Here is a 229,393-nt window from a genome sequence, read left to right as displayed (position 1 = left end):
GACTATTTGCTAAGATAAAAACAAACTTTGGATAATTCATTGTTGGTAAATGATACATTTAATTTGATCCATTATATAAATCGTGAGAATAAAAAGAAGTGATGCTAAGATGGTAAATTTGCATTTTTTATGAAATTAAAAAAAAGATGAATATACACTGTCAATAGTAACATATATGTAATGTTAGTCCTTTCAATATTTAGTGAAAGAAACTGTATCAGTATTATTATTTTTTTTTACCATTTCAGAGACATTTTCAACATACTTTAATGGTAATTATGCATGGAAATAATACTAGTACTGCTAATACTACTAATTTAATGGTCCCAAATTCATATAAATTGTATACTAATATATTGCAAGCATTATCACAATCAAATATTTTTAATTTAGATTTTTTTTGTCTGTTTCACCATATATGGCCTCAACCCTTTGCTGGAGGCCTTTATTAAAAAACAAAAACACTATGGGGTCTGTTATATTGATTTTTGGTGTTTATACACCCAAGGACATGAAAAAAAGGCATTTGTTTTTACATTGCATTTTTCTTGGTAAGGACTTTAAAGGGTTAAAGGCGTCACCAGTCAGCCCAAACCTGAGCTGGCACACTGAGAGGCTGCTTCATCGTTCACCCCTGGCCTCTCCCTCTTGCACCATAATCACTCTGTTTACTGCAAAGCACGCCGCTCACAGACGTCTCCAAGGAGCTCTAATCAAAAACAAAGATGCTGGCAGGGCGGGGAGAGAGGTAAAGACTCATGCCTTACACTCATGTCAGCTGCCTCCCCCCAGAAACCTCCAGCCAGAAGTCCACATGGTCTATATCACGTTATGAGCTCACCAGAGACGAGTCATGACTTCACCACCGCAGAGCCGAGCCTAACACATCATTATTACAGCTCATTGTTCCAAACCAGATCCACGCGGGAGGTACCCGAAATCACACCCTCCGACTGGCACAGAAACCATCAAACAACACGCCTGTACATTATTATGAAAATTTATTGGACATAATGGGTATACAGATATCATGCGTATTTACAGCGTATAAAAAAGTTTCATAAAACTAGAGGAACTAATAACGGCTTTTACACATTTACAACAACAACAACAAAAAAGGCAACTTGGCATCGAGGGAAAACTCTTCATCATTTGCTTTGAAAAATAAATGTGAAACTGCAATAAAACCACGCAGGGGCCCCAAATCATCCAACTGAGTATAATCTAGATAAGCGTTTAAAACACCCTTCTGAATGTTATCACTCCATTGAATGGACATTATCAGACTCATAAAGATGCATTTCAGTCTTATTAGGTTATCAGTTCTTTATCACGGCACTCAGTGTGAGATATCAGTGTGTTTAGCTCTACAAAAAGTGAATTGTTTTAGTAAAAGTAAGTATATCCATTAGGTCAAGTGACTTAACAACCTGAAAAACTGTGTACATTAATCAAACTCATTCAAAGTCAGACTAGAGGCCACTAGAGGTTACCATCTATGCTCCTGAAAACAATGAAAAACAGCCTCCTAGTAACCTACGAGTAGATGCAGAAGGCCTCTTCTGACCCAAATCTATGAGGCTGATAACGCCTGATAACGCCCATTTAATCAAGTGATAACATTCGAAGCTGGTGTCTCAAATTAAGGCACAAAAAACACACATACAATCAAACACATACAACACAAAATACATGATCATAGAAAAACATGAGGTAGTCAAATGGTTAAAAATACAATCAATAACTAGATAATATGGATGTGTGCTCTGATTACAGCTGTTCTCTGGTCAGCATAAGTCATATCTATCTTTCACTGTAACAATGCTTCTTTTTTATGGGTATTTCATATTGATAGCATGTTATTTTTTCATACATTAACGAGAGGGGAGTTTTTTTCCCAGCATGCACTGGGGCAAAAATCAGGGAGGAACGCTGATATTTGAACTCTCGTGTACTATATGCTTAGTTTGAGTGAAAATATCCCCAAATTGATCTCAAATGAGAAGATTAGATCCAGAACATAACTTGAGGCTCGGCCGCTGAAACAGCGTGACGGCGCGAAGCGGGCGGAGGAGATAATTACACGTGGGAGATGGATTCGCCGCAGTCGATAAGAGAAACCTCACAGGAATGTCAGAAAAGCCTTAATCCCTCATTGACCGCTGATTATAGGCTGCGGCACATTTTCACTCTGCATCTCTGTTTTCTGCACACAGAGAGACGCAGTGTTGTTGTTCACGATGATGCTGCATGATAACAGCAACTGTGTACGACGTATCACGGCTGTATATTTACTGCGCAACTGAGGTTTAGGCACGGACACGCCTGGCATCGAGCCCAAAAAAAAAATCTTTTAAACCAAGTGGTTCTTATACTAAAATATGTCTGAAGCGTTATTTAACCCTCCTGATATGCTGCGAGTCAAAATGACCCATTGGAGCATGAAACCACACAAACAAAATGTTCTCTTGTTCAGGTTTCCTGCTGCAAACATTTACAAACAATACTTTTAAGATGTAATTTTGATTTAAAGTCTTAATTTGAAACCTAACAGAAGAGATGTGTTTTCAATTAATCAGCATGTCCCCCAAAAACAGACTATTTCAAATACACTGAAAAAAAGAATGTGTTTAAACAAATGTGGTGAACGTCTATTTTGTTACTAGCGTACAGAAAAAAAGAGTGAATTCTCATCAGTAAACCCAGAAAAAAACTTGATTACACTGATTATTAATAAAAATGATGTTAATTGAGCTAAAGACAATGTTCATGTAGAAAATATTTACTTTTTATAGACGGGTAAACTTGCATCGAGCCAGTTTGATCCGGGAACATTATTGCAATTCATAACAGGAGAGTTAAATCAGTTGAGTTTCCAGAAACAAATAGTTGGATTTTCTCCAGTCTAACAGAATACACACTTATTAAACATTCCACTTTTATTTTGGTTTAACGGCTGCCATCTTTAGCACTGATTTAAAGTGACAGTTCACCCGACAATAAAAAATACATATTTTTCCTCTTACCTGTAGTGTTATTTATCAACTGGATTTTTTAGCTGTGAGCTGCAGAGCGTTGGAGAAATCGGCCGTAGAGACGTCTGTGTTCACTCCAGTTTAACGGACCTAGATGGCACTCAGCTTGTGGAGCTCAAAGTGCCAAAAAATACTTTTAAAAAACTCAACGGCAATGTCTCTTTTATAACTTCAGCTAGCTTAAAGTTGCTAAGTGGGTTTGCATAGATGTATGCTTCCCTCTGCTCGGTGATACGGTGGGCGGATGTACTTCAGTAGAAAATAGTTCCTGCATGAAACTGCTCGCAACAAGGTCTATGAATTAATCAATAAATTGATTTTTTTTGGCGCTTTGAGCTCCACAAGCAGAGCACCATCTCGTTTCATTATATTGGAGACAGACATCTCTACAGCTGATATTTCCAACACTCGACAACTCAAAAACAATCCAAAACAACCAAAACTGATAAATAGCGCTACAGGTGAGAGGAAAAATATGTATTTTTAATTTGTCAATAACTGTCCCTTTATTTTTTTCATTATTCTAAAGGGATTCACGTCATTGTTTTGAAAACGGATTGTAATGTTTGATGAGAATACTTTTACCGAGAAGGAACACGGCGTTTGTGTGGAACTGACTCCATTATTTACAAATAAAACCTTAAAAATATAGTTTAATATTCATTGCTACAGCTGATCTTCAATGATGTGAAGTTTGTATTTAAGATATACTCATTTTGCAAAATATATAACATCTGATTTCTTTACTTCCTATAAAAATATTTAAGTAAACACTCTATTCAATATAGTAATCACATGTAGATAATTATAAAGTCCATAAACTGAAGAAATGACCTGCAGCTAATGCACATTTATGTTATATTCGTTATGAACTCATTGCCTGTTTCATGACACTTTCTTCACTAAACAATTGTAGTATAAACATTTTAAACGTAAATAAACAGGATGTCAGTGCATGTCAAAGCTTGTTAATGTCAACTATTAGACTTTCTTAAATTTAGGTGTATATTTTTTTATAAAAAGCTGTATAATTTCGTATTACAAATATGAATATTTCATTTTAAAGTGTCATAAAAAATGCCATGAGTGTTTTATGAATCGACTGAATATAAATCCCTCACAAACGTGTGTTACGTACGAGCACATCCACGATTCACAGTACTTACACACACAGAAGACAATAAAATTCTCTTGGTAAATATATTCCAAAATATAATTTTATGCACAAATATATATTTAGACTCTGTTCCCTCTTAGAAAGCTTTACACGTGTTTACATAAAGACAAAAATAATAATCAAAAGCTTTGAGATAATATACATTCTGTTTTTCTGTAAATTGTTTTAGGGAAAGTTTCCCTTTTCGAATTTAAAGGGCCCCACGCGCAGTCGGATACAAACACATAGAGGTTAAAATAAGGCACTACAGCAAACATTCATATTATTCTGAGACGGTGGGGTACTCGTGGTGTTGCAGTTTTAAAAAAATAACATAAAAATATATATATATGTATGTCCATAGCGATGAGCTTCAGCTACAGCTTATTCAACACACTGTCAGTGCCAAGATTTATACAAAAAGATAAGAAAATCCATACGCTGTACACTGTTTGGCTTTATATCGTAACAAATCTACTCCGTCTGATAAGGAGATTATCAACTGAGTGTGTAACGAAAGTTTTTATTGAATAATCGATTAGTTAACTGACAAAATTATCATTTTTAAAGTTATTTTTAAAGAGAAAAGGCCAAATGTGTATATTTTTAAAGTTTTTTCCATGCCCTTAAATTTTACCTTAAGTTGAACTTGTAATTTAACACTGTGATTCTTGTTTGATCACTCTTAAAACGGTGTTATCTTGTATAATTCACAAGTACAAGAACGAAGTTTGCACACACTCTGCCTCATAATGTTTTTGAGTATTTACAATATTCACAAAAATATACAGGTCTTTAAAGAATATTGCATTTTGGGAAATATGCTTATTCACTCATTTACGTGAGAGAAAAGAGACTCTGATCACTCTGATGTCTGCGCCTGCGAGGTCAGCATAAAAACAGGAAGCAGAGGGAAACAGCGCAGTGAGAGAAAATGTTTTTTTCTGTAACAATAACAACATTTTTCTTAAAAATGTCTGAAGTATTTCAGCAAACTAACTGTTCCCGCTGCTCCTAGTCTTCTTACCAGGCTAAGTTGTTCTCCATTAAACTCAGTACTTAATGGAAAACTTAACATAATTATCATTTATATACCACATACTCGCCGTCTTTTACGTTGAATTGTAACACTTTTCTTGATGAACTGAAGTAAAAAGGGTCCGTGTTTAACCCAATATTTTAACTTTTGAATTGTGAATAAAACGGTGCAATTTCTTTCAAAACCATGCGAAAAAAGCAATGAGAAACCAAAAAGGCACAGGAAAATGTCCAGGGAAAAAGGAAAAAAAACTATAGTTACAATTATTATAATTCCATATTTAAATTTATGTACAAAATTATTATTTTAAAGATTTTTTTCCAGGTAATTTCCTTGTTTTTTTTAACTTTCTTTTTTCTGTCTTTCTTTCTTTATATTTATTTTTCTATGTGATTTTCGGATAATTTTCTTCGACTTCATATATAATTCTTACTAATTTTTGGGTCACTGTTTCTTTTGTTGATCATTGCCTTCATTTTATTGAGAATTTGTATATTTTGAGGCAGCTTTGTTGTAATTGAACATGGACCTCTTTGACTTTAATCAAAATCAACAAATTCAACATAACGGGGTAAATAACTGATATAAAAATGATCCCTTAGTGTTACTTTAAAGCATACACAACAGACAGGTATCCATCTTCTTCTCTATATCTTTTAGATAAAAAGAGAATAAACACATTTCCCAAAATGTTGGACTATTTCAATAAAGTCCACTAAAAGGGAACCCATAATGCCCCTGTGAAGTTGTGTATCATCAATAAAACTGACACTCAGACCCTCATCTACTGAAATACATAACTATACTATACATACTCTGTATAGAAAGCACTGGTAAAATAGGTTTTACCGACGTGTGTATGAACCCATTATGAGGGAAGAATGAGTACATCATTAAATGTGGCATTTTATCAGCATGTCTTTCACATTTTTCATTCACATTTTTTGGCATTTACTCTTCTGTATACATTCATTACCTACACTATCTTTCATATTTTAAAAGCCTTTCTCTCTCTCTCTGCGTCAAAGACGGCGTTTTCTGTTCATACTGCACTTTTTGTCCGCATGTTAATAGTGGTTGCTTTGCTCCTTTGCCACCTTCGTGGCTGCGTGTCGTGAAGTAACGTGTTACAGTCCAGCCATTAACATCACACTCACTAATACTGACATCACCGCAGCCCGATTGCTGTTGGAGAACACCTGCTTGTTAGCCTAAATCACACCATGTAAGGTCAAAACTAAAGGCTGTGTTGTGGTCAGAAAAAAGCAGCATTTGGATTGGAAAGAAATGCCTGGAATAAACTCACATTTGTTTCTTGTACTAAATATGAGGTGAGGCTGCCAAGCTGCGTCTCACTACGATTACAGAGCAGTAACACCAGGACAGTTTGTTTGTCTGCACGCGCTTGAAGTGGCACGAAAGGCATTTACATAAGAACCAAAGTTGTTATTACGTGTTTTTTTAAATCATTTTTTTCCTTCCTATTGCATCCCCCAAAAATAATTCCTATCATGGAAGGAGATCAACAAACCGGTCCTTGTGAACCGTCGGACTGGGCTGCGTCCTGGGCTACGCCGTGCTGCTGCTGGAGCAGGGTGTGCTCTGCGTGCTGCCGATGCTGTGAGCCGCGCTGCTGTTTTCGGAGGCCGGCGCCGACTTCTGCTGGACCTGCTGTGTGCCAGCTGTCTCACCTACAGAGAGAGAGCAGGAGGGGGAGTGGAGCGCGAGGGAGGAGGGGATTGGGCCAAAGGGAGATAGAAAAATGCATATTTATTACAGAGGCAGACGGAGGCAGGCACATGACAAATGGGTTTGCTTTAAGCTACAAATTATGCTCCTCTGAGATGTTTCCTCCACTGTTCCTCTGCACTTTCACTTTTTAAACAAAAAAAAGAATTACTGCTTTGCAGCTGCATGCCTCCGCAAACCAGTGAAGTTACACTTACAGTGAGAATGAGACAGAAGAAAGGTCACGGTGACCTTTGACTGCAAAATTCTAATCAGTTCATTGTTGTGTCCAGGTGGACGTTTACGCCAAATTTTAAGATTTTCGTTCAAGGCATTCTTAAGATATCAAGTTCACAAGAATGAGACGGACAGGATCACCGTGACCTTTGATAATTAATCAGGTCATGTGGAAACTCCCTGAAGGCCATATTGCAATATTGTGTTTACAAGAATGAGGCAGACACAAGTTCACAATGACCTTGACCTATGACCACCAAAATCTAATCTCTTCATCACTGAATCCAAGGGAATGTTTGTGCCAAATTTAAAAATTCCTCCACATTTCCTGAAGAAATCATGTTCACAAGAATCCAAGTGGACGTTTGTGCCAAATCTAAAAATTTTCCCTCAAAGCATTCTTGAGATATTGTGTTCACAAGAATGAGACAGACACAGGATCAAAGTGACCTTGACCTTTGACCACCAACATCTAATCAGTTCATTGTTGAGTCCAAGCGGACGTTTGTGACATATTTGAGGAAATCCCTCATGGCCGTCTTGAGATATTGTGCACATGAGAATGAGATGGACACAAGGTCACCGTGATCTTGACCTTTGACCATCCAGTTTCTATCTGTTCAATGTCAAGCCCAAGTGGATGTTTGCGCCAAACTTGCAGAAATTTCCTCCAGGCATTCTTGAGATGTCACATTCTCAAGAATGAGACAGACAAGGTCACAGTGACCTTGACCTTTGATGACTAAATTCTACTCAACTCATCATTGGGTCCAAGTGGAAGTTTGTGCCAAATTTTCAGAAATCCCTTTAAGGCCTGCTCAAGAAGTCGCAGTTACAGAAATGGGAAAAATGGATCAACAGATGAACGACCCACCCATAAACATAATGCCTCCGGGCAAAGCTATCGCTGCAGCAGAGGCAAAAAAAACCAAAACGTACTGATTAATCTCCAACTGTTTACTATTACAGACAGACTTTGACACAAACTTTAAACTAGACTAGTTGTAATAAAATGATTTATCCCAATGTTTTGTGCAGAGTCTTGAGTAGATTCACTCATTCTTACTCACAAGCGGAACAATCTTCCAGTACAAAGCACTTTGCAAATGTGCCGAGCAATAGAAGAAAAACTCTGGACACCATCTGTGCTAACTTTTACCATCTTCCAACATAATCTGCCACAGATTCACAGAGTGTTTTCAACTGCTGGAACCCAAAAGTTTCACCTCAGAGAGCCCAGAAACAACCGGTCACATCCTATCTGACAGATGATATTTTGAACAAAAGGAGAAAAAGATAATTCACATTCATGGAGTTCATTTCTGTAGTTATCTGGATTCAATTAGCCTGGCTTTCGCAGATAAAGCAGAACAAACACAAGACAGGACCTTCTGACTGCAGCTCAAACCACTGACTGGTTTATTGTTCTACGTCTAAATAAGCATTTCATTTTCGGAGGCTCTGGGGAGGCAAATAAAAGTGCTTACATTTGTTAACAAAAATTTTCTCTGACAGACAATGAATGAGCTTTTTGAAATGAAGCCAAGTCTGAGTTTGATTTGAGTATTTGGCACAATTATTTTGTTTGCTGCCTCGATTTACTCCTCCAAGAAAAATTGAAAGCACACAATAAAAAGCTGCTTATCCACAGTTTGGTTCACACTGAAAGGTGTGTGTACGTGTGTGTGCGTGTGTTGCATATATGACAGTCATATGTATCCACAGGCGATCATGCATCCCACTCCCTTTTCAGGGCCCCTTAGTTCTGCTAATGTTTACCAGAGCAGAGCTGCCAGCAGTCTTTCCCTCACAGGGACCAAGAGCTCAACAAAACAAAGGGACTTGGATTCACCTCATCTGTCTGAGGAAATATAAATTCCCAAGTCCAATATTATCTTTCGAGACGGGAGAGATAAGAGCTGCTTTTATGTCACAGAAACCTGCTGTGTGTGAAAACTCTGCATGCAGTTGTTGCAAAAGATGTCTGACTTCCCCTCAATCACAAAAAAGAAGCAGATTCTCAGTGTCTCTCTGCATAGTCAACAATTCAAACTCAATGTCTTAAAAAAGTGCCCATACAGAAGACTCCTTAATAAGAGAGACGATGAGCATCATCATACTGCCACACTTGATTAAACCTGAATTGCTGCTTTGTGATTGAATACCTTCGTTTACATCCGAGTCTGTCCAAAGAGTAGACAATGCTTCAGATATGGGTGTTGGTTATGATTCGACAATGTTTTGGCTTAAAACACCCAGTTATGTCACCACAATCCTCCAGGAAATGCTTGGATGTCTCACTAAAAAACATCCAGTATTGGTGCCACAAATTACAGCTGGAAATGCCCTGATGTCTCCTTAGAAAATACTTCATTTGGTTACCACAATTACCACAAATACACATCTTGCTAGAAAGCAATTGCTTTTGGTGTCACAATTTGGGTTGGAAACGCCCTGATGTCTCACTAAAAATATCCCATTTTTAGTGCATCATTCATGGCTTTTAAACAACCAGTTTTAAAGTGAGATGTATGGCGGGAAATGCCCTGATGTCTCCTTAGAAAACACCTGATTTGGATACCAAAATAACAACAAATACAGCTGGAAATGCAGCTCCATCTTGCTAGAAAACCAACCTATCCCAGTTTTAGTGCCACAATTACAGCTGGAAATGCCCTGAGGTCTCACTAGAAAACACCTGGTTTTGTTGGTCATTGGTCTCAAGTGTTAGTCTGCAGTTACTGGTTTTCACACAAACCTTAATCTCCCGATGACAAAGTCAGATTTATAATCTGGACTACATCACTGTAGAAACGTTAATATGCTACATGTAAAATGTACAAATGTGACGTATCCATGGTCTGCAGAGACGTACGCTGCCAACATTTTCTTCTGGCGACTGCTTTGACATTCATGTGTTTCTTCACCAACTGAGCGGAGGTGCGGCGCAGCTCTCTCTGCAGTCTGGACTGCAGCTCTGGCAGGATGGATCTGCTGTACTGTACGTGCCAACATAATGAGCAAAATGTCAAATAACATGTTGTGAGGTGCTTTTAAAAGCATTTCAACTCCTAATTACCTTATATGGAATGGATACAAAACCCCAAATATAATGCCAGTGAGTGAAAGTTACTCAAAAAAAGTTTCTTTCTCAAGAGGCCAGCAACATTGTCCTCAGAGCCTGAGGGGAAAGACCCAGATCTGTTTTCATGTTTCAGCACTCTGTACACAAGTTTAAAATACTCTCTCGACTGATATTTTTGGTGCTTGTTTTCGGGGATCTACGTTCTCGGGGTTTCCATTACACTGCCAATATTGCCATGTATGGTCATATCAGCCGAACAGTCCCGGCTGAGGCCCGTTTAAATAACATCAACAAGAACATTATCTCTGTGCTGTCAAAGTCTTTCCAAAACTACACCTGTTTCTCTATACATGTTCACTCTGCTATCTGCGGAAAAGCAGCCAATGAGGCGTGTGTTTCTTTGTCACTCTGGGGAACCCCTAAAGCTGAAATAAAGTGGCTTTCTAAAAAGGAGCCAACACCAATATTGTGATAAAGATAAGGGCACTAAAATCTGACAGCTGATCTTTTCTGCCGCATGAAATCCTGTCCAGTAAACACTTAAAATTATAACCAGGCATGACCGGAACAGTTTGTAACGGTTCTGACAAGCATCGGGGAGGATGATTTACTACACCGACCATTTAACACTGTCCAACTGCGAGCTCCCTCCAAACTGTGAACTTAACCCTTTGAACCTCCGCACAAAGGCCTAATTTATTTCAAAAACATGGGAATTGGTAAACAGTTAGAATGACCTAAAAATAAGAAATAAAAAACTAAAGCAAGAAAAAAACAAGAAAATTACTTTAAGAAATTGCTAAAAAATCAAATGCAGTAGGATTTATAAATATAGTTTTTTGGACATATTCTCCTTGTTTTTTATATAGCATCTAATACTCCCTCCCAGCTAATATTCAGATCATTTCCTTGCCATCAAGACATTTGTCTTTAAGAAGCATGCTATGTTTTTCTTTTAACATTTTTTAAAAGAAATCAAGAAGGCAATGAGCAAATTACCCAGAAAAAAATTAAAAAATAATAAAAAATACATATAATGAAAAGAAACCACAACTAAACAAAGAAAGAAAAAAACAAAAACAAATGACCTGAAAGATTGGTGATACCAATCTTGAAACTGAAAACTGACTGAAAATGTAATTAATACTATAAAAATAATTTTAAATGTATAATTGTGATGATTTAAATATATATATTTAAATATATGTAAAAAAAATGTCTAAATTTAATAATTTCTTGCAATTTGCGGGACATTTCTTGCCTAGTTGCTCATTGCCTCTCCCCCCATGTTTTTCAAAGACAACTGCTCAGTGTTTAAACACTTGTGAAAAGTGTCTGAAAGCAGCTCAAGAAAAGTGATGTCAGTCCAGGTTTCAAAGGGTTAAACACTCACATTGTTGCATTCTCTAAAAGCCCTGACTTCCAAACATCCCGGCCTCGTTTGTGAAAACCGTCCATGGCGAACACATCAGCCACGAGGCCACAGGTCAGCGGAACGGCGGATCACCAGTCAAGCGTTCAGGCCGGCGAGAACAGGGCAGCTCTGTGCACCGGTGAACTCAGGGGGCTGCTGGGAGCGCACTTCCTCCCGGGGGTCAGCTGGGGTCGGCAGGCTGGGGACGACGGGGAAGGTCTTGGCATCTAACGGTCAGATTGTGTGTCTTTTCCTGTGAGGGCCGCTAAACCCAACAAGGGGAATTTCCAACTCGTCCTCGGCCATTGTACTGAGAATATTCGCTGACCACCCCGCAGCTCCCCAAACATTCAAAGGCAGGAAAGAGAAGAGCCCTCGCTGCTGACCAACAGGATATATTTACAGTGGAGGAGTCAATATGTTATTGTGAGCAGGCCGCTGTCAGCAGCAGGATGTTTGGCATTCCCAGCGGCACATTTCTGGCACCGACACACTCGGACATTCCTCCGCGTCTTATCTTTTCATTAATGCTGAGAGGTGAGCGGGGGCCGCCGAGCAGCAGGTAAAAGACCTACCTGTGTGCGAGTAGATAAACCACAGAGCTCCGGTCAACAGGGCCCCGATCACAAAGGCTGCGAAGGCGATTCCCACCACTGTCGGAGTGTCCAGCACGTACATCGTGGCTGGAAAACAAAGCAACACACCGTTCATACATGCTGATATGAAGACTTAAAAAAAAACATGAGAAAATGAATACTTTTAGTGTTGTAGGCAAAAGAAAATACAGAGGCAGGGAGGAAATATTCACAGAAAATACTCCCACATTTAAGTCAAAAATGTATTAAAACATCACTCAAAGTGATACATTTACGAGAAAAAAAAGCTAATTCACAAGAAAAAAAACATTCTCTGAGACTGTCGAGTAGTATTTTTATTTTAAACTGCAATACTCTATGAGATTAAAGTGGTACACTTACTTAAAGTCAAACATTTATGCAACAAAAAACTTTGTTTTTTCCTCAAAATAAGAGGAGAAATGAGAACATTTAAATATTCTCTGATATTGAAAAAAAGCATACATTTATTTCTTTTTAATCTAAGAAATCGCAGACACGAAAATAATCAAATCTAAGAATTTTATTTCTTCTTGCAAATTTTTTATTTTTTGTCATATATTTACTAATAAAATCTCAGAGAATGTCAGTTTATCCTTGTGAATATATTAATTTTATTCTCGGAAATTAAGATTTTTTTCCCCCACAATATTATCCCCCTCCCTTGGCTCTGTATTTGATTTTATTTTATTTTTAACATACCTACAACGGTTCTAAAATACTGTTGGATGGAGCTATGGAGTATATAGGAATTGCAAATATTGAAATAGGACATTACAAATAAATAGTCACATTAAATAATTGTGTAGAGAACCAATATTTTGGTTACTTTAGAGTAAAACAAAACATAAAAAAACAAGTGTGTTTATATCATTGTTTTGTCCTTATGTTGGACATGTCTGCGCGCTGGATCAGGCTCATGGACATGTGCGCGCTGGAGCAGACTATCGGACATGTCCACACGGAGCTTAATGTCGGACATGTCCGCGCGCTGAAGCGTGCTGTGGGAGGAGCTCCACACTATTTGCATACAAAGACTTACATGTAAAGAAGAAAAATAAATGAAATAATATGATAATATAATTTCTAATATATAATATTTTGCTAAAATAACTTACTCTCATTAGAAGAATTCCCTGGGCTTGGAGGTACTTTGTGAGGAGGTGTGACTGCAAAACAAAATAAATAATGTCATTTTAATGAATGTACAGTGATGCACAGTTATTACATAGTGTCAGCTGTCAGCTCCGGAGGGCGGAGCAGATTACTGATATGAACCTGTGATGATACCAGTGAATCAGAGAGCAGCTCCTCTGTGAAAGGATGAACCTGCTGACTCTGACCAGTTAATTTTAGGGCATCTGGAGGGCTTTCAAAAGTGAACTTAATGATGTCTTAACAAACAACACAAAGGCGCTTGTGTGCGGGCAAACTCAGCAGGCGAGCCTGGTGCACGTCCAGGACTCTGGCACAATGGGTGCTATTCTTGGACAGAACACCTTCGAGTTTTCATTTCCCATAATGGATGATGACAGGTCATCAGAGGGGACTTTAATTTCAGAGGGGACGATGGCCAGAGGACGTCCTCTCTGCCACCCCGTCGCCCCAGCGTTATCTGTCCTGTGTGACATGTTGTGCTAAGACTGGAGAGCGCTCAGTCATGCTCTCACACACACACACACACACACACACACACAGAGGAAGAGCCAAATAGAGGCCAGAAACAGCAGTGCTCAACAACAACTTGTTAAAGTGGTGGCCGAAACTAAAAATGTGGTTTCCAATTTTTTTTACCTTGTATTTTTTGTAATTTACTTTAATTACTTTAATTTCATTTAATTAATTCAGTATCTGACCAAATGTCTCTCCTTCTCTTCTTGAGTTATGAGGTTAAATTAGTTTAATTAGTGTTTTTATGGAACATTATGATGTCACGGTGAAGCTGAAGTTTGACCTTTTTTGGATGTAAACTGTCATCACATCCACATTTTATTTTGTTGGACATTTGTGTTAAATTTTGTCATAATTAGCAGATTAAGTTTGAGTTATGGCCAAAAAATGTGTTCAGTAAGGTCACGGTTTCCTGAAGTTGACCTCTGGGACAGAAAATGTTTGAACTTCATCATTATATCTCAGGAGACATTTATGTAAAAAAAAACATTGTTATTTGTGAATGAATGCTTAAATTATGGCCAAAAACATGTTTTGTGACATCATACTAACCTTGACCTTTGACTACCAAACTGTAGTAAGTTCAGTCTTGAGTGCAAGTAGATGTTTTTGCCAAATTTGAGAAAAATTTTCTTTAAGTGGCCTCGAGTTACACAGTGACCTCATTTTAAATTTCATTTATTCATTTATTTATTTATTTTTTACTGTTATTTATGTGTCTTGTTCTTGTCTTGTTTTAAATTGTTTTGTTTTTTTATGCTCTGTGAGGTGGGCTCGGGTGTTCTACAGGGCACCTATTAAATAAAATGTTTTATTTATTTATTTATTATAATCACCTATGACCATCAAAATCGAGCCAGTTCTTGTTGAGTCCTAGTGAACATTTGTGCCAAACTTGAAAAAATATCCTCAAGATGTTTGAGATATTTCATTCACAAGCATGTGACAGATGAGGTCACAGTGACGTTGACCCTTGACCTATGACCACCAAAATCTGGTAACTTCATCATGGAGTCCAAGTGGGCGTTTGTGCACTGTAAACTCTGTTTCTGCTGCTATACTTGTATAAAATATATTACCTATTTAATTCTATGAATACATTTTTTTATTCTTTATTTTCTCTTTGTGCTTTTGCTTTGCACTGTGGGTACAGAGGGTTATTACCTATTTCTGATTCCTGTTTGTCTAACACACACGGAAGAACTGAAAATAAAGTTAACTTTGACTTTGAATTCACCAGAATGGGACCGATGGACAACTCTAAAAGTAATGCCGCCTGCCATGGATGTTGTCTGAGCTGTGGCATAAAAACGTGACATAAAAGAGTTTTTAAAAGCCTTATTACAAAAACGGAACAAAATGATCTGTAGTTTGTTTTATCTGATAATTTAAAATCTTTAAAGTTTCGCTGTTGCCTCTAAAACAGACGCCTGTGAACATGTAAATAAACCAAAATACGTGCAACGCTGTCTGGTTCTGACTGTAACAGCAAAATGTAAGTATGACTTATGCAAAAACATATTAAACGATGTATTAATTGCAGTTTTTGCTTCTTGCCATTTGCTGTATGTAGTTTTCATGTTAAAAAGTCCAAGAAAAGGCAAAGAATCGGTTGCCAATTTCTCAAAATGATTGCCAATGTAATGCTTTCATGTAAGTTTGACTCAAAGATACTGACTCCTAAGAGCACCCGTAGTTATCAAGCTGAAAACTGATTGCACCTTTTAAAATATGGAAACAATATTCTGCTGGGCGTCTGTCAGCTCTTGACTTTTGTTTCCAACATTTCAACAGAACCAGACAGTTCACCCCAGAAGTTAAACGCGTGACTTTATGTCTGCATCTTTAAGAGTTGGGCCCGTTCTGGTATCTCTGTGAGCGTCATATGTTTATGTAAGTTGTCCTGCTTTGGAATGAGAGCGCACCGCTGCGTAATGATTTGTTTTTGTTCAACTCTGACCTCCTCACACAGCGCAGAAACCGCTGGTGTCGCTCTGCAAGCCCTCGACGCTGGTTGTTCTGGGTTAAAAAGCTGACAACTGTTCAATTCGACAGTTTAAAATGGCTGAATGGCTGGACTTCTTTCAAAAACATGGGGAGAAGGCACTGAGCAATCTAACAACACATGACCAAAAAAACAGCAAGAAATTAGTGAAACGCTACAAGAAAAAGACCTGAAAATAAGCAAAAAAGAAAAGTTAAAAAAAAACCAAAAACAAACAAGAAAATTACCTGCAAAAAAATGCAGAACATTTATTTTAAATATGTCATTATAATCATTATAAATATAGTTTCCTAGGCATTTTCCCCTCGATTTTTGATAATATACTTATAATTCTCCATGTTTTTTTAAACTAATTTTCAATTTGTGGGAAATTTCTTGCCAAGTTGCTCATCGCCTTTTTCTCCATGTTTTTGAAAGAAATCCATTTGCTTGTGTTTTAAATAGCTTGAAAAATGCATCTGATTGCCACACAAAGAAACTCCAGGATTTAAAGGGTTAAAGCTTGTTACTGTAAAACGTTTGGCCAATAAGACAATTAGCGACAAATACAGCTGATAATATACAGTGTTTTATGCAGCATTGTTCCTTCTTTTTATTAGAAACTGTGCTCTCTAATGAAAAAAAGCATAAATGTGGATGATTTATTCTTTTTTTTAACGGCCACAGTCTGCTGAGGCATTCATCCAAACTCATGTAGAAGAAGAAAAATCATCTTCTTCCAGTTTTAAAATGATATGTTTTGAGTTTTATGATACCTTTAAAAAATTAAGCTTTTTGACATTCGGCCAGTGAACACAGCAGCCCAGATATATCATTACAGATATATATTTATACTGTATGTTACAGATGAGCAGTCTGAAAGGTCAACGCATTCACTTACAAAGTATACTTTACAGTTTCAGTCTGGCCAATATTTTTTGATACAATCGCCCTGATACTAAAAGTTTTCTCTTGAGCAGATAATGCTAAAGTCATTGTAATCCAAATAAACCAAATGTATAAGTTTTCTGTTTTTGTCTCAACATTTTGCAGACTAAAATTCAAGTACTTGTACTGGTGTGATAGTATAATCCACGCTGCCAACCTCTCCAATAAATACTACTTTTCAACTGTTCCTGAATCTTACCAGCTCCATAAAAAAAGGCATAAAATTTATGGTGAAGCAGTAAATCTCCCTCTGATGGCAGGGCTTTGAGGCTGTTATGTTTTCTCCTGCACTGAGTTGGCCACAAGTGGCCCTCTTTGATTTGTAGATCAAGTTGAGCTCTTTGGGATGCTGTCCAGTGCAGAGCTGTGGCCCTTGAAAAGGCGGCTTGTTTTGTTTGCCATCGAAGCATAAGAGATGCCTTTGTGTTATAAAACACGGCCTTTGAAATCGTTTTTTTACTGTGTTTATTGCATATCTGTGTTTACTTAATCTGTTCCATGGAAAATAAACCCTGCACTGGCACAGCGCTGCGAGCGGCTGCCTCCGGACCACTTTCACTCAATCTTTACCAAAAGTTTCAGAGTTTCTGTTCACCAGCGTCTCCAGCAGGTCCTCTAACATCAACACTGGGACTTTTCGGCTAAAAAAGTGACTGCATCCATATTTCTGCCGAGCTGTGAAACTCTGCGTCCACATAATTCGCCAGAAACCACCCGCTTCTGTTCTGAAAGCTTCTGCACAACTCCGACAGCAGAGCAAGACCGATACCAGATTTTTGAGGCTGACAGACCGTTTCATTGCTGTTTTGTTGTTAGAGCAACAGCTTGGGTCTCTGTTTACCGCATGCCAGCTTCTGCATTAACCCTTTATAACCTGGAGCAACACCACTTTTCGTGTGCTGTATTCAGACACCTTTAACAAGGGTTTAAACTTTTTAACCATTTGAAACAAAATGGTGCAATTTCTTTCAAAAAAGAGAAAAAAGAGGAAAAAGGCAATGAGCAATTTGAAGAAATGTTCCACAAACTGCACAAAAATTGGTAGATTTAGAAAATTATTTTTTTAAAGCTAGAGACAAATGTCAAGGGGGGAAAAGCTAGAGAATTAACAGAATTATCATAATTTTTAAACATAAAAAAATCCTTTTTTGATTAAAAGATACAACATAAATCCAAATTTTGATAATAAAAAAAATGTCAAAAAGATTTGGCCAACATGATATACTGAGAATATGGCTGCAACTTGTCAACTTATTATTTTTCCAGATCAGCTGATTAATCTTGGATGGTTTGGGATTCAGATCAGTTACAGGAGGTTTTGGCAGACGATCCTGACATTATAAAAGTAGCGTAGCGCCTCAGTGTTTGTGTGTGTTGTACTCAAAGTGGACAGGTGTTGATGATCGCAGCAGAGGAGAAATTAACACTTAACTTGTCAAGTGGTCGTAAATGTACAGTGTAGGTTTCAGTTTGTCCATGAACAAAATAACAAAATGAGCCTCTGCAGCACCTGAGGAGGAAACGTTGTTAAAAAGAGCCGAATGGAAGAACTCACAAAACTTTCAGCTCTTTTTCCGCGATGATAAGAAACAGTATCTGCAACACATACAGTTTTATAGCTCACGCTCACATAGTTGCAACGTGAAACCAAAACTAAACGTATTGAATGTGCACAATGCAACAAAGACGATAACCTTGGTTCTGACCTCAGTTTGGTCTTTCAGGTGTGAAAAGTTCCCAAAACTCAAAGGTGTTCAGATCATACCACCGTGCACTAACAATCGCAGTACATATTCACATTTTAAAGACTGGAGAGTCTGTTTTGGGGCATTAAATAAACCCTCAATTACTTCAGCAATCAGTGAATCATCTGATTTGTTGCCAATCATGTTCCAGTAAAGTGAGTAATAACTGAGTGTGATATTTTACGGATGAAAAATTAATTTGTCAGCATGGGAGGATCCAAGGCTGGCACTAAACTGGCCTCTGCGTCCTGACAGGGTGGGCGTTTGGCCCTCCAGTCGTTTCCATTACAGTCTCTGTGTGGACATGTTTTGTGTTTTAAATCAAAATCACATTATTTAAAAAGTTTTGGAGCCACCACATATCGTTATCATTTCTCTTCTGCAACTTCATGTTACTTCTCAGTTGATATATATGAACTCAATATATGAATTAAATTCTATTTTGGAGGGCATATTTGGTTACACCGACAAATATTTGCATGTTTATTGTATTTTTTATTTATTTATTCATGAGTTACATTTTTAAGTAAGGAAGCATATGTAGATTTACTAGCTAATGAACAATGGAGAGACGGTGGGATCAGATCATTGTATACTTCTTCCTACTCCTTTTCAAACTCTGGATTTGACTGTTTATTATTTATTTAGTATTATTTAGTTTATTTATTATTTTGTTCAGTTCCTTTCCTTTTTTCTTTTTTTCCTTTTGTATGCACTATTCTTTTGCTGGTTTGTATTTTTATGGTTTTGGGGGGAAAAAAACAAGTTCAAAATGAAGATTTCAATTAATCAATCAATCAATATATAAACTCAGACGATATATCCACAACAAGTTTTACGGCATAGTATGCAGGAATTGTCGGTTTACTGTTTAACAGCACCATGAAACTCAAAGTCACAGCAAACCCAGATTCACTCTCATTTTGCATTTTTTCGATGCAGTGTCTGTCACTTTTATAACTTCCCAAACAAATTTGCGAGAATGAAGCTGATTGATGCCTTATACATCGTTTTTAAGGCATCTTCCGCCTCCTCTAATAGGCCAGTATCAGCCGGGCTGATGGATCAGTCCGGCTCCAGCTCACATTGATTAAAATGACGTGATTTTATATTGAACTCGTGAGTCAGTGAAGTCAAAGTGACCGCAGGTCTCCTGCTGATGTCATTGCTCGGAGGGGATGCTGATTTGAAAAGCTCTGGCGGTCCACCAAAGATCGGGCACTCATGATATCACCCCATCTCAGTTTAGGTCATAATTAGTCAAATGTGATGGTTGTCGTGGTTACCTCAGACCTCCCCCACATCTGTGAGCCGCCCCTCCTCCTTCCAATCACACTCACAACACTGGAGACAATTCAACAAGCGATCGAACAAGTGACTAAACAAGCGATGATCGAGGGGCCTTTAGGCTCTGGCTGGACTCCAGAAAAGCCAACAAGCGGACCTCCGCTCCCCTCACACACACTCCTCCCTTCTCCCCCCTCTCTCTGGTGGAAAGGGGAGGCCACAGTGAAGGCCTTAAGTGAAAACAACTGGCGCTCGGTGCTGTATGACTCGTCTTTTTCCACCTCTCCCTCAGCGTGGACCGGTCCAGGGCAGCCGAACTGGGCCTCAGAGTTAGCACACTCCCCTTTACAGTCAACCACATGCGAGTGTGCACACACACCCAAAAAACACACTCTTGTGTACGGACGTTAATGTAAACAGACACATTCAGGCACACACCAAATGTGCACACACATACACAACCACTCAGCACACACACACTGCAGCTAATGATGACCAGATGTGGGGAAGTGATGTGTAGTGTTTTGCGGTTTGGACAAATCTCCAAGAATCGGACCGAGCTCTCTCCGGCTCCTCCGCCCTCAGACCTGCTTCTCTCTTTACTACAGTTTCCTTATCACACTTTACACTCAAAACAAAAGAAATCGGAGCCTAATTCATAATGTGGGGCGCTGATAAACTGAAAAATGGATGAGAGTGATGGATTTTAAAGACCCTCGTGCGTCTTAGGTTAAATTCATGTCCTGAAGTCTAAGGAGGCGTTTTTACTAACCTGGTGTTTGTTGACTGGGTCCGTCCACCACGACCATCGGCTTGGTAGACGTCTTGGTGTTCATCATCATCATCATGATGCTGTCCACGCCGAGAGAATCGCAGGGCTCACCGGGTTGTAAGCACTGCGAGGGCAGAAATTACTTTAAGTTAAAACCACAAAATGTACAGAAGTTCAACAACACGAAACATGCCGCTCTGTGAAACATCTTTTAAGCTCAACATTTTTTCTCTTTTAACAGAAAAAAGAAATGGTTTTGTAAGAGCAAAAGCAAAACATGCACATTTCCCAATCTCAAGTAAATGTCTTGTGTCATACCTCCCCCAAAGTAAAAATTTTGAAATCAAACACACGACAAACTCATGAGTCTACAGCCAACCCCGATCAGAATCAGAATATGACAATTAGCTTCTCTGTCACAACTTCATGAGAACATTTTCTTGAGATGAAATTTAACAAAAAAAAAATCTGGTAGAGGATATAAAAACACCACCCCAGACTCTCCAACTACAACAATAAAAATAACATACAGCTAATGCCACACAATAAGCGTAGCGTCTGTGTCTCTTTGGTTTTTGCGGGTCTTTGAACGCAGCACAGGTGATGCGTTTTTGATGAGTTCTTGATGAGTTTTTCCTCAGCCGCAGTTTGTGACTCACAGGGTGGATAATTGATCTGTTCAGACATGATCACATCAGATCAATGGATGAGAGGAACGGCTGCTGCAAGTAAAATCAAATTTTAGACCCGTTAGCGCCTGGCGTTCTGCTCCTTCTGTGCCCAGAATACGCTCTGTGCTCCAAGAGTGTGGAGCAATGAATAACTGGACGGTGTATATATATTTCAACAGTGCTCCTAATGAACAGTCCAGCTCCAAAAATAGAAAACCTATAGCCGGAGGTTAAGAAGTTCCCAAAATCTCATTGTTTTTACAATTTGCAGCCATTTACACATTTACAGCAACTTCTCCTTTAAATTATCTGCTTACTGCTATCAGCTACTTTTTAAATTTCCTGCAATGGGTCACACTCGCCCCACCCATGGTCAAATCTTTCCAGCGTTACGTTTTAAACAGCCCTCATCAGGGGGCTGTTACTACCTCGGTATCTGGCTCAGAGGGGAGACCACATTGTCCCCCCATTCCCTGATTGTACGTTATATACAGAGCTGCAAGGCAGCATAACGGCATGCGAGTCCCACCTCAAACCGGCAGTGTAAAAGTGGCTTATTTCCAGGAGATGTTTTGATTGTGGCAGGCCGCCACAAACAAAAGAATGTGCTGGAAACCCTGAACACAATGTGGATATAACAATAATTACAAATTATCCTTTGTTGACCAGAATTGATGCAATCTGTTTTTAAAAGAGTCTACTAAAGTAGTCCACACCAAATCCTCTGGAAGCTCATTTCATGCTTTTACTGCATGAAGTGTGAGGAAGTTTTTCCTCCTTTCAGAGAAACACCTCGGTGGAAAGACGTCAAGAAGTAGGGGAAAGTACTCGCGAGAGATTGTATGAGTTGGACAGATAACACAGCGAGAGAAAAATGAAAGTGATGCCTAAGACGGATGCTTATTTTGTTCTGCAGCTGGATACTTGGCAAAGCTTACACTGATTCATGTTTCCTGCTTAGCTTTGGGTGCAGACCTGATAGTGGAGTAAAGACGCTGCATGACTACACTGACTTTAAATCTACTCAAACAAAAACACTGCTCATATTGTGTACCTCAGGAGGAACTAAAATAAAATTGGTTTCTTTAACAATGCGGAACAACAGAGGTAATTTGAAGATTGCATGGCATACCGGCGGCAGTCTTTGGTTGCTCAGAGGCCTCTTGGAGCACAGAGACATCTCACAGTGCAGGAAGAGCAGGGACGTGTTGAACTTTGAGTTGAGAGTAAAGCTGAAGGTTTTCTTCTCCGCAGGGAAGTCCCTCTGAGGGTAGGACCTGACCGAGTCGTCTTTGGGGCAAACCGTCTCTATGAGAGTGTAGTCTGAGGCCGCTTTGGAGTTGGAGTCGGGAGAAATGAAGCACGATATGATGATGAACCCGAGCTCCGGATCGGATGCGGTTGATGTGATCTGAAGTGCATGAGAGAGAAGAAAGAGTTATTCTTCAAAAACACGGATCATTTTAGAGTGGTATCAATATCATCATGTAAATCTAAGCAAATAAGCTTGTTTCCCAAAGTGTCAAACTGTTCCCTTAAAGCTGCAAAGATCAATATATTTGGATAAACAATGAATAACATTACACGGTCCCTTCAAGCTTTTGGAGGGACCCTTCACCCAAAAATCGGCAACACATATGTTTCCTCTGACCTGAAAAGTTATTTATCAGTCTAGATTGTTTTGGTGTGTGTAGAGCTTGTTTATCCAAAAAAAGTACCAGTGGAGAATCTCCCACAACCCTAGACAGAGGTCCTAGCTAACCCACTAATGTCACGAAACCCTAGAAATGCATCCCTGAAATCCTATAAACCTCCTAAACTCCAATAAATGTCCCTAAAATCCTAGAAAAGTCTTAAATTCCTAGGAATATCTTAAAATCCGAGAAATGTCCTAAAATCCTAGAAATATCCCTTTAATTAAAGAAATGTCAGAAAATCCTGGAAAAGTCCTAAAATCGTTTAACATCCCAAAATCATGAGAAATGTCCTATTATCCAAGAATTGTCTTGGGATCCTAGAAATGTCCTATAAGCCTAGAAATATCCTAAAATCCTAGAAATGTCTTATAATCCAAGAAACGCCCTGAAGTCCAAGAAATGTCCCAAAATCCTAAAAAATGTCCTAAAATCCTAGAAACATGCTGAAGTCCTAAAACCTGAGCAGCACAACAGGTAAGAGGACAAAAACGATTCTTTGATTCCATTTAGGCATCTTTTAACTCCTTTTGGTTTTACGACGGCAACTTTCGTGTTTAGTCCTTTGCACACGTCTCACTGAGTCGCTGCACACGACCTGCACGAACCCGTCCAGCAGCAAACAGCAAAGTTAGAGACAATCTTGTAAACATGGCGGAGCATTTATTGACTAAAGAGCCAGATGGATGGATAACTGTGTTTCACACATTAACTATGTCAACTGCAACAAAGCTCCCCAAGTAGTATTCCAGTCACAGTTCGGATGCTGGTCAAATCTTTCGTCCCTCATCTTCCCTCGACTCTTTCCCTCCTCTGGATCGGTCCTGGATACAGAAAACTCTTTGTAACCAGCTGGCTCCGCGTCCACGCTGTCAGCGCAGCACCTCCCGCTGATATCATCATTAATCATCTTGTCAGAGGCGCTCAGAGTGCGAGTCTCTGCCATGTCTCACATGACCTCCATGATTACTGTTGTGAAATGAGGATTTTGGGGCAGCCAGACGGGATAGGGGAGACACGTAGAGAGGAGATACAGAGAACAAGAGGGGTGAACGAGAGTGTTCGCTTTTTAGCCCAAACTAGACAAAATACAAATCGGCCCTGTGGATGCTGCACGAAGACATCAAAGCAGGAAGAGCTTAAGCCCCAGACGGAGAGTACACAGAGCAGTTTTCTTACTAAAGTTTTAATTTAGGAACAAAAACACAAGCTTTATAAGACAAATACTTCATTAAAGGCCCAGTGTGTAAGATTTAGGTGGATATATTGGCAGAAATGGAATTTGATATAAAAAAAGTTTTTGTGTAATCACCTAAATAAGAATCGTTGTGTTTTCTTAGGATGAGCCGTTTATATCTGCATAGGTAGCAGGTTTTTGATCGACATGTTGCACCGTCATTTTTCTACAGTAGCCCAGAAGGGCCAAACCAAACACATTTTCACATTTTCAGGTTTTCGTGGCTGCCACCGTAGTGAGAAGCCCAACTGCAATGAGCCACACCTGCGATACGTAGTTTGTAACGCGAAACTGTTTTGTTCAGTATTTGTTCAGGTTTAAATCACCTGGTTGTTTTTGAAATGAATTTTGTGGATAATTCGGCTTCAGCTGAAAACCTCCTGATCTTCCGGATCTAAAGTTATCGGAGAAAACAGGTGACTTCACATTAGTTTGTGTTAAACTAGCAGCCTGCATCGACATGCAAAACTGCATCGGAAATACGAAGGTTTTTAAGCTGAAAGTGCTTTTTTCAGTTTTGGATCAGTTTAAATCACCAGGTCTGTTTGTTTGCATACCTCCACAAAGACTTCCTGCATGTGTTTAACGGTGTAGAAGGCCTGGCGTGACGGGTTGTTGAACGGCAGCGCGTTGTAGAGCTCCATGACAAACGTCATGTTGCTGACCGGCGTCCTCCCCGGGCCGGGCACGATCCTGGGCAGCGTCTCTGAGGTTTCCTGGCTCTTTCGGTACGTGCAGTTGAACTAGGAGGAGAAAAAAGACAAAAGCCAACACAAATATCAGCAGGGATCCGACATGTGATTCCCGAGCTGAACAGCCTCAGCCCTCCGTGACTGCGTGTCAGTTTGACCACGTAAAGACGGACCAGAAAACGGGGAAGGAACATAAGAGATACTGTGTAAACAAGAACAATAAGTGGGAGACGAGGAATGGATGAGACAAAGGAAAATGCCTCCGTGGAGGGAAGGAGATGGGGAAACTTCAAAATGGAAAATGTCAGGGTCAAGTTCATAAAACAGACATCATGGAAAGGCGCAGAGATTGCAGAAACCAGATGAGTCTTTACGTGCACCGGGGGACTCTGGGAAATGGAGTTTCTTCCAACTCTGCATGATTTACATAGAGATGTAGATTTGTCACTTTTCACCCTGCGATGAGATGGAGCTCGCACACAGGCAGAACCACAATGATCCCTCTGTCTCACCATGATGGTGGACTGGTGCTCCGTGGCCTCAGTTAATGTCCGCTCCACTGGGTCCCTCGGGAACAGCACGTCTCCGGATTCCAGATCCTCATAATCCAGCGGCCCGCCACTCCCATCCTTAGTCTCAGCATGACTTATCAAGACCTGCAATCCACAGAGGAGTCCGTTACTCACAGAACCCGAGCCACATCAGTTAGTGAGTGAAAGGAAAGCATTTACAAAAATCTCTTCCAGATTCTTTCTTCAACCCTTTAAAAACGGATCTCCTGATTCTGTTTAAACAGATCTGAAATAAGAACCATAATGGCAAGAGCAGTGACTCTCAATTTACAGCCTGCGGGCCAAATCAGACCCCAAACAGGGTGCTAGGTGGCCCCTGAGCCATTTTTTAATTCACAATAAATCTGAAAAGATTCACACTGGGAATTGTTTTTGTACTTTAAGTACATATATGGTGCCAGAGTGCATAAAACGGCATAAAAATAGAGCTTGTTTATCCAAAAATGTGCCAGTGGAGGATCCCCTCCCCCACCCCCCACACAGAGGTCCTAGCTAAGACCCTAATGTCCTAAAATCCTAAAAATGTACAGAATTCCCAGAAATGTCCTTAAGTCCAAGAAACATAAAGTCTGAAATCCTAAAAAGTCCTAAAATGAAGATAAAAATCCTAATAATCTGAGATGTCTGAGAAACATCCTTAAATCTTAGAAAAGTCCTAAAATCTGAGAAATACTTTTAAAATCCCCAAAATTGCCCAACATCCTGAAAATTTCCTAAAATCAAAGAAATGTCCTATGGACAAGTTCTCAAAAGTAAAAATTGCCCCAAAATCGCTAAAAAGCAACATAAAATTAAAAATGTCCGACTTCCTGTCAGGTTGTGGGGGTGTGTCTAAGAGCCTTTTTTGTGCGTCTGGGCATGACACATAAGTGTACCGATTTTCATAAATGTAGGTTAAACTGGGCATTGGGGCTACACGTTAGGGGGCGCTGTGGAGTCATTATGTCACGCCTGTTTCCGAAACCACCAAAATGCAAAATTTTTCACCAATTGTACCACTTTTCATGAGATTTTGGGAATGTTCAGACCTCCAAAAATGTGATTCATCGAGGAGAATAATAATAATTTCTTAAATTCCAAGAGGGTCCTCGAACGTTTCATGCTCAGGCCCTAAAAATAACACCATGCATACCTAAAAGTATGCATGGTGGACTGTTTCTAATGCAGATTTTAAGGGGTTAACAGCTCCAGTTGTGAGCGGTGTTGCCTCACTCAGGGTGGTTTTTAAGCCAAAGGCTCAGAGATCTCAAGCTTTGAGAGGGGTTGCCAAAACATTCTGTAACCAACGAGTTGGATTTAAAATGTGGGAATGTCCTGTGGCTTCAGCAGTGGGACTCATCCTGGACAAAAACATGAAAACATACTTTTAATTTCTCAGCAGAGAAGAAGAATGTCAGGGCTCTGACATGAGTCCACGCCGCTTTGAGAAACGTCTGATTTAATGAGGTCTCGGTGACAGTAACAGTGTTTTCTTGAGTCTGCACCAAATTAGCCGACCTGCCATCAGCGCCACTGCAGAATTAAATCAACACGTCAGGAGACGGGAGAAAACAACAGCAGCCGCAGCACGTTATCTTTGATGTGTTTGGACCCAAACAATGAAATTTTTATCTCTTTTGACCAGAGGTCAGAGGTTATCCCTGCATCCAACTGCTAACACAAAAGACGACCTTGGACTTGTGCCCGGGGTTTTCAATCTGGGTCGGACAGAAAAAAGTGTTGTTCCAAATTTCCCCCACAAAAGATCTCAAAAGGTTGGGGAGGAAGTGATTCATCCTTGCTTGTTTGAACAAACACGCTGAACGAAGGCATTCCATAATAATGAAGACGAGTGGGGATGTCAGATGTGAGTGCAGAGTCCCATAAAAACACTCCCACACTGTTCAGCATTACATGAACATCTACTTTACATTCATCATATTTTTCCATTTTTTAATTCATCCAAAAAAAGAGGATAAACAATTTGTGGAAAAAGTGAAAGGATTCAAACCTCTGAGTGTGTTTCCTGTCAGCTGACGGAGAGCTGACCGCCGTCATTACTCGGAAACATGCTGTCAGCACCCATGATGCTCTACTGACTCTCCACGTACCCAGCGAGCAATTTTTGGCTCTAAAAACCTTCTAAGAATGGTACGATTCAACCTGTGTGATGTTTTGGTAATGTTTTCAGTGGGAACTTTTCTTTTAGTTCCCAAAATGTGAAATGTTGGGTTGGGTTAACATTCTATATAAACAAAGTAAAATGTTTTTTTTGTTGAAATATCACATTACATTACAGTTCCACAAAAACATGTTCTGTAATCTCAGGTCTCGATAACATGCTCTGAATGTTGCTTTGAAAATGTTCTGCCTTTGTTCTCATGTAACATTGTGGGAACGTTTTATAAAAAAGAACATCCTATTATCTGTCACCTCTCAACATCACCAAAACATCCTCACAATGTTGCAGTTAAAACGTTTTTTGAAATGATAAACATCCTTAAAATGTTCTTTGAACATTAAAATGTTTTCTTCCTAACTTTATTGCAACTTGTAGGTAACGTTAGCCAATGTTAGCTGCTACTTTTCTGTTATAAGTCGAAAGCACAGCCTGCCAAATTATTTTGGCACAATGGTCTTTTATTTATTTATTTATTTTTCTTCTATTCATTTAATTATTATTAATTCATTATAGAATTATTATTACTTATTCATTTATTGATGTTGTACTTTTTTGGTGGGGGTGCCGTTCATAAATAATAATAATTGTTTATTAAAAGAATGACTGTAACTGGAAATTTAGGCGGTTTAGTAGGCGGACTATGACACTATGGGCCCCTCTACCTGTAAGCATTAAAGGCCCCCTACCCTCCAGGGGGCCGATACAGTTGTTTCTCTGCACAGAACTGAGCCGGTTTTTGGGCCCAGTAGGCCCGCTCAGAAATACACCTTCAGGTTTCGGGCAATTTCACCTTGGCTTCACTTTTCAGACCCGCAGGCTACAACCACTTTACACGGTCTACGGTAATTACATGTAAACAGGTCCAAACAAACACAAAGGATGTTGATTTTTTTTAGCAAAAATACATTTTAATGTTAGTTTGACTCTAAAAACACTCTTTGTTTCCACAATTGTATTTACATTAGAGACTAGGTGGCCACTGAAGCAGCTTCGGTGACTGAAACTAATGACAGGTACTGTACTCACAGAGTTGATGTGCAGGGCCATGGGACTCCCCTGGAGGGGATATACGGTGGTCTGACAGCCAGTCAGAGGAGTTTCCAGTGTGTAGTGGGTGGCATTGACTGTTGCTTTGCAGGCTGGGTCCTGGAGCGTGAGGTTGGCATGAGTAAACCCCTTCGCCTGAGGAAACATGAAAAAATTGCAACATTGGAAAAAGATCAAAAAACTTTTCCTTTATTAACTCATTTAAAAAAAATAAAATAAATATAAAAGAAAGTAGTTGTGTGAGACTTTGAGTTCCCAGGAATAAACAAATCCCACAAGGTGGTCTTGCTCCAGCCTCAGCTTCTCCTAATTACAGTCTATGCCAGTTTCCATTCTGTGATGTGGGCTGCGTGCGCCGTCCCCATGCGCCAAATGTTGGGAAATATCCTGCTAACTTCAGTGTCAGCCTGTGCAGAACAGGGACGCTTTACAGGGTCCACTTTTGTTTGACTTTTGTAGACATTAAACCAGGTTTTCTACAAGCAAAGTTATTATAAAGGCTGCAGTCAAAACTGAAGGTCCAAATATGACTGAACACCAGGGACACTCAACGTGAGTTACTTTGGGGCCACTTTTAAAAAATGACAGGAGGCCAGGCGACCCCGTACGTGCTTCTAGGATTTTGGGACATTTCTCTGATTGTAGGAAGTTTCTTGGAGTTTAGGAAATTTCAAGGATTTTAGGACATTTCAAGGATTTTAGGACATTTCAAAGATTTTGAGATGTTTTTCTGATTTTAGCATGTCTCTAGTGTTTTAGGACATTTGTAGGACTTAGGACATTTAGAGGGTTTTAGGATATTTTTAGGATTTTAAGACATTTTGAGGATTTTTAGGATGTTTCTCTGATTTCAGGATGCTTCTAGGGTTTTAGGAAATTTCGATGTTTCAAGGATTTTAAGAAATTTCTCAGATTTTACGATGTTTCTAGGATTTTAGGACATTAGTGATTCAGCTAGGACCTCTGTCAGGGGTGAGGGGGATCCTCCATTAGCACATTTTTGATAAACAAGCTCTGTTTTGTTTTATTCACTCTGGCATCTTATGTATACTAAAAGTACAAAAACAATTGTTGGTGTGAATCACTCCCTTTGTTGTGAGTTAGAAAATGATTTGAGGGCCACTTGGCACCCTACTGAGGGCCAGATTTGCACCTTAAGATGTGTGATTCAGACGTTTCTTCATTTGCTGTCATTGCCACACTGACAGCTGTGCTGTAATACGTGCACACACTTCAGATATCAAAACTCTTGCAACATGGAGGTTTTTGTTGGCATTTTCTAAGTGCACTGCAGAGGACTTTCATTCAGCCCCCTAATTGCTCCTGACACTGGTATTCTCTTTGGGTGTCCTCCATGTTTGTTGTTCTTATTCTTCTTGTCACAGTTTGTCACATCACGTCTGTGTCGCCAGAGCAGAGATGCAAAAACGAAATAATTAAAAGCAAATGCGATTGATCAGACCGTGAAATAGCTTTCAGATGTGCCACTTGATTTAGATTTAAGCGATGACAACAGATTAAGTTCGGTTGGGAAACAAAAACATTTACGTTGTTTTCGTTTTGTCTTTTTGTTGGAGTTAAGTATTATCAAGCATCGAATATGAGAAAAACTTTTCTGTCTATCAGTGTGAGATTAGACATGAACAATGTTTAACTGTTTGCCTCTATGCTGTAACAATTATTTGTTTACAGAGGCGTTTTACTGCTGCACAGATCATCTTTTTATTAAAACTGAAACAGCTGCCTCTTCAGGAGCCCTGGAGGGGCCACGGAGAAAAAAAATAATAAATTGAGGCCACGTTTTATAAAACAAATAGCACAAGATGCTCTTGCCTGGCTTTGAGATACATTTTGTTTCCTTGTTTTGATGAATTCTTTCTCTTGTTTTGATTAATTTATGCACTTTTAATAAGTGTGAGGTTACATAGCGCCAGCACTACAGAGCAGCCTTTCTCCCCGAAGCCTGAAGAGCACCTGCTCCAAGTAAACCAAAGCATGTGATATGTTTTAAATAAAGCCTTAACTTTGTCCAAAACCCACTTTCAAATTCGCAAAACCTTTATTCTATTTGTCATAATGCAAAAATATTTATGGTATTTATTTTGGCATTTTATTTTGTAATGAAGATCCAGATGTGACCTGACTGAGATTTGTGGTTGTTGAAAGGCAGACCTGGTTCAATCTGGTCTACATGTAAGAAAAACAAAATAAAGGTTTCACAAATCTGAAACCGCCTTTTACATAATCTTTGGCTTCTTTGGGGTAAATTCAGAGAATATCCAGCTTTTTTTCTCAGAAATTTGAATTTTGTCTCAGAAATTTTTGACTTTACAAACTCAGAAAATACCCATATAAATAACTTTATAAACACAGAAAATATCAGACTTTTTTTCTCAGAATATTGCTCTCTGTTTTTCATGTACAGTGGCCCCTTTATGCCAACTCAAATAAATGGACAGTTCTGGTCATAAATAATGTAAGTAATACAAACATTTAATACATAACTCATTTTATTCCCAGCATCTTATGTGAAATGCTATTTAGAAATAGTTTGTTGTGTTTCTGTTTTTATTTTGAGTTTATTTATACTTGTTGCATTATGTCGGAATAAACCTTCTAAAATAATCATTGATCGTAGCCCTGTTTGTTTCTGGGTAAGTGACGGATGAAGTCGCTCACCTCCAGGCTTCCTTTGTCGACGCTGACCACCATCCTCGTGTCCTCGCACTGCACATTGATCCCAACGTTCAGAACGCCCTGATGCTCCTCGAACTCGCCGTTCTCCCAGGGCCGGTCGTCGAGGGAGGGGGACAGAGGCAGGTAGGGCAGGCCGTCCGGTACGGGCGGAGGGAAGGGAAAAGGCAGGCCGGAGTGTCGCGAAGCGGCTCCGGTTCTCGGATGAGGATTGGAGTCGCGCAGGATGGAGAGCTCTGGAGGCAACATGCTCTCCAGAGGATCCACCACATCTGGAAGTCACACATTGTTGGAGCTTCGTGAGGCTGATTTAACAGGCAGGGAAATTACACAGGACCGCGACTATAAAACCATTTCACAATTTCACGCTCGTCTCTCTGCAATGACCGTGAAATGTGCAATATTAGTCATGAAAAAACCGAAGCAGCTGCTGAAATGTGTGTCTTACACATGGTGTTTTTTGATATAATTTCTCCGAACACACAGTGTGATTGAATTTAGAGGATGTTACTTGGGTTTACCTGGCTCTCTGAGTCGGATATTGAAGTGGTTAGCCACAGGAGTGCTGGTGTAGGACGTGACCGGGCTGAAGCCATGCTCTCCTGCCCACTTGATCAAGGCTTGTGGCCCTGATGGCAACTGCTGCTTGGGATATTTTGATACTGGCATCAGTCTCTCCGTATTCGAACTCACACTCACGGTATCAGAGGCCTGCAGAGAAGAAGGCAGATGTGTCACATATCATGTCTTATTGTACGTTTTCCACAAACAAAAGACGTGATTGACTCCGCAGAGATTCCACTTCAAGTCCAGTCCTGCTCTCATGCGGAGCGTGAATCACGCCTGAGTGTGAGATCATGGGCGTGTCGCCGCTCAATCAATGCTGAGAAACCAACATGTTAGTTTGCTCTTAAAATTTGTGTCCTGCCCTACAGCATACCCTCCCTGTGTGAGGGAGTAACGGTTCGTTCTCACAGCCGTTTCCCACACATTCATCTCTCTTGAGCAACGCCGAGGAGAGCCCGCTCCCTGACAGAAGCGGGGTCTCGGTTTTTATGAGGCTGTCATATCACATAAATAGTTGACACGCTCCCAAACATGGGTTGCACAAGCGCAGCATCCTGTGTGCCACTGCTGTCAAATAAAAGTCAAACTGTCAGCTATGAGGGAACAAGAAAACGGGTTTATGTTTAAACCAGAGGTGCGACCAAATCAGTACAAGTCACATGTAAGCCTCAAGTGCTGCACTCAAGTTACAAGTCACGACCGACAAGTTCCACGTCCCAAACTTTGAGTTTCGATTCCTATAGAAGTTATAATGTGCTGATCACCCCCGTAATGCTATTTTAACAGCAGAGTGAAAATATATTACATTTACAAAACTCATGAATGCTTTTTAAAATTTACTCATTTGTTACAAGTTTGTTCAAACACATGCGACTGAACTTAATCATAAATTCAAAATAAAGCAAATTTGAGTGCATGAATTCTGGCCAGAAACATGTTTTATGAGGTCACTGTGACTTTTGGCCTTCGATCACCAGATTTTAATCAGTTCGTCTGTGAGTCCAAGTGGATGTTTGTGCCAAATTTGAGGAAACTCCCTCAAGGCTATCTTCAGATATTGTGTTTAGCAAAATGAGACAGACGCAAGGTCACAGTGACCTTGACCTTTTAACACAAAATTCAAATCAGCTTTTTGTTGAGTCCAAGTGAAGGTTTGTGCCAAATTTTAAGGAATTTCCTCAAAGGTTTCTCAAGATACTGCATTCGCAAGAATGGCATGAATGCAAGGTTACTGTGACCTTTGACCACCAAAATCTAATCAGCTCATCGTTGAGTCCAAGTGAACGTTTGTGGCAAATCTGAAGAAATTCCTTTCAGAGGTTCTTCAGATATTGTGTTCACAATAATGACACATACGAGGTCACAGTGACCTTGACCTTTAAGCACTAAAATCTAATGAGTTCATCCTTGAGTCCAAGTGGATGTTTGTGCTAAATTTGAATAAATTCCATAGAGCATCATAATAGCGCGTTAACAAGATTGAGGCAGATTTAAGATTACAGTGACCTTGACCTTTGACCACCAATATCTAATCAGTTCATCCTTGAGTCCAAGTGGATGCTTGTGCTAAATTTGAAGAAATCCCCTAGAGCTCTTCATAACATTGCGTTCACCAGAATGAGGCAGATTTAAGATTACAGTGACCTTGATGTTTGATCTTTGATCACTAAAATTTAGTTCATCCGTGAGTCCAAATGGATGTTTTTGCTAAATTTAAAGAAATTCCCCTTAGTAGTTTTTGAGAAATCACATTCACAAGAATGAGACAGACGAGGTCACAAAGACCCTGAATTTTGACCTGTGACCACCAAAAATGATTCAGTTAAACCTGGAGTCCAAGTGATTGTTGCCCCAGATTTGAAGAAATTTACTCATGGCATTAACAGAGCCAAAAAATATCCTACATTCCTCACCCAAAAAGCTGCTCTGCCATACAGGGTCAAAGTGTTAAATGGGTATAAGAAAACACAAATCTTCCACCAGAGGCATTACCCTCCGTTTGTGCTGATGTAAGTACTGCTGACTGTGACCTGGCATCACACTCATACAACCTGACTGTACGGCAGCGACCAGGCAGCTGAACAAACACACCGCGCCTGGCAGAAAGTGCAGTGTCATGGCTGCAGCGGCCCCACAGGAGTATCAGCGTTACACAGTGAGGAAACACAGAACCCCTGACACACCTCCACTGAAACCAGCGAGGGGTTAACGCAGCAGAGAGCCGCACACGAGACAACTGTTGGCTCCGTAATACCGTAAATACCAAATGTCACCAGACAAATGAAATATTTTGAGAAATTCCCAACATAAAGGAGGCTCTCTCAGTCTTAACACAGAGTTTTTAACCCTTTTTGAGAAAATTGGCAATGAGCAACTTGACAAGATGTGACCACAAATGAGCAAGAAAATAGTAAAAAAAAATTATAAGAAAATAACCTAAAAATATAGTATAATAAAAAAAAATAGTATTAATAAAATTAACAAGAAAATGACCTGGAATAAACCAACAAAAATAAATAAATAAATGATATTAAATAAATGTTGTTAATATATGCTTTCTATTAAATCTTTTTAAATGAATAATAATAATAATAATAATAACAATAATAATAAAAAATAATAATAGTAATGATACCATGGTTTTCATAGTGAAAAAACACTATTACTACCACTACAGCTAATATTAATTAAAATAATACTTATCTCACCCCCTCTGATTTTTCAACTTTCTTGCATTTTGCAGGCTATATCTTGCCTAATTTGTTTATGGCCTTTTCCTCTGTGTTTTTGACAGGAATCAAAACACATTTGCTCATGTTTCAGAGGTTTAAATGCTTGTAAAAAGCATCTGACTGCAGCACAAGAGAACTGTTGTCCATCGAGGTTTTAAGGGGTTAACTCAGGGGTTTGAAATTTCATCCCCCGAGCAATTACGCCGGTTGGACTGCTGCCAATTCCCCATCGACATGATGTACAGTTAAACTATTCTTCCAAGGTTTACATGGGTGTCATATTCCTTTAAGTTTCTGAGAGTCCTGAGAGACTCGAGTAACACTGATGAAGATTTAATATCAAAACTGTGTACACAGTCAGCGCTGATACGTATAAAACCACAGTTCTAAGTAAAGGGCATTCTGATGTATTGCAGTAATTAGCCAGTGTTTGTCTTCTGTGTGTGGCGAGGAGGTCCTAACGGCTCCAAAGTGCCCGAAGCAGGCGCGGCTCGTAACTCACGTTGTGACTTATGGGAAGCAGCTTATGTGCAGCTGAAGTACCGCCTTGACTCTGAAAATATGTGATACCCTGACCGCTGCCGCCCCCGGCGCTCTGAATGTGATGACAAACGCTGGAGCTGCCACAATGAAATGTCACAGTTCCTCCTAACCTGTTACCCCCACCCTCTGCTGCAGCGCGGGGGCCAATTCAGCACACATCCTGCTGTGACAAATTCTGTGGTCGAGTGTGCAAAAGTGATGACATTTCTGTCTGCGCCACTCGTGAGCTACTGTGATGTGTGATAAGATGATAGAAAACCTCATCCGTGAAATCTGTAAAGCAGCACTCAGCTCTGACAGGAGCCCAGGGGCCAGTCACCGAAGCCCCAGACATGTTAGGATTCAAGGCCATTCTGAGCATTTCAGGACATCTCTAGAATTTTAGAAAAAAAGAAATCTGTGATTTGAGGACATGTCTAGGATTTTAGGACATTTCTAGGATTTCAGGACATTTGTATGATTTAAGGATGTTTAAAGGATTTCAGGACGTTACCAGGATTTTAGGACATTTCTAGGATTTTGGGACGTTTTTAGAATTTTAGGATAATCCAAAGATTTCATGACATTTCTGTGATTTCAGGATGCTTCTAGGACTCAAGGATGTTTTTAGGTTTTTTTTTTTGTTTCAAGGGTTTCAGGAAATTTCCATTTCTTTGATTTTAGGACACTGCTACCATTTTTTAACATTTCTTGGTTTTTAAGACATTTCTGGGATTTTAGGACATGTCTCAGATTCTAGGAAGTTAATTTTTTTAGGGACATTTCTGGGACATTTCTAAGATTTTAGAACATTTCTAGGGTTTAAAGACATTTCCAGGATTTTAGGACATGTCTAGGTTTTTATCACTCTGTTGAAGTGTGGGGAAATCTCCTCTGGCACATTTTTACAAGCTCAATTTTGATGCTGTTTAATACACTTTGGCACCTTATTTGTGAATCACCTTATTTTCTGTGAATTAGAAAATGGTTTTGGGGGGCCATCTTGCAACTTATTACGGGCCAGATTTGGCCTGCAGGCCTTAAGTTGAGTATCACTGCTGTTAAGGAGAAAAAAAAGATGAATGGAAATCTTTTCTGTGTTTCATGCTGCTAGCTTACCACTACATCCAGCTTGCCAATCACATTGTGCGCCTTGATGACCCAGTTGACAGACTTGGCGCACTTAAGCAGCAAGACGACGTCACGATGCAGCGGGGCATCGTCCTCCAGAGGCCGTAGATCTACGATGACATCCACCTGGAACGCACTGCAGAGAGGGAGAGAGGCAGAGAATTTTGGACGGTTAGCTCTACAGCACGTAGTGTTATCGTGCCGTCTGCGTCTGGCCAACTAATTAAAAAGCTGGATGGATTCCCAGAAAAAAAGCAGACATGTGCACTACAGACCTGATAACACTGCAGTGAGATACAGAGCAACACGTTCCCAGTCCTGCAGTCTTTTGGGCATACTGTGTAATCTCTCCACTGGGGGAGTGAGGAGATAATCTGGCAACCCAGGGACCATGTTTTGAAATATCTCCCTCAAAAGTACACCACTAACTGACCCCCAAACTCGCCTCCATGTGAGTTTCCATCCAAAACGAACTCCACGGAGATCAGTGAGAGCATCTTGACCTCAAAAATATACGATGACAGCATGCTTTCTTGGCCGCTCACCTGCTGGAGTTGGGCGCTTGGAGCTCGATGATGTGGACGTCTTGGTCTTTGTCGGGTCCAGACAGGACGCAGCCCTTTGATGCCTGCGGCTCCACGTAGCCGCCCAGGTAGTTCAGAGACAGGAACTTGGTATCAATCTTGCAGGTGTCAGAAAACAGAGGATCTGAAAGAGGAGAGGTGTTTATGTTAGTGGTGGTTGGGCGTTCTGTGAGGCTATTTCGATCCCCTAAAAGAGAAAAACAGCTTTTTGTAACCCAAAACCACAGAGAGGTCAGAGCACGAGGTCAGCTGCAGAACAGCACCCCCTGCTTCTCGGTAAATTCAATGTCCTGTCACAGAGCTCAGCAGGGTGGATGTTTGAGTTGACCAAGTTGTTCTAGCGAAAGTGTGATAGTTATAAGGGCACTTTATAATTACATTGTAATTTTTTTAATTTATTATTTAAATATTTCCTTGAGTATTTGTGAATTTCATCGAAATGAGTTCTTTTCATTTGCAGTAATTTTTCTTTTTCTTTTTGGCTTCTGTACCTCCTGGCTTTCCGTACTTGTGTGGAAAAACGCTCCTGCATTAGTTGATTATTTATGTTGACAGCAGAGTCATTTAAGACGGAAAATCTTAGTCAACAGTGTTTCGTGTAGTTAATGACGTAAAATTGGTCTGATATCTTCGAAAGTTCCGCCTCATATGAACATAAACCTTTTTTTGTGATAAATGGGAGTTTTTTTCTAAAATTGATTTTCGTGTTTTCATTAGTCGTATTTTATATTAGCAATTTCAATTTGCACAATTTGAGGCTTAATGGAAACTGAGGGCATGCACAGCAGAGACTGTGCCACCATAAGTAGACCACTTTCTGTTGCAGATTTGCACAAAATTTATTTTCAAAATGCTGCTAAAATACAATTGCATGATGATTGCTTTTCCACTGAGTGATGCTGTGCGACTTCTCTGGTGATAACACTCCAGTAACCATGGCGATGGATGTTTAAAACATTAGCAGGTTTATTTCTATTGCAGCCACCGCACAAGCCGTCATTATTTCCAATCCAAGGCCACGTAGGCGTGTTATGGATTGTGGATTCAGAACGTCCTGATGATCTGCTCAACTTTCTCAGTTATGTGATGCAATAACAGCTCTTGTAGCTCGTGCTGCATCATGAGAGAGCCAGTTCCTACTGACAAGCACATGGCCATAGCATCATGTGACCTAGAAAAGACTAAAAAGGGTTTCCATTGCAGTTTTTAGAAATATGGCTTTTTCGAATCACCTTATGCGAGCATTAAAACTATTTAGTGATAAATGGGAGTTTGGGTTTTTATTTTAATATAATTGATGTGTTTCCATTCGGCGTATTTTAAATTCGCAATTTCAATTTGTGCAGTTTGATGGTTGATGGAAACCCGCCTCGTGTTGAGCTCACGTCATCAGGATGGCCTCACCAGGCTCGATGTTTTCTTTGATCGAGTCATTTCAGCTGAGGAAAAGTCTCCCTGCTCCCTTCAGCACGCAGCCCTGCAGCTGCTGTTGTCTCAGCACTAGAAGCTGTGCTGCATGAGGTCAGGTGTGCTCAGGTTGGCATGATCTGTGGGCTTACCAGCAGGGAAATTAATCTTGGATTCAACGTGGGAAATTCCAGCAAAGGTTTTTACCAGAATCCCCTCCACAATAGCAGGACAATAATATTCATAAACATTTTTATCAAACCTTTTAGTGTTTCTTCCTCTTCTTTTATGACGGGTCAGAAAATTTGTTGAGAAAGTGCTTTTAAATGTAAAAAGTTTCACCTCTCCTCAGCACTCTGAGAAAACACCAGACAGCTGCTTCCTTATTTGGCAAACAGAGCCGAGGACGGAGCGTAAACTGAAGGTTGGCACCTTCCTTTCCGGAACCTTTGTGGCACTTTAAAGAGCTGCGGGGAGACCGTGAGTATACGAGCCTGGTTAGGAAGCAAAGTGAGGATCTGTCCATCTTCACCAGACACGACCGTCGATGTGAAGGAGTGGAAATCTACAGCTCTTTGCTCGAAGTAAACATCATGCCACTTCAGGTTTTTGCCAAACCACAGCCCCCTAATGACACAAGCCAAACGCTTGCAGGCTGAGCGACTCGCTCGGCAGCAACTAACGCCGCAGAGAGAGAACTTCACCGGCAGTAGTAAAGCCATTATTTCCCTCCAGACGTGAGCTTTGTTTTATTTCCATGTGCTGAAAGATGCTCGTTAAAAACAAGACGTCCTGTCTGAGAGCTGATGCGTTGGGAAGCTGCCGTCTGTTCAGTGCGTGGAGCGGCCGGCAGAGAGTGAAGAATCGAAAATCTGCGGCTCACACGAGTCAAGATCAATCACAGCCTCCCCTGAGAATCTCCCGGGGCTTCCTCACTTCATCTACACTCCTCCTCACCACTGAAAAATGTGAAAGTGATAGACTATCTTCTGCTTTTTTTTCTTATGCTCAACCTATGTATGCCCTCCAGCAGATGTTTTACATTTATTATTATCATATTAATGAAAACTATGGAAGTAACAACACTTGGAAAAACAGACAAATCACAGACTTTTTCCACGAATTTGTATCCAAAGATAAGATATTGTCAGGGATTATCTGCCAATATGTCAGAAACCTAATTCACACTCTAATGTCTTAAACACCAGTGTTCGCATATTTTCTAGTTTAAGTTAAAATGGGTTGCTATGACGACGGCAGTGCTGGCCATTTTCAATTTTTTAGACTCCATGGCCCCTTCTGTAACACGACTTTTCAACAATAGAGATGCTCTTATCAATATCGGGAAAAGTTGTGTGGAGTTTGGACTGAATGCAGCAGACCACAAGAGGATCCCCACTGGCGGCGTGCACCGATCAGCCAGTCAGACAAGAGGGGAGAAACGAAACCGAAACATGAAGAGAGGGAGGAGAGCTGGCATCAGGGCGAGGCTGACCCGCCTTGGACCAAGAGCTGTCCGTCTATCGAGCCTTCTTCTGGATGATGTCCGGTCGCGAGAGAATAAAGTGGATGAGATGTGATTGAGGCTCACTTAGCAACAGGAGATCAGAGACTGCTCTGCACACATCTTCACAGAGACATGGTTAACCCCTAACATCCTGGATCAAGCTATTGGGTGGTTGGGCGAACCCTTGTTCAGAGCCGACAGGACACAATACTGCGATGCAAACTCCAAAAATGGACTGAAGGAATTGTATGATACCACCAGCAGCAACATGCCCAAGCGCCCGGATGTCTTCATAGTAGCTGGGTATTTTAATGAACTTCAACTCCAAAGATGAAGAAGGATCAAGGACAAATTTTAATGAATTTTTTTAAACTATGTTGTCCTGCAATATGTTGTAATGTATAAAATACTCAGTTACTTGCATCTCATTTATATTTTGGTGTCCAAAAAATCTTAAGGCTGTAATGAGAGACAGCCAAGAGTTAACTCTGTTAAATAATGTGAGTCCATTGAGGGAAGGAAATTCTTTTCCTAAAAAAAAAAAAGGTGCACGTAAACTGGTTTGAAAACAGAGCAAAGTAAAGTTATGGGAGCTGACTGGGAACGGGAGGAATGCTTTGGGGGCCGGCAGCTATGTTGGGAATTTTGGGAATCTAGAAACACACCTTCTCCGACTTTGATGTAGATGTCTTGAGTCATCCGGAGCTCAGAGAAGGAGGTGACTGCCCGGTACTTCTTCTGCGCCCAGTTGAGGAGGTGCTCGTTGCCATGAGGAAGGGTCTCCTTCTGGATCTGGCAGGACAGGGAGAAGTTTCCGGGCTGGAAGTGGACCTCTGAGCCCTCAGATACCTTGAAGACAGAAAAACACGAGTGTTAAAGGACAAAATTACTCCTGTAATAAACTTTTGTCTCCACTTTAAGACGTCAACCACCAATGAACTTTAGGTTGAGAAGAATTTGCATATAAAAGTCACCCGACTACGCTCATCCTCACCCCACAAAAAACTATCAAAAAAGGAACAAGCTGCAGACTGAAAAAAAGGTCAGACTTTCCAAAATTAAACCCACTCTCTAAACATTGGTGAAACCCATCCTTCACACTCCATCCCGACCGTTATTTCAAAGCTTCTACAAATATGCTCAGAGTATTTTTACACATGGCGCTCTACACAATAAGGTGTCTGCTCTGCAGTGTTTACATAGCGGACTGCGTCGCAGTGCGTCATCACAAATGTGTGGGTCTGCTTCAGAAGGGCCAGACGGGGACAACAGAGAAGACACAAATACATGACGCTGGCAGGAAGGTTAGCAGGTGGGTAACACAGACTATATAAAATAATGGAAATGGCCACCGTGAGGTCAACCCAAGCGGTAACTTCTGAGGCTGGAAAATGAAGTCAACGTGGAAGAGCCAAAAAATTAAAAAAAATAAAATAAATAAATAAATAAAAATGCAGTTCATCAAACGGCCACTTGAGGCTGGCTCCAAAACAGAGTCAATCCTTACAAATAAAAAAAACACAGACAAAAAAAATTAAAAATAAAAAAAACAGCTACAAGAAATGTATTTGAAAAGAAAAGTAAAAAATAAATAAACATAAAAACAAATATTGATTTATTTTTGTAACATAATTTTATATATTAATAATTTAAATATATTTATTTCTGGGGGTTTTTGGATAGTTTTCTCATTATCCCCCCCTCTTTTTTAAAACAAATTTTTAAGTAATTTTCTTGCCACCTTTACATAATTTATTGCAATTTTTGGGAAATTTCTTGCTGATAGTGTGACTTTTTTTTACCATGCTTTTAAAAGAAATCAAACCAAGTCGCTCAGGTTTCAAAGTGTCAAAAAGCTTGTGAAAGGCGTTCAAATGCAGCAAAAGAAAACTGTGGTCGATCCAGAATAACAAAATTTCAATACATCCAGAAAATGACTTTTTGCATACCGTACGTACATCTCTGAATCCTACAGTTATATAATGAAATGTAAAAGGAAGAAAAGACGAAAAAAAAGTCATAGAAGTCATAAAAAATATGAAGGGCAAAAAGAAGTGCTGATTTGGGTTTTGATGGTGAAACTGTCCGTCCGGAGGAGGGACCACCCCTTTAGCACTTAATGGAGCTCAGCCCGTACGCTTCATTGCAGAGATAAACATTCACATGTGCTGAAAAACCTACCGAACAACCGAAATGAGTCCAAGCACACGGTCTAGACGGCCTACCTCATTTTATTTCCGTGCTTGTTTTTCTTTCTCCCTACGTGACCCATCTGTATGCATGAGCTGAGAAAGTGCTGGCAGGCCCAATTAAAACATTCAATCCCCTCGAATCCAGGAGGAATACGTGAGAGCACTTCTCTGTCATGATGTTATGAAGCTGTCCCTAAATTGCAATCATGCCTTAATGATAATAGAAAAATATCCCTTTGGGGTGTTTAGGTTTTTTCAGACATAACTGCTCAAATCCTCTCATGCACAACATCTGTCTGACCTCTGGACGCTCCCCTCCATGTTCCTGGCATTGTCACCAGAGGCAGTAAATACTAAGTCCGAGGAGACAGGCTCTGTCGAAGAATTCATTTTATTTTTAGTGTGTTTACTACGGCTGCAGAGAGAGAAAAAAGATGGCGAATATGTGGTGCCCTGCTGCGCCCGTGAGGAGGGGCTGGGGTTTCTTGGTGAACTTTGCCAAGCTCAGCACAGTTTATCAGTTTAATTGCAGGAATACGACTGTAATTAGTCGCAAAGAATTAGAGGGGAAAGCCTGAAAGCCAAATTAGCTCCAGGCCTTCCCGAGCACTGGAAACCTCAGGAATTTGAAACAGGGAAGTGAGGGACCCACTGTGGGCTTTAACAAACTCTCCCTCTCTGTCTGTCTGCACTGGTGCATGCTCAGTTGACAGACCAAAATACTGAGGGCTCTATTTTCCTGCAGGGACAAAGCCAGCGCAATCGCAGAAAGTTTTCCTATTTTTTTTGCCTGTTTGGAAGTTTCCGGGGACAAAATTGAAGTTGTTTGCCTTATTTTTCATTTTATTTAATTTTTTTTTGTAATTTTCACGCAAACATTTATTCATTACTTTATAATCTTACGTGTTTGAGGTTTTTGTAATTTTGGTGTTATTGCAACTCTTAAGTTTTGTCATGATTGTGTCCATTAGTTTGATTTCCATTATTGTCTTTATTTGTGTTACAGTAACGGGAGAAAATACAGAAAAAATGGAAGAATGCTTAAGTGCTCTGTGATTGATATGCCTTGATTTGTTTTGGCAATAAAAAAAAAAATAAATAAATAAATAAATAAATAAATAAATAAATGAATTTGTTCGCTTCATCTTTTTTCCTTATTAATTATTTTCTTATCTTGTGTGTAAGGTTTTGGTGATTTGGGCATTATTGTAATACATTTTGTTATGATTGTGTCCATTAGTGTGTTTTCCATTACTGCCTTTATTCCTGTTGTGGTCTCTCTTTGGGGGGCATGGGGCCAACAGGAGAAAATATGGAAGACAAAAAAAACGAAGATGTTTGGGTGCTCTGTGATATATATGCCTTGCATTGTTCTTCTGTTAAAAATTAATTAATTAATTAATTAATTAATAATAATATTAAAAAAAACTAATTTGCTGCTTTGAGGTGGGAGACGCTGAGTGTCTTATGTTGATACAGTCGTGTACTTAAATTTCAGAGGTAAAAGTAAAACTTGAAGTAAAAGTTTTGTAAGTTTTGTGTAAAAAGTTGTTCAGCCAACCTCTTATCACAAACACAGACGCAGAGCAACTCTTGTACGTTGAATTGGTAGAAGCACAATTCAAATTTGCACTGCCTGTTGAAGGCAGGAACATCCGCCGTTATGGTCATTCTGTATATAACCTGATATTTTGATTACGTATTATGTTGGCGACCAAACTATGGGAAATTTCACCTTTTGAAAGCTGAGTTAAACACTTTGATTTCTTTTAAAAACAAGGCGAGAAGGCAACAAGCAACTTAACAAGATATCACCCAAAAATTTGCTAAACGATTTATTTAGTTATTTCAATTTATTCTGTCTTGTTCCTTCATCTGATCAGGTCCGGAGGCGTCGACACTGATGATCACAGCTCTTAAGTTCTCATATATATACTGTTTAGTGAAACGGTTAACCTAACCTTGGATATTCATATGGACCTTGTAGTTGCTGAAATATCCTCTGTATTGAACACACGCGCAGAACGTACGCGCCTGTTGACCTTCAGTTTTAGTTTGTGTGGTTTGTTCATGTGAAACTTTTTTGCTGATGTGAGGCGACGCAGCAGTCGGCTTTTATTTCCGCTGATTCTCTGATGTCAGTTTGGCGTGTCTTAGCTTTGCAGCTGGTTTGCACTAATGCACCAAACTCTGCTGGTCATTTGTGTTTTCGCACGGTACTTTTGCTCAAGTTTTTGCCCCCTATTTTAGAAAAAAAAAAACAACTTTGAAGTGCTAGAAAGGCAAGGAGATTTTCTTTCATGGTGCTTAAGTGGAATATATAAATATAAAAAAACATTAATGTAAACATACTATAGTGCTTGCTGTTTACACAAGCTGTCACTCGATAGTCTCAATACTGTTACTTTTGTTGTACTCACATTAAGCAAAAAGGTCCACCCAGAGGAGAGAGCTCTCCTGAGCTGCCAACTAAAGCACAACCTCACTGTAAGAGCTCATCTCTTATTAAGCAATCTGTTGATATTTCTGCCAAAAGTGTCTAGAAGGCAGATTTTGTTAGCTGTAATGAAGTTAAAATACATGAAAACTGGATCTAACCTTGACTTAAGAGGAATTCCTCAGACTTGGCAGCCGAGTGCAAACAAAGAATGTAGAGGAGAAGTGAGTTACATACCATGGGGACGGAGACTCATGCTTTCATGTCCGTGATGGCAGAAACTCATGTCCTTGTGTTTGTAATGGTCTTTGCAGGCAGGAGCTTCTCCAAAAACTCGACAGTAAAAGTTGTCTTTAGTAATGTGAAATAATCAGTGTGAGGTCAATATTATATGTTTAAAGTGCTTTTCTGTTCTATTTTACAGCAGAACTACAGTATTTTTCAACCTTGACCATATTTTCCTACATTTTTTTGACTAAATGACTAATGGGAAAAACATTTTTTTTAAAACTGGTCCAGTATTGAGTGAGACCACAGCTGGCAGCACTGAAACATGCTGTAATGTAACCACTTGTGGCATTTCTGCATTGCCAATTTACATCCACTAAAAGTGCTTATTTTTGTCACTGAAAGGTTCAAATTGTTATTTTTAAGTCAGGACTCAACCTTCTTTCTTCTTTATCTTTGTTGTCTATTTTCATAGAAGCACATCTGCAAGCACTAAATATGGCCCGAAACATTTAACGGTATATTTCCTGCCCTTTCTGCCTATAAGCATCAACATATTACGTCCATATGAGCAGTAAAAAAAAAGAAGAAGACGGCATCCAAATGTTTGAGATCAATTATCACGGAGCTGTAATCCTCTATCGTGCAACACCCCGAGCCTGGGAAATCGCAAACGGCTGTTTAGAGACGAAGAGGTGTTGCAAGCAGAGGAGGGGGGATGCAAAGTGCAGAGAAGGGTTGAGGGATAATTTGAGCATGCAATAACTCTCTGGTGATATTAATGTGATAAATGCATTTGCGGCTGATTTGATCCTTCTTGATGAGACTCGGGAGCTAATCAAGCTGCAAATGTGTTCTTGTGAACTGGCAGCGTCTTTGGTGGAGAAAATAATACCATATGTCTGAGCGCCATTCGGGAACGTTCCTCCGCCGTTCCTGTCTCCGGGTAAAAACCAATAGTGGCTACCCATGGTTTCCATTAGCAATTACGTACACCGAGGGCGCGTGAGAGCGAGAGAGCTCATACAACGAGCCTTAATGAAAGAAATGCAGGAGTAAAAAGGCGAAGCTTGGCAAACAAACAATAGGCAACTCGAGCCAACAGCTAAACTTTACAGCGTTGTTCCGTCCAGAGTCACAAAACATTTGATCCAGATCGAGCCTCTCAAGCAGAGATGCAACGCGGCCCGCCCTCCCCGGCCCCCTAACCATCAAAAAGAAATATATACACTTGGCCACAAAGTCAACACAGCACACTCTGCACATGTGTCTCACTTGGAATTCTGGTGTCCCTCAGTACAATAAAATTTGGCATGATTACAGCGTTTATATTTCATGTCATTTTAGACCCACGATGACTCCTGGCTGCCGCTGATTGACAGGGAGCGCTGCGGAGAACGTGTTTTACAACATAAGTCTGGATTTTTAAAAGGCTGCAGGGTCCAGTGGCCAACAGCAACAGTGTGCTCGACAACTCTGAAGCTTTTCCAGCAGGCAGCCCATCTGCGTCCGCCGAGCCCAGAGCAGCACCGGGACCAGGAAACAAGGACTGGCAGGCCCGAATCAGGGTCCAATTAGCCCCAGGAAACAGCCTCTCCGATGGAAAGGCAGAGTGAGGGAGGTCTGGCAGTGGGTTTCTGCTCACAAGTGTTAAGCTCAAAAGCAGTTCCTCTTAACTCTGTTAGTCTCGGAGCTCACCGCAGCAGCGTCTCCACCTGAGAGGCATCACACCGCGTGGGAATTGGAATAAGTCACTGATTCGCACAGATCTGTGCATCTGCGATCATGGTACACATGTACTTTTGAGGGGGAAAAAAATCCTCCCCTGATCATATTGTCCAATCATAGCAACAGTAACTAGGTGCGGCAAGCCTGCCAAGCTTTGGATTTCACCATATGTTGGAGCAGCGTGCAGCAAGAGGCTCAGCGTGCAGGGTGGTATTCCAGTTTTAGCTTAAAAAAACAGAAAAAGTCCAACAATCGCTGGCTAAAAATGAGAATCCAGTTTCCGTCTAACTCTAACTCTTTTAACACTGAGATTGCACAACAGGGCTGCGAATACATCCCTACTTTACGCCCTCTTTGCATGTTCACACAGAACAAAATGCCAGCGGCATCATGCTGCTCCAATGTGTGATTTTAACACGACAGAATCGGCTTCTCGTGGACATTTAACAGACATGTCAGCCGTCAGTTAATTTCATACACAACGCCACTGGTGAAGGTCATAAGACAGTAGCCGTATTTTGGCGGCTGGATTGCTGCTCTGCTGCCTGTTCTGAGTTGCCTTTATTTATAACTGGTGATGGTAGATTGCGGTTGTATGGACACAGTCGCAGATCGACGTTTAAATGTTGAAATACTGTCCCCTGTTTCATTACAAATAGCTTCTTTAAGGGGGGAAATAACATTAACAATCAATGCAACTTATCATTGATGAAAAGACTTAAAGAAAAGGTTGGTGCATGTTCTTCGGGCAGGATGGTGTTTGGTATTTGGCACGCTGATGAGGTGTCACAGTGAGGAGAAGAGGAGCAGCGTCTGGGACAGCCAGGCTGGTGGATAAGATACCAACAGCTTTCACTGCCAGAGGGCTCTGTGCTGTCACTCAAACACAAAATACTTAACACCTAATTCAGCAGGGGCCCCTGCAGCCAGTCCAAACCATTAGCTCAGCTTTGTCTGACTGCCGGGACCTCCTTCTTCACTCTTCGCTTTATCTCTCCGCTTTATCGCTTGAATATCATCACGTGTCAGAAACGTGTCGGACTGAGGGGCCAACGAAGAAAACTTACACCTCAGTTTGGTCTCAGAAAATATATTTTTGCTCCAGCGAGATAAATCGCTGAGCATGTGTAGCTCCTGTAAACCAATCTGAAGATACACATTCCTCTAATACAGAGCTGTATCGCATCTTTTATCGAGTATTTTTAGAGCAGCTTCGTTTTATTTCATTAGGAGATAAAAAGGGAGTGAAAACTCGTCGCTAACATCATTAGACACACAGCAGCAGCTCAGCCTGGACTGAAGGCCTTAATGATGTCTGTCAGCTGTTTTCTGTCTGCCGCCACTGACAAGGGGAGACATTTACAGTGATGCTGACCTGCTGGTCTCTGCAGAAACACCCGTCTCTCCGGCCACACATTATCACAGCTTAGGAAAATACCAGCCGGCCAGATGCACATCCATCTGCATGAAATGCAGCAACTTCTCTTGACACTGGAGCATTTATTTCTATTACCACAGGAAATGAACATTAAAGGGAGCCTAATGTCTTCATGTTGGCCTCTGAGAGCTATGATCCCGCTCACGAACACGAAAATTAGAAAGAGAGGCCTCAAAATATCCTTAAAGGCAAAATGTGCTTCAAAGAAATAGTTTTCTGGATGCAAGATGAACGAGAGGCTGAGCTCTGTCCTTTAACTATGCAACCACTTTTACTGTACAGCAGTGACACTCAACTTAAGGTCCGCGGGCCAAATCTGGCCCCTTGGATGGCCCCCCACGCATTTTCAAATTCACAGTACAAATAAAGTGATTCACACTGGGAATTTGTATTTTAGTATATATAAAGTGCCAGAGTGCAAAAAACAGCATCAAAATAGAGCTTGTTTATCAAAAAAGTGCCAGTGGAGGATCCCCCACCCCCCCAACAGAGGTCCCAGCTAAGACCCTAATGTCCTAAAGTCCGAGACACGTCCTGAAATCCATCCATCCTGAATTCAAATGTCCTTAGATGCAAGGAACATCCTTAAGTTGGGAATACATCCTAAAATCCTAGAAATGTCCTTGAATCTTATAACGTACTTAAGCTGTACATACGTACTAAAACCCTAGAAAAGTCCTTAGATCCAACAAATGTCCTTAAATACAAGAAATAACAAAAAATCCTAGAAACATCCTAAAACTTCTAGAAATGCTCTAAAATACAAAAAAAATCCTAAAATCTAAGAAATGTCCTCATATCCTAGCAATATCCTAAAATTCTAAAAACTCCCAAGAATGCAAGAAATGACCCGAAATCCTTGAAATGTTCTGATATCGAAGAAACGTCCCAAAATCTGAGAAACAACTCTGAGTCCTAGAAATGTCCCAAAATCCTAAAAAAAATTCAAAAGTTGTAGATGTGTCCAAAAGTCCTAGAAGCATCCTAAAGTTGTAGATATGTCCTAAAATCCTAGAAACATCCTAAAATCCTAAATATATATATATATATACTAAAATACTTAAAAAAAACCTCCTAAAACCAAGGAAATGTCCAAAAATCCTAAAAACTCTGCAGAAAACAATAAACGACATAAAATCCTGTCCTAAAATCCAGGAAACATGTATGGGTTATCTTCGACTTTTTATATAACGTGTGTGTCTGTGTGTGTACAGTTGGGTCTGTGTATAATGCAAGGATTTTGCAATCCATGCATGTTTTTCCTCCGTGTCACAGCGGCTTTCACGGCAGGGTGTTTTGCGCACGAGAGGTAAGCAAGAAAACTCTGGAGCACATGTGGAAATCATTTGTGTACCTGATACCGCATTCTTGCAGAATGCTGTGGTGTTAACATACAATTGAAAATGATTACTTCTGGGAAGCCAAAAATACAGAAAAGCCTCAAGAGCATATAAAGGCACCAAAAAAAAAAAGAGTTTTCATTGCAATATACTGTAGGATGGTTCAGCCAAGGCTGAGGCTTCTGAGGTCTCATTTTGTCATGATTTTCTCATGTGATACACGGGCTTTGAACACGGGCACTGAAGCAGTCCATTTTTACATTTTTTATTAAGTTTCCCAGCGAGGCCCCCTGGTACCTTTACTAAAAAAGGCCGTCTCTCTCCAGGGGACATGGCTCCAGCTACACTGAGATATCCCTCACCAATTTTTTTTCTTCCTCCGGCATGTGTACCCTGGTCCTGACTCTATTGAGCGACTTTGTTTTCATTTTGCCGAAAACTTTTAAAGTGAGACCATGTACTTTTTACCCTTTAAAACCTGCAAAAACTGGCTTCAAAAACATGAAAGAGAAAGTTCTCTAAAAATTACCTAAAAATTAGTTTATCAAAAAAAAGTAAAAGTTATAAAATAAAATAATAAAAATAAAAAAACAACTGAAAAACTGCCCTAAAAATGAGAAAAATGATTTTACATAATTTAAAATATATAATTGTGAAAATTATAAATATTGTTTTCCCCCAGCATTTTTTTTCTTTTTTTTCCCTAGCTTTTTGTAAACAATTTTCTAAATCTACTAATTTCTTGCAATTTGGGTATATTCTTACACGTGTGGGTTTCTAAAATGTTGTGTAAGTATGAAGCTGAATTAGCAGAAAATGCAAATACTCGAGAAAAATACCAGTTACCTAAACACTGTATATAGTAATGTACTTAAGTAAATGTACTTTGTTACACTCCATCACTGAATTTTGCTTATTCATCAGCCTGCATGTGTCAGTGTTGTGGCTATTCAGACGATAACTGTTTTGTCACAGAGCTGATTAGATCTAGTAACTGAAATTAAGTCAAACAAATAACCACTATAATGTTCCCTTTCTGATGTTTATAAGAAAACAAATTTCATGAAAATCGGTTCAGAATTAAGCGAGTTACAGTCGATTTTGCCCTCGTTAATATGGCGGCCAATGAGGTGTCTATGTTTCTATATGTATGGCCTGAGAGATGCAGAAAATCAGAGCAGACTGGGCTTTTTTTCGGGACGGGGCTTAAAGACACAGGCACTAAAACAGAGCGCCTCAGACAGAGGCTGAATACAGGTGTTCCAGCACAGACAGTATGAGGAGAAAAAGGTGTTTTTTGACCAATACGCAGGTAAATATGTACTTTTGCTTTCTAATAAAACAAGTATGAACCTGAAAATGAGCGAAATAGGTCCTCTTTAAGTTTTGCAGCTGCAGCCGTACTTGGTCTGGTATGACCAGCAGCTTGTGGTTGCTCATGTTTGCTGGTTTTATGAACACTCTGTACTTGTGCTCCTGTTACACTACAGTTTACATCGTCCTGTAACTACCACTTGTGGCTACTCGCTGCTGCTCCGCAAAAGTCTTACTTTCAGTCAGTGATGAAGATTTGAGTGTCTCGCTGATGTTACAAATCTGGATCAGTTGCACCTCAGATGGGACACAAAATGCAACTACTGAGATTATTTTACAACATGTTGTCGATACAGTTCAGGATTTCAGCCAATATGAGAAAGTGAGAGATCAACTCTTTACTCAGTGGAGCTTTAGTGGTTTAGTGTTTGCTACCACACATTCCCCGTTGTTAGGGTTTTCGTGGTGTACGGATACGCCCTGTCTGATTTGAACAGCTGCCAAGCTATCAACAGGACTGTTAACAGGAGGGAGGGAGTGTGGTTACAGAGTGTGAATAAAGCTGAGAAAGCACATTGCATCTTTTTAGATAAATACTTTTTACACCACAACGTGGTAAAAGACACATCTCTTGCGTAACATGCTGGATCACTTGATATAAATTAAAGAATATTAATATTAACCCTCTGAATCCTGGATTACACCAGCTTTCTTTTGCTGCATTTAGACACTTTTCACAAGCTTTTTGACCCTTTGAAACCTTAATGAATTGGTTTGATTTTATGGTTACATGGTGGAAAAATGCAAAGACCAATTTGGCTAGACATGTCCAAAAAATGCAACAAATTAGTAAAATGTGACAAGAAAAAAAACTAAAAAATAGTTATTGAAAGAGGGGAGAAAATTATCCCAAAAATTAGGGAAAAATGTCCCCAAAATTATATTTACAATCCAGTGTGAATTACTTGTTTGAAGTTTTAATTTTTTTTTCTGAATATTGTTTTGTTAATTTTTGGAACTCATCTTGTCTAGTTTGCTTGGTGCCTTACGTCTATGTTTTTGAAAGAAATCAATCCAATTTGCTCGTGTTTGATAGAACTTGCACTAATCTACAACTAGTTCCAAAATTATCTAACAGCGGTATAAAAAGAAAATGTGATAAATTTATCTGCACCGTTCTGATGTGAGTGCACAGCTGAAGCTGAACGCACTGATGAAACAGATAAAAGCCTCGCCACAGTGACTGTGCACGCACGCACCGCTATCAAGAATTCTTGTGGCGTTTGGAAAAGCCTCCTCTACAAATTTACATCGCTTTTTAAATTTCACTCAGAGAAGAAGGCTACTGAAACGGGAGGACGGTTTAGCCTGAGAGGAAATGAATACACAGTTTTTAGGAAGTCGGACTTAAGAGCTTTTAGTGACGCTGGACTCACATGAAAGGTTCGTTTAATGCCCAGGGCCAGGTTCTCCGTCTTGATCTTCCAGATGAGTGGTTGGGGGGAGTTGAGCACTAAAACCAGCGGCTTCTGGTGGCGCAGCAGAGACTGGATCGGCTTCAGATGCAGCTCAACCTGGTAAGGCAAAAAAAAAAAAAGGGGGATTGAAGTTTAATAAAGCAAAAACACACAAGTGGAAAAACAAAGTCATAAACAAAGAAAAATTGCAGCACGCCACATGATCCACAAAAGCTTTGATTCCTCCTGTTGCTGAGGTTTAGGTTTAGTTTATTTAAAAGCGCAAACTGATAAAAACACAAGGTACAAAAATTAGCTAGGCGGCTATTTTTCATCTGGAGTCCCTTAACCAAAGTGTGACACAAGGCTTCTGAAAAATCAAAAAAGCAAAAAGACTTCTTTCATCATGTTAGCAACAGAAAGAAAAACAAAAAAAAACAAATTAAGAAAAAGAGCTAATACAAAAACAACAAAAAAGGTAAAAAATAAATAAATAAATAAATAAACAACAAAAATCAATAAAAAAGACATGCAAACAAGACATTTGGGGAAAAAACCCAAAATAAAACAAACAGAAAAAAACCCCAAAACAAAACAAAATAGAAAAATCAATTAAAAAAGAGGAAAACATGCAATTGAAAGACTGTAAAAATATACAAATTTTAAACAGCACTGTAAGCGGTCCTGACATACGTTCACGTAGAATGATGTTGCCTGACATTTAAGTGAAACTATCAGGCTGATTGTGCGGTTGTAATTGCCGTTCTATAATGTTGCAGACTGTTTGTCTTTATCAGGCTCTGTGGTTGTTTATGTACTCACTTTGCTGATAAACTCACAAAGACGACGTGCTGTGTTCTCCCTAAAAGGCACTTGCTTAGCTCTGATATGTAGCCTCAGCGGGATCTGAACTTTCACACAGTGGAGTCTTTGTTAACGGAGGGAAAAAATAGTAAGCGGCGGCTCTCTGTTGCCATCTCTACAGCGTGCAGCTATGCCTTTGGTTCTCAGACTGCCATTAAAATAGATTTTCACAGTCTGCTTGCGAGATGGGGAAAACAAACTTGATTATTTGGGACCTGAGCTGTTGTTTTCATGTTTCCAGTGTTGGACTTGTCTAGACTGTTTAGACCAAAACTAGTCAGCAAGTTCATGACCCAGCATGTTTTAACGTCTTAACTGAATGGTCCAGTTCACCCAAAAACATAAAACACATATTTTTTCTTATAATAAATGTGATTAGTTTGGGAATACAGATAGGAGGAAGTTTAGAAAAGAGTGTCAGACAGACCACCGCACCCTTCAGAGTATCACTTCTCATCAAAGCTGGAGAGAATAACTGAGAGTTTTTAATAACTATGGCATAACGCCAATGTTACCAATTATATCATGCAAATTTAAAAGCTGTGCTGATGACAGAAAGGATGATAGAAAGCTAGATTCTTGCTTTAGATGAGTTTGATTCAGCGGATGAATGGAAATTGGAAAAAGGGGATTTGAACGCTCTGCGCCTTCTGCAAGGAAAACGTTGCAGAAGAATGAATTCATCTCGTTTTATGCTTTTAAATGAAAATCCTCAATGAAAGAACTAGAGGCTCTTTAACAGCACTTTTGTTACAGTTTGACCTTTCGTTCACACGGCAACAGCGTTTTAGAGGCCTGAAAACGCAACTTTTGAAACCAGGTTCCAGAGTGTAGTTTTTGGAAAACGCCACCCCTTCTGTCGCTGTTTAAAGTGGCGATCCTGTGAGAACGGTGATGTCATGGCTGCACTTCGCACATGAGCGTGTTGTTCTTTTACCGTGTGTCATTACAAAGGTACACCGCCAACTACTGGCCTGGCATGCATATTACAGCGTTTTTGCAGTCTGTGTACACGAGCATCATCTTCACACATTTTTTTTTAATGCAAAGGTAAGACTTCTGTTTTTCTGGTCTAAACGTGGCCTAAGATGTGAGTGATTTTTAAATACCTGGTTATAAAAGTAACTTTGATTGTTTTATCTCTTTTTGTGTAATCTGGCTGTTTTATTTCTTGGTTGAAGAGAGTTCATCCAAAAATCAGAAATACCTACGTACCTGTAGCACTATTTATCAGTCCAGACTACTCTGTTGTGAGTTGCAGAGTGTTGAAGAGTTCGGCCGTCTGCTTTCTCTCTAATATAATGGAACCAGATGGCACTCTGCTTGTGGTGCCATGAGTGCCAAAAAAGTACATTTGAAAATATCAGAAGCGACGTCACTTTGCAGAAATCATGACGCAATTACTCACAACATGTCTGTGGATTATTCTGAGTAACTGTGTCATTGATGGTGAGTTTTTTTAATGTATTTTTTATGTTTTTATTTTGGGGTGAGCGTTCCCTTTAACCACAATTAAACAAAAATAAATAGAAAACACAAAAAGAAACAAAAAAGGCGGTAAATATCAAGCAAAGGAACTAATCCGCCTTTAGTTCTTTAATTTTGGATTTGAAAGCATAAAACAAGATTAATTTATTGAGCTTTTACAACATATCCCATGCCCAGGGTGACATATACACACATGCCCCTTTTTCCAATTTCCATGCATGCACTTAATCAAACTCATCTGAAGCAAGAATCTGGCTTTCGACCAGTGTCTTTGGAGATCAGCAAAACTTTTAAGTTGCGCTATTTAATTGGTAACATTGCCGTTATACCAAAGTTGTTAAAAAGTCTCAATTGTTCTCTCTACTTTTGATGGGAAGTGAGACTCTGGAGGGTACGGAGGTCTGTCCGACACTCTTCTTTAAACTTCCTCCCCTCTGTATTCCCAGACTAATCACATTAGCCCCGTCCTGTGTGTCAGCAGTAAAAGTCTGTTAATCACTAATTCAATCCACAAGGATTCACATTATATGATAAAAACAACCCTTTCTGTAATTCAATCAGTCACAGCTCGCAAAAAATACTGGCCCTTTGCTTTTCTCAATAAGTGGAGCCTTTGGGCTTCAATTGAAACGAACAACTCAACAAACCATTTGTAATTAAGATGACGATGATTGTAAAAATATGTTGACAGTTTGATATCAGGCGTATGTGAACTGTGAAGAACTGTAGACAACATTTATACTGACGATTTGTTTGGATGTGGTTTAGGCTTAGATGTTATCAGGATCTACATTGTTAAAGGAAACCAGCACCAGGTTTTCTGGTTCAGTGCATTTCTGCAAGACTCTTTATTTCAGTCACTCCAAATTAAAAAAATCATGAATCAACAACCAATACAGTGTTCTTTTAGACTTATTTGTACATGACAAAGTAAATCATTTATCTGTTTTGGGTTCTGAACCTGAAAATTGAATCAGTGTTATTTAAAATCAACAAATAAATAACAATATCCTGACAAGCGGTAAGATGTCAAACAATTAGAAAAGGAGATAGAGGGTTACAAAAATGAAATTACATTTTATAGATTACATCATAATATATATATTAAAAACATTTATTATTATATTATTAACTATATGGAAACTGTTGATTTTGAAGGCACCAGCCAGCCCGTTTTCACTCCGAACTTGTCAAATACGTCCGCTCAGTCAGTGCTTTTGGCGTACAAGTGTGACGCCAAAAGCCAACTTTCGCATCCAAATGGAACGCAGCTGGACGGTGTCAGATAAGAACGCGCTCGGATGAACCGGTAATGTTGCTATTATACGACGGCATACGGCCAGAAGGCCCGGGGTGCATCCACGTGCAATGTGCACGGGTGGCGTCACTTGATAACCTGGAGGACGGAACCGGTCACGAGAGTATGAAGCACTGAAGGAGGGTTTTTCTCTACACCTTACCATGTGCTTCTTTTGCCTAAAGCTAACGTCTGTGACTTTGTTCCCTAATCCTAACCATCGTGACGGTCCACGTTTGTTGCCATGTGCTGTTGTGTAAACTTAATGACCGTGCAGCTTCATCCCATCGTGTGCATTTGTTGACATCCTGGAGCGTAAACAGCTGACACTGAAGGTCACTGACGGAGCAGCACATGTGAGCAGCTGGGATGAGTGCGAGTTGCAGCAGCAAATAGCAAATGTGGTCAGATGCAGTTAATGAATGTTAAGTGGACCCAGACCAGTCGCCAGATGAAAAATGCATCGTACGTTTCTGCAAACTACGGATACGGTACTTTAGTACAGTTTACACGTGTCATATCAACGTTTCTGTCGTGATGTACTACAAGGTATAGGGAAGGTTTATTAGTCACTTTTTGAACATTTTTTTGGAGTCAAAGAAGGAGTTTAGGAGTCTATAAAAGCTGACTGTTTCGTCGGGAGGTGGAGGGGATGGAACTAAAATTCAGGTGAGACTGTTTTGTAAGATGCTATTTCAAAGTAAAAAATCAACCTCAACACACCTGCAGTGTCCAGTTCAGCGCCATGCAGACTGAAATTCAGGCCTGCAGTTTAATTCATAGACAATAATCACCATTCATATTTCCATATAGGTCAGAAAAAATGGCAGTTATCGTTTCAGTGGACAGGATATGAAAAATATTGCTCTGTATTTCTCTCTGACACGCACACACTCCCAGCTCCTCCGCACCTAACTGCATGCCAGACTCCTGTCTCTCCTAAAAGAGATCCACTCTCTCCTGTAAAGTATGATTTTTATCTCCTGGCAGACGCTCTGCGTTCAAAGACTTGTCACTGTGACGCTGCACCAAGCCATTTAACAAGAGACACCGACAGCACAGACGGAGCAAACACCGAGCATCAAAACCTAATTATCAGTCCTCAGCAGATGTAAGCCTCGGAGGAGAGCAGCACAAACGAGTGTTTAGTGATGTGGTCCATGAAAGTGCTGCGCAAATCATTAAAACGTCCCTCCGAGAGAAGAAAATGGAAGAAATTACTGAATAGTTATCTATGAGGCAAACTGGATGGTGATCCAAACAAACAGATCAGAGACTGGCTTTTCTTTTTCTTTTTTTTTTTGCCTTCCCGTTAGTCCAGACTGGAAAAAGCGTGTGTATCGCTCCTCTGAGAGCAACAACAACCAAGATATAATCATACCTGGCTTGGCTTTGAGGCCCCTGGCTTTGAGAGATGGAAGACAGAGGCAGAAGGAGACAGAGTGAGGTAGAGAGTTGTAAAATATGAGGAATTTTTAAAACCCAGACAGAAACATTTCCAGAAGACGTGAGTCACCTGAAAACACACGCATAAACAGAGCGCCGCGGAGAGGAAGTGCCAACAGGCGCTGATGGTTGGAAAAGAGCTCATTATCTGCCGTTCATCAAGAAATGCCAAGCTGTATCGGCTCCGACCGGAGCCGGGTTGCACACTGTGAGCGATGATCGGGGGTGCAACAGCAGCTGGTGCACGTCTCTGCCCACGGAGACGCCGTCAGGAGGTTTGGTAACGCCATAGCAACGGGCCTTGTCACAGAGCCAGGGTGTGGAGAGAAGAGGTGCAGAAACACCAGGCATAAAAGTGCCCTTCATGCCGTTCACGAGGATCAGGTGGCGCTGAGATGTCCCTCTACCTTTACGGGATCCTGCTGGGAGTTTGTGGCCCGGGACACGCCTGATTGATTATCAGGAGGCTGGCACAGGGATTTGGGGGTCCAGTGTCCATTACAGTTACGGGGGCGCGTTTGCCAGCAGCTTGTCTAGACCTATCAGGTTACTGAAATTACACTCCACACAGGGGACGACAGCTGTAGCGCGGGCCGTCACAGGGCGCACCATTAGTGGTGGTAGCATGTGTAAACAATGGAAACGTTAGAAAAGAAACAACAGCTCCAACTTTAAAGGGATAGTTCAGATTTTTTGGAGTTGTGTGAGGTACTGAGCATGCCTCCAGTTTGGAGAAGAAGGCTGGAGTCTCATAAAGAAGCAAAGTGACGCACTGCAGCAAGAAAATCTACTTCAGACACCTTAAAATGAATCAATATCAGTTTAACCCTTTGAAACCTGGATAATCGGTTTTCTTGTGCTGCGATCTTCTTTGAAACTTGAGCAAGGTGTTCGATTTCTCAAAAGAAAAAAGGCGATGAAAAAAAACAACTAAAAAGCGATGAGAAGGAGAGGTCCCACAAATTACAAGAAACTGGCAAAAGGTGACAAGAATATGACCTGATGATTTATTTTTAAGGAGAAAGAGAGAGACAGAGACAGAGACAGAGGCGAAGACTATTAGAAGTTGATAATAAAGGAAAAATATACAAATGTCCAGGAATATATATTTATATTTTATTAATTAACTATTTTTACATATTTTATCTATACATTTATATAAGTTTCAGTTATTGTTTTATTCTTTATTTTAACCTTAATTTTTACACCTTCTTTATAACCTGTTTTCTTTTTTTTGTGGTAAATTTCAGGTAATTTTCCTGTAACTTACAGCTTATAACATCGCTCCGTGTTTTTGAAAGAAATAGAGGTGATTTGCTGAAGTTTCAGGGGTTAAAATGATAAAGATTTTATTAGGCAAGACTCTTTTTAAGTGGTTAAAATACGTTTTGTTGCTGATGCCGTCCACAGCAGAACATTGCTTAGTTTCAGTGTCGGACTCTAGTCTGCTTCTCCAAACTGGGGGCGCCCCGACTGACATCTACGGTATATAACATACACGGATAAGTGGATAAGTTCCTCATACAACCCCATGTCAAAAAACTGAACTATCCATTTAAGCTCTGAATCAGCTTCCAAAACAAACCAGCTGGAACACAAACCCAGATGATGAATCATACATGTGTATAACAAAGCCACATGGTTAGGTTTAAAACGCACCGATGGCCGTGACACTGTAATTGTAAAGCTTGATTTGTTTGTTCTGTCTTCAGCATGTGGTTGCAATTTCATGACCTTTCAAGTTTCAAGTGTGCTCCGTAAACACCACGCGTCAACATCGTAACGCGATACTTTTGCAGACAAATATTTCAGTGTTGCCAGCAGACGCCCTGCAGTCAGAGCTCAGTATCAGCGCCGCGCCGCGTTCTCGCAGTTTCCTTTATTGACAGAGCTGATTAAGAGCCTGATGACGCTGGTTGACCCAAAACATCCTCTAATTAGCCAAAAAGTGGGGCTAATCTAGGAGCACACTCCCCCTCCCAGGAAAAAATAAGCAAAGATAGCACAGTGTATTCTAAGATATGAAGCAAAAGCATGCCGAAATATGTCCGAACAACAACTACTGGCTTTTTAAATGGGAGAGAACATGGGTTAACCCTTTGAAAACTGGACAGGAGTCACTTTATATTATATATATCTCACATGTATTTAAACTTTTGAAACCAGAGAAAAAAGGTTTAATTCTCTTCAAAAAGATGCAAAAAAGGCAATAAATAAATTGTAAGAAATTGGTAAAAGGTGATTTAAAAAACAGCCTGAAAAAAGAGAGAGAAAGAGAGAGAGGAATAATTGATTTTTTTTGTAAGTGAAAAAATTTCCAGAAACTATTTATAGTTATTAGACTTATATACTGAAAATATGTATATACTAGTTTTTTACTTTCTATTTTTTTGGTAATTTTCTTGTGAATTTTTATTTTCATGTATTTATTTATTTATTTGTTTAATTTTTTGGGGGGGGCTTTTTCTCCTTTATTATTAGGACAGCTCAGGCATGAAAGACGGAGAGAGAGGCCTGCAGCTGACCTGCAGCAAAGGGGTGAACCACGGTGAGGACACACAGCCTCTGTACACAGAGCACCTGCTCTCCCAGGTGAGTGGCATTGCCTCTTTGTCTTCTTCCCATGTTTTTGAAAGAAATAAAGCAAATGTGCTCAGGTTCCAAGGGTTAAAATAGATCAATATTCAAAATTATAGCAAAAACAACACCAAACACTTCTGCACGCTGAACCCTGAAACACTGCAAAAGAGGAAAACAAAGCCAGTCTGCTCAGAGCTGAAGAGTGAAGGCTCCAAGAGGAGAAAGGTTCACAGCCTGGGACCAATCATAAACTGTTATCTGACGCGTGTGTGCGTGCGTGTGTCTTGTCTGTCTGGATCTTGGTTCTTTCTGGATCAATGAGGGCGCACACTGAGAAGGGGAGCCGCAGCAAGACCTGCTGACCGCCGTTATCAGTGCCACCCACATATTTGGGAGCGATGGGGATGCTACCTGGAGCCTTTCCCCTGAACTCTGATGGTAATCAGTGTGCGCTCGGCTCAGCGCCAAACTGCGGAGACGTCAAAGTGAGACGGGGCCTCCGGATAATAATCTCTGAGTGATACGGCAGAATGTAGGACACGCTGAGGAGAATAACATGGAGGCGGAGTCAGCAGGAGAGAGAGAGATTACTTTCTGATTAGATTAAAGTCGAACGGAAATTAAATTCCTTTTCTGCAAATATCAATATATTAGTGTTTTGATCTGTGCACTTATTGGGTCAAAATCATTATTACCAAAAGAAAGAAATTTCAACAAAATTTATAGTGGCTCCTACATTAGTGTAAATTATTGGTTCCAAATGATGATGTTGGTACTGTAATTTTATTGGTTGCATCTGTATTAGATTTTAGAAATAATAATAATAACAATAATAATAATAATAATAAAATGTAAATACAAAATTTAAAAAAATACAAAATACTAATTGTAATAACTGTATCGCCAGAAAAAAAGTTGACATTCAGAAAACCACATATATTTTATAATTCTACATTTTTATGTAGCAGATGCATTGAAACATTTCAACAGCTCTGTAGTTAAGGTGTGGTTTGTTTCTGGCACAAAAACACTGTTATAGTTAAAAAAGCTCATCATCCCACAGCGATGACCTGCTGGCCTAAAGTTTAGTTCACACAGATCAAAATGAACTAGTTCTATTGTCTATTGTCCGAAATGAGAGTTTTGAGTAAAGAGTACTCTCCCAAAAATGAACTAGTTCTTCCATCTCATCGAATAAAATAAAATCTTGTGATCATAATTCAATCACAAATATTCCCCAAGACTGGTTGGATGTTTGATATGAATGCATTGTGCCAAATTTGTTGCAGATTTTGCTGACTTTTTCAAACCTAGGCACAATTTGCATAAAAATTTTAGTTTTTTTCCTGTTGGAATTGGTACTGATTTGTTCATAAAAGTCCTTCAAATATTCATATTTATACTCTCCAGAGATTCAACAACTCATGTTTACCAGATGCAAATAAATACATTCACTTAACCATTTAACAAAACCTCTCGCATGAGGTGGCATTTCAGAAAAAGCCATATTTTGCAAAACTGCAATTGAAACACCCCTTTAGTCTTTTCTATGTCACATGATGCTGTGTCTATGTGCTCTTCAGTAAGAACTGGCTCCCTTATGATGCAGCAGGAGCTACAAGAGCTGTTATTGCATCACATAACTCTGAGAAAGTTGAGCGGATCATCTGAAAGTTTTGAATCCACAATTCCTCTGTGAAATCGTGGACTATCAGCTCCCAAAAAAATCCCTCATACTTGGCGGCTCCCACGTATAATCACTCCCCATTATCGCTGGCATAACACGCCTACGTGGCCTTGGATTGGAAATAATGATGGCTTGTGCCGTGGCTGTGATAGAAGTAAAGCTGCTAATGTTTTGAACATCCATCACCATGGTTACTTGGAAACACTGGCATCTCGCAATTGCGTTTTGTTGACATTTAAAAAAATATCCCTTAAGTTTTGTGCAAAGCTGTAATGAAAACCCGCCAAGAGATATGCTAAAGGGCGCCCTGTGCATCCCGATGAGAGGCCGAGAGGAGCGTGCATTTGCAACCTAGGAATGAGAACGCACATTCAGTGACAGCGTAAAGCCAAACAAAAGCCCAGAAGTGAATATAAATACAAACATTTCTGGCTTTGTGTGTGCAGTTTTTTTTGTGTGCGAGCTCCAGTCTTATCTGACAGCGTGCTCTCGCCAGCTGTTTGTGCCTGCTGAGCTCTTCCAGCGAGTCACTCGTACAGTCAAAGATATCTGCGAATTCCAGCTGATAAAACAATCATCTGCTCTGCCTCACCCTGATTCAGAGCCAGTGGCTGTTTGATGTTTGCCTTTGGTAAACTGATTAGGGAAAGATGGAAGATTCGAGATACCGCCGGCCCCTCATGTTTATTTTCTACCCGACTGTATCCCCAGACAGCCGTCTTGTTTTTTGTATTTTTTCTCGACGGCTTGCAGCGAGCTCTGCGCCGACACACACGAGGTGGCGGCTTGTTAGCGGGGTGCAAAAGGCCACTTTAGCATGTGACAGAGGGGAACATATGGAAAAATGTTCAACCCTGATACCTACACCGTTGAACCAAAGCCGAGGGAAGTGAAAAAAAAACTTCAGGATGAGGTCATTGTTTTGGTAGAGCTTAAGTGGCAAAACACCAACACCTTCAGGTCAACAGTCAACCAAAAAAAAGACATTTTACCTCACTTGGATGAAATTTGAGCAGCAATAGACGAAAGCTCAGCTCCTTCTGACTGTAACTCTCATTTTCTCTCTTTCTCGAACAGATTACATCTTTTTTATACAATATAATTGAATTTTGTGAAAGTTATTCTGTTATTATATAAGGAAATCAGTACCTGCAGACACACAAAGCCCCAGTCAGGCACTTCAGGCTCTACTATGACTTCCAAGTCACTTTCCTCGTCCTAAACTGGCTCTCAGCCGCGGCTCGCCTTCTTTAAGAGGCCCACATGAGCACAAGAGAGAAAAGAGGCTTCTGTTACTCTGATCAGGAGCAGCGGAGCTGAGGATATCATCACTCTTTTCTTCAGACAAATGTGAATAACACTTAAGAAATGAAAAAATATATATATATTGTCCAGGCAAGCCAGTGTCAGTACTGGTCATTTTTATGGAAAAAGAGAGTTATGGATCTTTGAAACAAACAGCCCACTGTGTAACAGAAACGCTAAGTAAAAATCCAGAGTATGATGTTAAAAAAAGACAAAATTGTTGGTTTGAAATTGTAAACTATCCAAACAAAGCCAGTCCACAAATCTGCCTCATAGACCTTTTTCATGACGACATTTTGACTTGTTATATTATTAAAACCACAGGTGCGAAAAATGACATTAGTAGGGTTGATTATCGTTTGTTTGCTAAAAAGATAAAACAATAACGGCGCCAAAACTGTGCCTGAACTAATGCTTTTTTAAAAAACAAAGAACGAAATTGTTAAGGACATTCAAAAATTGCCTTAAAACTTGAAATTTTACAGTTTAAAGAATAATTTACTATATAAATATTGGTAAATCAGTTTTGTGGTGGTGCATTCAGATCATTTTAACAAGCTATTTAAAAAAAAGGCATGACCAACCTCAACATAAAATGTTCCATATATTGCAAGAAATCACAAAACTGTGACAAGAAAATTACTTTAAAAAGTTCTAAGAAAAGAGGGGAGGATTATTAGAAAACTACCCCAAAGATAGGGAAAAACGTCTTGAAATTAAAATTATGTTACAAAAAACAATCCATATTATATGTACATTTTTTTATTTTCAGTATTTTTTTCTTTTTTTTTTGCATATTTAAGTTAATTTTCTTATTCTTTTCTTCTTATTATAACTTTTAAGCACTTTTTCCGAGTATTTTTTTTTTCTCATTTAGATTTATTTTTATTTCTTATTTTTAAATTATTTTCTTGTTAATTTTAAGGTCATATTGGGTCATTTTGAAAGAAAATAAGCCCCTTTGTTCAGTTTCAAAGGGTTAATTCCAGGACAGAAGAGGCTTGATGATCATTAAAATTAAATGAGGAAAAAAGTGGAAATATAGATATCTGATATCTGCCAAACAAATTATAAATCAGCATATCATATTTTGGCAAAAAAAAATCCAATACTGTGCATCCCTTTTCTTTTATTTGGGATGCATCAAGAACAATAAAATAAAATTTGACTGATTCATGCTTAAATATCGCCATTTAAGCTTTGATTTTCCAAAAATAAACTCCCTTCAATCATGTGCTTTTACCTTCACCTCAGCACATTTAAACACATGGCTTGTACATCCCTGGAATACAATCCAAAATATTATTGTGGGTGTTTGTAGCTTCAGGCTACTTGAGCGAATGATTAACATATTTCCTCCCTCCGCTGTGTTATTGTACGGTGACTCCGAGCCCTTTAAATGAGAGCAGACCCCAGACGGAGCACTATGCACAGTCACTACTGAGGTGTTCTGTTGCACTTAATAACTCAGCTTCGGTGTGTAGATTGGCCCCGAGCCAAAGTGCGTGTGCTCTGAGTCAGGTCCAGCTGTGCATTTCTTTCTGTGGATAACAGTTCAGAGCCCTTCAGTTAATGCCCACACTGAATGGGTTCGCTGGTGCAGGCAGGAAACAATTCATTGCTCTCACGTCTTCACGGGAAATATGGGACAAACTGCGAGCCGCGACTTTCACACATGCATGTGAAAGAGACGCGGAGCAGGCCTCACACATTGTAGCAGGATGTGTGTGTGTTTAAAAACTGGCTGAAATAGACCATGTGATCCCTTTTGTTCGCATTAGTCCATGCACACAGTGTGTGTAGTAGCAGATTTATACCTCCACCTGGTCAGGGCTTCGCTGTCTCTAAGTGGCTGATTTACATCACAGATTTACGCAAAACTTGAGCGTTATTTTTGAAATGTCGATAACACAACTGTGAGATGTCTGTGTTTCCACTGAGTGATGTTCTGCGACTTCTCCTCTGGTGATAACACTCCAGTAACCATGGCGATGGATGTTCAAAACATTAGCAGCTTTATTTCTATTGCAGCCACCGCACTAGCCGCCATTATTTATCATTATTTATACGTGGGAGCGGCCACGTATGAGGGATTTCTGGGACCTGATAGTCCACAATTTTACCGAAGAATTGTGGATTCAAAACTTCCAGATGCATCATGAGGGAGCCAGTTCCTACTGAAAAGCACAAAACCAATTGCACTTTTGTGAAATATAGCTTTTTCGAATCGCCTGAAATACCACCTCATGCAAGCGTGAAAACCTTTGTTGTGGGGCAGGAGCAGGAGCCAGTCCTATTGACAAGCACATAGCATCATGTGACCAATAAAAGCCAAAAAATGTGTTTACATCGCAGTTTTTCTGGCGATTGGGTTAAAATGCCAGTTATTAGTATTTTGCATTTTTTGCATCTCACAGCATCTTTAAGTACTTACAAAAGTGCTATAGTCCTATCAATTATTAGTAGTAGTACTATTATTATGATCATTATTGTTTATGACATCTAACACAGATGCAACCAAAATTACAGAACCAACATTTATGTGATGCAATAACAGCTCTTGTAGCTGCTGCTGCATCATGAGGGAGCCAGTTCCTACTGACAAGCACATAGACATAGCAACATGTGACCTAGAAAAGCCAAAAAAGTGTTTCCATTACAGTTTTGGCTTTTTAGAATCACCTTAAAATACCACCTCATGCAAGCATAAAAACTTTCTTTGCCATAAAAGGGAGCTTTTTCAGAATTGATGTGATTCCATTGGGCATAATTTATATTTGCAGTTGCAATTTGCATAATTTTAGGGTTAATGGAAACCTGCCATACTGGGCCACATGTTGTCCTCCAGCAGCCCTGAAACCCAGACAGTCAGTCCAGCACAGCCGGAGCTCAGCCACAGGCACCTCTTGTGCTGCCGGCCATCGCTGAAAACTTCCAAATACAGTCTGCTCTGTGGCGCAGACACCACTTCCTCCCCCATCAGCAGAGGTGAGGAGGAGCTCCGAAAATCTACATAATCACAGACTGACCAGGCACCTCGCTGCTGCCTTTGAAAATAAGCAAAGGACTCACATGCAAAAGCAAACATCTGAGAAGACTCATTACTGAGAGTGAAATCGATGTGGACGCTTCCAATTCTGACGATTAAAAACACTCAAATTAAAGGAATAGTTCAACATTTTGATGAATATCTTTTTTTTGTCTCCACTAAACCCTCTGAAACCTGGATCGACATCAGTTTTCCAGTGATGCCTTCAGACGGCTTTTACAAGCATTGAAACCTAAGAAACCTGAGAAAATTGGTTTAATTACTTTGGAAAACATGAAACTTGTCAAGAAATGTCGGGAAATTTAAAAAAAAAAAAAAAATAGGAAAAGGTGACAAGAAAATGAGTTGGAAAATTAGCTATGTGGAAATTATTAGATATTATCCAAAAGAGGACAAATGTCCAGAAAAGTATATTTAAAATCATCATATTCTATATTTAAAAGTATTTTACGTAAAAATATTTTTTTTAAATGTTGGGAAAGATTTTCCAAAAAACAACATTTATAATTATCATAAATGTTATATAATATAATTTAAAATATTTATTGTTATTTTAAAGCCCCCCTTTTTCAGGTTATTCCCTTGCTGTTTTTTGTTTTACTTTTTAACTTTTTTTCTGATTTTTTTTTTTAATTATTTTTGGGGGAGGACTTTGTGTACTTTTTAAAAAAAAACTTTTTAAAATTTATTTATTTATTTTTTTTTTGGCTTTAAAAAATATGTTTATGAAAGAAATCAAGCTTGTTTGCTAAGGTTTCAAAGGGTTAAAGGTGTTATTGCTTGACTTAATAACTGATTTTCAGGAGATTATTTTTTAAGAGAAAGAGGTTGCGTTTTTTTATGGTTTGGTTTTAAGGAAGTTCAAGAAACCTTCCACTGAAGAGATGAACCTCCAACGTCAATTGCTTTAAATTTGCTTCGGAAATAAGGAATAAGTTTCATGCTTTAGACTCACACTGGTCAGGGATAAATAATAAGGAGCACTGTGGTGCTTTTTCACAGCCTCTTAGATGACAGGATCCTTGCCAAAATGTGGCCAAGGATGTTAAGATCTCCTTGGTTTAAGGCTGTAATTCCTTTTTTCCACTGGATTATCACCTCCTCCAGTCACGAAATATCACAGATCAGGGGCAGATTGAGTTAATGAGGCCGCAGTCTGACGCACAGTGTGCCCTTCCACACTGAAGGCTAAGCGCTCGGGAAGACGCTGCTTGTGTCCGAGCAGGCCAACCTGTGCCCCCGACCCAGGTGGAAAAGCAATCAAGGACCAGAGTGGGAGTGGAGATCTTATCTTATCACCAGCTCCACTCACGGAAACGAGTTTCTGCCGGGCAACCTAATCTCCGCCAGAGCTGAGTGACCTTCTGCAGCCAAGGCTGTAGGCAGGCGAACAGACAGCTGGATTTCTGCCTCCTCCGCAAAAGTCCTCACTTGACCATGGAGGTGATGGGTTACCAACAGCTGGATAAATTGACGTGAAGAGATGGATTTCACAGGACCTCAAACTGAAGGTTTCACTGGACTATCTGTTACAGTTTTGCTGTGAGTGCCCATTTACGGAGCTAATTATTCTGGACATCTGTTAAGAAAGTGTAATGTCAAATAAATGCATAATTTTGCCTAAAAAATGCATAAAATTCAGCACAGAGCCAAAACACTAAAGTAAAAATAATTTAAAAGTCCAAATGTCTTTTATTTCACTGATGCACTCATCCCTCTGCTTTAAAGCCAAATAAATAAACTCTGCAGAAGAATGAAAAAATGTTAACTTTGGACAAAATAAACGAAAGCGTGCAAAAATCACTTTTACGACCAGACCTGTCAGTTGACTGTGCTCATGAACCATTATTTGGTCCATCACCAGCAGAAAGGTCTCCTGAGAGCAAATCAAAATAGGATTTAGACAGTCAGTCTCATGGGCTGTGACAGCCTCAACAGCAGCAAAAAATACAGTTAAGATCTTTTGGTTTTCTTAAAGGAATACTTCATCCCACAAAGGGTCGTTTGTGCATCAATTACTCATCCTGTGTTACGCTGAATTCATAAAGAAAACGTTTCTCTCATGTGCCTCTGGTGAACGAAGAATCCCAAAACAGAGCACATTTTTGATGAATTGTAGTCATATGAGTCCATGTTTAACAACAGCAAAACCCAAAACATCCAAGTGATTCCAACACTTTCATTTATATGAGGCGGCCACAAAATCTGCCACAACGTCTACAAAAAACCGGTCTCAGCCGAGGCACTCGACTTCAGGAAAAAACTTAAAATGCCTTTGTTGCATTGGCAGGTGCTAAAGGTCGAACATGATTAAAAACAATTACTTCTTTGACGCGTTTTGGCGTCCAGCCTTCTTCAGGAAGTTCAAACAAGCCGTGATGAAACGAATACAATCCGATCAGTTCATTTCAATCAATAATTTATTCAACGTGTGTATCCGTTCGATTCATTATAGGTTTGTTTGTAACTTCCTGAAGAAGCTTGGACACAAAAACACGTTGAAGAAGTAGCCTAATAGTTTTTGTAGATATAGTGTAGTAATTTATAGTAATAGTTTTCATGTTCTACCTTGCCAATTATCTGCATCAGCATTCACAGCGCCAATAAAATTAATGAATTAATTAAAAAGTGTGCATATTATACAGTCTGCAATACATGCAAAGAAAATGTCAGCGTGGGAGGAACTTATTTAAATTTTCACAGAACTTTACAAAAAAACAAAAGTTGCTGTGAACTTGCTGTACTTTATGTTGAAAGTTTCAGTTTGTTAAAATCATTTAAATCGAGTTTTATGTTGGAGTTTGTTGTATTCTGAATTTTAAATTTCGACAGAAATATTTTCATTGTTACTGTAAATGCATATCGTGTCAAATATTGGTTATCGGTATCATTAAGTATTAATAATTGATATCAGTACCAGCCCTAAAAAATCGTCAAACCCCTAATACAAAAGGGACACACAGAGGCAAAACAAAAAAATTCAAAAATTGTCTTATTGTTTGACTTTGGTGTTTTTAAGGGTTAGTTTGGATTCACCAAAGGCACAAAATAAAGCAAGCAAACTAACTGTTTGGGGCAGTGGCAGACCAGCAGCTCCTGTGTTCAGAGAGGTAAAATTACTGTTTTTGTTAATGAAGCATTGATAAGTTTCACTTTCATTTCAGTTCCCTGTTAAAAATTGCCATCAGGTTGGGAAGTCCTGAGTATACGACTAAATCACTGAGACTTGGAGTAAACGAGTTGTGTGAGATTTTGTGAACTGATGTTTTGATTCAGGGTTGCTGTTGTTAAAATTTGTCACTAAATACTCTGAATCATGCATTTCATCAGTTTTTCCACATTTTGGATTTTATGCTCACTGCAGAGGCATGCGAGAAAAACAAAGTTTTCCTCATAAATTCAACATAACAATGAGTGAGTAACTGGCAGACAAATGATTATTTGGGGTGAGGTATTCCTTTAAGTGTCCTTGTTTGGCAGAAGTTTAAAAACAATTAAAAATAACTTGTCATTTTTGTCACAAATCCTAATGAACTTTGTTTAGCACTCCACAGTCTGTGCTATAAAAGGTGCCTGCATACTTGTGTGCAAACAGGGTATACGTGCAAAACCAGAGACCATCAAGCTGGGAAAATAACATTTAAATTTCGTGCCATGTTAGGCCTAATTTGCCCTATTACATTCCATTTCTGCTGTAATGTTTTTTTGCGCGTGCATGCATTGTATTTTCAATGCATAAACAACCTCCTGCTCCACGCGACATAATTTGAAAGATTGTAATTAAAAAAACCTGCAAACTCTCAGATGTAAAAGAAGCCCTGTAACTGCTACACGTCCTCCACGGTACTTTGTTTGGAGTAAACATGAAAGATTACAACAAAAGACAAATCCCTCTCACTGTTATGACCACAGAAATCTATCATTTCACTTTGTGCAGCAAAGCCTCAGAACAAGCACAGCCACTGAAACCAGAGAGTAATTTCTGTATTTACCTGCTGATGCAGCACACTCTCTCTCTCACACACTCTCTCACACTCACACACACACACACACACACACACACACACACACTGTGTTTCTGTATGTTTGGCCTTGGCAGCGTTAAAGCCGTCATCAGCAGCAAAATTGCAATGGCAAGTCTATACATGCAGCCTTTGAGACTGCTGAGACTGAGGGGGAGGGGGGTGTGGGACAGTTTTCAAAGGCCTTGGGCTCATGATTCATCTCTAAACTCTGTCTAACTTTTAAAAGTCCTGCGCGAGACGTCCTGTGCAGTACCTGAGGAAAGGGAGGGGTTTTAAAACCCGACTTCTGGAGCGCCGTCAGGAGATGCGCTGACAGTTTGAATGAGCGCACTGAAGAGATTCAAAACAAATATGCGGTTGGAAAAAAACTTCAGCACAGACATTTAAATGACTGACTAATCACTGTCTTGTTTTTCACCCTCTCGAAAGTCAAGGATTAGGTGAGTGCCATGTGATCATGAGGGCTGGGACCGAGTGTAGCCTCCAATAACAGTGACATCTTAGAATAACAGATATTCGTTACGTGTTAGAAGCTTGTTCACACCTTTTTCAGCTTTAAAGCAGCAAAAGTTTTAAGCAAAATCAATGAATTTGCCATTGGGGTGATGTAAAAATGCACATTTTTTCCACATTAAGCTCAGCCTCGGTGAAGTTTAAACCAAAAGTTCGCACCATTTAACTATACATGAATCCCGGAAAGTACCAGAAGTAAAAAAGTCGTCATTACTGCGGTGACATCTCCCTCTCTCCCCCGCGTGTTTGAATGCAAGCTGTACTGGGAGGTGTACAGTTTTCTACTTTTACCTTTACTTTCTGTGTAACGTTACTTCTGAAAACGGTGTCTCAGAGTTTGGGAGGAACCTGTGCAGTTCTCAGCTGCTCCAACAGTCGTGGCAAACTTCAAACTTTGTAAAAAACTGAATGTGAAATACTTTACTCAATAAGAGCCCCCCTGTCTGAGGCGGAGGGAGAGTGGGGATGACAAAGGGCCGCAGGCTGGAATCAAACCTGAGTCACTGCAAAGCCTTAGTTTACACAGAGCGCCGCTCTACCAGGTGAGCTAGAGGTCACTGCTAATTTCAAGTAAATTTTATTTTCAATTTTTTTTTTTTTTTTTTAATGAGGCGATACTTCAAAATGCAAATGATACAGCTTTGATCTCTTTACTGAATTTAATTATGTATAATCTGAAAACTAAATGCTGGGGGGGCGGGTGAAACAGAAACAAACATTAGCACGTTCCCACCTTGCAAGCTTGTCAAACTTCAGCTCACCAAAGTAGTTTAACAACTCGCCCTGAAATAATCGTCCTTCAGAAAGCCTCTATCGCAGTCTTTCTTATGGGTGAACTTTACTGTGCCACTCCAGTGTGTCCTTTCCTATCTTGCTTTGCCCAAGAAGCTTCCTCTAAGGAAAAGGGGAAAAGGACCGGCCTCCTTTATCAGAGCCGCTGGTTAAAAATAGAGCAAACAAGGGCGGTGGAAATATCAACTGCAGCAGAGCGCGCACTCTTTATCAGACTCAACAATAGAGTCCCCAGAAGATGAGACAAAGTGGAGGAAAGATCATCTCTCTTCGGACTGTAGTGGTAATGTTAAAGAATTCAACTGACTGTGAATATGTGTTAGGAGAACTGTGAAATGTTTTGCTGTATACTACGTCTTTAAAGTCAAATCTTAACTGTTTTAACCTCTGAAATATGAGCAAATTGGTCTGATTTCTTTCAGAAACAGGGGTGAAAAGGCAGCAATGTCTCACAAAATGCAAGAAATCTGTAAAAGCTGAAAAAAGACAGAAAATTATTTTTATAAAATAAATGAATTTAGAAAAGGAGGGAAATGTGCAGAAAACTATAGTTTTAATTATTTGAATTATATACCAAGGATTATGTTACAGAAAGAATATATATTTTATTTTATAAATATTGTCATTTAATTTTTTTGCACTTTTTTTACAGGTCATTTGGAGGGTTTTTTTTGTTTGGTTGTTTTTTTTTTGTTTTTTACTATCTATTTTTGACATTTTAAAGGTGATTTTTCTTTTATTATATATTTTATTATTGCCTTTGATGGACAGGACAGTTTAAGCGTTAAAGGGGGCGACAGAGAGAGGGGGCGACATGCAGCAAAGGGCCGAGTTCAGAATCGAACCTGCGGCCGCTGCTGCGAGGCTATAGCCTCTGTATATGGGGCACCACTCTATCCACTGAGCCACCAGGCGCCCCTACAGGTAATTTTTTTGTAACTTCTTACTAATTTCCTGTTTAGTCTTTTTCGGGCTTGTTATTTTGCTTATTGCATTTTTCCGTGTTTTTGAATTAAATCAAAATAATTTGTTCAGGTATCAGAGGGTTAATTATGGTGGCAGTAGCTTGTTTTTTTTTTATGTGTTACTAAGAATGACTCACTTCAGCCGGGGTGCTGTCTGGTCCCTCTGGAGCGTGTCCTCTCAGGTTAATGATGTGGACCTCCTGCGGGAGGCTGCTGGTGCCTCTGCTGGCGCAGCCTGACAGGGCGGTGAAGCTCTTCAACGTGGCCTGCACCGGGTGTCCCACCCCCACCGGCAGCAGCTCACATGGGCTGCGAAACAACGGCCCTGCGGCGAAGAAAAAAAATACAATAGGAATAAAATGCTACTGTAAGTGCAGAGATTCAAATGTCACGTCTCACATGATGCTGACTCGTTTATCTGTCCCAAGGCCACAATAATCTACTGCAGAGGAGAGTTTTACAACAGAAAAGGGAACGCAGTCGTCTACTTTTCAGCACGTAGAACTTAAAAAATAAAACACCTTCATCTTTCAGAGAAATTTTTAATGTCATTCATTTGATGCGAGCTGTTGGTGACTGTGGTCTAAATTATTTTAACAGCCGAAAAATCATCTGAAAAGCAAAACACACCAATAAATTGCACATAAATAATTCAACAAGTCTAGTTTTTCTCAGTTCTGTGTAAAGTTTTTTTTTTTTCCTCAGTGTAGCGTCGCTCAGTCTGACCATCCATAAGCCCAGTAACATGTGAGAAATGTAATCAACACACTGCGCTCCAACTGGAAGTCCCTTACGGCAGTTTTATTTTCCTTGAATGGTCAAATTTGACCTTCTGCAATCTCTCAGGAGGAGAAGCAGACTTCACACTCTGCGTGCACTCTGTCTTGTAAAGCTTGTAACCAAACATTAGCTGTGACCTTCATAGTTTTCTCTGAGATGTGACAAAATCCTGGACAAAACATGGTCTTCACGGTAATGCTCCACTTTACGCTGTCCAACAATCAGAGCCGCTGAAGCAGGCGTATGTAACTGGTATCACAAAATTACATACAAACCGCTGTGCTCAGGGTTCTAAAAAGGTCACCAGTCATGTTGAAAATGAAGGAAGCTGCTTTATAAAAGGCTGGAGAAATGCTAAACATAAAACAATCTTAACAGATCTGAGTCTGTTTACAGGTCTTCTTTGGGAATTTGGTATGAGCGAAAAAGAAGTTGGAAAAACCTTCAGTGTCTCCAGAAGAAGCTGCACAAAGTTTGATAAGAACTTTACTTGTTACTGAACCTGTAACCAAACAAATCGGGTTGCATTGTGGGCAAAATAGATCCAGATTTTGACAAGGGAGAGATATCCATGGAATAAAAGCATGACATCTCTGGTGCTTTTGTATCGTTTTTAATGCTATTTTTAAAACTGTCTCACAATAGGCGGGTTTCCATTCGAGATTTGTGCAAAACTTCAGTGATATTTTCAAAATGTGGATAAAACACAATTGCGACTGTGTTTCCACTGAGTGATGTTCTGCTGCTTCTCCTCTGGTGATAACATCCCAGTAGCAGCTTTATTTCTATTGCAGCAACCGCACTAGCCGTCATTATTTACAATCGAAGGCCATGTGGGCATTTTATGTGCACAACAACGGAAAGGCGAGCCCCTTATACGTGGGAGCGGCCACGTATGAGGGGTTCTGGGAGCTGATAGTTCATGATTTCACAGAGGAATTGTGGATTCAAAACTTCTGGATGATCTGCTCAACTTTCTCAGAGTTATATGATGCAATAACAGCTCTTGTGGCTCCTGCTGCATCATGAGGGAGCCAGTTCCTCCTGACAAGCACACAGCCACAGCATCATGTGACCTAGAAAATACTGAAAGTGTTTCCATTGCAGTTTTGGGAAATATTGCTTTTTCAGATCACCTGAAATACCTTCAGATCACCTGAACTCCCATGTATCACAAATTTTTTTGCGATACATGGGAGTTCTTTCGAAATTGACACGTTTACATTGGTTGCATTTTACGCTTGCAATTTCAATTTGCACAATTTGAGGCCTTCTGTCATCAAAGAAAGCTAAATTGGTGCTTTTAAGAGAAGAGATGAAGAACAATGACTGTTAAAATAACTTTCTTATGATCCTACATAAGATGGTACTTCAACTTGTTTTAAAAACTGTGTTGACACTGGAAAAATAAACAGGTCAAACTGAAAGGTTTGACAGGCCTTCCCTCACATTTGCAGTCTCATGAGTAATGTTATCAGTTATCTGATTCAGTCATAACAAACAATCAGTTATTTTATCTGCTATGAGATTCCATTTTGGTGAATTCCCAGCAAAATGCTACAGACACTTATTATCTCTCTTTCACTCTCATTTCGGTCACAAGCAGCTCTGACGACAAAACCCAGTGACTGAGCTCGGGTCAGTGAGGCAGAGCAGCGCTCAGCAGGGTGTGAGGACACTGGAGCTCAGTCTGCCGGGTCTCAATGTGTGTTTTGTCTGCCGCACAGTCGGCTGTAATGAACAGCTCGGTGATCTGTGAACGCCCCGGCTACTCGACTTAAACAAAGTTTCACCGATGTTTACAGGATCGCGCTTAACATCCGCATTTCGCTCTTGCATGATACGGAGCTTCCTTTGCAGCCACAAGCTTTTTTTAACAAGCTTCACCACAGCTTGACATCTTCCTATAGCATAAACTTCCTTTATGCATCTGTATGACCCACTTAAACGCATTCACATGAAGTCAGGGGTGGCACTAAAGCGCAGGTTTTGAGCAAGGTACCAAACAGCTCTTTTCCATTAGCGGCGTCGTGTATACGATGAGAGCGTCAGCGGCCTGGTTTTATTCCACAGGGGTCAGACCATGTGTTTTACCCCGTAGCCTGGTGCCAGCCGAGGCCCGCTCACATTTCAAACACATCGCGCTGAACAGCAATCAGATGGAGCATTTGGAAATCATTAAAGTCTGAGTGAAAGACAGTTAGATAACAATGTTAAATTCCCCCCCAAACTGACTCCAAAAACAGTGCCTCAGCGGTGGGGTACAACTCGGGGGGGAACTTTTTTTTTGCAGAACACATAGCTATTGTTTTCCCTTTCCGCGCTGTCCTATAAGCCTTTAGTGCATCAGCATAAAGCCAGAGATTATATATGGCATGGCTCCCCTGCTCTTGTTTTGAGAAAAAAAACACAGAGGCTTTATTGTTACCATATTTGTCTCTGGAGACAAATCCCTTGACAGATGTCTCAACCTGGACTTCGTGCTGTCTCTTGAATCACTCCGAGCGCAGATACATTATCTAAGAAGATTGGGAGCGTACATATATTAAAAAATGGCTCTTTCTATGATGATAATGGCAAAAAGCTGTGGTGCATCAGTATTTCAACCCCCGCTTAACCCCCCCCCCCGTCTCGATTTTCCTCCCAAAGGACCCGAGTCTAACCATGTCATCAAGCTTCACTCCCACAAACACGTCTGAGGGCAACTCACTTTTTCCCCTCACACACGGAGAATAACAAACAACTGCCAGACAAACAAAGAAAAACGTACTTCTCTCTGGGAGACTGCCAAAAGATTACAATGCCTATTGGGCAATGATGTGATATTTTAATGGCTTAAAAATACAACGGCGAGGGGGAGACATGTGGGAGGAAAGGGTACCATATGGAGAGGAAAGTAGGGCACGCAGAGTTTTGTCGTATTGTTTTTGCTGAGCTGAAGACCGGCGAGGCTTTCATGACATTTTTAGGTAGTCATTTTCCCCAGAAGATGATTCATGATGATTGCGGTGACCTCCCTGACTACCACTTTGTTGCTGACAAAAGATGAAGAAAACAACCCCTTTGGATTTTAATGATGCTGCGGTCGTCACTCTGGTGCCACTCTAACGACGAATTTTAGCCGAAACACAGCCCTTCCTGCCTAAAGGGGGCAGCAAAAACAAGCTGATACTCATCACAGAGCTCAACAGAGCAGCCCAACGAAAAACGGAAAGTCTTTCCTTTGTGTTTTTAATAAAATCTGTGTTGATATTACAACATTGTGAAAATGATCCTCATAAACATGGGTCCACAAAAACAACTGAAAACGCTGTAGTATGCATACCAGGCCAGTAGTAGTAGTAGTAGTGGTAGTAGTAGTAGTAGTAGTAGTACACTACAGAAGAACCCATGTGCGTGAACGAAGTGCAGCCATGACGTCACCGTTGTCACGCTAGCTGCTTATTGCTGCTTACACAGCGTTTTCAAGAGATTACTCTCCGGATGATGCCGTTGTTGCGCACAAAAAGCCAAACCGCAATAAAAGCTTACTGTCTCATGAAAGAACAACTAGGTCTGTTCTGGCCTAGTTGCTCTTTTATGAGACAGTAAGCTGTACACGGGCCTGTAGTAGGCCTGTACACATCAACAAAACCACACACACACACACACACACACACACACACACACACACACAGCGCTGTGTTCACAGGTCTGCTCCTGGCAATAGGACTGCAGTCTTTAGCCAGTTTTTAGCAGGTTAACACAAGTTTGAAGAAACCTGCATGCTATGGCTGGACGATATGGAAAGTCTTATCGCGATAATGTTTTTCATATCAATCAATATCAATATATATCACGATATACACCAAATCACTATTTCTGTCGAGCTTAAAGGTTCCCTTTGACTCCTAAGTGAGATATGAAGATATCATAACCAGTGATGCACGATAACAATTATTTCAACCTTTGTTGTGATCGCTGCAGATTTACATGTTGTTCTGCTTGTTGTTGGAAGGAATCAAACATCAGAAATCAGTTTATTCTTTCAGCAGAACCGAGCTGGAAACTCACTACACCTGAACTCAAACTACATCCAGCGTGTCCTCTCATCATGTCCCCGTCACACACACACACAGAGCAGAAGGATGGAGGGGGGAGCACGGTGATACATGACAGAGACACCGGCGGAATATGAGAGCGAGCGGACATTCAGAGACATCGGCGGAGACACCAGCAGAGAATGACAGTGGAGCAGACATTCGGAGACACCGGTGCAGAGAACCAGCGGAGATACTGCAGAGAAATTGGCGGAGACACAGACGGAGAATGAGGGCGGAGCGGACATTTGGAGACATCGGCTGGAGACATCGGCAGAAGACACCGGTGGCAAATGAGAGTGTTGCGGACATTCAGAGACACCGGTGGAGACACCAGTAGAGAATGAGGGCAAAGCAGACATTCGGAGACACCAGCGGAGACAAAGATGGAGAATGAGGGTGGAACAGACATTTGGAGACATCGGCAGAGACATTGGCGGAGACACTGGTGGAGACACCAGCGGAGACACTGGCGGCGAAAGAGAGTGGAGCAGACACTCTGAGACATCAGCGGAGACACTGGCGGCGAATGAGAGCGGAGCAGAGAGGGCAGAGCGGAGAGAAGAGGAAAAGTTATATCGTGATTGATGTCGTTATCGTTTTATCGCCCAGCCCTGCTGCCTGCATGTGGTCATTTTGATGGGAAAGAGACATTTTACTGCAAATTACTCATCATGAGCTACAACAACATGCAGCATTTTCAGTGTAATCTAAAGTACATCTATAATCCCAAACATATAAACATTTAACTCTTTGAAACCTGAACAAATTGACTGGATTTCTTTAAAAGACATGGGGAAAAGGCAATGAGCGACTTCAGAAGAAATTAGCCAATACATTTCCAAGAAATAAGTAAAAAAGAAAAAAAGGGAATTATAATTAAACTTTTTTTTTTAATCTATAATTTTTTAAAAAACAGGAGAGAAAACAAAAAAACAAGGAAATTACCTAAAAATTCTTAAAAATTGTAAGAATTCTTTAAAATAATGATGATGATGATAATATGGTTCTCTTGCTTTTTCAAAAAAAAAAATAGATATATAATTTTTCAGCTCTACTAATTTATTGTAATTTGTGGGAAATTTCTTGCCAAGTTGCTCATTGCCTTTCTAACCATGCCTTTGAAACAAATCAAAGCTATTCATTGAAGGTCCAAAGTATTAAATATTTGTGAGAGGTGACCGTATGCAGCACGAGAAAAGTTATGTTGATCAAGAGCTTCAAATTGTTAAAATATACTTTTGAGATGATACAAAGCAGACAAAGGCCCTCATAACTCATTCAGTTGTTGAGTTATTATCCATCACACATGCTATCGACATCAAACTTCAGCTTCAATGGACAGAGAGGAGTTTGAGAAAAAAAAAAGCTTGGCCGCGCCTCAGCTTTGTGTCTTCTGTCACCTCGTCCGCCTTTCTCCCCCGCTTCTGTCTGCCCTCCTCTCCCTCTCCCGCCATGTTTCCCCTGGTCATCGATGGAGCACAGAGTATGTCCTGTCCAGCTGCTACGAGTGCCTTTTAGCTGGCCGGGCCAAACGCCCACAGCGGAGGAATGAGAGAAGCTGTTGTTCAATCTGCCTGAAAAACAAGTCCAGCCTAGGCCGACCCGACACTGCAGACTGCACCACAAATACCGCCTCAGCTCAGCAGATACAGCAACATCTGATGGTAAAGCTGATACTCCAGCTGTAACAGTAATCTCTGAAATTTATTGAACGCCTTCAGAGAGATGAGCGTACCAAAGATGAATGCAGAGAGCGTAACCGTAACTACACCCTACAAAGAAATATTCCCCAAAAATATCTGTTGTGTCCATCTAGACCATTTTGTAGCCTGCAGCTTCCCACTTTGGCACCAAATTATTGTGGTAAACGTACCGTACAACTCTATTGTGGTAACGCTACGATCTAATATCCCCCAAAACCTCAGCAAATTACATGTAAATGATCTATTATCAAAGGAGGTGCAGGGTAATAACAGTGCATTTTTGGGCTCGACATTCATTTTCAAAACACTGGAATTAAAGTGGTGAGATGCTTCACTGATGATGAAGCAAAATCTGATCCATAATAGCGGACACACTGTACATTGTAATAAGATGAATGACCCTAAACCTTCATTATACTGCACATTAACCCTTTAAACCCTGAACACACTGGTGCGATTTCTTTCAAAAACATGAGCAACTTGGTAAGAAAAATGTTCCACAGCTGGCAAGAAATTAGATTTGGAAAATTATTTTGTGAAAAAGCTAGGGGAAACTGTATTTCTCATTGTTAAAAAAATTATTATATTTTTTAAAAAAAATTAAAGGCCATTTGTTTGTTTGTTTGTTTTTTAACTTTCTTTTAATGCGTGTATGTATTTTTATTTATTTATTTCTCCTAATTTTCAGGTAACTTTCTTGTACTTTTTACTAATTGTACTAATTTCTTGCTCATTTTTGTTACAGAATTATTATAATTTATTCATTTCTCAGTCTTGTTTGCCTTGCTTCTTTTGACTATTTGTTTTTGTTTGGTTGTTTTTAGACATTTTCAGATAATTGTCTAGTTTGTTTTTTTTGTTTTTTTACCAATTTCTTACTAAGTCTTGTTACAGAATTATTATAAAGTATTTTAGCATTTTTTTCTTTTTCTTTTTTACAAATTTTCAGATAATTGTCTTGTATGGTTTACTAATTTCTTGCTTATTTTTGTTATTATTATTATTATTATTACTTATTACTTTTTATTGAAGCACTTTTTCTCAGTCTTGTTTGCCCTGTTTCATTTAAATGTATTTGTTTAGTTTTTCTCAGATTTTCAGATAATTGTCTTGTACTGTTTTCTAATTTTTTGCACATTTTTGGATCATTTTTTCTTTGCTTATTGCCTTTTTCCCGTGTTTCCCACCTACCAGGTTTCGAAGGGTTAATCTCAGTCTAGCCAAACACGGCATACTGCTGCAGCCGCAGCATAATAAAAGGTAGGAGAGCTCTATTCACCAATCTCCACTTTGATTCCTCTCGAATCATTTTGTTAACATGCGTGTGAGGGGCCCGAGTTCTCCGTGTCAGGCGAAATCAGCAGCAGCGAGACTTTGGGAAAACCTAACATGGACAAGACGGCCAGATCCCGATCCTAGCCAACAGACTCAACATCTCATCATCCCTCCCCTCCGACCAGCTGTGAGGTCAAGCCACATTCACAATTCATAAAAAATTAAACTATGATTTGAAATGGTTGAGTAAAACTTTGGCTACCGTCTAAACAAGATACAGAAAAACGTGTTCATGCGTTTATGTTCAGCAGGCCGGACTATTGTTCAGGTGTCTTCACAGGTGTCGGTAAAATCAATCAGACAGCTGCAGGTCGTCCAAAATGCTGCTGCCAGATTCCTCGTTACACCGGCCCTGCAATCTCTCCACCGGCTTCCTGTGTGTCAAAGGATGGATTTAAAAATCCTGTGACTCGTCTCTAAAGCACTAAATGATCTCGGGGGTGAATACATTTCTGATTCAGCTGTGATGCATCCAGATCCCTCAGGTTATCCGGGACAGGTTTCAGCGTTCCCAGGATCAAAACCCAGCAAGGTGAAGCAGCTTTTAGTTTTGATGCTCCTCGACTGTGAATCGAACTCCCCGAATACCTAACGTCTGCTAAAACGGTTAATTTATTCAAATCAGGGCTACTGTGGCTTTTTTCTTGCGTTGCCTAGAAAAAAAAAAGTTTTAAAAGAAATAAAAAATCAGAAAGTCTGTGAATATCTTTTCTGTATTTGTAATATTCTGCAAAGTTATGAACGTAAAAGGTACAGCGGGTCAGATTTAGGGGGATTTGGTGACATCTAGCAGTGAGGACTGCAGATGGCAACCAGCTGAAACTTCTCCCGGTTAAAATTCCTTCAGCTGTCATTGTTTAGGAGGTTTTTACCAGGAGCCGAATTATCTGCAGAAGTTTCATCCTCTCCAAAACAAACAGACCAGCTGATGAAAACCTCTAGAAACACTGAGTAAAGTAGTTTTACATTGAAAAATAAATGTTTCTCCGATGCAGTTTGGCCTGTGAGAGACGGTCGTCAGCCCAGCACCTGCTAATCTGTGCTCACTTTTTTCTCTGATAACTTAACATCCGAATTAACAGCCGAATTATCCGCAGAGGCCTCTTCCTCTCCAAAACACACAAACCAGGTGATTTAAACCAGTTAAAACACTAAAAAAATAGGTTACAAATCAATGTTATTTTTCAAGCTATTGTCTGCTTAAATGTCCCAATCTAGTGTTTTGTTTGTCCATTCTGGGCTACTGTAGAAATATGGCTCCTTGTTAGATATATATTAACGACAACAGAACAAATCTTATTTTCAGGAATTTCCTTATTTTCTTACAATGAAGCAAACAAACGTATCATATTATACTCCATTCCTGTCAATATATCCCCCTAAAATCTTAAATTTGGTTAATTTAGAGGTTTTAAACATGCCTCGTGGAGATTCAGCTCACTCCTACATATTCAAATCTGCCCTTTTAGCTGTGCATGCTGGGATCTGTGCCAGTTTCAAGATCTGAAAAAAACTCTGTCACGGGGGAAAAAGTTTGAAAGAATCTCGAGTAGACTGGGTACCTCCAAACAGCCTGTTCTTTGTGGTTTAGAGCTCAGTGTCTTTCTGACAGCTGGCATACTTGGAGCAAACAAACAAAGGATGAGAAATCCCTCTTTATTTAGTCAACAGAATCCACCAGAAGATGTTTGTCACGATCCAGAATCCTGCGGATCAGCTCAGGACGTCTCTGCGCGTCCACAATCAAACTAAAATGTGCTTCAAGTGTTAAGTTTTCTCTTGTAAAGAACGAGGACAGTCATTGTTAGAATCAGGAGATGGAGCAGCATCTCAATGACGCTCTGACAAATGTCACGGGTGTAAAAACCACATCTAACGGAGGAAGAGGAGCCTGTGGTTTTAGCTGTGACAGTGAGAAGTTAGAGGGAGATTTCTGTGTGGAGGAAAAAATGACTTTCATCATCACTTTCAGTTTTCACTACAGTTTGCCTGATGCACTTAAGCTTAATGCTCTTCAACTAACTGGTTATGATCAACATTTATAAAACACATCGGTATTTAAATCAGTAACAGCTGCTCGAAAACACTCAGTATGTGGTCAAAAGTAAGAACTGAATCCTGTTTACACTGTGACAAAAGACCGTACCGTATATTACTTCCTTATTTCATCAGGCTTATTGAAAATTAACCATTTGACAGCAGCTCAGTGTGGATTTCTGACCAAGCAGTGTTTTTCTTTTTTTCTTATCTATTTGTCTCACCTGCGGACACATGATAATATCCTATGTAGAAATGTACATGAGTTGTACATGAAATTATACTATTTATCAACCTATGAACTTTGAATGATTTGTGAACTCTCCAGAATGGTTTCTTATTATGCATATTTAGCTCTTTATTTATTTGTCCGAGTTGTTATTTAACACATATATATGATTATATTGTCTTTTTTAACCATTTTTTGCATGTTATTTGTTTGTGTGTATTTGTTTATTTAACCTTTAAAATACTACTAATTAAAAAAAAAAGAATAAAAAATGAAATTAGTGAAACTGTCAGTTGACAAGTATTTGCAGATATTTCTTGAGCTGCAAAACCTTCACAAATATTTAAAAAATCTGAAATCCTTGAAAACACAAAAGAAAGGCGAAGACCTGTTCCTCATATTGCAAGAAATTATTTTTGGAAATTTTATTTTTAAAGAAGTGAGGAAAAAGGTCCCAAGAATCTTTACATTTATAATATAGTGATAATACATTCTTAATTATTTTACAGAATTTTTAAGCATTTTTTCAGGGGTCATTTCCTTGTTTTTTTGTTAGTTTGGGGTTTTTTTTGTTGTTGTTGTTGTTTTTTTTACTTTTTTCTTTGTTTTTTTCAAATTTTTATTTTTTATTTCATTTTTTGCTAGTTTTTGTGTAATTTCTTTTTAGGTTGCTCATTGCCTATGTTTTTGAAAGACATTACATGTTTTGTAGCTAAATTAGAAATGTCGGTTGAGGAACGCTGGAGACAACGTAAGCAGTTATACAGCGTAAGATCTGAAACTTAAGATCCTATTCACATCACTCCAAAATAAAACGTATTTGGCACATTCATTCGTGTTACCTGAGAAAACAGTGGCACTATATTTTCATCCGTTGCATTTTTTTTTTTGATGGTTGATGATTGATGGTTAATTTCTGCAAAGTTCATGAGCAGGGTTCCCCGCATGTTGACTCTTTCCACACAAGAAGAAAAGGACATGAAAGACTCACACGTGTGACTGACGTGCACCTCCGTTTCTCCTGACCTCCCACTGTTAAAGGTTTATTTCTTCAGTTATACCTTTTTGGGGGATTAGCACTAAATATACACAGACTGACTGTAAAAGCAACACTGGATATGACACTACAAGACGACGAACATGAGGAATTTATTTTGATAATTATACTCTTTTATTATTTTACACAGCCTAAAATGCACATATGCCTGACTGTGATGTTAAAAATCTGAATTAAGGCGAGAGAGACTGTAAAAATACTCAGTTTTGATATATTTAAACAGTGTGAGGTCCAGACAGTGATGTCAGTGGACACTTTTCACATTCTTTGGCAGCCTCCTTTTGGACAGAAACCTTTTTTTTATGATTTAAGTGCTAATATTTCTTTCAGATATTCTGTGTTCCACACTTTTATAAGGTTTGATAAAGTGACAGTTCTGCTTTCATTTTTACACCTTTCACCAGACTACAAGTTTCTGCAAAGTGTAACCACATTGTATCATAAAGGAAGAAACCAATCATGTAAACTGACGTTATTCACACTACTGCTTGTCTTGCAGTTCTTGAAAAATGATCTGCCTGGACAAGTTTTTTTAGAGTAGAAAAAAACAGCCGCATACTGAAAAACAATTGCAAAAACATCAGTGAAATTGGATGAGATCACCATTACGGGGGATCTGTGGTATTTTAGGGAATCTGAGCATGACTTAAAAAGCGGAAGAGGGTTTGGAGGCAGATCAGAAATAATGCTGTAATAAATTTGCACAGCTCCAAACTGTTCTGTGTTTAAACTTTAGCTGAATATATCCACATGAGTGCTGACATTATGGGATGAATACTTCACTGTCATGTAGTATATTAGTCACACTGTTTCTGTGATTACTCCACCAATATAATGAATATAACCGAAATTATCTCACTGAGAAGACGACCAAAATAATGTAGAATGCCTGTAATGTTATTGCAGCTCCTAAAAATGGTGACAAAATCAGGGTTACAACTCTATTGTGTCATATGTGATAAAAAAAACAGAAAAAAAGACAGTTTGCCCAAAATCATAAATACAGATTTTTTTTCACCTGTAGTAATATTTATCAGTCTAGACTGTGACATCTCTACGGCCAAAAGCTCCACACTCTGCAACTCACACCAAAACTATCTACCCTGATTTATAACGCTACAGGTAAGAGGACAAACATGTGTTCTTGATTTGAGTGCAAAATGTCCCCGTCTTTGTCTTCAAATGTCTTAGTCTGTGCGACCGATAGTCTAGAGTCTTAAAATAATCTGTTTACTCCGAGAGCAGGAAAAAGGGCTGGACCACGAGGATGTTCAGCATTTTTGCTTAAAAACAAAAGATCTTTTATGCTGCATCATCAAAGCATCTGTCAGTTTCAAGTTCATTAATTTCCCTGAGATTTAAAAGGAAGTTTGAACTTATCTTAAAAATTAAAGATACAGTAAAAAAATCTATATAAATTGAGCAAAAATTAAATTATAAGGTTAAAAATTGACAAGAAAAATACTGCATATATTATAAGAGCCATTTGAAAAAGTAACTTCCATTTTTGGATAATATTTTAAATTCTGCTGAAATGTTTGGCACAAAGAAACATGACAAAACCTCTCTAAATAAAAGTTAAATAACATTTATTGAAAAAAAGTCCTGAATAAATCTTCAGGAAACGTTTAGTAACAATGACATTTTAATTGGGTGAATGCAATCGTAAAGCAGACAACCTCTTTATAGTTGAAAAAACCCCCAAAACTCATCCAAATATGTATTAATATGGTATTCAAATGTGTACACCAGTAAAATAGAAATTTTAATAAGTTTAAACAGCTGGTATTTCTGGTGCCGAATCAAAAGAGTAGTAATTGCTCGCATCTGAAGTTTAAAAATACTTTATTCAGGTCATAAAACTGTAAATTGGACCATGTATGTTTATTTTGAGGGCTCAAAGTTAAAACCAGGAGGCTGCTGGGTGAAGTTATCGACACAGTTTTCTCCTATCTCATACGCCTCTAAAAAGTGCACGTCGTTGCCTCCCACGCTGCGGCACCGAGCCAAGATTTGGGTACAGGAAGTGATGTCAGTCTGTGTGCCAGTTAGGGACAAATCTGATATTCCCACAAAGCCATTTCCGAAGATAAACAAACAGAAAACTCCCCCGTGTGTGTGTGTGTGTGTGTGTGTGTGTGAGTGTGTATACACACATCCTCACGTCTTGTTCCCAGTACCCTCCCAAAGTGCTTCAAAAAAATGAAGATTACCTCACACGTCATTAGGAAATGTCATAATTTCCCATCTGACAAAAAGACAATAATAAAGCATTTTCCATACAGCTGTGCAATAATGCAAAGATATAATAAGGCCAATTTCATTAGAACAAGCAGCAAAAATGGGCCTCTTAGTTTCTATACATCTCCACCTAAAATATCCTGGTTCCCATATGAAGCACAGGATTAAACGGATCCTCTGGTCTCTTTCTGTTTTACTGCAGGGCATGATTCCCATGGTCCGCGAACTATGCAAACCAGTTTAGGGAACGTAATATTCTGCCCGCTGTTGTTTTCCTAAGGGGCTTTGGACTGAAGAATCACGAGCTCTGCAGTGTTGACATTAGCGCAGCCCACTCACCCCTGAACCCTGAGCCACTACTACAGGAAGTGAGTAAAGCTTTTCATAAGGGCGGTGTAGGTCCGCTTTATTGGCCTGCCTATGAAAAGGATTTATCTCCGGACTGTAAAATTGGAGGCATAAGAGGAGGAAACTGAAAAGGGAAAAGATGGGAGGAGGGAAGGGGGTGAGCCCGAGCTCCATTAGGGAAGTCGTAAACTCTCCCATCAAAGTGTGAAATCTGAAGTCAGATATCCTGAAAACCTCTCTCTGGAACTCAATATCACCCAAACACACCTCAGCGCTCATTCGCCGTGATCTTGTCAGCTGGCGTATAATTGAAAAAACAGCAAAAAGAAAGGAGTTTGAAAAGGATTATGTTTTATCTATGTGGGAGATGTGGAGCAAACGCACGTAAATATATGCAGGCAAAGTTCTTTTTTTTCAGTTTGTAAGTATGTTAACAGGTGCTCAGGCAATAACTTTACATCCCTGTGGATGGGAAAACTTCAGCAACAGTTAACCCTTTGAAACCTGAGCAAAACTGGCTTGAGTTCTTTCAAAAGTAAAAGATGATGAGCAACGAAAGAAGAAATGATCCAAAATTGGCAAGAAATGAGTGTCAAGTACAAAAAATACCTAAAAATGTAATAAAAAAGAAAAAAATGAATAAAAACAAGTAAAGCAATTAGTAAAAAAAAAAAAAAAAAAAACCTAAAAATGTATTAAAAGGAAAAAAATAAAAACAAGTAAAGAAATTAGTTTAAGAAAATAATAATAATTCTGTTACATAATTTTAAAGATGTAATTATGATATTAAATATTGCTTTTCCCTTGTTCTTTTTTTCTAGAAATTTTTCTCTAGCTTTTTTTATAATAATAATGTTGTAAATGTACTATTTTTTTGCAATTTGTAGAACATTTGTTATCAAGTTGTGCCTTTTATTTTTCTCCATGTTTCTGAGAGAAATTACACCAGTTTGTTCAAGGTTCGAAGGTTTAAATTCTCGTGAAAGTCATCTGAGAGCAACACAAGAGAAGTGATGTCGCTCCAGGTTTCAAAGGGTTAAGGTACTGAATACAGGGGAAATCAAAGGAGTAATAGAAATGCATCTCTCTCATGTGTAAGAGCACAGATTTAGAGGAGGGCAAAAATAAAGTATAAAATAAAGTTATATTTACCAATGTAGCAATAATACTAATACTATACTTTCTTTTATGATGATGTTACCAAAAACAAGTCTAAATGCCAATTTATACTTTCTATTATGCACCTTTCATGGCGTCTACAAATCTGATTAAAGTAGATTTAAAAGCCCGTACAGATCATCCATGATCCATATAAAGATCTCAGACAGCTTAAACAGGCCTAAACTGATCTAAATTTCAAACGGTTGCAGAGGGGTAGATCAAAAGAAAATCTGTATCATGTTAATGAAGAAGCTGATTCATCTCTGGCTGAGTTCTTTCTGCACGAGGGGACGAGACGACGAACGTTTCTCCACTTCCAGAAAACGACGACTTCCAAGCAAAAGTGGACTACAGCCGAGAGTCTGTTTTTAGTCTCGCTGGATTAGATTAAGAGCATCAAAACAACAACAAATACTGTGCTGGACAGACGATAAAGACGATAAATATCCATTTATGCTGTTAGTTTCACTTCTGTTACCATAGTAACTCCCTCCTGCCCTGGTGCGTGTGTTACATTCCTTGAAGTTATGAAATCTTTGTTTTTCTTGCTTGTCTCCAAAGAAAACTATGAAAATAGTATTTTACTGATTGATTGGGGGCCATGTTCAACAATAGCAAAACTACGTCAAAACAAGCTCTCACAACTCGTGCAATTAACAGCCCAGGCTATTAATTGACATTTTTACCCAATTAAATGTATCCTCAATGTCTAGTGTTTCTTTTAACTGACCTAATATAAAAACTAACCTTTTGCATGATAAAGATAAAGTAGTGGATATATTATGAATGAACGGTGGGTAAAACTTTTTCTGTAGCTGACAGTGAGCCTGGTTATTATTCATCGACCTCGACAGATGAATTCAGCACCTGTTGGTAAAACGTCAGCATCAGTTGAAAAAAAAAAAAAAATACGCGAACAATTACGAGTGGCATACGAAGCCACAGGCAAGCAGAGAGATGGAAGTGGGCACATTTCTCTCCACCTCCAAATGCAGACATAAATCAGAGGGCTTTGAAGAGACGGATGACGAGGCTAATTCCCAGAGGAACACAGGAGCCACTGTGTAAAGTGAGACAGCCGAGCATGTGTGCATGAAGACTTTACTGGCTGTGCTACCACTGCATGTCTTTACTGATGGGTGCAGACATGTGCTGTCTGGACTCATAATATCAAAGAACAAAAAAGTTGTCAGCGCAGGCACGAAACAAGAACTGGCTGTTGGAGTATCTAATAGGTACTAAATGGTTAAGAACAACCAAGGACTATTTGCACAAACTGCTCCAGTATCAGTAAATTAAAGGAGCACAATTAAAAAAGTCAACTACTCTAAAATCTGAAATGTGGAATATATTTTGTTTTGATTGAAGGTTTGCTTGGTGAAGACAGAAAGTGTCAAATTTAGCACTAACAGTGCAGCAACATTATTCAGGGTTTATACACATTTTTACCAATACATTTCCAGGACTTTTCCAAGACTTTTCCATGACTTTAATGAAAATTTGTTTTTGGCTGTGGCTGTCAAACACTCAGCTGTTCTACAGTCAAAGTTGTTCACTGCATTTGGTTCGCCGCGGCGTTATTCTTATTATCATTGGCTGTTCGTGTTGTCTGTCAAAACATGGCTGGAACGCTGTCTATCGACATTCTATCAACTACGTCTCATATTTCAATCGAGGAAAAGTTATTTCGCGATTGATATCGGGTTTTTTTGTGTTTATTTACAACTTCTGAAGAAATTATTTTGGCTAGTTTTTCCTGAAAACATGCCTTCTAAACCTGTGCATGTTTTCTTATAAAAATCCCTCAAATTACACTATTTATCACAGCCAGAAACTGTAAAAACAGAAGTAATAATTGGATTTTCAAATTTCTTATGGTCTTTAGAAAACATAATGTGTTATTTTACAGGTTTTTGAGACATTTTACAAAAACCCTTCCTGGCCTGGAAATTGCTATTTGCAAATTCCATGACATTTCCAAACTCTGATTACTTTACAGTGGTTATGCTGGAAGGTTTCAACCAATCATGACCTTGTTGAGATACCATAAGAAAACTGCATCAGCCATCAGCTCACCCTGCACATCGCAGTACATGTCAGTGCTAAAAGTCCCCGAGCAGAGGTGCCTGTCTTGGTAAAACACGGTTATGGAGAAAAATGTACGTCCTGCTGTTTCAAGGGCATCTCACTCATCAATCATAAATGCCTGCAAAAGCCATGCTCTCTGACAGACGCTCAGTGGGGGTTCGGGAGCAGCCCGTTCATCTGCATTCACAAAGATTCAAACCCAGTAGGGGATGCAGGGAGGAGTGCCCCAGGGTCACTTTGTGTTGTCCAACTTCATAACAGCCTCATTTCATTTGTGTTGGATCATCAGCCTCGTCAGAAACCCTCAACCTACAGTATTTAATATCATTCAGCGGCAGTGACGGAAAGTCAGTATGTCAGACAGGCCGGGGTAAAAAGGTTAGCTGAGAGCTTGAAGGACGCCTGTTGAGTTGCGCTCTTTATGTCCGGAAATTCCAAAAACCTCAGAATGTAAAGATGTTGGAAAACATGTCGTGGAGCCGACACAACACTGTTAATTATAATGCACTTAAAACCCCAATTCCAAAAAAAAGTTGGGTCGCAGTGTAAAATGGAAATAAAAAGAGAATCCAAAGATTTGGAAATCCATTTGATATTTATACAGGCCTGGAAGTCATGATTGTACGTTTCCATGAATTTTCCAGGTTTTCCATGACTGTGGGAACCCTATATATTTACTAAAAAAACCCCAATAACATGTATCTTGTCTTTGTGCTGAATTCAATTGAATATAGGTCAAAAAGGATTTGCAAAACAATGCATATAAGTTGTTTTTCCATTTTACACAACCTATTTTAGAAACCTTTTTGGAAATTCATTTTGGAATTTCATTCATATCATATCTCAGCTGGATGATCTAATCAGAATTATTTTTTCTGGATGCTTGGCCATTTTTTTAAATTCCTGGAGATTTTTTTAGAAACAGTTTGGCTTTTTTTGTTTCTTTGGCTTTTTTGTCCAAAGTTCTTGTGATTTTTGAGGAAAACATTTCAGCTTTTTTTTTTCCTGAAAAAGTTTTGATAATATTTACAGAAAACATGTTGGCCTTTTCTGACAATCTGGCAATGAAGAAAATTTTGGGCTTGCTTGCCAAAAAATTAATTATTTTTTGGCAACTTTTTTATTATTATTATTATTGGCAATTTTTGATGGAAACATTTTGGCAAAATTTATTTTCTATGAAAATTCTGGGAGATTTTCAAAGAAAAAAAATGGCTTTTTTTCTTTTATTTCTGGTGATTTTTTAAAAAAATATTTTGGCTTTTTTTTTATTTAAAACATATCCTCTGAACCCCTGCATGTCTCCCCAAAATTACACAATTTATCACAGTCTGAAACTGTAAAAACAGAAATTATCATTGGATTTTCAAATTGCTGACGGCTTTGGACACATCAAGTCTCATTATACAGGTTTTTGAAACAAATTTTCCTGACTTTTCCAAAACTTTCAGGGCATACTTAGTTTTCCAAAACTTTTCCAGGCCTGGAAATTGCAAATACCAATCAAGCAGAGTCATACTTAGCTACATCTGTTCCAATCTAACATCCAAACTGACAGACACACACCACCGAATAACCCGCAAAAATCAACAGATAAGTCAACTGCACACTGCGCACACTGATGCTTTGTTTTTAACATCAATCAAAGACGGCCCAAAAAGAAGTCCTCGCTGCGTCCTGTGATATTTTACATAAACATCATCACTCAGATGTGATAATGGAGGCCTTTGAGGAGCAGCAGGTTGCCATCAACAGAAAGCAAAGAGTGAAACAATGGTGGGTCTTTGTGCCAGTGTGAGAGCCCAGTGTGAAGGGGCCAGAGAGGTGAGGAAAGGGCAAGGCAGACAGCGTTTTCACACAGGCTGGAGGGGACGACATTCCTCCGGGGTTCTTCATCTTCAGGAAAGGGAGGGCAGAGGAGAAGAATGACTTGTCAAATGCCGTGCTGCCTCGTCGTGTATTGACACGTACACAGGACGCCGGGAAGGCCTCTTTACGGGACAGTTAACAAACGGAAAGTGTGATAAATGTAGCGTTTGTTTGAACAGTCACTGGACAATAAAAAGCTATGAATAGAAGCGCAATAAAAAATACAAAGATAGCCGATGATGTATGTGATGCTGAGGAAATGCTACAGACTTGCAACAGAGAGAAGTGCTGCTTAACCCTTTGAAACCTGAGCAAAATTGACTTGATTTCTTGCAAATGCATTTAAAGAGAGCAACGAGCAACTAAATGAAAAATGGCCACCCAAAAAAAGAGGACATTTTTAAGAAGTCACAAGTAAATTGCTTGAAAATATACAAAAAAGGAAAAAGAAAATCAAAAAAAAAGTTTTAAAATTAATAAATACTTTTTTTTTTAAGATTTTGATCATATCTAATAACCCCGCTATTTTTGCTTGCTTATTTGAATCAAACCAGTTTTCTTGGGGTTTCAGAGGTTTAAATGCTATTGAAAGGCATCTGAATGCAGCACAAGAAAACTGACGTCAATACAGGTGATAAAAGGTTACGTTTTGCTTATAAGTAAGTTTTTTGGGGGGTTTTGTGCAAATGCTTCAAAAAATAACAGTACGCTTTATTCCAGCTACCAAAACAGCCAATTACAGCACTGCCGATTATATTCCTACAACAAACAAGACCACAACTACTGACACTATTATATCTGAAACCAAAATTTTGAAAAACAAGTGGAAAAAGAGAGCTTTTCCAAGTGCGTGTTTGTAATCTAACCCAAAATATCTGTTATCTAGGGCAAAGTAAAGGGCCTGCTGTCATTTTTTGGACAGACACTCCTGTTTTCCAAAGGGCCATTCCAAAATTGGGACAAGGTCTTTCAGCAGGACTCATCTGGTGGAAAAGGAGTGGGGAAGGTGAGGCCTCTGGAGGGGCAGGTCTGATGAAAGACGCCACCTGGAAGCCTTCAGCCACAATCCCATATTAGGGCTTATTTTGCAGATACAGAGTCATGTGCTCAAAACCAGGCCCTTTTGCTAACTGCAACTATGCTTTTAATAAACTACAATGAACTACAAGTGTTGTGACTGAAAATAAAAACTAAAACCAATACGACATGACAGCAAAACTTTCTTTTCTCTCACTGCCTCTTAACCCTTGAAACCTGATTCAGGCTTCTTGCTTTCTGACAACTTTCTCAAGCATTTAAATCTTTTAAAACTTAGCTACACATTTGGACAACAACATTTTTCAGTTGGAAAATGCAACTAGTAACTTGGCAAGAAACATCCCACAAACTGCAAAAAAATTAGTAAAAGTTGAAGAAAATGACCTGAAAATTTGTCTAAAAGAGAGATAGAGAGAGAGATGGAGAATTAAAGGAAAATTAACAAAAACAAACATTTTCAGAAAACAATAATTAGAATTATTATTATTATTATTATTATTATTATTATTATCATGTTGTTGTTTTTGAAAGAAATCAAGCCAATTTGCCCAGGTTTTAAAGGGTTAAAGGGATACTTTGCTGATTTTTAACCAACTTCAAATCATAACAATTTGGGTAGTACGTGTTCATGAGCATGGAAAACGTCCCTCCATCTAAGCAGTGTCTAGATATAATGTTGATAGAAACGCATGTAGTGCCCTGTGAAGCTGTAATAGTGAGAGTTTGTGAACAGGAAGTCTGTGCCATACTGTTTCCTGCACGGAGGCCGAAAAAACGAGATCAAACCGTAAAATGAAGCAGCGCTGACCAAATACAAACCAAGACTCAAATGTTTTCAGAAACATATTTTAGCTCATTGTTTAACTGTAATACGAGATTGTTTCTTGCCGCCCATTTTTTCTCACGTACAAGGTCACATCACGTTACCCACCAGAGGGAGTGTTTATGGTTCTGTGAGGCGCAGTGCATTCTGGTAGTTGTAGGTTTTCTAACTCTTGAGCAAAAGCGTCCTTTTTCTCTGTTTTCTCTGCTCATGTAGCAACAATTTCATGCATAGAAATCCCTGTCTTATTAAACAGCCATCTTTCTGACAGTGAAATACTTCTTTAAGGTTATCTGAATAGAGGAAGTTTTTTCACAATTACTCTCTCTTTCTTCAATGAAGTCACACTCTGCATAACTTTCATACTCCAGCTCTCCCCAACTACAGTGGCTTTTTTTTTCACAGGGCTGTGAAACACAATGGAAAACGCACGATCACCCCAGCTGTCTTCCATTACTGGCTTTGACCAAATTATTTACACGCCTGCTTACTGGAACTACGGAGAGAGTGAGAGACGGACAGAGAGAGTGGGAGAGAGGGAAGGGGGTGGGATTCGGGTTACTCCTGCAGATTTGCGTAAGCTTCTTCTTAACGGGAGGCTGACAAGATATGATGGAGCGGGACGGAGATACGAGTCTATTTGTAAAGACCTGTCTGCTGCAGCTCACTGAGGTCTCTTATAAGTGTGTGTGTGTGTGTGTGTGTGTGTGTGTTTGTGTATTTGTGTGAGTAAGAGAGAGTTACAGAGTAAATCAAAGTAAAAATTCCATGATCTAATTTATACACTGCTGTTAATTAAGCTGGGTAATAATAGGGCGACCTTTATTCAATAAGCAGAAGATATAAACACAGCCAGCATGGTCGCCTCCTTCTTGACAGCGCTGTTAAGATAAAGGCCTCGCCATGGGGGAGAGCAGACCTGTAATTACACACACACGGGACTCCCGTTGCTATGTAAACACCCCAACCGCTCTGCCTAGCAGCGCGCTGCCTCTGTGCTGCGCTGCTCCTCACATGAATCACAGGGCAACATCTGGTTTAGCATGCTGGAAGGGACTTTGTCGGTTTGGCACGCTGTACGTGTGTGGAGTGTGTCAATTTGGACCAGACGACCCACGCCTGCGCCTGCCTCTCTCCTCCCCCTGGCCACCCCACCTCTCAGATTACAGCGGTTGCACAATACATTTTGGCAGTCCCCCTCTCCTGCTGGCCCTATAAGCACTGTGGATATAAAGACGAACTTTTTGCTCAACTGTGTGGGGAAAGAACATTGAAACCACTTTTGGCATCACGGTGAGTGTTGTCTGCCAAGAGTATACAAAAATGCAGACAGAGAGAAAGTTGTTTACTTTACTGCAGTGATATTAAACTTATGGCCCGCGGGCCAAAACTGGACCCTGACAGGCTCTCCAAAAAGTGATTCAAACTGGGAGTTGTTTTTGTACTTTTAGTATCCATAAGGTTCATAAAACAGCATCAACATAGAGCTTGTTTATCAAAAAAGTGACAGTGGAGGATCCCCAACACCTCCCAACAGAGGTCCTAATGTCCCAAAATCCTAGAATTTCCTAAAATCTGAGAAATGTCATAACATCCCAGAAATGTCTTAAAATCCTAGAATCATCCTAAAATCCCCAAAATGTCCAAAAATCGAAGAAACATCTTAAAACCTGAAAAAAAATCCTAAAATCCCAGAAACGTCCCAAAATCCTAGAAATGTTGTCAAATCTAAAAAATATCCGAAATTCCAAGAAACTTCCTAAAATACAAGAAATGTCCTAAAATACAAGAAACATCCCAAAATCCTATAAATGTCCCAAAACCCAGAAATGTTCTTAAATCCAAGAAACGTCCTTAAATCCTAAAAAATCCAAGAAATGTCCTTGAATTTGAGGAACATCCAAAAATTCCAGAAACGTTTTAAAATCCTCAAAATCCTAAAAACTTCCTAAAATCAGAGAAACATCCTTAAATTGGAGAAATGTCCTAAAGTCTTAGAAAACTTCCTAAAATATGAAAAAACATCCTGAATTCTGAGTAACGTCATGAAATCCTGAAACATGTCCGTGGCTGCTGCGACTGGCCCCTGGCCTTCTGTCATTTTGTAAAAAGTGGCCCCCAGAGCAAAGCATGTTGAGCGTCCCTGCTTCACTGTAAAAAGTCAAACATTTACTTTAAATATAAGCACAAGTCGATTCTCTTTCCCAGTCATTGTTTTATTTAACAGCCCCCCTGTACGACCACGTGGTTCCACAATGAGCAGCCGAGGAAAGATTCGCACTAATAGCTCCATCATTCATCGAGCCGCCCTGAGAGTCAAATCAGGAAAGGCTATAGGAGGAAGAGAAAGTACTTCAATGATGCTAGTGTGTTTTTCAGTGAGTCACCGGCCCGGCGTTGTGCCTCCAGTATAACCAGCATCCTGCCCGAGCTGTTTCTGGCAAGTGCCTCAAATTAATATCTGGCGTGGCTCCTGCAAGACTCCATTTCACAGCGAAACCTAAACTCTGCCCAAACGTCCACAATATATCCTTCACAAAATAGCCGTTCTGGCGAGCTGAACAGAAAGAACCACAAAATGGTAGTAAGGTTATGAAAGAAAGAAGCCATAAACAGCAAAAAAAGTAGAGTGAAGCAGCAGAGCAGAGCCTTGAAATATGGACCTTAAGGTGCTCTCAGTCTGACTTTTAGGAGTTACGGGAGGCCCAGATCCTGGATAACATTACGCTGAGAGAAGACTCATTGCAGACTAATCTAAACATTACGTAAGAGCTCTCCTGACAAGTTTCGAAGGCAGATGTGACTGTTTACACAGATGCTGCGAGATGATAGGAATAGGCATAAAAAAAGAGAGGTAAAAGATATGCTGAAGTGGTGCTGTTAAAAAAAAAAAAGAAATTAATTTGGCCAAAAGGAGGTGAAGGGATGTCTTATAATCTTGAAAATGTGTTAATTAACCCATTAAAACCTGGAGTGATCACTTTTATTGTGCTGCTTTCAGGAGCATTTTGCAAGTACTGAAACCTCTGAACGTTGAGAAAGCTGGTGCAATTTCTTAATAAAACATGGTCACATAGGCAATGAGCAACTTGGTAAGAAATGTTTCCTATATTGCAAGAAATTAGTAGATTTAGTCTTTTTTTTAAACTAGGGAAAAATGTCTGGGGATTTTTCAAAGGCTAGGGAAAATATCGATTTATGTATTTAAAATTATGTTACAAAATTGCTAAATTTTTAAGCACTATTTCCATGTTTGACATTGTTTTGTTAAAACTAATTTTCAGGTAATTTTCTTGTTTGTTTTTTTTTTTATTATTTCTAATTTATTGCTCAGGTCTCAAAGAGTTAACCCTTTGATAAGTGCAGTGGCACCACTCCTCTTTAAAGGTACGTATATAACTTAAAACCTGAAGAAAATGGGTTTGGTTTCTTTCACAAGCATGTGAAAAAAGGCAGGTTAGCAACTTAGTAAGAAATGTTCCACATACTGCATGATATCTGTAGATTTAGAAAAACCTATTTAAAAAAAAAAAAGCCAGGGAAAAATATCTAGGAAAAAAGAAAAAAATTTGGGAAAATTATATTTAAAATTACCATAATAACATCTTTGAAATAATTTTAGAGAAAATTGTTATAATTTTAAGCACTGTTTTCATGTCATTAACCTGCTTGTTTGTTTGTTCCATTTAACTTTTTTTTTTTTTTCATTTTTATTATTTGTTGTTTTTCCAGGTAATTTTCCTGTAATTTTTTTTTTTTTAATTATTTCTTGTTCATTTTTGGGTCATTTCCTCCTAAATTGCTCTTTACCTTCTTCCCATGTTTTTGAAAGAAATTAATCCACTTTGCCCAAGTTTAAAGGGTTTAACTGCATTTTACCTGTGCAGAAATCAACCATGTGAGTAACTCTGGAGCATCATAAGATTTGTCCATGAATCATTAAGTACACTCACTGCCAGCGCACTTTGGGGGAAAGGGTATTTGGTTGTCAAACTGTAAATATCTGTCCCTTGTGACACAGAGCAACAATGCACCGTGCCGCATGAGGAAGAATTTAGAGGAAAACTTATACGTGACTTCATTGTGTTGGAGATCCTGGCATTGTGGGAGAAATTATGTTTGCTCTGCCCACAGCTCACACTGAATACACTGCTATTGTTTGAGTAAAAGTCAGCTCTCTGGAGTGCGGTTCAAGCCCCCGGGGAATAGAGAAGAACTTTTGAAATAATAACCTATGGCGGCAGACTGAAAGCATGAAAAACGCAAACACTTTTTTTTGGCACGCTGGCTACATAGCATGCCTCTTGCTGGGTAATTACTCTGAGCTACCATGGAAAAACAACATGGGATGTTGCAGATTAAAGCTGGAGTCAGTTCAAGTTCAGAGACGTATATTGTGAAACCAGCTTCTGTAAACAGGGCAATCTGCAAAATGGGAAACTGGCAACAGTCGATTCTCAGTGTGGTTTGTGCCAGATCGATGCCAACTTCTTCATCACACTGAGGGTCTGTCAGGCTTATGTAAGTGTATTGAATATTTTGGTCCAGTTACTTAGCGATGAAAACCGCTGCTGAATTTCAAACCCGGGTGGACAAAAACGGCCCTGAAGGTCAGATGTACAAGCAGCTTACAATCCATATTCATATTTACAGTTAGGTGGCAACTTTAAGTTAATTATGACGGGAGCAAAGGAGGAAGTCACGTGGTGCGGCAAAAACAGCAACAAAGCCTGAGTCAGGAGGAGGTCGGGTGGGTGACAGAGTCAAACAAACACAGGACTTTGACCGAGGAGATCACTGTTCGTGTTCTGTGTGGAACCAAAAGTCCACGTCCAGTTATTTTAACTTAGGTTAAATTATGTTACCTACCTAACAGATATCACGTATTTAAGCTATTTAACTTGCATTACGTACATAAACTAACATAAACACACAATTTGGACCGAGGACACCACTGTTTGTGTCCCGTGTGGAACCAAAAGTCAACGCTGAGTTATTTTAATTTACGTTAAATTATGTTATGCACTAAAAATAAAGTATAAAAAAAGACTAATTATGTTACGCACTTAACTAAGATCACGTATGTAAGGGACTTCACTCACATTCTGTACGTAAGGTGCTTAACTTAGATCACCTAAAGCACTTAATTTACACTGAGTACATAAGGCACTTGACCAACATCACATACATAACGCACTTAAGTCATCTACGTTTGGCTCTTAACTTACATAACTCATGTAAGTCACTTAATTTTCATCACGTACATAAAGCACTTAACTTACATAACTTAAGACACGTACGTAAGGCACTTAACTTAAATTACGAACCTAAGGTACTTAATACACATCCCGTGCATAAGGCACCTAACTTACAACATGTACTTAAAGCACTTAACCTACATTACGTACATAAGTCAATTCACTTTCGCCACGTATGTTAGGCCCTTAACAAGTATAATGTACGTAAGGCAGTACACTAACACCACATACTTAAAGCACTGAACTTACATCTCGTATATAAGGCACTTAATCATCACAAAAGTAAGGCACTTCACTTCCACCACCTGCGTAAGTCAATTTGTTTAGGCTTTTGCGAGTGCTTGGACAGTGTATGGGGATTCTCTCAGATCTATGGACATGTTCCTCCTCTTGAAGGTGCGCATGAGCCTCCAAATTCATATTTTTGTAGATTAAAATGGGCAAATACAGAGTGGCTGCCAGGAACTGGCTACTGTATCTGATTGGCAGTTTGACAGACACAATGAATTTGTCTGAGATTATGTGTTTCTATTATTATCCCAAACTTAAAATTAGTGTGCACTTATCTTAAAACAATAATCCTTGATATATATTTATTGTGGTTTTTGGTCAAGGTTTGCCTTAAAATATGGTACAAATATTTAAGGTCCCTAGATGGTGCATCCTGATAAAATCCTTTTCCATCACAGACATTTTTCATTTAGAGTGAAATGTATCCACAACTATTAAATTGCCATTAAATTCACTACAGACCTTCAGGACGAATGGGGGATGAATTGTAATGATTTTGGGGATCCTCTGCTTTTTCATCTCATGCTGTCATCAGCTCAAAAATTTCAACTTGATGATTGTTTTAGGCCTTAGATTCAGCTGTGCTTTTCTTGCATCCCACATCTTTATACTGATGTATACAGCTGCTACGTTATATACTAATCTCCATAGAGAACTGATTTAAGGAGTTATCATATTGGAAAAATCTACATACTGTACAGTTTTGTGCCAAGAGAAAATGATACAATATGTGCAGTTTTGGATTTTAATCAAACTGCAACTTTATAATGCTCCACAAAATAGCTTTCCAAGTATTTAATATCTTATTTTATGAGATTTTTATGGAGTTGTCTCACCACTATCCACAATTCATTACATTTCTTTGCAGCTATGAGTGAAACCTCAATTTCCTTTGAATTTCACTGTGGGAAAATAATGAGAGCTACATCCACAGTACACTAAAAAACTAATGTTTTTAAGTAGGATCTTTTCTACTTTTCTACTTACTCAAAATCCTGAATACAAGGTACTGGAATAGTATTGAATTAGGACTAAGTTTGGTGTTTGGTGCTAACTAGTAAATGTTCACTGTGTTTGTGTAAACTGAGATAAATAAAATGGGATCTTGCCAGTTTGGTGACGTTAACCTTTCGCTCAGAGCACCACTGTGCCTGCGGACGACCTCACTGCCTGTGTGGCACGGGATGTTTCCAGGTGTCTAATCGTCGATACCAGGTGTTAGAGGCCGCAATTTTAAAAACCATAATCAAGTGGGCTGGATCATCATTTAATGGTATTAATCAACATAAGAACAACAATTTTGACGCTGATTTTTACGAGGATTATTATTGGATTAGATCACTCCGTGTATCATTTATCCTGACTCTGTCACCGTCTCCTGCAGCCACAAACAATCTCATAAATGCACAGAAACAAGACGAGCTAAAGAAGATGGAGAACCCGGACAATACACACGCAGATATGGAGATATTACTGCTCTTACAACGCTGTTAGCCAGAAGAAGGTTATTGCTTTCTTGGCTGAGTCATGTTTCTTTTTTTTTTAGTTTGGAAAAAGTCAAATTCTCTCATGGCCTCTTTAAGTTACGGAGACCATTTATTGAATATTTGAATATATTATATATATTTTATTGCATGAGTTGATATCAGGGGTCCTACAGCTTGAGGCAGGTTGGATTTAAGTCATTTTAAGATTTTATTAAATTACACTTAGAATGAAATTCAAAAACAATTTTACAACAACCAAAAGTGAAAAAAGGGAAACATGAACTGATAATAATTACTGGGGTTAGGGACAATATTTCCCAAATATTGCAACCCAAGAATTTTTTAGGTGGCAATAATGTGTGATGAATGTGGCAAATTTTACAAATTTAAAATACTGATATTAAAAATAAATTTAAAAAAACAGAACATGTTACCAGTTACCTTGAAATGTTAAATTACAACGTCAGAAAAAAAAAAAAATGAATAAAATCCTATTTCTCATGTCTGAGCATTTTTTATGACTTGGCAAAAAAAAATTTTAAGACATTTTAATACCAATTAAGGTCTTATTTTTAAGATTTTTTTAAGGATCTGGGGTCCCCTGGTTTTTCACCTTTGTAGCAGCTCACTTGGTTATTTTCTCTGTCTTTGCTTTGCCAGTTTAACGGCTGTAAATTACATTTTTTTGGCACATTGGAGGCTCATTCCAATCAACCTGACAGATGCATGTCGACCTGCTCAGTGTTTGTATTCTGAGATTGAACTTGTCAGCACTTTCTTAAATGTAAATCCGTCTTACTCATGACTCTGACAAGCACTGTCTAGAAAGGCATGCTGGGAGAAACAGTGGAAAATCCCCGAGTATGGGCAAAATTGTGGCTGTCTCTCAACACAGAGCTGCAAGGCTTGGTGCAGAGTCAATATCTTTTAGTTGCATGCGTTTGACTTTGGCTCCTGCCATGAGAATTTAATGATTCGTATGGGTGTGTACCGGATAACCGGATTAGTTTCACATGTAGCTCGGCAGCGAGAGGAACTTACCTGCAGATGCCAGGCAGCATACTGCAAGAAGTAACAAGGGAACGGGGAAACTTCTCGCCATCCTGTAGCTTCCAGTATGAGGACGGTGGATGAGCAGGCCTTCTCACAAAGATTTCCCTTTCTACAAAGCAGTCTGCAGGAAGTCAGCGTCAAACTCCAGCTGCAAAGTGAACAAAAGTAGAGAAAGTCAACCAGATGCATGCGCTGAGTGTGGACAAACAGCAGGGGACCGAGCTCTGCTTAATGAACCCCGTGGCAGTGATGAGATGAGACAAGAGAAACAGCAGTTTGGAGACCGGCGGATTAATCCAGGAGGGTTAATTGGGGGTCATGCATGCTTCAAAGGACCGTGCTGCACACACCTTCCCGTGCACCACGGTTGGCCGGAGTGTGTGTGAGGAGTGTGGGACGGCCGATTGGCTCGCTGGGTGTGAAACACTTTGGAATATGCCACAAGTTATCAACGCACTTTAATTGAGAGCGCCAGGAAACACTAAATGCTCCACTGGGGTCTTGAGTAAGCAGCTTAGTACCACCAAGCTAATCAGCATGACCTCACCTAAAGATTTAACTTCAGTAATCTAACCGCAAACACTGCAAAAAGTGGCCAAAATGGCAAAATACCATAAAGCCTCTGGAAACTTGGCTTGAAATATGCACATATCATATCAAAGTTGAGTCTCTTATTAAGTATCTACAAAAAATCTGAGTGAAAAGAAATGTTCCTAACTGCTAGAAAACCGAGTTAAAACGGCTCATTTTGAGGATAAAAGCATTTCTCCAGACTGTGTGGGCAGGTCATGTTTTGATTGACAGCTCTTTGGATCCCACCTCTGTCAATTGTCTCTTGTCTCCATGACGACAGCCATGGAGCAAATCAGAGTCGGCGTGGTACGGCTCTGTCTGTTCTAGCCCTCTGACTCCGGCTGCGTCCGTAAATCCAATCTGACGCTCTGCACTAAAACGAGAGAGCACTTGTTTGAAAAGACGGAGCGTTCTGTAACTCTATGAATTAACGAACAGTTAAGTTCATTACACATTCACTCTGTTCGGCACTGTGCTGCTCATTCTCCCGAGACAGAGCGCCCAGATCGCTCTAACACTGCGCGGTGCTCTGGATAACTGAAAAGTACGTTCCAACAACGCTCCGAACTTACCAACGGTTTCCGAACGCACCCTACTGAAAAGAGTGTTGATGGATTTCAATTTGGCATGTTACACCCAACTTTGAATTTTTTATTGGCTTTATCCATATTACGTGATATGGATCGGGGATAACCACACCCAAATCAACACAGACATCGCGAGCTTTCATCGTTTGGTCTTGCGTGAGCGGGTATACTTGAATGCAGCTCGAACACTTGAAGCTACAGGCTACGACAAGGCTAAAAACATGATGATATCAGTGACATTTTTCAAAACAACTCGGCATGTCAGGGCTTCAGGACACTTGGATTACTTTGGAAGAGCAGTATGGTAACATTTTGTGGTTTTATTATGTATTTTTTTAATGTTTAAACTCTGGTCACCATTTGCTTCAATCATTTGGGAGATGAGTGCAACGCCTTTTCCCCGTGAAACTCCGGCAGTGTTTTGTGGACTAAAAAACTTCACCCAGCTGAGTAGATGATGACTGAATTTTCATTTTTGGGTGAACTATCCCTTTAAATAATGCAAGCGCTTCACCATTGACAAAATCTAGTCCCATGTTTTGTAAAATTCTGAATCTAGTTGTAAAAGGGGATTACTGAATCAGTGAATCAATACAAATGTATTCTGCTGAATCACTTTAAACGTGTGTTTTATGCTCTGACTAGTTCTAGAAAGTTACAGAGCACGCTCTGCAGCCACAACCAAAACATTTTTTTTGTAAAGATGTGGTCCAGTGAAAGTGTTATGCAAACTTCTTCACTGAGTGACATAAGATTCTTAAGACAACAAAACTGTAACTGTAACTCGAGTCGAATGTCAAAACCACATGTTAAAAGATGCTGTGACAGGAATTGCACCCGCTCACGCTTTTAAAGGCGGAGTAGTACAGTACCGCGTGGAAGAAACAGATGTGCATTTATCTGACTTGTGGTGAAGTGTAGAGGGTGTAAGGGAAGTGATGCATAAAGTTTCTGAGGTGCATCGCTCTGCAGTGCACGCAGCCTGCACAGGACAAAAGGGCCTTTCAGTGTGCAGCAGCTGCAGGGGCTGGGAAGTCATTTTGGAAGATCATGACAAATATTACACTTTCAGTAAGTCAAGGAGAGCCGGTGCCCTTCGTTTGATTTATGCCTCTCCGTGACCTTCATCTCCTCTCTGACTCAACCGAGGTAAACTGTGTTGCAATACCTTCTGCGAGGCAAAAACTAAATCAAAGGGAAGCAGAGGACGGAAAGAAAGAAAGAAAGCTCCGTGTCTTAAAGATGTAAAGACCTGATGTGAAAAGAAGTTCCTATTTTATTAAAATATTGCAGGATTCTGAAAAGATTTGAACTGTTAGAGTTGGACAGCAACTCTTTTCTAGCTTGTTTTTGGTTGAGTGTTCAGGTTTCACTCTGTGCCACGGTGCTGCAGGTTCTGTTGCAGCAACAACTTAAATCACCTCATGTGACTTCCCTTCAACCCTGACCGTCTAAGCCGAGCAACTATTTCACCCAAAGATCTGGAAAGTGCATCAGAACACGCAGACCCCAGACTGAACGCAGCGCACATTACCGAAACCAAGCTGCATTCTTGTGGTCACTCCGATGTTAAAGACCTGGCTTATATCTGTGTCATCATGTATGCAAACACTGCAGTTACAGGAAAAAAGGGGGCATACACTATGTTCCCATAATCACAGAGCTGCGAGTGAAGAGAGCAGCGACACAAAAGGCTGAGGTGTGTGTGTGTGTGTGTGTTACACATCTTGTGGTCCATGAGTAAGATACTAAGTCTTACTAATCTGACAGCCATCTGCATCATATAGCAGATGTTCATGTGGTCCTCTGACCTGTTTAATGCACCTTAAATTAACTCTTTTCTTATAGGTTCACAACTGAAAAACCACAAAACCTCCCGCTCCAGTATCATCACAAAAACACCGGTCTGTCTGATTTCAGGTCTTCATCACAGCGTTGTTTGCGAACAGAGCTACAGACCCTGTGCCCACACACTTCAGCACACAGACACACCGTGTGGTGCGACATCCTGGACGGAGTTTACACTGTGACACCTGCACATGATGTGCGCCTTAGCCAACGGAGTCACCATGCAGACAGACGCTCGACACATATATGAGAGGAAAGTCCAGTTTGCACTTCGAGCATGTGACTTTTAAGTATCAGTCTTAAATAAAACAGTGAGTCAATTAAGGGAAAATAAACGTGCAATTATTTTCAGGATCATTTACTTATTGCAGTCAGTTTTTTTATCAGCAAAAACAACCAAGATTTTCTTTTCTCTGGTTTGCATCACTGCAAAATGAATAACAAGGCAATTAGACTGTTAATAAAGAGCACTGCCTAAAAGTCACTTATGCACATTCTCATTCATCCAGAGCACACATGCACACACACACCAAACAAAGATACACGCTGTATGTGACAAGTAATAAATCCAGTTTGCAGATGTCATGCATGTGACTTTTATGTGGAAGCACTGATATCCAATATCTTAAAGTAGAGCTGACACAATAAGTTGATTAGATGCAGCTGTTTTCAGTATCATTTTTATCCTTGCATTCCTTTTTGTACTAAAAATGACAATAAAACAAGTGATGAGTCTAGTTTGCAGCAGTCATGGTTGGGAGTTTTCTGTGGAAGCATGTTAAAGTAGAGCTGACACAATAAGATGATTAGATGCAGCTATTTTCAGAATCATTCAATCCTTGCACTCATTTTTGTAGCAAAAATGACAAACACTTGTTTTGGCCTCTCTAATGTGACCACATGTTGCTTTATCTGTTTTGCATCGTTGCAAATTGCATTCTAAGGTAATCAGACTGTTAATGAAGCACACATCTGAAGTCTCATCTGCTCAATCTCACATCCAGAGCAAGACTTTGACCCACGCACACACATCAAACACACATCTTATTCTCTTTGCATGCCTATTTATCCTTTTACTCAATGGTTATATGAGATTTTCAAGCTTATATTTTAGTTTTCTTACATAGTTTGGAACAGCACAATGAATCTTGTACATCTACAATGTCAATAAAGGTATTTGCATCCATATCTTTGGATTTCAGACTGTTTGGGGGCCAAAATAAGATATTTGAGAACATCCCCTTGAGCTTTTTTATTGTTTTTGTTTTTTATTGCAGCATTCAAATGTTTCTACCCAAATATCCCTGGACTGGACTCACAGACTTGATAAATATTCAGTAAACATGCATCAATAACTGAAAGTTAGAGCCAACATCTTAGTGTAACACATCACACACATGCTAATTGACTAAATTCATCTACTCTCTCCAGGATCCATCGAAATCTAATGTGTTCAATCCAAAATGAAACAAGTTCAAAACAATTACCAACCTTATCCTCAGACACAGCAACACTGACTGACATTAGTAGGGACTGTTATTTATTTATGAGAGGGGAGGCAGTGGTACAAAAAAAGGGGGAGGCATACCGAATCATCTCTCAGGACTGAGGAGGGACTTATGTTTGTTATTTTGGCTTATAGGGAAGTGACGTTCAGCTTTAAATGGCTGTATTTTGTATTTATTTTACTGCCAGTTTTTAAAGAAAATGTGCCTTTCAAGCAGGCTCTCAAAAGAAGTGTGGAGATTTTTTAATTTTTTGGGGTGAATTTTTTCTTTTAAAAGAAATATGATTTTTTTTTCTTTAAAAATGTATTTTTTATTTTGGCATTTTTTTCTTTTAAAAAAATGTTGGCGATTTTTAAAAAATATATATATATTGGCCATTTTTTTCCTTTAAAATGATGTTGGTGATTTTTAACTCTAAAAATCAGCAAAATTACACAATTGATCATAGCAAGAAACTGTAAAAACAGACATTATTGTTGGATCAAAAAAAACGATGTCACACCTCAGCCATCCCTCCTCTAATAAATAAAGAACAGTCCCTCACAAGTTGTAAATGCAGAGAAATCCACCTCCACACTAATAGTAGACAGTTTCCATTGTCATGTGCAAATAAACGAGTTTTCGTTTCTTTTCTTGACTCGTCCTGCTGTAATTTACAATAATTATCTGTCAGCCGCGTTTCATCCCTCATAACAGGACTGAGAGAGCATGCTGTCCTCTGTCTGAAGGCTCTCTTCTCTGTTTACCTGCGTTTCCCGATTATTTCCTGTTTTCTAACAACCACAAACATTGGAAGAGTTGAAACCAACATGCTAACTGTTGACTTCGCTCACAGCCTGTAAGTTGTCCTCACGGAGGAAAAGCGAGGAGAGCTGCATGTCAAGAGACAGATGTTCAGCTGATTTCTGGGCGCTTTAAGTAAACACAGCGGACTGGAAAAGATTATTTTTGACATTATTCACTCACAGCGAGCACAGTGACTTCTGATAAACCGAGCTGCTGCGGAAACAAGCTGAAAGTTAAAGAGTTGTTGGAAACGTACCCTGCAGCGTCTCCAGAAAAAGTCCAAGTAAACTTGGAAGAAGTGAAAGTCGCTCCGGCGGATGGACGCGGATATTAAAGTCGCTCTTCTCTCGGCGGGACATTCACACCATGACACTGTTATTTTGGGGAAACCGGCGGCGGACGAAGCTGACGTGATATTAAACCAAAGTGCGGGTAAAGCGTCGCTGCGTGTCGCGCACAGTTTTCGGCAGTTTACTATCTATCTCTGCCGTTTTACTCGGGGCTTCATGTGGAGGCGGGGCCTGCAGGGAGGAGGCTGAGCCCGGACAGAGACGGGCCGCTGCAGAGCTGCTCAAAGCGGGGAGCACGGGCTCCTCGGGGGTCCCTGCGAGGAGGCCAGGAGGTCCTGCTTACTTAATATTTGCATCTTAGTCCAAAGTTAAATATGCATGACTGTGTGACAGGGGCGTTTCAAGGATTTGAAGACACTGGGGAATTTTTTTTCTTTTTCTGTTATAATAATAAATATTATTATTATTGTTTATTTCATTTTCTATATATTTTTCCTTTTTATTTCCATTTTTAAAAAAATATTTTTGCCCTTTATATCATTTTTTCTTTTTTTATTTTGCTGTCCTTTTTCATATTTTCTTTTTTTTTCATTTTCTCCTTTTCTTTTGCTATTTTCCTTTTTTCTGACATTTTTCATATTTTCCTTTTTCTTTTTTCTGTTTTTTTTTTTTTAAATTTGTGAGCACTTGATAATTAGCATTGAAGAAGGAAAAACTGCCAATGATCTTTTAATGATTAGACCTTATGAAACAATACCTGCAGGATTTATTTAGATCTATATCATTGATTGATTGTCTGTTTCCCTCTCTAAAAGTTGAGACCTCATACCTAAAGTCACCTTAACCGCAGCTCCAACAACAGAGGGCAGCACTCAGCAAAACAGTATGAAATCGAGCAGAAACTTGACATAAGGTGAAGGTGACCTGCAGCAAAAGTTCCAAGGCCAAAGTTTGGCAAATTTCAAAGTGTAAAAAAAATGTCATGCTTTTAAAACAAAGTGCTTCTCTCTTGTCTCATTTATCATCATCATATGATGTGATAATAATGTATTATCTTCTGGAACAGCGTCTGTTCCCGTTAAACTGTCGCGCTTTAAAATACTCAGATGGCCGAAAGTAAATCACAACAAACTAGTTTCTATGTTCTACATATTGTTATGGATTAGGTAATTTAGGAATTTTGTTGACGTTATGTTTGGCTTTAGGGAGAGGGAAGCACTTGCCTGGCTTACGTTACATTTATTTGGCAGATGTGTTTGCTCAAAATAAATTAACCCTTTAACACCTGGAACAATAACATAGTTTTCTTGCACTGCATTCAGATGCCTTTCAATAGCATTTAAACCGCCAAAACCAGAGAAAAACTGGTTTGATATCTTTCAAAAACATGAGAAAAACACAATTAGCAAAAAAAAACGTGTCCTGTAAGCTTAAAAAATAAAATAAAATGTGACAAGGAAATGATCTGGGGGGATAATTAGATTATTCGATATTACCATCCCTTTAGATATCACCAAATGTCTGTTTCTAAGTTTTTTATTAATATATTTTGTTTATTGTTGTTTGTTAGATTTTGTTACAGAACAAAGACAAAATAATTTCTTTTTTTTTCCTCTCACCTTTTTTTTTTTTTTTGCTAATTTTCAGGTAATTTTCTTATTTTCTTGTAACTTTCTTTGTAATATTTTACAAATTTCTGGGCCATTTCTTGTTGACCCCCCACCCCCCAAATCCTCCATAATATTTGCACTTAACCTCCTTTGCGATATAAAAACTTTAACTGAACATTTGGCTTCTCTCATATTTACATTTTGAGTGGCTTCTAATATCAGGATGTAAGATACCATTCACAGCTCTCACAAGACATTTTTTGTCACACACTTTCTCTTCACCACCTCAATCACAAGCACTAAACAGCATGCAGAATGATTTCCGTGTGTGAAATCTCTCGTACCCTCCTGAACAAACACAGCGCTGCTTTGCTGTGATATCAGACTTCCAGTGAAGAGAAGATGCTGTGTGACTGGGTACAACATAAATGTCAGCTTAGTGATTTACCGCTAATGAGATGGCACCTGTGACAAGAAGGAAGGAAACTTTTGTTGTGGAAAACACACACAGGCACAGAAAAAAAGAAGAAAAAACACTGATGTGCTGCTTTTCAGAGCTGACAAGGAAACGCTCAAAGGGATCAAATTATTTTACATCTCATACATATGCATGTCTCTGTTAAAGTGTTCCACTTTGTTTATTTACACTGTGTGAGGGTTGTGAATACAGCTGAGAGGAAGGGGGATAGAAAGCGTAACCGTGCATCAAAGATACGCAAAATCTGAAGCATCTTCACTTTCCATTAATGTAACTGCACTTCTTGAGTTTTTATTGACCCAGTTGATTGCACGAGCTGTCAAGTCCAACAATGCTCTGTGGGAGGTATCACGCTGCACGCAGAGCAAATGCCACCAAGAATAACAGCGTGGAATAACAAATGATCTCAGGATTTGGCTGGATTGTATTACAGCCAATATTCATATGCCATTTTTAAACAATATAATAATAATAACAATAATAATAATACATTTTATTTATAAAGCGCTTTTCACACACTCAAAGACACTGTACAATAGATAGACTATTTAAACACATATATAGATGCAGAATCGTTATTCTGACAAAAAGTAAAGGCATTTACACCATTTTATTGATGTTAAAAGGCACAAATTGGTGCATAAAAAGTAACCAGATTGCAGTAAATTAACCCTTTGAAACTGCAGTAAATTGGTTTGATCTCTTGGGGACAAAAACCAACAAGAAGTGTCCCACTAAATGCAAGAAATTAGTAAAAGTTGATGAAGAAAATGGCCCTAAAATTAGTTTTAAAAAGAAGGTAGAATTTTTAGAAAATTATCGAAAACTAGGGACAATGTCCAGAATACTAAATTTATATTTATTATAATTATATTAAGATAAAATTAGACTTTTTTCTTTTCTTTTTTTCAAATGAAGCTGGCATGTTTTTAGGCAGCCAGGTGCCATAAAAATGACTTATGCTATTATGTGTTACCCTATAATATTACATACATTTTTAGTATTTTTGTCACTTAAAAAATGTCAAAGATAATTCAGTGAGTCCATGTCAATCTACAAAAAAATCTCACATTTACACCATTTAATTGATGCAAAAAAAACATGTATTGGTGCAATAAATCTACTAGATTGCAGTAATTTAACCATTTGAAACCTGAGCAAATTGGTTTGATCTCTTTTAAAAACACGGGGAAGCAAAGTAATGACCAGTTTAGCAAACAATGTCACACAAATTGCAAGAAATGTGTAGTAGTTGATGAGGAAACTGACCTGAAAATAGCTTTTTAAATGGAGGGATAATTATTAGAATATTTCCAAAAACAAGGGAAAAATGTCCATAAAACCATATTTCTAATCATTATGAGTATATATTTAAAATTGTCTTACAGGACAAAGAAAAACATACTTTTTTAAAATTTTCTTCTTTGACTTTATTTTAATGGGTTTTTTTTTCTTATCTTAAGGTAATTTTCTCATAACCTTTTGCTGTTTTTTGCCTCATGTCTCGTTGAGTTTCTCAGTGCCTTTTTTCCCATATCCTTGAAAGAAATAAATTCGCACAAGTTTCAAAGGTTTAAGTGTTTGATGCTTATAAATTTTCTGGCAGAGGACCCTCAAACCCGCGTTTGATGTGTCCCACCTCTTTCAAAATTAAAATAAAAAAAGGACACATGGGCGATTCCATAAAGAAAGCAGCATGTAATGTAATAATGGTTTGCAGAAACATACGATATCAACATTTTCTTTTGGAGACTGGGCTGAATTATAATAATATGATTAATAAACAACAACAAAAAAAGTGTAATGAACAGAATAACTTGTCATTACTGCGAGAATCCCCTTTTCATTGTCTCTGCTCCAGCATTGTCTTTGGGACACTGTAAATATTTGATTTGGGCAGCGACTGTTATTGGACGGCTGCTGACTCGACCTGCAGGGAGTCATCACACGGCCGCAGTGAGGAGGGATCTGCTGCCTCATACTTTCTCAATCACACACAAAAAAAGGCAAATCCAGTCAAAACTGTACTCCAGTTGGCTCCTCATACTGCGCTATGACTGAATGGACCAGGACAGTCCCTCACATGCTCTCACTTTGATTTAAAATACCTATCAGTAGCAGGAAAGATGAGATGATTTTTGGTTGTTGCACAGAGCTCTTTTTTTTTTGTAATAGTGGATTTTATACCCTAAATCAAAGCAGCAGACATCTGAATTTGATTCAAATGTGGACTCTCTTTTTTAATTCATTTGAAAAAACCTAAACCACATGCTACCAGACCACTCCAAACATCTTTAGTCACTCGAGCAGACTCCCCATCTTTTACCAACAACATATGGGGCACATTAAGAATAAACTTGGTGGATATAAAGCCAGTTAATGACAGATTTCTGTCTGTGTAAAAGCATGCTAGCACTGCCTATTTCTTTTTTTTTCTTCATAAAAACAGGATTTTTTTCACAACCAGTTCACTACTTACTGAAGCAGATGACATGTTCTCACGTTTTATTATTTATCTTTCTATTCTGTCTTGACCCTGCTTATTATTACTATTATTATTATTATTATTATTATTTTTATTATTATTATTATTATTGACTTCCAATCAATTTTGTGTTTACTGCTGTTTTTCTTTTTATTATATGTGTTGTTATTAGTATGGGTTTTTCTTTTTTTTTTAAATCTTTTTTTTTTTATCTCCATTTCTCACAATAATCTGCCTAATTTCTAACATGCTCTTGTGTCTTATATCTTGTTTAAATTTTATCTTAGTACAGGAAGTACAGGAAAATTACCTAAAATATTTTTTAAAGAGAGAAAACAAAAGCAGAAAATAAAAATAAAATGAATAAATAATATTTGTTTAAAGAGCAGAAGATGACCTGAGAAAAAATGTATAATAATTCTGTAACATAATTTTGAATATGTAATTATGATATTATAAATATAATTTTTCCCTGCTTTTTCTTTTCTTTCCCTAAACATTTTTACTTTTACTTTACATTTTCTAATCTACGCATTTCTTGCAATTTGTGGAACATTTTTTTCCAAGGTGCTTATTTTTCCATGTTTGAGAAAGAAATAGCACCAACCCACTCAGAATTCAAAGGTTTAAATACAAATACAAGAAAACACTCCAGGTTTCAAAGGGTTAATTGGAAAACTAGCTGTTAAATTAATTAATCTGGAGGGTCGTTATAGAGGAATGAAGTCACATAAAGTTGAAATACTTAAGTACAAGTATATCCTTGAACAATAAAGTGTAGCACTGAGTAGCAGAATGTGAAAACTTTCCTCACTTGTTTGAGGAGTTTATATTTATTCATCCAAAAACAAATAGCTGTTGTTCCTCCTCACATTTGAAACATCGGGGGGCAGAGCCTTTTCCTCTATGACCTCCTCCCTTCTGAACAAGCTTCCTGTCATTGTCAGGGGAACAGACACTGTGTCAGTATTTATGGTCCGATTCAAAACTCATTTAGGAAATCTGACAAACCAGCCGCTCCTCTCACTCCCTCAGCCTCCCCACTTCGTCAAACGTGCTGGTCTCTTCTGGTTTGTCTTCGCTGCTCAACATTAAACAGAAAATGACAACGATAACAAACAGTAAATGTAGGTTTGTTATGGGAGTTATCACCGACTGATTATATAAAGTATTTCTACACAGTTTACAAATCCTCTGCCTATAAAATGACGTTGTGCGTACAGTTGGTCCTTGGATATGACAGACAGAGTAAACCCTTCAGGACCGAGTCCGCACCACTTCCTGTGGTTGCTTTCGGGAATAAAATAACATCATGTGACATCACAATAAAATTCTCTTGTTTGTACAAAACTGAAAATATTTCAGCCACTTTTGGGAATCAAAAACACAAACCCCAACATTATTCTGAAGGCCTCCGCCGTCAAATCTCATTTCGCAGGATTATTGAAACTTTGCACATGGCTCCATCTTGTGGTTAAATGGCTCACAAAGCTACATCTAGTGGTTAAAAAGGTTTGAGTTATGTACATGTCAAGTATACAAGAATATATCATTTGACATATTATATTTTTGGTCATATTTACTAATTGAATTACATACATGCCATCAGTAAAAAAAAAAAAAAAAACATAAAACAAACTAAGGCTGGAGCCAAGTTGGCAAAATGCTCATATTAAATGCAAACATTGAAAATAGACAATATAATATAAATGAAGACCCTCTAAAATCTGAGGTTCAAAGATGAATCTGGTGGCCTATTTTTCCACCAGCACAGACCTGAGGCGGTCCGTTTCTTCTTCCCCTTCATTATCTCTCGTCCCGCCTCAGTGACTGATCTGGGTGACCCAGAAATCCGTCCTCTGAAGGCCAGTCGGGCAGCGTGAGTTCACGTGCTGGTGCTACGTCCATTAATGCAAAACTCTGATGAAAAGTGTCCAAACTGAAGAACCGAGTGTGCAGCAAAGACCCCGAACACTCGGTTTGAAAATGTGTTTCGGGTGATCAAAACACAAGTACAAAACCAAGACACATCGCCGTTCACACCTGTGTTTATCACGCGTCTCCCAGGTGTCCTGCAGACCACTTGGGTTTAACAGTAAAAGTTAGCAGAGTGCCAAAGACGACCGAAGTTAGCAGTCACTTCTCTGCGTTTAATAACCAACAGTGACAACAACTTTTTAACAATTTAAAAACAGGGACAACAAACAGCAAAACTTGCCCCCAAAATAAATACATTTTGATATTTGTTGTATTAGTGATGGTTGAATATTAGCTGCTGTTACAGTCAGAACCAGAATCAGACAACGCTGCACGTGTGTTTACTGGTTTGGGCACACACCAGTAAACTAAACTGTTACAGTCATACTGTGAGGTGCAAAACATATAAACCCATTCAAACTGCAGTTTTTGATCCCACAGCCATCAAAGCAGAAAAACATGACTTGTATTATTTCTGGGTGTCATTCTGAGCTTTTGACTTGGAATTTGTCATTTTAACTATTTTCCACCTGATGACGTCATTTTTATCATATTTGGCACACGGAGAAAGTACATGCTGTTTCCACGAGGTGACCTGTCACAGTCAATGCTGATTAAAAAAACTTCTTAGCATGTAGTATACTGAAAATAATTTATTATTTTTTGTTGTTTTTTTTCATCTGAAAACACAGTGGCATCCTGAAATCAACCCAGCTTTTAAAGGGTTAAAATTCTGAGAAATAAATAAATATTTTGGATTAGGAATGATGTTGTTTAAAAACAAAATAATTAAATGAAAACAGAAAGTAATATTAATGTATAATATTTTTTAAAGATTTGTTTTGAAAAACGCATTTTGTGCACAGAGCGACTCGAGTGTAATATTAAAGCGGGCCCTAAAGGGTTAACAGCTTACATCCAAAGTTTTCAACCACATCTCGCAGTCTTTCTCTGCAGAGATTTACATAATAGAAAGAGTATTAAAAGTAATAAAAAGAAGGAAAGGTTATGTAAAAAGGTCATTTGCATGAAAACTGAGGAAACTCGATCCTCTGAGACAGACTGAGGGTAAACGGGGTAATTTAAGACTGAAAATTGGTGGACTAACCAGAGACAGATTTTCTATTTTTCTCTTTATAACAGTTCAGAGTTTCTGACTGGATGATGGCAGACGCTTCACATGCCTCTAAAGAAGCTGCACACACAGCAAGACAGAATCAATAAATCTGACGTCTTCATGTGACAGCTCTGCGTTGCTTTGACCTCAGAGTGAAAACTTGAAGACTCAGGTCTTTGTTATCGAAATCTGTCAGTGATCATTATTTAACCCCGTGCAAACTGTCACATGTCTTACCTGTTAAGGTCTGCAGATAAGGCAGAGGATAAACATCTCTTCAGCTGCTCTTTGTATCTGCGCTCTTTGGCCTGCAGCTCTCTCGCAGCCTCGGTGGTGATCATGGTTCATTTGTTTCTGTGAGACACAGACGAGACAGAAACTTCAGCCTCGAAATAAAAACAGGAGGAGATAAAACCCGGTGGCCTGCTGCGGGATTATTCTGAGGAATGTAAATAAATAAACACTTTTTTTTCAGCACTTCTTAATGCTGAAAGGTGACAGAGTTTTTGCTGTTAGTCTGATAATTACTGAAAGGCATTCCTATAATATTGCTTTAAAGAATATTTTATTATATACTGCACCTTACTCCTGACATTGCACAAAAGTCTTACACTGCTCTGTTAAATCCAACCATTGCTTTTATATTTTTCTTTTATGTTGTATTTTAGCTTTTTAATTTTTTATTTTGAGTGTTTTATTGTGATTTTATGTGTAAAGCACTCTGTAACAGTGGTTTTAACATGTGCTATAAAAATAAACTTTATTTTTATTATTATCATTGGAGGAAATTGATTTGTTATACATATTTTCATTTAATTTCCTTGTAACTTTTGTTTCACTACTTTTTAGCACATTTTTGGGCCACATCTTGTTAAATTGCTTGTTGCCTTCTCCACGTGTTTTTGAAAGAAATAAAACCAACGTGCTCAGATTTCAAAGGGTTAAATGTCTCATGAAGACAGTGTTATTTGTGCAGCATTTCTCCTAAAATGATGTGAGCTCCTCCTGACTCCCCTGAGGGAGCTGACATGATGGTCTCTGCTGTCAGGAGTGTAACACCACCTTTAACCACAGAGACACACTCACCTTTACCTGCATCACAACCCAGAGAGGTGCTGCTCACCAGGATGACGGAACAATTCAAACAAATTCACATATATGAGAGAAACAAATATTTAACCTTAACGTTAATATTAAAACAGCTTCAATAATAAAAGACACCGGCTTCACTTTAGCTTCCAGTAAAAACACCCCTGACAACATTACCAACAAAAACGGTTTATATCTATTTTAAAATTAAAATTAATGTATCCTGAAATAAAACACACTCTGCTACACTCTCTCACATATACTTTAGCGTATATATGAATCATTATTTGCTCTTTTGCGAACAAAATCTGAGCTGAAAGCTAAATACTCTCATTCTCCTCTCGAGGCTAGCATGCTAGCGCTAGCTAACCGGGGCGACCGTTAGTAGTTATTTATCTTTTTAAAACCTCAACCGGATCAGACCGGAACACATTAATTTCAGCCGGTAGCCGTCTGTTAGTGTGAGGTTCGGTAACCGACATAATTACAGTATCTCCGTTAACGAGCTGACCCACTGACCGATGTTGTTGACATCACCGCTGCACGCTGCCCGCCGCCCACTACGACACGGTTAGTAAAACCCTGAAACCAAGGAGCGGACGAGACGTCACAGCCCGGAAGCTTATGCACATGCGCAGTGCACACGAGGAGAGAGCCGTGCCTTCTGATGATGCTTTCAGGTGCTGCGTCTATCCTCGAAATTCTGGAGAAACTCTCAGTCAGACGCTTTTGGTTTAATCTGGTGAGTGAACTTCAGTTTCAGGCTTATTCGTAACTTTTAGAATGATAATTAAAAGCTAACGACAACAAAAGTAATATTGATCAAGTGATCAACATTAAATTAGTTTAATACTTAATTATTAAGAATTTTAAAAAATATTGAAAACTACCGACCTTAAAAATGTCTACACCTGTATATTTCCCACTGCCTCTGAACGCAGCAAAAACACTCGCCCCCGCGTGGCGTTGATGTCATTGTCCTCGCCTGCATCCTCACCCCAAACCTCTGATGTCAGTGCAAATGTAAATGTGTGATCAGCATTACAGAAAAACACAAACACAAAGGCTGTCAAATCCTGCTGAGCAGTGAGATCCACTGCAGAGCGATTTGGTTCATTATTAGCACAACTCTTCAAATAAGGCAAACTTTATAGGGTTAAACTGGAACTACTGGGTTTGTTAATGGTTAATAAATATTTGATTAAAGCCTTATAACTTATAATCAATAAGCTATTGATAAGAAGAACATTGTAAAGTGATTTATATTGTTTTTCTGGTTGAAGAAAAATACAATCATGCATCATCAATGATGATACAAATCATGATCTCCCTTTAAATAGCTTTTAAATAGCTCTACAGTGTGTGTGTGTGTGTGTGTGTGTGTGTGTGTGTGTGTGTGTGTGCTGGCACAGCACTAAAACCTGTTTATGTAAGACCGATGAATACACACCTCAGTTTTAATTCCACATCAACATTTCTGCTGGCATGTAACCGTGTCGGGGACGGTATAAATACGACTCTTGCAGAATATGAAAATGTTTGTTCTTCAGAGGGAGACCCAAAATAACCAACGTCGACTGCTGTGTCACTCAGCTCGGCGCTATATTTAACAGCTCACTATTTCTGGTGTTTTTCATCCCTCCTGTGTAAAAGCTCGGAGTGATTGTTCAGAGACAGCAGCAAACACACGGGGGCATTAGGCACAGCTTCAGACACACCGCCGGTATTATTATTACTGGTGTTATTATCACTCTTATAAAAGCAGTGTAGTCCAACAGATTGACACTCAGTTTATTTATAAAATCAAACGGTGTAGACTTGGCTCAGTGAATCTCAAAATGCAGTGTGTAGGAATAGATACAAAATCGTACAATAGTCAACCATCACTATACAGGAAGATCCAAATAACCACATTCTCTAATGTTTGAGCAAGTATCTCTGAGGAAAAAATACACAAAAAAAGAAAACCTCCTTCACACAACACTACCTGATAAAGGGAGCGGGAGAGTTCCCAAAAGGACCGTGCCCAAAGAAGAGTGGAGCGACCCCCGGTGAAACATACAAGCAGACGACGCCACATCCCGGTCTCTCAGGACAGCTGCACACCGCGACAACTCCAGAGTTAAAAAGGCACCACACAATACAAGTCACCGGGAGATTTTTTTGTTTTTGCCACACATTTTGTAACGCTGTAACTGACAAACTTTAAGGCGGATGTCATGTGCAAAAAACATCTTGAATATGTGTACTGCTCAGTGTCCTCTCCAGTGAAGTGTGCTTTGACTCTTTTTCTTTACCGCTTTAACAAGTAACTGAAATGTGAAAGGTTTAAAGAATGATTGCATTATCACTATGTTGCTTGGTATCACAGGCATATTCCAGGCTTCCAGGTGTGGCAAGCGAGAGGGGACGGGGGGGGGGAGGGCCGGAGGGGGCCCCGCTGTGGGCTTTAGTTCCTGTAGCTTTTGCGTCCCTCTCCCTCCTTGAGGAAGGTCCATATGAGGGTGTTGACAATGTCGGGCTGGTCCTGCTGCAGCCAGTGACTGGCTCCAGAGATGATGTTGAGGCGGAAATGATTCCGGATGTAGAGGCGGCAGGCCTCGGCCATTTCCTGCTCCAGGAAGGCGTCCCGCTCCCCCCACAGCAGCAGCACCGGAGACCTGACGTGGTTGTGGCTCAGAGGGAGGGAGCTGAGGGGACCAAGGAAAAACAGCTGAGTGCAAAAATGTTGTTGTACGACACATTTTAAAACAAATACGTACAGCAGTGATACTCAACTTACAGCTCGAGGGCCACGATAGTGTGCAGGGTGGCCCCCCGAACACTTTCTAACTCACAGTGAAAATAAAGTCATTCACACTGGGAACTGTTTTTGTACTTTTAGTAACATAAGGTGCCAGAGTGCATAAAACAGCATCAAAATAGAGACTTTTCATTAAAAAAATTGCCAGTGGAGGATCACCCACACCCCCCAACAGACGTCCGAGCCAAGCCCCTAATGTCCTAAAATCATAAAAATGTTCCCTAAAATCCTAGAGATGTCCTCACATCCAAAAAATGTCCTAAAATCCTAGAAACTTCCCTTAAATCCTAGGAACATCCTAAAATTATAGAAATGTCCTTCAATCCTGGAAATGTCCTTAAATCTAAGAAATGTCCTAAAATCCTAGAATTGTCCGAAGATCTGATGTATGTCCAAAATCCTAGAAACATCTATAAATTTTAGACATTTCCTAAAAATCCAGGAATGTTATGAATTCCTGAAATATCCTAAAATCCTAAAAATCCTAAAATCCTAGAAATGTTCTAAAATCATAGCAACATCCTAAAAATCCCAAGAATGTCCTAAATTCCTACATATCCTGAAATCCAAGAAATGTCCTAAACACGTCCCCGTATCCAAGAAATGTCCTACAATCCTAGAAATGTCCTAAAATCCTTAACATGTTTTCTTTTTAAACGACCTGAAGCAGCTGACCTGCAGGGTTTTTCACATTTTCTTATCTGGCTCCCTTTCGAAGAAAGTTTGTTCTCCTGCCTTAATGAACCGTTAATTTCTACATATCTACGAGGGAGTCTGCCATGTTATTCTGGCTGCAGTAACCCAAAAATGGACAAATGAATACCGGCCTCGGAGACGGATGTTTGCCTCTTTGGGTTTCCTAAAAGGCCACCGTAGGTTCTCTGCATATTTGGAAACAGTTGAGGTGAAGGAAGGTGATCAGCTGGTTGCAATCTGCAACTTCACCACGAGATGCCACTAAATCCCACACAAAGCTCCTTTAAAACAGAGCTCACATTTAGTAAAGTCAGTAGCAACACTAAACTTATTATGGGATGGTGGCAAATGACATTAGTGTGAGTCCATACTGTGTTTTTATTTCTTCTTGTTTTTAATTTGTATTGATTCGTGGAATTGTTTATGTTTCTACATTTGCTTTTCTCAGCATGAAATCTCAAATGTCTGCTGTTAAAAAGAGCTTTCTGAAATTTTCCGAACCACCACTTTAATGGGCATTTTTACATTATTATATCATTTAATTTTTACTTGCAGACACATTAAACTGCACAAAATCCAGATAGTTAAAAAAGGGTCACAAGAGGTCAAGAAGCCCCTGAGTCACACAATGGACCCCCCCCCCCCAACTTAAAGACAAAAACAAAGACAAAAAAAAGATGAAAAAGTCAATGAAGAACTATGAAATGAGCTGGAACAATCTGCAGCCCATTCGTCGCCACTCTCTGGACGGGATGAGTGGATAAATATAAAATGATGGGCAGACGGATGTTTCCGTGTGTTTATGTATTTGTGTCCCCGGTGCTTAGGTACAGTGTGCGCCTGTGGAGAGACTAATTGGGCATGGGTCAGTGATATTTCTTTTACGTAAGCATATAAAAGCTATTCTGAGAGAACTGGATGCTTGAGAAGGGAGCAGATGGCGCGCTCAGCCATGCATGTACAGCTCACATGTCAGAAATATACATGCACTGATGTTTTCTTTGATCTGATCTGTGCCGATTGCTCTCATCCAGCCAGTCAGCCTCACACGGAGCAATGAAGGTGCATGTAAATATCTGACAGCATGGTGGCCTCCACAGGGGGAGAGGATTCGTTTTCGGACACTTTGGAGCTCTGACAGTAGATGGTGCTACGAAATCTGCACTGAATAAAACTTCATATAAGCTTTCCAAATGCATAACGCTCAATATGGAACAAAGTTTTTTAAAAAAATGCACATCATATAGATTAAAGTGGCAATAACCAAACACTGATACGACTAAAAGCATCTCAAAGTGCTGCAGAAACGTTGAAACGGTCTCTATGGCAACAGCATACCTGCTCCTGTCGCGACTGTATCATGCTGCTCTTATATGATGCACTGCTATAGATTTAACTCCACAAAATTAACCCCGTGAAACCTGGGTTAATATCAGTCTTCTTTTGCTGCAATAAAAAGCATTCAAAAAGCTATTTAAACCCTTAAAATCTGGGCTGATTGGCTTAATTTCCTTCAAGGTAAGGAGGCAATGAGGAACTTAAGAGGAAATGAAAGAAAGAGAAATTAGAGAAAAGAAAACCGAACACAAACATACAAACAAAAAACACAAGAAAAAAACAACAGTAAAAAGCAAGGAAATTACCTGAAAAAATGCTTAAAAATTACAATAATTCTGTCAAATAATTTTAAATTTTAAGTTAATTGTGATCACTCTGAATATAGTTCTCTTGACATTTTACCCTACCTTATAAAAACATGGTAGTTTTTCAAATCTAGATAAAAAACATTCTTGCAATTTGTGGAACATTTCTTCTGAAGTTGCTCATTGCCTTTTCCCCTTTTTTACTCATTTCTTGTGAATTAAGCTGCTCGTTGTCCTTTCCTCATGTTTTTGAAATTAATTTAAGTAATTTGCTCAGGTTTTATAGGCTTAAACATGAAATTAAATTAGTGAAAATTAGCTTCAAAACTGACCTGAACTGAAAACTGACCCCATTCATGGTCAGGTAAAAGAAAGCACTTTATTTTACAAGAAATGACCCAAAATTATGCCAAGAAATTACCTAAAAAATTTGCCAAAAATAAAGAAAGAACTATCCTAACTCCTAAAGGAGCATTTAAAAATATGCTCCTTTACATCTCTAACATAATTTAATTTTTTTTGGATTTTTAAAATAATTTTTCTCTCTCTTCCTCACTTCTTTTTTTCAGGTCATTTTTCTTACCACCTTTTACTAATTTCTTGCAGTCTGCAGGACATTTCTTGTCAAGATGCTCACTGCCTCTGTAGCCCTGCTTTCATGATAAATCAAAGGTGCTCTGGTTTCAGAGGTTTAAAGTGCTTGTGAAAGATGTCTGAGTGCAACACAAGAAAGGTTTCCAGGTCTCAGAGGGCTGAGATAAGGACTGGATTACCTCTTTGACACGATCCACCTCTTGTTAAGTAAACTGTTCCTCACCTGAAGACATTCCTGTAGTAGTTGAGCGCTCCCGTCAGCGCTCCCGGCTGTGAGAGTGCATACAGATAGGCCTCCAAGTCCTCTGCAGTCAGCCATCGGCCTTTCCTCCCGATCCCTGTGTTGCGGCTGGTGAACAAGGCCTTCAGAGCCTGCAGCAGAGACAGCAGCAAACACAGCCGTGAATTTATGTGTCTGCTACAATTTAATCCAGAGGACGTTTACAGAAGGACGTCCGTGTTCGCTGTGAGTCACAAAGTTACTTCACTGGTGAAATCAGCTCTCATGACCTTCAGTCGCAGCTCTGGCACCCTGACTACTGCTGGCCCGACAACATGACACGCTGTGCTTTTACTTCTTAAAAACTCCATTTGCAGACAGACTCCTGCACACTGGCTCACTTGCAAAAGAAATACATTTACTGCAGCTTTTTACTCAAAAAAAAAAACAGTAGGACCTTAGGACCAAACATGCAGCCCACAGTGCTCCATATAGTTAAACATGAGAAGGCAAAGAGCAACGTCTGAAGAAACTACTCAAAAATGATCAAGAAATTAGTAAGAAAAAACTGAAAAGTTAGAAAACAAACAAACAAGGAAATGGCCTAAAGTAACTACTTGAAAATTATATTTTTGAAAAATATTTCTAGCTCTGTGGACATTTTTACTACACTTTTTAAATATAGAATTTTCTTAATCTACTAATTTCTTGCAATTTGTGGGACATTCCTCGCTACCTGAAAACTGGCCAAATAAATAAAAATCTAAAAAAAACATTTATTAAAATTAAAAGAAGATTAAAAGTCAAGGAAATGACCTTATATAATTATAATAATTATACATATTGGTTTTTTCTAGCAATTTAAACATATTTTTCTTAATCTACAAATTTCTTGCAATATGGGGGACATTTCTTGCCAAGTTGCTTACTGCCTTTTCCCATGATTTTGAAAAAAAAAAAAAAAAAATCCAATTTGCTCATGGTTCAAAGTCTGAAATACTTGTGAACGTTGTCCAAATGATGCACAAGAAAACTAATGTCGATGCAGGTTTCAAAGGGTTAAGAGCTACAAAAATACTAGAACCTAACCTTTGCATTTTAATGGCAAAACTGTTTTGCAAACCTGCACAGTGCACTTAAAAAAATGCTGATTAAGTGTCAACATAATAAATGACATTACTGATTTTGAATGGCTATTTTCAATAGAAATGACATCTTTAAATATAACTGTCATTTTTGGACAAAATGCTATTATCTAGATGATCATGTGATTTTGTAATCTATATTTCACATTTCCTTCAGGATTAGTTGATCCTTTGTTTACTCCGGCTAACGTCTCTCACAGCAAGATACTTTCAGTCACACTGATGCAAACCCTAAAAATAGCCTGACACTGTAATAGCATGCAACAAACACCCCTGCACATGAACACACATGCATGCTACACACACACACACACACACACAAACACACACAACCTTGACCTTGAAACCGCTTTAGCCCACACACAACAGACCACCTTGAAATCGTTGATGGAGAGCATGAGCTCCGGGAAGCGGGGCAGCTGGAAGAAGAAGAAATGGCTGGATTTCAGCAGCTGGCTCGGGTGACGCAGAGCGTAATCTGGAGGAGGGAAGAGGAGACCAGTTCAGTTCTTCCACAGTAATTAAAGGCCGGGTTTGCACGCGCTGCAGGGTCGTGGTCGTGATAACTCTCAATGACTTTGCTTTTCTGTTTGCACCAGTTAAACCAGCTGTTCCAGCTTCACATTAGCCGCCTCCTGTAATTAGCTCCTCATCATCGTTCCCTTTAGGCAGAAGAGGATTTGCCAGATGGACGCAACAAGAAACTGAAGTCATAATACTTCCTAATTAATGATAGTAATAATTATGCTAATAATCCAAGAGCAAAACCAGAGTCTCCCCAATTAGTGTGAAGAAAATTGGTTTTCTTTCATCACATAAAGAAAACTCAAGGGACTAGCTTTGACTGGGGGCCACTTTTGCAAAATGACAGGAGGTCAGGGGTCAGTCGCAGCAGCTTCACACATGCTTCTAGGATTTCAGCAGATTTATAGGATTTTAGCACATTTACAGGATTTTAGGGAAATTTCTGGTATTTTTATCTACCATGTTAGGACTTTTTAAAGATTTTAGTTTCATTTCAAGGATTTCAAGACATTTTTAAGATTTTAGATTGTTTCTAAGATTTTAAGAAATTTCTAGGATTTTGGGGCGTTTTTAGGATTTTAGGAAATTTCTAGCATTTTACGACATTTCTGGGATTTAAAGATGTTTTTAAGATTTGAGGAAGTTTCAAGAATTTTAGGACATTTCTGGGATTTTAGGATGTTTCCAAGATTTTAGCAATTTCTTAGGATTTAAAGACATCTCTAGGATTTAAGTTGAGTATCACTTTTATATTGTGAGGGGGATCCATTCATTTGCAAAGTGACGTCATACCTGTGAACACAGACGGATGCGGGCTGTTGAGGACAATGAGTTTTGTCACCATCTCTGGGTAATGGATGGCGAACAGCCACGCTATAGTCCCGCCCCAGTCGTGGCCGACAAGGCAACATCTGTTGTATCCTGGGAAGAAAAGCAGATAAATATAAGACAGTGTTTTGTTATTGCAGCAGACGTCAGCATTATGTTGTTTCTGATAGAGGCTGGATGCTCACAGACTGTTTATTAAAGCATGTCAGAGTCTGAAAATCAATAGTGCTCTCACTTCTTTATTGCTGGCTGCCTCCCTCAGAGGACATTTACACCCATCAAATGGATGTATTTCATGACATACAGCCAAATGCAGATCAAGGTCAGGGCATCCGTCTGATGGATTCTGATCACATTATTGTCCCAAACAAAATAATCCCCTTACCTTTGATCGCATCCTTTACACCCACTGATATGTATCATACCAGCTTGATTCATCTCAACATTCAGCCCAGTCAACAGAAGAAAATGTTGGCATTGTACTTTTAATTTGTATGTTTCATATCTATCCTATAAAGCCTCTGAAGGGACAGAGCCGGATGAGGCGTGGAGGGAATGATGGATGGCGTGACACCCTGAAGAGACGCCTGACAGGCTGCAGACCACCGTTTGAGACAACAAACAGCAAAACTGTTAGGGTCATTGCTGTGTTTCCAGCAGCTTTTTAGGTTCCAAGCATGGCTTTTTTTCCAAGAGGGACAGTGCCACAAAAAGTGATTGTTTTTATCGAGCCGTAACTTAAATTTCTGCCAGGATAAAGCGCCATGATAGTGTCTGTTTCTTTAGTAACGCATCCCTGTTTTGCAAGTAGCTGTTCTGGCACCGAACATGGGTAGTTTTTAGCGACTCAGTACCCTGCAAGAGAGACTCAGGCCTGTTTTACAGGTTCAGCACCTGCATTTAGCAGAGGATGCATGACAAAGCTCCGCCCCTCACCTGACTCAAGTGGGAGACTGTTTATTTTCTTTCTCACTGAAGAGACGCGCAGACTCAACACAGGCGATCAGACTCACCTTCAGACCAAACTATCACCCTCCTCTGAGTGAGTTCAGCTACAGGAGAGAAAAGTGGAAACTCGGACACTGCTGCTTCGACCTGCTGACTCTCCACACACTGAATGTTTTGAGTTTGACTACAAACACGACTCAAAGCGAAAGTAAATTTCAGTGAAGTGAGTCGAGGAGGGAGGGCCGACTGTACTTCTGTCTGCTGTGTTTTCAGCTTCACTCAGAGACTAAATGGCTTCCAGATCAGAGGAGGATCTCTGCTGTCCGGTCTGTCATGATGTCTTTAGAGATCCTGTTGTTCTGTCATGTGGCCACAGCTTCTGTAAAGACTGTCTGAAGAGCTGGTGGACACAGAAACAAACTCAGGAGTGTCCAGTCTGCAAGAGAAGATCTTCAAAGGAGGAACCACCATTTAACTTTGCGTTAAAGAGCCGATGTGAGTCCCTCTCACAGGAGAAAGCTGCGAGAGCTTCAGAGGCTCTCTGCAGTCTGCACTCTGAGAAACTCAGACTCTTCTGTCTGGACCATCAGCAGCCGGTGTGTCTCGTTTGCAGAGATTCAGAAAAACACAGCGACCACAGATTCAGACCCGTCGATGAAGCTGCACGACAACACAAGAAGAAACTTCAGGAGACTCTGGAGCCCTTAAAGGAGAAGTTAAAGGTTTTTGAAGAAGTCAAAGTGAAGTCTGAACAAACAGCAGCTCACATGAAGGTCCAGGCCCGACGCACAGAGACGCAGATTAAGGAGCAGTTTAAGAAGCTTCACCAGTTTCTGGAGGAGGAAGAGGAGGCCAGGATGGCTGCACTGAGGGAGGAAGAGGAGCAGAAGAGTCAGAGGATGAAGGAGGAGCTGGAGGCTCTGAGCAGAGAGATAGCAGCTCTTTCAGACACAGTCAGAGACACAGAGGACGAGCTGAGAGCCGAAGACGTCTCCTTCCTGCAGAGATACAAGGCTGCGGTGGACAGAGTCCAGCAGCGCCCCCTACTGGAGGATCCACAGCTGCTCTCAGGAGCTCTGATAGACGAGGCCAAACACCTGGGCAACCTCACCTTCAACATCTGGAACAAGATGAAGGACATGGTCTCCTACAGTCCTCTGATTCTGGACCCAAACACTGCTAACCCACATCTCGTCCTGTCTGAAGATCTGACCAGCGTGAGACGAGGTGAGGAGAAAAAGCAGCTTCCTGATAATCCAGAGCGGTTTGATTATTATTGCTCCATCCTCGGCTCAGAGGGCTTTAACTCTGGGACTCACAGCTGGGACTTCGAGGTTGGAGACAGTACAGGCTGGGGTTTTGGTGTGTTAGCAGGGTTCGAACAGAGGAAGGGACACAAACGGTCTGAATTATGGGGAATACGGCTCTATGAAGGTAAATATTCAGCATGGTCACCTCCGGATTCATCCACTGATCTGAGAGTGGAGAAAAAGATCCAGAAGATCCGAGTGAATCTGGACTGGAACAAAGGAAAACTGTCGTTCTCTGATCCGGATACTAACACACATATACACACCTTCACACACACTTTCACTGAGAGGATGTTTCCGTACATTAGCTCTGGAGATAAACTGAAGATATTACCACTGAAGCTCTGTGTGACGGCCAAACAAAGCAGTTAGAGAAAGTTAAGTCACGGCGAGCAGCAACCACTTCATGAAAACTGATACGATCCAAATAAAGGAAAACAATATATCAATAACTGCATGTTTGATCGGCCAATCACTGTTCAGACCAAACCAATGTTAAATTTTCCAGACATTAAAACAAATGTTTAATTATATGAAATGAAATGTTTACAATATGTAAAATATGTTTTATATGATCCAAAATACACAAACAGTTTAAATCTAAATGATTGTGTCTGTAAAAGTTTTTTCATCGGTTGAACTCTGCCTTTAGTCATTAAGTCAGAGAAGAAGTCAATCAGTTTTAAGGTGGATGTCTCAGTTTGGGTTCAGAATTTATATAATATCTGTGATTTCAGAACTGAATATTTCTCTGCTGTTTCCCCATCACACAAGAAAAGGTCGAGACAGAGATCAACACTGGAAACTTTGAATAAAAACAAAAAACAGATTTGTGACTAATAAACGAGTTTCATCACTTCTGATGATATGAATAACATCAGTTCTGCATGTTATAAACCAAAGCATTGGACACATTAAACATCACTGTTTTTCCTGCAGCTTTTAGTCACCAAACTTGGGTGTTATTTAGGGACTTGTAGTTGTTTCTCTAGCATCGTTTTAGGTATAAAAAATTAATTGTTATTTTGTAGCAATCTATCACTGTTGTTCCTGCTGCTTTGTTTGGCGAGCCATAGCTGTTTTTGCAGCTGCATTTCAGGCACCTAATGTTGGTGTTTTCAAGTGAAGTAGAAAACAAAGAAGCCCACTCACCAAGCAGCTCCTTTTTAGAAGGATTTTAATGCAGAACATTTTGTTTTCTAGTGACCCATCACCAGACGTGATTGTTTTCTAGCGACCTTTTTTAGTCACCAAACATGGGTGTTTTTTAGGGACCCATTGCTGTTTTACAAGATGTCATTTGGGCACCCAATCTGGGTGTTTTTAGCAACCCATAACTGTTTTTCAAGCGACCCGTCAGGCACCAGATGTGGATGTTTCGGATTGTAACAACAAAGTGGTTTTTGTACCAAATTCTAACCAAGACTTGTTGAACCATTAAGTTTTCATTTATCCACTACATGATAATGTACAAAAGTAATGTATTCATGGTTTGCAAAAACAAACAATACCAACATTTATTCTGGTAACTGGGTTGCATCATTAATATCACATGCACTTCATCAGGGATTGTCATATACGTAGATAAGTCTGGGAGCCACTGTTGTTTCTGTGTCTGTTGTCTGCATTGAAAAGGGAAATGCTGCTTGCCTTGCACGGTTAAAGGCCAAACCTCTGATTGTTGTAGCACCATTAGCTTACTGTGAATGTGGACAGTAATGTGGTCCATGTGGGCTCTAACGACCGGTGTAAAAACAGCTCTGCGGTCTAAGAGAGCAGAGTACAGCAGTTATCATGTGATCAATGCAAGCCTCCCACAGTTAGTGAATCCTCTGAACAGCAATATGCATTATTGAGTGCTTAGCTCCTGAAAGCCAACTACAAAACTAGAAAATGCATTTCCTGCGAAACGTGTCGATGCTTAAAGCTGAAATTAATTTAAAACTATGGCTGAAAATGCAGAAATATATAACTGAAAATGTGGAAATATATAGTTAAATATGCAGAAATATATCACAAATTGATGGAAATATGTGAAAAACTGGCAGAAACGAAAGATGAACTGCTTTAAACTGAAGAAGCTCCAAATTGAACTGAAGGAGTATCAAAGTAAGAAGCTGATGTTATCTGAAAAATTTAAAATAATAAATGTTTAATATTTTGAGGCATAAAATGTAGAAAAAAATTGAGAGGTATAAATGTCCTTCAAGAGCAGCGCAGTGAGACAAACAGAGTGGAGCAGCGCGGATGTCCTACACAGCAGCTGGCAGCACGGATTTCCGAAATGGCAGCTGGCAGCGCGGATCACCGACAGCGCGGATCTCCGACACAGGCTGGCAACGCGAATCTCGGAAAGCGCGGATCTCCGAAATGGCTGCTAGCAGCGTGGATCTTCGACAGTGTGGGTCTCGAAAGGCAGCACGGATCTCAATTCCTTAATTAAATACCTACCACACAAAAAAAGTGTATATGGTGTGAAATAAATAAGGAAATGGGTGTGGTGTCAATAAGTTTTGAGTAATGTACATAAGTATACAACCATATACAATTTAACATACAGTTTAAAACAAAATAATATCTACTTTGGTTTTGAGTTCACATCAACTACCTCACTGTAGAATTTAATAACCAAGTGGCATTTTCCGATGAAACAGCTGATTGTCTGACAGCAGCACAGTGAGATAAACAAACAAACAGAGCGGAGCATGCAGATCTCCGACACAGCTGCTGGCAGCATGGATCTCCGACAGCGCAGATCTCGAAAGGGCACCAGGCAGCGCGGATCTCCGACAGTGCGGATCTCTGGCAGCGCGGATGTCAGACAGCGTCTAATTTTCCTGTAACTTTTACTAATGTCTGGCCAATTTCAGGCCAATTTAAGCTACCCTCCCATATTTTTTAAAATAAATTAAGTCAATTTGCTCAGATTTTAAAGAGTTTAAAGGCCAAAAATCATCACTGTGGCCTGACAATGATGAGTGGATGCTGGTGTGTACAGACAGCTTCAGGCCAGCTTCCTGCCAGTGTTAGCATGCAGTCTGTGGGCTCTGGATCTGCACAGCATCCCATGTTCAGTCAGAATGAGTCACAGGACGTTTGTCATGCCATGCTGCAGGCCTCAGGGCCGTCCGCAGCTTAAGACTGATAAACAAGTTTATTTTTGACTTGAGACACTGTCACAACATTGCGCACTGCTCAAAGTTCATTTCAGATTACAGACACACAGTTCACCTGCGCTCCCTCACCTAAGTACTCCACAATGTCCTTGATGTCGGTGACTAGGTAGTCGAAGCGGTAACTTTCAGTGGAGAGCGGCAGGTCGGACTCCCCGTAGCCCCGCATGTCGATAGCCACCACACGGAACTCACTCTTGAACTCGCGAAGCTGGTAACGCCAGGAGAACCTGAGGCACACAAACACATGCAAAGATGACTTATTTCCTTTATTTCTGTCAAAATCAGTGCAGTCAAAGCCCGGAAATACTGCCTTTTACTCGGGGGGTCAAGCCCCCAAAACACTGTACCTACATTTCTGATAATGAAATTCACTAGTGTCTTTCATTGTATCTGCATGTCACTCTAAAATCACAACTAAAATCTACCAGTATGTAACAGGTTTTTCTGTTAAATATTTGGAGTTACCGAGCACAAATCCAGAGTACTCTGATGCAAACTAGTTGCCAGAATAAATGTTGACATTGTGTGTTTCTGCAAACCAAGGACACGTTACATTTGTACGTTACCATGTAGCAGATATATTGAGACTTTACATTTCAATGCTGTGGTTAACTTGTGGTTATATTTAGATGTAAAAAAAATTACTTGATTATGATTTGGAAATTTTTGGGGGCACAATCCCTGCTGAAAAAGCAGCGATGTCTTGGTAAAAAAAAACCAATCACTTTCAGTAGCACACTCCCAGCTAGAAACACGGCCATGTCTCAATAAAAAATAAAAATATAAAACAAAGATAAAATAAAATAAAATAAAAATTGCTTTTGGTGACAAAAAAATAAATTGGATGAGTTCTTTTCTCGCTTCTTTGTGTATAACTCTATATTGGCATGTTGTTGTGCTGTGTCTTTGTTCTGACCTGCAGACAGACTGCAGATGCAAATTAGCTCTAAGCTTTAATCTGGTACGGGGCATCAAATAGTAATATGTATGTTTTAAACTGTATATGTTCACTTTCAAATAAAATGAATGAATAAAATAAATAAGAACAATTCCTTTTTGTGGCACTACTCAGCTGGAAATGCAGAAATGTCTCTGTAAAAAACAATCACCTTTAGTGGCACAATTCTGACTAGTAATGTAGTAATGTCTCAGTGACAACTTACAGCTTTTGGGGGCATGTTCCATGCTAGAAATGTCTCAGTAAAAAATAACTTTTAGAGTCATTAACCTAGCTACAAATACTGTGATGTCTTCATTAAAACCAGCACTTTTAATGGCTATCATGGCTAGAACGCAGAAATGTGTCAGTGAAAAGCAGCCACTTTTGTTGGTACAATTCTGGATAGAAACACTAAGATGTCTATTTAAGAAACAACTGCTTTGACTTACTGCTATGATGATAGCAGCGCATGTAGATGCAGCAGCCAGTCGCTCCTCAAATCCTTGCTACTTTTTGTGCTATATTTTTCTATTTTCTGACACCATGGCCCCTTCTGCTGATGCACAATTTTTTAACAATAGAGAAGCACTTATCAAAATCTGGAAAAGTTGTGTGAGGTTTGGACTGAATCCAGCAGACCGTGAAAGGATCCTCACCAGCGGCATATGCCAAGTGGCCAGTCAGACTAGAGGAAAGAAACAAAACCAAAAGCACCGGACAAAGAGAGGGAGGAGAGCTGGCATCAGGGCAAGGCTGACCGGACGTAGACCTGCTCCTCTACCAAGCCTTCTTCTGACTAACGTCCGGTGGCAGGAAAATAAAACGGATGAGATGTGATTGAGGTTCACTCAGCAACAAATCAGAGACTGCTCTGCTCACATCTTCACAGAGACATGGTTAACCCCTTACATCCCGGATCAAGCTGTTGCACTGGATGGGCGGACCTTGTTGGGAGCCATAAGGACACAAGACTGATGCAAATTCAAAAAAATGTACTGCAGGGATTGAATGATGCCACCAGCAGCAACATGTTCAAAGTAACTGGATGGCATCTTCACAGTAGCTGCTGATTTTAATCAACTCATCCTTCAACTCCAAAAATGGAGCAGGACCAAGGACAAACTGGAAACTGGAAACTGGAAATCTAGCTTCCTTCTGCCTTCTTTTGGTGGCACAATCCCAGCTAAAAACGCAGCAATGTCTCTAAAAAAAACTTCTGGTGGTACAGTTCTGGCTAGAAACATAACAACCCCTTTTAGTGGCACAATTCCAGCTAGTAATGCAGCGATATCTCTGTAAAAAGCAACTCCTTTTGGTGGCAATATCACCGGTGGAAACACAGCAAGAGGTTGTTAAAAAAACAACTGGTTTTGTTGTTCATTGGTCTTGAACAGTGATCTGCAGCTTGGCAGGCATCTCACCTATCAGACCATCTAAAATCCACTCCACCTCCAGAAGACGAAGCTGGCTCATATGTATGTAATCAGAGCTATAACACATAGATATGATACGTATGAAATGTACAAATGTAACGCATCCTTGGCTGCAGAAATGTACGCTGGGCTGATGACATCATCGGGAGGATTTTTTCAGACTTCAGAAATCACCTTTCAGAGCCACACCACACATTAAACAACTGTTTTCACAGGGTGAGAAGTGCTCTGCATGACAATGAAACTGAACTTGATGTGCAAAATCCTTTAAACTCTTCTACGCCGCATATTTGAGATGGTTACAAACGAACCTCACAAACTTTTTTTAAAGCCAGCTCTCGGCTTTCTCTCCAGCTGAGTGAAGGTCACTTTAGTATAATAGAAGCTGTTTTAGATTCTAATCCGCCCACCGATCATGTGGACCGGGATGGCTTCCTAATTGAAGATCTTGTCTGCTGTAGAGGCTCCTCATCAGGACTGAAATCCTCCTCCTCTTCCTCCTCCTCCTCCTCCTCCTCCTCCTCCTCCTCTACCGAGTCAGGGGAAGCAAGATGCAGAGCTCTGACTGTGATTCTGATGAGTCAGTATAAGATCCCGACACCGAATCCTCAGATCTTAGAATATAGATGAGGAGGTTTAGAGCAAAGTAAGCCCCTCGGACCCCCCCGCCCGCCCAGCCTCGCTCCGACACACGCCCGCACCCTCTTCTTTCTCATTTCTGAGCAGGATTTAGCACATTTTCAGAGAGTGTTAAGAGTTCTTTACAACCATGTCACTCTCTCGGCACAGTTCATCATTCTTGTGAAGAATGCAGGAAGTGAGGCAGAAAGCGCTCCCCTCTCCCGTTAATTAATCCCTGTCCTGTCAGCAGCTTAGATAGTATGTTAGAGATACGGACCAGGCTTACAGCTCTTGACAACCTCTTTGGCCCCATTCCAGGAGCCATGCTCAACACCATTTTTCATCTCATATCAGGAGGAAGAGATCGTGAATGCTTTGGACCCTTTTCCCCCGATGGCGAATCATGTCTGTGAATGAGGATACTCCTCGCTGCACGGATTTGTCCCTGCAGAGATTTTAGCTGAAACATTGGAGTCGAGGGATCCTCAGAGGGGAAATTTCAGAGAGGTGACCGATGTCACAAACACCGAGCGACTGAACAGACACAACGTTACAGTCTGCTGCAGTTTAGTGAAGTGCTAGAATGTAACTAATGACATGTATTCAAGTACTGTACTTAAGTACAAATTTGAGATACTTTACTTGAGTATGTTCTTTTCATGCCACTGTACACAACATTTAAGATATAAATATTTATGCCACTACATTCATCTTTAGTTACTTTAAAGACTGAGATTTTTGCATTAAAACAGAGGAAGAGTTTATAGAATATTGTATTTTGTTAAAAAAAAATAAATTAGTAAACAGTTTATCCAAGTAAAGCTGCAAAGATTGGTTTATTAATCAATTAGTCGACTGACTATGTTGATGTTCTTTCTCTCTTAGTTTTGGTGTGTTTTTCTAGCTTTTTAGAGAGTTTTTTTAGTTTTTATTTATTTTTATTAAATCTTAAGTTTTTAGGATTTCCTTTTTTTTAAAATAATTTTTAGTTTTTTGTTCAATCTTGAGTTTTTGGGTGCCTTTTTTAATGTTTTTAAATAATTTTGAGTTTTTGGGGGTGTTTTAAAAATTATTATAATTATTTATTTTATTTTTTTTTACAGTTTTTTAGTTGGTTTTTTTTTTTTTTAGATTTTTCTTTGCTTTTGCTTTTAATTCTTTCAGTACTTTTTCATGTTCACTTGTTATGGTAAAATGCTTAATTCAGGACTTTAACCTGTAACTGAGTATTGTTGCAGTGTGGTATTGGTAAAAGATCTGAATACTTCCTCCATCTCTTTGTTTGGTGAAGTGGACCTACCAGAACTCGGGGAAGCCGTGTAAAAACAGCATGAGCGGCTTTCCTCTCTCTCCAGCGGCAACATAGTGAAACCTGAGTCCGGACTCCTGGGGGAAAGAAGACACACGGAAACGTCACGGAGACTCAGACAAACCACTTCGTGCAGACAACAGGAAACAAGTCCTCATAGCTAAATGAGCATTTGCTGCATGAAAATAAGTGGATGATAATGCAGTTATCAGGAAAACTATGAAGGATAATTTATGTACTTCTGAATGAAGACCTAACAGTGTATCACAGCCCAGTAATATGGTGCATACTGGGCAAGTCCTTTTTGTAAATGTTTTTCTAGCAAACCTCAGAAATGTTTGCAGACACATAAAAATACCCTACGATGAAGGATAATGTGTGTCTGATTTATTCTTTACACAAATGCACAAAAGACACTTTAATCTAATTCAACAGGTTATTCACAAGATGGATGTCTTTTGTAGCGCCAACAACAAATCAGAGAATGCAGCCCGATTATGACTTAGTAGGTGGAGAAACACCTGCTAATATATGCAGACAACTTTTCAAGACCGACAAACAACAAAACTGGTTGTACTTCGGCAACTCTTCGCAGCATTTCCACCAGTATTTGTGTCACAGCAGCTAAGTGTTTTTCACCAGCCCGTCCCTGCTTTTTCAGCCCCTTCTGCGCCACTAAATGTGGGTGTTTTAACCCAAAAATGATCGTTTCCTAATCATAATCAAGTGTTTTTTGTGCCTTAACCTAACCATGCATAAACCACAGCAGTTAACCCTTTGAAACCTGGGCAAATTGGCTTTTTTCTTTCAAAAACATGTGAAAAAGGCAATGAGCAACTTATGACAAAATGACCAAGAAATTTGTAAAAGTACAAAAAATTACCTTGAAATTAGGAAAAAACAATCTAACAATTTAAAAAATGGGTAGTATCACAACAACAAAACAAAAAAAGACCTGAAAAAACAGCTAAAAATGTAAGTAATTGTTATATTATTTTCCCTAGCTTTTTTAAAAATATTTTTGAAATCTACCAGTTTCTTTCAGTTTTGGGAACATTTCTTGTCAAGTTGCCCTTTGCCTTTTGTGCCATACCAAAAAAAGTCATACAATGTGCTCAAGGTCCAAGGGTTAAAATACTTGCAAAAGACATCTGAACGCAGCACAAGAAAAGTGATGTATATGTACATATGTAATGTAACTGTTTTGTGGAAACGTTACATTTTTTTCTGGTGTCTAAGTTGGAAAATGACAAGGGTGAAAAACCAAGGCTTTTTTTTCCAACTCCAGCATTTAATCTTCAACTTTTAACTTTTAAACATTGTAGGGTCTGTTTTTAAAACCCAACAACTAATGTATGATGGAGGGTGGGTCATATGCACACTCCCCAATTTTTTATAGCTTTGGGGAGGGGTAAAAAAAAAAAAGTCAAACCCCAGCCACCCCTCTGATAAGTAAAGAACAGTCCCTAAATATTCTTGCCTGCCTGTGTGTTTAATTACATCATGTGTAGCGGCGCGGCTGTCGGGGGCTGGCAGCCCGCCGCGTGCTGCTGAGGCGTGAGGCGGAGGAGCTGTCCTTTCAGCACCACCTGAGCGCAGCGCTGCAAACCGTCACCCACCGAAATAAGAAAAAACGTCTCCGAAATAAACAGATCCGCTCAAAACACCAGGCCTGTTTGTGTTTGCACGACGCGACAAAACAAGTGAGGAGCATTTTACATGTGAACAGCATGCAAGGAGACACACACACACGCACACACACAATGAGCCTCCAATGTCCAAGTGCATGTGTGTGTCTTACCTTGATCCTGACATAACAGTGGGTTCCCAAGGACGTGTCATTCAGGCAAGCCGGGGGAGTTTCACGGATCGCCCATTGGAAGGTGGCTGTCGGCCTCAACACGATGCTCCACCAAAGTTTCAGCAGGGCTACGATGGTGCAAAGAGCACAATAACCGTATATCAATGACCAGTACCCCAAAACTCTGATTTTCAGCGCAAGTCTGATCAGAAATAACAGCAAGTTGTGGAGCACTCTCGCCATCTTTACATTGCCGCAGGAAATCGATCCGGATCAAGTTACCTATTGATCTCTCTGTGTCAATCGCTCGTTTTTGTTTAAATACAGCTCTCCGACAATGCCGCTGTGTCGTTACCAGCGCATACGCACGACTGTCTGAAGGGAGGATCCCGACAAACGGTTGAATGGGACGGTGGCAAGAGCATCACGTCAGATTTCACGCTTGCGTGTGACAGCGGCGGTTGTTTAGCAGGAGACGGTGGTGTTGACTATACAAGGCAAGTCCGAAAATCAAAAAACGAGCCTCTCGATGCGGAGCTTTACTGCGATTTGAGCAGGAGGCGCTGCTGCGAGGAGGAAGCCTGAAAATCACTGCAAAGCACCGGAGCTGCACGCTGCTGTTATGGCAACAACACTATTTATAAAGCAGCATGCACGTGCTCAATATGATGCTGTTGATCAAAAAAGATTTCTGGGTCTTTTCTCACCGACCAACTCCCGCACATTATCTGGCTGCAACGCGATGTAACTGTAAAGACTGGTTTTTGTTTAGTTTTAGGCGGCGCATTAACCCTTTGAAACTTGGGTATTTTGGTTGATTTCAACAACATGGGAAGAAGGCTATAAGCAACTTAATAACAAAAGACCTGACAATTAGCACAAAAAAACCCCAAACAACAATAGACCCCCCCCCCCCAAAAAAAAAACAATAAATAAATAAAACTAAAATTTAATAAAAATTAAAAACAAACAAACAAAAAACAAGCTGGAAAGTAAAAAGGGGGGAAAGTAATAAAAGAAATAGATGAAAAAGAAAGATAAAGAATGGAACATGAAAAAACTGCTAAAAATATTATTCTATAAAAATCATTTTAAACAGGCCTATATAATTATGATAATGAGAACTATAGTTCACTGGACATTTTTCCCTAGTTTATCTAAAAAGTAATTTTCTAAATCAACCAATTTCTTGCAATTGGCAACCTTTCCAAGTTGCTCTTTGTCTTCTCCCCATGTTTAAAAAAACAAAACAACCCAAAAAAAACGATGCAGGATTCAGATATTTAAATACTAGTGCAGCACAAGAGAAGTGATGTCGATCCAGGTATCGAAGGGTTAATATGTTAATATGCTGTAATGCGGTCACAGGTGCGCCTTTATCAGGCACAAGATAACACACACATATTAAGGCAGTTAACCAATTTTAGATTAGCCTAATCCCTCACGTGACTGGATATGTAACAGATTAGGACTCGAGCTCAGAGGTGACATATGGAGCCCAGAAGCTGACCAAATGAAGCACAAACTGAATTCATTAATAAATAATACAGTATTTTACATAATTCAATCTGTTTACTTAAAGGGAAACCTCAGTATTTTTCCAAACTGGACCCTGTGAGTAATGGGAAAAAATACATTATAAATTGGCCAAGTATTGAGGAGAGGGCTTGTCAATACTTGGCCAATTTATTAATCTCAGCCTGTCAGTGGCAAAAACAAATGTTAATAGACGGTGCTCAAATGCCCTGAGAGGTTACATTGCAGCCTGTTTAGCGTTTGCCTGCTGCAGCAGTCTCGCTTTATGCTGGACTTATTCCAAAATTTTTGTCACAATCAGTCAAGGATGAAAAAACAAAACAAAAACAAAGTTAACCTTTAAAATATTTAAATAAATGTCCAGAAATATGTAGAGGTGGCATAAATTGCTTGTAACAAACCACTTGGAAAGCTTAAGGCAATAATTTTCAAATAGTGTCTTGGGGGTATATATTTATTTATCCTCATGTATCCCCTCTCAGAAAAAAAGCAGCCAAAGTGCCAACTTGGATGCCCCACTTATAGGGGCCTAATGGTAGATAAAACATGACAAAGTGTGCCCTCTGGAGCGCCTCTAAATGGAAAAAACATGATAAAGTGCCCTCTAGGGTGTCCCTCCAGTGGAGATAACACAATGAAATGCCCTTTATGTTGGCCCTAAATGAAGAAAACATGATGCAGTGCCCCACAGGCGAGAAAACTTTCTGCATGCCGGTGCCCTTTTTTTTTTTAAAAAAACATGCACCATCACCATACCATCACATCTTCTATTATTTTTATTTATTTTACCTTTTTAATTTATGTTTTATCTATTTTTTCCTTTTATTTGTGGTTTGATTGTTCTGGGTCCATTCCTTTGTATTATTTTATAGTGACATTATGCGTCCTGCATTATTTGTCCACTGGTTTTAATTTTAATATGTATGTAGGCTGTATTGACGAAGTGATGCGGATCGCTTAGTGAAAATAGCTTTTATTATTTTGAGTAAAAAATAAAAAAGAGAGAAGAAATAAATTCTTATTTATTCAGCTTATACAAACTGGAACATACAGAACGTGTTGATAATCTCCAAAAGCAGCTTTGGAACAGCCAGAACTGTATGAACAAAGTGCAGTGCGTGTACAGTAAACACATGTTTGTAAACACGTGTGGCATTTTCAAGTAGTTGAGCAAATAAGGAACTGAACTTCAATTCCACTTTGGAAACTTTGACGAGGACTTATCAACCTTTGGTCAAAGTTTTAAATTGTGTGCAAAAATGTTTTCTAATGAAAGAAAAGTCATGCGTGCATGTGACATAAACATATAAACCAGTGTTTTGCCTACATTTAGTATATTTTTGGGTCACGATAAAATGAAAAACGTTTGTAAGGATTCATCAAATGGGATAAATTAACAGCAGAACTGAACAACACTGCACATTTCAGCTAACAGGACAGGGCGGCATTTTAACTACAGTGAAGGATACATTCATTAGCTTGTTATACACAACTTTCAGCTGTGGGAGGATTCATCCAAAATGTGAAGACAACAGAAAAAGACGCACAAATGTTGATTCTAGTTTCGACAGTGCGCCACCCCAATCATCTCAAATTCAACAGTGCGTCAGTGCAAACATTTACCATCCAGTTCAAAGACAAGAACATACATAGGGTCGATGTGAAGTCAAGTTTTGTGCCCGAAAAAGAACCAGCAGCTCCAGTTATTAAACTGAGACGACAGAAGTTTTGCTATTTTTCCAGGTAAATCCCAGTTTCTTTTTAGTCCAGGTTAAGCTCAAATGTGGTCATGATGTCCCGCTGCATTGTCATGTCGATACCAGACATCTATAAGAAAAAACAAACCATAATAACTTTGGCTGTGTTCATGCATATAGCATACATTTTGGTGTGATTGTGTATTTTTGTTTAATCTTGGAATATCCAGCTCAGCTCCTACAATAAGTCTAAAATACACTGTGGAAACTAAATAGTTACATTCAGACTGTTCAGGTCAAAAAATGCTCCATTGAAACCCATTCAAACTGACATTTTTGATCCCACAGCCATCAAAGCAGAAAAACAGGACTTGTATTATTTCTGGGTGTCATTCTGGGCTTTTGACTTGGAATTTGTATTTTTTTATGTTTTTTTTTTACTTGATGTCATTTTTACCATATTTGGCATAAGGAGAAAATACATACTCTTTCCACTAGGTGCACTGTCACAATCAATGTTTGCATGTAGTATACTGAAAATAACTATTTTTATCATGACAAAAACCTGGCATTTATGGTGTTAATTCAATTAATGTAGAAAATAATATTAATGTATAATATTTTTAAAAGCTTGATTTTGAAAAGCGCATTTTGTGCGCAGAGCGATACGAGTGTGTGTGAAATTGAAGCGGGCCCTAAGGGTTAAAACGCCATTCTAAGAATACCAGAACAATAAAATAACACTAAAACGTGGATGAGGGTACTCACCGCCTCTCGCCTACGTCGTTCTTGCTCCTTCTTGCGGGCCATCTCTCTCTCGCTGTCCACCGGGGACAGTGTGGTCAGAGGTTGTGTTTCTGTGGGAGACTTCGGTTTCTGCTGCTCGGCATCTTGAAGAGCGCCGAGGGCAGCTTCTGTGCAAACGCTCTCTGGTGAATCAGGATCCTCTTTAATAGGTTGTGGGTTTGTCTCCGCTTTATATGAGTCCGGTAAGCTGCAAGGAGAATGTCCTTGTTAACTGGAAGACGACCTCTTTAAATCATCCACCACTGCCTGACCTTTGAGTCAGATGTTTTTTAAGGGGGGTTGTTCGAGGTTCTTGTCTAAAGTCAGTGTTTTACTTCAGTAGACGGCGGTCAGCATGCACCTTGCTCGGAGAAGGTTACTGAAGCAGTTATGTCCTCTTTAGAGCAACTCGACTACTTTGACAAAACAGTGATTTGACTTCGAGACAGAGCTGCTGGTCTACCGCTGCCTCAATCAGTTAGTTTTTTTTGTGTGACTTTTCGATGCAAACCAACGTGGCGTCCATATCAGTCTTTCCTCTTTATTTCGGCTCTTCTTATCTTTAGATACTACCTTTACTAATGTTCTGTCTGAGATTATTATATTTGATTTAATTCTCTATTATTTTCCAATTTTTACTGTATGTATTCTACTACTGCTTCGTTATTTCACTGGCCACCTGTTACCCATGAAAGAGGTCTGTGGGAAGGGCTGAGGTTGGATTGTATAAGGTTTATGGTTAGGGCAAAAGTTTTGATATTTTTGTTTAAAAAAAAAAAGAGAAGGTTTTCTATTTGCTCAATGTACCAAACACTTGTTAAAAAAAAAGTTAAAAAAAAGAAAGAAATATATTAAGTAATTCATTCAGTCATTATGCAGAACCCTATTGTCAGGTGACGTGGGACAAGAACATTTTGTCACTAAAACATATGTATTTCCATCAAAATTTGGATATTCAAGAGGAACACTAATGAGAAACTAAAGAATGACATGAAATACCTCAAAATAGAAACATAATACAGAAATAAAATAATGGACGCACCAAACAAATCAATAAAAAATAGAGGTAAATCTGATGCATTCACTGGATACCTGCTCTTTTCTGTAGCCTCCTTCTCCTTGTTGTCCTCCATCTGTTTCTTCTTCAGTGCTTTTTTTTCCCGTTCTTCCTTTTCTATGGCGGCCTTACGGAACTGCTGGAAGCTCTCCTTCGAGGACTTGATTGCAGCTGCAGTGACTGACTGCTTCACCAACTTCGCCCAAGACTCAGCATTTTTTAGAACAACATCCTACACAAGACAAATCACTTTGATTTACAATCAATGTCCGGCGTGTTGGGAGCTGGTGGCACCAACTAGGGTCACGTTTAAAGCTGCATTCATTGATTTTTGGCCACAAAAGTGCAGAAAAACATCAAAATCAGCTAATGTCTTAACAAGCATGTCCATCTGCCATAATTAATGCTATTAATGTCTCCGACTGTCTGACTCCTGATGTCTACAGTCATTCTTCATTAGTTTGGGGGAAAAAAAAGATGTTAGCATGTGTTTTTAAGAGTTAACACAGTTAAACAATGCTTACCTTTTTGGGATTTTTTTCCTCGTCAGCAGATTTACTTGCTGTGTTGGTGTGAAGCACAATAGTTGGCTGACTGTGAGGAAAATCCTCAGGGTCTCTGAAATCTGGCATAATCACCATAAAAGTAAGTGTTCTGCTAAAGTATTAATTACTGAAAAATAAATGCTGATGCCAAAGTAAGGCTCCTCCTGACTTACTGGACCGGGTCTCATCTTTGGACTGCAGTGGGCTGTCCTTCAGAGGGGACAGCACCGGGCCCTGCTGAAGAGTGAGACATACATTTAATATTTAAAATCTTTAAGGCTTAAAACATTTTCAAATATTTAAGTTCAAAAAGATAGAAAAGCAGCACTATGCGTGTCATGTACTACACATAAAAATATCCCTGATATCAAAAATGAGGATAACATGGTACAGAGAGGACTGCTATTACAACTGTAGTTTTTGTGTCGTTTCCTAAGTAGCTCTGATAGATGCTCTGAAACTTTTCTTGTGATGAGGGATCTAAAAAAAGAAAACAAATATTGCCAGGAATTTTAAAATTATTTTTAAACTACTGCGCCAATGTGTTGACAATCACACACATCACAATACTATTACTTATAATTTTAGAAACAACTAACTAAAGTTACTGAGTGCATACTGAGATACAAGTCAACTAAGGCCACGTTTAGATGAAAACAGCCCCACTAAAAATGGGAAAGTCTTTCCTTTGCATTAAAAAAAATAAATCTGTGGTCACATGATAACATTGTGAGAACGATCCTCGTGTACATGGACCCGCAAATAAAACCTGAAAACGCTGTAGTATGCATGCTCGACCAGTAGCTGGCGCTGTAACTTTGTAATGACACACTATAAAAGGACAACACACACCTGCGCATAAAGCCTATTTTCTACTGAGCTGTGAGTATAAACAAAAATTTGGCCCAGTGTGTCACAAGAAAAGAAAAAAAGCCAAACAGTGTTTGTCAAGTGTTGCAACTAAAGTACCTCAAATCTGGTGGCCGCCCAGTCCAGCATCACTCCTGGGGAAGCCATGGGGGATAAAAGCGCAGACAAATCTGTCAAACAGTAAAGCACAGACATTCATCTTCGACAAATTATAACCACGTGAGAGGCACACAGCTACTGTGCATTCATACAAACATACAGCGAGAGCTGGTGTGCAGGAAAATCAAGTGAGGACAGGAAGAAGCAGCATAAGATAGCAGTAAACGGACGCTGTAATTGGCCGGCCCCTTCCTGTTCAGCCCCATTATAACTGAGTGTAAGTCAGCCAGTTTTCACTTCCTGAACTTCTGTTTCTGAAGGACGCTGAACATATGGGACAATTAAAGAGGAGCCGGCTGCCTGGGCTGAGCAGGCGTTTGGAAGAGGGAGGTTCATTTGATGTGAAGTTGCACCACTGAAGGAGGAAGAGGGAATCTCAATGAGATATTTGTTAAAGCAGCTGACGAAGCTGATCTGGGAGTGCAGGGTTTTTGAGAGGTGTTAATGCTGCTCTGGCACTAAAGGCTGGGACAGAAATGAGAGGATAATGCAGAGCCACAAAAACAAACATGAGGGTGAATGCAAATAGTCTGAAAGGTTTTTACTTCACAAAGAGAAAAAAGTGTATTTGAACTGATACCAAGTTAAAAGCACCCAGTTTTTCTGTGCCCAATGCTTACCCCGCCCTCCATTTTATTCATGATAATCACGATTTTTACGAGCGATCGTCAAGTCCCCCTGTATTGACCCAAAAGGGGCAAATTTTTGTGCAGATTGATTAACCCTTTGCATTTTGCCATGATTTATTTTCAAAAATACAAGAGGAAGGCAATAAGCAACTTAGATAGTTTAAAAAAACAACAAAAAACAGCGTATATAGTTATGATGATTAGAAACATTGCTCTCTGGATATTTTACCTTAGCTTCTTTAAAAGTAATTCTCTATATTTAACTGCCTTTTTTCATCATATTTTTATGGAATTCAAAGGTTTAAACACTTGTGAGAAGCATCAGGATGCAGCACAAGAAAAGTGATGAGGATTAATCTCAATTCTGTCTTAGTTTAGAGACAAATGTAAGCAGTACCTGGAGGTGAGAACGTCCGGTCTGTCGGGTGGACTTTGGGTTCTGCCACTGAGGACTGCACAGCGACTGAAGGCTGACAGATCTTGACCGAGGCTTTTGTCTCCGAGATCTGTTTGCCACTTACAGCACAAGTCACCTTTGGCTTGAGAGAAAAGTACATTCTTACTTTTGACTGTAACCACAATGAATCTCTTGATTTCAGTAAAAGCAAATACTGAATGTATTTACCTTTTTCGTAACCTTTTGGCAAGAGTCTTTACTTTTTGGCTTCTTTGTTTTTGGCACTGAAAGACATGCACATTAACAATCCAACCCAAAACTGTTTAGATCAAAAATAAACCATTTCACAATGTTTCTCTTTAGTTATTTAGGATACGTGAATGTAACGCGGCAATCAAATCTTGTATATTGCAACGTCCGTGAACATAATGACCTCAAAATAATGTCATGATTAACTTTTTATATCAGTTCATAAAAATCAACAATTTCCAAAATCCAAAGCCCATAAATATTGAAACACAGGACAGCCTAAGTCTTGATTAAGATTTACACCTCAACTTTTGTATAATTTTTTTTTCTTAGAAAATGTTGACTTCGCAACTCCCTTTTTAAAAAATAAATACAAAATAAAATAAAAAATAAAATAAATAAATAAATTACATCTTAATGTGAACCATCACTCACCTGCCACACACATGCCCACATCCCAAACTCACCAGATTATAACCTGTTTCAAGTAATTAGAAATTAATAAGTAATCAAGTAATTAATTAGTAATTAAATTAAAGCTGGGGTAGGCAATTGTATATTTGCATCATTCTGCAAAAATCACACGATAACCTTTGAGCATATTGTAATTCAAGTGTGTTAAGAGAACAAATGACTTCTGCACCTTCTTTTGGCTCTGTTTTCAGGCTTTAGAGAATCCAGGCTGACAGGAGACTTTGGCCAATCACAGGTCATTTCAGAGCAGGAGAGCGTTCCTATTGGCTGTTTTAAAAAGGCTGCTGAGCATGAAACTAAAAGCCTGATTCAAACGTGGAGAATCCAGCAGAAGCAACCCAAACTCAGCCAGTACAGGGGGACCAGAAATGTGCACGTCTTTTCATAGACAGATTATTAAAAGTGTTACAGATGCAAAATAATAACGGCATGTCATTGGTGTTGGCAGATATTGGCTCTTTAGTGAAATATTGGAATCGGCCAACATGCTGATTTCTGCTATGACAAACCGATGTGTCTTTTTCAATTTGACAAAATGAACGTGTAAAAGTATTTTTCTTATTTTGCACAACAAATGAATATTAGAGTAAAAAACAGTGTTTTATGTCTCCACCTTCTCACGATAAGAGTATGCATTATATGAAGTTAATTCCACTAGAGAAAAGCCCTTATGATCACTAAAATTAGGTGAGGAAAAAAGTGGACATATCGATAACAGTATCCACTAAAGGATTTTTTATATATCTGCATATCAGATATCGGCAAAAAATCCAATATTGTGCATTCCTAAAAAGTGTGTGGGAAATAAAAACATAAAACACCTCATGAATGTGCAAAAATATAAAACTGTTTAATATTTAGTTGCACACTAGAGAGAGGGGGGTTTAAAAGGTAAGGCACCCAGGTGAACGACATCCATGGCTTAGGTCTTTTTTTAAATAAAGGAGAAGGGGAGTGCAGCTAACCTGAGTCACAGTCGCTGCTATCACAAGTGGTTGAATGACTGCTGCTGCTGCTGCTGCTGCTGCTGCTGTCAGAGCTGGATGACAAGCTGCTGCTGGTGCTGCTGTCACTGAGACGTGAAGGGCAACAGAGATCGGGAGCCGCCACTGGTTTAGCTGTTAACAAATAAAGGTAAAGTATCATTTTTACACTCAATGCCTCACACGTGGAAGCACAACTGTGACAAATACGTCACTAATCAAATTCAGATCTTACCCGGTGGCTTTTTTTTCTTAATCAAGGGCTTCTCTTTAACCTGAGGTGTCCCGGCATCCTTTGGTTTCCCAGTCTGCAATGCTTTTGCGGGCTTTGCCATCTTTTTGTCTACATGACAGAAGAGATATTAGCCTTTCATTCTAATTGCAAATTTTATTAATTTAAATAATTCATATGTTTAGTTTTTTCCCCAGCTGTACTTACATCCAGTGTTCTTGTCGCATTTCCTCAGACACGCTGCAACAAACCTCTGCAGGGCTCTCAGTGTGGAAGGCTTCAGCATTTCAAAGTCGACCTCAATGTCCTCGAGAGTGGAATTGCGCAGACAGGCCTCCCTGGTGTGTATGATGTTAACCAACTTGCCCAGTTTGTCACCAGGCAGCTTGTCAATGTCCATTTTTAACTGCCTTTTCTCCTGGTAACTCACTGGTGCTGTTGAGTCCTCAGCTTCACGTTTTAAAGGCACTCCAGGAATATTTTGTCTGCTTCCATGCCTACACATACATACAAAACATCTCATGTCAGCCTCAGTGCACATGTTAATACTCAGTTTAACATTACTTTCCCCGAATCTAAAATATAAACCATATTAATAGATCAAGTGGGGCTCACTTACACAGCAGAGCTCTTTCGGTTGGCCATTTTTCCTACAATAGATTTGTATTTAGAGGACTTGTGCTTTAGTCTAGCGATATCCTTTTCTTTGGCTCTTTTTTCCTTTTTCAACTTGTCTTTCTTCTTTGGTTTCAGCAGGGGCTCTTGGGCGAGTCTCTTCAGCTGATCACTGACAGCTTTCAGCTGAAAAGCCACCCATTAATGAGCCAATTAGGCAAAATGCACTGAAGCGAATAAGTTAGTGACTCGGTTACTGGTATGTCTATACCGACCCGCTCCTCCAGATTGGCCAGCTGCATGGCCACCTCCTCTGATGGACTCTCTGCCTCTGAGGAGCTCTCGCTTTCTGAACTTTCTGAAGTTGACACGCTCCCAACTCGGTCTCCTTTTCCTGTGTCAGCTCGCTGATGAGGGATGGAAAGACCCTCAGCTTCTTGGGGAACTTTCAGATATCGGGCCTCAAAAACCTCCTGTTAATACAGATGCAATTTATTTGTTTTTTATAGAAGCAAAAGACATCAGACCACAGATACTAATGCTTTCTAATGCCCAAAACAGCACACCATACACTAACAGAAACCATTCACGAACAATCAGAGTGCCAACTCTCAAAACCATGAATCTTTCATTATCGAACGTAACTTTAAAGTAGACAAACATGGAGGTTAACTGGCAAGAAGAATTAGCTACTTTGTTTTTCACAAATAATTGATGAAAAAGATAAAATAAAATATGGATCAAGTCAAGGAGACGGCATGAGCATGCTAGAGGTGAGTTGAATCCCATTCAATATCGCATTAACACCGTCTGACACCTTCATAAATCAATGATTTAATTTTTGTTTTTAAATCATCTCTGAAGTTACAGTTAGGCATGAGGTTTAATTTCAGGGTTATAAATAAACAACTTCTTAGGTTTGCTAGCTTACAAAAAAGTGTCAGGATAACTCAATGCAAGCTGACGAGAACGCACAACACACAAAAAAAAAAACCCACACCCTCCAATTGATAGCTTTTAGTATTTCCATGTCGATTTGACAGAAAAAATGAAATAAAATAAAATCTATACCTGCAGTTTTCTTGCCATGTAGACGACCTCATGTGAAGGTGGATTGTATTTGTAGCAGTTGGAGAACATCAGTCGGACATCAGCAGCAAATTCCTTTGCATTGGCATATTCTCGTTGATCCATTTTTGTCTGAGAAAATAAATGAAAAACTGAGATGACTTCAATTAAAAGTAATGTTATACACTGCTCAAAATCATGCTCACCTTACCTTGATGGTGCCCAGGTCCATAGGCTGCTTGATGATGTCATGGTAGTCGTGCAAGCCCAAAGCAACCGCGTCAACGGGGGTATAAAAGGGCCATGCATATGGGTAGTGTCTCTTTGAGAGCATCTCCCTCAGGATATCGTTACAGTACCTGAGCTGTTCGGACAGTTTGATCTTCTTGCTCTCAATAGCAGGCAAGTCTTTTTTTGGAGGTTTGATGGGCCTTTTCCTTGGGAATATGGTGCAAGGTGCTGACAGATCCTCTGCGAGGGACGCCTCATGGCTGGTGATGTGGGAGGAGGTGGGGGTCGTGGTGTTTGCTTTCCTCTTTAAACCTTTTTTAATCTGAATATTTAAAAAATGTAGCACTAAACAATAAATTGTGTTGGTCAAGTCAAGAAGTTAAAGCAGTGGGAAAAGAATGTACATTTTTTTACATTTATAACGTTGGTTCAAGGCACAAACAAGGCTGTGGGACCTGAAATATGATTGCACATTAGTATTTGGCCAGAGTGCCATGAATAATTAAAATTTGTGCCACTCCAGCTAATTTCACACTGAGGAAAAGTTCTGTCTAACACAAAAGAGGATTTATTGTGCACATCAAGGCAGCGTTTGATGTCCCTCTATCATGCAAAACACAGAATGAGCATCTACTGGTGTTCCCGACTCAAGTGTTTTACTTTTTCAAAAAAATGTAATATGACAAAACAAATTAAATTAGACTTTTTTAAACACATTTTGGTTTCCTTTCTTACTGAAATAACAAGCCAAACAACCTCATTTCTGCAGGTTTTCACCCCTTTTTCACAGTCTTTTTAATACTATTTTTGGGGCTTTATGGCCTTTATTTGATAGGACAGCTAGATAGATGACAGGGAGGGGGGATGAGAGAGTGCGGGACGACACGCAGCAAAGGGCCACTAGTTGGACTCAAACCTGGGGCCACTGTGATAAAGACATACAGACTAAATGTGGGGTGTGCGCTCTACCAACTGAGCTACCTGTCGACCCTTGATTGCATGATTTAAAGTCAGTATGTGCGGTGTGCAAGTTGCTTGCAAAGCAATAAAAACAACTTACTGTTACTGCATCAATTTGTGCAGAGAGCTGGATGGGCGGGATGAATTGAGGCACATCAGGTGGAATGACTGTCACAGTCTGCTGGAGAACAACTTCTGACACGAGGGATCTCTGCTTTATTGCACCTGTATGGCACGAGGTGAAGTGAATATGAACGTTAACATCCAGTTATACGGTCCAGACCAACGACCTTAAATGCTAATTCCAAAATAAATAAATAAAAGTAATACTGGACCACATTTTAGAGGATTGTTGTTGTGCAAGATACCTGCAGTTGTGTTTCTTCCTTTCACTGGGTCCTTTGCAGTGATTGTCGTAACTTCCCACTCTTCTTTTGGCATTTGGGACACTTTCTGCAAAAAAAGCTTCTCCAAGGTCTGTGCCATAAATACAATGTCATCTCCAGGCTGCAGACAAAATGTAAACATTATAACAAAATAAAAGCATTTAATGTAGTGAGTACTGCTATGCCAATGCCATACGGACTACAGAAGTAATTCAAAATAATCTTAGGATCTCTAATCGTGTAAAATGTAATATGGGGTGAGTGAGTGTCAACTACCTAGTTCACGTTACAGTACAATTGAAAGAGCTTTAGGTTTTAGTAAATATGTCAGTTCAGACCCACTTTTGCATTATAAAACAAACTCACATCTAATTTTCCTCATGTCTATTATCTGTATGTGGGCAGTTTGAAATCCCCTTTGCAGTTGTGTACATGTCAAAGTGTTTGAACACAAAACAGTATTCTCTTACTCGATTGTAGACGTAGCAGTTGGTGAACATGGTGTTGAAGTCTTGTATACATTCAAGTGCTTGCCAGTAGTATTTGTTCTGGAGGCGCTTCTTGATGGTGCTCAGATCCATAGGCTTTGTAATAATTGTATAATAATCCTGAAACAAAACAAATACACTGGCATGAATACACCAAAATATCATTTTCCCAGATAACACAAGTTTGATGGGCTGTGATTCTGCAAGAATTGTATTACTTACTGGGAGACGCAGAGCCACTGCATCAACTGGCTGGCGAAAGGGCCATGAGAAGTTATGCCTCCACAGAGCTTTGACCACCACCTTCTCCAGGTACTGAAGCTGATTGGTGACACGTCCAGCGCGCTTGGGATTTGTGACCTCCGGCGGAGGGGGATTTCCACTCACAGTGGAACAGACTTTCACATCAGACATCGTGTTGTCCAAAGGGCAAGAAGGGGGAAACAGTCTGTAGTAGTGTTCATCACACGTTTTCCTAAATAAGGATCGAAGAGCAGTTTCCAGTGCTTCAGTAAAGATGTAAGTTGTGGATCACATTGTGAAAACAGACAGAAAAATAATTCAGTCAAAGAAGTTTCTCTTTCGCTTTCATGTCTTACATCTGACATCCTTAAAGCTGGTGCCTACATCCTTCCACAATGCAACTTTGCATTACACTACTAATCCCATGTTACTTTTAAACAACACCAAATGCATTTTTTCCTCAAAGTTCACAGCAACATATTGCATACACTGTGATAGCAACACATAGCCTACTGATTAAATCGATTACATGTTACGTGTTCGATTCATTTCTGGTAATTGTTACCATCCCTACAAAGGCCAAAATCAGCAATTAACCATTGCTATAACAAGCATTGTCTCTGCAGCTTCGCAGTGTGTATCAGTTGCCAAACAAATGCACTATTTGCTGCTTTTTCAGTTAAGTCTGCTAAAAACCACAGTGAGCGGCTGTTTTAGGAAATTACTGACTATATGAGGTGATTTAAAATAACCAACAAGTACAAACCGTACATTAAGATAGCACTATCAATAATTCTCTAGTTTATTATATCTCAACAATTATTGGCGACTATTTTGGAGACCAGATGTGCCATAATTATGTCTGTGCACAAATTACTCTCTATGAAGAACAAGCAATAGCAACAATACAACAGAACAATAGTAAAAGTTTATTTTAAAGGCCAGTCAAATGGATAACAACACTCACACAGGAATATAGTGGATATTTAGGAACATCTTTCCTGCTGAACATGGTAACACTGTCACCAACAGCAAATATCACAAGTTGTTCCATTTATAATTTTAGCTCAGACCCATGTTTCCAACACGCACTACAGCTGTAACTGTAACTGTAGCTGTAAAGGATAGGCCATGCTCCACCAAGCTGGAGTGTTAATAAATGTCTGAAGGATGTTTTACACATATTTTTATTTGCTGAGCAGTGTCATCAGAGCATATGTAACATTTGAGAATAAAGTTTTATTATTAATATGTAATCCTGCCCTCTAAAAAATAAACCCTTACAAATAATATCTAAACTAAATAGAAAAAAAGTAAAGGATCCAAGTAGCCAGTCAGGTTAAAAAAGTGGAGCTATGAAACAAAACCGTATTGAAGACTGAAGTGCCATTCTTACTGGTTTTAAATGATCTTTCCCAATCTGCAAGTTGAAAATATTTTCTTGTTAAACAGACCAGTCATTTTTATTTAAAACCCAACCCAAATAAACTTACATTGCAAGTTCTGTTTTGCTTATTTCCATTTCATTTTTATTTAAAAAGGATAAATAAAGACAATAGTCTCATACATTAATAAATTCAGTGAAGGTGAGCGCACCATATTTTTGTTTTTTGTGCTTTTGTTGGGTGCATGTAGATGCAATGAGTGAATTTCAAGTAGCATATGACCAAAGTCACTAAAACTAAATGAGCTCTTCACAGTCCCTTTATGCCTCGCTGCCACAATGACCTACTGATATGTTTGTCATTCAATTGAAAGATTGGGGGTCAAATGCTTTACTTTCATACAGAAAGCATTATTCTGACAAACCATAGTCATGTTTTTGGACATAATACAGCTGAAAATTAAATTAATTGGTTGACAGAAATGACAATGGTGAAGAGCATAGACTACATGACAAATCAGGTATTTGACAACAACAGACAGTGTCACATCTTTAAATGTTTCTGTTTCACTTTCTAAGCTCTGCAACAAATGATTACTTTCATTATCCATCATATTGTAAAAGCATGGGGTGCAAAGGGTGGTTCGCTGTCCGTCTGAAACACAGCTCTCAAGGAGTAGATCCCGATCAGATAATATTTTACAGCAACTTGAACAGTGTTTAACTCAACTACCAGTCCAAAAATCAATATACTGTTTCAATCGCATGGATACGCTGAGATTACAATAATATGCGATCACAATTTAGTCAGCCTAAAAAAAATGAATACATGAGATATTAAATAAAATCAAAATTTAAAAAGGAAAAACAAAGCCGGATGGATTGAGGTCATCATGAAGGTTGCCACAAAATATCACAAAATATATGTTGTAGTCAACTAGACAATGTAAAACAACAATTCGGAGGCAAAATTAGATATGAAAAAGCCTTATGAGGAAAAAACAAAGAAACATCCAAGCAAACCAGTACACAACCGTTCCACAGTAAACATTTATTTATGAAAATTTCAAAATAGTATGGTTCTGCTGTTTGGTCCAAAGTATAAAATTCTGCATTTTGTTATCAAAGCCACAACTACAAACCCATACGAAAAACAATTACTTGCTTCAAACATGTTTAATTTGTGATATCAGTATACATATATCTTTCAATGAGATGCATAAGGTTTTGCAAGAATGGTTGAATTTAAAATATGATGAGCCTTTACTGATCCCTAGTGGGGGAATCCAGATGTTGCAGCAGCACAAAGACAATAAGTACATATTTATGTAGAAATAAAAGCTAAATAAGGTATATGCAACTAGATTAAGAGTAGAATTGAAAATATGGACTGTATCAGAGTAAAGTTACCAGGTAAAGCCACAAGTTTAAGTGGTAGGTTGTAAGGTACAGTGACATTTATGATTTATTGGCAGCTTGTCCTGTAAAAAAAAACAGCATAAACAAGAATAAAATATACTTAGATAAACCCTTATGGCCCACTTTAATATCACACACACTCTTATCACTCAGCGCACAAAATGCACTTTTCAAAAATCAAGCTTTAAATATTATTCACTAATATTATTTTCTACTTTCATTTTTGTTTTTTGGGATTTTTTTTTTACAGTTCAGGTTTTTGTCATGATGCTTACAGATTTAAAAAATATTTACACTTCCAATATACTACATGAAAAGTGGATTTTTTAGTATTATCACATTTTTTGTGCAGTGTCAAAAATTCACCGTCATATCACTCAGCACACAAAATGCACTTTTCAAAATCAGGCTATTAAAAATACTATAAATTAATGGGCTTTTCTATTTTGACTGAGTTTATTTTGTTTTATCATACATATTAAATATTTATCAGTTTCAAACCACTTGAATGCCAAGTTTTTGTCCTGATGCCACTCCATTTTTAGATTTAGAAAAAAAGAATAATTTTCAATTACTCAATATTCATGCAAAGTAGATTATTTTGTTATATTTTATTTTGATTTGCAGTAAGTGACTGTATTGCTGTAAAGTTCTATATGTCAAATATGGCAAAAAAAAAGCAGCTGGAAAATATTAAAAATGGCAAAATGTAAAACCGCAGAATGACACCCGGAAATAATACAATGCATGTTGTTTTTGCTTTGATGGCTGTGGGATCAAGAACTGCCATTTGGATGGTTTCTCAATGGTGCAGTTTTTTGCACTTAACAGCATGAACGTAACAATATAGTCCACAGTGTGACTACTGTAGGACCTGAGCCGCAAATCAATGATAAAAAAATACACAATCTTACCAAAACGTATGACATATACATGAACACAGACAAAATTATACAAAAAATAAAGAATGAAAAGTGCATAAAATGCGCAAAACAGTCCTTAAGGGTTAAGTAATTGTGCTTAGTTTTTACTGTTTTAATACGGCTTTAACGAAAATTTTACAGTCAATTTCAGGTGATGTCAAAATGAGCTTGTTCGTGAGTACATGTGTGATCACAGTGTAAGCTGCATGCTGCTCTGTTGACAGCGATGTGACCAACACGTGAGCCACCACCACGCCCACCGGTGAGTTTAGCAACTTAGCTGAGAGCACATTAAGAAGAGAACCGAGGGGGCGATGACACTAGTGTTTCTCTATAAAATAAATACTGCATAATAAATATAATCCGATTGTTATTTGAATGACGCAACGGTGACCTACGCGGTTACATTAGCTGGCTGTTATTAGAAACGTAGAATGCTAAAAAGGTTTGAAAAATGCTAAGCCACTTTAGCATGCTAACTGGCGATCAGTACTGCAAAAAACTAGGTTTTTAAAAAAAAATGATTTGTAAAAACAAGTTTTATGTACCGAAACACGCGGCTTATCGGGGGCATTTTCATCCAGAATGGCTTTAAGGAGGTAACTAGCACAGCTAACATAGCTTAGCTGTTAGCTAACTGCTAACGTCTAGCTAGCGTTAGCCGTTCAAATGCGGTTCCGTTAGCCTCGTGGGCTCCCTGCCAACTTATGGCAGTTTTCACAAACGTTTCACTCACTGGCAGAAATACACCAGCTACCACAGCAACCGTTAACATTAACAAAACATGGCATTTAGTGAGAATTACCGTGCTAGCATTACCTTCCGATATCTCGGGCTCCTGACTCCTCAGTGGCAGTCGTCTCTACGGCAACCGCCTCTGATTTATACCCGTGTGCACGAGGCTCCTGAACTGATTGGTCGAACACAAACTTCACGCGCTACACTTTCCGTAGAAAAGGGCGCTCCAGACGTTTTCTCTCATGCAAAAGTACAACCAACTGTTTGTCCTGCAGACCTGTGTCTGTCTGAGGATTTAAAGCGCCGGGTTAACATTTTTGAAGCTGTGAACTCTGTGTGACGGAAGGATCCTGCAGGATGATCGATTATTGAGAAAACCGACTGACTGACGCAAAGACACCAATCTTTCTGACAATTATGTCAGACAGAGCACATGCACATGCAGACAGAGGCTGTGTGACTGCTGCAGCACGGTTTTGTATGTGTGTATATGTGTGTGTGTGTGTGTGCGCACCGACAGGAACAGAAAATTAGGATCTGGGCGGAGCGGTGAGTTCACGTGGAGACGCAGAAGCGGAAATCTGTCTTTCAATGAAATCATGAAAGCTATCAATCAGGAAAGTTACCATATTTATTCAGCGATATAGACGGATTGTGTTCGTATTTTGCAGGTTATAGAAAACATCATGTTGGAAGCAACGTTAAACGTTACTTTAGCATCTTTATATACGTATGTTATATATGTAAGGATATATTTAAGATTTAGCGTGTAACAAATATAGTATATATTGTATATGTTCTTATCGCATACTTACATAATAGTTTTATACATTACATTGTAGCAAAAGGCACATTTTTATTTTTGAATATTTACATACTAGAATGAAATGTTTAATATATATATAGACAGAATACATACAGAAATAAGTACCTGCACAAAGTGTACATATATATATATATATATATATATATATATATATATATACACACACACACACACACATATAGTTCCAGGTGAAGGTGTTTTTATACTTTAAAATTTGCCACAGTTCAATTCTGGCCTTGGGACCTTTGTTGCAAGTCATCCCACCCTGCATCAAATTTATGCTCACTTTTCATACTGTTTTGCTGAGTGCTGCCCTCTGTTGTTGGAGCTGCGGTTAAGGTGACTTTAGGTATGAGGTCACAATATTTGAAAGGGAAACAAGTGTTCAATCAATGTAAATAAAGTCTGCAAGTATTGTTTCTTAAGGGCTTAAGGGAAAAAAGACGAAGAAAAACGAGAGAGGTTTTAGAGGTTTGACCTAAGCCCCCAGTGTCTGCAAATCCCTGTCACACAGTCATGCATATTTAACTTTGGACTAAGATGTAAATGTTAAGTAAGCAGGACCTCCTGGCCTCCTCGCAGGGACCCCCGAGGAGCCCGTGCTCCCCGCTTTGAGCAGCTCTGCAGCGGCCCGTCTCTGTCCGGGCTCAGCCTCCTCCCTGCAGGCCCCGCCTCCACATGAAGCCCCGAGTAAAACGGCAGAGATAGATAGTAAACTGCCGAAAACTGTGCGCGACACGCAGCGACGCTTTACCCGCACTTTGGTTTAATATCACGTCAGCTTCGTCCGCCGCCGGTTTCCCCAAAATAACAGTGTCATGGTGTGAATGTCCCGCCGAGAGAAGAGCGACTTTAATATCCGCGTCCATCCGCCGGAGCGACTTTCACTTCTTCCAAGTTTACTTGGACTTTTTCTGCAGCAGGGGCTGGCTCAATTTGCGGCAGCGGCACCTAACTGTGGCACCTCGTGTGGCACCCCCAGATGCCGCAGCTAGGTGTGTGTGATATATTAATTTTGTGTGTGTGTGTGTGTGTGTGTGTGTGTGTGTGTGTGTGTGTGTGTGTGTGTGTGAAGAACGTGATATCATCCTCGTGTCCCCTTTTCGGCAGATTTTTCCGCTGCTGCAGATAATTTTGTCACCTTGTAATATATTAATTTTGTGAGTAGGCTATATTAAAAACCGCCAAACCGCGGCACACGCACTGGCACCTCATATTTCAAGGAATTCATAACATTCCTGAGTTTTTCGGAAATTTCTAAGATTTACAGACGTTTCTAGGATTTTGGACATATATTAGGTTTTAGCACAGTTCTAGGACTTAAGAACATTTATTTGATTTTAGGACATCTCCACAATTTAAAGACATTCCCAGGATTTTAGGGAACATTTTTATGATTTTAGGACATTAGGGGCTTGGCTCGGACGTCTGTTGGGGGGTGTGGGTGATCCTCCACTGGCAATTTTTTTAATGAAAAGTCTCTATTTTGATGCTGTTTTATGCACTCTGGCACCTTATGTTACTAAAAGTACAAAAACAGTTCCCAGTGTGAATGACTTTATTTTCACTGTGAGTTAGAAAGTGTTCGGGGGGCCACCCTGCACACTATCGTGGCCCTCGAGCTGTAAGTTGAGTATCACTGCTGTACGTATTTGTTTTAAACTGTCTCGTACAACAACATTTTTGCACTCAGCTGTTTTTCCTTGGTCCCCTCAGCTCCCTCCCTCTGAGCCACAACCACGTCAGGTCTCCGGTGCTGCTGCTGTGGGGGGAGCGGGACGCCTTCCTGGAGCAGGAAATGGCCGAGGCCTGCCGCCTCTACATCCGGAATCATTTCCGCCTCAACATCATCTCTGGAGCCAGTCACTGGCTGCAGCAGGACCAGCCCGACATTGTCAACACCCTCATATGGACCTTCCTCAAGGAGGGAGAGGGACGCAAAAGCTACAGGAACTAAAGCCCACAGCGGGGCCCCCTCCGGCCCTCCCCCCCCCCGTCCCCTCTCGCTTGCCACACCTGGAAGCCTGGAATATGCCTGTGATACCAAGCAACATAGTGATAATGCAATCATTCTTTAAACCTTTCACATTTCAGTTACTTGTTAAAGCGGTAAAGAAAAAGAGTCAAAGCACACTTCACTGGAGAGGACACTGAGCAGTACACATATTCAAGATGTTTTTTGCACATGACATCCGCCTTAAAGTTTGTCAGTTACAGCGTTACAAAATGTGTGGCAAAAACAAAAAATCTCCCGGTGACTTGTATTGTGTGGTGCCTTTTTAACTCTGGAGTTGTCGCGGTGTGCAGCTGTCCTGAGAGACCGGGATGTGGCGTCGTCTGCTTGTATGTTTCACCGGGGGTCGCTCCACTCTTCTTTGGGCACGGTCCTTTTGGGAACTCTCCCGCTCCCTTTATCAGGTAGTGTTGTCTGAAGGAGGTTTTCTTTTTTGTGTATTTTTTCCTCAGAGATACTTGCTCAAACATTAGAGAATGTGGTTATTTGGATCTTCCTGTATAGTGATGGTTGACTATTGTACGATTTTGTATCTATTCCTACACACTGCATTTTGAGATTCACTGAGCCAAGTCTACACCGTTTGATTTTATAAATAAACTGAGTGTCAATCTGTTGGACTACACTGCTTTTTCTAAGAGTGATAATAACACCAGTAATAATAATACCGGCGGTGTGTCTGAAGCTGTGCCTAATGCCCCCGTGTGTTTGCTGCTGTCTCTGAACAATCACTCCGAGCTTTTACACAGGAGGGATGAAAAACACCAGAAATAGTGAGCTGTTAAATATAGCGCCGAGCTGAGTGACACAGCAGTCGACGTTGGTTATTTTGGGTCTCCCTCTGAAGAACAAACATTTTCATATTCTGCAAGAGTCGTATTTATACCGTCCCCGACACGGTTACATGCCAGCAGAAATGTTGATGTGGAATTAAAACTGAGGTGTGTATTCATCGGTCTTACATAAACAGGTTTTAGTGCTGTGCCAGCACACACACACACACACACACACACACACACACACACACACACACACACACACACACACTGTAGAGCTATTTAAAAGCTATTTAAAGGGAGATCATGATTGTATCATCATTGATGATGCATGATTGTATTTTTCTTCAACCAGAAAAACAATATAAATCACTTTACAATGTTCTTCTTATCAATAGCTTATTGATTATAAGTTATAAGGCTTTAATCAAATATTTATTAACCATTAACAAACCCAGTAGTTCCAGTTTAACCCTATAAAGTTTGCCTTATTTGAAGAGTTGTGCTAATAATGAACCAAATCGCTCTGCAGTGGATCTCACTGCTCAGCAGGATTTGACAGCCTTTGTGTTTGTGTTTTTCTGTAATGCTGATCACACATTTACATTTGCACTGACATCAGAGGTTTGGGGTGAGGATGCAGGCGAGGACAATGACATCAACGCCACGCGGGGGCGAGTGTTTTTGCTGCGTTCAGTGGCAGTGGGAAATATACAGGTTTAGACATTTTTAAGGTCGGTAGTTTTCAATATTTTTTAAAATTCTTAATAATTAAGTATTAAACTAATTTAATGTTGATCACTTGATCAGTATTACTTTTGTTGTCGTTAGCTTTTAATTATCATTCTAAAATTTACGAATAAGCCTGAAACTGAAGTTCACTCACCAGATTAAACCAAAAGCGTCTGATTGAGAGTTTCTCCAGAATTTCGAGGATAGACGCAGCACCTGAAAGCATCATCAGAAGGCACGGTTCTCTCCTCGTGTTCACTGCGCATGTGCATAAGCTTCCGGGCTGTGACGTCTCGTCCGCTCCTTGGTTTCAGGGTTTTACTAACCGTGTCGTAGTGGGCGGCGGGCAGCGTGCAGCGGTGATGTCAACAACATCGGTCAGTGGGTCAGCTCGTTAACGGAGATACTGTAATTATGTCGGTTACCGAACCTCACACTAACAGACGGTTACCGGCTGAAATTAATGTGTTCCGGTCTGATCCGGTTGAGGTTTTAAAAAGATAAATAACTACTAACGGTCGCCCCGGTTAGCTAGCGCTAGCATGCTAGCCTCGAGAGGAGAATGAGAGTATTTAGCTTTCAGCTCAGATTTTGTTCGCAAAAGAGCAAATAATGATTCATATGTACGCTAAAGTATATGTGAGAGAGTGTAGCAGAGTGTGTTTTATTTCAGGATACATTAATTTTAATTTTAAAATAGATATAAACCGTTTTTGTTGGTAATGTTATCAGGGGTGTTTTTACTGGAAGCTAAAGTGAAGCCGGTGTCTTTTATTATTGAAGCTGTTTTAATATTAACGTTAAGGTTAAATATTTGTTTCTCTCATATATGTGAATTTGTTTGAATTGTTCCGTCATCCTGGTGAGCAGCGCCTCTCTGGGTTGTGATGCAGGTAAAGGTGAGTGTGTCTCTGTGGTTAAAGGTGGTGTTACACTCCTGACAGCAGAGACCATCATGTCAGCTCCCTCAGGGGAGTCAGGAGGAGCTCACATCATTTTAGGAGAAATGCTGCACAAATAACACTGTCTTCATGAGACATTTAACCCTTTGAAATCTGAGCACGTTGGTTTTATTGCTTTCAAAAACACGGGGAAAAGGCAACAAGCAATTTAACAAGATGTGGCCCAAAAATGTGCTAAAAAGTAGTGAAACAAAAGTTACAAGGAAATTAAATGAAAATATGTATAACAAATCAATTTCCTCCAATGATAATAATGAAAATAAAGTTTATCTTTATAGCACATGTTAAAACCACTGTTACAGAGTGCTTTACACATAAAATCACAATAAAACACTCAAAATAAAAAATAAAAAAGCTAAAATACGACACAAAAGAAAAATATAAAAACAATGGTTGGATTTAACAGAGCAGTGCAAGACTTTTGTGCAATGTCAGGAGTAAGGTGCAGTATAATAATAAAATATTCTTTAAAGCGATATTATAGGAATGCCTTTCAGTAATTATCAGACTAACAGCAAAAACTCTGTCACCTTTCAGCATTAAGAAGTGCTGAAAAAAAAGTGTTTATTTATTTACATTCCTCAGAATAATCCCGCAGCAGGCCACCGGGTTTTATCTCCTCCTGTTTTTATTTCGAGGCTGAAGTTTCTGTCTCGTCTGTGTCTCACAGAAACAAATGAACCATGATCACCACAGAGGCTGCGAGAGAGCTGCAGGCCAAAGAGCGCAGATACAAAGAGCAGCTGAAGAGATGTTTATCCTCTGCCTTATCTGCAGACCTTAACAGGTAAGACATGTGACAGTTTGCACGGGGTTAAATATTGATCACTGACAGATAACAAAGACCTGGGTCTTCAAGTTTTCACTCTGAGGTCAAAGCAACGCAGAGCTGTCACATGAAGACGTCAGATTTATTGATTCTGTCTTGCTGTGTGTGCAGCTTCTTTAGAGGCATGTGAAGCGTCTGCCATCATCCAGTCAGAAACTCTGAACTGTTATAAAGAGAAAAATAGAAAATCTGTCTCTGGTTAGTCCACCAATTTTCAGTCTTAAATTACCCCGTTTACCCTCAGTCTGTCTCAGAGGATCGAGTTTCCTCAGTTTTCATGCAAATGACCTTTTTACATAACCTTTCCTTCTTTTTATTACTTTTAATACTCTTTCTATTATGTAAATCTCTGCAGAGAAAGACTGCGAGATGTGGTTGAAAACTTTGGATGTAAGCTGTTAACCCTTTAGAGCCCGCTTTAATATTACACTCGAATCGCTCTGTGCACAAAATGCGTTTTTCAAAACAAATCTTTAAAAAATATTATATATTAATATTACTTTCTGTTTTCATTTAATTATTTTGTTTTTAAACAACATCATTCCTAATCCTAAATATTTATTTATTTCTCAGAATTTTAACCCTTTAAAAGCTGGGTTGATTTCATGATGCCACTATGTTTTTAGATGAAAAAAAAAACAACAAAAAATAATAAATTATTTTCAGTATACTACATGCTAAGAAGTTTTTTTACTCGGCATTGACTGTGACAGGTCACCTCGTGGAAACAGCATGTACTTTCTCCGTGTGCCAAATATGATAAAAATGACGTCATCAGGTGGAAAATAGTTAAAATGACAAATTCAGAGTCAAAAGCTCAGAATGACACCCAGAAATAATACAAGTCATGTTTTTCTGCTTTGATGGCTGTGGGATCAAAAACTGCAGTTTGAATGGGTTTATATGTTTTGCACCTCACAGTATGACTGTAACAGTTTAGTTTACTGGTGTGTGCCCAAACCAGTAAACACACGTGCAGCGTTGTCTGATTCTGGTTCTGACTGTAACAGCAGCTAATATTCAACCATCACTAATACAACAAATATCAAAATGTATTTATTTTGGGGGCAAGTTTTGCTGTTTGTTGTCCCTGTTTTTAAATTGTTAAAAAGTTGTTGTCACTGTTGGTTATTAAACGCAGAGAAGTGACTGCTCACTTCTCAGGTCGGTCGTCTTCGGCACTCTGCTAACTTTTACTGTTAAACCCAAGTGGTCTGCAGGACTCCTGGGAGACGCGTGATAAACACAGGTGTGAACGGCGATGTGTCTTGGTTTTGTACTTGTGTTCGGATCACCTGAAACACATTTTCAAACCGAGTGTTCGGGGTCTTTGCTGCACACTCGGTTCTTCAGTTTGGACACTTTTCATCAGAGTTTTGCATTAATGGACGTAGCACCAGCACGTGAACTCACGCTGGCCGACTGGCCTTCAGAGGACGGATTTCTGGGTCACCCAGATCAGTCACTGAGGCGGGACGAGAGATAATGAAGGGGAAGAAGAAACGGACCGCCTCAGGTCTGTGCTGGTGGAAAAATAGGCCACCAGATTCATCTTTGAACCTCAGATTTTAGAGGGTCTTCATTTATATTATATTGTCTATTTTCAATGTTTGCATTTAATATGAGCATTTTGCCAACTTGGCTCCAGCCTTAGTTTGTTTTATTTTTTTTTTTTTTTTTACTGATGGCATGTATGTAATTTTTGTGTTTATTAATTCAGAGGAAAATTTGGGCACCAGTAGCTTATTACACGATGCATACACAAACAAACTCAAATACACAAGGGATAGAGGTTTTACTTTAATCAAAGAATTTCTCTCTGAGCTCCTACAAAAAGTCTAAAATACACCGTGGAAACTAAATAGTTACATTTATACTGGGGGTAACTGCCACTGATAAAGTTTTGTGTTTTTCTGTTCTCAGGTTGCTGCAGGAGGAGCTGGAGGCGGATGTTTCTCTACATGCCGGCTCAGGCTCGCTTCAAGCACATAGAGCCGTCCTGTTGGCTAGAGCTCCTCATATCCTTCAGGGACAGACGCTCAAAGATCCCGCCGTCATTCACCTGTGCGGCTATGACCTGCCCGGGTTGAGAGATTTCCTCAGGTAGGCAGTGGGTTCGTGTGATTGCTGCTTTGCTGATTTCAGCTTATATTTGTGGTTTCTTTTTCTTGTGTTTGGGATTTTAGACAGTTTCTGTTTTTCCCTGGAGAAGAAAGCTTTAATCGCTGTTCTGAAGCCATAACTCTGCATCTGCTTTTCAGTCAGGGATGTTCAGCCATCATAGTGCTTCAGTTTCACAGACTCTCTGACAGAGGGCGCCAACCACGCCGTCCACGATCTGCAGGATTTGCTGCTATTTGCATGTTACAGGAAGCAATGCATACACCTCTACTGTTTAACCCTTGATTAACACCACTTCTCTTGTGCTGTATTGAGCTTCTTTTCACAAGTATTTAAAACTCGGGACAAACGGGTTGATTTTTTTTAGGAAATATAAGGAAAAAGGCAATGAGCAACTTAGCAAGAAATGTAGAAAATTATATAAAAAACATAAAAATCTAAAATTCATCATTTATGTAAAAATAAAATCATATTACAAAAATATATTTGAAAATATATTATAAAATAAAATTATATATAAAATTTTACATTAAAACAATAAGTAAAAATGTTCAGAATTAACTCATAATCATCATAATTTTTCATTGAAATTATATAATTAAAGTTGCTACATAATTATAATTATTTTATACACCTATTTCAGGTTATTTCCTCCTTTGTTTTGGACTTTTGTTTTTTTGTGTTTTCAGGTAATTGTACTTTTTAAAAATTGATTTCTTGAAAATTTGGGTAGTTTTTTAAGTTTCTCATTGCCCTCTTCAGGCAAATTTTCTTAAGTTTTTAAAAAAACATTGCATGTCACGTTTTCATGTCTGAGCTGAGATACAAATCCCAGAATATTTCTAAATGTTTCTAATCATGTGTAAGTTTTTTAGTGCAGCGGTTCGGGCTCTGCAGTGTGAGCTCTCAGAGTCTTTGATGCTCTGATTTGCGTCTGCATCTCATTAGCAGTTTATAATTAAGACTAGAAGAAAAGAGTCGTCCTAGTTTGGTTACACCATGGACACACAGCAACTGCAACATTGCTGAGTTCAGGTACCTAGGAAAAATAGATTTTTTTGGTATTTATGGTTATCTGGAAAAAAAAATTGTTCACCTCAGAACGTAACTGTTTTAGACAGGTGAAGCGTCGGGTAAGGTTTTTCTAAAACTCCCTCACTGCTGGTGGGAGACTTCAGTGAGATGTCGGACTGTTTCTCAAACAAAACAATCCACTTTTGCCCTGGAAATTTCAACATATTAATTATGACGCAATTAATCATTTAATTGTGAAAAAAAATCTAGAGATTAGTCGATAAAGATGATAATCTTTAGGTGCAGCCCTAATGAGGTGCTGGGTGATCCAAGACTACAAGACAAAGCCAGATTTGTGTGTTAGCAAGGTATTTTTTGGAAAAAAAAACTTAATCTGGAAAAAAATTAAAGCAGATTTCATAGACTGAAAATGGAGCAAACTTTCAGCAGGATTTTGTTCCTTCTGCTGTAGCAGCTCAGAACAGTCGTTGACACTGTTGTGAGCCGGGATCAATGAGCCGATACGTGAAAATGTTGTGTTTCAGTGTGTTTCAGTGTGTTTCTGTATTTTTCTGTGTGTTTCTGTGTGTTTCTGTGTGTTTCTGTATGTTTCTGCGTGTTTCTGTGTGTTTCTGTGTGTTTCTGTGTACTGGCTGTGGAAACAAATATCCCTCTGGGACAATAAATCTAATCTGAGTGACATTATAAGGTTTCCAGCCTCTTCAGAAAATGCTTCACTGAAGAAAAACAGAAAATCCTGCACAGTTCAGCTTACGGCCGACTTTCTGTGTCTCTGAAGTCTCTGTGCATAAAATGAGATATAATTCAAATATGTGTGACCGGCCCAGTTTTAATTAACCTTTAGTTTCCCCCCCGCCAGGCGAGTGTACACAGCAGACCAGAGCATGCGCTCGGCTGAAATGAGTCCAGACGTGGACGGCTCAGTGCCAGAAAGTTCTCCGTCTGTTCCCGACTCGGCAGATCTTCAGAGTTCCACTGACTCAGGTGAAAACACGAACACGCTCCTCCACGGCGGGTTTATTCCAGGTTACGTTGCCGCTCAGCTGCCCCCCCCCCCCAGTTTCCTCACATCTTGTTATCTCAGCCATGATCCACTTAAGAGCTAATCTCATTGGGATCCCTGTTGTCTTACTGGCTATGCTACGGATACTTTTATTTTAATTTTTCTTTAAATATTTGCAGTATTTTTAGTCAAGTGTATTAAAAAAAGCTGCCTCTGCTTTCACACATACATATCACCGTTTAATGTGTCTCGTAGCCTCTCTCTTCGTCGCCCTCTCCCTCCTGCTCTTCCTCATTATCCCTCTCTACTTCACTCCAGATGCTGTTCTTGAGCCAGCTTCGGGCCTCGGAGCCGACCTGCTGGATCTGTACCAGCGGGGAGAGCAGTGCGACATCACCATCCAAGTAGCGGAGCAGGTCTTCTCCTGCCACAGGTAGAGCCAAAAAGTAACGCCGTATTTTTTTTTGTTTTATAGAAGCAGCAGCCTCTGGGGCAGAAAAATGAATCCAAGTGCCAAAACCTGAAGCTCCTCCAAAAAAAAGTTGATCTCCGTAGACCCCCATGTTAAAATTTCCAACTTTACACCAGAAGTAAGCAGTTTTACATCCTGATACAATTAAATGGATTTGGACCGGGGTGGTGGTTCCCATTTTTAATAAAGGGGACCAGAGGGTGTAGTCCAATTATCAGGGTATCACACTGCTCAGCCTCCCCGGGAAAGTTTGCTCCAGGTTCTGGAAAGGAGGCTCCGACTGATTGTCGAACTTCAGATTCAGGAGGAACAATGCTGGTTCTGTCCTGGTCGTGGATCAGTGGACCTGCTCTTTACCTGTGTCTGGTTGCTTGGAGAGATTTTGGGAGGTTGCCCATCAGGTCTACATGTGTTTTGCAGACTTGGAGAAGCATTTGCGGGGTAGTGCAGGAATACGGGGTACCAGGGTCGCTGCTGAAAGCCATCTAGTCCCTGTATGACCAAAGTTAGAGCTGTGTCTGCATACTCAGCGTTACATCAGACATGCTCCTCGTTGGAGTTGGCCTCCTCCAGGGTCGTCCCTCATCACTGATTCTGTTTGTGATATTCACGGATCTCAAGGCGCAGCCGGCGGGAGGAAGGGGTCCGGTTTGGGGACCTCAGAATTGCGTCTCTGCTGTTTGCCGATGATGTGGTTCTGTTGGCTCCATCACACAGTGACCTCCAGCGTGCATTGGGGCTGTTTGCAGCCGGGTGTCAGAGATCGACATGGATGGACTGGACCGGCTGCTTGGTGCAGCACCTGCAGTGATGCTGGAGTTGTGTCTGACTTTGGTGTTGAAGCTGAGCCAGAAGGCAAAGCTTTCGATTTACCAGTCCATCGATATTCCAACCCTCACCCACATTCATGAGCTTTGGGTGCTGACAGAAAGAATGAGATCTAATAATAATAAACTTTATTTGTATAGCATCTTTCATACAAGAAATGCAGCCTGACGTGCTTTACAATAAAAAAGTTACATGCACTGAGTGCTTCACATCAAAAGACATAAAGACAAAATATAACCTGCATGTAAAAAAAATAAAATCAGAATAGAATACAAAGAATGCATCATAACATGGATAAAAAACACTTGATAAAAATAGTAAAAATAAGATAAAATAAGGATAAACATTGAATACACAGAATACATAACATAAGATGAAAAATAAAATAAAAACCACATACATTTTATTAAAAATAAAGCTAAAAATTGAGTGTATAAAATGCATAAAATTAAGAAAAATACTACATCTTAAAGATGTGCAGCAGTGTCTAAAGCAGAGTGCAAAGCAGCAAGTTAGAGCTATTTAAAGGCTAAGGTGAAGAGATACATTGTTTAGTTTTCTTTTAGAAATAGGTGGCGAGGTGGCTTCTCTGACAGATCTCTGAGAAACATGTCTGCTGCCCTGTCCACACCAGCACATTGCTGAGCTTTTGTGGCGTGCTTCTTCCTGCTTCTCTAAACCGGTGGTGTGCCGACTGTTTCTAAAATCCGGACTATCCTGTCAGAGAACCGTCACTGGTTGCATTCATGGTGAGAGCGCGTTCGCTTCAGAACATCACAGCCACATTAACCCGACGTGAAACACCACAGAGGTCACTGTGGAGCGGCGGTGGGTGGTCATTCACTGATGCAGAGGTAGTAGTAGCAGCTGGTAACCATGGAGACAGGTTTCTCCCGGCTCGAGCTCAGGGGAGCGGCCAGGCAGCGAGAGTGTGTCAGAGAGAGGAAGCAGGGCTATTTTTTCGGATGCTCTGCAGCAGTGATCTTTGCTCCGTGTTAGCTGCTGCAGCTCACACCCAAAGGCTGAACCAGAGTTTCTCAGGCCAAATGCCCCTAAATTATACTTTCTATGAATATATTTAAGCCTTTTTTACGAGTCAGACATGGCCAAAATGCCAGCAGCCATCTACATAGATAACATTGCAACATATACAACATTTATGTGGCACAATAACAAAGAACACAGAGGCATGAAGTAATAAGTTTGTCTATTTCAAGCAGTCAAAATCTTCATGAAACATGTTTTAAATGTGGGCTTTAAACGTCTGATGTGAAGCTCGAGCTCACATATTTTTGTGAATGGTATCTGCTCACACACAGAGCAGAACAGGCTGCCTTTTTTAGCAGTTTAGGGGCAACATTTTTTACAGTGCACAAGGCTTGTTAGAGGGATCAATTCATTGTTGGCTTTGGTCTTTTTATGTGTCATCAGCCTTTTCCATTATTATTGGAGCTAATTAAGAACTCTAAACACTTCAGAGGTGGTTTATTTCCATATCTGTGTCGAAACAATCTTCAGAGGATGGGGAGAATAAAAACACTGTCTCCAAGGACTACTTTTTACTTTTTTTGTCCTCCTGCTTGTCACTTCAAACACACTTAGAGGTTCACCAGATGACTTCTCCATGCAAGAGGAATGATTGTTCTATGTTGGAAAAATGTAGGACCACGTTGGAGCGTTGAAAAATGAGCTGATTACACGTTTTGGGCTGTAGAGGTTGACATATATTGCTGAAGGTCAATGAAGAGGGTTTTTTTTGTTTGGGACTCATTTTTATTCCAATTTATGCATTTATTCATTTAATTATTTTTTTATTTCCGTTTACTCATTTCTGATCTTATTAATTTATGTATTTCAGTTGATTTGTGATCTGTTATTATTATTGTCATTGTTCATTTTATTTTCTTTGTCTGTGATGTGTTGGGGGATGTATATTTGTATATTGATGTGCATTTTTTATGTGCAATTGAAAAATCATCAAAAATATTGTTTAAAAAAAAAAGAAAGAAAAGAGGCTCACCAGATAACATGAAATATTAAAACTGTGTGACTCTGACATGCAGCTGTTCCCTCTATGTGCTTTCTAGGGCGATCCTGTGTGCGCGGTCTCAGTACTTTCGAGCCATGCTGAGTGGGAGTTGGATGGAGAGCTCCAGACAGTGCATCACTCTGCAAGGGTAAGACTGGTGCATCATCATCATCATCATCATCATCATCATCATCCTCCTCTCTTGCAGCAGGATCAATAACACACCTCCTCTCCTGCTCCAACTAATATAACATTTCATTCCTGAACAGTGCAGCTGAATTACTGCGTCTGCTGCATTCATTATTCAGGCCTCTGTACAGTATGCAGTTTCACTCGCAACTCCACACACACCCAAACACACACACACACACACACACACACACACACACACACACACACACACACACACACACACACACACACACACAGACACACACACACACACACACACACACACACACACAGCCGTTGGAATTTCAAATGGCTCGCTCGGATTTCTACCAAGCAAGGTTGCATGAATGTCTCCTCGTTTGCTGTCTGCGGAGGAGCCCTCGCCGCCCCCGGTCCCTCCCCACCACCCGCAGCCTCCTTCCAGAGCGGGTAAAAGCAAATGAAGCCCATTTTTTCCTCCAGGGAGAGATGTGACACTCGCTTCAGTATTACAGATCTGAGGGTAACGGGGGAAGACACGGCTGTCAGAACGGAGAGCCGCTGCGTTGACGTGCGGGGGGGTAAACCTGTGAAAGGGCCCTAAGGCTGCGGTCACGTGAGGGCTGCATCATATATGGATTTTACAGTATTCTCAGTTGTGTTTGCAGTATAGACAGAAAAAAATACACTGATATGTCTGGATTCACAGAGATAATATGCTGCGTTTTTATCTTTATTGGCGCATTGTGAGAACATAAACTACACAAAAATGGAGACACAAAAACTTAAAAGCACAGTCACACACAGACACAGACATACACACACATCCAGGAGGAGTGTGACCAAAAACTAAACAATGTTCATCGTAACTAGCAGTTGACAGAAAATCAGCCTTGCCAATTATCAGAGCTGATATTTGGCATTTTGCTGATTATCTGTATCAGCGTTTTATTTTAATGATCGCCGATAAAATTAATTAATTATAAAGTGTTCATACAATACATTAAACCAACTCCAGGGAAGGCAGTCTGCAATACATGCAAATAAAATGTCAGCATGGGAGAAACTTTGCTTCGTAAAACCTCAGGGAGCTCTTTTTAAATTATTCATTTTTTATTTGAATTTCCACTGAACTTTATAAAAAGTTGCAGTGAACTTCAGTGAAGTTTCAGTTTTGATTAAACATTTGCTAAAATATTTAAACAAAGTTTTGTGTTGGAGTTTGTTATATTCTAAATTCCAACAGAAATATTTTCATTTTTACTGTAAATGCAAATCATTTCCACGTATCAGATATCGGTCTCATTAAGTGCTAATAATCGGTTTCTGTATTGGCCTGAATATCGGTCGACCCATAATTGTAACCGTGTGTCTAAAAAGGACAAGCTCATAACAGGACATATCCTCAACTTTAATTGGTGTAAAGGTGTAGATAAATACAGACATACGGGGTCGAAATACAGGAAAAAAAAGTCCTGATCCATATATACATAAATATGCAGTGGCTCTACTCAACTTGACTTGCTCTTTTTTTTGTTTTGAAGTGATAGTTGAAGTGGGATGTATCAGTTACTTTCATATAGTCAGTGTATTACATACAGTAGCTGGCGGTTGGCGTGCTCTTGGTTTGCAGAAACAGACGGAGCGTGCACGAGGTACAGAGGTGAAGAGGAGGTCAGATAATCGCCAGGTGTTATCAGGGGTTACTGTTTATTTAGTTGGTTCCTTAATATTTATTTTTTCCTGCAAATTTCTGTAAATTATAATGTAAAATGATAGATATTTGATTTGGGGTGTGTTGGTGTTTACCTGAGAGTCCTGTATAATTCGAGAGGGTGCTGTCTGCAGTGGAAACAAAGAGAAAAGCACCAAATGTACCAAAAGTGAGTTTAGTCGAGTGAAGCTGAATCACACAGCAGAAAAAAGGCATTCGACTGTGATTTGGAACAATTCTGAATGTTAACTTGAGAAATGTGGCTTTTAAACAGATTCTTCTCTTAACCGTTCCAGTTTAGGGCCCGACGAGATGGAGATCCTGCTCCAGTTCATGTATGGGGCCATTGTGGATCTGCCACCTGGAGCCAGTGCAAGGTACTGTATGTGGACAGACTGTCCAAAAATCAGATACAAACTGAAATCAAACTGAGTCGTGTTTGGTGTGTTATTTCTGCAGTCAGGTGGTGTTGGCAGCAGACATGCTGGGTTTGGAGGGGCTGAAAGACGTGGTGGAGATGGTTCTGACCCGAGACTACTGCCGCTTCTTCCCCAAGGTCAGTTAGGAAAACTGGTGAATACGTTAACCCTTCGAAACCTGGAGACACTTTTGGTTGGTGCAAATTTTTTAAAATATCAAAAACAAGGGAAAAAAAGCAATAATGATCCACAAATTGCAAGAAAAATTTAGTAGATGTTGCAAAAGTTAGATTTGAAAATATATTTTTTTCTTTTTCTATTTTTAAGTTTGCAAAAAAAATGTCTAGGGAAAAAGGAAACAATGTAGAGAAGACAATATCAGTAATTATCAGAGTTACATATTTACAGTTACAGAATTCTATAAGATTCTATAAGCTCTATAAGATTTTTAAGCATTTTTCCCATGTCTTGTTTGCCTCATTTTTTGTTTTTTAACTTTCTTCTTCTTTTTCATTTAAAAAAATATAACATTGAGGTATTTTTTCTACTTTTTTTTTTTTTTTTACAAATTTCATGCTAATTTCTGGGGTATTTCTTCTTTCATTGGTCATTACCATTTTCCCATGTTTTTAAAAGAAATCAAAACAATTTGCTCAGGTTTCAGAGGGTTAAAGTGTGGTTCTGTCCTCATCTTTTAATTTAGAGTGCCTGCTTTTGCTCTGAATGTAAACAAATCCCAGTTTTATTCCTTCGGCTTTACACTTGTTGATTTTGTACGGTGCCTGCATGCTCAGGGTCAATAAAAATGTTGTTTCACTTCTCTGAACACCTTTTGTGTTTGTGCCAGTTGGAGCCTCAGAGCATCACAAATCACTGTGTGAGTATAAATGCCCCTTTTTCTTTTTTCCTGGTGTGTTTGCAGCCGATGGACGGAGTTCAGAGGACAGTTCTCGAGTGCCTGTCCCTCACACACGCCTTAGGCCTTCAAAACCTCCACGTGCTTTGTAAGAGGTGAGTTTCTGTACTTAACATTACTTGAGCGAGTTGCTTTTACATAAATATGTTACAGCTTGGTACTGCTTGCTACATTGTGTACATAAACATTGGAAAAAATCGTTACAATTAACTAGTGTTGCACTCAGGCCTCAAAACAGGCCTGTTTAAAAATCAAAATTCACAATTATTTTATTTTTTTCATGTTTTATTTTTTTCCTATAACATTTCCATACAGCTTGTCAGTTTGCAAAACACCACAAATAAATTTCACAATCAAAATATACATCAAAAGACACAAATAACCAACACATCTGCAAAAAAACGCTAAACCAGAAGTAGCCGACTTAGCTGGTGAAAGTCTCTGGTGCGTTTGCTCGCTGGGCCCAATGATGTGAAGATCCAGGTTATTTTACACTTCTTTGGCTTTAGACACCACTGAGCAACTTTCAAAGGAATAAAAGGGCCCAACCTCCAACACTGAATCCAGTTTTCCTTATACATCTATGGCTGTAGCTGGTGACAAAGAGTGGGCTGTACCCAGCATGCCACAGTTATAAAAGAGCCCCTCTCGAAACACGACACAGCGTGTACATGTGCTAATTGTAACTAAAGTGGTAAATATGTCCCATAGATCCTAAGAGCTCGCGCTCACTTCCTTTGTTCCTCAGCAAAACACCCTCCAAGTGTGAAGCTGATCAGATGAACGTTTGTGGAGAACACCACAGAACAGACAGACAGAAACGTCTTTCATTTTTGTAACATGGTCCTAAAATTAGAAATACCGTCAAACTTGACCTTAAAAGCTGCTTGTGTAATTTTTTTGGGGGAAAAAAAGTGCCACATATTCCAACCTGTCACTGTTCTCGCCACTGCAAGTTACATCAGCATGTTGTTGCTAGGTAACCAACATGTGGGCTGATACTTGTGTGTTATTAACTAGCCTAGGGTTGGGGTTAGTTGTGTAATGCAGTTGCTTTAATGTGGTTCAGTGCACCACTTTGGTGAGAAAAAGATGTTTTTGATCTTTTAAATGAATTTTTCTTTAGGCTCTTCTGGAAGAATTTACATCTACTGGAGAAAAAAGCTGCATTTAAAAGAAGTGACTCATCGTTCAGGGTTAAGGCATTTTTAAAGATAACCTTTGAGTAGAATACTTAACAGACAGCCGTATATTGCATTTCACTGAGAGGCTTGTCTTTGCACTTGGCTCAGATTTAACCATAAATGTTGTCATGTCGTCATATTTCAGTGTGCTGCACAGCTTTTATCTCACAGTATTTCACTTTTGCGTCGTCCTGTCGCTGATTCTTCTGCACGCTCACTACTGTAAGCTCTCACACACTGCAGTGAGCGGGCGAGAAGTGTGTGAATGTAGGTCAGGGGGATAGGATGTGTTGAGTGAGACTGTGAACTGGTTCTGATATGAAGTGGTGTGTGCGTGCGTGTGCGTGTGCGTGTGCCATGTTGTCTCTGCTGAGTCTGATGAGTCACGCGAGTATGACGGTGACTCGAGCGGCGCTGCTCAGTGCAGCAGTGCGTTACTGACCTTCTCATCCTCGCGCACACTGTTCACCCCTCGAGCAAAGCTCTGCAGAGCGCTCGAGCCTCAGAGAGCCTCAGGGTAACACTGCAGAGACACAGAGAGGCCTCCGCGAGTTTGTTTGAGTGATTGGAGGAAAAATGGTCAAATTGTCCTGAAACTGAACTGTCCTATTAATTAGAGGTGTAATTCACTAGTTTTACCACGATACAATATTATATGATAAACTTAACTTTAACCCCCATATTAACACCGTGACTAATAAATTAAGAACAATAATTGGCTTTTTATATAGAAACAAGAATTATGTCCCTTTTTTACTCAGAAAAAGAACAAATACAAAGTCAACCCTAAAAAGAACAATTTCAGTTTAAGTGTACATTATGTTGAGTGTATTTCTACCACTTCACCTTTCTGTCAGACAGGCTGCTCTGACGAGGCAGCCGTGAACAGCTTTATTAACTAAAGCCGCCAGACTCCACTGACAAAAACAAAAATTTTAGCTCGCTAAACACAGGAGCCGCTGGTAATGCTGCCTCCATCACTTAGTTAGTTTGTGTTTTTGTGAGACTTCAAAATCCAAACCTGCACTTTTAAACACCAAAGTCACACAATAACACAAACAAGCTGATAGAGGCTCCTGTGTTCAGCGCTGTTGGTCATTGTTTTTCTCACACAAAAAAAAAGATATATATACATGTATATACATGTAAGTGTGTGTGTGTGTGTGTGTAGAAAATATATGTATATATAACTCTATAACATAATTTTAAATACGTAATCATGATAATTAGAAATATTGTTTTTTCATACCTTTTATTTTTTTCCCTTAGACATTTTTCCCTAGCTTTTTTAAAAAAAAAAACAAAACATTTTTTCTACTAATTTCCTGCAATTTGCGGGACATTTCTTGTCATTTTGTTCATTGTCTTTTTACCTCATATTTTGGAGAGACATTTAAATACTTGTGAAAGGTGTCTGAAAACAGCAGGAGAAAAGTGATAACGCTCCAGGTTTCAAAAGGTTGATATGACTCTAAAGCTACTTACCTGCAGATACTCTACAGTGTGATATGTATTTTCAGGTGGGTCGCCGATCATTTTGTGAAGACCTGGTGTGAGAGAAACTTCTCCCTCTTGTCCCCTGAGCTGCACGCCGCCTGTCTGACGGCTGTTACTGAAACCATGGTGAGTTCCTCCCTCCCACAGTCATCAGCCGCTCTTTATTCGTGTAATTACACAAATATCATCAACTCATTCTCCAGTGTTTTTCCACAGGAAGGAAATTCAAATATAATCTAATGACAGACGACCTTTATTAAATTCTCAGTTATTAAAGAAGGACTAATTTAGGGATGTGATGTGGACGCAGACAGATGGGGAGTGATCCAGCCTTGTAATTGATAATTGAATCGTGACTCTGTGTTTCATCACTATCAAAGAGGTGGAGTGCATTATGTGAGTACAGAAAGACTAATGTACTGTTGTTCACTCTTGGCAAGTACTGAGATTCAGAGTCGGCCAAGAAGCATTACACAATGCTGGGACTCCCTCGGCTGATCAATAGGTCCTGGGCAGGATAACAGACTGCTTTTATAAAGAGCTGTGTTCATTCCTCTTTATTTTGTGTTTTCACCTAGAGAGAGTTTCTTTAGCTGATAGATGTTTCCATTCAGACTGTGCAGAACGCCGTAACTACGCTCTGTGGCTCTGAGCAGCTGATTGGCAGTCTCCCAGAAGTCAAGTGGGCCCAACAGGTTAGGAGTCTCGCCACGGAGCTGCAGGAGCAGAGCCTGCACGTCATCGTCCAGCACCTCCCGAAAGTGGTCCGCACTCAGGCCTTCAGGGACCTTCGCAGGGTAAGGCAGCAGTGTAGTCAAGCTAATGCACGACCTTGGCACAGATTCAGCATGTGGTTCTCTGATGGGCCAATTCACAAGAGGATTGCTCAGCTTTTGTCGCTGCTACACCTGCACAAATGAGGTTAAAAGAGACCATGTAATTCTTTAGCCTTTAGGGACTATTTGGCATATTTTACCCACTTTTCATTTTTGCAAGATTGTTAATTGTTTTATTTATTGTTTGAACTTGGATTTTCCAGCATAGTTCCTATAATAAGTCTAAAATGCACTCCTTAAACCAAATTGTTATATTCATACTGTTAACTGCACAAAATGCTCCACTGAAACCCATTCAAACTGGTTTTTGATCCCACAGCCATCAAAACATAAAGACATGCATTGTATGTAATTTTTAACATATTTGGCATATAGAGAAAATACATGCTATTTTGTTTTGAGGTGTAAAGTCATTAGTGCAACATTTTTTTGAGAATTGGACCTTAAAACAGGACTAATAGTGGTTGCAAGTGATTCACAATTTATGGTGCTTTCAGTGGCCTCGGTCTATTCTGTGTGAATTTGCCCCTCGGTGTCTGTTTCATGCCCGTACAGAGGGAAGAGTTCACCCGTGAGCCCGCGTTATTGAAGAAGCTGTGTTCAGCCATCAGAGAAGGTGTGACTGTGGACAACTGCTGCAATCTTTACGCTGCTGTTTACGATCTGTGTGGAGATGACGCAGAAGAGGACTGGCTCCTGGAGAAGGGAGGGCAAAAACAAGAGGAGGTAAATAAAGCAGATTCTGTCTGCCGAACACTCTGTCTTTTCAAAAACAGACATCATACTGAGAGCGTCAGGCTGTGCTCACACCTGATCTGTGTCTTTAGTCCGGTTGAACAAGGCCAGTTAGAACAACGCAAATCAAACCTTAATGTCGACCAAATAACAACACTCAAACTGCCTGAAAAATGTTGAATTTTGATCTGCTTGTTAAAGGGCAAAAATTTAAAATGTTTTCCTTTTTTTGTCTGGACCAAGTAAACCTACCTACAGGTGTGAACACAGCTTAACCTTTCTGTAAGAAATATTTGCTCTCTGTCTCTTTAAAATCTGTCCTAACAAACATTATGTGCTTCCATGGCCTTGGCTTCACTTTGTTCTGGAAGTCATTTCGCTGGTCATGATCTTTTGATTTTATCCTGAATTCTGCCGTAAATTTAAAAGTCTGTTTAAAAATGAGAGCTCTTAATTAATCATCAGTAATCGTTCTGATGATCTATGATAATAATTGTGGTATCTACTTGAAGATGGTTTACAGCTGGGGTATTCGACTAATTATTATTATTTACTGCATTTTCCAGCATTATATAAAAATTAAAAGGTCCATCTTAAACAAACTTCAGGTAAATTAAAGCACATTGTGCTGATAATAGGCCAACCTCTCCTGACTGCAGGACTCAGACTTCAACTTCTGTCAAACTTCTGTGCTATTAATCATTTTACTCAGGAATTAAAAACTTTTGAGTAGGCCTACTTCTCCTATAGCTGCCAACAGCCTGCCAACATTCACAGTTAGAGAAAGGCTGAAAATAAGCTCATGTGCTTGTGGCCCCGGGCCCCCAAAACATTACATCTGCCCCTGGTAATAATAATGAGAGCTCAGCGTGAGCTGCTGGATAAGACACGGAGCGATGCGTCCTGGTGTTTCTAAATAATTCATCCAAAGTCTGATTAAACCTCAAACTAACACAAAGTAGTCTGTAGAAGTCTAAAGAAGTCCACTTTCCACCTCTGCAAATTTGGCTGTTTCAGACACTTTGGTGCTCTGGGGAGAAGCTGCGCTCTGTTTGTCTGTCTCACTGTGCTGCTCTCGGACCATCAGCTGTTTGATCTGCGATGATGAAATGCTGTGGCTGTCAAACACAGAGTCAAAGTCTTTCACTTTTTTACATGATTGTTCAACACTTCTGCCCTGGCTGTGTTTTGGCTGAGATTTTCCTCAGTGTCATGAGAGCGGACATGTCTGTGCTGGAATGGGCTGTTGGACTTGTCCGAACTGGAGCGTTCTGTCACACAGAGCCGTGTGCTGGAGCGGGCTGTTGGACATGTCCGCGTGCTGGAGCGGGCTGTCGGACATGTCCGCGTGCTGGAGCGGGCTGTCGGACATGTCCGCGTGCTGGAGCGGGCTGTCGGACATGTCCGCGTGCTGGAGCGGGCTGTCGGACATGTCTGTGTGCTTGAGCAGGCTGTCAGACATGTTTGTACTGGAGCGGGCTGTTGGACTTTTTCGAACTGGAGTGGGCTGTTGGACATGTCTGCACGCTGGAGCAGGCTGTCAGAAATGTCTGCACTGGAGCCGGCTGTTGCACATATTCCACATTGGAGTGGGCTTTCGCACTTTTCCACGCTGGAGCGGGCTGTCAGACATGTCCGCACTTTAGCGGGCTGTCTGCACGCTCCAGCACGCAGACAGCCAAGGGGTTGAGAATGGTCGTGGAATGTGAAGTCAATCGAATTAATCAAATTAATCGAATTCGGATTAATTCATTTTTGAGCATGTTTAGACCTCCAAAAATGCCATTCGCTTCGTAAAAAAAAAAAAAAAATTGAATTGAATTCCTTCCGTTCATAGAGGGTCCTCGCACCGCTCAGTGCTCAGGCCCTAACAAGGACAAACTCAGAAAAACTACTCAATAGCGCTTGAAAAGTTCAAAAACCCCTCATGTTATCTTTGAAAACACACAACACACGACCTTTTAGCCAGACAGTAACAGGAAGTCATCTCAAGATACATCATAATTTGACATGTAACGATTATTCAGAACCAGAAATGTTGACCTTAGATCATAGCAGATTTGTCTGTTTAAACACAGAATTCATCAAGCTTCCATCTCAATTCTTCCCTTTGGTTGTCTTAAAACAGACGTACAAGGTAGTCAGATATTTATTTAAAAAATGCCAAATAAAATAGGAGAACAAAATAAATGATAAGCAAAAGCAAAACAACACCAGAATGCCCACTGGACATGTTCACTAAACAAACACAAGTATTTCATGTCCCAAAAGGAGTAGGAGGAAATGAATACTTGTCAACCCCCCCCCCCCCCTTTTTTTTTCTAATTTCATAAAAAATAGTTGATGCATCAACAAGATTTGAAATGTTGGCTTTTTAAGTATAAAATTTAAAAGTGTAAGTTTTCATGTTTGTTGAAGAGAATTTGCATCTGTCAGATTACAGACTAACAGTATGCATTGTGTGAGCAGGCGGCCCGTGAGACGACTTCCAGGGGAAAGTGACCTGGCTGCACGAGTTAAAGCGCATAACCCCTGTAAATACCGTACAGTATGGCAGAATGGATTAGGCCGAGGGAGACTGTGACGTGTGCCAGTGGCCGTCACTAATCTGGCTGAGTTATCTGCTGCTGAGGGGCGTGTGTGGTCAGTGCAGCAGAGGAGGTAGAGATGGCTCCTCCCTACCTTCCAGCCCTGTTTTTATAATCAGCCGTGGAAACAGGAGTATGGGCAGCAGCCGCTGACATCACCGATTTCGCTCAAGGGAGCTCAAGAGGATCCTGCAACGGAGACGGAGGGGGGAGGGAGGGACAGAGGAAGGCAGGGAGGGAGGAGGGAGGGGTATTTGTTGCCATGGTGAAAGGTTCTTCAAGCAGCTGCTGATTCGCTTGTGCTGTAGCGCACCCCTTTCCATTCTTCTCTCCTCTCTGCCTCTCTCTCCTCTGTTTCCGCCAGCCGTTCAGGCAAGAGATTTGTACGCTGCGCGCTCGGCTGTGGACCTTCCTGCTTCAGACCTTTTACGCCGTCCGCCACACGCAGGGATGGGAGACCCTGTCCTCCAAACACAGGGAGAGGATACTGGCAGGTAAAGAAGGAAATCCTTCCTTTCTTTTTAGCTACTCACACACAGGATATTCATGCTGCAGTGTGTGTGGATGTTTTTTTCCTCCCTAACCCGCCTAGAGCTGAAGCTCTGCATCATTAGAGATGAACCCAAGACCTTGGAGCATATGCTGCTGCCTGATTTCTTCCTACTCACCTACCTGGCCTGGCTATAACTAACCTATATATTGTTCTTATATGTTTTTGCTTCATGTGAGCCACATTTTTAACGTGCAGAAGAGTGCACGCCAACACGGTAAATGCCCCAGACGCACCATGCTTGTTTTAAAGGGTGGGATTGAAAGGCTGTGTTCCTGTCTTCAGGGGTGCACACATGATTAAAAGCCCCCACAACTGCAAAGAATATGCTCACTGTTTCCTCACTGTTGAGCCCGTAATGTGTTGAAATGCACGGCATGAATAATGCATGTGGCTGGTATCAGTGTGTGCCCATTACTGCTACATCTCTTGCAATCTTAAAATCAGATTCTGGGGCTCACATGCAAACATAACAAATTCACTTTAGTGATTGGAGCAGAGCTGCAACGATTTATTGATTTATTGATAGAAAATTAATTTGGAACTATTTTGCTTATTGAATGATCATTTTTGTCATTTGCTTGTCAACATTTGCCTTTTAAAAGTGAAAATTTGAGGCTTTTCTTTGTCAAACATGATCATAAACTGATTAGTTTTTTTTTGACTGATAAAACATGATTTTGAGATCTTACCTTTCAGCTGTGGGATATTACTCAAGGCATGTTTCACTATTTTCTGACATTTTATTGACATCTAATGAACTGATGGTGAAAAATAACGGCAGATGAATCGATAAGGAAAATAATCTTTAGTCGGAGCCCTAGAATGGATTAAATTTCACCTAATTCGCTTTTGAATAAACAAAATAATTCAAAAGGTTTTGAAAAGGATCAGAAATTCTTGTTTTAAGTATAGAAATGGTCGTGCTTTGTTTGTGATAGTCTTCGTCAGATCGATGCGTTGATTTATTGTTTGTCTCCTAATGGTCAAAGGGTAAACAACAGAGGGTGTGGGAGTGAGAATTTGTGAATGAAAAGATCGGCTCCTCTAGTTCACATAAAGAGGGACCTTGGCAGTGTCTTTTCATCTGTGCTATTCTTGGATCTGAATAGTCTGTTTTGCAGGCAAAACACTAACTCCCTAATTGATAATCTTCCTTTTCTCCTGTTTTGACAGATGCTATTGATAAAGGAGACAATCGGAGACTCGGTAAAAAGCCTGTATTCACTAGCTCACAGGTAACATCATCATAATTAAACATGCATTAACATCTGTTTAGTTTTATTTTTGTTTGAGAAACAAAAAACATTGAGACATTTGTGAATCAAAACTTTGCCATCAGCTGCTGATGTGAACTTATGAGGCTATTTTTAGCTCATAGAAATCCATGTAAATTTGTGTAATCCCTGACAGCGATTACAATCCATCAGAAGCCGTATGTCATAAATGCCCCACCCTCGCAGTCTAAAATGAGCAGCACGGCCTCTCTTAAACAGATGTATAGCTGAGATAAGCCTGGCTGAGGTGATCCAGAGAGGGATTGCCAACATGTTAGGCATGAGTGGTTAAGAGCAGCGCAGCTCCTGCAGATCTCCCGGGAAGTGGTTTGATACAGTCAAAACAAGGACTTTGCCTGTCTTTTGGCTTTTTGTTCAATTTCTCTGAACCTTCAGGACATTTTTCACTGATGAAATTGTTCCACTGACATTAAAAGGCAGTTATAAGTTCCCAGATAGTTTAGTTAATTAGCAGAAGCTCACAAAAAGAAAAAAGAAACCCTGTTATTCTTCATTAACGTCTGCTAAAAAACTTCAAAGAAATGAACTGTTGGACAAATGGAGAAAAAATAGGATTTACAATAGCAGGACTTCGGTTGTGTGAAGCCACATCCACACTAATATGATTTGCTTTTTAAATGATTAACTTTTGCTGCATTGACACATAGAGTCCACACTACTCCAACATTTTGGGGCACCTAAAACTAAGACTTTTGAAAATGCTGCTAAATTCATTTTAGTTTTAAAAACAGTTGCGCGTTGATTGGGGTTGAGTTAAAGCCTGGATGGGCTGAAACTGAGTCTTTTAAAAACAGAGACACAGAAATCTACATTCACTTCCTGATAGGGTCTTATGAGTCATGATGTGTCATGCGAAAAAAATGAAAGCAAAGCTTACACACCATGGACTGTATATAAAGATGGACGACGCGTCTCCACCAAGCCTGGAGGAAGTGCACCAGGCTCTGAAGCAAATCTTACATAGTGGCTATAAGTGTAATTACACCGTGCGGGCGGGTCTCGTGATGCTATGGGGCCCAGAAAGACTTTTTCCCATTGACATACATGGGAAAGAGATGCCTGTAAAAAAATGGATACCTTTTTTTGAGCATCAAAACCCAAGCCAAACGACAGTTTGATAATATTTGGAAAGTCTAAAAGAGCTGCAAGATTAAATCTTTTTGACCGCCATTCAAGCTAGCGGAGTGCTAAATTGAAAGTCAGTCGCTCCTCCAGTAGAAGTTTACCACTTGTGCCCATTCGGCTGCCACAAGTCTCTAGTGTGCAAGCCTTATGGGCCCGATATTGCGGAAGATCAAGGTACTGTCCTCTGCGCAAAAATAAGCCAACGTACAAAAATGCTGCAAAAATAACCTGTATGCAGCCGCTGCCATCTTGTTCTGGTGACGTCATTTGGAGCCAAAGTCTGTGCGGTAGCGATCCTGAGTTCCTGTCTATACACCCGTGTGACCAATAGGGAGCAACTGCATTAATTGTAAGCACACTGACAGGCACACACAGCTGTCACATCCCCTTTTTATAGCATCAAATAACTATCAGGGTGATCATCACAAAGATCAGGGTGATGAGAACCTCCTTCAGTGTCAAAAACCATCTTTTGGAAAAATGTATTTGGTGTTTCCTGAGTTTTTAGTTTTGGCCTATGTCCCTTTTGCTAACATGGAGGGGGTGGGCTTTATGGCCTGTACTGCAGCCAGCCACCAGGGGGCGATCCAGATGTTCTGGCTTCACTTTGGTGGAGATGTTAAGAGTCTATCTTTATATACAGTCTATGCTACATCCGTATTTGTTTTCATCCAGCTTGTGTAATGTTACTCCTTCTCCACCACCCATGGCATCTTCAGGCAATGGATGATGCTCTTTAGGCGAGTTTCAATTAACCCTCATATTGTGCAAATTGAAATTGTGAATATTAAAAATATGAGAATTTCCATCTGAATTTGAATAGATTGTAAAATCACGAGGGGAGTTTTTACTAAAAGCTGTCATCCTTTCAAATGCAGAACCGGAAACAGTAAAGCACAGTTTTAAAATGAAAAACTATTCGTGTGGATGAGGCCTGATTAGTACAGACTGTAGAAATCTCAATAGACAGAGGATTCAGGTGATGTTAGTCAGCATATTTTCTGCTCCAGTTGCTCATGGAAATCTGCACTAATATTATTCAGTTTCATGTGACTGCGCTCTGAATATCTGCTGATGAATCCAGTCTTACAGTGAGTGTGAATAATGTTTTTTTTTCTGCAGTCAAGGGCTGTAAAATGCCCTTCATCTGCACCTGAGAGTCCCCCTGTGCACCGGAGCCAGAGGGCGTCTGAAAACGCAGCTTCCTCCTCCCGTTGTGCTGCATCAGCCATGAAGTCTGATGGACTGGGGACAGCGAACAAATCGGGGGACGCTCACAAAGCAAAGAATGTGAAGAAGCCAGGAGATAGGAACGTGGCAGCAAAAGCAAAGACGGCATCAGCTGCCACACCAGTTGTTAACGGCACCGGAGCTGCAGGGGCCAGGCGTGATGCAGCCAGCGCCAACGGCCCCAGGAGCTCCCACGGAGCCAGAGAGCAAGACAAGAAGCCAAACCCAGGAGCACGGCCGAAAACGTCTCCGCCGAGCTGCACGTCTGCGAGCCAGACAGTAATGAAGGCTCAGAAGAGCTCAACAGGAAAAGCTGACAGCGCTGTTGGCACCGCCCAAGCTCAACCCAGCGCTACATCCACATCGGGCAGCGCCTCGCCAGAAAACGGTGCCAGGAGCCCTCGCAATGACACCCACTCTATCCCAGGTTCACACTCTTTATTGACTTTTTTACATTTCATCATTGTGGCTGACACCGATTACATCGCAGGAAATCACTGTAGCCGAGCTCGAGTGTCTGAATGCTGTCTGAAATATTAAAGGACCTGCAGGCTAATTAGTATGATGAATGCTGTTTCATGGCCAAGAGGGATTTTTGGAAGAGAAGGGCAGTGTCATGTATGAATGTTGATTTATCAGGAAACAAAGCACATGCGGCTGTCCTTGGCAGCCGGCTGGTATCAGTGTACAAACTCTCAGCAGAGCAGCAGAGGTCAAAGCAGACACAGCTGTCACACAGGAGGGGTGTGACTGATCACTTTGAGCCTTTGTGGAGTGGATGGTTTTAGGGAGGAGGGGAATTCCCGACTGATATTGTGCCAAATTTCTGCTGCATGGTGCAACCCGACTGGCTTTTAGTACCAGGTGCTTGTTTTGATTTAGTTTTCCACTGCAGATTGAGCCTCCTCATTGTAGGCAGGATTCTTATGCTGAATTCACACTGGATGTGGAAGTCACACGTATGTCAGTTGTTGCTCGAGCAGTTCAGAGCAGTTTTGAGCCAGAAGCTTAATTTTCTCTGGTTTGAAAGTGATTCTGCTCCTCTGCTCTTTTCTTATCACAAGTAAAGCTCTGTCTCTGTCTTCTGTCTGATTGTGTGTGTGTGTGTGTGTGTGTGTGTGTGTGTGTGTGTGTGTGTGTGTGTGTGTGTGCTTGTCTCTTTTACACTCTGTTACTCTGTTTAGACACAACTGACAAACATGTGGAAGAAGTGAGCATGGGATGCATATGTTAAAAACTACAAATGACAGACATTACTCAAAACAAGTTTTGCTTTGATTTTAGCAATAAAAGTAAAAAAAAAGCAAACTGAAAAATTTGAAATTTGAAATGAAAAGGGCTTCAAGTCAGTTTTGCTTTTTTTACAGAGTATTGACAATGATTGATTCTGAAATCATACAACCGTTGCTCAACATTATTTCATGTTAACAAATAATGTTATTCGTTTAAATGACTGGACCATCGGTCTGTTGTAGTGGAGTCCGATGACATCCCCTCCAGCTCTCTGTGATCTTTTCACGTGTACAGTTGTACAGATGAGGCGGGGCAGCTGGTACCACATGCATGGGGTGGATAGTTTTCAGCACGTGGGTAAAGCTGCAGGCTTTCCCTTTGTATATATGGGCACCGTATCTTTCGTGATATGCAGCAGGACTGCACCACTAACAGCTTTGCAGCGGGTCGCTTTCCTGTCAGACGGGACACAATGAGAAAATGACTCCACTAATGTCGGCTGCTTTTTATTGGGTGTTTGTGGGCTGATGCCATCTTGTGCATCTCGACACATTTGTCCCACTCAGCTGCACGCTTCTGTTCGAGATGCTGAAATAAGTTGGTTAGTTGCAAGAGCATTTAAACAAACTTTGCAGCGGACTGTGGATTGTTCCAGATCTGACGCTGCAAAACCAGTTCAAACATTAACGCTTGCTGTCATGTTATTGTGTGTGTGTGTGTGTGTATGTGTGGTGTGTGTTTGTGTAGATCTCTCCACTGTCATTTATTGAACCACAAATTGCATTAATCGATAAAATCGATTTATTGCCCAGCTCTATCTTTATATCGCTGATTTTAGATCATCAGTGTATTTTCTTTAGCTATCCCTGCAGCCTGTGTCCCGGCTGCAGAGCGCGGGGCAGCGGTGTGTCCTGTGTGAACAGGCGTTATCCTAAACCGGTGTGACACTGCTGTGACATGTTTTACGTCACACAAACACAGTGTGTTCTCTTGCTGGATGCTTTCATGGAAACCAAACGGATAATGTCTGTACGTTGTTGACCATGATGTGGGTTTTTTGTAGGCTGCCTTTGTCCTTTTTTGGCTTTATTTAACAAGAGAGAGTGCAAGTGTGAAAGGGGATGACAAAGGGCAAAGGGCCACCAGCCGGAATTGCACCTGTGGGCGCTGCAGCAAGGGCATTGCCTTTGTACATGGGGCATGAGCTACTGGGCGCTAAAAAATCTGGATTAAGAGAATAAAAAGTTGCAATGCTATTGGCAGCAGTTTGGCTATTTAAAAATGTCGGGTTTGTGCAGGATGTCTTGTCGTGCAAGAGCGTATTCTTTCTGACCATTCAGTGGTTTGCACTGTTTTAACTCATATTTTTGTCTCAGCATGCTCTGAACCTTGCCCAAGGTTAAAGTACCAGATACTATCCACAACTTTTGCCAGTGGAAAACCAAAACAGAGTGGCTCCGAGTGAGTGGAGCCGTGCCCGACCATGCAGTGGGTATGCTGCATTAGAAAATATGGCAAAACTGGCTCTCAGCTGCCTATCCTGCCAGTATGAGCGCAGCATGTGTCACTGAATGCCACCCTGAAAGTGGCTTACTATACGTCTGTGATATGAGCTCACACACTAACAGCACATTACACTAACCTGCTATAGTATGTATCTCTTCTACATTGAAGTTTGCTTGGTTTATTCTTATTTAAACTGTCTGCCCTGACAAACATTAATTTACAACAGCTATGCATGCGGTTTATTTTCTGTGTTTTAGGCGCAAAGCCCAAACACCAGGCGAAGGCGGTGAACAAATCCCCACTGACAAAACCTCAGCAGAAAACAGACACAGCAAAGATCAGCAGGTGAGCTTCATCTTAAACGTTCTGGTGCTTATCAGTGTGCTTTGTCATTGTCTCTTGTGTGTTCAGTGAAATGCAAGATGTAATGTTTAAAGGCTCTAAGTGATGTCGACTTCCCGTAAGGTGAATCCAATTTGGTGGTAAAAGCCTTTAAAAAAAATGTAAAAGTTTTTCAAGTTTAAAGTTTTTGGAGATTCTCTATAAGGGTTTAGGTAGAAAGTTGGCAGTGAGCACTTTGGTTTTTAATAATGACCTGTACAAGCCAACATTAATGTAAGAGCATTATACAATTATAGATAAACAAAACTCAGCAAAACCACCCTCTTTAGGTTTTTCTCATTTCTTACACGGATAAACATAATTTTGCCGACCACTTGGACTCTCAGTCCTCCAGTATTATGTTATATGTCAAATGCCCAAATACCACAGGGAAGCGGTCAAGGCTGCATTTAAATGACAACAGAAATGACAAGTTTGGCCTTTAAGGACTTGTGGTTTGGGGGCCTGGAACTTGACTTGGAACTTGCAAAAATGTTTCAGTAACCTAAAGAGAGAAACTGACATTTTTTAGTGTTTGCATGGGGTCACACTGCAGTCAATACAGCTTTGATGAGTGTTTGCATCCTCACTGCATTTTTAACATGACCAGGTTGCAATATGAGCTCAATGCCAATATACTCAACTCCATTAGCTTCAAGCATTCAGGACCTTGGAAACAAAACAAACGCACCTCACAGTGCATGTTCAGGGATGTAAATGTGGGTCAATTAAGCTGAGTGATGCAGCGCAGCATCACCTGCTTGTTTTTTTTAGGCCACATGCAGCTGTCAGAAGGTTAAAAGCAGCTGTGAAGCGTTTTCTGACAAGCCTCTCATCTGTCCTTCAAAGATGTTAAAAATATCCGTTTTTACAAACTGCAGCATCCAAACTCCATCTGTCCTGGGAGCACATCAATATTTAACAGTCTCCCTGGAAAGCAACCATGTAAGCGAGCCAATAAATAGCTGCTAGCCTAACACAACACATCGTGGCTGAATCTCTGGAAAGCCTGCTTTTGTAAAGAAACAGATGGTACAGTTAACAGATTATCTATACAGTATCAAAATTTAATTTCTATGGATTTGTGTGCTTTAGTCTGCTGCAGTTAGCTGTATAAATGAAAATATTGAACTCCCCTCTAACCTAAATATAGATCGTGAGACCAAAAAGTATTTTTTAAACCAGACCGATCATATCATCAACTATCATCACAATCTAAAGTCAATTCTTTAAAACTTAACTGGATAAATTCACTAAGATGTCCGGTAATAAAAAAAAATCCATCCACCTTTGGCACAGAGCAAATCTCAAACTGTAAAAAATGTGCTCCCTGTTCTCTTGGTCCTGCAGATATATTTTGTTAAAAAAACGGTAAAATATTCATCTCAAGGACACAAGTACCAACTGGCAATACCTTTGATAGTCAGCTCATGTCTCAGAGGCTCCTCCTTGACAAAATGGGAGAAAAAACTTTGCTGCCTCCTGCTGGTGCTAAATATTACTTAACTATTTCACTTTCCCTGAAACTCTCCTCAGAAACATGTTTGAACGATGATGTGAGCCAGACATTATTATAATAATGCTAATAATAATGTTTATTTATAGAGCACTTTTCAAAAACAGTGTTAGGAACTGCTTCACAGGGCAGCAGAACAAAATATACAAGACATAAAATGAACAAGTTTTAACCCTTTAGAACCAACACCCGTGTGTCTTCCTGCGTTCAGATGCCATTCACAAGTGTTTAAACCTCTGAAACCTGAGAGGAGTAAAAGATGAAAAATTAGCTGTGGGGAAACTATATATTATCCTAAAAAGGAAAAAGAATTCCAGAAATATATAATTGGTAAAATAATATACTTAAAATTATGTTATTAAATGTTTAATTTTTTTTTTTTGCTTTATTTTTGTCACACATTCTTGGAGTCATTGTCTTGTTTGTTTTTGTTTTTTTAATTTTTTTTTTTTTTGCTTTTTTCTGGTCATTTTATTGTAACTTTTTACTAATTTCTTAATTATTTTGGGGCCATTTCTTATCATTGCCTTTCTTCCATGTTACTGAGAGAAATCAAGCCAGTTTGCTCAGGTTTTAAATGGTTTGGGACCAGTCTACATTACAGACTCTGTCGTTTAAATCCTTCACGAGCTCTCAGATCTTTTGCTGCTGAGTTTGTAAATACACACATTTATACACACAAGAAAATAGCACAGCTTTTTGTTAACTGCACTCCAAAATTATGAAATATCCTTCCAAGAAGAGAGGCTTCATCTCTTCCAGGCATGAACTGTGAAGAGATGAAGCCTTGTAAAATTGTCACTTTGTTCTTAAAAGTTCAGATTGATCATATTTTTTTGAAATATTCCATGTTGTTAAAAACTTACTGGGGATGTTGTGTTTAAAGCATCTGTGGTCACTGTTGTTTTATGGTTTCTCCTGTTTTTTTTCACCAATCACAGTCCTACCAATAAGTCAAGTGTGAGAGAAAGTGTCAAAGCCAAGACTGGTGCTTCAGAGAAAACGTCTACTGGAGGCGCAGCAGCCAGAGCAGAAACCAAGGGACGAGGCACACCAGAGCACCATGGTGAGATGTTCAAAGTCTGCACATGTATGCCACTATCCTGCAGCTGTGCACTAACGTATTGTTCTGTCTTTGGTTTAGTCTCTAAGCACGGACCCTCCATGAAAAAGCCAGCGTCCCCGAGGAAAGAAGACGGCAAGGAGGGGCTGAAATCTTCGGCTCCAGACAAAGCAGCCAGTGAAGTTCCTAAAAAGAAGATCACAAAGCCCGCTCCGGCGACTGGAGCCTCGACTAAATCCAGTGCTAAACCACCAAAAGCCTCCTCGGCCCCCACCAAGCAATCTAGCGCAGTCGCTGCCAAGTCTGGACCAAAGCCCAAAAGTACTACTGAATTATCTACGGAGAAAGCTTCTCCAAAGTCTGGAGGGGCTTCCAAAACCGCAGCTGCCTCCAAGAAATCTGGAAGTAAAGCAAAAGAAGTAGCAAACGGTAAAAATTCAGACTGTAAAACGGCTCCAACTGAGAGCGCTGGTGATAAAGATAGCACAGAGGTAACGCTGCAGCCTGCAGCAGAGCCAGCGAGCCAGGGCGAAGGAGATTCACTCAGCCTTCAGCTCGAATCGAGCCCGAAGGAGAGTCTCCAGACGGCTGAAACACAGACAGAAAACACAAACAGTGCACCAGCAGCCGACAGCGCCCCCCAGGTCAAACCCGCTAATGCAGACGCTTGCAAACAGACCGAAGGGACTAAAACAAAACAGTCCCCGAGCGGTGTCATCGCCGCTCACATCAGCGGAGCCCAAGTTCACGAGGTCAGCTCCCCAAATTCCCCGAGAGACACTGAACGCCCTGCAGACACCCCCTGCAGCATGGGAAGCACTGACACTCCCATCGAGGACTCCTGGAGCGGCATCCACCATCAGGTCAGCCCTGAGTCCGAGACCGGCAGCACGCACACCACTTCCTCTGACGACATCAAGCCCCGCTCGGAGGACTACGACGCGGGAGGCTCGCAGGATGACGACTGCTCCAACGACAGAGGGGTGTCCAAGTGCGGCACCATGCGCTGTCACGACTTCCTGGGCCGCAGCAGCAGCGACACGAGCACCCCCGAGGAGTTAAAGATGTACGAGGGCGGCGCTGGGTTGAGGGTGGAGGTGCGGCTGCGTGGACGGGAAGCGGAGACCACCAGTGAGGAGGAGGGAGTAAGACAGCAGCGTCCTCGCTCCTGGTTGCACAGAGACGAGGTCGCTGTGGAGGAGGAGCACTCGGAGGTCGAGGCCACTGTGACTGTAAAAAGCGTCCCCGACCCACAGCTGTTCTCCTCAGAGGAGGAGGACGAGGACGAGGAGGCGACGGAGGATGAGAGGTCAGAAGTTGAGGTGATTCCAGGCCAAGCTCCGCCGCCGACTGAGCCTTCGCCGCACTATCAGGGGATCGTCAACCTTGCGTTCGATGACGAAGGTGTGGACCAGGAGAACGAGCAGCCCGACTATCAGTCAACATCTAACTTCCGTCGCTCAGTGTTGCTCTCTGTCGACGAGTGCGAGGAGTTGGGATCAGAAGAGGGTGGCGCTCAAACTCCGCCTCAACAGCCAGACGACGTTGTGACTCCCTGTGACGTTTTCGAGTCTGACTCCACAGCCCCTCAGTCTAATTGTGCCCCCTCTGGTGACCAGCAGAACCACCTGCCGTGCCATCCCGAAAGTGCAGATGCCAAACACGACGACGAACAGGAAGAAAAATCATCCGTCTTCCTAACGGAGCTCGAGGAGCCCGTGCAGGAGGAGAGCAACCACGTCGATGGAGTGAAGTCCAGCAGCCCTCCTCTGGATGCCGACACCAGAGACCTCCCTCCTCAGGAGCGCCCGTGCCACCTGGATCTGCGGCACACCGAACAATACAACGGAGCGCCGCGCAAAAATCAGCCCTCAGAAAGCAAGAAAGCTGATTTACATCTAGACTTAAATGATCCTCAGCTGACAGGGGACTCTCCTGTACATGCTGCACAATCTCCAGCAGGTAATGTATGATCCTCGGACCCTTCCTAGACCCCCAAAGCCATCTCTTACCCCCAAACTCATCAGTAAAAGGTATAGTTTATCCCTGCAAGATTCATTCTCCTCTGCTCTGATTCCCAGACCTTACCCACATCCAACATGCACCTATCCCTCTTTCACAATAAAAGGATATAGTGCAGCAAATAATTAAAAATTCAAATGAAATCATCATATTTTCATAGCTGAAGCTTCCACTCATTTCAACCCATCGATCGTGTAGCCGTTGTAAATTTGAATTTGCAACATCCATATCCTTTTAAAAGATGGTGATTGGTCTCATCATAACTTAAGTGTACATTTGAAACAACTGAACTACCTTTAGCGAGGGGCGTTTAGGCCGCAGTTTACGCAGAAAAAAGGGGAAAGCAGTGTACATTTCACTAAGACTGATCATAGAATTGTATCTGTCGAAAAGAAATCTGCCTTGTGACAAGGCCTGTGACATAGTTATACCAATGCACTTTTATGTACATAAAAATAAGATTTTTTGATTATTTTTGTCATTTCTTTTTTGCAGTGGAACAGACTTTGGCCTTTTTGGGCCACAGATGATTTGACATAGTGGAAGGTGCTTTAAATATGATTTTAACATCAATACATCATTGCCAAATTAATTGTGGTTTGTCAGTATAATTACTATGAACAGGGACCATTGTTGACATCATTTTATGTCTAATGGTGATGTTTTGACTACATGCTTCTGCAAACCATGGACACGTGACATAAATGTCAATCATGTATGATACGTATAAAAACATACAAATTTGTATCTTTTTATACGTATCATACCGATGTTTCAAAAGTATATGAGCAAACCGTGACACCTAGACCAGACCATTGCCAGATTGCAGACCACTGTTCAAGACCCAACAATTAACAAAACCGGTTGCATTTTTGAGTTCTTGCTGCACTTCAAGCAACTTCGCAGCCTCTGAATGTTTTTCTTTTTCAAGCAACCTGTAGCTTTGTTTCCACAAAAGATGGAGTCAAGAAAAACGGTTGTTTTAACCAGCACATCGCTGTGTTTTGCTGGGATTGTGCCACAGAAAGCAGTTGTTTTTTAATGAGACGTTGCTGTGTTTCCAGTTAGGGCAGTGCCAAAAAAGTGGTTGTCTTTTTACTAAGACATCATGCTTTTCCAGCCAGGATAGTGTCTCAAAAAATGGCTGTTTTTTACCAACACATCGCTACATTTCCTGCCAGGAAAGTGACACAGAAAGCAGTTGTTTTAAATGAGACATTGCTGCGTTTGCAGTGGAAATTTTGCCACTAACAGGGCATTTAAGCCAAAATATGATCTTTTTATCACCATAAATCTAACCACACATTAACCACAATGTTGAAATATAAAGAAACAAGTTTCAATATGTCCTATATCTACATAATTTACAAATAAAATGTATCTGTGGTTTGCAGAAATGAACAATGCCAACATTTTTTCAGGTGATTGGGTTTAAATTTCCCATAAACACCAGCACCAGCTAAGAGTGTTGCTTTTCCTTTTGGTTTATTTAAAAGCATAAATACATTAGACTTTTCATTTATTAAACCTTTGCAGTTTTGAAAAAGAAACATTTTGAGGAACAAAAACACAATTTGGACCTTTTGATACCCACTTATGTCCGATTCAGCGCAGCGTCACCGATGCTGCTCGACCTCTCAGCGATGGTCTCTCTGTTTGCAGTAATTGTACAAACAGCTCAAAATAAATTTAGAGAGATTTGTTGATGTTAAAGTGCTATATGTAGCACCTTTTTAAAAATGTGTTCAGGTAAATTAAAATCTAGTGATGATTTCTTTGAAATTTCTGTTGCCTGACATTAAGGTAAAAACACAATGAGGGTACAAACTAGAAGACACTAAACTGCCACTGCTTCTCAGAAAAGTGTGTGATACTGGGGACTTCCCCCCTTGCATCTCCTTGCTGTTTATCTTTATTTCTATTGGAGAATGTACCTGTTCCTGAGTTTTTGTTTGTTTTTAATTTTTGCACTGCACACATGCATGTTATTAAAATTATTTTGTCATCCCCCTCTATTTTTATTATTATTTTTTTCATTATCCATTACCTTTTGTCATACCCAGTAGAATTATGTCTCGATACATAGACTTCCACTTTTAAAGAGATGTGTGTTTTTTCGTCTATAAGCTTCTGTTCAGTAGGTGTGTGTAGTGTCAGTATCCTCCTCTGTAAAGTGTGTGATGTGTCTCTACAGCAGCTTTCATAGTCCTGCCATGTCTCTCTTTTTTCACTATCATATTCAGAAAAAGAAATCCTGCTGCACCATAACTGAGGGTCTATCCCCATGCAAACATGTATAAAATTATTTTGTTTTCAATACCAAACAGTGATCATCTTCTGCCTTTTTAAAAATTGTTAAAAACAGAAAAAACACGATGAATGTCAATGGTGGTGTGCCATCGTTTTGTGCTTCTAAAGCACTGTTGCTTGCATTTTTTTTAGGTTTCTGTGACAATATTTCAGTCTGTTCATGAGGTCTGCCCGTTCAAAGACCTGCATGTAAATCTCAGAACATATCACTGTTACTTGCAAATGCAAAGCTCACTGGTGCTGGCAATGCATGGCTTACTTTGTTTGAAACGGTGGATAAAGAGATGCATTCAGACTAGCGCTCCTCTGTGCGTAATCGCCTTTAAGGCAACTGTTTACCCCAGATATCCATATATGAAGTGATGGTGAATCAAAAACCGATGAATTTGAAATTGGTATTGCAGTTTAACCAGCGTACATGAAGAAAAAATGTTAAGCCTGCACACGTATTTCGTGCTACACAAGTTTAATGAAGTATTTCATGCCCTGAAAGGAATAGGAGGAAGTGAATACTTACCAAATCCTACCGCCCTTTTTTCAATTTTATAAAAACAAGTTCAACATTAATATTTCCCATTTTTGCCCCAATTTTCACCATGCAAACCTTGATATAATCAAACAAGAATTAAGACCAAAAAAAGATATAAATCCCTCAAAAAAAGATATAATTCCCAAAAAAAAGATATATTTCCCAGAAAATTCCCAAACGTTTAGCCTTATTCTAAGAGACAGTGGCACAGTTTTTGTTAAATTTTAAGAGAAATTTTCCTGTTTTCCTTCCAGATAATTTTTCTATTATTAAGTAATATTTAACCCATTTTAGTGCTTTTTTTTCCTTGTTTTTAGAGCTTATGTTTTTGTAGTGCACTTTGAAAAGCAACCTGCCTATCATGTATCGTATTGCCCGTTTCCCTCTCTCTTTTTACCAGCTCATATGGCTTTAATATATTGTTTTTAAAAAAGTTTAAAATCATTAAATGTTCTAGATGTTTTCAATTTCCCACTCCATAAATTAACTGCTTTGACTGAAAAACAATGATATTTTGCATTTATTGTTTCTTTAACAACTAATTCCTCTCAAATTATGTAAACTTTCTTTCAGAAAGTTTTTTTTTTTTAGCGCTGAACAGGGTTTGAACCAGATCTTTGAATTTCAGTGCTTCACTAAACTTGTGTGACATGGAATAAGGTGTGCAGGCGTTACTTTTTTCCTCATATACGCCTTGCACCTACATGATGTGTGTATAACTTAGCACTCTCAAAATGCAGTTTACCCAGCCATCATGAGACCATCAGAGTCTCTGGTTTCGTGCTGTGCTGTCCTCACCTGACTTCACTGTGGAGCATCTCCTGAAGGACACAGTTGCATTAAAGGAAACATTCAGTGTTTCATTGTAGAAGGCAGCGACTAGTCTCTGAGATGAAAAAAAAAAAGAAACTGTGTGGAGGAGTGAATCATTTTGTCATTTTGCAGTATTGTCAATTGTTTTTAGGGGACAATGGTTGTGACAGATTGGATCAAACCTGCAAACATGACCGCCGGCCGTCCAAAGCCCTCTCTCCCATTTACGAGATGGACGTGGGAGAAGCCTTCGAGCACTGCTCGGACAGGGACAGGAATGTTAAACTGCAGGCGGAGGAAGAAAAGCAAAAAGGGGACAATGATGACAAAAGCAATGAGTTTGCGGAGCGGGACTGGAGCCTGCTCAGGCAGCTCCTCTCAGACCACGAGTCCAATCTGGGCGTCATAAACCCCGTGCCCGAGGAGCTCAACCTGGCCCAGTACCTTATCAAGCAGACGCTGTCGCTGTCTCGCGACTGCCTGGACTCGCAGGCCTTCCTGTCCCCGGAGAAGGAGACCTTCAAACGCTGGGCGGAGCTCATCTCGCCCATGGAGGACTCCTCCACCAGCATCACAGTAACCAGCTTCTCCCCAGAGGACGCTGCGTCTCCGCAGGGGGAGTGGACCATCGTGGAACTGGAGACACATCACTGAGTGCACAGAGGAGAGCCTGCGGGACAGTTGACACCTTCTCTGGGAACTTTGGCCATCTTCACATCAACTTCTGTCTTAATTTATTAAAAATTAATATCACATTCTGTCCTGATGTCTTTTCTGGACTCTGCAGAACTCTGGACTTTGCAGCAGCTTGTTTGCGTTCCTCATTACGCCCTCAGTGGACGGTTTCTTGGCACAAACGGGCTGTTATGCATGCTGATATTTTTCTATGTCTGACTGTTTCATTGATGTTGCTTCGACGCTCTAGAAAAGAATAGAGTAAGAAAAGAAATCTTTCTCATGGCAGTCTTCTGGTTATATGGTGGACTGAAGTTTCTTAAAGACAAAACAATATCAGCCAACTGGCTTGCATTTAGTGTCATACTGAAAATAAAGGTTTGTGTTTCTTGAACAAATGAAATGTGGTCCTCACTCTCGAGTCACAGAGGATCTACTGTTGGGCTGGGCAACAAAGACATATCCTACACTGATTTATGCTCAGTTTTTTACTGTAATTTTACCTGTCTGCACAGGTGTAATTAATGACATTGACATTTTCTCACTGGCTTGCTGAGACACGTGAAATGTTAATTACTCAACACGTTGTAGTTTTTGCCATGAAGAGTTTATACAGGAACAAGTGGACAAATATTTGATCATAAAGAAATCACAAACAGCTGCTGTTAATTAGCTCAACTAGTAAAGGCATACCTGTGTCCACGGCAAAGTTATTATACCATTATCTAAACTACAACTACATGTAAAAAAACAACATTTTAGTTAAATCAAGCTACAAATACTTTTCCTTTGCCTCCCTGAATGACTGCACGAGCCTTCCTCCACATTATTTCACAGTTTCTGGCTGTGAAAATGGTGTAGTTTTTTAGTTATTTTTAAAAAAAACGAAAACATGCTTTTTAAAACCTCTGGTGGGTTTCGGGGCTCTATCATGTTTTAAATAAATAAAAACTATGACCATTAAAAGTTGAATGTTCCTCTGCTACGCCTAAAAAATAAAACACCCATTACTCCTCAGTGCTTGAAAGATATTGTAAGTGTCACCCGATTCCTTCTGATAAATAACAAATATATAAAAAAACAAACATGTAACCAAATATTTTAGAAATGCTGAAAATGAAACTAAAATGAGCAAACTCTCTCTGGCAACTTACACTGAACTAATAAAAAGATAAAAAAAAAAAAAACTAAAGAAGACGATTAATCGAATGAATTTTTTTTGCAAAGAAAAAAAAACAAACAACAAAACGTTGATTTTAGCGGGGTTTTTTTTGTTTTTTTTTTATTTTTTATTTTTAGCCACTAAAAACACTGAAGAGTCAATAAAGTGTTAAATTAAACCACAGCGGCCTCTCGTGGGTTTCTGATGACGTCACAAACTGACGCTCGTGCTGCGTTCAAAATACAAAGGCGGCTCGCAGCGCGAGGACGTTAGCCTAACGAGCCCAAACCGTCGTTTCGGTGTGACGGTGCCGTTTTCAGACCGTTAATTTGCCTTTTAGCGAGCAGGAGGTAATGGAAACACACAAAGAAGCGGCTCCTCAGTGGAAAACAACCATTATCGTCAGCACATCACTCCAGGTAAGAGCAAACTTTTAAACATTTTGCGTTTAATAACGTGAAAAATGTTTGCTAGCTATCTGTCGTTAGCTAGCTTAACATAAAAGCTAACACGAAAACCCAAAATGTGGCTAAAGGTGAAAACGGCTCACTTATTTATCCTGTTTCCAAACTTTAGTCTCATTTGGAAGCTATTTTAATTAAATTATCTTTATTTGTTTTAGCAGAACCACAACACAAACAGGATGCTCAGCGCGCAGCAGCACCGGATCCGGTTTTCAGACAGCGTCGAGACCGGAACCTTCATTTTCCCCCTGTCAGGTAAACCACCTGCTGTATTTATGATGACAGGTAACCCAAACGCAGACTATGAGACAATGGACACCGGGGTCTGTTTTTGATCAACTTGTTTGCTTCTAGTTTTATTTCTCATTATGGTCATTTTGTTTCTCTTAGTGGTTATTTTATGTGTCTTTGTGGTTGTTTTATGTGTCTTTGTGGTTGTTTTATGTGTCTTTGTGGTTGTTTAAGTGAGTTATTTTGTGTGTCTTTTGGAGGTGTTTTACATCTGTTTGCAGTTTTTTTTATTAGTGTGATAGATTTGCTTTCCTCCATAGTTATTTTAATGTCTCTTGGTGGTCATTTTATGTCTGTTTGTGGTTATTTCATGTCTCTGTAATTTGTTTTATGTATCTCTGTGGTTATTTTATGTCTCTTTGTGGTTGTTTTATACCTCTTTGTGTCTTTGTCTTTGTTATTTTGTGTACCTTTTTGTAGTTGTTTGCGTCTCTTTGCAGTTGTTTTTCCTTTTTATTAGTGTAATAGATTTGCCAGCCTTTGTAATCATAATGTCTCTTGGTGGTCATTTTGTGTCTCCTTATGGGTGTGTCCACAAGTTGTTTTGTCACTGTTTTTGATAACTTTGTGTCCCTTCCTTCTTGTTTCTTTTCTAATTATGGTTGTTTTATGTCTCTTTATGGTTTTTTTTAGTGAATTATTTTGTGTGCTTTTTGTAGTTGTTTTGCATCTGTTTGCAGTGTTTTTTAAATTAGTGTGATAGATTTGCTTTCCTTCATAATTATTTTGTCTGTGGTTATTTTATGTCTCTGATTGTTTTATGTCTCTTTGTGGTTATTTTCTATTTCTTTGTGGTTGTTTTATGTCTCTTTGGTTGTTTTAGCAAGTCTCTGTTATTTGTGTATCTTTTGTAGTCTTATTTATTTCTTTGCAGTTGTTTTTTTAGTACAATAGTACGATAGATTTGCATCCCCCCTAGCTAAACAACATTATCTTTGTACAAAAACAGTTGTACTTTGATAGACTGCTCGAGGATCCTTAACTTGAAAACACAAACCACAAATATACCTTAAAGTCTGTCATGAAAAAATCTGTTATCAACATTTATAATTTACTTGCCCAGGAACTGCATTTCTGTTGGTTGACCCTCAAGACCTCCTGGAGAATTTTGATGAACCTGGACTCATTGAGAGGATAAAGACTTTTGTGCAAGTGCACCGGAACAGCTTCCTCCTTCTGTATGCCCCCTTTAATGGGAAAAGGGAATTGGAAATCTTGTCGCTGATTCAGCGCAGGTAGATGAGTGGCTCTGTTATGTCTTTACGAATTCAGTCACCTCCCCAAGTTCTTATCTTTATTTAGCTTGACCAGCATGCATGTTTCATAGGCATTGTGATTCCTAGATTTCTGATAGTTGTCTTTTTTCTCTTTTAGATTCTTTGGCAGCAATCTCAGGATCCTGCCGGTGCGAAACAATGCAGAGATGGTCAAAGGAATGTTGACAATTGCCAAGGTAAAGACTGAGGCAGCATTGTGTTATTCTGGATAATGAATTAGAATCAGAATCAGAAATATTTTAGTGATTCCCAAGGGGAAATTGCCTAAGACATGCTGTTTTACTCTTGTAACACTTTGAAATAAGCCACAGCTCATTTATCTGCAGGCCACCAGTAAGCCACACGTGGACAGCATCCGCGACCGGATGTCTCTGGCTCGAGGTCACATCGTTGAAAGCAGTCCTGTGTGGGAGATGCTGAGAGACACTCTCTAAAGCTAAGCATATGATCCAGCACGTTTTCACACACTGAACACTTTTGTTGTTTTATTTAACACTAACCAGTACAAGCTTTATTGGTGAATATACAAAAGCAAATTTAAAAGATGTTTTTCAGTATATTAGCACTTTTTTTTCTACTTTTTAAATATTTCTTACAATAACTTTGGCATAGAAAAATAATTTTATTCAATGCATGTTTTTGTTATCAATCATATTGCAAGTAAATTAGAGTAAATAAAAGCAGTAAATTAAAGCAGTGTTTATGAAAATAACAACAATCTGAAGTGAGGATCTCGATTAGTTTAGGATCTTCTGCTTTTCCTCTGCGATCTCTTCAATACGGACGATAAGACTCTCCATCAGGTCAAAAGTCACCAAAGCGCTCTGCAACACCTGCCACAAGTGACAATAATCAGCTTGCGACTCCTCAAAAGGTCAAAATCAAAGTGATAATATGCACACTCTTATCCCTCTGTGCACAAAGTGCCCTTTTCAAAATCAAGCTTTAAAAAATATTATACATTAATATTATTTTCTACTTTCATTGAGTAAATCTTGACCAACATCAGTCCTAATCATAAATATCAAATATTCATTCATTTTCAGAATTTTAAGCCTTTAAATGCCAGGGTTATGTCATGGTGCCACTGTTTTTAGATTTAAAAAAAAATATATAGATATTCTGATACATAACATACAAAGTAGATTTTTTCCTTTTTTCTTATCTCAGTCTGGGATGCGTCAGTGATTTGCAGCAACATTGACTGTGACAGGTCACCTAGTGAAAATAGCATGTATTTTCTCCATATGCCAAATATGGTAAAAAAAAAAATGCTATCAGATGGAAAAAAGTCAAAATTACAAATATCAAGTCAAAAGCCCAGAATGACACCCAGAAATGATACAATGCATGTTTTTATATTTTATGGCCGTGGGATCAAAAACTGCAGTTTGAATGGGTTTCAATGGAACATTTTATGTTCTTAACAGCAAGAATGTAACAATTTTGTTCACACAATGTATTTTAGACTTATTGTAGGAGCTGAGCTTGAAATCCCAAAATTAAACATAAAAAGACAGTCTTGCCAAAATGTATGCCATATGCACAAACACAGCCAAAGGAATCAAAAAATGAAGAGTGAAAAGCGTGTAAATGCAACAAACAGTCCCTGAGGGTTAATAGGAAAGAAAGTTTCTGTACCTGATGTTGGACCTCTGGGGACATATTAGACACTTTCTCATGTTTCACTTTAATGCTTTGAACTAGTCTGGTGGATCTGGCAGCATCTCGGGCTTCTGGGGAGGAAAATTGAGATAGTCCCACCACTTGCACAAAGGTTATTTCAATGTCATTTTGTTCCACAGATTAGCAGCTAATGCCTACCTTTTGCTTTTAGCTTTTGATCCTCCCGCAGTGCCTTCAGTTCAGCCGAATAATATCCTCTTGATATGCTGATACACACGCGCAGCATTTTTAGGTATTCATCTTTGATCCTGCACAGCTCTTCCCACACATCTGTCTGAAGGCAGGAGGAGCAGATCAGCGCTGTGCATTAACCAGGCTGGCTGGCAGAGGAGCAGTGAGAGTGTTGAATTAGACTGACTTACATTGCTCCTCAGTTCTTTGTCTCTGATGAAGAGGTAGCGTAGCAGATTCAGACACTCCATTATCCTGGATAAACAGAGACAGGGCATTGCTTATTGGCTCAGTTTGGATAAAGTGTCCCGGTTCTCACAGTTACACACGTTTTGTCTTAAAGTTGAATTCATGGTGGCTGACAGCTTTTTTTTTCTTCTTTTGTTGCTCATTGCCTTTTTCCTCTGTCTTTGAAAGAAATTAAGCCAATTGTTGCAGGTTTCAAAGGGTTAATATCAGCGCTCTAACCTATGTCACTGCTTTTTACTAATGTCTGAGTGACCGTTTACATTTGGAAAAACCCGGAAAAGTCGGTCTTTAATTAGAGCTTTAGCTGATTGTGACGTAGATTTTTACATCTAAATCTACAGTAATGTAGCTCCATAGTACATGAAATGCAGCCTAAATTTTTGTTGTCTTCCAAAACCGAAACATACAGGAGATGCATATCTACAGCGCACATTTACTTGGTTTGTGATTTGACCAAAAATAAAGGCCCCTACATGCAAGATTTGAAAAACTTAGGACTTTGTTGTTCCACACTTTGAAACTCAGATCGCCAAAAGCCGTATCAGTCTTTGGAAAACAGTAAATGTAATCTATGTTATCTGTAGTTAATGTAAAATGCTGAGTGTAGACTTAAAAGTAACACATAAACAGGCCTGTTTGTCTGTTTTTTTCTTACCTGTCCATACTGTTCAGCAGATCTGTCTCAGCACCTTGTGGCAAACAAAAAACCAGTCCCAACAATGAGAGGAACTCCTCCCCCAGGAACCATTTATTGGCATTACCTGGCTGAAAGAGAGTAAAAAAACACCTTCAAATAAAATCATCAAATACAGAAGCAGGATCTTATCAGTGCATGAAAACAGCTTTTTTTTTAATCTCACCTCCATAGAAATTTCAGCTTGCCTCCTGATGCTCTTTACGATGTGACTCTCTACTCCTGCATGGTTGCTGGTTTTTAACATGCACCTGCAGCAGAAAACATGACTTTTGTTAACAGACGTCTGATCAGTAAGATGTAGCTGCAGAGAAAGAGTACAGCAAAGAAAAGAAGAATAAAAATCAAAAATATAGGAATCATTAAATCCTTTTCAAATGAAATGATGCAAACATGTGTAACAGTGTAGCAGACCAAGCGCATATTATTGATTTAAAAGTAGAAAATCATGTAGATCATAGATCAAGTCTCCAATCATATAGAGCTGAGCTGCAAATTTCAAGATTAAACACAAACACACGATCTTGCCAAAATTTATGGCATTGTATGAAGATAGCTAAAATGGTCCAAAAATGAAGAATGAAAAGAGCATAAAATGCACCAAACAGTCCCTAAGGGTTAAACTAGGAAAAATGTATTCAAAATATGATATAAAAATGTGAAATGTAAATATTTTATATGAATTGCATCCCATGAATATATAATAGATCCTGATGACATTTGTTAGTGAAATCTGCGTGCTATCATCGGCACACATGAATGTTTGGTATTTTCAGTCTTACCTGAAGAACTTGTGCTTTGCTTCAGCATCTAATTTATTGATGAAGAGCTGGAAAACTTGAAGTCCAGATTCTCTCTGGGGAAGCAGTGATCGCAAAAAAAGGAAAATTCAACAAATTTGTGTGTTTCACTGAATGCATTTCTCTCATGATGCATAACTCTATCTTACTCACCAAATGCTTCATTGGGCAGTCAGTAAGAAGTAGCCGCAGGTTCTTTGAGATTCACCACAACACAGGTCAAAGATTAGTGAATAAAGTTTATTTAAATCAGCTAGATGTGTAGGTCAGCATGATCAACAGGGCTTTGATTGGAATAATTGTAATCGCAGTGGTAGTATTACCAACAGAGCATGTTGTTTTTGTTTGTGGTTTGCTGTTTTAAATGTGCATGCCTTATCCTACATCTGGTTTTAAATACAGTCACCAGTTTAAGTCAGAAGTCTCATCGCCCTTAAAAAGTAATTGCTCATTAAATCTGTTATCCTGATGAACTCCCTAACAGAGTCCTGCAGGTAAACTGCTCATGTTTTGATAAACGACTTCTCGCTGTAGCTTTTCAGACTGTAATTCGGAGGCTGGTGGCGTTTTTGTCTCACCTGTGGTACATTATAGAAGCTCCTCAGTTCCTGTAGAGTCACTGGAAGGCTGCTGTCCTGCACGTTCTCCAGGCTTTTTTCATACAGTGCCTAAGCAAAAATGCATAATTAACCCTCTAAAACCTGATCCAATAGGCTTCATTTCTGCAAAAACATTGGAGGGTGACGAGCCGCTTAACAAGAAATGATCCAAACATTAGCAAGAAATTAGTAAAAACATACAAGAAAATGAACAATAATAATAATATTAATAAAAACAATGATGATAATAAAAGTAAAAATAAAAAAGAATTATATATAATCATCCATCTAAGCTAATTTTTAGAACATTTCCTTTTCGGCTTTCACTAATTTTATTTGTGTTGTCTTATCACAGACTTTGTCTGCACATTGATGTGACCTTACCAGTCCTTTGAGCAAGTGCGATTCCTTCTTGCTGTCAAAGAAACAAGATTACATTATGAGAACAATCATTTTTAAGGAGGATTACATTTTGTTCATATTGCACTGACAGCATACCTACTGAGCAGTTGATTGATGTACTCCATGTTGCACTGAAGAACAAATTCGGGACTGAGACAGCAGAAAACAGTATAAATAGTTTGTCGGTGCATCAGCAGTCTGTCCACATTTACAGCTTTTCAGTATTTCACCTGAACACTGCCGGAAAGCTGTCGATGTTGATGAGCTGGACAAACAGCAGATAAGCCAGACAAGCTTTTGACTCCACCGACTGACTGTCGTCTGTGTGGGTGCTTTTCTTCAGAGGGCTGAAGAACAGGAGCTCTGACAGGGACTCGTGGATTGCAGGTAGCGTGATCTGTAGAGACCAAGTCACATTTAACCATCCTTTATTCCACTGCTTTCCCATTGATAGAAAAGAAAAACCCGCTTTTACCATTATCTCTGTTGCAAAAAGCCACAGTGCCGATTTTCTGTTTCGGTTCAGTTCAGCCTCGAGCAACGGCTCCCTCAAACTCCTCATGCAGCTGCAAATAGTCATAACCAAACCTCTTACAACTGTTTTTGTTATTATTGTTTTACGCTAACATTATTATTTTAACCTAATATGAAATATGAATATTATAAGTGGTAGATTATTTTTTTAGTATAGCTTAAAGAAAAACTAAAAAAAACATGAAACTAAAACAGGTTAAAATTAACAAAAATTGACACATTTAATCAAATGGTTTAAAAAAAAAAAAAGAATAGAAGAAAAAAAAGGTAAAAATCTAAAATAATAATTAAATAAAATCCTGTTACCCTGCCTTTAACCCAGAGACAAAAACCTACAATTTGAGCAGCTCTGTCCTTAGCTCCTCATCCTCAGTGGACACAGGATAGTTTCCATTTCTGCTCTTCACCTCCTCGATGAATGGTTTTGTAAACACAGACAAGGCGCTGTAGCAGCGACACACACCGAGCTCATCAGCCTCCTCCTGCTGATGCGTGTAGGGCACAGGCAGCCGGGACAACTGCTTCTGCAGGGCTGTCAGAGCCAAACCCACTCCGACTGCCTTTCTGTCATCCAGCTGCAGCAGCACTTTGAGACACAAGGTTGTAGTTAGCAGAGCTGCACAGCAGGGGGAGACAAACATCAACTTTTTTAACCGTCTGTATTTGCTTGTTCACGAGTAGACCATGAATACATCTACAAGGACGAAGGCCTTTTGATCAGGAAACCCTCTCCCTTGAATTACAATGTCTGTTGTTTGTTGAAAGGTGTTGATTCAAATAATGAGCATTTTGGAGGGTGAGGTTTGTGCTGCTTTCGAATAAAATTGCAGTATATCGACAGGTGTTTCTATTATTTTGTCCTCCCCTTAAGACTATGTAGCACAGAAGCTGACAAAAAAATAGACTAGATGAAAAAATTAATGTCATTAAATGTACCCAAAAAAGCTGAAAAGTTGACCCAATAATACATTTTAGATAACAACACCCTCATTTTCATATGAGGAAGAAATGCATAAAGACACATAAAGAAAATAATACAGAAATAAATAGGCAGGAAAATGCAAATAATAAATAATAAATAAAAAAAATTAATCAAAAAAAATTGGAAGGTACTTAAATAGGGGAATTTTATAACTAAATATAGAAGCTCATTAAAACAGAAATATCAGTTTATATCATATTTATCAATGCCTACACTTATTTTTAATATTTTTGGTCTGCTTAAATGCATATCAAATTATTTATCAAGTCATTTATTTATATTTGTTTGTGGCAGCTTTTGTCCTATATAGTTAACAATTAATATTAAGGATTAAATCATTTTTGTAAAAGGAATAATATTGTTAAGGGTTAAAACACTTGAATCATGCATCATAAGAATTGCTTGGCAGTCTTCAGGAATTACAAGTGTGATGGTTTTTGCATGAATGTCTTTCACGTATCTTGAAGATTATGAGTAAATGTAATATTTGACCTCGTATGACCTTCACCAAGTATTGTCATAACGTACTACAAAACATTATAAGGACTTTAGGAGTTACAGGTTCCATAGAAAGTGTTACTGTGGTGCTTTATTCCTCTGCAGGTTGAGGATGTGAGGTAGAGTTGTGTTACCTGTTTGCACATGTGGAGCAACGGCTAAGATGGTCTCAGAAATGGCTCCTGGATCGATGTCTTCGATTAGCTGGAGCAGGCTATGCAGGAGTTCATTCAGGTTGCAAGTCTAGACAAACAGATCAGAAATTAATTCTAATGTAAAGAGAGCATCGCGTCTCATTGTATCGATGAATCGTTTGTACGTACCCTGGTCAGATGTGTGATGGCAGCCTGGCAGTGATCGAGACTCTCTCTCTCTCTCTTCTCTTTTTTAACCACTTCATTTACAAGAGGTGCAATGAGAACACAGCCCATAGACTTCACAACCCCCTAAACAAAAAAGGATATTGATATCCCAATAATTTACAAAAACTTGCCAGTGAAGAATTATGCATAAATTGGTAGGAGGGAAAATGAAATTAAAAGATAAAAATAAATTTAAAACAAAGTAAATGCTCATTCATCATACATTTATCACTGGAAACTTAATTACTCATAATTATTTGATTGTATACTTGTAGACAATTTCACTGGAACTGGTGTGCACTAACTTAAAATCTCTAACACCCTTAACTCCCAAAAGACATCCTAAAATGATCGAAATTTCCTAAAATCCTAGAAATGTCTTAAAATCCTAGAAATATCCTAAAATTCTAAAACAAACCCATCCTAAAATCCAAGACAAGTCCTAAAATACTACAAATGTCCTAAAATCTATAAAATATCCTTGTATCACAAAAAATGCCCTGATATCTTAGAAATGTCCTAAAATCTTTAAAAAAAAATCTAGAATGTCTAGAAAATTCTGAAAAAATGTCCTAAGATCCAAGAATAATCATTAAATCCTAGAAACGTATACAGGGCTGCTGCGACTGGCCCCTGGCCTCCTGTCATTTTGCAAAAGTGGCCCCCAGGCAAAGCAGGTTGAGTATCACTGCTGTTAATGCTCCAGCTGTAAAACGTATCTCCTTCATGTCCAAGGTTTGTTCTCTTTTCCCTAACTCAAAGTCAAGGATTTTTTATTTGATAATCGATCATTTGAGCCCCTTGAGATTGCTTCGGCCGCAGACAGAGGAAGGATGCATGCTTCTGAAAGTACGTTGCACAGAACAGCGTAGAGAGAAGGGACAACCAAGGGCACTTAGAGGAGTGCAGTAATGAAGAGGGTTATCAGTGGAGCGAGAAATCTGACTGACTATCTGCTTGTTTCCTCCTCACACCTCCAGGTCAGGAGGCCAGCCGGCGCAGAGCGGTGGCTGCGTGTTAATGTTAAGCGTAGTGTGGTAGCGAGGAAGTGTCTGCTGCTGTTGTTGCTCAGGAGGCTGCAGTGTGTTTGTGCCGTTTGACAGATTAACACGGTCACTTCATGTGTGTACGGTGTGAGTACTGTGAGTGAGGATCGAGGAAAGAGCAGACCTGTCTGTCAGGTGTGTTTCTGGCGGAGCAGAAATACCTGGTTTTTCTCATTCTGAAGAAATTTCAGTAGTTGTGCACTGTCGCCCTGAGTGAGACAGGTGGATCCCAAATTCTTGAACTGCTGGTAGTCCTCTGGATTCAAATCGTCTTCTGGAGTATTTCGCTAAATGTCAGATGGAGGCAGGAAACGCTAGTTATCACTTGATATTTTTTTTTTAGATTATTCATTTTTGCCTTTATTAGATAGGACAGAAGATTGCTAGCGTGAAAGGGGGAGAGAGAGAGGGGATGACATCAAGCAAAGGGTCGCAAGCTGGAATCGAACCTGCGGCTGCTGCGACAAGGACACTGCCTTCGTATATGGGGTGCCTGCTTTATCCACTGATCCACCCGACCCTTCATCACTTGATATTTAAGCAGATTTTCATTCTTAGCATAAACCATATAAAACAAATATTTAATTCTGGTATAAAATAGCTTTTTGGGGCAAAAAATGTCCATGATAATCTCTCAGTCTAATATAATTAAAGTGGTCTGTGAGAAAACTTATGCATGTCAGCTTGGCTTCTGACTCAGGCTTGTTGTGGTTGAAATATTGCGCCAAATATTGCCATAAAGGCAGTGATATAGAGAATTATTGTGCCTTAAAACCCCTTATTGCACATTTGAAAAAAAATAAATAAATAAATTATGGAATTTAATTGGAAATTTGTGTATTAAGTCTAAGTGCCAGTCTCTTGACTCAGAGTGTCAGACACTGAGGGGGAGAGGGGGGAGCTGTAGGAGGAGGGCTATATTTACAAATTATAGCAATATTTTGTATTTCCTTTTCTAGAAAACTGCCTACACCAGCTGTAACTAAAGAATCTCTTTCCTGTCACCTTTTTTATTTTGATAGGTAATCCAGTTCATGTTGACTTTTGACGCCAGCAACACATTTATCAAAGTCGGTGGCTGATTTCATAAAAGTGTTAACTTCAAAAGTCCCCCACAGTTTCATTATGACAGGAGATAAATTGTACGACAGTAATAGACTATTGTTGACTCACCCATCTGTGGATTAGGTCATTCACCTCATCTTCGTTCATCATAAGCATCCCCTCAGCCCTTGTAGGCAATCCCATTATCAATATGTCTTTATTCTCAGCGCTCCCTAACAGGCGCTGCGGCAGCTGTAAGAACCAGTGTCAGCACCGGTATCAAAATGACCAAAAATGTAGCTCTCTCTCGCTCTCTGGGGACAGGGAGAGAGATTCAGTCTGTAAGGAACCCCAACATAAACCTCTTATCTCCCTTTGTGCTTGACATGTAATAGGATTAAACCAGAGCGCTTCTGCGTGGTCACAGAAAAACGTGGAAGAGTCTGGAAGGATCTAGTTCAATAGCGCTTTCAGTCCTGTAAAATATATAGTTCAGAGGTGATCATGCTTTGGAAAGACCCCAAATATATTACACCAGGGGACTTCTCTGTAAATAGCTTTGTAATCCAGTGAGGGTCCACTGAATGTGTTTGCATTTATCTTGCAGGCTGTGTTACCCGTTAAACACCCACTTACTGCGATATTTGCCTGACTTCCTGCACTGTAGGTGGGGATATGCCACCGCACACAGTTTGTGATCAGAATAGCATTTCATATGCATTTTCATATTGCTGTAGCATCTGAGAAAATTATTTTTTTTTTGTGTGTGTGTGTGTGTGTGTGTGTGTGTGTCATTATTCAGTTAATTTATTATCATTTATGATGACAAAGAAAAGCATAAAATTTTCTTACAAAACATGAAATCAGAGAATGTTTTGCTTAAAAAAATTACAAAAACAATTATTTCGCTCCTACTGGCATCTCGGTGTCCATTACAACGGTATGATTTGAAAAAGTCAACAAATGTGATGCATGATTTGCTTTTATTGCAGTAAAAGGACTGCTGTGTTCCTCTAAATTAAATTATATGAAAGATGATTAGATTAACCTCTGCTGGTCTGAGCCCCTTTGTGATTTGTCAGTTTGGTTTAGACAAATAAATCCACCTGTAACGCTCGCTGACTTTTCCTCATAATTAAATGGAGGAGCCTGTCGTGCAGAGAAGCACCAGGATTAAGAGTGCCTTTCCATGATTGTTCTATGACAACATATTGCTGCTCTGTGTAAACACAAAGGCTTCAAAGGCTCGGATCATCTCTTCCCCCCCAGCGTTGGTGTGTTTGTGTGTGTGTAATATAATAGAAGAACAATCACTGACTTCCTGCTTCAGCCGCACATATTCAGTAAAGGAGCAGCTCAAGTCCTGATTTTAGATGAATAGGGAGAGACGCGTGTTTGAACGGTCGGATTTAGCCGACATCTGCCGCATCAAGTTTGCTCTCTGTATTGCTGTGTGACGAAAGCCTCAGACAAAAGCCACAAAGCAAACACGGCAAACACTGCTGCTCACTCCGTGTTTGTCCCTGATTTTGTCATTCTTAATTGCTGGCTGATGAGGTTTCGTTTTGACAGTCGGTCCCGTGTGCAGGAAACACACAAGTAAATAGGATCAGAGCATGTTTATCATATTATTTATGTCTTCTTGTTGCTGCAATAAAGCAGATCATCTAATATGTCAAATAAATTATTTTATTATTTTAATGAAATATTAATATTTGTCCTTAAGTTGTGTTTGAGTTTACTGAGCAATCTCTGCTGAGGAAGACTTCTCAAAGCTTCAGATAAAGAAAGTGAGCGGGCCTTTAGTTCAAACAAATATAACAGAGTTACTATTAGAGCTGCATCAATTATTGATTAATCAATTAGTTGTAAATTATTACATTTATCACCAACTGATCTAACTAATCAACTAGTTGGTTTTAGTCACTTTTTAGAAAAAACAGTCAAAATCTTTTGAAATTACAAGCAGACAAAAAAAGTAACATTTACAGACAATGAAAAACATAAAGCAAAAGGAATGATCAAACATATGACTTTAACTGAAAAAAACAAGACATCAGAGAATCTCATCTCAGGTCCTGCATAACACTGATTGATATTTTTCACCATTTTCTGACATTTTATAGACCAAATGACTAATTGATTAATTGACAAAATAATTGATAAATGAATCAACAGTGCAAATATTGCATCCCAAGTTTTCCTGGTTTAGAATTACCTGTTATGCTAATTCTATTTAATTTTTTTAACTTTGAAAGCAACTATGTGTAGAGAGAACTCTCATACACAGCAACTGTTGTGACTTAAAATGAATAATAATAATAATATAATTTTTATTATTTTATTATAATGTATTTAATTTAAATATAATTTTAATTTTAATTTGCAGATGTTTCATTTTTAGTACAAAGAATCCAAAGTCCCAGATCAATGAGCAAAAGCAGTGACCCCTTTCCAACTCAGGGGGGCACTGTTTGTCTGACGGGCCTGTGAATCTGTGGATCCAATATGGATACACAGACAAAAGTGTTCAGATTTTATGCTTGAACAAAGGTAGACATACCACAATGTAAACATACTTTCTTATAACTGAAAGTCCTTAGAGATGGCCTAAATCCCAGCAAACACAAACATGTGAGTCAGATCAAAAACCAGATAAAGATTTTGTTGAAAATGTATTCAGCGTCTTACATTTATGTGAGCTACTGCTTTTGTGTACAGCTTTCATTCATATTATTTTTTGGGAAAAGTAATCTATGCAACCATTGGGGCAGATTCCATGATTTCGAGCATCTACGTGCTGCAAACAAATTAGTCGTACCTGGAGCGAGGTAGGGTCCAGAGCTGCATGAATAACATTTTCATTGCCATTTGTTTTACATCCACTTGGAGCCATTTTGGTCTTCCAGGTCCTTTCAGCTGGTGCAGGATAAAACGTAAAACTTACTCAGGGTCAGTGGTCTGTCTGAAGTTAAGTGTCTCTTTGTGAGAATGACTCCATATCCACCCACAAGTTTTGGATGTATGTCATGTGGTGGGTTTCCATTAACCCTTAAATTCAGCAAATTTGAATTGTGAATATAAAATGTGTCCCATTTATCGCCAAAAAGTTTATACACTCGCATGAGGTGGTATTTCAGGCGATTTGAAAAGGCCATGTTTCACAGCACTTTTTTCACTTTTCTAGGTCACATGATGCTATGGCTATGCACTTGTTGGTTTAACTGGCTCCTTCATGATGCAGCAGGAGCTTCAAGAGGTGTTATTGCATCAAATAACTCTTCAAAAGTAGGCTGATGATGCCATGGGAATGTGGTTAGGTTGCCACATGATTTTTTTCACAGATGTCACCAAGCAGGCTTCTTATAAAAGCCCCTGAAATCTGAGGTATATCTCTAAACATATGTAGACTGTTGGCCCGAGTTCTGTCAGAAACTCTCCTTTAACCCTTTGAAACTCGGATCAACATCATGGGAGTGGTTTGATTTCTTTGGAGAACAATGGTAAGAAGGCAATGGACAACTTAGCCAAAAATGTCCTACAAATTGCAAGAAATTTTGGAGATCATATTCAAAAAGCTAGTTGTTTTTTTTATTGTTTTTTCTTTTTATAAAAAGCTACATTTATAATTATCATACTTTTATTTTTAAAATTATGTTACAAATTTATAATTATTTTTAAGCACACAGGTCATGTCCTTTTTCCCTTTTTTGTGCTATTTTTCAGGGTTTTTTTTGGTTTTTTTTTACTGGTTTTCATGTTTTTTTATTTTGGGGTCATTTCTCCATGCTTATCGCCTTTTTCCGTATTTTTAAAAGAAATTGAGCATATTGCTGCAGTTTCAGAGGGTTAAATTTGGTTTCATATTTCAATGGCTAACACTGAAGTTACTGATGTATTTTGCTACCTGTATCTTTGTGTTAGGTGACAAAATGTTCCAATGTGAAATCTGACCCACAATCTGCTGCTTTACACCTGAAATTTATCTCAGAGTAGCAGGTAAATTTATTTCTATGCCCCGACTGAAGTATTCGTTTCCATGAATGAATATCCTGAGCGATCTTCAGGTCAGGTGAAGATACTGTATGACAGTCTGTAGGCATGTGGGGAGCGGTCGGCAGTGTTCAGAGGCATACGTGGATCTCAGGTCACTGGTATCACATTTCCATTTATATTTAATTTGCTGGACGACAACAACACAGTTGTGTAAGACGCTGTGTACAGGACGGTCTTGTATACGATTCAGTACCAGTGGATGAGCTTAGGATCATAGTTTTATTCATTTTTAAATGTCATTTTCTCTAACAAAATCTAAAGGTAGAGAATGTGTTTTTGTGGATGTAGCTCACGGTTAATTTCCTGACAGAACAAAAGATTCACTGACATGAGTTTGTTCTTTGATTGAAAGCAAAAGCAGGAATGAAGACTGGCTGTATCACTTCAGTCATGCAGTATTTATTTATGGAGCAGTCTAGTATACAAACAAGCAGCAATCCTATGAGAGCGAGATAAAGCCTCTCCATTTTCCCTTTACATCCCATATTTCCTTGGTGACCTCTTAGAGAGCAAGAGGTTCTAAGTGAACTATTTATCCAGCTGGCTTCCCCCGGAGGCCTCTGCAGACTGCTGCAAGCTCTCCTGTCTGCCCCAAAAACCTCCCCAGGCCTCCCCTGTGCTTGTCAAGAAAAACTGCCATGTTTAGGGCCTGTCCCGCGGGTCCTGCCTCAGCTTCTCTGCTGCTTTCTGAGCCGGCAGATGAATTTGATTTCAAGATATTTTTTTATATAGTCGAGATTTGCTTTGTGATTGCATGCCAGCTCTGAAGGATCTCAAATGCATTTGAATAATTCATAGTGTGAATTTGAAGGGTCAGCTCACCCAAATCACACAAAAAAACATATTTTCTCATTTATTCTAAGCGTTAGCCCCAAAGAGCTGCTCAGTCAATGCTGAAAATATACATAATAAAGAAAACACCACTGATTGGTATTTCATCATACAATGTTTCGTCGTATCCAAAAGCAGTAGTGGAGGAAGTATTCAGAATCAGAAGCAAAACAACACTATGTAAATACTTACTAAAATCTTACTTAAAAAGTTTCTTACCATTGACCAAACATTTTTGCCCGCCATGTTTATGCATTTATGATGTCAATTTGGAAACTTGTGTTATAGAATATCATAGTTATCAATGTTAGTATACTCGTCTGGCATGCTTTACAAAAAGGAAAGTTTGTTTGCTTGCTGCAGCTAATAGATGCAGACACTAAACTGTGAAACTACTAAAAGTAAATGACAGCTACTAGGAACAAAGTAACCAAATATATAATTTTATAATTTTAACGTCAGTTAACACTGTTTCCATGCTTTCGACCGTATCTGCTGCCCTGAAACATCACGCAAACGTCACAACTCAGCAATTCGGGTATCATTAAACTTTCCCAATTTCCCCCTCGTAATAATGACTTTGGTGATGTTTCCAAGGTGCGTGTGAAGGCAGCATCAGTGTTTTGTCTTCATCGTGTGTCAATAAGGTGATTTTTCTTTTTCACGCAGTAATTTCAAGACATTTCCATCTTTAGCAGATAAAACTGACACTGTGTGCATGACAAGATACTGCAGAAGAAAAGTCTGCGTCCAGGTGACATGGAGGTTTATTTATATTAGGTATTTGTCGTCTTTTTCTTCGTCTTTCACTGATATTGCGAGTCTTGAAGGGGAGTCCAGAATTAAAATATCCTAATATCTTCAGGGGGAGAGAAATACCCCAGTGAACTGAGAGCTAATGGAGATGGTGGTCTCACAAGGGAGAATCTTGACCTTGGCCCCTTTTTGTAAAAGCTTTGCCCCTGCAGCAAACAATTACAGGGAGGGGCTGTGCGGGTGTAGTCTGAGTGTGTGAGCGCGTTTAGTGAACATTTTGTTTGTGTTCTGGGAAAGGCTGTTGCCGAGACGTAGTCCGGTCTTTTTCACATCTTTCAACATGGCTTAAAGCTGCTTTATGTGCCAGTGTGCTGTGAGGTGAAAGCTCCCAAGGTGAGACAAAGGCCCCGGCCGGACGCCTCAGTCTTTCCTGAGCGTCTGTCTGGCATCAAGCACCGCCGGGGGAACGGCATCAACAAATCTATACTGCCTGGACTGTGCAGACTTCACCACCGCCTGCTCAACCTTTTGTAAATCGGCATTTTGATGACAATTCCCAGTGTCGAGTTGTTCCAAATCAATACACACAGAGCGGACGCCTTAATAGACACAGATAACTCCTGCTTGCCTGCTGTATCTCTGGGCTGTGGAGACTGACACCCTGTCTGACTCTGATCAATAAGTGGCGCGTTGCACGGCGCACAAGCTCAGCCCTGCCCACTCTACTATCACACACGGGGCTTGGTTTCCCCAGGCAGCGGGGTAAAACTGCCCAGCAACTCCCCAAGGTGGATGAATCGGAGATGTTACATGTGAACTGGCTGTCAAAACGATTTTGTCATCTCCCCTTCTCTCCGGTGTTTAAAGATGCTGACACACTGTGTTTGGGGTACCAATGTCTTGTTTGGAAGTGATGGAGGCTTTTAGCCTTTTTTTTAAAGCTCCCTTTATCCGTTTAAGTGTTCACTCAAGTGTTAGAACTTCTATTTCACCTGCCACAGATGTCTCCTGGCACATTCAGCCCACTCACAGCTTCCTTTCAGGTCATCTGATCTGGACCCTTCTTTGAATTTACAGACTTTACAATATTATGTGCAATCTTTTCTTCCACTGCTACTTATGAAGGTCTTTGGGACTCTTATTTGTTAGATTTTCATTTTAAACTTACTGTAATTTAAATTTCAGAAAAAATCCTGAGAATTAGCCTGAAGATTGTATCACGCCTAGTTCTGATGATTGGGATAAATCATGTCCCGCCAAAAAAGCCCTTAAAATGATCTAAATATAGTTTTTGGACATATTTCCTTGTTTTTTGATATGAATAATCTATTTTTTAGAATGAATCCTTATCACCTTTTCCGATTTATTTATTTATTTACTTATAAGCGTTTTTGTGATGCAACTGATCAATAGTTCCTTTCTATTTATTTCAGATGGTGTTAAGTGAATATTGTGAGTGGGTAGAGAGTTCTGAGTGAAGATGAAACACTGAGTAAAGAAGGCCAGATCAGATTCAGCTTGGGGTCATTAATGTTTCAGAGGATGCCAGAGGGAGAATGGTAGAGTCACTGCACTGCCGGGATCCATTTCCTTTGACTGCGGCTTTGTCATTTTGGATCAATCCCACCAAATGCAGACCTATTGTAAAGCTGCTCGACTCTAATGGAGCGATTGGCAACATACTGGCACGTGATAAAAAGATTGCGAGAGGCTGGGTTTGTGTTGTGCTGTAAAGATGTGAGTTAGTGTGTTTAATTCAAGAAAGAAAATAGGAGTTAACCCTTAGGGACTGTTTGATGCATTTAACACGCTTTTCAATCTCCAGTTTTTGATAAGTATGGCTGTGTTCATGCATATGGCATAAATCTTGGCAAAACTGTATTTTTTGTCTGTGAATTTCCAACTCAGCTCCTACAGTAAGTCTAAAATATACCGTGGAAACAAAAGTTACATTCAGACTGTTAAGTGCAAAAAGTGCACCTTTGAAACGCATTCAAACTGACATTTTTCATCCCACAGCCATCAAAGCATAAAAACATGCATTGTATTATTTCTGAGCTTCTGCCTGAGAATTTGTAATTTTTACTTTTTTCCACCTGATGATGTCATTTGACCATATTTGGCATGTGGAGAAAATACATGCTATTTCCATTAAGGTCACTGTCGCAATCAGTGTTGCTGCCAATTATTGACATATCCCAGGCTATGATAATATAAAAATCTACTTAGCATGTAGTATATGGAAAATAATTCATTTTTTTGTGTGGCTTTTTGCCATCTAGAAAAGTAGTGGCATCATGACAAAAACCTGGTATTTAAAGGGTTAAAATTCTGACAACTAATCAATATTTGATATTTATGATTAGGACTAATATTGGTTAAAAACATAAACTCAATTAAAGTAGAAAACCATATTAATGTATAATATTTTTTCATAGCCTAATTACAAAAAAAACACTTTGTGTGCAGAGCAGTATAAGTTTGAGTATTTGACAATTAAAAAAAAGTATAAAAATCACTGCTAATCGTTGACATCCTAGGCTGATGTATGAATATTTGATATTTATGATTAGGACTAATATATCTTAAAAAAGACAAACTGAATAAAAGTACAAAATCACGTTAATGTATAGTATTTTTTAAAGTTTGATTTCTGAAAAGCGCATTTTGTACGCAGTGACATGACTGTGTGTAATGTTAAAGCTGGCCTTAAGGGTTAATCAGACAAAAAGCATTGATAAAATCACCTTTTCTCCTGCAAGACAACATATTAATCTAGTGTTTGTTTCCCCCCTCTTTCTGGCTTCGTCCACCCCAGCCATGGCCCAGTGCAGACCTCTGGGGCTGTGGAAGTACTTACCATCCTACTCCTCTATGCGGTGATCCCCACAATGTCATTACTCTGCTTTGATCCTGCTGCAGTCTGACACATGACCACACAGACCCCTGAATGGGCATTAGCGCAGGCTTCAGCAAACCCAACATCTGTGCCTCGCAGCACTGCCACTGCTCAAATCATTCATTAAATCAGAACACAAAAAGTAACTTTACTTGAATGCCTCAGCATAAATATTTGATCATGGCTGAGAATAAATCTTTGTCATTTTGTTCTCCTTCCTCTGGCTGCGGGGCTCCTCTTATAGATCTTCCTCGCCTCGCTCTCTCTTTGCTATTTGGATACAGGCACACGCTTGGCTCGGTCATTTGTGAAATGGATCTTATGAATTTTTTAGGGAGATTCATAGCTGCAATCAGGCCTGGTTAAGGGGATGACTATTATCACTAAGTTACATCTTGTGCTGCCATGCTCACTCACAAATCATAAGCTCTTTGCAGAGATAATATAAGCTGTGATGTTTATTTCATTGAGTCACTAAACATCCATCTGTTATAACACATCTTACTACTTCATTAACATGCTGGCTACAAAACAGTGGGATGTACTGTACACGATTTCTTTATTCACGCATCCCTGTAAAAATACTTATTTGGAAGTTTTCATGATTTTTTATTTCCTGACACTATCTCTAACCTCCCTCGGTGGTTAGAGGTAGTGACTGTTATTTATGAGGGGGGAAGGGGTGCTGCAAAATGGGTCAGGCATTAAAAAAATGTAGGTACTAAGGAGGGACTTTTAATTTTGACTTAGTTAAGGGATATACAACTTGAAAAGGTAGTATTTTATATTTGTTTTAAATAAAAATAGTCACACACCAGCCAGTAAAGGCAGAGTTTGCTCAGCAGCATTATGTTTGTGATTGGATCTTTAGCATAAACTGTATAAATAATATAGGTTTAGAGCTGAAATAGGGCATATCTACCTGCCATGGTGGAGTCGGACATACTGCCATTAAGTAATTATTTCTCCCCCAGTGCTTGTATACTGGGACAAGGACTATAGTCCAATTAAACAGCTATGACTGTAGTTTGACTAAACTATGCATGTAAATGTACTGAATGAGGTCAGAGAGCTCCTTACCCTCCGAGCAGAGGGCAAGATCCACTGCCATTTTACAGAGACAGTACGCGCTGCTCATGTGTTAGTTATATATGTCACACTAGAGGCCGACCTTATTGTGTTATGTAGCATGTACGCTGACATGCTGCCTAAAATCACACACTGGTGTGGCATTATGCAACATTGTTTGGTTTCTGTAGCTGCCCTATCCCACCGTCACTGTGTAAAAGAGCTTAAAAAAGTAATTAAAAAAAAAAAAATCTAAAAATCAGTAACATTACCTAAATCAAAACCTCTCTGATAAAAAGAATAAATGAAAAATGTGAGAATCTGAGAAGGAAATGTCTTGCTGTAGGAAATTAGTTGTGCAAGAGCCACTTAAGCACATATTTTATGCCTTGCAAAAATCTTAAAGTTGGTATATGACATATTACTTGGACTGGGCAATATGGAATTAAGTCTTAAAACGATTTTTTATTTCATATCAGTCGATATCGATATATATCACGATATAAATCAAATTAGTCGAATTAAAAACTTTTGAGTAGGCCTACTTCTCCTATAGCTGCCAACAACCTGCCAACATTCCCAGCTAGAGAAAGGGTGAAAATAATGGAGCAGGCTGTGGGACATATCCAATAGGATGATGTTGTGCTAGAAGACTATGAAACATCTGCATACATGTGGATTGATCTAAGTTTTTGACCGAGATTTATCGTGTAGGAAAATGTTTTACCGTTTTATGTTAGATAGGAAAAGGGAACGAAGTTATAGAAGGACTTCGCCTGTTGTAATTTTTTCAATTCCTAAATAAACCACATCAAAGCTGGAAGTTGAGACAAAACCGACACACCTTGCAGACTAAGTGGCCTAGGAAAATATGTTGAAAAGGCAACTGTAAGTTGTTGGGTCTATAAAATGTCAGAACAGTGTATAAAAAAAAAAAAGAAGAAAAGAATAAGATTTGATCACTGTTTTTCAAAGCCCAGATGATGTCCTCAGATGTCTTATTTTGTCCAGAACTCAGATATTCAGTTTACTGTCAAAGAAAAGAAACAAGAAAATATTTACATTTGAGAAGCTACAATCAAAAAATTTAGACCTCTTTTTTTCTTAAAAAAAAAAAAAATTAAAATCACACTTATTCATCAATCATATTAGTTGGCGTTTAATAGTTGACAACTAATAGCTTAATCATTGCAGCTCTATTAAAAGCACAGTTTTCCTCTCGCATTAACTCTATAGCATGCAAGGATTTATGCCTGGATCTCACAGCTTTACATTCCTCACATAAAATTCCCAGCGATGTAAAACCTTTTACCAGCGAACAAGAATATCAAACTGCGCACTAAAAGGCTACAAAGCTCTCCTTCTTGTCACTTGTGTTCAGAAGATTTCCTTTTCATGCGTTTTCTTTCCCCTGAAGAGAAGAGAATCTTTTGTTATCAGGCTTTTTAGCCGGAGTGGATCCTTTTAATGTCACCTTCAGGATTCATATGTTATTAGACATGACTTGAGATAAGAGACAAAACCAGGCCGGCAAGGCGAGAGCGCGTTCTTGGAGCAGAGGCAGTAAAAGGATTGAACACGGGTTCTTTTTGTTCAGTTACAGAATATAAAATGATTTGTGTATTCCGAGAGCAGCGTCTTTGTTCCTGAGTGGCAGCTCACATCCAAATCGTCTACTGATATGTAATGCTTAATGAACCGGAAAAACATGTCTTTAAATGAGCCGACAGCCTCACCGGCTCCCCCCTCTTTCATCAAACCTGGGGGTCCCATCTCAGCCAACCCCTCCCCACACCACCTCCACCACCACCATCAGTCCCCCATGGACTCATGCTGTTCAGGGCCCCAGGTCCTCCGAACAGAGCCCGGCTAATGGAAAGCTTTCAAGGCGGACGGAGAAAAATGTCGGCTCTCATTTGGCCTTTTCTGATGTCACTGGTGAGTGTGTGTGTGGTCATAGAATCCCACACACACCACGCGCACAAACACCTTGGGACATGCCATTATAAACAGGCCTGAAAACTGAAAACAACAACACTGTCCAACCCCTAGTCTCACACACACACACACACACACACACACACACACACACACACACACACACACATACGAACACACCTGTATTAGCCTGTATGAATGCATCACATCATGTCGAGCTAAAAATATTATTACAAGTTGTAATTACAATTAACTTAATTCACAGAACATTTTTAAAATAAAAGTGCGGAGGGGGTGCAACACTGTGTTGGCTGGAAAGAGGATGTGTGACTCAGAAGAACTTTAATATAAAAAGTTTCCATTTACATAATCAAAAAGGCAAACCCCACCTGCACCATGCCTGTTCTACGTAAACTATCAAAAATATAAATAACTTCTTGTTTTTTTTGGTATTCTTGTCATAGGTAGTTATGATATAATGATTGTTGGGTAGCATGTTAGATAATATTGCCCAGTTTCATCATATGGCGAAAAGATAAGCTGTAGCTAGTAAAACATGCAAATGTAAGGCATTAGATGTTTGCAGAGAAGTACAATACCATTTTTTACTGGGTTTAGGGGCTTCACCCAGCATGCAATGTTTATGGCTCAATCCCAGCTCTCCCCCTTGGCCCTACGCCTAGATTTGGAGTGCTCTCCACTGAGTAAAGGCCCTTAAAACAGAGCCACAAGAGGCAGGGTTTGAAATCTTATCCTAGGAAATGGGATGACGCTACACTCTCACTAGCCACCACCAATGCCGCAAATGTAAATTAGTAGTCAGTTAGCTAACACCGATGGTTAAAAACTTGAGCTAAAAGTAACTGGTGAACAGTTGAAATAGCATTAGCCAGCTAACACCTCACAAAAATGAATATGCTTGTTAACATTTTCCTCTACCACTCTGTTGGGAGGGCCACCTGGAGGGCTGGATGACCACTACCTCTTGATCTTCCAAAAGAAATGAGACCCTTCCCTTTGAAGCAGCACTGAAAACAAAGTCGTAGGGTCAAGGAGAAGAATTGGAATTGGGCCTAAGAGTCAGGGTACACCCTAAACATGGCTGATATAACATCACAAGATACTCAACTAAGTCACCTGAGCTCATTTTTTAAATATTCACGGTGCAAAAATATCTCAAACAATATCAAAGTCATCAGCAAACATGCCACACTGTAAAGTCTGCTCGGTGTGTTGAAGCGGTCCGGGGGAAAGTGCGGTGTAGCCGCGGCTGCTGGCGCTCCAGGAGGAAGCTTGTCAGCTTTCCCCACACGTGTTCAGCCTGTCAGCTGCCTCGCTGATGTCTCTTGTTATTATTTTCTTCTCATTCTGCTGCCTTTTCTTTGCAGAGTCATGAATAATTTGTGTCTACGCCTTGTTGCTTGATGACAGCTGTGCAGTTGGTTTGCAGTCTGTTTTTCAGATCAGGTGAATAATGAATAAGCCTCTGCAACAAAAGAGCTATGTCCTATATGTGCCCTGCCTCTCTTCATCTGTCCCAGCTCTCAGTTGGCGTGTCAGCCACTGGGGAGGGGACAGGTGAGCAGGAAAGTCTCTCCAAAGCTCAAAGTTTCTTGTGTTGAAAAGCAGTTTTATATCTCTTTATCTTGCAGTAACTTCTCGCTATCATTTCTGAGCACATTAATCAGTGCTTTTTCTCCGAACGTTTCCTGTAAGAAATCCTGTTATCTCTCTTTGTAACTCGTCAAACCTGTGTGAAATCTGCTGATCAGAGCATGACAGCAAATACCACATTATTATTACAATATACACACCAGGTCTGCTCGCCCTCAGGGGCACAATCACATTTGTTCTCTCTCCAGAGTGCCTGTCATCCCTGTCTCACATGAAAATACAACATACAGATCTAACCGTTCACCAGATGTTCTGTGTGGGTGTGATCTTGATCTTGGTTTTTTTTCTGTTTTTCTTTTTGTAATCTGCAAGGTTTTTCATGTTATGTTTTTATCAGATTTTCATGTTTAGCGTGTCAAGTTGAGTTTCACAGTTGGTAAATCAGATTAAGTGTCATTTCAAAAGCTGTGGTAACATCTTCCTTGCTACTTTAAATTCTAATTTAAGGTTTTTCTTTCTTTTTTTTTTTTTTTGCCATATTTTATTCAGGAAAATGCAACAGAATAGTATACAACACAAGAGCATCGAACATAGGCATTCTCTGCTTTTTTCCCCATTTTTCTATCCCGGCTCAGTGCCTCATGGTCCTTCTGTCCACAGCAGGAAAATAATAATAGTACCAAAAGTAAATAAATAAGTACATAAATAAAAATACATTTGAATAAGTAAATAGGAGAAAGTAACTTAGTAAGTAAAACAGAACGTACATACACAAATAGACATAAAATACAAGTACAGTATAAAAAGTAGAATAGACTTAGAGTTTTAAAAAGAATAATGATAATAATAATAATAATAATAATAATAATAATAATAATAATAATAATAATAATAACAATAAATTAAAAAAAATAATAAATTTTTTAAAAAAATGTAAAAATTAAAAAAAAAAAAGAAAAGCTAAATGAGCAAATATATAAATGACTATAGAGGCCAGGACTACTGGTACACCACCTATTATGGCTCCCACCTCCATACAGGTGCATGAGATGAAGGTGGGGGACAGGACAGGATGGGACGGGCGGCAAACAGGCAGCAGTTCATCAAATAGTTGGCAAGACAACAGACAGGATTGGAACATAACATTGGTTTCTTTTCTCTATCCGATATTAATACCCATAAAAGATAGTCTCATTTAAACCCAGACTGAGAATTCATCCATCTTGTTTAAACAGTAAAAGAAGTGCACAAAAAAAAAAAATCAAAATCAAACAGCAAAGTGTGCCACTAAAATCTCTCTTTTATTATTCATGTTTAATTTTACATCAATAATGAATCACTAAAAACCACCAAACCCAGTTGCTGAACTTTCTAATTGCACAACTATGTCTGTCAGGAAAAATTAATCCGGTCATACCTCTGGGTGGATGCATGTGTGGTTGTGAGCACAGATGTGTATTTGTTTCTTGCACTTATGGGCTGAGATGCAGGCCTAGATTTGAGCCTCAGACTGCAATGCTCTGATTACTCGCCCACTCGAATCGATTGAGCCGTTTTCTATTCATATTTGATATGCCTCGGGGCAGTGGGGTAATGTCTTAAAAAAAAAAATCTACCCGTGCCCTTGGAGGAAATCTGGTCAGCCTAATGGCTCGTTTGAAGATTTTTGCTGGAAAAGCTTCTCTCTGTGATTGTGCTTGAGGAGCGTCTCTGTGAGAGAGTCATGCAAAACCTTTTGAAACTTCACAAATGATTCAGTTTTTTAATAACAAATACAGAGTTTGATACTGAAAGCTGCACAACAGAAGTGAACTTAACCACTTGTCTGTTACTTCAAAGAGTTGTGGTTGGGTTGGTGGCTTTAGGCTGCCTTAGAGTGATAAAGGGACAGTTCACGTCAAAAATCAGAAAATATTTGTTTCTTTTCACCTGTGTCATTTATGCTGTTCCTTGCCAATATCCCGGCAGGAAACACGGCGATGTCTGAGTTTTTTAAAAAAAAAAACACTGCTTTTCATGCCACTATCTCAGCAGGAAGTACAGATATGTCTTGGTAAAAAAAAAATTTAAAAAAACTGGTTTGGGGTCCTTTAAACCACCTGGTAGAGTGGGCGTGGTCTCGCCGCAGCGCCCACTGAATTCACTACAGCCTACAGCCCTTCTTTTCGTGCCACTATCTTGGTAGGAAATGCAGTGATTTTTGTGTAAAAAGCAACCACTTTTCTTGCCACTATCCAAGCAGGAATAGCAGTGATGGCTTGGTATAAAAAAAAAAACCATAACACTTTTTCGTGCTACTGTCCTGGAAGGAGACACAGCGATGTCTTGATTAAAAAAAAAAAAAACACTTTTCATGACAATATTCCAGCAGGAAATGCAATATTGTCTCGGTATACTGTATCACTTTTTTTACCAGCATCCGGGCAGGAAAAGCGGCTGTTTCTCAAGCATTAAAACAGCTGCTTTTCATTCCTAAAAAGCCAGTGAAAACACAGCAGAGACTTGCTTAATCACAACTAGTTTGCTGGACTCAAACAGTGGTCTATATGACACGCCATCCACCATCTCTTCCACCTCAAGATGATTAAGTCAGCTCATATAATATGTCACTTTAGAAATGCTGGTATAATGCGTATGATCGATACATGCTTCCTTCTGTGTGATGATTCGGTTAGCCGGTGTAATTCGGTGGAAAATAGTTTCTGCATGAAACTGCTTACAACAAGGTCTGTGGATTATCTTGAGTAACAGGTCATGATTTCTGGAAAGAGACATCGCTGTTTAGTTTTTTAAATGTATTTTTTGGCACTTTGAGCGCCACAAGCCGAAAGCCATCTAGTTCAGTTATAGAGAAGGCAGACATCACTATGATTAATATCTCTAACACTCTGCAACTCACACCAAAACTATCTAGATTCATAAATATAACTACAAGTAGGAGAGAAAATATGGATTTTTGATTTGGGGTTGAAGTGTCCCTTTAAATTCATCTTCATTCAAACAGGAGGCCATATTTAACCATATTAGTCTGAACAGTGTGTGCCCTTTTCAGACTGCAGTATTTATGTCAGTGATTTATCTGTGACTTCAGTAATTTCCTCTATAACCTGCACATTTCCTGTAAAGTGAGCCACTCTTTCTTTTTAATACTTTTAACATAAAGTAATTTCAGTTTGTTGCACATGAAGTGTATTTGTATTTAATAAAGAATATGTGACGCGGCTCACTCTGTGCACCATATGTAGCACCAAGGTGCACAGCTCCATTAAGTCTCGCTTTAAATGAGCTCGCCTTTTTTTTTTCCTGTTCTCCTTCAGTCTGTTCATCTTGGGGTTTAAAATATTCAGTATTTTCGCAGGCCTGGATGTTGTACGATTTGGAGGGAAGTGAGGCATAGAAAATCCTTGTGAGTCAGTGATTTCAATCAATGTTGAAGGAAGACAACTAACTGATTGTTCCTCTTTTTTTCTCCTGACTTTTGCCTTGCTAGAGTTAGAAAAGTAAAAAAAAATCAAATGGTGCAGTATAAACTCACTTTACCAGCAGTTTTTTGTAGTCTAAAGCATCAGTGCAAAACATGATAGAAGTTATATGAAAATAATTTTTCAACCGTCTAATAATAACTCAGTGGAAATCATTGTTATCCAAGCTGCTTTATTTACCACCATACTTTGTGTCGCTTTTCTTCTGAAATTTATTTTCAAATTCTTCTTTTAACCTTGTTGTCATTCCCTGAATAGAAAATAATTCCTAATTTCAAATGTCCCGTAATCACCCAGATGCCTCAGATTAAACAAATTTCTGCTCATAACTGAATTCTTATAAAATACATTTGACACTGCATCCCTCAGAGGATCACAGCTGCTGCATGTGGAGCCTTGTCTGCCAGCTTCCTGCCAAAACTCGTTTTTGTTTTTCATTTTAAATAACAGCCATGAGGGTAAAAAGCATCTGGTTAACGGTTAAAATCTGCTCTGACTGTTTAGGGTTCAAACATGTGGTCAAAACAAACAGGAGCCGCAGTGGCCTCTGGGCAATCACAATCACGGCAGCAACACGGTGAGACGCGCCCTTTTTTGTCGGTCTATTACACCTCAATGGTTAAAGTGATGTTTGTTTGTTTATTTTCTTCAAGTTGGAATATTTATAATAATAAAGCATTGAAATTAAAGATAATTACGCGAAATGTGCTGCTTCGAACCTAAATGGTATGGTTATAAAATAGCGCATAAATTCTGGTGACCTTTAAATTTAATTTTGGTGATTAAACCTGAATTAAATTGTTTTACATTTGAACTAATTTCACTCACTCTGAAGAGATTTTCCCATATCCTTCATTTAGAGAAGAAGTTTCCATAGATTATTCATTTTTAGTTTTTATTTCATTTAGAAATGCGGTTAAAAAACAACTATGAAATAAAATTGCCTGAAAAATAATTATAATTACGTGTAAACGACAATAAAATGCGCAAAATGGGAATTTTGCAGATGTCGTGAGTAAGGCAGTAACCCTCCTGTTTATTAAATCACACTGTGTGAGGAGGTTGTTTTGCCAGCATGTCTCTGAAAACAAAAAAAGAGCCTCGGTTCTTTGGAGGAGCGCAGATTTGCATCTCTGTTGGCGTTATTGTCGATCAGGTTATTTAACTTTGAGTACAAATATTTTGGGTTTTTATGCTTACTGAATTAATGTCAGTCGACATACAAACATGATACATTTATTTGCTTCGTTACATCTGCATTTCTCACAGTTCACAGCTTATCTCTGGTTTTCTGGACCTTTATAACTATCTCCAGTAGGATGGGAGAAGAATTAGTGTCGATGTCTTCACTCTGCAAAATGTCCGAAAATGTTTGTTTTATTCGTGATTTATTAAAAAATAAATAAATAATCTGCCTGTCGGCTGAGATAACTATATATATATTTCTAGTCATTTTTTACAAAGCGACAATTGGATCAAAGTGAATCTTGATCCAACAAATGTCCCCCAGCAGAGCGACTGGGGAAAAGGCGAAAACGTCTTCTGCCTCTCTTTGTCAAGAGTAATTATTTAAAGACTTAAATCAGATTCTATGACATGATGTGTGCAGTCGCTGTGTGCTTCATTTCAGTCCGTGCTGCGTCTCTTTGTGTCTCCTCAGATCCACTTTTCTCTGAAAACCTTTGCCGCAGAGGTCGCAGCCGAAAGGTTTGTATCCGGTGTGTTTCCTGCTGTGTGTGATGAGGTTGGAGCTCTGGCTGAACGCTTTCCCGCACACCTGACATTTATGTGGCTTCTCACCTGAAAAACACATTTAGAGAACATATTAGTTTGGATTTTTATTTTGTTCAGGAGGATTTGGGAGTTTTACGCACAAATTACGCGCAGATTCTTGAAGAAACAATAGAAATTCCAACATCACTTCAAACTCAGACAGATATTTTGTAATATTATCTGTTTTCTACCTCTTACCTGTGTGGATGAACGTGTGTTTTTTCATGTCTGACTTCTGGTGGAACCTCTTCCCGCAGTACTGGCAGGGATACGGCCTTGTGTCGGAGTGGATGAGTAGGTGCGTCGACAGAGTAGACGACCTCTTGAAACTTTTACCGCATATTTTGCAGTCGAAGCTTCTTTCCTGCAACGTGAGCAGAAGCAGGTTTAGGTTTCAAGTCCGCAGCGCACTCATCCTGACTTTATACCAATAACAACATGCATAATCGGGGAAGGTGCGAAACGCAGGATGCGGGTTAAAAAATGTGTGAAGTTACCTGAGAGTGCACGGCTTTGTGTTGCTCCAGGCTGACTGCGTGCCCGAAGGTTTTGCCGCAGATATCACACGCAAATGGCCTGGTGCCGCTGTGCGATCTGCGGACGTGGACTTCCAAACCGTGAGGAGTAGAAAATACCTGCAGGGTGAGAGTAATATGTCATGGAAATATGGTAAGTAATAAAGCTGAAAATTGATTTTTTTTTTTCGCTCAATAAATACGTCCAGTTACGGAATTACTCTAAGATAATTATGGAGGTCAAAGGTCAGCTGTATCCAGTGTATGTTTTACTTAAGTCACATTATTTGCTTTGCAGGTACCATTTTTATTTTAGGTGATCACCATCTGCAGTTAAACCATTTATTTATCCCTACAAAAGATGGTGTGCTTGCATCTCCATCCTCACCTTACTGCATTTGATGCACTTGTAAGCACCGTTGAGGATCAGACTGGAGCACAGCAGGTCAGACTGGGTCTTCACACTGTGGCTTTTTCCATGCAGGCCTCCCTCCGGATACAGCAGAGCCGCTGCATGCGTCCTGTAGTCCCCGTACGTCTCCTCGCCCAGAGTCCGCTCTGCATAAAGGGCTGAGTGGCTGCTCCTGTCCCCGTAGAAGGCCAACGCCGCCGGGCCCCTGTCTACCTCCATGCCGGGGTGGATACTCGGCTGGACCAGCGACCTCAGCCCCGGCCCCGAGTAGCTACTCCAGGCGTACGGCCGGAAGGGAACAGTGAAGGGCTGCGTCTCATGCACCAGAGGAGACAGGGATTTCTCAGAGTCCACTGGAGAGAGGAGATGAAATTTTAATGAAACTGGTTAAAGAGGGGCGTTTTTAGGACCCCACAGGACCCGACGGGGCTCAAGGAGTCATGCAATGTTCTCTCAGAAGAATTCCCAGATGATGATAATGTGAAAAGTATCAGACTGGAGGTTAGAGAGCGCACTATCATACGCCAATGAGACCGGGGACATGTAAAGTTATTTAAAGGCCAACACACTTCTATATAAGCATTTAGATATAAAGAAGTGAACTCATGAGAAAAGTATCTTAAATATATCCAAATTAGAAGTAAAATGTGACATCATTTTTACATTAAACGAAATGTGTAAAAGCTCTAGTCAACCACAAAGGCCCCTTATATTTTTGTAAGTGATTTTATCAATCTTAATTCACCAAACAAGTATCGTTTTTCCAAAATGTGTAAAAAAAAATAAAAAAAAAGGAGATTACGCAAATTTCAGATGATGGTGAAAAAAGGTATTGCTGAAGTGTGTCTGTGATGTGCCTGAATAGAAATGCGATAGAAACACAAATAGAAACTTGTGGTTTTGTGTGTAGGTACCCGGAGATGCAGAGGGGGATGGAGGCCTCCAGAAGTCCTCATAGTCCGGGGAGCGGCCGCACAGACTGTCGGCGCAGCTCAGCGGCGACTTCGGAGAGAAATCGGCAGCGTCGGCCAGGTTAGAGTCAGGAGAGAGGTCGTACCGGTCCACCGACATGTCGGTGTCATCCTGGAGCTTCTCTGCCTCTGAGAGGACGCACGGAGGAGACTCAGCATCTGTAAAGAAAAGTAAGGAAATTCAGATGTTTTTAAAATGCACTCTGCTGGAAAATGAGGTTGTTATTAGAGCTTTAAAAACGACCAAAACTAAATTATAAAAAAGGTCTTTGCATGGCGCGTATATATTACAATTATGGCTCTGCAGAGACATTTGACAGTATTATGAGTTGGACAAATAACAAACTGGCTAGGCCAATATTACTTCATTTCTAGCAGTAAGCTTTGTTATAATGTAATAAAAATTCATTATAGTGATGCAACAGAGAAGAGAATGATTGACTATAAACCTGTGTAGAATTATTTAAAATATTTATATTATATTTTATATTACAGTTTTGCTTCATAATTTTTAGAAAAAATAATGACTAAAAGGCTATTTCAGTATTACAATGCTCATTCCTTCAAAGCAGTGAAAGTTGTGTGCATGCAGTTTTCCTTATTGATACGCTTTTTTGTAACATCAATAATATCGATAAAGAGCCTTCTCCAAAGCTGCCCCCTCACTCTGGCACTTACTCCCCACACATTTTCAGGACTGCACCGACACATCCAGATTTAAATCCCTCCTAAAAACTCACCTTTTTAAACAAGCTTTTAATGTGTGATTGTTCAGGTGTTTGTTTGTTACCGATTTGCTTACTGTTTATTTTGCGCGTGCTTATGTAATTTTGTTTATATAGCTTTTTACTTCTGTGCAGCGTCTTTCAGTTCCCTTTAAAAGCGCTTTATAAGTAAAATGTATTATTATTATTATTATTATTATTATTATTATTCTTATTATTATTATTATTATTAAATTATGTTTAAAAAACTGGGATAAATTGTATAAAAATGGGACATTCAAACACACATGTTACGCAGTAAAGAATATTTAAAAAACGACTAATTTTGCACCCACCTGAGCAAATGTGCGCCAGTATAGTGTCCAGCCTGCTGTAGTCATCCTCCAAACTGCGGGGCTGGTGGTAACTGTGCGCCCTCTTACTCTTCACCATGAAGGAGCGAGGCATCTCCGACCTGAGAGCAGACAAATCAGTGACAGTAATCCAGCTGCAGAGGAGTCCTCAGGTGGACGCTGCTGCTCGCTCTGGTCTCCACTGGAGAGGAGGTGCGGGTCCAAGTGCTTTAAGGATTGCAACCTGACCACGGAGCATGCGCACGGCGCCCGTCCCGTCTGCCAGGTGTTGCGCGGACAGGTGTCTCTGCAGAGACTCCTCCGCTCACTGCGCTGCAAAGAATATCCGTCCGCAGTGTTTTCAGCGCGGGGGGTTACAGGTATTAGAAAAGCGGTCCGCAGCGTTGGCGACGTGATTTTACCTCAATGCAGATTTATTTATTTCGCCTTTGACCTGCTCTTGTTTCGAGAAACAATCGTGGAATTAACAGCAGTTGATTTTATCAGCCAAGAGTTGACTTTTTGAATCCGGAATTTTTGCACAGCGTGGAGCCATGCAGCTCCCCCCCCTTGGATCAGACTGCAGCTCGTGTCTCCAAAGGAGCTCGTGGCAATCAGGAGAAGTGATACAGGCCTTATCAGCGACTTACTCAATCTGACAGGAGAGGAAACACGGAGGCGCACCTCAGGGTGTCTGCTGCACACAGCCTGGGTGAAATAAAAGGGCGGGGGAAAGTCTGAAAGTCGGAACCGACAGGGTTCTCTGATGCGTTATTTACATTATGATCACTTAAAAATATACACAGTAACACAATTATCGCTTGCGTATCCTGCATGTTTTCCAGGAGTGCATTTGGTAGGATTTTCCTGGAACTCAGTGGAGTAAAATAATAATAGCAAGTACAGTCTTTTGCAATTGTTCCGTTTAAAAGCTCACATGAAATGCACATTAATTATTATTAAACCTCCAGCACGTCACAGTGTGGCGGAGCTTAGTCCCGGTCCAGTGGTCAGTCAGGCTGTATAGGCTGTCATTATGTGACAGACACTCACCGTGCTCACGCCTGCGGTGACAGTTTCACATTACTATGGGCATTATGCTCAAAAGGACAGAGCCGGTAACAGACAAGTTGTGTTCTGTTCGGCCAGATTGTAGCGCACGGCTAAGCGCCATTACGCACCGAACAAAGGGACGGAGTCGTGCGTCTTGGTGCTTTTTATCCAGTGCAGGTGCAATGAGTAAATCCCCAAACTGTTACAGTGATGCAGTGAAGGGAGGTTTGATTATCGCAAATCATCAAAATAAATCAAATCATTACAATGTGATGTTACTGGTCAGCACTGTCTGTGAGTAGCCTACTCGTCTATTTTTTGTGCGTATAATTTCATGTTTTAATGCGTTTCAAAATTAACATGACTTTTAAAGAATTATTTTAGTCACACTGTATTTAGTATCTTCCACTCACAATTATTTAATTCAGCTCAAATCAAATAGTCCTTAACTATAGAGATTTCGTCCACTATACCCCAAAAATCGGAGACCCAGACTCATCAGCATGAGGACACAATCTACCTCTGTAACCGCCGCAGATCGCACTGAACACCGGCAGAGCAGCAATTTTTGGCTACAGGCTAAACAGCCTATATCAGTACACGAAGGACAGGAAATCAAAGCGCCACATGCCTCGGCTCGATTAGACAGCACGCGGTCGTTGCATCCGGACACACAGCTGGTGAAGATATGAAGCTCGAACCGATAAAATTAGAATCAGGCCGGTGCTGGAGAGAGCCGATAGGCCGGCAGAGAAAACTTTCTGAGCGCTGCGTAAAAGCTGCCAACTGGCATCCTGTCAAGTCAATAAAGAGTGAAATGCGATAATGCTTGTATGTTAATGTTGAATAATAATAATAACAAGAATGTTTGTTTTTTAAAAAAACTTTTAATTACCTTTTCTGCAGAAGCCAGTATCTTATAGTAGGATCGATTTTTTGTCGTACGTGTATGAGTGTGTTAACACTGCATATATTAAATTTATTTCCTCGTTGCGTTTTGCAAAATACATTCAAATATTCGTCCTTTTTTTGGAATTCAATGACAAATAGAAAAAAAACGCCTCCTCATATGAAAACACCGATGATTCATGGCCCCTCCACACTCACTACACCGCAGTGTGACTTAAATGCGCTCCTATTATGGTCAGCGCTGAAGGATATATCATCCAATTTGGACAAAAGTAAGGTTAGTGAAGAAAAGTATTAAAAAAAAAAAGTTGTAGTAGTAACGCTGGTCATAGTCTGGGTCAAATCTGTTTTAACAAATGGGATTTTAACTTAAATTCGGCTTTTAATGTTAAATCCAAAATCATAATCCAAAATACATTTATGTGACAACACACTGAGTCAGTATCTGCTCGTTAGGTACAAACATGAGCTGAGCTGAAGCTGTTCCTTTACACTGTTTCTATACACAGCCTGT

The 229,393-nt window shown here is 39.6% G+C and overlaps 8 protein-coding genes across 21 annotated transcripts in view; 3 read left to right on the top strand and 5 right to left on the bottom strand.

The window, feature by feature from the left end:
- Positions 1 to 984: 984 nt before the first annotated feature.
- tgfbr3 (transforming growth factor, beta receptor III) lies at positions 985 to 115,887 on the bottom strand. 2 transcript variants are annotated; one of them, XM_042483744.2, is made up of 19 exons: positions 115,826 to 115,887; positions 114,455 to 114,571; positions 106,517 to 112,204; positions 100,947 to 101,106; positions 72,216 to 72,403; positions 52,047 to 52,184; positions 40,599 to 40,782; positions 36,981 to 37,143; positions 36,424 to 36,571; positions 32,005 to 32,194; positions 31,469 to 31,755; positions 28,769 to 28,924; positions 25,522 to 25,665; positions 24,875 to 25,060; positions 22,519 to 22,797; positions 20,716 to 20,839; positions 13,427 to 13,477; positions 12,270 to 12,377; positions 985 to 6,921 (listed from the first exon to the last, which is right to left on the bottom strand). In XM_042483744.2, exons 4-19 carry the CDS (start codon positions 101,005 to 101,007, stop codon positions 6,800 to 6,802), a joined length of 2,529 nt encoding a protein of 842 aa, XP_042339678.2. In that variant the 5' UTR covers positions 101,008 to 101,106; positions 106,517 to 112,204; positions 114,455 to 114,571; positions 115,826 to 115,887; the 3' UTR covers positions 985 to 6,799. The 2 variants fall into 2 exon arrangements, with proteins under 2 accessions (XP_042339678.2, XP_087934274.1); XM_088078148.1 differs by lacking the exon at positions 115,826 to 115,887 and adding an exon at positions 115,304 to 115,321.
- Positions 115,888 to 117,083: 1,196 nt separating this feature from the next.
- On the bottom strand, positions 117,084 to 136,073 carry ephx4 (epoxide hydrolase 4). The gene is made up of 7 exons (XM_042483740.2): positions 135,299 to 136,073; positions 133,489 to 133,574; positions 129,264 to 129,421; positions 123,725 to 123,853; positions 122,782 to 122,885; positions 121,266 to 121,414; positions 117,084 to 117,996 (listed from the first exon to the last, which is right to left on the bottom strand). The coding sequence occupies exons 1-7, from the start codon at positions 135,539 to 135,541 to the stop codon at positions 117,756 to 117,758; spliced, it is 1,110 nt and encodes a 369-aa protein (XP_042339674.1). The 5' UTR covers positions 135,542 to 136,073; the 3' UTR covers positions 117,084 to 117,755.
- On the top strand, positions 124,746 to 126,956 carry LOC121941034 (nuclear factor 7, brain-like). The gene has a single exon (XM_042483739.2). It carries the CDS (start codon positions 124,999 to 125,001, stop codon positions 126,388 to 126,390), a length of 1,392 nt encoding a protein of 463 aa, XP_042339673.2. The 5' UTR covers positions 124,746 to 124,998; the 3' UTR covers positions 126,391 to 126,956.
- Positions 136,074 to 137,838: 1,765 nt separating the features above from the next.
- brdt (bromodomain testis associated) lies at positions 137,839 to 153,585 on the bottom strand. Of its 3 annotated transcripts, none has more exons than XM_042483736.2 (20): positions 153,449 to 153,585; positions 148,883 to 149,135; positions 148,643 to 148,780; positions 148,155 to 148,293; positions 147,887 to 148,011; positions 146,807 to 147,148; positions 146,599 to 146,727; positions 145,803 to 146,000; positions 145,532 to 145,713; positions 145,120 to 145,409; positions 144,916 to 145,023; positions 144,663 to 144,815; positions 143,203 to 143,258; positions 142,975 to 143,116; positions 141,889 to 141,959; positions 141,093 to 141,156; positions 140,899 to 140,999; positions 140,410 to 140,606; positions 139,300 to 139,525; positions 137,839 to 138,661 (listed from the first exon to the last, which is right to left on the bottom strand). In XM_042483736.2, the coding sequence occupies exons 2-20, from the start codon at positions 149,072 to 149,074 to the stop codon at positions 138,596 to 138,598; spliced, it is 2,919 nt and encodes a 972-aa protein (XP_042339670.2). In that variant the 5' UTR covers positions 149,075 to 149,135; positions 153,449 to 153,585; the 3' UTR covers positions 137,839 to 138,595. The 3 variants fall into 3 exon arrangements, with proteins under 3 accessions (XP_042339670.2, XP_087934271.1, XP_042339671.2); XM_088078145.1 differs by having other exon boundaries at positions 141,093 to 141,153; XM_042483737.2 differs by having other exon boundaries at positions 148,883 to 149,166; positions 153,449 to 153,551.
- btbd8 (BTB domain containing 8) lies at positions 152,594 to 194,471 on the top strand. Of its 6 annotated transcripts, none has more exons than XM_088078142.1 (20): positions 152,594 to 152,891; positions 155,910 to 156,611; positions 159,348 to 159,464; positions 161,430 to 161,609; positions 163,522 to 163,646; positions 163,984 to 164,098; positions 167,053 to 167,142; positions 169,155 to 169,235; positions 169,318 to 169,414; positions 170,200 to 170,288; positions 172,898 to 173,000; positions 173,489 to 173,671; positions 174,266 to 174,436; positions 177,398 to 177,527; positions 178,760 to 178,821; positions 181,129 to 181,663; positions 184,233 to 184,320; positions 186,814 to 186,938; positions 187,017 to 188,897; positions 192,761 to 194,471. In XM_088078142.1, exons 3-20 carry the CDS (start codon positions 159,361 to 159,363, stop codon positions 193,261 to 193,263), a joined length of 4,662 nt encoding a protein of 1,553 aa, XP_087934268.1. In that variant the 5' UTR covers positions 152,594 to 152,891; positions 155,910 to 156,611; positions 159,348 to 159,360; the 3' UTR covers positions 193,264 to 194,471. The 6 variants fall into 6 exon arrangements, with proteins under 6 accessions (XP_087934268.1, XP_087934267.1, XP_087934269.1 ...); XM_088078141.1 differs by lacking the exon at positions 152,594 to 152,891 and adding an exon at positions 153,772 to 153,916; XM_088078143.1 differs by lacking the exon at positions 152,594 to 152,891 and adding an exon at positions 154,442 to 155,188.
- Positions 194,472 to 194,639: 168 nt separating this feature from the next.
- c5h1orf146 (chromosome 5 C1orf146 homolog) lies at positions 194,640 to 197,166 on the top strand. Of its 2 annotated transcripts, none has more exons than XM_042484043.2 (5): positions 194,640 to 194,865; positions 195,069 to 195,165; positions 196,265 to 196,436; positions 196,576 to 196,654; positions 196,805 to 197,166. In XM_042484043.2, the coding sequence occupies exons 1-5, from the start codon at positions 194,800 to 194,802 to the stop codon at positions 196,910 to 196,912; spliced, it is 522 nt and encodes a 173-aa protein (XP_042339977.1). In that variant the 5' UTR covers positions 194,640 to 194,799; the 3' UTR covers positions 196,913 to 197,166. The 2 variants fall into 2 exon arrangements, with proteins under 2 accessions (XP_042339977.1, XP_042339978.1); XM_042484044.2 differs by having other exon boundaries at positions 194,641 to 194,865; positions 195,072 to 195,165; positions 196,805 to 197,158.
- On the bottom strand, positions 196,936 to 205,892 carry LOC121941283 (glomulin-like). Of its 4 annotated transcripts, XM_042484041.2 has the most exons (18): positions 205,675 to 205,888; positions 204,663 to 204,788; positions 203,417 to 203,539; positions 203,228 to 203,336; positions 201,950 to 202,199; positions 201,555 to 201,645; positions 201,310 to 201,476; positions 201,176 to 201,229; positions 201,062 to 201,092; positions 200,657 to 200,746; positions 200,232 to 200,273; positions 200,061 to 200,134; positions 199,445 to 199,529; positions 199,240 to 199,349; positions 198,527 to 198,590; positions 198,303 to 198,438; positions 198,120 to 198,214; positions 196,936 to 197,311 (listed from the first exon to the last, which is right to left on the bottom strand). In XM_042484041.2, exons 1-18 carry the CDS (start codon positions 205,747 to 205,749, stop codon positions 197,216 to 197,218), a joined length of 1,818 nt encoding a protein of 605 aa, XP_042339975.2. In that variant the 5' UTR covers positions 205,750 to 205,888; the 3' UTR covers positions 196,936 to 197,215. The 4 variants fall into 4 exon arrangements, 3 of the variants coding, with proteins under 3 accessions (XP_042339975.2, XP_087934272.1, XP_087934273.1); XM_088078146.1 differs by having other exon boundaries at positions 201,310 to 201,645; positions 205,675 to 205,889; XR_015776685.1 differs by lacking the exon at positions 196,936 to 197,311 and having other exon boundaries at positions 198,303 to 198,434; positions 201,310 to 201,645; positions 205,675 to 205,892.
- Positions 205,893 to 223,198: 17,306 nt separating this feature from the next.
- Positions 223,199 to 229,393, bottom strand: part of gfi1ab (growth factor independent 1A transcription repressor b) — a 6,376-nt gene continuing 181 nt past the window's right edge. The window contains exons 1-7 of one of the 2 annotated variants that reach the window (XM_088078140.1): positions 228,866 to 229,393; positions 226,921 to 227,039; positions 225,804 to 226,019; positions 224,866 to 225,242; positions 224,460 to 224,597; positions 224,161 to 224,326; positions 223,199 to 223,989 (exon numbers count right to left, since the gene is read on the bottom strand). The exon at positions 228,866 to 229,393 is cut by the window's right edge and continues 150 nt beyond it. In XM_088078140.1, the coding sequence (XP_087934266.1) occupies positions 223,811 to 223,989; positions 224,161 to 224,326; positions 224,460 to 224,597; positions 224,866 to 225,242; positions 225,804 to 226,019; positions 226,921 to 227,032 (1,188 nt within the window). In that variant the 5' untranslated portion in view covers positions 227,033 to 227,039; positions 228,866 to 229,393 and the 3' untranslated portion in view covers positions 223,199 to 223,810. The remainder of the gene's footprint in view (positions 223,990 to 224,160; positions 224,327 to 224,459; positions 224,598 to 224,865; positions 225,243 to 225,803; positions 226,020 to 226,920; positions 227,040 to 228,865) is intronic. The other variant, XM_042483732.2, reaches the window with a different exon arrangement.

The sequence above is a fragment of the Plectropomus leopardus genome, chromosome 5 (assembly GCF_026936395.1).
Source record: "Plectropomus leopardus strain MGB_pleo_1.0 chromosome 5, ASM2693639v1, whole genome shotgun sequence".
In the NCBI taxonomy this organism is placed as follows: Eukaryota; Metazoa; Chordata; class Actinopteri; order Perciformes; family Serranidae; genus Plectropomus; species Plectropomus leopardus.
Note: the sequence above shows the minus strand (reverse complement) of the source record. Positions and strands in the feature narration are given on the sequence as shown.

What these genes read in the sequence shown, in the direction of transcription:
- tgfbr3 (XM_042483744.2), bottom strand. Translation starts at nt 101,007, where the DNA reads ATGGCGAGAAGTTTCCCCGTTCCCTTGTTACTTCTTGCAGTATGCTGC. An exon ending in TATCCGACTCAGAGAGCCAG is followed by an intron (nt 31,756 to 32,004) that starts GTAAACCCAAGT and finishes TGTGACTTCCAG; the next exon opens with ATGTGGTGGATCCTCTGGAG. An exon ending in AGGGAATTCTTCTAATGAGA is followed by an intron (nt 12,378 to 13,426) that starts GTAAGTTATTTT and finishes TTTGTTTTCCAG; the next exon opens with CCACGATGTACGTGCTGGAC.
- LOC121941034 (XM_042483739.2), top strand. Translation starts at nt 124,999, where the DNA reads ATGGCTTCCAGATCAGAGGAGGATCTCTGCTGTCCGGTCTGTCATGAT.
- ephx4 (XM_042483740.2), bottom strand. Translation starts at nt 135,541, where the DNA reads ATGGCGAGAGTGCTCCACAACTTGCTGTTATTTCTGATCAGACTTGCG. An exon ending in TCTCCATCAACGATTTCAAG is followed by an intron (nt 121,415 to 122,781) that starts GTGGTCTGTTGT and finishes TCTCTGCTGCAG; the next exon opens with GCTCTGAAGGCCTTGTTCAC. An exon ending in TACTACAGGAATGTCTTCAG is followed by an intron (nt 117,997 to 121,265) that starts GTGAGGAACAGT and finishes TGGTCCCCTCAG; the next exon opens with CTCCCTCCCTCTGAGCCACA.
- brdt (XM_042483736.2), bottom strand. Translation starts at nt 149,074, where the DNA reads ATGTCTGATGTGAAAGTCTGTTCCACTGTGAGTGGAAATCCCCCTCCG. An exon ending in TGGACCTGGGCACCATCAAG is followed by an intron (nt 146,728 to 146,806) that starts GTAAGGTGAGCA and finishes TTATTTTCTCAG; the next exon opens with ACAAAAATGGATCAACGAGA. An exon ending in TAAGAAAAAAAAGCCACCGG is followed by an intron (nt 144,816 to 144,915) that starts GTAAGATCTGAA and finishes ATTTGTTAACAG; the next exon opens with CTAAACCAGTGGCGGCTCCC.
- btbd8 (XM_088078142.1), top strand. Translation starts at nt 159,361, where the DNA reads ATGATCACCACAGAGGCTGCGAGAGAGCTGCAGGCCAAAGAGCGCAGA. An exon ending in CAGTGCATCACTCTGCAAGG is followed by an intron (nt 167,143 to 169,154) that starts GTAAGACTGGTG and finishes TAACCGTTCCAG; the next exon opens with TTTAGGGCCCGACGAGATGG. An exon ending in AGGCACACCAGAGCACCATG is followed by an intron (nt 186,939 to 187,016) that starts GTGAGATGTTCA and finishes TCTTTGGTTTAG; the next exon opens with TCTCTAAGCACGGACCCTCC.
- c5h1orf146 (XM_042484043.2), top strand. Translation starts at nt 194,800, where the DNA reads ATGGAAACACACAAAGAAGCGGCTCCTCAGTGGAAAACAACCATTATC. An exon ending in CTTCATTTTCCCCCTGTCAG is followed by an intron (nt 195,166 to 196,264) that starts GTAAACCACCTG and finishes TTACTTGCCCAG; the next exon opens with GAACTGCATTTCTGTTGGTT. An exon ending in TTGTCGCTGATTCAGCGCAG is followed by an intron (nt 196,437 to 196,575) that starts GTAGATGAGTGG and finishes TTTCTCTTTTAG; the next exon opens with ATTCTTTGGCAGCAATCTCA.
- LOC121941283 (XM_088078146.1), bottom strand. Translation starts at nt 205,749, where the DNA reads ATGGGATTGCCTACAAGGGCTGAGGGGATGCTTATGATGAACGAAGAT. An exon ending in TTCAGAATGAGAAAAACCAG is followed by an intron (nt 203,540 to 204,662) that starts GTATTTCTGCTC and finishes TTTTTTGTTTAG; the next exon opens with GGGGTTGTGAAGTCTATGGG. An exon ending in GCAAAGCACAAGTTCTTCAG is followed by an intron (nt 199,530 to 200,060) that starts GTAAGACTGAAA and finishes TTTCTGCTGCAG; the next exon opens with GTGCATGTTAAAAACCAGCA.